We start from the raw sequence: 288,358 nt of genomic DNA on the forward strand, positions 1-288,358 counted from the left end.
GTCTGTGACATTGGCACCAAGATGGTAGCCACAGCCAAAGGGCTCTGGCTCACATCTCTTTTTACTCCCCTTTCCTTGGTGGTTTCCATCCAGCTCCGCTACTCCATCTGGAGGATGGGAAACACTCCTTGGGCTCCGGCACCCCAGCATTCGCTCTTGGTTGTGGCTCACCACGTGGTCAGCTCTAGCTGATGGCTGACACCGGCCCCAGCTGCTCTAGATGCAGCCCCAGCTCTTCACCGCCAATGCCTGACGACACCACACAGCTGATGGCCTGATGCTGCTCCATGTTTGGGATTGACGTGGATTCTCTCTACTCGTTGATGCCCCACCAGGTAGTGATACAAGCCACCAGTTAGTGATACAAGAGGGGAAAGTCTCTGGATCCTAATGAGGCTTCCCCATTCTCCTCTCTCCCTCTGTTCCACTGCTTGCTGCTCCACAACTACAGCCAACAGGCCTGTCGGCTGTGGCGCAGGTGCAGTAGTGCTTGAAACATTTATCTTCCCCGGCTTCAGCTTAGCTGCGGTAGCAGCTTTCCATTTGAGCTCAGGCGGAAATAGCCGAGCCTGATCGGGTCAACCCTACTGTGCAGGTGTGAGTCACCTGCGCAGTAGAGCGGACCCGATCAGGCTTGGCTATGTTTGCCTGAACCATAACGGAAAGCCGCTACTGCGCCTGCACTGGATCATGGTAGGTAAATATTAACCCCCACGGTGTTCGGGGGCTTCAACACTGCAGCAGAGGGACGGAGGAGGACGTGGGAAGCCACATTAGGATCCAGATGCTTCTCCTTCCCTAGGTTAGTATACCCCAGGTGGGGTTTTTTTTCATTACATATTTTCTTTGAATGTATTTTTAATTCATTTATAGTTTCTTGGGTATTTCTAGTCAGTATCTTACTACTGTAAACCCATGCTTAGCACCTGTCGCTTCTTAACATAATGCAGGCTCCAGCTATTACCTGCACCCAAATTACACACTGGGTGCTGCTATAGCTGCAATTAACATTGTGATCTATGGCAGCACCCAAATTTCCAAGTGACAAGCAGCTGCTTTTTAAGTTGCATTCCACTACCTGACCCTGCGACACCTTTCCATTAATACACTGATTATCAAATTCGTTTTGTGACACACACCGCATATTTTTTTAAAATGAACTTTGTATACAGTCAGGAGGATTTTTTTTTTAAAGCTTTGGAACCCTTCTAAAAGTTAAAAGACTAATTCTGTTCTTTTCTGCAGAACTTTCAGAATTCCATGGAATGTTTACTAACTCTACATCCCTAAAGAGTATGTGTAGAGCTGTACAGAGGCGCCAGTAGGATAAAAGTCACTAAAACGTTTAAAATGTTCGGGATGCGGTGGTGGACCAGCCAACCCAAAACAGACACAGGTACTGTCGATTCAAGCAATAAATAATTTATTTACAGTATATACTCCAAAGACAAGTTGCAATGCGTTTCACGGGCAAAATCCCGCTTCCTCAGGCAATAAACAACAGGAGTGATACACTAAAAAATGACGACAGAGATAAAAGCAACAATTAGAAGACCGCGTGTGGCGTAACAGTATGACAATAATGTGGTATTGACAACCGTGACTTATTTTGTACTTCTTGGACAGCACACCTATCTTGCTTCAACGGCTGTGCCAGGTCTAGCCTGTGTGGCTGATACAGACTTGATGCAAGCAAAAAAGTAAAAATGACCAGCACTTGCCAATTCTTAAAAAGCAGGGTATTTATTCACAAAAAGAGTGAACAAAAAATAGCCATGACATCTGGACTCCCAGAATGTAACTATAGCTCTTGATAGTAGATATAGCTCTTAGCTGCAAACAGTAGCATGAGGACTTCCTCCAGAATAGGTTACGCCTCCATTGCAGCCCAATTCCAATCACAACGGACTGTCGCCGTTTCGAACGGATAAACCGCTCTTTGTCAAGTGAAAGCATTCTTTCACTTGACAAAGAGCGGTTTATCCGTTAGAAACGGCGACAGTCCATTCACTCTTTTTGTGAATAAATACCCTGCTTTTTAAGAATTGGCAAGTGCTGGTCATTTTTACTTTTTTGACAACCGTGACTTATACATAAGAGGATCTAATACCGTGACCCTGGAGTTATGAACTATACAATCTGTATCAATAAATAATGTGTAGCGAAGACACCAAATTTATATGTTATCAATACTGGTATGAGGTGGGACTAAGTCTGAAAATCCAAAGTTATATAATTATTTCAATAACCATAAACAATGTATTTATGAGCGATTTTTATGTCAATCTGTAATATCCCAAATATATATACTGTATATGAAACCTTATCCCTATGATAGAAAACTATAGTGCGATAGGTAAATGTTAATGTTGTATAGGGGGAGGGAAAAAAAATTGGAATGGGGGGGGGGGGAATGGGCAGTTAACAGGTAGGAGAGAGGTAATGGTTTCTAACAGGGGGGAGGGAGTGATAGGTAAGGAGTAAAATGGGGTGAAGGCAAAAACTTGTTGGAAAATAGGAAATGGTCACTTACCAGCACGGAGTCCAAAATACGCTTGGCACCTCTGTGCCGGTCTGTTGCAAATGACACAGTTTCTATAGGGAGTATAATGGAGTGATTAGTGATGTAATAGGGGCGGGGTGATGTGGAGGAGGTGTTTGGCAAGGAGGGAAAATTTGGTGGCCAATGAGGTGGGAGTGGGCGGGGATTGTGCATAAACTCGTGCGGCCATGTTGGTATAGGGAAAAAGGGAAGGTTTTTTAGATAGTAGCTTGCCAGATAGTGTGAATAGCATAAAGTGTGTTCGGAATATATTTAAAAGGAATGTTATAAAGATAAATTATTCGTTTGGGTATTGGTGATCAGATGTGGGGGGTTGGGAGTTTTTGCTTTTTGATGTGCATCCTGTAATAGTTTTTTGGGGTTCTTGCTGTAATCCTGTTTGTCTATTGTATTGTAATACATCCTGCATGCGATGTTTTATTTACAACAGCAGGGGTCAGCAATGTTCTCCTTTTTTTTTTTTTTTTTTCCCCTGACAGTGAGTCACGCTGATTATAGTTAAGATTTCCACCTCAATATGGGATTAACTTTTCATCACAGACGCAAGCTTAACGTGTGTTATTGAGTGGACTTTATAACATTCCTTTTAAATATATTCCGAACACACTTTATGCTATTCACACTATCTGGCAAGCTCCTATCTAACAAACCTTCCCTTTTTCCCTATACCAACATGGCCGCACGAGTTTATGCACAATCCCCACCCACTCCCACCTCATTGGCCACCAAATTTTCCCTCCTTGCCAAACACCTCCTCCACATCACCCTGCCCCTATTACATCACTAATCACTCCATTATACTCCCTATATAAACTGTGTCATTTGCAACAGACCGGCACAGAGGTGCCAAGCGTATTTTGGACTCTGTGCTGGTAAGTGACCATTTCCTATTTTCCAACAATTTTTTGCCTTCACCCCATTTTACTCCTTACCTATCACTCCCTCCCCCTGTTAGAAACCATTACCTCTCTCCTACCTGTTAACTGCCCATCCCCCCCCCTCATTCCAATTTTGTTCCCCTCCCCCTATACAACATTAACATTTACCTATCGCACTATAGTTTTCTATCATAGGGATAAGGTTTCATATACAGTATATATATTTGGGATATTACAGATTGACATGAAAATCGCTCATAAATACATTGTTTATGGTTATTGAAATAATTATATAACTTTGGATTTTCAGACTTAGTCCACCTCATACCAGTATTGATAACATATACATTTGGTGTCTTCGCTACACATTATTTATTGATACAGATTGTATAGTTCATAACTCCAGGGTCATGGTATTAGATCCTCTTATGTATAAGTCACGGTTGTGAATACCACATTATTGTCATACTGTTACGCCACACACGGTCTTCTAATTGTTGCTTTTTATCTCTGTCGTCATTTTTTAGTGTATCACTCCTGTTGTTTATTGCCTGAGGAAGCGGGATTTTGCCCGTGAAACGCGTTGCAACTTGTCTTTGGAGTATATAAATAAATTATTTATTACTTGAATCGACAGTACCTGTGTCTGTTTTGGGTTGGCTGGTCCACCACCGCATCCCGAACGTTTTAAACGTTTTAGTGACTTTTATCCTACTGGCGCCTCTGTACAGCTCTACGCATCAAGAATCCACCCTTGGTGGAAGGGTGGTACACCCTCTTTTTTTCCTCTATCCACAGAGAGCGACGTCTTAATCCTGAGTGGGGACAGGCTTGGTCTCCCCACCTGCCTTTTCAGTGGTTGCCTTGGAGGTAACCCTGGTTTGTAAGTACAATACTTACGTTTCATCATTATCATTCGCACTCCTCCAATACAAGCTACACTATATTGGGCTCTCGGTTTTCTACCTTTTATATCCCTAAAGAGTGTAATTGTGCTGGAACCCAGGGCCGGTTCTAGCTACAATGGTGCCCTGGGGCAAAAGTAACTTGGGGCACCCCCTGATGCACCATTTCCAGCCAAACCATCCCCAGGGTCCCTAAGCTGGCTGCTAGGCCCAATGCAATCTACCCTCCCTCCCCCGATAAGACAATATCATTCAGTGTCTATCAGTGTCCTCTAAAAATCATTTTGGGGTTCCCATTATTCATCTCCTCATTTTCCTATACAGAGTAAACTCACACCACACTGGTCTCATGGGTCACCATAGCTGAAGGGGAGGAGGGGCACCTTGGGGGGGGGGGGGGGCACAGACTCTGGCCCCTTTGACTCTATGGAAGCGCCAATCCTGCTGGAACCTGCACCACTAAGTGCAGCCGAAGACACACACACACACCTATACACACACACACACACCTATACACACACACACACACACACACCTATACACACACAAACACACACACACACACCTATATATATATATACACACACACACACACACACACACACACACACACACACCTATATATACACACACACAAACACACACACACACACACACACACACATACACACACACCTATACACACACACACCTATACACACACACACACACACACACACACACCTATACACACACACACACACACACACACACACACACACACACACACACACACACACACACACACACACACATACACACACCTATACACACACACACACACACACACACACACCTATACACACACACACACACCTATACACACACACACACCACACATGCACACGCATGCGCACACACATGCACAAACATGCCAACATACACACAGACATATCACACACATACACTCACACACACACACACAGCTCCCAACTGTCCCTCTTTTGGAGGGACCGGACAGAGTCCCTCTTTGGGAACCCTGTCTCTCTTTTATGTGTAAATTTGCACGCACGCACGCATGCACGCACGCACGCACACACACACACACACACACACACACACACACACACACACACACGGTGAGTGAGAATCCAACTGGTTTATGTGGTATGTTGCCCATATTTATGCTATACAGATTTAAATATAAGAAATGTAAAATCTAATCTGACTGATTCAGTGATGGAAACTGAAGCTGAATCTAGATGTGCATAAAGTTATCTTTCTTATACTATGTAAAGCATGGCATGCTTCAGGCTTTTGCCCAAAACTGGTACCACTTTGAATTCACTAATCTTTCTGCATCCCATAGTATTGTTTAGAATGTCCCAGACAAATGTCACAGGCTCTTGCCTTCTATTAGCAGATTTTGTTTTAAAATAAGTCTAGACTAGATCTGGAAGATGTTAACCACTTTTGGACCGGCCGCCTAACCCCCCTTAAGGACCAGGGCATTTTGCGGTGGAGGGGGGTGCGCACGTTTTGGTGGGTCGGGCGGCCGGATCCCCTCTGTGGCTGGCTGGGCAGTGTCCCCCCATGGTGGCATGTGTCCCCCCAATGCACAGCAGCCATCACTTACCTTCCAGGCTCCAGCGATGAGCCGCAGTAGCCCCCTTCTTCTCCGGCCGGCATCTCCGCTCCAAATGACGCTCAGGTCGGGTCGCGGCTTGATGCCGTTGTCAAACCAAGACCCGGCGCTGACGTCATATAGAGCAGAGATGCCGGCCAGAGCAGAGGGGGGCGCCGATCGTCGCTGAAACGGCAGGGAGGTGAGTGGATTCTTTTCTTTTCCCCCCTGTCGCCGCTGTCAAAGTGATCTCTACGATCCGACGGCGATCGTAGTGATCACGTGATCAGCAGCTATACGCGATGGCTGCTGATCACTAGGGGGAGATGCCAGCTGTCATATGACAGCTTAAATCCAATACAATATCTCAGCGCACATCTATTATTATGAATACATCAGTCCATAAACTGCATAAACGATTTCGCCTTCAGTATCTTGCTATCAATGGTAATCTCTTCAGGTCCACCACCAGATACACCCTTATAAAAGACACACTCACCAGGAGTCTCTGACCACTGTTAGACTGGTCAGAGAGAGCATGAATCCAGGAGCCTTGGTGCTTCAGGGTCCTGGCACAGGTGATCCCCTTCAGATATTACATGTCTTTCCTTCCTCCTTATTAATAGATTACCTCTTCCAGGATGGAACATTCATCAGAACTTTCTTCCACTTCTGTGTGGATACTACTCGAGTAAAATCTTCAGACTCACTGGAAGTGTATGACTCATCCAGATTTATTAGATCTTCAAGAGTTTCTGGTTCACCTTAAGTACTGGAACTTGACATTTTGAACCTTGAATGTATCTGTGTAAATCCAGGAACAGATGTATCTGCAGGTATGTCGGTCTTCTTCCACAGTTTGTGTTCCAATACACTGCTTCTTAAGTTCTTAAGAACAAGCGACACCCATGCTAACCTTTGAAATGATAAAGAGGAATTGGAAGGTCAGGTGGAAGATCAGGCGAGGAGGATTTATCCTGTATAATTTCCAGCAGTAACTCCAACATCCACCGCTGATAGGCAGTGAAATGCCTCTCAAACTCTCTCAACTGCTCACTTCTGCCTGGTAAATGCTTGCTGAGGCATGAGGCTAGCTTCTGCTGCTGGTGCAGGGGAGACAGGCAGCACAGTGTGCTGCCTGTCTCCCCTGCACCAGCAGCAGAAGCTAGCCTCATGCCTCAGCAAGCATTTACCAGGCAGAAGTGAGCAGTTGAGAGAGTTTGAGAGGCATTTCACTGCCTATCAGCGGTGGATGTTGGAGTTACTGCTGGAAATTATACAGGATAAATCCTCCTCGCCTGATCTTCCACCTGACCTTCCAATTCCTCTTTATCATTTCAAAGGTTAGCATGGGTGTCGCTTGTTCTTAAGAACTTAAGAAGCAGTGTATTGGAACACAAACTGTGGAAGAAGACCGACATACCTGCAGATACATCTGTTCCTGGATTTACACAGATACATTCAAGGTTCAAAATGTCAAGTTCCAGTACTTAAGGTGAACCAGAAACTCTTGAAGATCTAATAAATCTGGATGAGTCATACACTTCCAGTGAGTCTGAAGATTTTACTCGAGTAGTATCCACACAGAAGTGGAAGAAAGTTCTGATGAATGTTCCATCCTGGAAGAGGTAATCTATTAATAAGGAGGAAGGAAAGACATGTAATATCTGAAGGGGATCACCTGTGCCAGGACCCTGAAGCACCAAGGCTCCTGGATTCATGCTCTCTCTGACCAGTCTAACAGTGGTCAGAGACGTCTGGTGAGTGTGTCTTTTATAAGGGTGTATCTGGTGGTGGACCTGAAGAGATTACCATTGATAGCAAGATACTGAAGGCGAAATCGTTTATGCAATTTATGGACTGATGTATTCATAATCATAGATGTGCGCTGAGATATTGTATTGGATTTAAGAACGGTGTGGCCTAAACCTGATTGAAGCGCACTCTGTTTAGCATATTTTAGTTTTTTTAATTGGATGTATACTGGAGCGCTTAGATACTGATTAACCATATGACAGCTTAATCTCCCCCTCCGGGTGCGCACGATCGCGTTGGGAGCAGTTCTTTAGTGCGGACTTGAATCAACGTCCGGTCAGAACGGTACCACCACCGGCCGGACGTTGATTCAACCTGCGGCGGTCCGCAATAGGTTAAACTGTAAAACATGAGACTCTTTTCAAGAGGTACCCTAGTGACATATAGTAGAATGCAGTAAATCATTCTGGATACCCACTTTAATGATAAAGCAAACCTTTAACGGGAAAATATATCATGATATAATGAATTGCATGTGTAGTACGGATAAAGAATAGAATATTAGTAGCAAAGAAAAGAGTCTCATATTTTTATTTTGAGATATATAGCTTTTTAAATAACATTGAATCATTCTGTCATATTTGCAGTTTAGAAACCACATTCTGTCTTTTAAGCTATAAAACAAAGCAGAAATAATAAGACCTTGAACTTTCATGCAGTAAAACCTTATCTCAAATTGTCTCTCACTATTTCTTGGCTATTTAAAGAGGTACTCCAGTGAAAATAATGTAATAAAAAAGTACTTAATTTTTACAATAATTATGTATAAATGATTTAGTCAGTGTTTGCTCATTGTAAAATCTTTCCTCTCCTTGATTTACATTCTGACATTTTTCACATGGTGACATTTTTACTGCTGGCAAGTGATGTCACTGGAAGGAGATGCTGCTTGCATTTTTGGCAGTTGTAAACAGCTGTTATTTCCCACAATGCAACAAGGCTCCCACAGTGTGATGTCAGGACCTCAGTGCTGTGAGGCGCTGACATCACTCTGTAGGAGGGGTTTCACCACAAAAAAAATCAGCCATACAGAGCCCCCTGATGGTCTGTTTGAGAAAAGGAATATATTTATCATGAGAAAGGGGGTATCAGCTATTGATTGGGATGAAGTTCAATTCTTGGTTAAGGTTTCTCTTTAAGTGGTTCAGAAAACAGGACTGTATTCAACGCAGTGGGTAGAAAACAACTGCATTTTCTTAAAGGGAACCTTAACTGAGAGAGATTTGGATGTTTCCTTTTAACCTCCCTGGCGTTCTATTAAAATCGCCAGGGAGGCTGCGGGAGGGTTTTTTTCTTATAAAAAAAAAACTATTTCATGCAGCCAACTGAAAGTTGGCTGCATGAAAGGCCACTAGAGGGCGCTCCGGAGGCGTTCTTTCGATCGCCTCCGGCGCCCAGAATAAACAAGGAAGGCTGCAATGAGCAGCCTTCCTTGTTTTGCTTATATCGTCGCCATAGCGACGAGCGGAGTGACGTCATGGACGTCAGCCGACGTCCTGACGTCAGCCGCCTCCGATCCAGCCCTTAGCGCTGGCCGGAACTATATGTTCCGGCTGCGCAGGGCTCGGGCGGCTAGGGGGACCCTCTTTCGCCGCTGCTCGCGGCGGATCGCCGCAGAGCGGCGGCGATCAGGCAGCACACGCGGCTGGCAAAGTGCCGGCTGCGTGTGCTGCTTTTTATTTCATAAAAATCGGCCCAGCAGGGCCTGAGCGGCGACCTCCGGCGGTCGTCCATACCGTCAAGGAGGTTAAACAATATCAGTTGCTTGGCAGTCCTACTGATCTCTTTGGCTGCAGTAGTGGCTGAATGACACACCTGAAACAAGCATGCTCCTAATCCAGTCTGATTTCAGTCAGAGCACCTGATCTGAAAGCTTGTTGAAGGGCTGTGGCAGTGGCGTAGCAATAGGGGTGCAGAGGTAGCGACTGCATTGGGGCCCTTGGGCTAGAGGGGCCCCATGGGGCTCACCCTCAAACACAGTACTAGCTCTTTATTGGTCCTGTGCTGGTAACAATCAATTCTATAGATTTTTTGAATAGTAGTGATCATTAACACACTGCTTCCCATCCCCTTCCTGCACCTCTGACACTGTGGTTGTCCTCGATTGGTTTTGGTGTGCCGTATCAATTGTTATGTATAGCATCCGTGGGGGGGCACAATGCAAAACTTGCACCGGGGCCCGTAGCTTCTTAGCTACACCACTGGGCTGTGGCTAAAAGTATTAGAGGCACAGGATCAGCAGGAGAGTCAGGCAACTGGTATTATTTTAAAAGGAAAACAACATGAGACTTTTTAATATGCTACTAATGTTCTATTTCTTAGCTGTACTACACAAACAATTCATTATCTCATACGTTTATTTTTGTTTCGGGTTTGCTATAATTTTCCTGGTTTTAGCATCAGATCAGAAATATCGTATTTTTCAGACCATAAGACGCTCCGGACCATAAGATGCACCTAGATTTAGAGGGCAAAAATCTGGGAAAAAAATACATATACTAAACCTGATGGCCTATGGTGCAGTGGTGTCTTTGTAACCTTTCTCCCAAACTGTCTCTACCCAGAATAACCCTCCACTGCCCTCCCATCATCTGATGCCTTGGCACCCCTAGAACTGGTGGCGGATGGAAGATCAGCCAGGCAGCCATCCATAAACAAACCATCTTACTGTTCATTAAATTACAGTAACTACTAAAAAGACAAAATTCAGTAAGCCACTCACCAAAAAAAAGATTGTTAACGTATTATTGATTTTTTTCAAGGAACTCTACCATAGAATGAATGAATGCCATAATAGATGGCATTTTGTTTATTGCGTTTTGATATTTATCCCTCTAAAATAATTATTTGAACCAGAAAATAATAAACAATTGCAATGTGAAAGCCAAACTTTTCTGATCACCCAAACAATACATTTGATGGTAAGATCAATTTGCACTCACCAGCTGGCATTCTCCTCCCCCTCCATCTGCAGACACCCCTAGAACTATCGGCGGGTGGGAGATCAGCGAGCGGCGATATGACCAGGATTGAGGCAGCCATACATCAGCGGGCATGACATGCCGAGAACTGGAGGCAGGTGGGAGATCAACGAGCGGCGACATGACCAGGACTGAGTCAGCCATCCGCATCCATCAGCGGGCATGACACATGCTGCAGACCAGCCAGCAGCCCGAGCGCTGCTCTCCTCTGCCTTCATCTGTCTCAATACGCATCCCCTTTCAAAAATCATGCAGCGCTAATGCTCCGGGCTCACCCGTACTTCCTGGATAGTGATGTCCTGCCACCGCGTGACTCTAGCGGCGCACGTGCGCTTTCAGATCATTCACGCGGTGACAGGACATCACTATCCAGGAAGTACGGGCGAGCCCGGAGCGGTAGCGCTGCATGAATAGATCACGCAGTGACAGGACATCACTATCCAGGAAATACGGGCGAGCCCGGAGCGTTAGCGCTGCATGATTTTTGAAAGGGGATGCATATTGAGACAGATGAAGGCAGAGGAGAGCAGCGCTCAGGCTGCTAGCTGGTCTGCAGCATGTTGTCATGCCCGCTGATGGATGCGGATGGCTGCCTCAGTCCTGGTCACATCGCCGCTCATTGATCTCCCACCCGCCTCCAGTTCTCGGCATGTCATGCCCGCTGATGTATGGCTGCCTCAATCCTGGTCATATTGCCGCTCGCTGATCTCCCACCCGCGAACAGTTCTAGGAGTGTCTGCAGATGGAGGGGGAGGAGAATGCCAGCTGGTGAGTGCCACGCTACAACCGTATATTCACACTATAAGACACACCGCCTTTCCCCCCCCCCCCCCAGTTTTGGGGAAGAAAAAGTGCGTCTTATAGTCCGAAAAATACGGTACTTTCTATAGCTATATTCCTCTAAGCCTTTGGACAGGGTCCTGCTCATGTTTCCTACCTGTTCACACACCTCCATTACCGTACACCCATTCTATGGATCTGAGTGAACTCGGCTTGCCAGAGCTCCATGCTCCCATCTAGTGACTGACTAAGCATTACCTTGTACTCCACTGTGCTGCGTGATCTGGTTTCCATGTATTCCTGTGTTGTCTTTTTGCTGTATGTCACCCCTAAATATTGTCTGTAACCTTAACTAGTGTCCAGCACTGCGTAATATGTTGGTGCTTTAAAAATACAATAAATAAACACTAAATATATTGCTGTATATTGGTATGTAGCCCTGCCCTCCCAGTGATGTTTAGTCAAGGCTTTTTACCTATTTTCAGCTTGGTTCACTAACCGGCGCTAAGCTAGTGAGCCTTAAGAAGTAGTGGGCGCAAACCACGGAGTTAGGTGGTTTGCGCTCACACATCACGCACAGCGCCGCTGAGTGCGCGCGCAGTGTGGTGCGCTGGTAATAGTAATAGTGGTAATAGTGCGCGGTGCGACGATAATGTCGCACCTGCTGCCCTGTAAACATCCTCACCGAAAACGGAGCATCAGGTGCCACCTGAAGCAGCGAATTGATGTGCCGTTTCGGGAGCAACCGATGCGCCGTTTTTGGCGCACCGAGTGCAACAGTTACAGGGCAGCAGGTGTGACGTTATCGTTGCACCATGCACTATTACCGGCGCACCGCTTTGCACACGCACTGAGCGGGGCTGTGCGCGAAGTAGCTTTGCGCGGCCGTTAGTGCGCGCAAAGCTACTTATGGGGCACTAAGAGGCTTTTCACTAAGAGGCTTTTCACTCCAGTGAATCAAGCCCGTAGAATTCTCCTCCCAGAGCATTCTGGGACACCAGGTGCTATCAATGGCTTCAGAACTCTCAGTAAACAAACATTCCGCAGAGATGCACTAAAGATGTTCATGTCTGTGATACATTTCAGAATGCAAATCGTGGTGAGGAAAGATTTTACAATTGGCAAACACATTAATAAAATTTCCTTTTTTTTTACAGTATTAATTTATGAATCAATTATTTAGTCACTGTTTTGCCCTTTCCTCACCCTTACCTTCAACGTTGATTCACATTCTGAAATTTATTACAGGTGGTGACATCTTTTACTGCTGGCAGGGGCAGCTCTGCAGAATGTTTGCATACTCTAAGTATGCTAAATGTTCCAAAGCCAGTAGAAAAAAAAATTGATCTCCCAGTATGCTCTGGGAGATGAATTCCACATAGCTAAGAAGCCTAGGCGGTGATATCACTGGGAGGGCAGGGCTACATACCAATATACAGCAATATATACTGTAGATTTATGAAGTATTTCTGTGGCTGAACCCAGCAAAATTAACTTAAAAGTGTGTATCCTCAATAACTTACTACATTCTACTATATGTCACTATGGTGCTTCTTTAACAGATAGTATTTTGTTTTTATGAACAACTTTTTATATCGTGTTTATATAGGTCTGCAAGATCACTAAAATTCCACTCCAGCTTTAATAAGTCAAACGTGCAATTTACATCAAAATACTGTATATGCTAGTTAAAACAGGTATGTTAAGATTTTACAGATTCTCTGTTTTGAGAGAATAGATGTGAGAAAGAAGTGGCAAAAGAGGAAAGGATTGAGCAAGATTTATTTGCAGGAAAGGTGGTAATGCTGTGTTCACAGTTAACAATAACATCAGTAATCAGGCCTAAACAAAGACTTGCATTCATATCATCCCACAATAGCATACTATTATCTTGTTGTAATTATACTGTGCATACTGTTCTCTTAAACAAACATGAATTAATTTAGTTTTAGCACTTTTTCAAGACTAAAGGTACACTACAAGCCAACACAAAGAGTTCAGTGTCTATGGATATTATTCAATAACCCACACACTTCCTATTTCAAAATGCCCCTTGCCAATTTTACAACAAAAGGAACTTAGAATAGCTTCACATTTCCCCCCCACGGATTGCATACAACTAATACATAATTAAAATGATCACCAATACAAGTGCTAGCAGATGAAAAAAAAAAACCTGTAGGAGAAAAATTCTACTTGCATGGTTATTAAAAAGGTGTTCTGTTGCCTAAACAAGTGAATCTTCCGAGAACTTGTTGTAATTATATTTCATGTGATTGCAACTGCTGAGGTTTTAAAAAATATGTTCCTTGCCTTTTACTTAATAATGTTATGCTGCTTAAGCCATATTTATACTGTGATGTTTGCCAATAAATGGCATTCAAATAAACATGATGAATACATACATTTAACTCTGTCCTAAATGGATCAGTGTGTTCCTGCCAGTTTCATCTAGTTAATGGAGAGTTCAGAAATAAGTAATCTAAAGATGAACAGTAGAGCTTATGAAAGAGAAAACTGTAAGCAGTGCAGCGTGCATGACTGTTTAAGCAATGTGTTCATAAACTCATTCACTTAACCACTTCACCACTGAGGGGTTTTACCCCTTGAACACCAGAGCAATTTTCACCTTTCAGCTCTCCTTCCATTCATTCGTGTTTTTTCCGCCACCAATTAGGCTTTCTTTAGGTGGGACATTATGCCAAGAATTATTTTATTCTAAATATGTTTTAATGGGAAAATAGGAAAAATGTGGGAAAAAATGCATTATTTTTCAGTTTTCTGCCATTATAGTTTTTAAATAATGCATGTTACTGTAATTAAAACCCATGAAATGTATTTGCCCATTTGTCCCGCTTATAAAACCGGATAAAATATGTCCCTATCACAATGTTTGGCGCCAATATTTTATTTGGAAATAAAGGTGCATTTTTTTTCAGTTTTGCGTCCATCCCTAATTACAAGCCCATAGTTTATAAAGTAACAGTGTTGTACCCTCCTGACATAAATATTTAAAAGTTCAGTCCCTAAGGTAACTATTTATGTATTTTTTTTAATTGTAAATTTTTTAATTTTTTTTTTATTACAAAAAAAAATAATGGGGAGTGTGGGAGGTAATGAGTTCATTTTTTGTGTATAATTAATCTATTTGTATGGGAAATATGCTTTAGGGTGTAGTTTTACTATTTGGCCACAAGATGGCAACAGTAACTTTTTGTTTAATGCGACCTCCAAGCGTCCTTCCGGACGCTTGGAGGAAGTACTAGGAGGCTGGTAATGGGTTTTTTTTCACAATGATCGCGCTGCTTAGTGGAGAAGCATCGGATCATTGCGGGGCTTAGATCAACGAGCGGGAATGGATTTTCCCGTTCATTGATCCCCAGGTGAGCGGCCGGCGGCGTGTTTACGCGTGGGAATGTGCGCTAGAGCAAGCGGGAGCGCGGGCAGCAGCGGGAGCGCGGAAAGTACGGATTTCTCCGTCCCTGGGGGTGAAAGGATGGAAAAAGGGACGGAGAAATTCGTACGGGTGGGGGTAAAGTGGTTAAAGTAGCCTAACCACTTTACAGAATAGAAAGCGTGCATGTGTTTGTATGATCTATACATGTGGCATGTAGGATTCATTTCTGGCATAGAGGTTTTTGTAAAGCTTATCTGAACCTACAGACTACAGTATGTTACTAATAGAAAAAGGCTAGGCCATAGAAGGTAGGGAACAAAAGGTATGGGCTATCTTGTGTCCTTAAAGGACACCTGAAGTAAGAGGGATGTGAAGGCTGCCATATTTATTTATTTTTAATAGTTGCCTGGCAATCCTGTTGATCTCTAATCAATAGAGTCTGAATCACATACCTGAAACAAGCATGCACCAAATTCAGTCAAGCTTCAGTCAGAAACAGCTGATCTGCATGCTTGTTCAGGGTATATGGCTCATTGAAATTAACCCTCAAAGAGGCAATTTCGACAAAGAACTGCTTAAAGAGGAACTCCAGCCTAAACAAACATACTGTCATGAAGTTACATTAGTTATGTTAATTAAAATAGATAGGTAATATCATCTCTTACCAACACTGTTTTAAAAGAACAGGCAAATGTTTGATTTCATGATGGCAGCCATCTTTTTGGTTGAAAGGAGGTGACAGGGAGCATGAGACACAGTTCCAACTGTCCTGTGTCCTGAGCACCTCTCCCAGTTGCTAGGCAACGTGAATAACAACATAGGAAATCCCATCATGCTCTGCACAGCATCAGGGAAAAAAAGCCTGGGCTTTTTTCTTTGATGGGTGGAGCTTAGGTAAAAATGCAGCTAAAAATGATGCTTTGGTAAAAACAAAGTTCTGATGCTGTGAAACTGTTAAAGAAACACCAAGCCTTTTCAGTTCTGCTGAGTAGATTTTTAGTCCGGAGGTTCACTTTAAGAAGGAATTATTTTGGATGTGAAAATGTAAGTCCATATATCCTTATGGACTTAATTGTCACTTGAACCTAAAAGTATTCCTCTAAAGTCATGCAATATAATCGCTACATACTCTCTGACCCACATTGAGAACTACCATTGCGTTGAAAATTAATACAAGGCATGTAAGGAGTAATGGACAGTGTCCCCGTTCAAGTTAAATCAATCTTTTCCACAAAAGGTGGATGATACAGACACTGATGTCCAATGTTTGAAGAAGCCCATTGGGTGAAACACATCACGTGTTCAGGTGATACCATTTTGCTGGTCCCCAGTGCCTTTGCCCTCTTCCTGGATCCCAGCATTACCCTCCATGAGCAGCGCATCCAGCGAGAATTGTACAGACACAGCGCAGCCCAAAGTGCATTCATTATATTGCAGCTGGATTCTATGCTCAACGGTGGTCATGTGAGTACCGGCTGTACGCCAGATGCTGGTAGAGCAAGTGTTGGCCAGGTTATGTGCAGCTGTGCTTGTAATGAGAGCATGGAACTAGAGGCGTGCATCACTCATGCATATGGTTTGACTGAAGAGTGAGTTAGTGGCTGTATCCACTTATGATTTGGCATTGGAGTAGTTGCTCAATAGGAGGGGTGCACCCACAGAGGATCCTTTTGAATTGCTCTGTCCATTATGAAGGTCAGTGTGTATTTTAAATTGGTTTTAAGCAGGCTTGCATAGCTTATGCATCATGTTGGGATTGTTAATAAATTTGTACTTTTCCAATGAAACCTGAGCTTCCTATGTTTAGTTAAGTAATATGGCTAAAGTGTACTAGAGGCAGAGGATCAGCAGGACCACCAGGCAACTGGTATTGTTTAAAAAGAAATAAATATGGCAGCCTCCATATCCCTCTTACTTCAGAGGCATGGTGAGTATCTTGAGTGAGGGGCCCCTCCACTCAAGTATTAGTTGTCCCCCGATGGTGGACCTGCACTCCCCATCTCGTCAATAGAGTTGGGCCGAACGGTTCGCCTGCGAACGGTTCCAGGCGAACTTTGGGGGTTCGCGTTCGCCTGCATCAGGCGAACTTTTGCGGAAGTTCGATTCGCCCCATAATGCTCTATTAGAGCAAAATTTTGACCCTCCATATCACTGTCAGCAGACATGTTATTGTCAAACACTGCTCTCAGTGCTAGAGAACCCGCCCACCTCCCTTCAAGCTAGGTCCCTTTATACCATTTTACTCAGTTGTCTGCCTACACTAATTAATTATGGGACAGTTGGTACACACTCTGCTAGGGAGATTTAATTGCAACCTCCCTCCTCCCACCTCCCTCCTCCCTCCCTCCCACCTCCCACCTCCCTCCTCCCACCTCCCTCCTCCCTCCTCCCTCCTCCCTCCTCCCACCTCCCACCTCCCTCCTCCCCCCTCCTCCCTCCTCCCTCCTCCCTTCTGCCCTTCTGCCCTTCTACCCTTCTACCTATTCCCTCCTCCCTCCTACCGGAGGGAGGAGGGTCTCTTCTGCCAGGGAATTATACTATTTAAAAACAGTATACATCATACCATAGCTGGTACATCATACCATAGCTGGGAATACATACATGAGTATACATCATACCCATAGCTGGGAATCGAACCCAGATCTCACTGTGTGGTGGGCACGTCACCCTAAGCACTGTACCACTACAGAAGTAAGTGAAGCTAGCCTAAAATTAACATTTATGCTCAATGCAATAGAACCATTAGGTTGCTTAAAGGAGAACTGTAGTGAGAGGTATATGGAGGCTGCCATATTGATTCCTTTTAAGCTATACCAGTTGCCTGGCAGCCCTGCTGATCTATTTGGAGTGGAGGGAGGAGGGTGGAGGGTGGAGGGAGGAGGGAGGAGGGTGGAGGGAGGAGGGTGGAGGGTGGAGGGAGGAGGGAGGAGGGTGGAGGGAGGAGGGTGGAGGGTGGAGGGAGGAGGGTGGAGGGAGGAGGGTGGAGGGAGGGAGGGAGGAGGGTGGAGGGTGGAGGGAGGAGGGAGGAGGGTGGAGGGAGGAGGGTGGAGGAATAGGTAGAAGGGTAGGAGGGTGGAGGGAGGAGGGTGGAGGGAGGAGGGAGGAGGGTGGAGGGAGGAGGGAGGGAGGTGGAGAAGGAGGGTGGAGGGTGGAGGGTGGAGGGAGGAGGGTGGAGGGAGGAGGGTGGAGGGTGGAGGGTGGAGGGAGGAGGGAGATTAAAATCTTCCTAGCAGAGTGTGTAGCAGCTGTCCCATAACTAATTAGTGTAGGTAGGCAAATGGTATAAAGGACCTTGCTTGGAGGAGGGAGGGTGGGCGGGTCCTCCAGCAGTGATGTGTATTTCACTCAATTAGGTGGGGCTCCAGGTATTAGAGCTTTTAAAACATGTTTTCTATCATTTTTCCAGTTGATAGAATTTTTTAAAACTTTGAAAGTTCGCCTCCCCATTGAAGTCTATTGCGGTTCGCGAACTTTTTCGCGAACCTTTCGCGGAAGTTCGCGAACAGGTTTCGCGAACCTAAAATCGGAGGTTCGGCCCAACTCTACTCTTCAACTGAGAAGTGGATCTGCCTGTTTATGAATCTATCAGTTGATATAAAAACTTTACAACTCTATCAAATGGAGATAGGGCAATATGATTCATACTAATGGAGATCTCATCACTGTTTGAGAATTCTGTTAATTAGGAGACAAGGAATGAACTTCCTTGGATGTGTTAAACATATCAAAGAGGTACTTGAAAAAACAAAAAGGATCAAGAGCCCTAATAGTGCAATATATCAATTCAATGAGTGTGATAGATAATATATGAGCAGATATACTCACAAAGATTGGTTACCTCTGGTAAACAGTATGTAGCCAGGCAAGGAGATTAGACCCGACCTCACTCGGGTTAAAAGACCCTCCCCAAGGGTCAAAATAAACAGAATGTTTAAACAGTGGTGCCAGATAAGAATAAAATAGTTGAAGAGAACCCAAGGCAGTGCGGGCGGGGGGGGGGGGGGGGGGAGTTTCAGATGGAACACGGAGGCGTGTTCTCTGCCTCATGACATGCCTCTGTGTCCCACCACTGCCACTCTCTGTCCCCCCCCCCCCCCATCGCAGCACTATAACCTTCCTGCGGAGAGCGGCGTGGATGGTGGCTACCTGATCTGCCCAGCCCCCGGATCAGGTAGCCAAGGTTTTTTTTAATTATATAGCTGACCTTGGGCTTGCTTTAAAACCATTTAAAAATGGAGGTAGTGGTGGACTTACCTCCCACAAGTAGACTCAAGAGACCGTTTTCACTGAAAAGTAATTTTATCCAAGGTACTCCACAAATATGCAACTTGTTTCACGGGTGATATCTCGATTCATCAGGCAGTACAAGGAGCTTTTAGAAAGTCCAGACGGTATGAGCACCATGAGTTACCTTGAATAAAATTACTTTTTCAGTAAAAACTAACTCTTGAGTTTACTTGTGGGTAGTAAGTCCACCACTATCTCCCTTTTTAAACGGGTTTTAACCATTTTATTTTTACCTGGCATCTCTTTTCTCAAATCAAAGAGGGTAGCAAAGAAGGCTGTGGCAAAATGCTTATACAGTACATGTATCTGACTATTTTGTGTATAACCTGGTGCTTTAGGGGGCGAAAACATATTAGAAATTAATGCTGTTCACTATCACCTGTACGGTTATAGGGGATGCTGTGTTGATCGGATACCTCATTATCCTATTTGAGTTTGGTCGGATTCGGATAGTAAACTATCCGAATTCACTCGAAGTTCGATATTCGAGTTAATCGAATATCCGATTCGACCTCGGATATCTGACGTCACTATCCGAGTCTGTAATTCGAGTAAATATTCGAGCTGGCCTTAAATAGCTTTTAAAACTTCTATTGGAGGTCAATGATGCATGAAACCACCTTTTTTATGAAGAAAAACATCAAGCGATTATGTGGTGATGTAGTAGTTATAAAAAAGGTATCAAAAATAGTAAATTAACTTCATGAAAAGTGTTTGCATGAGAAGGTGTGTCCAAAATGGTTGTAAGTTGGAAGTCTTCATTTACGTCGTCTTCATCTTCTTCTTCTATATCTTCTTCTTCTTCTATATCTTCTTCTTTTTCTTCTTCTTCTATATCTTCTTCTACTCGAATCTTCTTCATCTTCTACTTCTTGTATCTTCTTCAATTATCTTTTTCTTCTTCTATATCTTCTTCTTCTTCTATATCTTCTTCCTCTTCTTCTATATCTTCTTCTTCTTCTTCTATATCTTCTTCTTCTTCTTCTATATCTTCTTCTTCTTCTTTGTCTTCTTCTTCTTCTATATCTTTTTCTTTATCTTCTTCTTCTTCTATATCTTCTTCTTCTTCTTTTTCTTCTATATCTTCTTCTTCTTCTATATCTTCTTCATCTTCTTCTTCTATATCTTCTTCTTCTATATCTTCTTCTTCTTCTATATCTTCTTCTTCTATATCTTCTTCTACTTCTATATCTTCTTCTTCTATATCTTCTTTTTCTATATCTTCTTCTTCTATATCTTCTTCTTCTTTCTTCTTCTTCTTCTTCCTCTTCTTCTCTATCATTATATTATGTGTTTTGGTTTTCCTTTCTTTTGTAATATTATTTTTACTTCATTTGTGGAAATATTTTATTTTATTAACACCATAGTTATATTTGTGTTGATGGCATAATATGTAGTGGCACATTGCAAGCCACAGCGCCTTTTTCTGTGTACCCTGGCGGTGGTAAAACACAGACATCAGCAGAAGGAGGAAGTAGTTGCAGCTATTGTAGTGTGGTAATAGCTGGTAGGACAGTGGGTGGCAGCAGAAAATAGTTCTTCTTCTGTTCTCCCTGGCAGTGGTAGCAGCACACAGACAGCAGAAGCTCAATGCAGATACAGGGAGGAGGAGTGGTGTGTGTCAGGCAGTGTGATGTGACTGCTGACATAATAGGCCCTGGTTCCTAGCGGTGGTACCAGGGCCATAAATGAACACCATGAGGTTCCAGACAGTGGTTGTGAAGCCCACATTGTGTCCAATACACAATTGGGACAGCACAGTTTTCAACCCAGACACCTCTAAAATAATTTAAAAAAAATTTTTCAAAATAATGCAGCTATTTTTGAGCGTAAATAGCTGGTGGCACATGGGCAGCAGCACCTTGTAATGTGTTCCCTGGAAGTGGAGACACAGACAGCAGGAGGAAATACAACAGCAGGCAGCGTGAGGAGGATGAGTGTGTGGCAGTGGCAAGGCAGCAGGCAGGCGGGCAGGCAGCGTGACATAATAGGCCCTGGTTCCTAGCGGTGGTACCAGGGCGGTAAATAAACACCATGAGGTTCCAGACAGCGGTCATGAAGCCCACATTGTGTCCAATACACAATTGGGACAGCACAGTTTTCAACCCGGACACCTCTAAAATAATTATTTTTTTTTTCAAAATAATGCAGCTGTTTTTGAGCGTAAATAGCTGGTGGCGCATAGGCAGCAGCACCTTGTAATGTGTTCCCTGGCAGTGGAAACATACAGACAGCAGGAGGAAATACAGCAGCAGGCAGCGTGAGGAGGATGAGTGTTTGGCAGACTGGCAGCAGGCAGCAGGCAGGAGGGCAGGCAGCGAGACATAATAAGCCCTGGTTCCTAGCGCTGGTACCAGGGCCGTAAATAAACACCAGGAGGTTCCAGACAACGGTCGTGAAGCCCACATTATGTCCAATACACAATTGGGACAGCACAGTTTTCAACCCGGACACCTCTAAAATAATACCACAAAATTATTACATTTTTTTTTTCAGAAATGCAGCTATTTTGAGCGTAAATAGCTGGTGACGCATGGGCAGCAGCACCTTTTAATGTGTTCCCTGGCAGTGGAGACACAGACAGCAGGAAGAAATTCAGCAGCAGCAGCAGGTGTAATGTGTGTGTGCCACTTCATGTCCCCCTCTCGCCGACAACAGGGGCCAGGAATTCGCCTTTCACCCAAGCCCTGGTTCATTTTGAGAAACGTCAGTCTGTCCACAGACTTGTGAGACAGACGAGATCGCTTCTCAGTGACGACTCCACCGGCTGCACTGAAGCAACGCTCTGACAGTACTCTGGAAGGGGGGCAGGAGAGCACTTCCAGGGCGTACTGCGCAAGCTCGCTCCAGATCGGCAGGTGCTTGACCCAATACTCCATGGGATCAACAGGGGCAACGCTGTCAAGCCCGCTGAAGGACCCTATGTAGTCAGCCACCATGCGGGTCAAGCGCTGTCTGTGACTGGAGAAGGATGCTGCTGCAGGCACCTCCTCTCTAGTCCCTGGCAGCTCTACACTCATGTAGAGCTCGTTTGTCAGAGACAGCAGGTCTGTGGTGCGCGTGCGCTTGCTGCTGGTGGATGCAGGCACCTGCTGCTGCCTCTGTGCTGGCTGGACAGTGGGGGTGAATGGCTGAGGGAAGGCTTCCTCCAAGCGCTCAACAAGGGACAGCTGCAAATCCCTCATTTGTTGCGCACGGTCTCCTCCTGCAGGCAGGAACTGGCTGAGCTTCCCCTTCAGACGTGGGTCCAGCATCATGCAGATCCAGATGTCCTCCCTCTTCTTCATCTGGATGACCCTTGGGTCCTTGCGCAGGCACCTCAGCATGTGCGCTGCCATTGGGAAGAGTCTGGCCACGTCTGCTGGCACATCATCGGCAGCCCCAGAGCCGACAGTGCTGTCCTCCTCATCCTCTGCCTCCTCCACCTCATCCTCTCTCCACCCCCGCACCAGTCCAGCTGCGCTCTGCTGCTCCCCCTCATCAGCAGCAAGGTCAGGGACCTCCACCAACTCCAAGCCCTCCTCCTCAGAGGTGGCCTGTGAAGCTGCCTGCAGTTCCTGCTGGTCCAAGGCTGCCGCTCCCTCTTCCAGCAGTGCATACAGGGCCCTGTCCAGCACACACACCATGGGGACCCACTCGCACACCATTGCATGGTCCCTGCTTACCATGTTAGTGGCCTGCAGGAAGGGTGCCAGCACTGAGCATACCTGCTGCATGTGCCCCCAGTCCTCAGTGGAGATGATGGACAGGAGGTTGGTGGCGGCATGCCCAGTTGCAGTGATGGCGGCAACTGTTGCTCGTGCAACGTACTGACTGACAGCCTGCCTCTGTTCAACCAGACGCTCCAACATCGCCAGGGTGGAGTTCCAGCGAGTTGGAACATCGATCATGAGCCGGTACTGTGGCAGGTGCAGCTCCTTCTGCACCTCTTCCAGGCTCTCTATGGCTGCAGGCGAGTGCCGGAAATGACGCACAACCTTCCTTGCCGCCTCAAGGAGTCGGTCCATCCCCTGGTAGGTCTGCAGGAACTTTTGGACTACCAGGTTCAGGACGTGCGCCAGGCAGGGGATGTGGGTCAGGTCTCCCCTGCTGATTGCAGCAACCAGGTTTGCCCCATTGTCGGACACCACCTCTCCGACTCTGAGGCCTCTGGGGGTCAGCCAATTCCTCTCCTGCTCTCGGAGTTTGGCCAGGACATGGTTCGCCGTCAGTTTGGTCTTCCCCAGGCTGACCAATTCCAGCAGCGCTTGGCAGTGGCGGGGCTTCACGCTGCTGCTGAGGCGGGGGGTTTGGGCTGGTGTGCCGGAGGATGGAAGCGGATCAGAGGAACCTGCTGCAATTCCGCTGACCCTGCATGGTGGCACCACCCACTGTGTTGTTGCTGCTGCTGCTCTGACAGTGCCCGATGCTGCTCCCCCCTCCTCACCCCCTTCCACCAAGCTGACCCAATGCGCGGTGAAGGACAGATAGCGGCCTGTCCCAAACCGGCTGCTCCACGAGTCCATGGTGACGTGGACCCGTTGACCCACCGCATGATCCAGCCCTCTCCCGACATTGGCCATCACAGAGCGGTGAAGTGCAGGAATGGCCGTGCGTGCAAAAAAATGTCGGCTGGGGATTGGCCAATCGGGGGCTGCACACATCAGGAGCGCACGCATGTCGCTCCCCTCCTGCACAAGGGAATAAGGCAGGAGTTGGGAGCACATGGCCCGTGCCAGCAAGCCGTTCAGCTGGCGCACGCGACGGCTGCTGGGAGGCAGAACCCTGACCACCCCCTGGAAGGTGTCGCTGAGCAGGGTCTGGCGACGCCTTTTGCTGGCACGGGAATCACTGGAGGGAGCAGAGGAGGCCACTGAGGACTGGCTGCCAGAACAGGCCTCAGTGTTGGCGGCAGGAGTTGCAGAGGGAGGAGCAGTGCGTTTCTGATGCACTCCTGCTGGTGCTGCTGGAGGAGGTGGAGGAGGGCGGGTGGCTGCTGCCGACGGCTTCGCAGTGGTGGCGGGTCTGCCACTGCCAGCTTCCTTCAACTTCATGAACTCCTCATGCTCATGAAAGTGTTTCCCTGCCAGATGGGTCACCAGAGAGGTGGTGCCGTACGCAGAGGGCTCCTTCCCTCTGCTGAGCTGCTGGCGGCACTGGTTGCAGGTGGCATACTTGCACTCCACATATGGCAGGGTGAAAAAATTCCAAATTGGGGAGGTGAAGTTGCCCCTTCGTCTCAAAGGTGCTTCTGCTACCGCTGGTCTTCCTGTGGTGGTCGGGGGGGGGGGGGGGGGGAGGGGATTCTTGGTGCGGCTGGTGGTGGCACTGGCAGAACTCTCCGGATCAGCACGCTGTGTGGCCTGCATACCACGCCCACTTGTGATCCTGCCTATGTCTGCGATGCTGATCCTTCTAGCAAGGCCCGCAGACGCATCCTCCTCCTCAGAGCTGATGACATCCCCAGGATCTGCCATCCAGTCTCTGTCCTTCACCCTGTCATCATCATCCCCCCCCCCCTCAGCAAACATGTCCTGCTGGGATAACCCCACAAACTCCCCTTCTGCATGCATGGGCTGATGGACACTCACCACTGTCTGACTGTCCAAAGCATCATCCCCCAAAGTGCCCATCAGCATTTCTTCCTCCTCCAATTCTGCCGCAACAGCACTCCATAGCCCCGCTGTGCTTGGGGATAAGAAGGTGCTGAGTGACAGGGTGTTAGTGTTGCCCGCTGGGGCTGGAGAACTGCACTCCTCCTCCTCCTCCCCAGGCAGTGCTGGGCGGCTGCTGCTGCTCTTGCGAACAGCAGTGGTGGCGGGGGTGGAGGACTCGGTTCCAGAGCTAATGGTGGCCTGCTTATCCACCATCAGTTCCACCACAGAGTCTGTGTCCTTCTTCTCAATAGGACGGCTACGACCTGGCGGTGGGAGGAACATCTGCGCCACACGCTGCTGCTGTGTCTCTGCAGCGTGACTCCCAGCTGTTGGGCGTCCAAGGTGTTAACGGCCAGTGGCTAATGGCGGAATAGCCACTGGTGCAGACGCAGAACTGCGCATGTTGGTGGTGGTGGTGCGGCTGCCACGACCTCCTCTTTTGCCGATGCCCTTGCTGCCCTTGCTGCCCCTGCCCAAACCGCGGCTGCCAGTGCCAGACATCGTATATTTTTTATATTATACAAATGAAAAAAAAAAGTTAGGTATGTAAAGGCGGGTGGGACAAGTGGGGTACTTTAATGGGGTGGGACTGGTGGTGGTGGGTGTGTGAGGTGATGGACAGGTGTACTCTATGGCAGAGATTGGTGTAGCGCTAACGAGAGAGTGCGCAGTGCGCACACAAAGACCCTAGCTGACGCTGACTGATGGTGTCCCTATACACAGACTACAGTACAGTACAATTCAGCGAATACACAATACAAGTAATATAAACAATAGGACGGGTGTAGCACTAATGAGAGGGTGCGGACAGCGCAGACGTGCACTGGGCACACAAAGACCCTAGGTAACGCGGTGACGGACGGTCCCTAAACACAGACTAGAGTACACTACAGTACTAACTAAACAATAGAAGAATCTAGCTAAACAATAGAACAGGTGTGACTAGATTACAGAGAGCAGATACAGGACAGGTATAGCAGTAAAGCTGGGCCTTGCTAACTACAAAATAGTACAATAATCTATCTAACACAGAAGTAGTACAGTAGAGTAGGACAGTTGAGAGCACAGGTAACTAGAGACTAGAGCACAGAGCAGGGCAGGCTGCCTTGCCTAGGCTCAGGGCCTAGCTGTCTGCTGCAGCTGCAGCAGCACCAGTGACAGTCTCCCTCCCTAGTCCCTAATCACACAAACGAAACTGCCTAAAATACAATCTATCTACAATACAAAGCAATACAGGTGAATATCAAGTGTTGGAGTGTAAAAACGCTTTGTGTTTTGAGCAATAAATGCACTACTTGCACAGACAAAAAGCACTGGAGCAGTCTCTCAGTACAGTCAGTCAGTAAGTCGCAAGCAGGACGAGTGAGGCAACATGGCGCCCGCTATTTATAGAGGGGGGCTTGGCCAGGCTCCCCCTCTGTGATTGGCTGCAGTCAGAGGGCTGGGAGCCCTCTGAATTTGCTTGTGAGTACTCAAGGTGACGTCTGACGTGACGCTATCCGAGCTGATGACGCTATCCGAGCTCGGATAGCTAGGATATCTAGGATAGCACAGCCCGGATAGCTAATACTATTCGAGCTCGTTATTCGAATCTTCACTCAATCACTCAATTCAAATCTTTCTGCATTTGTTTATTAGCTCGTTATTCGAGCTCGAATAGTAAAAAAAGAGCTAGGATATCCGAGTATCTCGGATATCCTAGCTCGGATGAGCATCACAAATTTCATCACAGGTTGCTGCTGAGAAAATTAAGGAAAGGAAATACTGGTTTGTAAGTTGAATTCCTCCTGTAAAAAATACTTTTATACAAAGCGGAGTAAAAATTATGAAATCATTGCGCAGAGCTAACTATTCATTGTACTTTCCTGCTCTTCAACTGCCAAGATCATCTAAGGAGATGTTGTTTCCCTAATAAAACCCAGAAGAAGGTGTCCCCCACATTATTTGTTATGAATATATTGCTTAGAGAGGCAAGCTTTCTTTTGAGTCTTACAAGTAGAATTTGTTCCACAGTACTATTTGTTTTCCCTTAATATGACAGTCTGGCTTCACATGACAAGGAGCTAGCACACTTGCACTGATACTTGCAGGTCACTATACTAGTCCTTTTAATTGCTTTTAGAATATCATTTATGATAATTTTACTTTATTGTATCAAAAGTTAAGAACCATACATAAACCAAAATGTCATGCAATGTGTGGTGCACACTATAAGATATTTCTTCATCAACTTCAAAATTTGCATGACCATACATCCCACATTCATAATTGCAATTCAGGTTAGTTCAGATTTCCTACAACATCCATACGATGGGATGTGTGCCTCACTCATAGCTGGAAAGTTCAAAAGTTAAAAGCCATCACAGGTACCTGTTTACAGCGGGACGCTGCAGCAAGAATCATGAAGCCTAACCCGTCATCAAAGAGGAGGTAACACTTAATTGCTAAGCTGGGAGCCTAAGCCATGTGTACCACAAGCAATTCCGAGTATGGCTCCACCGTACTTGGCGAATAAATCCTTCTTGTATTCTTGTATAACAGCCATTATTCAGCTGAGCGGATAGCCAGCGTATGTATGAACTTTATGAGGCTTTGAATCGGGACCTTGCCTTTGATATGCTAAGGAGTGTATTTGTCAAAATCTAAATATGCAGAGTACATAAGTCAATGGCCATCATGGTTGTGGAAAGTCTGAGCCTTGAACTGTGTTTAACCTCTTCAGGACCACAGGCTTTACCCCCCTAAAGACCAGGCCATTTTGTGTTAAATAGGCCACAGCAGCTTTAAGGCCAAGCTGCAGGGCCGCACGACACAGCATACAAGTGATTATCTCCCCCCCTCCCCCTTTTTCTCTCCACCAACAGAGCTCTCTGTTGGTGGGGTCTGATCGCCGCCAGGTTTTTTTTTTTTTTTTAAATAAACATTTGTTTTTTTTAATTAAATTTCTGTTTTTTTTAAATTATTAAATTGCTCTCCCTCCCCCCGTCTGCCTATCACAGTGATCGGCTGTGATAGGCTTCAGCCTATCACAGCGGATTGCTTCTGAGTCCCCCAGGGGGACAGCCGTGTCACACGACTGTCCCCTGTACAGCGCTGCTGTAGATCGCAGCGTTGTACATGTTGATTAGACGGCGGTTTCACCATCTAACAGTCTCCCAAGTGGCAATCGCCGCTCAGAGACTGAAGGCTCCGCTCCGCCCACCGAGCAGGAGATGTGCGCAGCCTGCGCGCGATCTCCTGTGAAACATAGCTCCAGGACTTTATGCCGATTGGCGTTAGGTGGTCCTGGGGCTGCTGCCATGGCCATGCCCATCAGCGTGACGTGGCCGGCAACTAGTTAATGCTGCACTGATGCTATACACAAGGTTGTGTTACTCTGAAGTGTTTCTGAATACAAGTTTCTGTTGCTTTAAGTGAGGAATCCACATTAAGCCTCACTTCATCTTTTTGATATGGATTGGCCAATCCTTCATTGATGAGTGTGGTGTAAATGTTGCGGGTTTGGGGGATTTTAATAGCTAGGGGTATTGGGGGGTACAGCTGTTCTTAATTTTTGATACAATAAAGTGAAGTTTACAGTAAGTGAGTGGCAGTCCATGAAGTATTCTTTCTGCATTTAGTTTATTGTGGCCCAACCTTTCCTCATAAATTATGGAGTTTACTAAATACACTAGCTAATGATCTGTGCACCGGAGGAAAAGTATTACAAATTGCAAAGACTTACAACCACCATATAAGCCTGCAGGAAAATGCCCATCCCTGCTCAGTTTTCCAGGTCACCGTACAGAAACAGGATCTGGCTGGTCGTTCTCCTAGGGATCTTTGAAGTTTATGGGTAGTAAACTAAAAAAAAAATCTACTCTTCCTAAGAAGGTTTTGAAAGTAACAACACTGGGGTAGAGGCACTTAATGTATATAATGGCTAACAGTGTACTAATTAAGATGGAGAGGCAAGGCGTCATCAGATGACCTCTTCCAGATGACAAAAAAAAAAAAAAACAGTGTGATTTGAAACAGAATTTTTATTCCGTACAATATTAAGACAATGCATTTCACTGGTCCTTTGTCTGCTTCCTCAGGGCTGGTCAACAGCAAACGTGCCTGGTTGCAGCTTTTATGAGCATTTTTGCCACTAGATATAGTTGTTTCAACCGGGCACTTTTGTTGTTGAATTGACCTGAGGAAGAGGACAAGGGACCCGTGAAATGCATTGTCATAATTGTGTGTTGAATAAAATTCTGTTTCCAATCACACTCGTTTTTGTTGTCATCTGTAAAGGGTAAGCATTGCCTCTCCTTTTTAATTAGTATATTGTTAGCTCATCATCATATACATCGGCTCCTCCACCCCAGGGTTGTTAATTGTAGGGAGCACATGGCAATTTTACCAGTATTTTTAACAGGTACGTAATATGCATTGCACATTTATTGCAATCTGTTGTACCCTGGCAACGGATACATTACCTAGGTAACGTGAGTCAACACATGCATTACGTACCTATATCGGAAGTACAGCAATTTTTCTGCAGCATAGTGGATTTCCCCCAGTTTCTGTAATAGCATAATGGAATGGTTTTAATTTAGATGCACATAAAAATTAAGTAACAAAGCTAAAATAATGTTTGCCACTGATCCTTGAAACACAGAGAAACAGACTAAAAGCACTTTGTTTTGTGTGCAAAAAGTGCAATTTTCCTTTAAATGTTATTATTAGAATTAGACTTACTGAAGCTTGACTGCTTTATTGGATGGTGCATAGTCAGTCAAAACATGCTTTCTTAAGCATCTGCGATGATGTACAGTAAATTGCTTTATTATTTTAATATATTCAGACACACAGGACTGCGATATTAAAACAATAAAAGTCCTACCAGCCTTTGAAAAGTCTATAAATTTTCCTATAATCTGATTCAATAAAAATGCATTTTTCTGCCTCTTTTTGGAAGAGTCTGCATACAGTGAAACATTTTAACATTAGACTTAAAGGAAGATGTCTCTATTTTTATGAACATAGTAATCATTTTTTTGCTTGCAGGCACAAACTGAAGACCCATATCAAATCCATTAAATGTGTTCAAGGCCCAGCTGTTAGAGGCCCAGTAAAATAAATTTAATTTTTAACACAGACCACAGCTGCATTAAGCATAGGATAATTCTGGCAAATTATTAAATTGTATAGGGTTGAAAGGTATTGTCTAGACAAGATATATGTTGAAACTGTTTAGGCTGTCCATAGAAAAAAATGAGAGGGCAGGTGTTTGATGAAGTCAATATCCGCATAGTGCATGGGTCTAAACCAGATTACAATCATTAAAAGTATTATTTTTATTTCAAATGAATAAAGTGTTATATATGTTGTATTATGTGTGATAAATAATAATAATAATAATAGTATAAAATCTATCTCATATCAGGGCTCGTTCACACTAGAGGCGTTTTCGGCTTTTTTCAAGCGCAGACGATTTTTAAAATCGCTCCCAAAACGCTTGTGCAATGAATGTCTATAAGAAGGGTCATATCAGCGCGGTTTGTGCGCTGTGCATTAAGCAAATAGTGCCTGGACCATTTTTGAGGCAATTCCGACTCAATGGATGGTATAGGTGAAATGCAAAACACTCACAAAATCGCTTTGTGCAGCAATTGCGTTAGAGTTTTTAAGAATAAATACATTGTATTTATTCTTTTCTGGGTCAAAGAGTTAACTTCCTGAGGAGGAGTGAATAAAAAAAAACGCTCTGGAAAAGCACTTAGAAAAGCGCTTTTCACAAAAAAGCATTGCCCACCCAAGGGCCGTGAATCCGAAAAAAAAATGTGTCAAAAAAAGCCCAACGCGAACACTGACGCGAGCGTAATGCAGTGTGAACGAGCCCTGAGAATAAAGTTTATAATATATGTCTTTACATCTTTTGGGTGGCTTTGAAATGTTTTCAGCTGCACAAACAGCAAAATAGAAAGCTGACAGAATCAGGAAAGTGAAAATTTGCATTAGAGGTTAAACACAATACAATGGCCTGAAAAAATTGCTTTACATCTTGAACACAGTCAGGGGTTCAAAAAAGCTTCTGACCATTCAAGTTCATTCCATACTCCATAGTACATGGTTTTTGATTGCAGAAGTGCTAGTTTAGTAATATTTAAACAGTGTTGTAATTATGGAAAAGATGATATTCTGAAATTATTGACAGTTACTGACATAGCTGGGGAGAGACTTTATTTAGGACACCCTGGGGTACTTCTTTAAACACTGCACATAGTTTTACTTTTTTGGCTTAATGAATTAATGCTGCAACTGCAGTTATTTGTCAGTGCAATCAGAGCTAAGCAAAGCCAGAAGCTTAGGAGGCACCAGCCTCTGAGCGCAAAGCCCTGAGGGTGCGCCTGGTCCCCTGCCCGGCCATTGCAGAGTAGTTGTTAGTGGAGCATGCTGCAGCAGTTATTCACCTCTTGGCACCTGGATCTCTCTGCAGCCTGTCAAGGTTTCTTCTCTCTATGACTCCTCCAGTGGCATCTTTCATTATGTGACACTTCTAGAGGAAGTAATATGGAGGAGACACTGCGATGGGGCTGATTCGAGAACCTGGTGCTGAGAGGTGAGAAGCCGCTGCAGTGCACTCTTCTCACAACTACTCTGCAATGGCAATGGCAAGGGTGTTTGCTCCTTTAGCAACTACTCTGCATATTGGTGGAAAGGGGCTACCTTTTATTGGGGCATATCTGGCCACATATTCTGGGGTGACTTACCTAATACTAAGGGCACATCTGACTATCTATTCTGGAAAGTGTATAGTATAGATACAATATAGATAGTCAGTACAGATAGTCATATGTTCCCCCCATACCTAATATGGGGGGAACATGTGACTATCTATACTGGGGGGACTACCTAATACTGGGGGCACAATTAAACTACCTATATGGGGGGGGGGGTTGAACCTACCCAATACCATGAGAACATGTACCTGAACTGGGTTAAGAGTGGCTACCTAAAAATGCAGACAACAAGAAAGGAAAATGTCCGGGCACCAGCAGTTGCAATGCACTTGCGCGGACATTTTCCTTTCTTGTTGTCTGCATAACTGATCCTAGTGCATTGCAACTGCTGGTGCCCGGACATTTTCCTTTCTTGTTGTCTGCATAACTGATCTTAGTGCATTGCAACTGCTGGTGCCCGGACATTTTCCTTTCTTGTTGTCTGCATAACTGATCTTAGTGCATTGCAACTGCTGGTGCCCGGACATTTTCCTTTCTTGTTGTCTGCATAACTGATCTTAGTGCATTGCAACTGCTGGTGCCCGGACATTTTCCTTTCTTGTTGTCTGCATAACTGATCTTGGTCTGGAGGCACAGGAGGATCCACTATACCCCCATTAAGGTTTGCCGATTTAAGCATCTAGTGCCAATCAGGTGCTTCTCTTTTCAAGGATTTATCGGCTACCTAACATTGGGGGCACATCTGGATACCTATTCTGGGGGCACCTACCTAATACTGGGTTCAGTGGGGCTAACTAATACTGGGAGCACCTCTGACTACCTATACTGAGGGGAACCTACCTAATATTGGGGCACATATGACTACCTATATTAGGTCGAGGAGGGGGGGCTATCTACTGGCAGTGACTTAAATTCCATCATGTACTAGCATGGAGGTTGTTATATTTTATTTTAAACCAATGGTTTATTTTCCCACTGCTATATGTCCTTCCTCATTTTTTCTCTATATTCTTGGGTGCACGTTTTGCTTATTTCCTTGGAGGTGTAATTGTTTTCTACTCTCTGCTTTCTCAGTGACACTAAAGGCAATTTGCCATTGTTGTCTTTCTTAGTTGTTTTGTAGTGTTGTAATATCCGAGGCAGCTGCCTCCATACGGCCATCCGTCCGTTCGGTGTGCAGGACGCCGAGGATGGAACGTTCTCCCATGCAGGGGGCTGTCATAGCACGCGGGCGCGCGCATAGACGGGAGCTTTATGCGGGGAGGAAGCCCATCAGCTGACCTGCTGGTCGGCTGACGTCAGGGGAGACCCACGGCGCCCAGGATTGGCTGATGAAGGGGGCGTGCCAGTGAGGTCTCCTCTGCTTCATAAGCCTCCGGGCTGCATTCCTACTTTGTCTGTTGTCGTGAATACTTGCGTGTGAGCGCGCAGACCTTAGGTAGTTCCCTGGTGTTGATGCTACGGATTTCACACCAAGCTTAGGAATTTACAGTCTTGTTATTGTTATTTCGTTAGACTAGTTCCGGGGTGTTGTTGCCAAGGATTTCACACCCAGGCTAGGATATTATTATTGTATTGATCTCCTGTGTACGACTCTGGCTAGCACTCTGACTTTGAATCTGTTTTCTAATCCTGTACTTCTGCCCATCTGTCTACCTGTTGCTGAACCTCTGCCTAATTACCGATTACTCTCTTGCCTCACGGTTCTATACCGATATGTACCTTCCTGTTGCTGAACCTCACCCTGATTACTGATTACTCTCTTGTCTCACGATTTTGTATTTACTTACCTCTCTGTTGCTGAACCCTGCCTGTCTGACCATTCTACTCACCAGTGGGCCCTCGCCACTGGTGAGGTACTAGTTACACCAGCCCCACTGGTGGAACCGTTCTGTTAAAGCTGCAGTACAGCCCCTATTACCTGCTCTTATAGGGTATCTGTCACTGTAGTCTTATTGTATCTCCTAGGCTACTGTTCAGTCTGGGTCACCCGCCCCACGTGTGTTCTCGTGCCTGCAGTACTATCTGAATCACCCGCTCCCTGGGAGATTCAGCCTCTTCGTTATTGTACTCTCCAGTCTGCTGGAACTTGTACGCTAGTGCACACTTAGTGTACTGATAGTACCTCACCAGCCCCTCTGGTGAGGTCTGGTCAGACTATTAAAGTTACTGTTGCACCCAAACACTTACACTTTGCAAGGTGTCCAGGGGTTAGTCATACTTGTATTATTGGTGATTCTGCAGATCACTAATAATCGGGTATACGTCTGTATTGTTGGTGATACTGCAGATCACCAATAATCAGATACTCTCTGTGTGCTGACACCAACTGTTACAAGTGTCTTTGGGAAGGTGTGGAAGTCCTACAGGACTTAAAGCGGAATATAACCCTGCATTTCAGCTTTGTCTAAAATATTATTTACAGCATATTATATGCAAAAAGCATTTTTTTTTTTACTAGACCAGCATTGGAAGGGTTAAACACAGAGGTTTAACGTTTCGTGGAGAGATATGCAGAAGTTCAGATAGATACATTCTATTTAGTTGAATGTATCTATTGATAAATGTTACACACTTTTTGGCTGCCCTCCAAGCTCCTTCTCAGTGAGAGAGAGTGAGTCACATTCAACACTTAGATACATTTATGTAAACAAAATGTATCTATTTCAGCTTCTGATGCGACTGCAGAACTTTAAAGCCCTGTGTAACCCTTCCAATGCTGGTCTAGTAAAAAAAAAATGCTGGTTGCATATAATATACTATAAATAATGTTTTAGAGCAAAGTTGAAATGCAGGGTTATATTCCGCTTTAAAGAGGAACATCACCCTAAACAAACATACGGTCATAAAGTTACATTAGTTATGTTAATTAAAATAGATAGGTAATATAATCTCTTACCCACTCTGTTTTAAAAGAACAGGCAAATGTTTGTGATTTCATGAGGGCAGCCATCTTTTTGGTTGAAAGGAGGTGACAGGGAACATGAGACACAGTTCCAACTGTCCTGTGTCCTGATCACCCTTCCCAGTTGCTAGGCAACGAGAACAGCAGCATCAGAAATCCCATGATGCTTTGCACAGCATCAGGGGAAAAACCCTGGCAGTTTTCTTTGATGGGGCAGAGCTTAGCTAAAAATACAGCTAAAAATGAGACTTCGGTAAGAAAAACAAAGTTCTGATGCTGTGAAACTGTTAAAGAAACACCAAGCCTTTTCAGTACTTCTGAGTAGATTTTTAGTCTGGAGGTTCACTTTAAGCTCATACTCATGTGCTCTCCAATTTTGGATTTCATGGTAACTTGTAGTTGGTGATGCATTTTGTTCCACTCATGGCATCAAATGAGAGATTGAGAGATGCCCCCTTTCTTACCAGACAGATGTTCTACACAAGTGCATGCAGTTTCACTTTTCCCATGTGGTAAATGTTTTTATCTGATTGGTCTATGTGTTGCATAGGGTTAAAAAAAGGCAATATTTGGATGTATTATTACTCGAGCATTACAACCACCATCTGAATATTCTGGCACAGCAGTAGACTTTTTTTTTTTTTTTATAGTTACAGCTAAGACATTGCTTATTGTCCTTTTAATGATTTTAACCTCTTGAGGACCAGTGGTTTATACTCCCTTAGTGACCAGGCGATTTTTTACAATTCTGCACTTTGTCACTTTAACGATTTATTACTCGGTCATACAACTTAGCACCCAAATTAATTTTACCTTGTTTTCCACTAATAGAGCTTTCTTTTGGTGATCTCTGATTGCTGCTGTATTGTTTTTATTATTATTAATTAAAATCAATTATTTTTTTTAATAAAAAACCCTATTTCTTTTAATTAACCCTCCCCCAAATTAGCCCTAGACAACGATTCATCAGCCTATGTATGGGATCAGGTTGTGAGCCGTTGGGAGGGACAGTTAAGTGACAAGGCTGTCTCCTGCACAACGCTGCACTAGATCGCAGTGCTGTACAAAGGTTTTTTGCCTTTTTGTTTCTTTATTTCAGCCTACCAGCTCTGATCGCGGCAGGCAGGCTGATGACCGATACCCACTTTATCCACAGGGAATGCGCGACTGAGCTAATCCCACCCACTGCCCTTCGATGCCATTCGACGTTAGGTGATCCCAAAAGGTCCAAGATCCCACTGCCGATCAGCGTTAGGCGGTTGGGAGCGGGTTAAAGTTTGCTCCATTCTAGAAGAGTTAAAGGTAAGCTTAAGTGACATCATGTGACAGGATTAGATAGACAAGTTTATGTACAGTGCAAAGCACACAAATAAATATGCTGTGAATTGATGCTTTTCTGCTTTCTTTGCTTGAAAGAGTTAATATTCAACTATGCAACTGATAGTTTTTTTTTTTCCAATCAGGACCCAGTCAAACTATAGCATCTCTTCCTGATAAGGAACTACAGCTATAAAATACTTTGCTTTCAGAAGCCCACTTCTGCCAGGGGAGAATCGATTAAAAAAAGTCAATAGTTTATATATTTGAGCACTCGGAGACACAGGGACACACTGAGACTCAGTTTTATTGAGCTGAGACAAAACAATAAATCTACTTTTTTAAGTTTTTAGTTTCAAAGTCTTTTATTGTGAGCAGCAATATACACATAGAGGATAGGTGCACACATAGCAGAAACGCTAGCGCTGCGGAAAATGTTGCGTTTTTGCTGCTAATGGAAGTCTATGGGCTGCTGAAAAAACGCATATAAAAACGCATATGCGTTTTCTATGTGTTTTCAAACCTGTATTTTTAAAAACGCAGGTTTTGTTGCATAATATTGATTAATGCATTAAAAACCCACATAATGAATGTCAATGGAAATGCAATGGTATGGGTTTTTCATGCATTTTCCACGCGCTTTTTATATGCGTTTTTTCCCCAATATATTTTTATGCTGTATTTCCGCTTTCTGTTGTCTTCCTAGTGATTTGCATAAATGGAAATAAAAAAAAACATCAAAAACGCCTACAAAACGCATATGCTTTTTGTATATGGAGACCGCAAACGCATTAAAACGGATGCAAAATGCATGAAAAATGCATCGCAAACGCACCAAAAACGCAGTAGAAATGCTCAAAAAACGCATACAACATTAACATAAAACATGACATAAAACGTAGCCTTTCACATCATGTTATGTGTGCACCCAGCCAGAAAGTTGCAACAAAATGTAAACATGTTACAAGGTGCAAAAAAGCAATTTACTAATCACAGTTACAAGGACAACAATCAACTTAAAACAAACAAAAAGGAAAAAGTAGATAACTTAAAGCTTTCCAGGATAACAAAATTTGTGTAATATCCAGAAGAGGTGGAAAATGTAAAACAGTGGTCAAGTGAACCTTATAGAGTGGCTATAAAATATAAGGTAAGTTAGCATAGTAAAAGAAATAAGTCATATACAGTGCGGATAAAATGATAGGAGTAGCCTTTATATCTATCTCTCCAGTCCAACCAAGGCTGCCAGATTTGTTCGAACATAGGCATTGTATCTTTTATGGTTGCATAAGGCTGGAGTTCTCCAGTTTGAGGCTATTAAGGTTTTGGCTGCAACTGCAATGAATTGAAGTAGTCTATGTTGTTTTTTTTTAGTCTAGGAGACTTATGTCTCAGTAGAAGAATCAAGGGATCAGGGACGTAATTAGGAATCGCCGGGCCCCCCTTCAGAAATTCTGAAATTACGGGCCCCCGCGTAACAATAGGGGATGCAGCCCCTGCTCTCGCAGGGGGACCCGGACCCCCCCGGGGCCCGCTCAGGGCTACTTTTGGGGACTGGAGTGGTCGCAGCATGAGGGGAGAGCTTGTTAGCACATCGGTGGGGATGGGGGATGTTCCCCCTCTCCCTCACCTCGGGCTCTCCCCTCTGTGCTAACCTCCAGCATTGAATAGTGCGTATGCAGGCGGCGGGCAGTGGCAGATACATACCTTCCTTGCATTCCACTGATGTTCCTCTCTCTGGCTTCTGACGCACCTTCTAGTATAAACAGGAAGTAGCGTCAGACACTAGAGGGAGAAACATTCACACTGGAACGCATGGAAGGTATGTATCTGCCGTCCCCCCTCCCCACCGACGTGCTAACAAGCTCTCCCCTCATGCTGCAATCCCTCTAGTCCCCAAAAATGGCCTGAGTGGGCCCCAGGCTGGGCCCGGGTCCCCCTGCGAGAGCAGGGGCTGCATCCCCTATTGTTACACCCATGCAAGGGATCCTTGAGGATTGGGGAGTTTAGTACATCACCTATGGGCCTAAAAGTTTTGTCCCAAAATCTGTCAGACTCCTGGGATGTCCACCATATATGATAAAGGGTACCATCTACATGACAGCCCTTAAAACAAAATGAGGATTTGGATGGATCTATTTCATGTATTTTGGTTGGTGTCGTATAGGTCCTATGGAGTAGTCTAAGTGACACCTCCAGATGGATGCTTTTTAGGCTACCTTTAGAAAGTGTATCCAAACATTGTACCCACATTTTCTCCAAAATTACCTTCCAGATATCCCTTTCCCAATCGGTCCTCTATTTTGGTAAAGTCAGGCGGAATTGCATTTTGCATACCATAAAGAAGGGACAGCACACCTTTCCAAGTCTGGTCAGCATGACAGATTTTCTCAAAGTGGGTCAGACCCATATGGAATAGGAGTCTAAAGTGGGATTTGACATAGTGAAATACCTGTAAGGTTCTGAAACATTCTTGAGGGGGAGGGCGGTATTGTTGTAGGAATATTTTAGGATCCATCAGTTTGGCTCTAGCCAACAAATGTTGAAGAGTGGCAATACCCATCCTCTTCCACCATAAAAAAAATTCTCTGTTCTGTAAACCCGCTGGAAAGTCTGCATTCGTGAAAAGCTCGGTAAGAGCTGAGAGAGGGGCTTTCAATTTTAAGGCATATCAAAGTTTGAACCAAATGGGCAATGTATGATTAGTGATAGGGGCAAGTTTTTCAGATTCTTAGGGGTAGATTCTGCCCATAGAAGGCCCTTCCAAGTATAAGGAGCTATTAATTCAATTTCTAAAAACACCCAGGAAGGAGTATGTTCCTTTGCATATACCATTGGTGTGAAGCCAATTGGGCGGCAAAATAATATTTAGTAAGGTTCGGCACCAAAAGTCCCCCTTCTTTTTTTGCCAGTACATAGAGCTTCCCGTGATCCTAGTTTTTTTGCGACCACATATGAATAAGAATATTTCCCTTTGCAAATTGCTCAAGTCTTTTTGGGTTATCTTAATAGGTAAGACTCAAAATAAATAGAGGATTTTTGGTAAGAGGGTCCTTTTCACTGAGTTGATTCTACTGAACCAATAAATAGTTGGGGAGTCCCAAGCTTTCAATTCAGTCAATAAATGTGTGATCATAGGCTTTATGTTTATCTTGAATACATTATCTAATTTATTAGTAAGTGTGATACCTAATTATTGCATATAATGTTCCCTGTGTTGAAAGTGAAGCGGTTCAGAGGTCTGCTTTTGCGTTTTGATCATATTGCTGTTCATGGCTTCAGACATGTCGACATTTATCGACAGGTCTGGTTTTCAGAAGATTTGGGATGGATATCCTTGGGTTTAAAACTGTCATAAGAATATCGTCCACAAACAGACTAATCTTGTTTTCTTTTGGGTCTATTTTATAGCCTTGAATGTCCTTATTCTGTTAGATTGCTAGGAAGAGGGGCTCAATGGCCAAGGCGAATATAGCTAGGGATAAAGTGCACCCCTGCTTCCTCCCATGCCTAATATTGAAGGGGGCAATCTCAAAACCGGGTAACTTAAGAGTAGCCTGAGGTGTACAGTATAATTGTTCAATCCATCTTATTTAGTGTCCCTGGAAACCCATATGTTGTAGGCAGGGCCGGTTTAAGCAACAATGGGGCCCCAGGGCAAAATAAACCTGGGGGGTCCCCCCAACATATACCCTGGAACAAAAATCGGCATTAGGGGACCTTTTTTGCAGCTGGTATAGTCAGGGTGTGAAGTCCCAATCGGTCGGAGCTCCACATTCTGGCTATCCCAGCCTGCATGGGTGACAAGGGGTTAAAAAGTTTCAGGAGGGGGGACCCCACATAATTTTTTTTTTTTACATTCCCACACTCTAAACATAAAAAAAAATTGGGAAAATAGAAAAAAATGCCAGGGATCTTCATACAGCCATATTGCGGCTGTATAGCGATCCCTGGCCAAAGCGCTGCGGCTGCATATAGACACCCTGGAAACCCCGTCAGGAAATTTATTGCGCTTTCATTTGATGCATGTAAAACTACACTACCGTTAGGTTTGCTACTAAAAGTGACATTTACATTTAAAATGTACTTTTTTCCTTCAAAACTTTAAAATCGATTTTCTCAAAAACTATAAGGTCTTTTTGAAAAATTGTTTTTTCCTCTTATTCCTAATGATCTCCTTAACATATCCTGCAAATTTAGGGTTTCTAGCATTTAACCCATTCGCGTTCCGTCATTTTCACGTAAGAAATGTTCACCTCCCATTCATTAGCCTATAACTTTATCACTACTTATCACAATGAACTTATCTATATCTTGTTTTTTCCACCACCAATTAGGCTTTCTTTGGGGGGTACATTCTGCTAAGAGCCACTTTACTGTAAATGCATTTTAACAGGAAGAATAAGAAAAAAATGGAAAAATTCATTATTTCTCAGTTTTCAGCCATTATAGTTTTAAAATAATACATGCCTCCATAATTAAAACTCCCGTTGTAACGATTGTGGAACTTTCTCCGTGATCAGCGCACAACGCGTGCGCTGACACGGCGGAAATCCTCCACAAGCGTGTAATTGCAGGCACCCAGCAAAAGGTGCTACGCACCTGTAGAGGGAAATTCCTGTCAGCAGATGGCGCTGGGGAGTGCAGAAGAACCAATCCTCTGTACCTCCACAAATGCCAGACAGGAATTGTACGAAGCGCAGAACGCAATCGCAAGAGAGGCGATTGCGAATGAGAACGAGCAAAGGGACAGGTTGTATGTGTGTGCGCCAATCCAGTCGCCACCCCGCGATCGCGCACACACAACAGCAGATATGAAATAGGAACGCGATCGTGAGAGGTGCGATCGCCAGACGTGACACAAGGCAGATCAGGACAGAATACGAGGGTAGCAAAGGCACAGTAAATAATACAATGAGAAGATGCGGAAAACAACAAACGCTAGCTAACCGCGAACACCGCACTCATTCGCAATAGTGCACGCGGTTATGCGCGGTCTCCACGTGATAAGCACAATAGAGACAAGCACGCCTAACTAACCATCGACAGACAAACATGAAACAGAGGACGCGAACGCTTGCTTAACGGTTACCTCACCGAGCCTCCAGCAAGCGGTCGTAGCAGATAAGACAGACACACGAAAACAGGGACAAGCGAGAGATAGGATCCACAGCACTAGCGAAAAGTGGCTAGCGCGATCCAGGTACAGAGCAGTGGTGCTCAGCAGAGCTCGAATATTCGAGTAGCTCGAATATTCAAGCTCTTTTTCAGCTTTTCGAGCTCGGTATTCGAGCTCCGAATAGCTAGAGCTATTCGAATGGGCTATCCGAGTACACTCGAATAGCCCATTCACTATTCGAGCTATTCGAGCAACTCGGCGCTATTCGAGCTCGGTACCGAGCTCGAATAGCGTCATAGCCCAGATTGATGTCCTTAGAGCCAATCAGAGGGCTCCCAGGCCCTCTGACGGCAGCCAATCACAGAGGGGGACCCTGGCCAGCCCCTACCCTATAAATAGCGGCCGCCATGTTCCGTTTCTCCATGCTTGCCTGAGACTTGTACAGAGAGAGAGTTGCTCCTTTGTGCTTTGGCTTAGCAAGTGCTCTATTGTGATCATTTACCTAGCGTTTTTGCTCACCTACACCTGCCATATACACCTATATTGTTGTTAGTTAGATAGACATTGTATTTTAGTTAGTAGCTTGTGTGTTACATTAGAGACAGGCAGCTGCTGCAAGCTTACAGGTTTAGGCCTCAGGGGGGCCTTGCCTCTGTGGGCAGCTGTCCTCTGTTTATTTCTCTCATCTATACCAGTATTTCTGCTGTCCTTTACTAATAGTATTGTAGTTATACTGTACTAGGAGTAGGACACTCACTGACTGTCACTGTTTATAGGCTACTAGCTAGCTCCTGCGTGTGTGCACTCACTCACTGTCTGTGTGTACACACACTCTATTTCCTTCTGATTACTGATAGATTATTGTTAGTTAGTTGTACTTACTTACTACTTACTCTTACTGTACCCGTAGGGACACTCACTGTCACTGTTCATATAGGCTACTAGCTCCTGCGTGTGCGCACTGCACTCACTGTCTGAGTGTACACACACAACACACACTCTATTTCCTTCTGATCGCTGATTGATTATCGTAATTAGTTAGTTCTACTTACTGTTACTACTTACTCTTACTGTACTAGGAGTCTAGGACACTCAGTCACTGTCCATAGGCTACTAGCTCCTGCGTGCGTGCACTCACTGTCTGAGTGTACACACACCCACACTCCATTTCCTTCTGATCGCTGATTGATTATCGTAATTAGTTAGTTGTACTTACTGTTACTACTTACTCTTACTGTACTAGGAGTCTAGGACACTCAGTCACTGTGTTCATAGGCTACTAGCTCCTGCGTGCGTGCACTCACTGTCTGAGTGTACACACACCCACACTCCATTTCCTTCTGATCGCTGATTGATTATTGTAATTAGTTAGTTCTACTTACTGTTACTACTTACTCTTACTGTACTAGGAGTCTAGGACACTCAGTCACTGTGTTCATAGGCTACTAGCTCCTGCGTGCGTGCACTCACTGTCTGAGTGTACACACACCCACACTCCATTTCCTTCTGATCGCTGATTGATTATCGTAATTAGTTAGTTCTACTTACTGTTACTACTTACTCTTACTGTACTAGGAGTCTAGGACACTCAGTCACTGTGTTCATAGGCTACTAGCTTCTGCGTGCGTGCACTCACTGTCTGAGTGTACACACACCCACACTCCATTTCCTTCTGATCGCTGATTGATTATTGTAATTAGTTAGTTCTACTTACTGTTACTACTTACTCTTACTGTACTAGGAGTCTAGGACACTCAGTCACTGTGTTCATAGGCTACTAGCTCCTGCGTGCGTGCACTCACTGTCTGAGTGTACACACACCCACACTCCATTTCCTTCTGATCGCTGATTGATTATCGTAATTAGTTAGTTCTACTTACTGTTACTACTTACTCTTACTGTACTAGGAGTCTAGGACACTCAGTCACTGTGTTCATAGGCTACTAGCTCCTGCGTGCGTGCACTCACTGTCTGAGTGTACACACACCCACACTCCATTTCCTTCTGATCGCTGATTGATTATTGTAATTAGTTAGTTCTACTTACTGTTACTACTTACTCTTACTGTACTAGGAGTCTAGGACACTCAGTCACTGTGTTCATAGGCTACTAGCTCCTGCGTGCGTGCACTCACTGTCTGAGTGTACACACACCCACACTCCATTTCCTTCTGATCGCTGATTGATTATCGTAATTAGTTAGTTCTACTTACTGTTACTACTTACTCTTACTGTACTAGGAGTCTAGGACACTCAGTCACTGTGTTCATAGGCTACTAGCTCCTGCGTGCGTGCACTCACTGTCTGAGTGTACACACACCCACACTCCATTTCCTTCTGATCGCTGATTGATTATTGTAATTAGTTAGTTCTACTTACTGTTACTACTTACTCTTACTGTACTAGGAGTCTAGGACACTCAGTCACTGTGTTCATAGGCTACTAGCTCCTGCGTGCGTGCACTCACTGTCTGAGTGTACACACACCCACACTCCATTTCCTTCTGATCGCTGATTGATTATCGTAATTAGTTAGTTGTACTTACTGTTACTACTTACTCTTACTGTACTAGGAGTCTAGGACACTCAGTCACTGTGTTCATAGGCTACTAGCTCCTGCGTGCGTGCACTCACTGTCTGAGTGTACACACACCCACACTCCATTTCCTTCTGATCGCTGATTGATTATTGTAATTAGTTAGTTCTACTTACTGTTACTACTTACTCTTACTGTACTAGGAGTCTAGGACACTCAGTCACTGTGTTCATAGGCTACTAACTCCTGCGTGCGTGCACTCACTGTCTGAGTGTACACACACCCACACTCCATTTCCTTCTGATCGCTGATTGATTATTGTAATTAGTTAGTTCTACTTACTGTTACTACTTACTCTTACTGTACTAGGAGTCTAGGACACTCAGTCACTGTGTTCATAGGCTACTAGCTCCTGCGTGCGTGCACTCACTGTCTGAGTGTACACACACCCACACTCCATTTCCTTCTGATCGCTGATTGATTATCGTAATTAGTTAGTTCTACTTACTGTTACTACTTACTCTTACTGTACTAGGAGTCTAGGACACTCAGTCACTGTGTTCATAGGCTACTAGCTCCTGCGTGCGTGCACTCACTGTCTGAGTGTACACACACTAAATTTACTTGTGATTACTACTGATTATTGTAACTGCTAGTTGTACTTCCTGACTGTTACTACTTACTTACTGTACTAGGGGACACTCACTCAGTCACCTCACCAACCAACCCACTCCATTAAAGTACCCCACTTTTCACCCGCCCTTTTACAAAACTTTTGTCTATACGCCCAAAACATTTAAGATGTCTGGAAGTGGCAGCCAGCACGGTTTGGGCAAGGGGAAGGGCAGCAAGGGAATCAGGAGGAGAGGGAGCAGCATTGTGGCAAGCCGCGGCCGCGGGCGCGCCACCATGCACAGTTCCGCAGCAGCAGCAGCAGCGTCAGTGGCTAACATTCCTCCCATAGCCACTGGCCGTGGTCGCCTTGGGCGCCGCCCAGCAGGAGCATCTGCAACTCACGCTGCAGAGACACAGCAGCAGCAGCGTGTAGCACCTGCTCCCATTTTCCTCCAGCCGGGTCGGAAACGTCCCATTGAGGAAAAGGATGCAGACACTGTGGTGCAACTCATGACGGAGGATGAGCAGCCCGCCATCAGCTCTGCATCCGAGGCCTCCACCCTCACCACCACCACCACCCCTGTTCGCAGCAGCCGCCCAGCAGGGTCTGGGGAGGAGGCCAGTTCACCGTCACTCGCCGACCTGTCATTCAGCAGTCTTTTGACCCCAGGCATCATGAGTAAATTGTCTGCTGTTGTTGGCGATCTTGAGGAGGAGATGCTGATGGGCACTTTGGGGGATGAGGGATTGGACAGCAAGACTGTGGCGACAGTCAAGCAGCCCATCCATGCATCAGGAGAGGAGTTTGGGGGGTCCTCATCCCAGCAGGACATGTTTCAGGAGGGGGAGGATGATGATGACCCGGTGACAGACAGAGACTGGGTGCCACCACCTCCAGGGGATGTCGTCCTCAGCAGCTCTGAGGAGGAGGAGGAGGATGCTCTTGTGGGCCTTGCAAGGAGGCGCATCATTGCAAGCATTGGCAGCAGCAGTAGGCAGGTCCCACAGCCTGCTGGTGTCTCAGGCTCAGCAGCAGCAGCAGCAGCATCTGCCAGTACCACCACCAGCCGCACCCAAGCCCCCCAAGCCCCCCCCCCAACCACCACAGGGAGACAGGCAGCAGCGCTTCCATGCCGTAGGGGGATGTTTAAGTCACCAATCTGGCGATATTTCACCATGCCCACTGTGTACAGCAAGTACGCCACTTGCAACCACTGTCAGCGGAAGTTGAGCAGAGGTGCAGACCCCTTAAAGTTCTGCACCAGCTCGCTCATCAACCACCTTGCGGCTAAACATTTCCACCAGCATGAGGAGTTCCAGAGGCTGAAGGCATCTGGTGCTGGCAGTGGCACCACACCCATCACTGCACAGCCTTCAGCAGCAGCAGCAGCAACAGCAGCCACCCGCCCTCCTGCTCCTCCAGCAGCACCAGCAGGAGTGCGGAAACGCACTGCTCCTCCCCCCTCTGCAACTCCTGCCGCCAACACTGAGGCCTGTTCTGGCAGCCAGTCCTCAGTGGCCTCCTCTGCTGTGTCTGCTGATTCCCGTGTCAGCAAAAGGCCACGCCAGAGCCTTTTGAGCGAGTCCTTCCAGGGGGTGGTTAGGGCTCTGCCTCCCAGCAGCCGTCGCGTGCAGCAGCTGAACGGCTTGCTGGCACGGGCCATGTGCTCCCAACTCCTGCCGTACACGCTCGTGCAGGAGGGGAGCGACATTCGTGCGCTGCTTGCTTGCGCAGCCCCAGACTGGCAGCTCCCCAGCAGACACTTCTTTGCCCGCAAGGCCATTCCTGCACTGCACCGCTTTGTGATGGCCAATGTGGAGCGAGGGCTGGAGCACGCGGTTGGTGAAAGAGTCCACGTCACCATGGACTCCTGGAGCAGCCGCTTCGGGACAGGCCGCTACCTGTCCTTCACTGTCCACTGGGTCAGCTTGGTGGAAGGGGGTGAGGATGGGAGAGCAGCAGCGGGCACAGCAGCAGCAGCAACACAGTGGGTGGTGCCACCCCGCAGGCTCAGGGGAACTGCAGCAGGTTCCTCCGATCCTCTGCCATCCTCCGGCACACCTGGCCAAACCCCCCGCCTCAGCAGCAGCGTGAAGGCCCGCCACTGCCAAGCGCTGCTGCACTTGGTCAGCCTTGGGAAGACCAAGCTGACGGCAACCCATGTGTTGGCCAAACTCCAGGAGCAGGAGAGGATTTGGCTGACCCCCAGAGGCCTCAGAGTCGGAGAGGTGGTGGCCGACAATGGGGCCAATCTGGTTGCCGCAATAGACAGGGGAAACCTGACCCACATCCCCTGTCTTGCCCACGTGCTGAACCTGGTGGTGCAGAAGTTCCTGCGCACCTACCAGGGGATGGGCGAACTGCTGGAAACGGCAAGGAATGTTGTGCGTCACTTCCGGCGCTCGGCTGCAGCCTGTGCGAGCCTGGAAGACGTGCAAAAGGAGCTGGATCTGCCACGCCATCGGCTGATCCTTGACGTTCCGACTCGCTGGAACTCCACCCTGGCGATGTTGGAGCGTCTGGTTGAACAGAGGCGCGCTGTCAAACAGTACCTTGCCCTGGCCACTGTTTCCGCAGCTCAGAGAAGGGACAAGACCAGCAACTTCCCGTCCATCGTCCCCGATGATGACTGGAGGCACATGCAGCAGGTGTGCTTAGTGCTGGCTCCCTTCCTGCAGGCCACAAACATGGTGAGCAGGGACCATGCTATGGTCTGCGAGTGGGTGCCCCTGGTTTCTCTGCTGAACAGGGCCCTCGATGCTTTGCTGGAACAGGGAGCGGCAGCCTTGGACCAGCAGGAGCGGCAACCAGCTGCGCAGTCCACCTCTGAGGGGGAGGAGGAGGAGGACTTGGTGGAGGTCCCTGACCTGGCTGCTGATGAGGGGGATCAGCACAGCGCAGCTGAGTTGGTGCGGGGGTGGAGAGAGGATGAGGCGGCAGAGGAGGAGGATGAGGACAGCACTGACGTCGATGTGCCAGCAGACGTGGCCCGCCTCTTCCCAATGGCAGCGCACATGCTGACGTGCCTGCGCAGGGACCCCAGGGTGATCCAGATGAAGCAGAGGGAGGACATCTGGATCAGCATGATGTTGGACCCACGCCTCAAGGGGAAGTTGAGCCAGTTCCTGCCGCCTGCAGGAGGAGACCCAGCGCAACAAATAAGGAGCTTGCAGCAGGCCCTTGTTGAGCGCTTGGAGGAAGCCTTCCCCCAGCCTTCCACCCCCACTGTCCAGCAGCCAGCACAGAGGCAGCAGCAGGTGCCTGCATCCAGCAGCAGCAAGCGCCCCACAGACCTGCTGTCTCTCAGCCACGAGCTCTACAGGACTGTAGAGGCTCCGGCAGCAGTGACTAGAGAGGAGATGCATGCAGCAGCATCCTCCTCCGGTCACAGCCAGCGCCTGACCCGCATGGTGGCTGACTACATGGGGTCGTACAGCGGGCTTGACAGCGATGCCCCTGTTGATCCCATGGAGTATTGGGTCAAGCGCATGGAGATCTGGAGCGAGCTGGCGCAGTACGCCCTGGAAGTGCTGTCCTGCCCCCCTTCCAGCGTGCTGTCCGAGCGCTGCTTCAGTGCAGCTGGTGGCGTGGTCACCGAGAAACGCTCACGTCTGTCTCACAAGTCTGTGGACAGACTGACGTTTCTCAAGATGAACCAGGCGTGGGTGGAAGGCGAGTTCCTGGCCCCTGTTGTCGGCGAGATGGGGACATGAACTGGCTGCCGGAACCATCGTTAATGTGCCTTACCACCCTTTACCACCTCCTGGCTCCTGCTCACTAAGCCAGCCTGGTTCACTTTGACTATTACGTCGCCTGCAGCCACACATTTTACACCTACAGTGGGCTGCTGTGTACTGCCCTTCTGCTGTCTGTCTGTGTTTCCCACTGCCAGGGTACACAGAATTACCTTCTGCTGCCACTCTGCCACCAGCTATTACGTCAAACAATAGCTATATTGGTTGCAAAACCAAAACCAAACAAACCATTAAAAAAAAAAAAAAGGTTTAATTTTTCTGAGGTGCCCGGGTTGAAAACTGTGTTGTCCCAGTTGTGTATTGGACACAATGTGGGCTGCACGACCGCTGTCTGGGACCTCCTGTTGTGTTTATTTACAGCCCTGGTATCACCGCTAGGTACCAGGGCTATTATGTCACGCTGCCTACCTGCTGCCACACTCACACTGCTCCTCCATACCTCCTCCTGCTGCTGCTGCTGCTGTCTGTCTGTCTGTGTTTCCCACTGCCAGGGTACACAGATGATTTACCTTCTGCTGCCACTCTGCCACCAGCTATTACGTCAAACAATAGCTGCTCGCCTACTCCTCCATTCCTCCTCCTGCTGCTGCTGTCTGTCTGTGTTTCCCACTGCCAGGGTACACAGATGATTTACCTTCTGCTGCCACTCTGCCACCAGCTATTACGTCAAACAATAGCTGCTCGCCTACTCCTCCATTCCTCCTCCTGCTGCTGCTGTCTGTCTGTGTTTCCCACTGCCAGGGTACACAGAATTAACTTCTGCTGCCACTCTGCCACCAGCTATTACGTCAAACAATAGCTATATTGGTTGCAAAACCAAAAACCAAAAAACCATAAAAAAAAAAAAAAGGTTTAATTTTTCTGAGTTGCCCGGGTTGAAAACTGTGTTGTCCCAGTTGTGTATTGGACACAATGTGGGCTGCACGACCGCTGTCTGGGACCTCCTGTTGTGTTTATTTACAGCCCTGGTATCACCGCTAGGTACCAGGGCTATTATGTCACGCTGCCTACCTGCTGCCACACTCACACTGCTCCTCCATACCTCCTCCTGCTGCTGCTGCTGCTGTCTGTCTGTCTGTGTTTCCCACTGCCAGGGTACACAGATGATTTACCTTCTGCTGCCACTCTGCCACCAGCTATTACGTCAAACAATAGCTGCTCGCCTACTCCTCCATTCCTCCTCCTGCTGCTGCTGTCTGTCTGTGTTTCCCACTGCCAGGGTACACAGATGATTTACCTTCTGCTGCCACTCTGCCACCAGCTATTACGTCAAACAATAGCTGCTCGCCTACTCCTCCATTCCTCCTCCTGCTGCTGCTGTCTGTCTGTGTTTCCCACTGCCAGGGTACACAGAATTACCTTCTGCTGCCACTCTGCCACCAGCTATTACGTCAAACAATAGCTATATTGGTTGCAAAACCAAAACCAAACAAACCATTAAAAAAAAAAAAAAGGTTTAATTTTTCTGAGGTGCCCGGGTTGAAAACTGTGTTGTCCCAGTTGTGTATTGGACACAATGTGGGCTGCACGACCGCTGTCTGGGACCTCCTGTTGTGTTTATTTACAGCCCTGGTATCACCGCTAGGTACCAGGGCTATTATGTCACGGCGAGCTGCCTGCCTCATTGACTGCCTGCTGCCACACACTCATCCTCCTCCTCCTGCTGCTGAATTTACCTCCTGCTGTCTTTGTGTTTCCACTGCCAGGGAGCACATACAATGGCGCTTCCAACATGCGTGCGCCCACCAGCTATTTGTTACGCTCAAAAATAGCTGCATTTCTTAAAAAAAAAAATTGAAAAGAGAAATACGTGAAGAAGAAGAAGACGATATTGAAAAGGAAGGAGAAGATGAAGATGAAGAAGAAGAAGAAGATGAAGAAGAAGATGAAGAAGATGATGAAGAAGAAGATGAAAAAGATGAAGAAGAAGAAGAAGAAGAAGAAGAAGAAGAAGAAGAAGAAGAAGAAGAAGAAGAAGAAGAAGAAGAAGACGAAGAAGAAGAAGACGAAGAAGAAGAAGAAGAAGAAGAAGAAGAAGAAGAAGAAGAAGAAGATGAAGATGAAGATGAAGATGAAGATGAAGACAGTGCTGGGCCGAAATTACGCATGAGCGTAATTACGCATCGTAATTCAATGTAAATTTACGCGTAAGCGTTACGCGTAACTTACGGTCTTACGCGTAATTATTTACGCGTAAGACCGTAAGTGGTATCGTAATTACACTGTCTACCGTAATTGCAAGGCATGCGTAATTTTACGAACACTTACGCGTAATTTTACGCGTAATTACTAACGTAAAATCTCCTATTTTCTAAGAGTAGCCAATCAGTCAACATCCTAAGCAACCAATAGTATCTTCTCCCGCCCTTCAGTATAAGCGTACGTTTTGACGCATACGAATGATATGTACGCAATAACTGTCACATTGACGGCTATTGCGTACATATCGTCCGCATGCGTCCAAAAATACGCATTAATGGTCATTACGGCACTACGCGTAACATCGTAGTGTAAGCGCCTTCATTACGGTATCCTTACGCGTAATTGCGTAAGTTTACGCGTAATTACAGTGATGTACCGTAGATAATTTCCTACGCCGTAACCGTAATTGCGTAATGCGTAATAGCGTAAAATTACGCGTAATGATCCGTAAGCGTAGATTTTTCCATTACGAGCAGCACTGGATGAAGATGAAGATGAAGATGAAGATGAAGATGAAGATGAAGATGAAGATGAAGATGAAGATGAAGATGAAGATGAAGATGAAGATGAAGATGAAGATGAAGATGAAGATGAAGATGAAGATGAAGAAGAAGAAGAAGAAAATATAGAAGAAGAAGAAGAAGATATAGAAGAAGAAGAAGAAGATATAGAAGAAGAAGAAGAAGATATAGAAGAAGAAGAAGAAGATATAGAAGAAGAAGATCGAGAAGAAGAAGAAGAAAGATAAAGAAGAAGAAGAACAAGTATATACAGTAACACTACTGAACAAAATTAAGGACACAACTTCTCTTTCCACATTTTTTTTAAAGGAACATCCCCACATAATCACTTGCTGTTGTTACTTGGAAAAAAAGAGGTTTCTTGCATCATTCACCCTCAAAACAAGTGTTGGAAGCTATTTAAGGCCAATTCGAATAGTCAGCTCGAATAGTTAGCTCGAATACCGACTCGAATAGTGAGCTCGAAGTCCGAGGTCGAATCGAATAGTAAAAATTATTCGACTCGAATATTCGACTGACCTCGAATAATTTACTATTCGAATTCGACCAAACTCGAATTTTAAAAAGGGGTATTTGAGCATCACTAGTACAGAGTAGCAGAACAGAAGGATCCCCAGCGCTAGCGAAAAGTAGCTGGCGCGATCCCAGGAGACAGAACAGAAGGATCCCCAACGCTATCGAAAAGTAGCTAGCGCGATCCCAGGAGACAGAACAGAAGGATCCCCAGCGCTAGCAAAAAGTAGCTAGTGCGATCCCAGGAGACAGAACAGAAGAGATAGCTGGTAGCAACCGCTGCACCAGCTATACTCCAAGAACAGAGATCAGAACCATTTCCTGTCAACCACCATAGGGACAGGACAATGGCAACAGGCAAGACAAGACAGAACAGGCAATACAGATAATACAATCCTAACTGCACTAGGGAAATCTGCCTAGCGCAGATTCAGGAATTACGCTAAGCTGATGTTCAAACAGAGAGCAAGGCTGACACCCCACCAGGAGTGTTACATAGGACGAAATCCTTATGAACAGCGAAGCATTGTGGGAAAGACATAGTACTTATAGTACACGCCTCCAATGAATGTGGCCAGGCAATTTGCATGACAACGTATGCAAATTCCTCTGCAAGCACAAGCTGCAAAACTGACAGAAGCTCTTCTTTTCAGAGTCCTGCAGCATGCAAATCAAAACAATGGTCAAAAAGCTGCCTGCCTGCACAGGCAGCTGAGCAAATCATCACAGTACCCCCCCCCCCTCCAGGGTCGAATTCCAGATGACCCTCAAAACTGCTATTAGCAACAGACTCAAACTGAAGACTCATGAAGGTCAGGACAGCCCGACAAGGTCCAATTCCAGAGTCAGTCCACCCGAAACCGACCTCATCGGAAACAGAAGCCACCGAAACATGCCCATCAGTACTACCAGTCTCAGTATAACACCCATCAGGACTGTGAACGCCAGAGAAGAAGCCATCGACACCCTCCAGACAATACCCACCACCTTCCAAGGAGCGTCCGAAAATACCAAACCTGCCACAATACCTGTTCGAAGTGTCCCTTACAACACAAAAGCCACCGTTGATCTTATCCAGGGTACCAAGCAAAATTTCTCCCGGAATCTCCCAGAACCTTTTGAAGCTCCACAGAGATCCCAAGAGGGCAGAACAATCACCAGGCTCACATGGAGAATTACCAAGAACCCCCATGGAACCAATGACAATTCCGGATTCAGAATTACGAGGACCCCCATCAAGATCAAGACTTTCAGGGACCACTTCTGGGCATGCAAGCAGGCAGGCCATATCAGAGCATGTCTCCACCGAGGAAGCATCTGAGTACGCTGGTAACCGAGGCACACTTGGGCTTTCTGGGTCACAGAGCACACTGGGGTACACCAGCACAGGAGAAACCTCAGGACATGTCGGGGAACTGCCAACCTCAGAGTCCGACACGAGGAAACCAAAACCAGGACCGGGCAGAGAATCATCACGAGCAATGGTCTCAAGCACTGGACTTTCAAAAGAAGACTCGGACTCAAATTCAGAAATTTCTGTGACTGCAATATCATCATTGACTACATATGAGTGAAGCTCCACCAGAGCTGCAAAGGTAGTCAGCACAACAGCAATGCCTACTGAAGTGGGCAACACCTCAGAAGGACTTGGGGGGCTGGAGACATCTCCTACAAGTTCTGCTCCCTTTGGGAGGAACTCGTAGACCTCCAGAACATCAGACAAAACTTAGGAACATAATTTTTCAAGTTTTCTGAGAAGGATTCTGAACTATCCATGTTACAGGGCAAAACTAGAACTTTATTTTGTGGACAGGGCAAATGTCCCAGGGAAGGTTCCACTATAAACTGAGACTGGATCTCATCATCATGAGCGGAATGTACAGGAATATCTACTAGAACACACACTGACTCCCCAACTTTAATCTCACTGCACCCCGAATTCTGCGTAGCAGTCAAACTAGCTTGCAACTCCAAAACTGCAGAAAAACAGGTGAGTATAGCAGCAATACCTAGAGGAGCCTCTAGGGGCACTGCAGGAGACATTGTACAAGGCAATATTAACTCATCCAGAGTACAGGGTGCAGAATCAGCATTTTTCTCAAAACAAGAAAGGGACTCACAAATGTCAGTGCAAGTGGAGATCATGTTTTTATTCATGGTACAGGGCAGATTCAGAGAAAGCGTCACTGAACAAGGCAAAGAAGGTTCAGCATCAGATTCGCAAAACCAAAGCACTGTCTCACTCTTAGATTCGGCTAACAATGTCGAATCCGAGGAATCAGAACGCAAAACCTGCGAATCAAAATTCACTTTAGGTTGTGAAACTGACGCTTCTATAGCGCAAACCTCCGCGATCTGCGGAGCAGACAGCAAGGCATCTAGGACCGAAACGCTGGAGCAACTGTCCCCAGGCAACGGGCCCTTACAGGTGTGAACAGGGTGAGACAGAGACTCATTTGCAGAAGAAATGGCGACATCAACAGGATAAACTTTATTAGGCATAAAAATGTTACTTTTGACGCTGCATAGTCGAGAAATTTTCTCCATAGCAGGGTCACAGACGGAAGATCTCAAAGATCTGTTTCTAACTGACAAAGGATCCCACACATCCTTGAGGAAACCGGCAGACTCATGCCGATCACAATCTGCAGGAACATCCGAGAAACAGGCATCAGATCGCACAGATTCAAACTGCACACTGTCAGGAGAGAATCCTTCAGGATTCGCACAGGAACCAACCACAGCGGCATACTCATTCATTTCAGATTGCACAAAGTCAAGACTCTCATGCTTTACCCCAGAAAGGCAGGAACAATCATCCGACAACGATGTCTCTTTATTGGAATCAATTGGTTGGTGTGTGTGCAACTCATCCAAAATCGTTTGCCATACATAGATCACCAGATCCACATCATCCTTGTCACATTCATCAGAATCAATCAGAAGGTACATAGAATCGAGACAAGCATTCAAGACATCTTCGCTTTTTGCGATGTAAAAATCGCAAAAGGCTTTCCAATCAAAATCGAATTCTTCCAGCAAGGCCCCAATATCCCAGGAAGCAAATGGGGGTTCAAACAGGCCAGTATCCAAATAATCTCCATAGGGGTGGAGTTCAGGAACAAGAACAGATTTTTTAACTGCTTTAATGTAGTGTGCGATCCTACCTATAGCAGGATCCACATAAGCTTTGGATTGGGGCAAAAAACCTGGAAACTGATCAGCAGATGCATTATAAACATCATTATCATACTGCATGGTTTTGCCCATTTCAGACTTGACAGAAATAACCTCTTTATTTGTGGTTGCTAGGGGCAACGGATCTTTCCGCTGGGAAGCCTTCCTAGATCTTTTACGTTTAGACTTAAGGTGGCCATACACTGGCCCGATTCCCAGCCGTTTCGACAGCAGATTCGATCCTGGGATCGAATCTGCTGCCAATCGTTCGCGGTAAACGCCGCCGACGATCCGATTTCCTCCCGAAATCGGATCGGTCCGTCGATCGCGCCGTGCGGGAAATTACCCTCGATCGCCCGCGGGTAAAGTGCGCGTCGCTAGCGGCGGCCGATCCGATGAAAAATACATTACCTGATGCGGGCTCCCGGGCGTCTTCTCCGCATCTTCTCAGCGCTGCACCCGCTCCATCCCGGCGCTTCCTGTGTCACTGCAGTGACCCAGGAAGTTCAAATAGAGGGCGCTCTATTTGAACTTCCTGGTCACGGAGTGACACAGGAAGCGCCGGGATGGAGCGGGTGCAGTGCTGAGAAGATGCCGAGAAGACGCCCGGGAGCCCGCATCAGGTAATGTATGCTTTGGGGGAGGACAGGCGGCAGGAGCAGCTGAACAGATTGTGATCGGTTTCAGGCTGAAATCGATTCACAATCTGTTTGCAGTAAAGGCAGCCATACGATCCCTATCTGATCAGATTCGATCAGATAGGGATCTGTCAGCTGGTCGATCTGATGGCACATCGACCAGTGTATGGCTGCCTTTAGAGGCTTTGGATGGCTGCTTTATGGATGAAAGAGTAGATGGAACAGCTGATTGAGCTGCTGACAACAACTCATTAAGGGGGTATGGTAATTGAGGTAATCTCAGCCAATTGTGAATTAAAAAGGCCAAGAATTCCAGGGGTCTTTGACTCAGGGTGGTATGATCTAACACATCATAAGCCCACATTGACATTTCGCCCCCCAACAAAATGTAAACCATTTGGGGGGCCCAGGTAGACACTGGGGTGCATTGGAATTCAGGGTTCGCTAACAGTTTTGTACACTCAGACAAAAATATGTCTGCTGATTCAGGTTCAAGTTTTTTAAATCTCTTAAAGGTACAAGAGCCATATTCGACAAAATCGTACAAATTCCGTCTACACTGGGATTTTGGGTTGGGCTGTTCATACTGTAACGATTGTGGAACTTTCTCCGTAATCAGCGCACAACGCGTGCGCTGACACGGCGGAAATCCTCCACAAGCGTGTAATTGCAGGCACCCAGCAAAAGGTGCTACGCACCTGTAGAGGGAAATTCCTGTCAGCAGATGGCACTGGGGAGTGCAGAGGAACCAATCCTCTGTACCTCCACAAATGCCAGACAGGAATTGTACGAAGCGCAGAACGCAATCGCAAGAGAGGCGATTGCGAATGAGAACGAGCAAAGGGACAGGTTGTATGTGTGTGCGCCAATCCAGTCGCCACCCCGCGACCGCGCACACACAACAGCAGATATGAAATAGGAACGCGATCGCGAGAGGTGCGATCGCCAGACGTGACACAAGGCAGATCAGGACAGAATACGAGGGTAGCAAAGGCACAGTAAATAATACAATGAGAAGATGCGGAAAACAACAAACGCTAGCTAACCGCGAACACCGCACTCATTCGCAACAGTGCACGCGGTTATGCGCGGTCTCCACGTGATAAGCACAATAGAGACAAGCACGCCTAACTAACCATCGACAGACAAACATGAAACAGAGGACACGAACGCTTGCTTAACGGTTACCTCACCGAGCCTCCAGCAAGCGGTCGTAGCAGATAAGACAGACACACGAAAACAGGGACAAGAGAGAGATAGGATCCACAGCACTAGCGAAAAGTGGCTAGCGTGATCCAGGTACAGAGTAGCAGAACAGAAGGATCCCCAGCGCTAGCGAAAGTAGCTAGCGCGATCCCAGGAGACAGAACAGAAGGATCCCCAGCGCTAGCGAAAAGTAGCTAGCGCGATCCCAGGAGACAGAACAGAAGGATCCCCAGCGCTAGCAAAAAGTAGCTAGTGCGATCCCAGGAGACAGAACAGAAGAGATAGCTGGTAGCAACCGCTGCACCAGCTATACTCCAAGAACAGAGATCAGAACCATTTCCTGTCAACCACCATAGGGACAGGACAATGGCAACAGGCAAGACAAGACAGAACAGGCAATACAGATAATACAATCCTAACTGCACTAGGGAAATTCAGGAATTACTCTAAACTGATGTTCAAACAGAGAGCAAGCACAAGCTGCAAAACTGACAGAAGCTCTTCTTTCCAGAGTCCTGCAGCATGCAAATCAAAACAATGGTCAAAAAGCTGCCTGCCTGCACAAGCAGCTGAGCAAATCATCACACACGTATTGTATTTGCCCATATGTCCCGGTTATTACACCATTAAAATTATGTTCCTATCACAATGTATCAAAAACACCAAAAGAAAAAAGAGAAAACCTATCTGAGCCATAAATAAATGCATGCACACAGCATTTATCTATACAATACCCTTTGATTTTGCATTTTTGATTGAGTTTTGTATGCACAAAGCACTTTATTTGATAAGGATTGTTATTTGCACAATAACGCACAATATGTGGCACCCCGCCCTATGAATATGTATACTATTTTAGTGTGATTTAATCATTGTATTCCAGAGGTGGATAGTGCCAATAACCTTTGACATGCACCAGGAGATTGATTTTAATTGTTTTTATAAATTTTGCTTGTTTGCCAATAAAGATTATGGATTTGAACCATTGAGATTCTGATTGTCCTGTAGATATTATTTATGGCTCAGATAGGTTTTCTCTTTTTTCTTTTGGTGTTTTTTATGTTTTGATTGAAGACCTAGGGGCATGGTACCAAACAGAGAAATATACCTCATGAGGTTTATATTGATGTTTCTTATCCTATCACAATGTATTGCGACAATATTTTATTTGGAAATAAAGGTGCATTTTTCCATTTTGCATCTATCACTATTTACAAGTTTAAAAATAAAAAAAATATAGAAATATTTCATCTTTACATTGATATTTAAAAAGTTTAGACCCTTAGGTAAATATTTACATGTTTTTTTTATTGTAATGGTTTTTTTTTATAGTAAACATTTTATTTGGGTAGTTTTGGGAGGGTGGGAGGTAAACAATAGATTTATAATGTAAATGTGTGTTAATTTTTATTTTTTTTTTACTTTCAGTTGTAGTATTACTTTTTGGCCACAAGATGGCGGCCATGAGTTTGTTTACATGACGTCACTCTAAGTGTAACACACGCTTAGAGTGACGCATTGGGGAGGGAACAGCCAGAAAAAGCACAGCTTCCGAGAAAAGCTGTCGCTTTTTCAGCGGGGGTGAGCAATCAGTGATCGGGCACCATAGCCCGATTCACTGATTGCCTGGCTAACGAACCGCGGGCCGAGAGCAAGCGTGCACGCACGCGATCGGCCACGGGAGCGCGCGGTAGCGCGCATGGTTCCTGGACGTAGTTTCTACGTCCAGGAATCAAAATAGGTTAAGGTGGATTTGCTATCAACCATTAAAGTTGGCAGGTTTTTAAATGTGTATTTTTTTTCCTTTGAAACTTTAAAATTGATTTTCTCAAAAACTATAAGGCCGATTTGAATTTTTTTTCCCTCTTGTAGCCACTGGGGGCCCCTACAAGCTCTAGGGCCCTGGGGCAGCTGTCTCCTTTGCCTCTATGGTAGCGCCGGCCCTGGTTGTAGGACCCTGAACATATATTGCCAGGATATGCTATCAAAAGTTTTTTTATCTATCTTTAAAGCCATAAGATATTTTTTTTACTAAGTAGTAAAGTAGTAATGTTGTATTATAATCATATTCTTTCTAATGTTATCAGTTGCTTGCCTCATAGGTATAAAGCTCACTTGTTATATGTTGAGGTGAGAATCTTATAGTCAAGATTGAGCAACGAGATCGGGCGATATTGTGTTGGGTTCAATGGATCTTTATGAGGTTATGAGATAAGTGTGACTTGGGTAGAGATGGTCCGAACGAATCGCTGGTGAACTGATGCGCGTGAGCATTGCTGGTTCGCATTCGCGGTGAACTGCGAACTATATACGAATTCGACCCGCCCCCTATACTACATCATTAGGGTCAACTTTGACCCTCTACATCACAGTCAGCAGACACAGGGTAGTCAATCAGGCTACACTCCCTCCTGGAGCCCCCCCCCCCTTATAAAAGGCAGTGTGGCTGCAGTAATTAGAGAAGGGAGAGGAACCTGCTGTAGACATAGGGAAAGCTTAGTTAGGCTCTTGTTAGGCTTTTTAGCTTGCTCCTTGCTGATACTTATTGCTAAAAAGCACCCCTCAACAGCTCTTTTGAGAGCTAATGTTGTTCTTGTGATCTTGTGATCTATTTTTTTGTGTGTGTCCCAGTCCCACTGACACTTGTGTTGCATATACAGCCCTGTCAGTAAGTCGCAGCTGGCCCTTGGACCCTTGGTAATTCCTACTGTGCCACTGCCGGGCCCAGCACATTCAGTGACTACTTGTGTGTGTGACAGCTGAATATTTGTAATACCAATCACTGCATACCTACCTGTTCAGTGCACCTACCTACGTGAGCGCACGCAGTGTTATATACCACCAGTCACTGCACCTGTTCACGGCACCTGTGTGTGTGACAGCTGCACATTGTATTGTTACCAGTCACTGCATACCTGTTCAGTGCACCTACGTGACCGCACTCAGTGTTATATCATATACCAATCACTGCATACCTGTGTGTGTGACAGCTGCACATTTACAATACTAGTCATTGCATAATTGTTCACAGTACCTGTGTGACCGCACACTGTTTAATATACCAGTCCGTGCATACCTGTTAACTGCACCTGTGTGACAGCTGCACATTGTATTGTAATACCAGTCACTGCATACCTTTCACTGCACCTGTGGGACTGCACATTGTATTAGTCAAGTCAGTGCATACCTTTCACTTAATCCCTCCCGATATTGACAAAACAACAGGCAGAGGCAGAGGCAGGCCACCCAGCAGGTCTGTTCGAGGTTGTACTGACATGATTTCGTGCAGCCCTGGACCAAAGTATAGTGCTCAGAAGAAGGCACGTCCCATCAACTCCCAAGATTGTCTGGACGTGGTTGACTATTTAACACAGAACACCTCATCTTCTTCAGCCACCAGCACTACTACAAGCACCACATCCGCTGCATCTGACACTTCGCAGGAGTTATTTGGTGGGGAATTCACTGATTCACAGCCATTATTGTTACAACAAGATGAAGGCGCTAAGCAAGTTACACCACCTCATATGTCTGAGTTAGGCGACACTATGGACGTAAGGTGTGAGGAGGATGATGATGCAGTACCTGCTTTTGGTGGAATTTTGGAGGTGTCTGATGCAAGCAAAGCTGGGGAGGATGATTATGATGATACTGATCTCACGCGGGTTCCCAATAGAGGAGATATACAGGAGGACAGTTCAGAGGGGGAGTCAGAGAGGAGTAGGAGGAGACGAGTTCCTAAAAGAAGCAGGGGGAGCTCATAATCAGAAACAGCTGGTAGCAGTGTCTGGCGCCATGTATCGCCACCTATGGACAGCCAGCCAACATGCCCTTCAACGTCAGCTGCTGACGCGACCATAGTGCCATCACCCCTGGGCTCAGCGGTGTGGTCATTTTTTTGTGTGTCTGCCTCAGATTAGAGCAATACCATCTGTTCTCTCCCACATAGGGACAACTGCCTTACGAAGACACATGGAGAAAAGGCACAAACTGCAATGGCAAGACCACCAGAGGAAAAGCAGCATACAAAAGCAAAGCCACCCTCCTTCTCCTCTTCCTCCTTCAGGTGCATCATCTTCAGCCGCTTTCTCCCTTGCACCTTCACAATCACAGCCACCCTCCTCCACTCCGCCTCTCACCTTGAGCGGTTCCTGCTCCTATGCCCACAGCAGCAGCCAGGTGTCCGTGAGGGAAATCTTTGAGTGGAAGAAGCCAATGTGTGCCAGTCACCCCCTTGCTCAGCGTCTGACAGCTGGCTTGGCGGAACTGTTAGCTAGCCAGCTGTTACCATACCAGCTGGTGGACTCTGAGGCCTTCCGTAAATTTGTGGCCATTGGGACACCACAGTGGAAGATACCAGGCTGCAATTATTTCTCAAAAAAGCGATACCCAAGCTGTACCGTGAAGTTGAAAGGCAAGTGGTGTCATCTCACACAGCATTGGGTCAAGGGTCCATCTGCCCTTGGATGCCTGGTCTGCCAAGCATGGTCATGGCAGGTACATTACCTACACAGCCCATTGGGTCAACCTGGTGACCACTGGCAAGCAGGGAGTACGTGGCTGTGCAGCGGACCTAGTTGTGACCCCTCCACGGCTTGCAGGCAGGCCTCCTGCCTGCTCCTCTCCTTCTCCTCTGTCTCAGTTATGGACTCATTTAAAATGGAATGTAAAGGCTAGTATTCGGTTTGTCGTTTTCATCAAAGTATAGTCTAAGGTGTTCCGCAATTTGTATTTTTATATCAGGTTTAATCAAGAGAGATTCGTTTAATCTCCAAGTAGGGGGTTACCTGAAGGTCCAAGCATTAATAACATGTCTTAGTCCGTCCAGGCCACCAGTATGTGTTGGATGTATAAAACAGCTGGGAGACACAATGTAGTGGTGAGAACATGGTCTAGTTTAGAGTATAATTTATGGGCTCTACAAAATTAGTATAGCCTCTTTCCCGACCATGTATTTACTTCCAGACATCCACCAGGCACTCATTCTCTAAAGCCACCTGAAGCCTAGCTCTTTGATTTTTAGTCAATTTATCAGCTGACTTCTTAGATTTATCGAGAGGATCATTTAAAACTAAATTAAAATCCCCACACCATAAAAGAGTCATGTTGGTGGGGACAGTGATCTGTTTATGGATAAGGTAAAATATCTGAAGTGCCGACTCAGGGGGGCATACATATTAATCAAATAGATATTCTTAGAGTATAGGGAACCTCGTATGATCTGATACTGACCTTCTGGGTCCACATGAGTTTCAATGATTTATAACGGTAGGGAAATTTTAACTGGAATCGTTACTCCTCTATGCTTTTTGGCCGCATTTGACATACCAATTACTTTATATGGGTGGTAGAGAAATTTAGGTAAGGAGGATTGGGAGAAATGAGTCTCCTGAAGGCTGATCTCATCTGGAGAATGTTTGACAAAATCAAGAAATGGTTTCCTTCTTTTTTGAGGTGAATTAAAGCCTCATACATTTACAGAGAGCACCTTAAAATTACTAAAAATGTTATCAGTCAGTATTTAGCATAGAAATGATATGCAAGCTTACAAAAAATGACCACATATTATCCTGGAAAAGAACAGAGAAATAAACAGAAATGATATCAAAATAGAAAATACCAGCACGTTGGGAATACTATCCCATTAATCAAGTGCTTCATTCCGACACACATTATTTGCCTATAATCAGGAGGCTCTCAGATGGGGGTCAGCAAGAAAATAAGTAATGGAAAACCTTAGGAGGACAACATTAATGGAGTAGGTCTATAATTAGTAGCAAATAGGCTGTAAAGGTAAGAAATAACAGTGGAGAGTGAGCGCCACACAACAAACTCCATATAAGAGGTTCAGAAGAACTGTTAGCCATAAAGAAAATATAATGGGACATATGCTTGTAATCGAAAGGCTCAATATACATGGTTAGAAAATGTTATAAGACCCTAGATGAACAACAAAGATAACGTTCTTGGGTAGAGCAAAGCCCCTTCTTAACTTAAACCAATTAGGGCAGTGAACAAGGAAAAAGGGGTAGAAAACCAAAGTATATAATGGCATATGGAGAGGGAGAAGCCTCCTGATTTCTCCCTTCGAGTTCATTCCAGATCAAATATTATGGATTAGGATAACTCCAATAAGCAGCAATGAAGACGTGGCCAGCGTGTACATGCCTTGTAGTCTTGCAAAAAAGATGTCATGGGACTGTCCAAATGCTGGGTAGGCCCAAACTCAGGCCATACATAGAGATGGCCCGAACCTCCGATTTTCGGTTCGCGAACTTCCGCAAAAGTTTTAGACTTCAATGGGGAGGTGAACTTTGAAAACTAGAAACACTTATGCTGGCCAGAAAAGTGATGGAAAAGATGTTTCAAGGGGTCTAACACCTGGAGGGTGGCATGGTGGAGTGGGATTGACGCCAAAAGTCCCGGAAAAAAAATCTGGATTTGACGCAAAGCAGCGTTTTAAGGGCAGAAATCACATTGAATGCTAAATTGCAGGCCTAAAGTGCTTTAAAACATCTTGCATATGTATACATCAATCAGGGAGTGTAATTAGAGTACTGCTTCACAATGACACACCAAACTCACTGTGTAACGCACCGCAAACAGCTGTTTGTGTAGTGACGGCCGTGCTGGACTGGTGCGCACCATGGCCAGAGTGCAGGCTGTGGCGGTTTTCAAGCCCAGTGCTTTACAACTTCTTGCATGTGTATACATCAATCAGGGAGTGTAATTAGAGTACTGCTTCACACTGACACACCAAACTCACTGTGTAACGCACCGCAAACAGCTGTTTGCGTAGTGACGGCCGGGCTGGACTGGTGCGTGTTATAATTTAAGTAGGCCTCAGTTATTTGGACTGAGTTTAGATAAAAGGCTTGTTCGCAGGATATACAGTGGTGTGAAAAACTATTTGCCCCCTTCCTGATTTCTTATTCTTTTGCATGTTTGTCACACTTAAATGTTTCTGCTCATCAAAAACCGTTAACTATTAGTCAAAGATAACATAATTGAACACAAAATGCAGTTTTAAATGATGGTTTTTATTATTTAGTGAGAAAAAAAACCTCCAAATCTACATGGCCCTGTGTGAAAAAGTGATTGCCCCCGTGTTAAAAAATAACTTAACTGTGGTTTATCACACCTGAGTTCAATTTCTGTAGTCACCCCCAGGCCTGATTACTGCCACACCTGTTTCAATCAAGAAATCACTTAAATAGGAGCTATCTGACACAGAGAAGTAGACCAAAAGCACCTCAAAAGCTAGACATCATGCCAAGATCCAAAGAAATTCAGGAACAAATGAGAACAAAGTACTGTAATTGAGATCTATCAGTCTGGTAAAGGTTATAAAGCCATTTCTAAAGCTTTGGGACTCCAGCGAACCACAGTGAGAGCCATTATCCACAAATGGCAAAAACATGGAACAGTGATGAACCAGTGATGAGCCAGGAGTGGCTGGCCGACCAAAATTACCCCAAGAGCGCAGAGAAAACTCATCCGAGAGGCCACAAAAGACCCCAGGACAACATCTAAAGAACTGCAGGCCTCACTTGCCTCAATTAAGGTCAGTGTTCATGACTCCACCATAAGAAAGAGACTGGGCAAAAATGGTCTGCATGGCAGATATCCAAGGTGCAGACCATTTTTAAGCAAAAAGAACATCAAGGCTCGTCTCAATTTTGCTAAAAAAAACATCTCAATGATTGGCAAGACTTTTGGGAAAGTACCTTGTGGACCGACGAGACAAAAGTTGAGCTTTTTGGAAGGTGCGTGTCCCGTTACATCTGGCGTAGAAGTAACACAGCATTTCAGCAAAAGAACATCATACCAACAGTAAAATATGGTGGTGGTAGTGTGATGGTCTGGGGTTGTTTTGCTGCTTCAGGACCTGGAAGGCTTGCTGTGATAGATGGAACCATGAATTCTACTGTCTACCAAAAAATCCTGAAGGAGAATGTCCGGCCATCTTTTTGTCAACTCAAGCTCCACCTCTGAATGGCTGAAGAAAAACAAAATGAAGACTTTGGAGTGGCCTAGTCAAAGTCCTGACCTGAATCCGATTGAGATGTTGTGGCATGACCTTAAAAAGGCGGTTCATGCTAGAAAACCCTCAAATAAAGCTGAATTACAACAATTCTGCAAAGATGAGTGGGCCAAAATTCCTCCAGAGTGCTGTAAAAGACTCGTTGCAAGTTATCGCAAACGCTTGATTGCAGTTATTGCTGCTAAGGGTGGCCCAACCAGTTATTAGGTTCAGGGTGCAATTTCTTTTTCACACAGGGCCATGTAGGTTTTGAGTTATTTTTCTCACTAAATAATAAAAACCATCATTTAAAACTGCATTTTGTGTTCAATTATGTTTTCTTTGACTAATAGTTAACGGTTTTTGATGAGCAGAAACATTTAAATGTGACAAACATGCAAAAGAATAAGAAATCAGGAAGGGGACAAATAGTTTTTCACACCACTGTACCTTTAAAAATAGAGTTTCTTGTGATGTAGGCAGAAGCATCTCAGTGTCTGCTTGAAGCAGATGATGCAAGCAGATACTGAGAACATGTTCCTGAAGGAAGGCCACAGGCCTACACTGCCCCAGACAAATGGACTACGAGAACAATCAACATAGGCCATATTTACAAAATACCACATTCCTGTATGTAAGCAAAAGCATCATTAAATATTAATCGAGTAGGTGGGTATTATGACACCACGAGGGGACTAAGCCAATAGTCGTGTCTGGGGGATGGCTAAGATGAGGTCACATTTAACTCTTTCCTAGTCAGTATTAAAGGGCCGGATGGGCTGATAGAGCTCACTCTGATTTCTACTTTCATGCTCTTTATCTGCTGACTGGAACACCTAATATTTTCCTCTCTTTATGTAATCTGATATAATGTATGCTGTACATAGTTAGTCTAGATGTAACATAGAGTAGATATAAGAAGACCTGATTACCCTCAGCAGGAAGGTAATCACGCCGCTGTAACGCAACATGGAACTTTGCTTTGCTAGGATATGACGAATCGGTATAGCTGTGTAATTAATAAACTCCATCAAACTTTGAAGATGACTGAGAAAGTCTATCTCCTGCTTGCTGTGATGAGTCGTGTTTGCAACTCTTGCTGATGAGTTGCTGGTGCCGGAGCAAAAGGTGAATTATAACAGTGCGCACCATGGCCAGAGTGCAGGCCGCGGCGGTTTTCAAGCCCATATGATTGCCGGGCTGAGGTAGCTCAATGATAGAAAAACAGTGACTGTCCAGCTGATCAAATTTGGTCTGTCCACAAAGAAGAAACAACCTTATTATCTTGGGTGTGCCCCCCGAGACACTCATATAGCCGTCGGTCATTGCTTCATTGTGATACGCAAGCCCCTTCACCGCGGCAAGGTAATGATCACAAAGGGGAATTGGCACATGTACATGCCTTTTGTTTTGTTGTTGCAGCTGCAGTGCAGCCAGAAAAATTAGGCAGGCATGTATACACACCAGAAAAATATTATAGCGGCCACTGCTAGCAGCGGCCTTAAAAATTCAGGAATCCACCTGGAGTCCTGGACTGTTGTTGGTGGTGGCGGAGAAGGCAGTCAAGCGGCCTGCGGGCAGAGGTGCTGTGTGGGGACCGACTTAGTCTTGGGGCAAGCAGTCACACAGCGTGCAGGCAGAGATGCTGTGTGTGGGGACTGCCTCATGCCTCAATCATTTTGATAAAGGTGAGGTACTGAACACTTTTGTGACTTAGGCGACTTCTCTTCTCAGTGACAATGCCTCCAGCTGCGCTGAAGGTCCTTTCTGACAGGATGCTTGAGGCAGGGCAAGACAGAACTTTGGGGCATTGGGAAGCCTCCGCATGGCGCTCCAGTATAGTGCTAATGTAGCATGAACTAATTATCGCAGGGCAACCCCTTTGCTGTATTGGTTTTTGACCCTGCATGATTTGGCATGCGAAAGCAAATGCATATTTGCATGAGCATTGCCTCATGAATAGCCAATAAAGCAGGGGTGTTCCTAGGGTCCTTGGAGATTGGGGGCAACTGTGGGAAGAAGGTGGGGGCTGTATGCGGTGCGTGCAGCGCGTCGCAGCAAAAAATGGGTGTGGCCATACGGAGAGTGGGCGTGGCAATGAGTGGGGCCAAATGTACATGAACTTAGCAGCGGTGTAAGCTACAGATAACGGGACTGCCCATCAAAATATTGGATGGAACCCCCTGTCCTTTATTTAGATAATTTACAATCAGTATAGGCATAGATCAAAGATGTATACGCACATACAATTTTGATTGGTCAACCACTGACCAATTTTACCACCCCCATGCAGTAAGTGGGCCAACAGACAATGCATTTGATGAACAGAGCTAAAATTGGCTAATCAAAATTGTATGTGTGTACCAGGCTTTACAGCTAATACCGTACTTACTGAAAGTAGCAGAGATCAGCATACATACTGTACACACTGGAGGTAGATCAGCACACAGTGCAGGCACTAGAGAACAGCTTATACTGTACATACTGTAGGCAGCAGAGATCAGCACACTGCAGCTAGCGCACCAAAAAATATGAGGGTTACATTGTGTGGCGGGCCGCAATGAAAAATGGGTGTGGCCATGGACCAGAATATGGGTGTGGTCACGGGTGGAGACAAATATACATGAACTTAGCAATGGTGGGACATTAGATTAGGACAGTGGTGGCAAACCTTTTGGAGGCCGAGTGCCCAAACTGCAACCCAAAGGTCACTTATCTATAGGATCTTCTCAAAAAATTAGCAATAAACCATTTACCAGTGGTTTTGGCACTGTGAGCAGGTGCCAGGTCGTGCTGAAAAATGAAATCTTCATCTCCATAAAGCTTTTCAGCAAATGGAAGCATGAAGTGCTCCAAAATCTCCTGATAGCTAGCTGCATTGACCCTACCCTTGATAAAACACAGTGGACCAACACCAGCATGGCACCCCAGACCATCACTGACTGTGGGTACTTGACACTGGACTTCAGGCATTTTGGCATTCCCTCTCCCCAGTCTTCCTCCAGACTCTGGCACCTTGATTTCCGAATGACATGTAAAAGTTGCTTTTATCCGAAAAAAGTACTTTGGACCACTGAGTCCAGTGCTGCTTCTCTGTAGCCCAGGTCAGGCGCCTCTGCCGCTGTTTCTGGTTCAAAAGCGGGTTCATGCTTCCATCTGCTGAAAAGCTTTATGGAGATGAAGATTTCATTTTTCAGCACGAACTGGCACCTGCTCACAGTGCCAAAACCACTGGTAAATGGTTTACTGACCATGGTATTACTGTGCTCAATTAGCCTGCCAACTCTCCTGACCTGAACCTCATAGAGAATCTGTGGGATATTGTGAAGAAAAAGTTGAGAGACGCAAGACCAAACACTTTGGGTGAGCTTAAGGCCGCTATCGAAGCATCCTGGGCATAACATCTGAGCAGTGCCATAGGCTGATTGCCTCCATGCCACGCCGCATTGAAGCAGTAATTTCTGCAAAAGGATTCCCGACCAAGTATTGAGTGCATAACTGAACATAATTATTTGAAGGTTGACTTTTTTTTGTTTTAAAAACACTTCTTTTATTGGTCGGATGAAATATGCAAATTTTTTGAGATAGGAATTTTGAGTTTTCATGAGCTGTATGCCAAAATCATCAATATTAAAACAATAAAAGGCTTGAACTACTTCAGTTGTAGTGTAATGAATCTAAAATATATGAAAGTCTAATGTTTATCAGTACATTACAGAAAATAATGAACTTTATCACAATATGCTAATTTTTTGAGAAGATCCTGTACCGCAAAGTGGCAACAGCAATTTAAACTAAATACTGTACAAACGTTTTAACTCATGCATGAACATTATGTAAATCCAAGTTGAAAATAAACTGTGAAGATAAACTATTTCATCCATCCTACTTCTGATAAAAATGTATTCATTTATTTTTTAGAACCTCCCAGTTTTATTTTCTGTTTTAAAAAGCTAAAAAAATAGGTTTAAAGGGATACTGTAGGGGGGTCGGGGGAAAATGAGCTGAACTTACCCAGGGCTTCTAATGGTCCCCTGCAGACATCCTGTGCCCGCGCAGTCGCTCACCGATGCTCCGGCCCCGCCTCCGGTTCACTTCTGGAATTTCTGACTTTAAAGTCAGAAAACCACTTCGCCTGCGTTGCCGTGTCCTCGATCCCGCTGATGTCATCAAGAGCGCACAGCGCAGGCCCAGTATGGTCTGTGTCTGCGCAGTACACTCCTGGTGACATCAGCGGGAGCGAGGACACGGCAACGCAGGCGCAGTGGTTTTCTGACTTTAAAGTCAGAAATTCCAGAAGTGAACCGGAGGCGTGGCCGGAGCATTGGGGAGTGGCTGCGCCAACACAGGATGTCTGCGGGGGACCATTAGAAGCCCCGGCTAAGTTCCGCTCATTTTCCCCCGACCCCCCTACAGTATCCCTTTAATGCTATTGTCTCATATGATGATGATTCAACTTTTCCCATAGTCTCGCAGTTAGCAATCATGTGACCCCCAACAAGACATATTCAGCAATCATGAGGCCCCTATCAAGACAAATTCAGCAATCATGAGGCCCCCAACAAGACAAATTCAGCAATCATGAGGCCCCCAACATGATAAATTCAGCAATCGTGAGGCCCCCCAACAAGACACATTCAGCAATCGTGAGGCCCCCAGCAAGACAAATTCAGCAATCATGAGGCCCCCAACAAGACAAATTCAGCAATCTTGAGGCCCTCAAAAAATCATGAGGCACCCAACAAGACAAATTCAGCAATCATGAGGCCCCCAACAAGACAAATTCAGCAGTCATGAGGCACATAAATAGACAGCATTTCACATAAATAGGCAGAATGCCCCCTTAATATGGTAGACCCCTCTCACCTGGCTTCTGAATTCTCCTCTACTGGCTGCTGTGCCCGGCAATACTGTTTTTGGCTGGATTGGGGATGATGTGTGGGCTGAAAGGTCTGGCAGTGATGCTGTGGCCTGGCTGGCGGTGATGCTGTGGCCGGGTTGGCTGGCGGTGATGCTGTGACCAGGCTGGCGGTAATGCTGGGCTGTGCTTGGCTAGTTGAAGTAAATGCTGGCCTGACTGCTGACTGGTGGTGATGCTGTGGCCTTTTTGACAGTGATTCTGGGCTGGTTGGCTGGTGGTGATGCTGATCTGGCTGGCCTGGATAGTTTAGGTAGTGACAGGTGCCCCCTAGTTAAGGTAGCACCAGGAGTCCCCCAGTTTAGGTAGTGACAGGAGCCCCCCAGTTCAGGCAGTGACAGGAGCCCCCAGTGTATGTAGTGACAGGTACCCCCAGTTCGGGTAGTGACAGGGACCCCCCAGTGTATGTAGTGACAGTAGACCCCAGTTTAGGTAGAGACAGGAGCCCTCCAGTTTAGGACAGGGACCCCCAGGTTAGGTGAGTGACAGGGACCCCCAGGTTAGGTAGTGAGTAACAGGTGCCCCCCAGGTTAGGCAGTGAGTGACAGGCGCCCCCCAGGTTAGGAAGTGACAGGAGCCCCCCAGGTTAGGTAGTGAGTGACAGGGACCCCCAGGTTAGGTAGTGACAGGTGCCCCCCTTACCTTGACAGCCAGCATGCCCCCCCTCCACCTGGGCCCGCTCAGGGCCGTTTTTGGGGGCTGGAGGGGTCACAGCATGAGGGGAGAGCTTGGTAGCACGTCAATGGGGAGGGGGGGATGGGCCCCCCCTCACCTCGGGCTCTCTCCTCTGCGCTCCCCTCCAGCATTGAATAGTGGTTATGCAGGTGGCAGGGCAGCGGCAGATACATACCTTCCTTGCGTTCCACGGATGTTCCTCTCTCTAGCTTCTGACGTGACTTCCTGTATAAACAGGAAGTAGCGTCAGACACTAGAGGGAGAAACGTCTGTGCTGGAACGCAAGGAAGGTATGTATCTGCCGCTGCCCTGCTGCCTGCATAACCACTATTCAATGCTGGAGGGGAGCACAGAGGGGAGAGCCTGAGATGAGGGAGGGGGGGGACCGATCCCCTCCCCACCAACATGCCACCAAGCTCTCCCTTCATGCTGCGACCCCTCCAGGTCCTAGCAGCGGGGTAAACCTGTGAATAGATTGGGGGCACCCTAGGACATATTGGGGGCATGGAACCCCCTAAAATAGGGCTAGCGATGCCCATGCAATAAGGCCATATTTGCTAAGCCAGATATGTCAGGTGTTCACTTGGTGTTTAATGCACACATTAAACTCTCTGTGGAAGCATTTCATTTCTATCCCCTCTTTGGAGGTGGGTGGTGGATGGCTTGTTCTAGGTGGTGTGAGCCCTGGAGTGAGCTGTCTGCACCCCCCCTCCCCCCCTTCCCTTAGAGTGCTGCGTGTGAGCCAACCCCTAGATCCACAAGCTTGGGGTGACCCACGCTTCACTCCTGTCTTATGTGTTGCACCCAAGTCAATCTCAGTAGCAGAGCACAATGGATGTTAAGGTAAGTGCCTGTTTTTAATCTTAGGAGGAGGGTGTGGACGGCCCTCCCCGGCGTTGGCCATGCTTGGGGGGGTCGCCTGCACCCCCCAGCCTCCTCCTCTGTTGTGCCGCTGTGGTCTCCGAGCAATGAGAGAGCTCGGGGCTCCGCGGCTACCTGGTTGTATGGGGGCATTGGGAAGCCTCCCCGTGGCGCTCCTGAATAGTGCCAATGTAGCATGAACTAATTCCTGCAGGGCAACCGCTTTGCGGTATTGGTTTTTGACCCTGCATGATTTGGCATGCAAAAGCAAATGCATATTTGCATGAGCATTGCCTCATGAATAGCCAACATTTGCTAAGCCAGGTATGTCAGGTGCTCACTTGGTGTTTAATGCACACATCAAACTCTCTGTGGAAGTAAGACAGAACTTAGATGGCAAATTGGGACAGCTCTGGCCACAGGTCAAGCCTGCGCACCCAGTAGTCCAAGGGTTCATTGCTGCTCACAGTGTCTACATCCACACTTAAAGGACTTACGAGGCGAAACGGCGAAAAAAAGTTAATCACTTGCCTCATCTGTTAAGGCACGGAGCACGCCGCCCGCGCCCTCCGTGCCGATCCGCCGGGTCCCCCCGCTTATTAGCCCCCCGGGCCCGGCTGCCGACCCCACGACCCGGGTCGGGCTCTCTCGCCTCTCCTAAGATGGCCGCATCCTTTGCCCGCGGCTGCGCAGTCCGCATAGCCGCGAGTGCAGCTGCGCAGCTCTAGGGCCAACCCCTACGATCCACGCTACGTAGCGTGGAACGGAGGGGTTGGCCCTAGAGCTGCGCAGCCGCACTCGCGGCTATGCGGACTGCGCAGCTGCGGGCAAAGGATGCGCTCATGGAGGGATCATCCAATTCCACCGGCGCCCTACTTTTTAAAGTTTTTTAACATAACATAAAACTGTTGGATATCTAAAAGTCATTTTTAGAAGTAGGAGAATAGATAGATTTGTTCATCTCATCACTTTGCTTTCACTTAAGTTCTACTTTAAGCTGCAATGTGTTTATTGATTAATTACAGATCTTTAGACTGTGATACTTGATTTGTGAGTTTGATCTTCAGGTTCAGGCAGTTAGTGACTTGATTCCTTAGGGGTAAAACTTAGTAAAAATACTTATCACCTATAGCTCAGGAGCCTATAGACACATAAGCTCTGGCACCTTAACTTCATTCCTTATCGCAGACCACACCCTCATGTCATACCCCCATTTTCGTATTTATTAAAGCCCTGCAAGATAGTGCAGATATTACCAAATACAAGTAGAGAATACAAACTACGTGCAGATATTACTCATGACACAGTGGCGTAGCTAAGGAGCTGGGGGCCCCGGTGCAAGTTTTTCATGGGGCCCCCCAAGCACTCTATACATAACAATTGATATGGCGCACCAAAACCTGCAAAGGCCACCAACAGTGTCAGAGGTGCAAGTAGGGGATGGGAAACAGCTTGTTAATGATTACTACTGTTTAAAGCATCTATCGAAGTGATTATTACCAACACAGGGCCAATAGTTAATGTGACATTGGGGTACCTCCACAGTCCAACTGTTTATGAAACCTCTGACTCTGAATCCAGTTACACAAAAAAGTACTGCTAAAAAAAAGCAGTACAAGGCCATTGAAACTATCAGACTTAAAAACAAGAAGTGTTCAGTTGTCATTCTTGTACTCCTGTAGCTCACCTAAGCAGGCGTTTATTGAAATAAGGTCTTGCCTAAATGGTTTTAAAAATAAATAACTTGGTCCCATCAGCAAATCAGTGGCACTTCAGGCCATGCTTTCTGAATAATAACCCTTGCTATTACATGTGTATTGTGTATAGCAAAGGGGACAGGATTGAACCCTGGGGCAAACCCTATTTTAGTGGTTAGTGGTTGCACAAAAAATCTGAAGGGATCTACAGTAGAGATGGGCCGAACCTCCGAAGCGCAATAGACTTCAATGGGGATGCGAACTTTGAAAAATAGAAAAACATTATGCTGGCCACAAAAGTGATGGAAAAGATGTTTCAAGGGGTCTAACACCTGGAGGGGGGCATGGTGGAGTGGGATACATGGCCAAAGTCCCGGGGAAAAATCTGTGATGCAAAGCAGCGTTTTAAGGGCAGAAATCACATTGAATGCTGAATTGCAGGCCTAAAGTGCTTTCAAACATCTTGCATGTGTATACATCAATCAGGGAGTGTAATTAGAATTCTGCTTCACACTGACACACCAAACTCACTGTGTAACGCACCGCAAACAGCTGTTTGCGTAGTGATGGCCGTGCTGGACTGGTGCACACCGTGGCGAGAGTGTAGGTCGTGGCGGTTTTCAAGCCCATATGGTCGCTGAGCTGTGGTAGCTCAATGATAGAACAACAGTGACTGTCCAGCTGATCAAATTTGGTCTGACCACAATGAAGCAACGACCTTATTATCTTTTGTGTCCCACCCCCACCCGAGACACTCAAATAGCCGGCGGTCATTGCTTCGTTGTGATACGCAAGCCCCTTCACCGCGGCAAGGTAATGATCATGAAGGGGGATGGGCACATGTACATGCCTTTTGTTTTTTTGAGTGATGCAGATGCAGTAAGGTGGGTTCGCTGAACAGTAAAGGTAGTTATATGCAGTGAGGTGGGTTCACTCAACACAACAGGTAGTTAGATGCAGTGAGGTGGGTTCACTGAACAGTAAAGGTAGTTAGATGCAGTGAGGTGGGTTCACTGAACAGTAAAGGTACTTAGATGCAGTGAAGTGGGTTCACTGAACAGTAAAGGTAGTTATATGCAGTGAGGTGGGTTCACTCAACACAACAGGTAGTTAGATGCAGTGAGGTGGGTTCACTGAACAGTAAATGTAGTTATATGCAGTGAGGTGGGTTCACTCAACACAACAGGTAGTGAGATGCAGTGAGGTGGGTTCACTGAACAGTAAAGGTAGTTAGATGCAGTGAGGTGGGTTCACTGAACAGTAAAGGTACTTAGATGCAGTGAGGTGGGTTCACTGAACACAACAGGTAGTTAGATGGAGTGAGGTGGGTTCACTCAACACAACAGGTAGTTAGATGCAGTGAGGTGAGTTCACTGAACAGTAAAGGTAGTTAGATGCAGTGAGGTGGGTTCACTGAACAGTAAAGGTAGTTATATGCAGTGAGGTGGGTTCACTCAACACAACAGGTAGTTAGATGCAGTGAGGTGGGTTCACTGAACAGTAAATGTAGTTATATGCAGTGAGGTGGGTTAACTCAACACAACAGGTAGTGAGATGCAGTGAGGTGGGTTCACTGAACAGTAAAGGTAGTTAGATGCAGTGAGGTGGGTTCACTGAACAGTAAAGGTACTTAGATGCAGTGAGCTGGGTTCACTGAACACAACAGGTAGTTAGATGCAGTGAGGTGGGTTCACTCAACACAACAGGTAGTTAGATGCAGTGAGGAAAGTTCACTGAACAGTAAAGGTAGTTAGATGCAGTGAGGTGGGTTCACTGAACAGTAAAGGTACTTAGATGCAGTGAGCTGGGTTCACTGAACACAACAGGTAGTTAGATGCAGTGAGGTGGGTTCACTGAACAGTAAAGGTAGTTAGATGCAGTGAGGTGGGTTCACTCAACAGTAAAGGTAGTTATATGCAGTGAGGTGGGTTCACTCAACACAACAAGTAGCTAGATGCAGTGAGCTGGGTTCACTCAACACAACAGATAGTTAGATGCAGTGAGCTGGGTTCACTCAACACAACAGATAGTTAGATGCAGTGAGCTGGGTTCACTCAACACAACAGGTAGTTAGATGCAGTGAGGTGGGTTCACTCAGCAGTAAAGGTAGTTATATGCAGTGAGGTGGGTTCACTCAACACAACAGCTAGGTATATGCAGGGAGGTGGGTTCACTGATCACAACAGGTAGTTAGATGCAGTGAGCTGGGTTCACTCAACACAAAGCTAGGTATATGCAGTGATGAGGTGGGTTAAGTAAACACAACAGGTACTGGGTATATGCAGTACTGGGTAGTACAATGTGCAGCTCCCTGTCACACACACAGGTAGTCACTGAATGTGCTGGGCTGCTGGCAGTGGCACACACACTATGAATTAGCAAGGCTGTGCATGCAACAAAAGTGTCAGTTTGACACACAGAAAAAAACAAGCACAGGATGAGCTCTGAAAAGAGCTCATGAGGGGTGCTATAATAGCAATAATAATCATCCAGGAGCAAGCTAAGCAGCCAGGAACCTAACTAATCTGTCCCTAGGAGAACAAGTCTGCAGCAGCTGTCCCTAGTCTGTCTCTAGCAGGCACACAAGTGAGTGTAATGGCCGGCAAGCCTGCCATATATAAGAGGGGGTGGGGCTCCAGGGCTTAGTGTAGCCTAAATGGCTACAATGTGCCTGCTGACTGTGATGCAGAGGGTCAAAGTTGACCCTCATAGCGCATTATGGGGCGAATCGAACTTCTGTAGCAGGTAGAAAGAGGGGGGATCTATTTATTTTTATTTTTATATTATTACCTGGTCAGCAGCTTTAAATAGAGACACTGCTGACACAGGTTTGTTAAGTAAGGGCAATTTTTCCCTTAGTTGTAATGTGTAATGTGTGGGTAGGCAGAGCTGATGGCTGAGGGAAGGTTGCTAAGCAACCAGACACACAAGCAGGGGAGCCATTAGGGAAGATATAACAGCTTTTTTAGGGGTTGAGTTGGCAGTTGGAGCAGACAGGAGAAGGGGAAAGATGCAGCAGGCACAGCTGAAGAGAAGCAGGCCAGACGATGCGATAGCTGACATTTTGGGAGAAAATTACTGAGCCATGATGATTCTTTAATCCTCCATAAGATAAGCCAGCCATCAGTCCTGTAAAGCTGACAAGGAGTGGGAAAGCCAGGAGAGAGATTTCAGACAGAGGAAAGATGATAGCCAGTGATTCTTGACACTGAAGTGCTGGAAAAGAAATCGTTCAAGATGACACGTATGAAATGTGATCAATGTGTTGATAAATCAGCATGCCACAAGAAAGATTTTTAAACATTTTTAATTACAGTAAATTTGGCTCTGGTAATATCCCCCACTTCTGAAGTGTAGTGTTAGGAGGCTGAGAATTGAGAATTATCCTCCCTACTGTGATGAATATAATCTCACTTGTATTTTATTTTGATTTTTATAAGTGGCCTGAATGGTTGCTGTAATGGGAAAACAGTTGTGTTATGGAAGACAGAAACTGCATATTACCCATATACTAGGCCTGAGACTAAGAGATAGTGAGATTGTGAGGAAAGTGAATCTGCTTAAGGAAATGAACTACTGTCCTGTCCGCTAGAGGCCTATCTTAACCTCTTATAGCTTACTGACTTTACCAAAGTAATAAATGCAAGAAACCATTTTGTTTTGGTTATTTTATGTGTGGCGCACAAGATAGTGCGAAGTTATATTGGAAGAAATACTTACCTATGGGAAGAGTGGTCCGACTGGATTCCTGTGAAAGAAAGGAGAAATGATTAATATGTCCATTTACCAGTAGTGTTGAAAGAAGATTTAGAAGAAGTACCTGTTAATAGACAGTTTTTTTTGGCAATAGACTGGTCCTGCAAAAGAACAGAAGAGATTACATACAGGAGCGGCAGAAGCTGAGATTTATAAAGAAACTGTTGTGTTTTTATTTTTCTGCTGTTTTTTTGGGCAAGCATATTCAGTAGTTTTGCTCATAGGAACAAGTGACGGAGTTATTTTCTTCTTCTTTATTTAATTCTAGTAACCTTATTAATTTACTAAGAATTTAGTAATTCCCTAACCAATTTTATTTCTTTTATTATTTATTATTAACTTATTAACCAACCAATTTATTAACTTCTAACCATCTAACTTATACATTTATTGTCTGGCTTTTCCTAAGAAACGGCTGAACTATTGAATAAGAAAAATAGCCAGAATAATTGATCAGACTGAGAACAAAAAAGCAAGAGTACTCTATTTACTATTGAGTTATGAAAGATTTTGCTGATCAGCAAACTTAGAGGTTAAAGTACTATATAATGGTTTTGTCAGGGAAGCATTAAACTGAAATTACTTTAGTACTCAGGGTTTAGGAAATCCAAATAAGGTCCATTTTTCATTAAAGTGGGTGGGAACGCTGAGAAAATACTTACCGGGTGGGAAGGTTATGTGTTATTGTTAACCAGTTGTTTTCCTCCTAGCTTCCGGAAGTTTTCTATAGAAAGAAGACCAGAAGATAATAAGAAGACTGTGATATTAGATTGTGTTGTTTGTAATTCTCATTGGTTACATGGAGTAGAACGTGTATTTTTTATCTTTTATTTTGAATAAATCTTTTGAATTTTACAACCTGCATTGGTGTTTGTGGAGTTCTCCTTCAGTTGGCGGAGTTGAAACCGTTTACATAATTTTGGCATAGTCGGCAGGATGGAGGCGGAGTTACAGTCAGAGGGCCAAGGCCCCACTCCAGGAACCAGTGCCGCTGCGGGGGAAAGATCCCATTTAACACCTTCTGCTTATCAGATGACACCTGTTGGGCTTCTGGCCACCTATTTACCTAAATTTAATGGCCATAATATGTTGCTAAGAGATTGGATTGAATGAATCCACAGTGCTATTAAGGCTTATAAAGTCCCTGTGGAAATTAGACGAGAAATAGCCATCCTAGCTTTGGAGGAGGATGCACGCAAGACTATAGTCACCTCTGAACTCCCTGAACCTGCTCCAATAGAGACAATTATTGAAATTTTGGAAGAAATATATGGAGATCCAGCTGATCTACATATACTGCGTAAGAGATTTATTGATCGTATACAAAAACGAGAAGAGACTATTCCTCAATTCGCAAATGCCCTCAAAGAGCTGATGAATGCCCTGATTCAGAAAGAAATGGAAGAAGATGAGATTTCTCATGTGGATGCCGAGGCTTGGTTGGTACACCAGTTTTTGTTGGGTTTGAGGAGTGGAACCACTCGACAACATCTTAAGGAAAAATTGGAAAGGGAACGGAAAATTGGATTTCATAAATTGCAAAATTTAGCTGTGAAATACCAGCAGGAAGAGGAGGCTATGCAGGTGAATCACTTCCAGATGAATGTACAAGTACCTAACCTTCAAAACAAAGAACAGAAAAAACCCTACAAGAGTGAGATAGAGACTTTGACTGAGGTAGTCCAACAACTGACAAGGGAGATAAAGAAGTTGATAGAAGAAAAACGATCCTTGTCTAGTAAAAACTTTCCTTCCAGAGTAGAAAACGAACGAGAACCACCATTTGTCTGCTGGAATTGCGGAAGAGAAGGACACATGACTAGAAACTGTACTGACCGTAGGTGGATGGAGAGAAGACCATATTTAAACTGAGGGCCAGACTGCAGGATATATCCAACAGACCCAAGATAGAAGTAAATCACCCTTGATGAAAAGTATAAAGACACAGACCCATAGGAATTTCGGAAAAAATTGGAGTAATGGCTCCTTTAAGAAAAAGAACATAATTGTATTTAAAGAGAACCCGAGGTGGATTTGAAGAATATTATCTGCATACAGAGGCTGGATCTGCCTATACAGCCCAGCCTCTGTTGCTATCCCAAACCCCCCTAAGGTCCCCCTGCACTCTGCAATCCCTCATAAATCGCAGCCACGCTGCTGACAAACAGCTTGTCAGAGCTGGCTGTGTTTATCTCTATAGTGTCAGTCTGCTGCTCTCCCCGCCTCCTGCAGAACTCCAGTCCCCGCCTACATCCCTTCCCTCCCTGCTGATTGGAGGGAAGGGACGGGGGCAGGGACCGGAGCTATGCAGGAGGCGGGGGAGCAGCTGAGACTGACACTACAGATGTAAACACAGCTTCACAGCACGGCTGTGATTTATGAGGGATTGCAGAGTGCAGGGGGACCTTAGTGGAGTTTGGGATAGCAACAGAGGCTGGGCTGGATAGGCAGATCCAGCCTCTGTATGCAGATAACATTCTTTAAACACACCTCGGGTTCTCTTAAAGAAAATGATAGGTGTAGTGAAGTGGTTCAACGATAAAAAAGGTTATGGTTTTATATCTCCTGGACACAAGGAAAGAGATGTGTTTGTACACTGGACAGCCATAGGGAAGAATAACTCCAGGAACCAGTTTCGCAGTTTGAGGAATGGGGAGATGGTCGAATTTGATCTTGTAAAAGGAAATAGAGGTATGGAGGCTGCCAATGTAACTGGTTTGAATGGTACTCCAGTTCAAGGCAGCAAGTATGTGAAGCATTTGAGACCCCGCAGGCATTGTGCGATAGATCTTGATTACTATCAGAAAAAGTCTCTGTTGTATCAGAAACTGGGAGAAGCAAGGTATCCTGAACCATCTGCACTGCACAAAGAGTTTAAACGGAGGTGTGATTTAGTTTCATCTGATACTCAATCCGGTCAGGTGAGGGAACCTAGAGATACCGGAGACAAAAAAGATAAGCAAATTCAGGATAAGCCAATTATCTATGTACCAAAGGAAACTGTAAAAGACTTAAGTACACAGAAAATTGAAATATGTGAACCAAGAAAAGAAACAGACACTTCTTCAAGAAAGGACTGGGAAGATTACTGGAATCCAATGCTTAAACCTCAACGACACAGACGTAGTCGAAAAAGATATGGTTTATCCAAAACCCCTCGGCTTATCAAAGAACTCATAGATGCTGAGTACTCTGAACAATCTATCCAGGAAGAAGATCTCGATTACCTGGTCAGGACCTCTCCAGATGACCAAATAAGTAGAGTAGAAACAGGGCCTGAATTGGAGCCTACCATTGTTTCTCCAAGTGAGATCCATTATGAAGTAAAGTGGCCTGAGTCTGATATTAGCAGTAAAGAAGAAAAGGTGTTAATACCACAGAAAACTGCAGTTCAAATCCAAAATGGGGATAGTAGTTCTGAATTGAGTGAAAAAGCTCTGACATTTAATAAAGAAAAATCTGAAAGTTTAGAACCACAGCCTCAACGATACAGGAGGAAAAAGAAAGGACAGTGTTGGAAACGCTTCAGGTGATGAATGAGCTTACAGGAAGCTTATTTGAAGATGCAATTGTCTGATGCTTCAGCAGACAAACCATCCTTCAAGATGGATATGTTGTCTTATAGCGATGATATATCGCTTTACCAAGTTTGCGGAATTGGAATGCCTCAGGTGGACAAAATTGCGGAAGTATGGTGGATTCCCCCAAAGAGTGCTGAATGTTCCACCCCAGAGGGTGGGCCTGATGACTGTAGCTTCGTCTCCTGGCCAATGCCAATTTTGATTCTCCAGGGAGAATCCCAAATTTTGAACAAGGGGAGGTGAACGCTGCTTTGACTGGGGAGAATTCCATAGACATTAATGAGGAAGGGGTGGGAAATTTAGAATGTATTAGAAAATCTACTCGAACTAACCAAGGAAAATTACCTGATAGGTATATGCAAGAGGAATTCCTTTGGTATTGATGTATGATTTTAGTGTATAATTGTAGAGGACTACAATATTTAAAGAAGGGGGGAATTGTAGCAGGTAGAAAGAGGGGGGATCTATTTATTTTTATTTTTATATTATTACCTGGTCAGCAGCTTTAAATAGAGGCACTGCTGACACAGGTTTGTTAAGTAAGGGCAATTTTTCCCTTAGTTGTAATGTGTAATGTGTGGGTAGGCAGAGCTGATGGCTGAGGGAAGGTTGCTAAGCAACCAGACACACAAGCAGGGGAGCCGATAGGGAAGATATAACAGCTTTCTTAGGGGTTGAGTTGGCAGTTGGAGCAGACAGGAGAAGGGGAAAGATGCAGCAGGCACAGCTGAGTAGAAGCAGGCCAGACGATGCGATAGCTGACATTTTGGGAGAAAATTACTGAGCCATGATGATTCTTCAATCCTCCATAAGATAAGCCAGCCATCAGTCCTGTAAAGCTGACAAGGAGTGGGAAAGCCAGGAGAGAGATTTCAGACAGAGGAAAGATGATAGCCAGTGATTCTTGACACTGAAGTGCTGGAAAAGAAATCGTTCAAGATGACACGTATGAAATGTGATCAATGTGTTGATAAATCCGCATGCCACAAGAAAGATTTTTAAACATTTTTAATTACAGTAAATTTGGCTCTGGTAATATCCCCCACTTCTGAAGTGTAGTGTTAGGAGGCTGAGAATTGAGAATTATCCTCCCTACTGTGATGAATATAATCTCACTTGTATTTTATTTTGATTTTTATAAGTGGCCTGAATGGTTGCTGTAATGGGAAAACAGTTGTGTTATGGAAGACAGAAACTGCATATTACCCATATACTAGGCCTGAGACTAAGAGATAGTGAGATTGTGAGGAAAGTGAATCTGCTTAAGGAAATGAACTACTGTCCTGTCTGCTAGAGGCCTATCTTAACCTCTTATAGCTTACTGACTTTACCAAAGTAATAAATGCAAGAAGCCATTTTGTTTTGGTTATTTTATGTGTGGTGCACAAGATAGTGCGAAGTTATAGTGGAAGAAATACTTACCTATGGGAAAAGTGGTCCGACTGGATTCCTGTGAAAGAAAGGAGAAATGATTAATATGTCCATTTACCAGTAGTGTTGAAAGAAGATTTAGAAGAAGTACCTGTTAATAGACTGGTTTTTTTGGCAATAGACTGGTCCTGCAAAAGAACAGAAGAGATTATATACAGGAGCGGCAGAAGCTAAGATTTATAAAGAAACTGTTGTGTTTTTATTTTTCTGCTGTTTTTTTTGGGCAAGCATATTGAGAAGTTTTGCTCATAAGAACAAGTGACGGAGTTATTTTCTTCTTCTTTATTTAATTCTAGTAACCTTATTAATTTACTAAGAATTTAGTAATTCACTAACCAATTTTATTTCTTTTATTATTTATTATTAACTTATTAACCAACCAGTTTATTAACTTCTAACCATCTAACTTATGCATTTATTGTTCTGGCTTTTCCTAAGAAACGGCTGAACTATTGAATAAGAAAAATAGCCAGAATAATTGATCAGACTGAGAACAAAAAAGCAAAAGTACTCTATTTACTATTGAGTTATGAAAGATTTTGCTGATCAGCAAACTTAGAGGTTAAAGTACTATATAATGGTTTTGTCAGGGAAGCATTAAACTGAAATTACTTTAGTACTCAGGGTTTAGGAAATCCAAATAAGGTCCATTTTTCATTAAAGTGGGTGGGAACGCTGAGAAAATACTTACCGGGTGGGAAGGTTATGTGTTATTGTTAACCAGTTGTTTTCCTCCTAGCTTCTGGAAGTGTTCTATAGAAAGAAGACCAGAAGATAATAAGAAGACTGTGATATTAGATTGTGTTGTTTGTAATTCTCATTGGTTACATGGAGTAGAACGTGTATTTTTTATCTTTTATTTTGAATAAATCTTTTGAATTTTACAACCTGCATTGGTGTTTGTGGAGTTCTCCTTCAGTTGGCGGAGTTGAAACCGTTTACACTTCCACAAAAGTTCGCCTGGTTCAGGCGAACGCGAACCACCAAAGTTCGCCTGGAACCGTTCGCCAGCGAACCGTTCGGCCCATCTCTAATCTACAGTAAATATCTAAAGGGATTTGAATTATTAGAGAGATAAGCTGTCAATACCACTAACAAAGTATTACAGAACTAAGCTCAATAGTAGTACTGTGCTGTAAAAAGCCATTGAAAGATACAGTAGAATCTGGATAAAACACTGACCTCTGCATTTTTCCATGTACAAATCAATGCAGGTCAGATGAAGGCTTAATAGCGATGATTTTTCTTGGAGAAAGTTTGGAGAGGGTAAAATATATTGTTTTTAGGAGCCTGGCTACAAGTTGGAGATAGACTTTTAATAACTTTCTCCAGGAAGGGGAGGTGGGAGATAAGTCTGTAGCTGGGTGCTCATGATACCTAGGACCAGGGAAGGTTTTTTAGTAAAGATCTGATGATTGCTCCCTTCAAAGAGATGGGAAACCTCCCTGCTTACTGGAACCTTTAACTGTTTTAAAAAATAATGGTATAAACAGGCTAAACCATTTCAGCATGATCTACTTTGGGCCAGGGGCAAGGTCAGAGGTAGTCTGAAGTTTTTGGAGGATGTTTGAGGTATCTTCTTCAATCTTCACTAACTTGCCAACCATTGTGTTAGGTTGTTCTCGTATCCATTGTTTGGATCTACATTGGGTTTAGATAATGTAGACGGAATAACAGACTGGAGAGAGAAAACGTTGTCAATGTAAAATGTCTGATGCTCAAAGAAATGATGATGTTCTGCATTTACGTAAAAAGGGTACCATGGTGATTTGGGTGCAAGGGAAATCTGCCAGGAGTAAAACTACCAATAATTTACTATTGGGCAATTGGTAAAATGATAGGATATTAGTAATTTTTACTTATAATTTACTATCGCTAAACCTAACCCCCCTCCTCACTTGAACCCTCCTTCTACTAATGCTTCCTCAACTAACGCCTTACCCTCACCTTAACTGAGCCCCACAGCATTTCTGTCGATAAAAACTCCCTTCACCAATATCTGTGCCAACTAAAAATTATGTTTATTGGGTGTCGTAGGTACTCAAATTATATTCCAGTCTAGGCAGTATTTTACCAAACTGCCACATTTTAACATTTTTCACATTTGCGTTGTGGTGCAAATGCACTAAAGCATATTTTTCCAATACACTGAAGTGCAATTTTTATTTTGGTCACAGGAAGCGAGCACTAGAGAGCCTCACTTATAGTTAGGCTTGCAGCCAGAACTGAGGTTACCGCATATTGCCGCAGTGATCTCAAAAGCCTATTTTTAATATTGCGGGCTGGTGTGAAACCAGCCTGACAATCATTACATGGAAAACGGACACGTGGTGTAAAAATCTGCAGCCTGCTGTCCGATGTTCTTTTTTTCAGATATTAATGGATGATTCCATTTCGGTTTTAATGTTAATTTTTTGTAATGCGGATTTACATTCAGTGAAATAGAGCCTTTGTCATGCTTTTATATGCATTGCATTCACTTTTACCTAACTAGAAAGCAGCCAGGAACAATTTCAGTGTTTCACAGAATTCAGTAAACTAAGGCCTCATTCACATTAGGCAACACATATGGGCGTGCGTTCAGGACACAAGTGCATACAATAGCATGCCATCTGTGTTGCTGTGCACTGCGCTGCTGATCCCATTCATTATAGAGAATGCGTTTTTGCAAAAATGCAGCAGTGCGATAGCGCATCACACTACTGTGCAGCGTGCATAGTCTGAACGCCAGAAGTACCGTACTCCCTATGCACTTATGATGCTCTTGCTGATCACATACTATATGCGCTGCCAAAATGTGCATGGCAGCGAATATAGTGTGAACGAGGCCTAAGTTGAAAATATTTTTTTGACCACCTTAAACAGAAACAAGACAAAAAAACAAAAGAAATTCTATAAAACCTCCCTGTGGATATAATTTGTGATTAAACAGTGTTTTTTTACCATTGCAATACAGATCACAGGGTCAAAATGGTCAAAATGTTGGCAGTGCAGATTATTAAACGTTACTCATCTCTAATTATTTTAAGACATGCTTAGTCTTCTTTTAAAGCTGACATCCTAAAACAGGCTCTAAGAAGCAAAAGAACTCAAACATGAAAGTAATCTAATTCAAACCCGAAACACGAAAGATAATGAGATTACTATGAATTGATCTGAATATTACTTAAAATAATTAGAAATGATTTTCTCATAGTATACAGTTTAATTAAGTTAAGCTGCTTTTTATGATTCTTTAAAAAGCAAATGAGTTATTGCTTTTTAGAATATTTCCTTGTTGTTTATGACCTTCAGTACATAATATATCAGTATTGGCAAGCATGCCAATTATTCAGCTTTTCAAGGCAATTTATTTTCTTTGTGTACATGTGGCTGTTTTTAACTCTGCCTCTTAGCATTTAGAGCAATAGAATGAAAGCAGTTTGATTACACTTTAACAGTGTATTTCCATTACATGAGTGTAACATAGTGAAAAAGTGTTTTCAAGTAAAAACAATGACAATAACAATTAACTAAATGCATATATGTTAGAAAAACCATTTATTCTACCTTGGCAGATCACATTTAACATTTTTTTTCCCTTTTACTGGCTTAAAGAAACAGCTACACATATATTTAAAAAGGATATTGTTCATTTATTAAAATGATGAATCTTTGGGAAAAGCGTATTTGCTGGAAACTTTGAATATTGTTAAAAAAAACACATAATTATAGGCTGTGTTAACTGAAAACTGCAGGTCAATATGATCTGTAGTTCCAGAGATACTGACTGGTGGAATCAGTAGAGAGTAAAAGTATAGTGAGATGAGCTTCTGAGCTTTCCTCTTAGTTATTCAGGACACCAATTGCATTAAAGGATCCATATATGGTACTCAAGCTCATTTTTGAAGAAAATAATTTAGCAAAATGAAGTTCTAGATTTTCATGTTCTTAGTTTTTACTAAAATCAGTGTCTTATTGTGCATTTCATATGCATAAACTAATTTGCCCAGGGTTTTTATAGGTGTACAAAAAGGCTATAAGAACGGGTCAATGGGATTTTTTGGGGGTAATCTTGTTCCTTATTAGCATCAATAAATTGTTTATCTGTCATCTATCATAAAATCTAACATTTTATTTTTACTTCATTATATATAACATAATATATTATAAAATATAATTCCTCTAGTTCTAATGCAGAGATTTAAATAAACCATGTTGATTTTTAGGTACACTGCAGACAACATACAAAGACATACCATTTAGTCTTTTAGATGACACAAGTGACAATACTGATTTTTTTAATGCTATATATAAAAAGTCACTAAAAGTATACCATTAAAGTAAACTTGAAGTGAAAATAAACGTATGAGATAATGAATTGGATGTGTAGGACAGCTAAGAAATAGATTCCATTGCATGAAGATTTAAGAAACTTCAGTTATTATCTATACAAAAGAGCTTCTCTGAGCTCTTCAACCCAAGAGCTCTTCAACCCAACTTGGGTGGAAGACAGTCCTGTTTTCTGAAGCACTTATCTCATCCTGTTTCTCACTGTTTCTTTTTTTTTCTTAAGGTTTTACTGCTGGAAAAGTTCAAAGGGTCATTAGCTTTGCTTTGTTTTATAGTTTAAAATACAGAGTGTGGTTTGTAAACTGCAAATATGAAAGAATGATGCAATGTTATTAACCACTTTAGGGCCGCATTATTAAACTCCCCTAAAGACCAGGCTACTTTTCACTAAATTGGCCACTGCAGCTTTAAGGGCTCGCTGCAGGGCCGTACATGTCAGCACACAAGTGATCCCCCCCACCCCCCTCCTTTCTGTTGGTGAGGTCTGATCGCACTCCCAATGTTTATTTATTTTTTTGAAAATGTTTTTTGCTTTATTTTAACAATAAAAATGTATATTTTTTTCTTAATTATGCTGTAGTTCCTCACTCCCCCTGCCAGCCAATCACTGTGATCGGCTGCCATAGGCTTCATCCTATGACAGCTGATCACTCTGGAGCCAATGGAGGGGACAGCTGTGTCACACTGCTATCCCCAGTACAGCGCTGCTGCGGATCGCAGTGCTGTACTAAGTGAAAAGACAGCGGTTTCGCCATCTAACAGTCTCCCGAGCGGCGATCGTCACTGGGAGACTGAAGGCAGACTGGAGAGATCTCCTGCACAAGCCAGCTTCAGGACCTTGACATCAGGCAGTCCATTGGCGTACGAGAGAGAACGGCGCCGGAGTCTTGGGCGCAGGACACAGCCAGTATATGGCTGATCCTGCTGCCGCACAAGTCCGGGCCGTGTTAATTACTATTCCCCCTCCAGGCCGACATGGATAGTGGGGGAATGAAATAATTCGGCTTCCAGCAATCGCTGGAATCCGAATTATTGTTTTAAAAGCAACTTCAGGTCCGTCTTCTGACGGCGCTGAAGTTACTCCCTGTGCCTGCGATAGCCGTAGTTCCTATTACGGCCTATGGTGGCGCCGGCTGCGCCCAAGTCTCCTGCGCTGCTGCGCCCAAGTCTCCAGCGCTGGATTTACCGTGTTCGGTCCATTGGCGTGACGTGGTCTCCAGATAGTTAAAAAAAATGCTGTATAAAGGAAAATAAAAATAAGAGACTCTTTGCTACCAATGTTCTATTCATTATCCATACTACACAAACAATTCATTATATCATAAGTTTTGTTTGTTTTTTTGCTTCAGGTTTGCTTTAACTAAACAAGATAAAGTATTAATCCATGAATGCACTGACTGTTTTGATTTAATTGACTTTTTGTGAAATTTGATGGCATAAATGACCAAATAAATTTGTATCTTCCTCAGATATGTCAGTTTTTCTACCATTTCCCTAAGCATGTCATAGAGTTTTGTGATTATTCAGCTACTTATTCTGAATAAACCACTATCCAACATTAGTGACTTGTTTGTTTGTGGGGACAAAAAGAGGTCAACACAAATAAAAATGTTGCTTTTTCTTTAGCTGTACTGAATGTTTGCCAATTCTCTGACTTACCATAACAGTAAATAGCCATCCAAAATGCCATTCAGAAAAATTATGTATTTTTGGTTGGTAGCCTTCTCTGTTTATTACATTGAAACTAACTAAACTATTAAATTGTTTGTTTCTTTGTAAGAAGCAAACTTGCAAATTTAGCAGGAGATCAAATGGTTATTTCCCAAAATATATATGACAAAACGTTGCCACTGAATTGGCTAAATACTAAAGTTTAACACTAAGAAATCCTCTATATATGACAAGCCCAATACTGTAATGGATCAAGCAAGAATTTAGCAGTATTTTTCATCACGTCACAATACCTTAGCAGCCTAGCACACTACCTATGTTCTCTCCCAAATCAGGCTGCACTATGCTGGCTGTATTGGGCTTTCACTTCCCACCTGATGATCAGTCCTCTCGGGAAACATCCAAATCCTGGTGTGAATACCTCTGCTTACCTGAACGCCTGTCTCAGGGCCCATTCACACTTGAGTGTTTTGCCGGCGATTTCGGCAAAACGATCAAACGCTAGCACTTTTGAAAGCGCTAGTGTAATTAAACCCTATGGGCCCATTCTTACTTGGGCAATTTGGGCTAATTGCCACAAATCGCCCAAAATTGCGAAATGCAAACGCGTCAGGCGATTCCCCGGCGATCGCGTTTCAGTGCTATAGATGCGCTAAACATGATCACGGAGAAATCGCTGTACTGTCCAGTGATTTTTCCACGTGAAATCACAGAAAAATCACTCCCACACAACGCTGGCAAAAATCGCCGGCGTTTTGCCCTTTCAAGTGTGAATGGGACTTCAGGGATAAGGAAAAATCCTGTAGTGGAGAATGGAGTTAGAGATATCTGGGACATACATATGCACCATCTATTATGTTCCACTGTCTGTCACTTACTAAATGCAATAGCTCCTGATCTCTGCTAGGAGACATCAGCAGCCAGGTGATATCATAAGGCTCATACACACATCAGACCATAGTCTTTGGAAAATGAAAGATCACAGACCAATTTTACCCCCTTCCATGTAGTATGAGAGCCATACCTACAGGGCTGGAACCCACAAGAGCGTTTTTTTGAGCATTTTGGCAGCGCTGCGATACGCTAGCGTTTTGCCAAAACGCTCAGCTGATGTTAATGGATGGGGCAACTTCCACAGGAGCGTTTGCGTTTCCCAGAAACGCAAACGCAGGACATGCAGCATTTTGGGAGCGTTAGCGCTTCAATGTAAAGTATTGAAACGCTAGCAGAAACGCTCAGCAAAACCTAAACTGAGCGGTTTTGCTAGCGTTTTGCGGTTCAGCACACTGTAACAAAATTAAAAATAATTCACAGGACCAATCAGGATAAAAACGCAAAACGCAAAACGCTACACAACCGCTGAGCAAAAAAATACAATGTTGCAAAACGCGACCGCAAACGCGCATGAATCCGCTTGCAAAGCGCTCAGACAAAACTCTAGCGGTAGCGTTTTGCGTTTGCGGTTTTCAGTGGGTTCCAGGCCACACAGTCTATTCTATGGAGCTGAACTCCCCATCAGACAGAAATCTTTGCAAGATGCTGCACACAAAGATGCTGTAGACATTCAAAAGATCAGTATCTGCAAAAGATCTGTTCCTGCAAAAGATCTGATCCTGCAAAATGCATTCATAGTCTATGATATCTGCAGATCATCATACACACCTTGTTTAACAGACATTCATCTGCAGATCAGATCCACCAGGATGGATTTTCAGATCTGCAGATGATTGTCTGATCTGCAGATGAATGTCAGTTAAACAAGGTGTGTATGATGATCTGCAGATATCATAGACTATGAATGCAATTTGCAGGAATGGATCTTTGGCAGGAACAGATCTTTGGCAGGAACAGATCTTTTGCAGATACTGATCTTTTGTGTCTGTACAGCATCTGTGTGTGCAGCATCTTGCAAAGATTTTTTCCTAATGGGGAGTTCAGCTCCATAGAAAAGCCTGTGAAGGTATGGCTCTCATACTACATGGAAGGGGGTAAAAAGGGCCTGTGATCTTTCATTTTCAAAAGACTATGGTCTGATGTGTGTATGTGGCCTTACCAATCTTACCACCCTTCATGCAGTATAAGAGCCATACCTACACAGTCTATTCTATGGAGCTGAACTCCCCATCAGAATTTTTTTTTTGCAAGATGCTGCACACAAACATGCTGCACACACTCAAAAGATCTGTAGCTGCAAAAGATCTGTTCCTGCCAAAAATCCATTCCTGCAAATTGCAGTGAGGCCTGGAACACACCAACGGAGTTTTTCTGAGCGTTTTGAGTTTTTAAATCTGCCGCAAATGTTATCCTATGTGTCTGTGCACACTGGAGCAGTGAGGTTTTGTAAAAAAACCCATAGCATTACATTGGGAAGAGCTTTTAGAGGTTTCAAAAGCTCTTCCCAATGTAATGCTATGGGGTTTTTTAGAAAACCTCACTGCTCCAGTGTGCACAGACACATAGGATAACATTAGCAGCAGAATTAAAAACTCAAAACGCTCAGAAAAACTCCTCTGGTGTGTTCCAGGCCTGATAGTCTATGAGATCTGCAGATCATCATACACACATGATTTAACCGACATTCATCTGCAGATCAGATCCACCAGCATGGATTTTCAGATCTGCGGATGATTGCTTGATCTGCAGATGAATGTCAGTTAAATCATGTGTGTATGATGATCTGCAGATCTCATAGACTATCATTGCAATTTGCAAGAATGGATTTTTGGCAGGAACAGATCTTTTGCAGATACTGATCTTTTGTGTCTGTACAGCATCTGTGTGTGCAGCATCTTGCAAAGATTTTTTTCTGATGTGGAGTTCAGCTCCATAGAAAAGACTGTGTAGAGTATGGCTCTCATACTACATGAAGGGTGGTAAGATTGGTCTGTGATCTTTCATTTTCCAAAGACTATAGTCTGATGTGTGTATGAGCCTTTAGTCTTTTCCAGCAGATATGATGGGTAGGGTGAGTACAGCAGACACAGTGACAGTAGTAAAAAAGATAATGAATCACAGGATAGCATCGGTCATATGACCAGGACAGGAGCCAATAAGCGAGGATTCTGATCTCTGCCAGTTGATATCAGCTGTTACATGACAATGGCAGGAATACAGACACCTTAAGGGCTGGAACCCACAGGAGCGCTTTTGGCAGCGTTTTGGCAGCACTGCGATACGCTAGCAGTTTGCCAAAACGCTGGGCTAATGTTAATGGATGGGGCAACTTCCACAGGAGCGTTTGCGTTTCTCAGAAACGCAAACGCAGGACATGCAGCATTTTGGGAGCGTTAGCGCTTCAATGCAAAGTATTGAAACGCTAGCAGAAACGCTCAGCAAAACCTAAACTGAGCGGTTCTGCTAGCGTTTTGCGGTTCAGCGCAATGTAACAAAATGAAAAATTATTCACAGGACCAATCAGGATAAAAACGCGAAACGCAAAACGCTACACAACCGCTGAGGAAAAAAATACACTGTTGCAAAACGCGACCGAAAACTCGCATGAATCAGCTTGCAAACCGCTCAGGCAAAACGCTAGCGGTTGCGTTTAGCGTTTGCGGTTTGCAGTGGGTTCCAGGCCTAACACAATGTGGATTTCAATTAGGATGGCCCAGAAGTGCTGAAGTGGTAAAAGTAACACATGAAGTTTATGGTCAGCACTTTATACTACAAATATTGCAAACAAGCAGCAAATAGCACCACATTGCTGGAGGAGCAGCAGTTTGAGTCTATTAATTATTCTGAAGGTTTCTGTGACAAGTGTGACAATTGATGATTGCTTTGATGTCATTACACAATTTGCAGTTTTTACTCTTGCATGGTTTATTTTCATTGATAAGTAGTCAGATTAAACCTTCCTATTAAATCAGACCTGAACTCAGAACTTTCTCTGTGCTCTAAAAGATAAGCAACAGCATAATAGCTTTTAAAGAAAAACAATTTCTTTGTTACAGCTGATACAAATCCTGCAAAAAATCTGCAGTGTGTCTACCTCTTGCTTTCATGGAAGCCGACATAGGGTTAAAATCTTGTGCTTACAAATTAGCTGCTCAGCCGAAGCAGCCAGCTGACACAGCTGAGATATGAAATTACAACTTGTGACTAGTCACAGATGAGGAGGAATTAGACAGGCTAAATCTCTAAATACAAACAAGGTGTATCTCCTTCTACCCTGTGCAAGAGTTCAGGTCCACTTTAACCAGTATGTGTCTAAAGCTGAGTACACACGTACGATAACGATCATTCTAAAACGAACGATAACAACAATCAGACCAATAATCGTGCGTTCCAAATTTTCCAACGATTGTTTTTTTGGATGATAACGACCGTTATCGTTCAATCCGACCGATACAACCCGGCGGATTTTTTGAAAGATAATCGTTCAATCGTTGCAGTGTGTACAAAGATCGTCCAATAATGATTATCTGTGGAGTAGTACGCATGTTCTTATTGCCTGTCATAACGTCACTTCCGTTTGCGCACTCATTTTTTTATCGTTCATCGTTCAGTACTTTATACTTATATCGTTTACGTGTGTACACAATCGTTCATTACGAACAATCTTTTCGGTCTAATTTGAATATCGTGTAAACATCACGAATCGTTCGTAACAAACGATCTTTATAGGACGTGTATACGAACCTTAAGGATAGTTTGTTGTCTTAGGCTGGTTTCATACCAGGACGTTGCGTTTTAGGGGACGTTATGGTCGCATAACGTGCCCCTAACGCAACGCCTGGTGCTCCCTGCTTTGGACGTCGGAGTGAGCCGCGTTGTGCAGCTCACTCTGGCGTCCGTGATGCCGTGATGCGTACTCTTGTGCGCATGCGGCATCACGTGGTTCCGCCGGCCAATCGCTGCACAGAGCGGCCGCTCCAGGAAGTAAACACTGCACGTCCCCCATCACCGCCCAAGAAATTAGCGCAATTATCTCCTCCTTTAAACACAATAAAGCACCAGGCCCAGACGGCATCCCTATCGAATGGTATGCAAAAAATAAATCACTCATGGTCCCACACCTAGAATCTTTATTTCAACATATACTCAATACTGGCGCCCTTCCCGACTCAATGTATGAAGCACTCATTACTCTAATTCTGAAACCCAATAAAGACCCCACTCTATGTGACTCTTATCGCCCGATATCCCTCATCAACACGGACATAAAAATCCTTACCAAAATCCTTGCCACAAGGCTTAACAACTGTATCACTTCCATCATCCACCCAGACCAAACTGGCTTTATACCCGGTCGTTCCACTAGAATGAATATTAGGCGATTGTATTCCAACTTACAATACCCACATGTAAACTCCGGCACTAGAGTGATTTTATCCCTTGACGCCAATAAGGCGTTTGACTCTATTGAGTGGCCATATGTAAGGGCGGTGCTGAAGATTTTTGGGTTTGGGCCTGTTTTTCAGAGATGGTTTCGAATTCTGTATGATAGACCCAGAGCCAAAATACGTATTAACTCCTTAATTTCCCCCCTCTTCTTCATTGCTAGAGGTACGCGGCAGGGCTGCCCACTATCCCCCCTCCTCTTCGCCATCGCCATTGAACCCCTTGCCCAAGCCATTCGCAACAGCCCTGATATCCAGGGCCTAAAAATAAACAAGACACAGGAACGCATATCTTTATATGCAGATGATATGTTGGTTTACTTGGCAGATCCAGGTCCCTCTCTAGAAGCCACTCTAAGCATATATGACACATTTCATGGGATCTCTGGACTATCTATCAACTGGTCCAAATCCATTTTATTCCCTCTCGACACCTTCGATCTCCAAATCATCACTAAATCCTCACAATTACAAATCACTGAAGAGTTTAAATATTTGGGGGTATGGGTGAGACGTCACATCTCCTCATTTCTGGAAATAAACCTTCTCCCCACTCTGACACAGGTGGAGGCGAAACTGCGTAAGTGGTCCTCTTTGCCCCTAAACCTTTGTGGCAGAATATGCATTATCAAAATGGTAATCGCCCCCAAAATCTTATACATTATGCAAATGTCCCCAATATGGATACAACAATCCATTTTTAAAAGGATAAACTCCATAATAGTTTCTTTTATCTGGTCTGGATCCTCACCTCGTATCTCCCTGGCCACGCTCCAACTCCCTACAGAGCTTGGAGGCTTAGCCCTACCCAATTTCTTTATCTATCATCTGGCAGCCCAATTAGTTCCTATTCAAAGCTGGCTTAGCAATGACAGATCAAATGCTACACTGGCAACAGAGGCAGATATAGCGGGCTCTTATGAGTCCCTCTGCAGCGCGGTTTACAGATACAAAGTGTCTGCCGGGTCTGAGGGAACAGCTCTTATATATAACACTATTAGAACTTACAGGAGAGCACGCAAACTCCTCGGGGAACCCCTATCCTATGTCTCCTTCAGCTCCCCCCTGTGGGGTAATCCTAATTTACCGGAACTTCTGACAATCCCTGATATAATTTTCTGGCACAAGCACGGCATCAAATACGCAACCCAACTATATGCTGAAGGCCTCTTCAAAGACTTTAATACACTACGTACGGAATTTAGTCTTCCCAGACATTCCCTCTTCCGCTACTTGCAATTGCGACACGCGATGCAAACACAGCTAGGCCTGTCAGGAGTTTCTCTCGAACCTTCAGAGCTGGAGAAAATACTACTTAAAAATGAACCTACAAAACAAATATCCACTCTATATAACTTCTTAAACTCTAAGGGGAACGACAGGAAGGTTCTGGCCCTTAGAGAACGTTGGTCATCCCATGACCCTAGTCTCACCCAGGAAAAATGGGCGGAGCACACGGAATTTTTCAATAGAGATATTATTGCCTCGCACGATAAGCTCATAAACATTAAATGGATTAACCAAGCATATATTACACCACTAAGACTAGCAAAAATGAGCCCAGCTCATAATGATTGCTGCTTTAAATGTAAAACCCCCCATGCCAACTTCCTTCATTGTGTGTGGAACTGCCCCCTAGTTAACGGCTATTGGAAATCGGTCATACATTTCCTAAGGGACACCCTCCAACTACCAGTGGCTTTAGACATCCAACTATGCTTATTAGGAATTGTAGGCGACATCCCTTGTAGCAAAAGTCAAGCGACCCTCACCAGAATTCTCCTCTTTTACGCCAGGAAAGCCATCTCCCTGAAATGGAAACTATCTACAGCCCCATGCCTGAGGGACTGGAAAAGACTGGTGAACTCAGCCCTCCCTCTATATAAAATCACGTATCAGTCAAGAAACCAATTCAAAAAATTCGATAGAATATGGTCCAAGTGGGTAGATTCTTCCGAAACCACAATCCCCAACCTTGACATTAATGTGGCCATTCAAGATCTACAATGGATCTAAAGTCGCTAGATACACTTCTGCTAGACGGGAATATGGGTTATATCATACAGTTGCTGTGAGTTTTGACTACTATATGTATACGTTTGTTAAGCATAGTTCTGTATACTTGCTGGAAAAATTCCTTTTATCCTTCATGTACTGTTTTTTTTGTTCTTGAAAATCAATAAATATTCTCTTTAAAAAAAACACTGCACGTCACTGAGTGCAGTGAATATTAATTAGCCATGTGCCTGGCCGCTCTCCGCTCCTCCCCAACGTTACTGAGCATGTGCAAGCAGTCTAACGCGGCTCTGCCGCTTAGAAAGTACTGCATGCAGTACGTTGTCTGGTGGCGCAGCGTTAATATGTAACGCAACGTGGGCACTGTGAACAGCCCATTGATTTTTCATTGCTGTGCGGTGGGGTGCGTTACAGGCTGCTCTAACGTGCGCCTGTAACGTCCCACTGTGAAACCAGCCTTAAAGGAGAACTGTAGTGAGAGTTATATGGAGGCTGCCATATTGAATTCCTATAAGCAACACTAGTTGCCTGACAGCCCTGCTGAGCTATTTGCCTGCAGTAGTGTGAATCACAGCAGAAGCAAGCATGCAGATAATCTTGTCAGATATGACAAAAAATGTCAAAAACACCTGATCTGCATATGCTTGTTCATGGTCTAGGGATAAAAGCATTAGAAGCAGAGGATCCACAGGTTAACCAAGAAACTGGTATTTCTTAAAAGGAAATAAATATGGCAGCCTCCATATATTTCTCACTACAGTTCTCCTTTAAGGCCAGGCCAAGATAGGGTGCTCTGGAAGTATTTCTTTCCATGTGTCACTGGCATCTTTAGCATCACGGGGCCATGCTGCTGTGGCGTACTTCCAACAATGCAGGAAATATAACCATCGACATTACATTAGGTAAACCTCACTCAAAATATAGAAAGTATCTAATGTACTGTACATTAACCACTTCAGCCTTCAGTCGTTTTTTACCTTATGCATCAGAGCAATTTTCACCTCCCATTCATTCGCCAATAACGTTATCACTATTTATCACAATTAATTGATCTTTATCTTGTTTTTTCCAATTAGGCTTTCTTTGGTGGTACATTTTGCTAAGAATTATTTTTTTCTAAATGCATTTTAACAGGAATATTAAGAAAAAAATGGAATAAAATTATTAGTTCTCAGTTTTTGGCCATTATTATTATTTTATTATTATTATTATTATTATTTATATAGCACCAACATCTTCCACAGCTATGTACAGAGTGTATTGTCTTATCACTAACTGTCTCTCTGAGGAGCTCACAGTCTCAGTTTAGGGGGAAGCCAATTAACTTATCTGTATGTTTTTGGGATGTGGGAGGAAACCAGAGTGCCCAGAGGAAACCCACACAGACACAGGGAGAACATACAAACTCCTTGCAGATGTTGACCTGGCGGCGATTTGAATCAGGGACCCAGCACTGCAAGTCGAGAGCGCTAACCACTACGCCACCATGCTTCCCACTACGCCACTGTGCTGCCCATTATAGCTTTAAAATAATACATGCTACCATAATTAAAACCTACACATTTTATTTACCCATTTGTGCCGGTTATTACACCATTTAAGTTATGTCCCTATCGCAATGTATGGTGCCAGTATTTTATTTGGAAATAAAGGTGTATTTTTTCAGTTTTGCGTCCATCACTATTTACAAGCTTATAATTTAAAAAAATATTAGTAATGTACCCTCTTGACATGCATATTTAAAAATGTCAGACCCTTAGGTAACTACCGTATTTCGCACCCAGGTTTAAAGGGCAAAAACAAGAAAAAAAAAACTAAACCTGGTGCGTCCATATTCCAGGAGCGCCTTGTACATGGTATCCCTCAAATAATATCCTCCTGGGTCCCCCATGGGTCCTTATGTCTCTCCATGTCTCTCCCATATGTCCTTCTGTATCCGCCATGTGTCCTCCTGTGTCTGCCACATGTGTCCTCCTGTCTCCCCCACTGTCCTTATGTCACCCCCACCATGTCTCCTCCTGTTTCTTATGTGTCCCCCATGCATCCTCCTGCTCCCACCCCATGATCCTCCTCTCACCCCCATGCATACTCCTGCCTCCCCCTCCATGTCTCCTCCTGTCTCCCCCGTGGTCCTCCTGTCACCCTCATGTCTCCTCCTGTGTCCTCCATGGTCCTCCTGTCACCCCAATGTTTCCTCCTGTCTCTCCTATGGTCCTCCTGTCTCCTCCTCCATGTCTCCTCCTGTCCCTTCTGATTACCCCATGGCCCTCCTGTCAGCCCATGTGTCCTCCTGTCACCCTCAAAGTCCACATGTCTCCTGTCACTTCCATGTCACCCCCTATGTCTTTCCTCCCCCATGGTTCTCCTGTCCCCTGCATGTGTCAGCGGCTCTGCCCGCCCCCTCCCCTTGCGTTGTGTGCCCCCCCCCCCCGGGTGTTTATCACCAGCTGCTTACCTTATCCATCATGCCCACATGGACTGCAGACCTCCGGGTTCTATGTGCTGCTTCCTCTAGTGCCGGCTTCTAATGACGCATCATTGATGATGCGCCATTAGAAGCCGGCACTAGAGGAAACCGCACATAGAAGACGGAGGTCTGCAGTCCACGCAGGCATGATGGATGAGGTAAGCAACTGCCGATAAACACCCGGGGGGGCCACACAACGCAAGGGGAGGGGGCGGACACCAGGGGACCATGGCCAGAACACAGAAGTGACAGGTGGAGGAGACAGGACGCCACACACAGGCAGGGAATCCCCGACGTGGCGGCGGTTCGTATCGGTGGGCGTTCAGAAGTCGGGGATTCCCTGCCTTTGCCGTATAAGACGCAGGGACTTTTTCACCCCATTTTTTGGGGAGAAAACGTGCGTCTTATATGGCGGAAAGTACGGTAATTAACTATTTATGTTTTGGTTTTTTTGTTGTTTTTTTTTTTTTATTGTAATTTTTTTTTTTTTTTAGTTAAACATTTTTAGTATTTTTTGGGTGTGGGAGGTAAACAGTTAATTGAAATGTAATTTATTGTGTTATGTGTGAAAAAAAATGTATGTGCATGTAGTTTTACTATTTGGCCATAAGATGGTCACAATGATTTTGTTTAATCACCATCCTGTAAGTGAGAGTGCTCGCTTAAAGGAAGCACAAGGCGGGCGTGATTTTTTTATTTATTTTTTGTCAGAAAGACAGCGGCCTCTGAAAAGAAGCTGTCAGTTTTTCTACCGGGGACAGACTTAGATCAATGAATGGGAACAACGTTCCCATTCATTGATCTCCGGGCTACCGGGGGGGGGGGGGGGAGGGGAGGAGTGGCACAGGAGCACAATCGCGCGTGGGAGAGCGCAGACGCATGCAGCAGCCCAGCAGCAGCCTTTTGGACGTGAAAGTCATGTCCAAAAGGCAAAAATGATTAATATACCATTAACAAAACAGAGTATATAATCATAACCATTGTAATGTTGAGTCCTTATGGGTCTGTAAATAACTTTGTTCAGTACAAGGCAAACAGGACTCAGTGTTGACTGAGTACCTGGCCAATACAAGCACTAGTTAGCAACACAGAGATGAACATCCAAAAGAAACAGCAGCCAGAGGTCTCCAATCCACAGTGGAACAACAGCAAAGTAAAGTAATTCTCAGCACTGACACGAGTATCTCAATCCTGAAATTCCGACAATCAACCGGCCATTAAACTCACTCGTGTGCCTGCTAGAGACATACTAGGGACAGCTGCTGCAGACTTGTTCTCCTAGGGACAGATTAGTTAGGTTCTTGGCTGCTTAGCTTGCTCCTGGCTGATTATTATTGCTTTTATAGCACCCCACACCCCTGTGTGTCAAACTGACACTTGTGTTGCATGCACAGCCTTGCTAATTGATAGTGTGTGTGCCACTGCCAGCAGCCCAGCACATTCAGTGACTAACTGTGTGTGTGACAGGTCGCTGCACATTATACTACCCAGTACTGCATATACCCAGTACCTGTTGTGTTTACTTAACCCACATCATCACTGCATATACCTAGCTTTGTGTTGAGTAAACCCAGCTCACTGCATCTAACTACCTGTTGTGTTCAGTGAACCCACCTCACTGCATATACCTAGCTGTTGTATTTAGTGAACCCACCTCACTGCATTTAACTACCTTTACTGTTGAATGAACCCACCTCACTGCATCTAACTACCTGTTGTGTTGAGTGAACCCACCTCACTGCATATATACCTAGCTGCTGTGTTAAGTGAACCCACCTCACTGCATATAACTACCTTTACTGTTGAGTGAACCCACCTCACTGCATCTAACTACCTGTTGTGTTGAGTGAACCCAGCTCACTGCATCTAACTACTTGTTGTGTTCAGTGAACCCACCTCACTGCATATACCTAGCTGTTGTGTTGAGTGAACCCACCTCACTGCATATAACTACCTTTACTGTTGAGTGAACCCACCTCACTGCATATACCTACCTGTTGTGTTGCATGAACCCAACTCACTGCATCTAACTACCTGTTGTGTTCAGTGAACCCACCTCACTGCATATACCTAGCTGTTGTGTTGAGTGAACCCACCTCACTGCATATAACTACCTTTACTGTTGAGTGAACCCAGCTCACTGCATCTAACTACCTGTTGTGTTCAGTGAACCTAGCTCACTGCATCCAACTACCTTTACTGTTCAGTGAACCCACCTCACTGCATATAACTACCTGTTGTGTAGAGTGAACCCAGCTCACTACATATACCTAGCATCCCCCCGAGATGGACAAAATGGACAAACCAGGTAGAGGAAGAGATAGAGGCAGACCCAGAGGAAGGCCACCAGGCACCGGCAGGTCTGTGCGAGGTGGTGTTGCTGTGATTTCATGCGGACCTGTCCCAAAATACAGTGCTCAGAAGAAGGCACGTGCCATCACTTCCCAAAATTGTGAGGACGTGGTTGAGTATTTAACACAGAAGACCTCATCTCCCGCAGCTAGTGCCATCAGCGCTAGTACAAGCACCACATCCGCTGCATTTGACACTTCGCAGGAGTTATTTGGTGGTGGTGAAATCACTGATTCACAGCCACTACTGCAACAACAACAAGAAGGCGCAGGTACACCACCTCATACGTCTGAGTTAGGTGGCGATAGTATGGACGTAACGTGTGAGGAGAGGGATGATGAACCACCTGAAGTTGGTGTAGTTGAGGAGGTGTCTGAGGAAAGCGAAGCTGGGCAGGAGGATTATGATGCCGATTATACGGATGCCACGTATGTTCCCAGTAGAGGAGATGACCAGGGGGACAGTTCAAAGGGGGAGTCAGAGAGGAGTAAGAGGAGATGACTCCATGATAGAAGCAGAGGGAGCTCGTCCTCAGAAACAGCTTGGGGCAGTGTCCGGCGCCATGTATCCCCAGCTATGGACAGCCAGCCAACATGCCCTTCAATGTCAGCTGCTGATGCCACCGTAGCGCCATCACCCTAGGGGGGTTCAGCGGTTTGGAAATTTTTTAACATGTGTGTCTCAGATCAGAGCAAAGCCATCTGTACTCTCTGCCAGCAAAAATTGAGCCGTGGAAACTGGAAAGGCCAACTCTCGCGTAGCGACAAGTGCCTTACGAAGGCACCTGGAGAGAAGGCACAAACAGCTATGGCAAGAACACCTGAGGAAAAGCAGCACCCAAAAGACAAGCCACCCTCCTTCTCCTCTTACTCCTTCAGGTGCATCGTCTTCATCTGCTTTCTCCCTTGCACCTTCACAGCCACTCTCCTCCACACCGCCTCTTCCCTTGAGCGGTTCCTTCTACTCTGGCCACAGCAGTACCCAGCTGTCCGTGAAGGAAGTATTTGAACGTAAGAAGCAAATGTCTGCCAGTCACCCTCTTGCCCCGTATCTGACAGCTGGCGTGGCGGAACTATTAGCTCGCCAGCTATTACCATACAAGCTGGTGGAGTCGGAGACTTTCCGTAAGTTTGTGGCCATTGGTACACCGCCTGCTAGTACCACCTCTTCGCTGTCGTCATCCACCTCCTCCTCCTTGGTTGGTGCCACAATCTCCTCTCCAGCTACACAGCCCCCGCACCCCAGGGCCTATGCTGCATGCCAGGTACGACGGTGTCACGCAGTGTTAGACATGTCTTGCCTCAAAGCAGAGAGTCACACTGGAGCAGCTCTCCTGGCTGCTCTTAACAAACAGGTGGAGCAATGGCTGACCCCACACAAGCTTGAGACGTGGTGTGTGACAACGGCAGCAATCTCATTTCCGCGTTGAATTTGGGAAAGCTGACACATGTACCCTGCATGGCACATGTGCTGAATTTGGTCGTGCAAAGATTTATGTCCAAGTACCCAGGCTTAGAGGACGTCCTGAAGCAGGCCAGGAAGTTGTGTGGGCATTTCAGGCACTCTTACGCGGCCATGGCACGCTTTGCGGACATTCAGCGCAGAAACAACTTGCCGGTGAGACGCCTGATTTGCGATAGCCCGACTCGCTGGAATTCCACCCTGCTCATGTTCTCTCGCCTGCTAGACCAGGAGAAAGCCGTCACCCAGTACCTGTATAATTACAGTACAAGGACACAATCTGGGAGGATGGGGATGTTGTGGCCCAACAACTGGACACTGGTGCAAAATGCATGCAGGGTCCTGGAGCCCTTTGAAGAGGTGAACAAACTGGTGAGTCGAGCTGAGGGCACCATCAGCGACTTGATCCCCTACGCCTACTTCCTGGAGCGTGCCATGCGTAGAGTGGTGGATACAGCTGTGGAGGAGCGTGAAAAAGAACAGTTACGGCAGCAGGAGTCATGGGAGCGATTTACATTCGAACCCGAGTTGCATCCCGTCACTGAGGAAAAGCAAGAGGAGATGGAGAGTACGTCTGCATCCAGCTTTGTGCAGATGGCCTCTTTCATATTGTCCAGCCTGTTGAGGGACCCCCGTATCAAAAAACTCAAGGGGAATGACCTGTACTGGGTGGCCACGCTACTAGACCCTTGGTACAGGCACAAAGTGGTGGACCTGTTACCAACTCAACAGAAGGCGGAAAGGATGCAGCACTTGCAGAACAAGCTGTCGATGATGCTTTACAATGCGTTTAAGGGTGATGTGGCTGCACAACGCAATCAAGGTACCACTGGCAGTAATCCTCCTCCTCCCAAGTCCACGCAGGCAAGGACAGGACGCTCCAGCGATCTCAGGGTGATGTCAGACATGCGGACATTGTTTAGTCCAACTCCTCGCCATAGTCCTTCCGGATCCACCCTCCACCAACACCTGGACCAGCAGGTAGCCGACTACCTGGCCTTGAGTGTGGATGTAGACACTGCGAGCAGCGACGATGAACCCTTGGACTACTGGTTGCATAGGCTTGACCTGTGGCCAGAGCTGTCCCAATTTGCCATACAACTTCTCTCTTGCCCTGCTGCAAGCGTCCTGTCAGAAAGGACCTTCAGTGCAGCTGGAGGCATTGTCACTGAGAAGAGAAGTCGCCTAAGTCACGACAGTGTTCAGTACCTGACCTTTATCAAAATGAATGACTACTGCACGACCAAAGACTAAGTCAGTACCCACACACAGCATCTCTGCCTGCAGGCCACTTGCCTTCTCCACCACCACCAACAGGGTCCAGGACTCCAGGAATTTTTAAGGCCGCTGCTAGCAGCGGCCGCTACACTAATTTTTCTGGTGCATGTACATGCCTGCCTAATTATTCTGGCTGCACTGCGGGCGGCTGCAACAAAAAAACAAAAGGCATGTACATGTGCCCATCCCCCTTCGTGATCATTACCGTGCCGCGGTGAAGGGGCTTGCGTATCACAATGAAGCAATGACCGCCGGCTATTTGAGTGTCTCGAGTGGGGGGTGGGACACAAAAGATAATAAGGTTGTTGCTTCATTGTGGTCAGACCAAATTTGATCAGCTGGACAGTCACTGTTGTTCTATCATTGAGCTACCACAGCCCGGCGACCATATGGGCTTGAAAACCGCCACGGCCTACACTCTCGTCACGGTGCGCACCAGTCCAGCACGGCCGTCACTACGCAAACAGCTGTTTGCGGTGTGTTACACAGTGAGTTTGGTATGTCAGTGTGAAGCAGAACTCTAATTACACTCCCTGATTGATGTATACACATGCAAGATGTTTTAAAGCACTTTAGGCCTGCAATTTAGCATGCAATGTGATTTCTGTCCTTAAAACGCTGCTTTGCGTCACATCCAGATTTTTCTTTGGGCATGTATCCCACTCCGCCATGCCCCCCCTCCAGGTGTTAGACCCCTTGAAACATCTTTTCCATCACTTTTGTGGCCAGCATAATTTTTTCTATTTTTCAAAGTTCGCATCCTCATTGAAGTCTATTGCGGTTCGCGAACTTTTCCGCGAACCAAACCTTCCGCGGAAGTTCGCGAACGGGGTTCGCGAACCGAAAATCGGAGGTTCGCGACATCACTATTGTAGAGTTCCACTACACTTTAGCAAAACTCTGCCACCTCTATTTGTCAAGAAACAACTGTGCCCAAATGTCTGGCTGTAGCAAGTATTTTCATAGGCCACTATGGCTCGTCCAGTTTTCCCTGACACTTCTTATCTCCCTATTGTCCATTTCGGCGTTGACCATAGCAACCTAAATAACTAGCATTTTGTAAGTGCTAGTGATTTGAGAAAGCTCTTGCTAATGCAATGCTTTGGGAGATTTTTTATAAAAATCACATCGCTCAAGGTGGGATCACACCCATAGCATTACATTAGCAAGAGCTTTTCAAATCACAAAGCACTCAGAAAAGTGCTCCTAATCAGGGGTGCTCGGATACCCCTTCTCAAAATCCGAATGGATCACGATCCGTATACCCAGATATCCGGATCCGGATTGGATATCCGAATCCGAACTTTCAGATATCCGTGTTCATGCGGATATCCGAATGCATTATCCGGGCTATCCGGGCAGATTCGGATATCTGAATAGAAAAACTGGAAGTGGGCTTTAAATTGCTTCTAAAACTTTTTTAGGGTAAATGAGGCATGTAGCATCATGTTTTTTTTAAAGGGAAACACTAATTGATTATGTGGGGACTTAACACCCCCCCCCAAAAAAAATGGCTGTCAATTAACATCAGGACTAGGTTCCAGACAGTGGTCGTGCAGCCCACATTGTGTCCAAAGGCCAACCGCACAACTGGGACATGACAGTTTTTAGCCAAGACACCTCCCAAAAAATTACGCAGCAATTGTGGTTTGGGTTAAATATAGGTGGTATCAGTGGCCTGTGGCACCCTGGCAGTGGGAGCTGCACAGCCAGCAGGAGCAGGGCAATGCAGCAGCAGCAGCAGCAGGTGTAACGTGAGCCAGGAGAATGCCGGATGTGGTACTTGGCACGTTTCACTTGTTGTCACATGTCACGTGACACTTGGAACGTGTCACGTGGAACTTGGCACGTGCCAAGTGCCACGTGACACGTGCCAAGTGCCACGTGACAGTCAGACAGCAGAGGAGAAGACACTAGTGCACACTAACTGTCACACTGTCATTGCTCACAGCACAGCAGTTCTGTAGAAAGCTAACACAGTAGTACTACTACTCTAACAACTACTAGCACTGACTGATAGTATGACTGGTGAACACCGCTCTACTCCACAGGTTCGCTGCAGTACTGGACCTGGGCAGCAAATCCACAATCATCAAGAAACTATACTGCAGCTAGCTAAGGCTAAGAGCTGGCCAGCAGGCAGCAGCTGGCCTGGTCTGTGCACAGCACACATACAGACACATAGCAGCTGCAGCAGCCCTGCAGCACAGCACACACTCTGACTGTCACACAATGAAATCAAGCTAATTAACATTACAAAAATAGTGTAGTGATAGTGAAGGGGTTAATCACTGAACAGCTTTAGGTTTATCACTGTGTACAGCCCTTGCTAGGCCAGCAGCACTGGAACATGTCTCTCAGTGAACATTCAGCAAGCTAGGACGATATGTCTCATCATGGCAGCCCTCCTTATTATACAGGGAGGCTGGCCAGGGTTCCTTTCTGTGATTGGGTGCCAGGGCTTAGGCTGGGAGCCCTCTGATTGGCTCAATGAGGCCAGGTGGGGCTGGCCAAGGTTCCCTTCTGTGATTGGTTGCTAGGACTTCTGCTGGAAGCCTTCTGATTGGCTCAATGATGCCATCTCCTTAGTTACAGTATTCTGACCCGGATATCCGCGGATATTCGGGTATGCGACCAAATATCCACAGATAGCTATCCGGATTTGGGCCCAGGTATCCGGAATCCGAATCCGGTTGGATAGCTGAAAAAAAGTTCGGATATCCGGGTTACCCGGATATCCGGAATCTGGATGAGCATCCCTGCTCCTAATGGGTTTCCAGACCTGAGTCTGATTTTTATTCCTTTCTCTATCTTTCTCTGTGCTTTTTACATTCTTTTATGTAGAATCCTTACTTACATTGAACAAAAGTTTAGAAGTCAAATCTGTTTGTGTAATATCTGACAAAGAGAATGCGCCCATAAGCCAATTCTCCAAGGATCTACTGTTAACACACAGTACACAACTTTTTTTTTTTTTACAACACTGTACATATTCTAAGCATTATTTGTCACATTACATTGCTGCATGTTTATATACTGCACATGAAAGCATTGTTAAAGAAAAAGTTCATTGGCATGTCAAAATAGTAATTTATGAATTAAATAGAAACTGTAGTGTAAATAACATAATGAATACAATTGCTTTTTTATTTTTTTACAATATTCACTTAAATTATAAATTATTGAGTCAGTGTTTGCCATTGTAAAATCTTTCCTCTTCCTGATTTACATTATGAAATTTATCACATGCAGTGACATATTTAGTACTGGCATGTGATCTGTACGGAATGTTCGTTACTGAGAATTCTATGCACAGAGGGTGGCAGTTGGAAATAGCTGTTATTTCCCACAATGCAACAAAGTTCACATACAACAAACTGTCAAGACCATGGTCATGACATCACACTGTGGGAAGGGGTTCATCACAATATTAGCCATACAGAACCCCTTATAATTGATTTGAGAGAAGGTAAAGATTTTTCATGGGAAAATGGGTATCAGCAACTGATTGGGATGAAATTCATTCCTTGGTTAAAGTTCCTTTTTAAGTGTTGTATTTTATCTTTGCGAATAGTGCGACAGCAGCAAGGCTATATAATCTCCTCATATTTTCACACCTTTGTAGTATGATGGCATATCTACAAAAATATGTTTTACTCCTTTTACAATTTGTACAATAACTACAGAATTACAGAATCTTTGGAATATAAGGACCAACAGATTGGACATAAATTGGTTATACTAACCTTCCACAAAGGCTGGATAAAATTTCATGAAGACAGACAGATTAGATATACAATAAATTATATTTAACAAAGGCGTCTTTATTATTAAAGCTATAAAACATATATAGCTTAACTAAACCACATTGGTGCATTGCTAAATTCTATGTGATGTCTGAGTCAGTTATTTTTTATATATTTATAAGCTAAAATCTTATTATCTTAAACAAGGTGCTCTTTGCCCATTCAGGATGTATACATACTCTACTAGTCGCTGTGTGTTTACGTACAAAAAGGGCGTCGGGAAAAAAGGGCGCGGGGTGTAAACGATGATATTGTTTTGTACTTAGTGTACAAATAATGTTTTACAAATCTATAAATCATTAAATAATGTGTGTGAAATCGGGAATAGTGAAAACGTTATTCTTCTCAGTTTCAAAAGTGAAACTTGAAATAACGTTTGTTAAAAAAACTATAATATATGTTTAATCGTTATAATTGTATATTATTGTGATTAACCTTCAGTTATGGTTTCTTCTTATAATAAAATCTGAGAATATTGTTTATAAAGATGATTTAAATCTAACAACGTTCATAATAAGTGCTGTAAAACATTAGTAAGTATTACTAAAATGTTACTAAAACTATACCTAACCCTACTCTCACACAGAACCCTCCCTGTACCTATCCCTAACCCCTAGACCCCCCTGGTGGTGCCTAAACCTAAGACCCCCTGTGGTGCCTAAACCTAAGACCCCCCTGGTGGTGCCTAAACCTAAGACCCCCCTGGTGGTGCCTAAACCTAAGACCCCCCTGGTGGTGCCTAAACCTAAGACCCCCCTGGTGGTGCCTAAACCTAAGACCCCCCTGGTGGTGCCTAAACCTAAGACCCCCCTTGTGGCACCTAACCCTAACCACCCCCCCTTAGTGTTCGCTTTATTATGTGGATAATAATGTTTTACAAATAGTGACTGTACAAAATATATTGCAATTTACGTTACGTACCGATTGCTTTATTTTGTGAATAATAATGTTTTACAAACAGTAAAGGATAAAATTTTAAATAATGTTTTAGTTAAATAGGATAAATATGTTTAGTATTTTTATAAACGTTATTTGTCACGGGTGCATTTTCTAAACATAAATCACCACAAGCACAGTTATAAAACATTAAAAAGCTCCGCGCGCGGTTTGTAAAACGTTATTTATCTCCGGCGCCCTTTTTTCCTGCTCGCCGCCCATTAAACGTTATTTATTATGGGAGTGAATGGCTGTGCCCATTTTTGTCCACTAGCTGCCTGCGCCCTTTTTTCCCGTTCCCGGTCTAACTGCATTTGAAAATCAATTCCAACAATGTTATCAAACCACCTGTAGATAGTTGGATGCCAGAAACATTATAGATAAACACCCTTGGAGGCACAACTCAGAAACAACAAAGCCTCCTCATATTACAGATGTCAGCTGTCAAAACACATTTTAGCATTCAGGGATGCCCCTCTCCAGGGGGCTCATGGGAACTCAGTTCGGATGCGTACTCACTGCTGGGGCACCTGCACCTGATGGGGCCCCTGATGAGACACAGAGATGGTGAAAAGCTTAAGGTGAAGCTGCATTTGTGAGGATATCAGGTATGGTGGACTAAGCTAACATGCATAGCACAGTAGCTCAGCGTGCCATCTGCAAGTGCAATGTATGTCTTTCATACTGTAGAAATAAAATTACAGTTTTTAAGCACACCTGAAACAAGAGGAATATGGAAGCTGACATATATATTTCCTTTTAACCTCTTAATGCCATATGCTGAAGAGTTGGAATGCATGTTCACACATACTCCCACGGTGCAAAAGCACTTCGGCAGAATAGACATTCATATAAACATCCTATTAGCAGTAATGGTGCACAAATAGGATGTTTATAAAAGTCCATTTTGCATGAAGTGGTTAAACAATACTTAATACAAGAAAATGTATGCATGCATCAAACACCAAGTTTAACCCTAACATATCTGGCTTTGCAAATTTGGCCTAATTGGCTTATCATGAGGCATTGCTCATGCAAATATACATTTGCTTTCACATGCCAACTTATGCAGGGTCAAAAACCAATACTGCAAAGCGGTTGCCCTGCGGGAATTAGTTCATGCTACATTAGCACTATCCAGGGGCGCCACGGAAAGGCTCCCCAATGCCCCCGGGTGGACTGAGCCCGGGCATTGGGAAGCCTCCCCGTGGCGCCTCTGGATAGTGCTAATGTAGCATGAACTAATTCCCGCAGGGCAACCGCTTTGCGGTATTGGTTTTTGACCCTGCATAATTTGGCATGCGAAAGCAAATGCATATTTGCATGAGCAATGCCTCATGATAAGCCAATTAGGCCAAATTTGCAAAGCCAGATGTGTTATAAGCCGGGCGGATCGATCAAAATCAGTCTTATCACCTGAACGACAGTCTGTACACACGCCCATTTTGGTGTGCGGACGACTGAACGACGGGACGGTCAAATGACCCATCGTTCGGAAAAATCCGACGTGTGTATGGGCCTTTAAACTTGGTGTTTGATGCACGCATACATTTTCTTGTGGTACTGGTAAGTGGTTAAACAATGCAGATTGCCTGGCTGTCCTGCTGATTCTCTACCTCTAATAATGTATCTACACCCTGAAAAAGCATGCAGATCAGGTGCTCTGACTGGATTAGCTGCATGCTTGTTTCAGGTGAGTGATTCAGACAGTACTGCAGCCAAAGAGATCAGCGGGATGCCAGGCAAGTGGTATTGTTTCAAAGGAAATAAATATGGCAGGCACCATATACTGTACTTTTCAGTCCAGGTTCCCTTTTATATAAGTTTATAGCAGCTTATGCATATAGATGATTTTAGAAGCTAGTGATGGTCTGGCTCTAAAAGTTACGGCACCACCACCAAAAGTTTTTACTGTTTTGGTGCATTTTATATCTTCCACAGAGTGCTTTCATTTTCTGTAGGGACTGCTGTATTTGTGGGTATATCTCTGAGATATAAGTGAGAACGTATTCAGCTACAAGCTAGGTTGACTGGTCATTATTGCTTGTGTGCTTCAGATCTGTCAAATTTCTTATAACTACAGAAATTGTTGCTGAAATGTAAGTCACACACCTTTAATAAGAATGCCACCAATGGAATACTTGCCTAGCTTAAAGTTTAAGACAGCACTTGAACCTAAACTCCAATTGCTAAAATTATTGTTTTTGCAGTTTAATGTTTGTTTGTTTGTTTTTTTAAATCACCTTTTCTTTTCAATTCTGTGAGTTATACATTTCTAAAACCAACAGCAAGTACAAACTGCTATTTTTTTTCTAGTCTGGATTCTGTACTCTTTGTTTTGCTGCAAATAGCCCAGGTATTGCAATTTCTGAATCCCGCCGTCTCCCGCTGCAGCTCACTCGCTCTGCCTGTCTCTATGAAGGCAGAGCCCTGTGAGCGGGTCAGGAGCCGATTTCATTGGCTCCTGGCCCTGTCTTTCAATGTAAGCAACTCCCATTGGCTTACATTGAAAGACAGGTTCAGGAGCCAACAAAAGCGGTTCCTGACCGGCTCACAGGAACACTGCCATCATAGAGACGGCAGAGTGGGTGGCCCAGGTCCCCGACGTGCGGCAGTGACGGCGATTGTGGCGGGTATGTGCAGCAATTTGTTGTTCTCCGTCGATGTTCTGCCGTTTCTGGTGCCAGTGGTCTCTGGTCCTTAAAGGGGAACTTCAGCCTAAACAAACATACTGTCATCAAGTTACATTAGTTATGTTAATTAGAATAGATAGGTAATATAATCTCTTACCCACCCTGTTTTAAAAGAACAGGTAAATGTTTGTGATTCATGGGGGCTGCCATCTTTGTCATGGGGGCAGCCATCTTTTTGGTTGAAAGGAGGTGACAAGGAGCAGGAGACACTGTTCCAACTGTCCTGTGTCCTGATTACCCCTCCCAGCTGCACACGCTAGGCTTCAAATGTCAAATTCAAAATGTAAAAAAAAATTGCACCAAAACAGCAAAACGAGAACAGCACAACAAGCAGTTAAGTAGCACATTTTTGTATATAAGGCAGTCAGCAACCTTATTTACTCTTCTCGTTTCAACCATTTGAAACAGATATATGCATACTGATGTGTGTTATAGCCTTAGCTGCACGTTACTGCATGTTTCTTTACTTTGAAATGAGAAGTGTTGCTTTTTTTCTTTTACATTATAGAAAAAAATTGATAGGTAAGAGAAATATTGTATTATATTATCAACCAGGGAGCATGATTGTTTCAGCTGTGTTAATTTACACTAAAACCTATGAGCCAGCAAGTATGATTGATTGCCAAGGGCAGAATTCCAGGCCCTAGCCTAGTTTATTTTGTGAACTGTAGCTTCAGATATCCCTACAAGCCACAATGATATTGATTTGATATACACTAGATGGCTCTTTATGCTCTTTGGGAAATTTATTGTGCAGAGTCAGAACTTAGACAGATGGGGAAAGCAGCTCTTTAAATTGAAGAGGGTTATCATGGTTTGACTCCTGGGTCACTCAGGTTACCAAACGGTCTGAGTGTGGCTAGATCGGAGTAGGCCCTGGGGATTAATGCTCATCAGTTTTGAATGTCATATACGTTCACTGGACTTGAGTTATTGCTAATAAGGCCTTGCTAAGGCCTATGACATTTGCTGCCCTAAAACTTAACTATCATAACCCTTTCTTTGTGGCGTACTAGTTTAAATTATGTTAGAGCAATACTACATTTGCTCTCAACTTGCAGTATTCAATGACCAAACAATAAAATAATGCCTTTAAGGAGGGAGTACGTCAATACTGCTATTAACAACAAGAAAAGATTAAACAGTAAATTATTTTTTATACAACAGTGTATGGCAAGGTTTTCAAACAATACGATGACAGTTTATAACATATTGCAATCCTTATACGTGCTCAACAGGCACATGAATACAGCGAGTTATAATTTGGTTTTGGTTTTTTCATGATATAGTTGTCTGCTCCATAATGAGATGTGCTAATATGAAAGTTAGCTTAAAGGGAAGGTTCGCGGAAAATAAAAATACTAATCCACTTACCTAAGGCTTCCTCCAGCCCATGGCAGGCAGGACGTGCCCTCGACGCTGTTCCGGAGGCTCCCGGTCTTCTCCGATGGCTTACCTGACCTGGCCAGGCCGGCTTCCAGGTCGGGCTCTTGTGCGCTCCAACGTGCGTCTCATGCCTGCGCAGCACAGCCTGTAGGACGTCCAATGAAGTCAGCGCGACCGCGTGAGACGCACATTGGAGCGCACAAGAGCCCGACCTGGAAGCCGGCCTGGCCAGGTCGGTTGAGCCACTGGAGAAGACCAGGAGCCTCCGGAGCGGCGTCGAGGGCATGTCCTGCCTGCCACGGGCTGGAGGAAGCCCCAGGTAAGTGGATTAGTATTTTTATTTTTTTTATCTCACTCCATGGATCCTTCCTAACATAATAATTTATGAGTGGCATGCTAATAACATAGGACCTTTAAAGAGTATCCAAACTCGTCTTAAAATTGATATAGTATATAGCATTAATGCAAGCGATTTTCTAGTGTTATTATTATTTATTATTATTATTTATTGTATTTATAAAGCGCCAACATATTACACAGCGCTGGACATTAATTTAGGTTACAGACAATATTTAGGGGTGACAAACAGCAATATGACAATACAGGAATACAAGAAAACCAGATCACACAGCACAGTATGAGTACAAGGTAATGCTTAGTCAGTCACTGGATGGGAGCATGGAGATTAGGCAAGTTAGGTTCACTCAAATGCATAGCATGGGTGCACAGTAATGGAGGTGCATGATCAGGTAGGACACAAAAGGAGGAGGACCCTGCCCAAAGGCTTACAATCTAGAGTGTTATATTGTTGTAGCTGTAATTAAAAAATTACCTTCCCATTTCAGTTTGGAGGCAGTTATAATCAGTGATACTCATCCGAGCTAGGATATCCGAGATACTCGGATATCCTAGCTCTTTTTTAACTATTCGAGCTCGAATACCGAGCTCGAATAGTATTAGCTATCCGGGCTGTGCTATCTGAGCGCACTCTGATAGCAATCAGCTATCCGGAGATATCCTAGCTATCCGAGCTCGGATAGCGTCATCTGCTCGGATAGCATCACGTCAGACGTCACCTCGAGTCCTCACAAGCGAATCAGAGGGCTCCCAGCCCTCTGACTGCAGCCAATTACAGAGGGGGTGCCTGGCCAAGCCCCCCTCTATAAATAGCGGGCGCCATGTTGCCTCACTCGTCCTGCTTGCGACTTACTGACTGACTGTACTGAGAGACTGCTCCAGTGCTTTTTGTCTGTGCAAGTGCATTTATTGTTCAATACACCAAGCGTTTTTACACTCCAACACTTGATATTCACCTGTATTGCTTTGTATTGTAGATAGATTGTATTTTAGGCAGTTTAGTTTGTGTGATTAGGGACTAGGGAGGGAGACTGTCACTGGTGCTGCTGCAGCTCCAGCAGCTAGGCCCTGTGCCTAGGCAAGGCAGCCTGTCCTGCTCTGTGCTCTAGTCTCTAGTTACCTGTGCTCTCACCTGTCCTACTCTACTGTACTACTTCTGTGTTAGATAGATTATTGTACTATTTTGTAGTTAGCAAGGGCCAGCTTTACTGCTATACCTGTCCTGTATCCGCTCTCTGTAGTCTAGTCACACCTGTTCTATTGTTTAGCTAGATTCTTCTATTGTTTAGTTAATACTGTAGTGTACTCTAGTCTGTGTATAGGGACCGCCCGTCACCGTGTTACCTAGGGTCTTCGTGTGCGCAGTGCACGTCTGCGGTGTCCGCACCCTCTCGTTAGTGCTACACCCGTCCTATTGTTTATATTACTTGTATTGTGTATTCGATGAATTGTACTGTACTGTAGTCTGTGTATAGGGACACCGTCAGTCAGCGTCAGCTAGGGTCTTTGTGTGCGCACTGCGCACTCTCTCGTTAGCGCTACACCGATCTCTGCTGTAGAGTACACCTGTCCGTCACCTCACACACCCACCACCACCAGTCCCACCCCATTAAAGTACTACACTTGTCCCACCCGCCTTTACATACCTAACTTTTTTTTTTCATTTGTATAATAAAAAATATACGATGTCTGGTATTGGCAGCCACGGTTTGGGCAGGGGCAGCAAGGGCAGCAAGAGCATCGGCAAGAGAGTAGGTCGTGGCAGCCGCGCCACCACCACCACCATGCGCAGTTCTGCGTCTGCACCAGTGGCTATTCCGCCATTAGCCACTGACCGTGAATACCTTGGCCGCCCAACAGCTGGGGGTCACGCTGCAGAGACACAGCAGCAGCATGTGGCGCAGATGATCCTCCCACCGCCAGGTCGTAGCCGTCCTATTGAGGAGAAGGACGCAGACTCTGTGGTGGAACTGATGGTGGATGAGCAGGCCACCATTAGCTCTGGAACCGAGTCCGCCACCCCCGCCACCACTCCTGTTCGCAAGAGCAGCAGCAGCCGCCCAGCACTGCCTGGGGAGGAGGAGGAGGAGTGCAGTTCTCCAGCCCCAGCGGGCAACACCAGCACCCTGTCACTCAGCAGCACCTTCTTCTTATCCCCAAGCACAGCGGGGCTATGGAGTGCTGTTGCGGCAGAATTGGAGGAGGAAGAAATGCTGATGGGCACTTTGGGGGATGATGCTTTGGACAGTCAGACAGTGGTGACTGTCCCTCAGCCCATGCATGCAGAAGGGGAGTTTGTGGGGTCATCCCAGCAGGACATGTTTGTGGAGGGGGAGGATGATTATGACAGGGTGAAGGACAGAGACTGGGTGGCAGATCCTGGGGATGTCATCAGCTCTGAGGAGGAGGAGGAGGATGCGTCTGTGGGCCTTGCTAGAAGGATCAGCATCGCAGGCATAGACAGGATCAGAAGTAGGCGTGGTATGCAGGCCACACAGGGTGCTGATCCGGAGAGTTCTGCCAGTGCCACCAGCCGCACCAAGAAACCCCCCCAACCACCACAGGGAGACCAGCGGCAGCAGCACCTTCCAGCCGAAGGGGCAACTTCACCTCCCCAATTTGGAGTTTTTTCACCCTGCCATATGTGGAGTGCAAGTATGCCACCTGCAACCAGTGCCGCCAGCAGCTCAGCAGAGGGAAGGAGCCCTTTGCGTACTGCACCACCTCTCTGGTGAACCATCTGGCAGGGAAACACTTCCATGAGCATGAGGAGTTCATGAAGTTGAAGGAAGCTGGCAGTGGCAGACCCGCCACCACTGCAAAGCCGTCGGCAGCAGCCACCCGCCCTTCTCCACCTCCTCCAGCAGCACCAGCAGGAGTGCGTCAGAAATGCACTGCTCCTCCTCCCTCTGCAACTCCTGCCGCCGACACTGAGGCCTGATCTGGCAGCCAGTCCTCAGTGGCCTCCTCTGCTCCCTCCAGTGATTCCCGTGCCAGCAAAAGGCGTCGCCAGACCCTGCTCAGCAACACCTTCCAGGGGGTGGTCAGGGTTCTGCCTCCCAGCAGTTGTCGCGTGCGTCAGCTGAACGGCTTGCTGGCACGGGCCATGTGCTCCCAACTCCTGCCTTATTCCCTTGTGCAGGAGGGGAGTGACATGCGTGCGCTCCTGATGTGTGCAGTGCAGCCCCCGATTGGCCAATCCCCAGCCGACATTTTTTTGCATGCACGGCCATCCCTGCACTTCACCGCTCTGTGATGGCCAATGTCGGGAGAGGGCTGGATCACGCGGTGGGTCAACGGGTCCACGTCACCATGGACTCGTGGAGCAGCCAGTTTGGGACAGGCCGCTATCTGTCCTTCACCGCGCATTGGGTCAGCTTGGAGGAAGGGGGTGAGGAGGGGGGAGCAGCATTGGGCACTGTAAGAGCAGCAGCAGCAGCAACAACGCAGTGGGTGGTGCCACCATCCAGGGTCAACGGAATTGCAGCAGGTTCCTCTGATCCGCTTCCATCCTCCGGCACACCAGCCCAAACCCCCCGCCTCAGCAGCAGCGTGAAGCCCCGCCACTGCCAAGCGCTGCTGGAATTGGTCAGCCTGGGGAAGACCAAACTGACGGTGAACCATGTCCTGGCCAAACTCCGAGAGCAGGAGAGGAATTGGCTGACCCCCAGAGGCCTCAGAGTCAGAGAGGTGGTGTCCGACAATGGGGCAAACCTGGTTGCTGTAATCAGCAGGGGAGACCTGACCCACATCTCCTGCCTGGCGCACGTCCTGAACCTGGTAGTCCAAAAGTTCCTGCGGACCTACCAGGGGATGGACTGACTCCTTGAGGTGGCAAGGAGGGTTGTGCGTCATTTCCGGCACTCGCCTGCAGCCATAGCGAGCCTGGAAGAGGTGCAGAAGGAGCTGCACCTGCCACAGCACCGGCTCATGATTGATGTTCCAACTCGCTGGAACTCCACCCTGGCGATGTTGGAGCGTCTGGTTGAACAGAGGCAGGCTGTCAGCCAGTACGTTGCACGAGCAACAGTTGCCGCCATCACTGCAACTGGGCGTGCCGCCACCAACCTCCCGTCCATCCTCTCCACGGAGGACTGGGGGCACATGCAGCAGGTGTGCTCAGTGCTGGCACCCTTCCTGCAGGCCACCAACATGGTAAGCAGGGACCATGCAATGGTGTGCGAGTGGGTCCCCATGGTGTGTGTGATGGACAGGGCCCTGTATGCACTGCTGGAAGAGAGAGCAGCAGCCTTGGACCAGCAGGAGCTGCAGGCAGTTTCACAGGCCACCTCTGAGGAGGAGGGCTTGGAGTTGGTGGAGGTCCCTGACCTTGCTGCTGATGAGGGGGAGCAGCAGAGCGCAGCTGGACTGGTGCGGGGGTGGAGAGAGGATGAGGTGGAGGAGGCAGAGGAGGAGGACAGCACTGTCGGCTCTGGGGCTGCCGATGATGTGCCAGCAGACGTGGCCAGACTCTTCCCAATGGCAGCGCACATGCTGAGGTGCCTGCGCAAGGACCCAAGGGTCATCCAGATGAAGCAGAGGGAGGACATCTGGATTTGCATGATGCTGGACCCACGTCTGAAGGGGAAGCTCAGCCAGTTCCTGCCTGCAGGAGGAGACCATGCGCAACAAATGAGGGATTTGCAGCTGTCCCTTGTTGAGCGCTTGGAGGAAGCCTTCCCTCAGCCTTCCACCCCCACTGTCCAGCCAGCACAGAGGCAGCAGCAGGTGCCTGCATCCACCAGCAGCAAACGCACGCGCACCACAGACCTGCTGTCTCTGACCAACGAGCTCTACATGAGTGTAGAGCTGCCAGGGACTAGAGAGGAGGTGCCTGCAGCAGCATCCTTCTCCAGTCACAGACAGCGCTTGACCCGCATGGTGGCTGACTACATGGGGTCCTTCAGCGGGCTTGACAGTGTTACCCCTGTTGATCCCATGGAGTATTGGGTCAAGCACCTGCCGATCTGGAGCGAGCTTGCGCAGTACGCCATGGAAGTTCTCTCCTGCCCCCCTTCCAGCATACTGTCAGAGCGTTGCTTCAGTGCAGCCGGTGGAGTCGTCACTCAGAAGCGATCTCGTCTATCTCACAAGTCTGTGGACAGACTGACGTTTCTCAAAATGAACCAGGCTTGGGTGGAAGGCGAATTCCTGGCCCCTGTTGTCGGCGAGAGGGGGACATGAAGTGGCACACACACATTACACCTGCTGCTGCTGCTGTATTTCTTCCTGCTGTCTGTGTCTCCACTGCCAGGGAACACATTAAAAGGTGCTGCTGCCCATGCGCCACCAGCTATTTACGCTCAAAACAGGCTGCATTTCTGAAAAAAAAATGTAATAATTTTGTGTTATTATTTTAGAGGTGTCCGGGTTGAAAACTATGCTGTCCCAATTGTGTATTGGACACAATGTGGGCTTCACGACCGCTGTCTGAAACCTCATGGTGTATATTTACGGCCCTGGTACCACCGCTAGGAACCAGGGCCTTTTATGTCTCGCTGCCTGCCCTCCTGCCTGCTGCCTGCTGCCAGTCTGCCACTGTGCCACACACTCATCCTCCTCACGCTGCCTGCTGCTGTATTTCCTCCTGCTGTCTGTATGTTTCCACTGCCAGGGAACACATTACAAGGTGCTGCTGCCCATGTGCCACCAGCTATTTACGCTCAAAAATAGCTGCATTTCTAAAAAAAAAAAAAAATGTAATAATTTTGTGTTATTATTTTAGAGGTGTCCGGGTTGAAAACTGTGCTGTCCCAATTGTGTATTGGACACAATGTGGGCTTCACGACCACTGTCTGGAACCTCATGGTGTTCATTTATGGCCCTGGTACCACTGCTAGGAACCAGGGCCTATTATGTCTGGCTGCCTGCCCTCTTGCTGCCTGCTGCCAGTCTGCTACACATTCATGTATGCCCATGCGCCACCAGCTATGTCTCGCTGCCCGCCTGCCTGCTGCCAGTCTGCCACACACTCATCCTCCTCACGCTGCCTGCTGTTGTATTTCCTCCTGCTGTCTGTGTCTCCACTGCCAGGGAACACATTACAAGGTGCTGCTGCCCATGCCCCACCAGCTATTTACGCTCAACAATAGCTGCATTATTTTGAAAAAAATGTTTTTTAATTATTTTAGAGGTGTCCGGGTTGAAAACTGTGCTGTCCCAATTGTCTATTGGACACAATGTGGGCTTCACGATCGCTGTCTGGAACCTCATGGTGTTCATTTACGGCCCTGGTACCACCGCTAGGAACCAGGGCCTATCATGCCTGGCTGCCTGCCCTCCTGCTGCCTGCTGCCAGTCTGCCACACACTCATCCTCCTCACGCTGCCTGCTGTTGTATTTCCTCCTGCTGTCTGTGTCTCCACTGCCAGGGAACACATTACAAGGTGCTGCTGCCCATGCGCCACCAGCTATTTACGCTCAAAAATAGCTGCATTTATAAAAAAATTTTTTAATTATTTTAGAGGTGTCCGGGTTGAAAACTGTGCTGTCCCAATTGTGTATTGGACACAATGTGGGCTTCACAACCGCTGTCTGGAACCTCATGGTGTTTATTTACGGCCCTAGTACCACCGCTAGGACCCAGGGCCTATTATGTCAGTCACATCACACTGCCTGACACACGCTACTCCTCCTCCTGTAGCTGCATTGAGCTTCTGCTGTCTGTGTGCTGCTACCACTGCCAGGGAGAACAGAAGAAGGACTATTTTCTGCTGCCACCCACTCTCCTACCAGCTATTACCACACTACAATAGCTGCAACTACTTCCTCCTCCTGTTGATGTCTGTGTTTTACCACCGCCAGGGTACACAGAAAAAGGCGTTGTGGCTTGCAATGTGCCACTACCTATTATGCCATCAACACAAATATAACTATGGTGTTATTAAAATAAAATATTTCCACAAATGAAGTAAAAAAAAATATTACAAAAGAAAGGAAAACCAAGACACATAATATAACGATAGAGAAGAAGAAGAAGAAGAAAGAAGAAGAAGATATAGAAGAAGAAGATATAGAAGAAGAAGATATAGAAGAAGAAGAAGATATAGAAGAAGAAGATATAGAAGAAGAAGATATAGAAGAAGAAGATGAAGAAGATGAAGAAGATATAGAAGAAGAAGAAGATATAGAAGAAGAAGAAGATATAGAAGAAGAAGAAGAAGAAGAAGAAAATATAGAAGAAGAAGAAGAAGATATAGAAGAAGAAGATATAGAAGAAAAAGAAGACGAAGAATAAGAAGATATAGAAGAAGAAGACGAAGAAGAAAAAGATATAGAAGAAGAAGATACAGAAGAAGAAGAAGAAGATATAGAAGAAGAAGATATAGAAGAAGAAAAAGATAATTGAAGAAGATACAAGAAGTAGAAGATGAAGAAGATTCGAGTAGAAGAAGATATAGAAGAAGAAGAAAAAAATGAGATATAGAAGAAGAAGAAGAAGATATAGAAGATGAAGATGACGTAAATGAAGACTTACAACTTACAACCATTTTGGACACACCTCATGCAAACACTTTTCATGAAGTTAATTTACTATTTTTGATACCTTTTTTATAACTACTACATCACCACATAATCACTTGATGTTTTTCTTCATAAAAAGGTGGTTTCATGCATCGTTGACCTCCAATACAAGTTTTAAAAGCTATTTAAGACCAGCTTGAATATTTTACTCGAATACAGACTCGGATAGTGACGTCGGATATCCAAGGTCGAATTGGATATTCGATTAACTCGAATATCGAACTTCGAGTGAATTCGGATAGTTTACTATCCGAATTTGACCAAACTCGAATAGGGTAATGAGGTATCCGATCAACACTAGTTATAATTTCCTGGACATGCTACATGATTCAAAATATGCTTCTTTGGGTCCATGAGAACAGGGCAACCAGTAGACATTTCTGGGCCCCATAGTAGATTCTGATTCCGGATTTTTTAAAAATCCCGATAGCTATCTGCGGATATTTGGGCGCATTACCCTCCTCCTCCTCGCTGTTCATGGATCTTGTCTTCCAGGGATTTGTAGGATGTCAAAAGCAAGCTCACATACATTAGCCAGGAATCAAACTCAGGTCAACTGCTTGGAAGGCAGCTATGCTCACCACTATACCACCAACGTTACATGCTGAAGCCAGCCAGTTCACTCATCTCTTCAACTACAAGAAAGGCCCAGGAGTAGTCTTAGTTACCGCAATATCTATGTTACAGCAAGGCCCTTATTACACTTTCTCTTACAGGGCTATGAAAACCGTTTTGCCCATGTGATAAAGCAAAGTGCAAAAATGAAATCATGCCCAGCAGAGGATGGTTTGGATCCATCAAACTCTGGGTTATGGACCCAGCACACTTCTGCTGTACCACTCTGCTGCCACACAGTCAATACTTTGTTGTAGGAAAAAGTGGCATTAAACTTCTTGGAGCAGACTTACTTCCTCCCTCCAAAAGGCACACATACATCCCTATAAAATCATTTAGCAGCAACTGCATGCACAGTCTCTGTGGCGCAATTGGTTAGCAAATTTGGCTGTTAACCGAAAGGTTGGTGGTTCAAGCCCACCCAGCGATGGGCTTGCCTTTTGTGTTCAACAGTTGTCCGAAGAGAACCCCAGATAGCCATTTAGCAGCAACTGCGTGCACAGTCTCTGTGGCACAATTGGTTAGCGCATTCAGCTGTTAACTGAAAGGTTGGTGGTTCAAGCCCACCCAGGAACGACCTTGCCTTCTGTGTTCAAGCAGTTGACCTGGGTTTGATTCCTGGTCAATGTATGTGAGATTGCTTTTGACATCCTACAAATCCCTGGAAGACGAGATCCATGAACAGTTAGGAGGAGGAGGAGGAGGGACGTTTTTTACCTTCCAAAACGTTTTGAAAGCATTTTAAAGGGCACTTCTAGTTTTTCTATCCTGATATCTGAATAGGTCGGGTATCCGCGAATAATGCATCCGGATATCCGCGTTCACGTGGATATCTAAAAGGCCGGATTTGGATATGCGAACTGGATCCGGATATCTGGTATCTGGATCCGGATCAATTTGAATTTTAAAAAGTATTATCCGAGCACCCCTGGTAGGCAGACCTACTGGGAGGGGGATATGCCAGAAGTTTGAGTTGAGTGCTGAATTGGAGGGGTCATGTCAGAGAGTAGGGGCTACATGGACTGCCAGAAGTCAAGTTAGGAATGTCTCTATGAAGTGGCCCAGATATTTAAACCACACACTGTGAATGCATTGGACATATATTCTACAAATTGATTTTTCAAAGGCTTCTATCGTTCTCTATTGATATGACGTAATCTATTGATGAAGTTAGCAGAACTGTGCCCAATTCAAGCCTAGACAACAACCGTTCTCTCTATACACAGGCCTTAAAATAATATTGGCTGAATTTCCACTTTAGTATGATGAGTTGAGCAAATATTTAATTGTAAATCATAACACTATAGAGCAAATGTTTTAAAACACTGTTTGATGCAAAAATGATTGCGATTGTAAATCTATAAATAGAATATAGGAATTTGTTTGTTCTGCATCAAGCAAATATTGGCACCGCATATAGCATACTTCTACAGCATAAAACAATATTTTCCTTTAAAATCAGACCACAAATTTCACTTAATGATGTTGTTTTAGAGTGAAGTTAGTGCCAAACATAGTTAAAGAGAACCTATGAGGAAAACAAAACTAAAGACACTTACCACAGTACAGGGAAGTCTTTGGACCCCACCACAGCTTACTGAGACCCTCCTTTTCTTCACAAGTATGGACCATGATGGACACTAGCATAAATCCACAAGTGACTTCATACTACTGCACAGGCATATACCATATTCGTGCATGACAGTACTGCCATGGTCATACATGTGTGGGAGCATGACCACAAAAACATATTGAACAAGCTCTAGTAGAATCTGTTCAGCAAGTTCCGCGGTGGGGTTGAGGAGGATATGGGAAGCCTCTGGAGTCTGGACATCTCTGACAGCTACCTTTATATTTCAATTCAGAGATCCCATAAATACCTATTCTTCTTCCAATTCTTCTGGACTTATGGAAACAGTTACCAGTTTTCACATCTTCTGTTTAGTACTGTACATCTATGGCTCTAGGAACTTTGTCAAAAGACTTGCCACCAGTAATTGCCAAACTGTAAGGGCTAGTTCACACTGGACACTTTTTCAGCGCTTTGCTGATTGCCAGCAATCATCAAGGCCCTGCTACCAATGTATCCCTATGAATACATTCACACTGCTGTGTTTGTGAATTAGATCAAATGCAAACGCGATGCATGCAACATCTTTGGTGTGATTGCCCTGTGATTCTCGTTCTATTGATGGGAATCACAAGCGCAAATCTCGAGGAAAACCTGAGATTTTGCAGCCGAATCGCGATTATGGACCCGAACGCAATCGTCAAGAAGCGGCAGGCAAGCGCCCAATGTGAACTGGCCCTTAGTGAGGGCTATAAATGTCTTCCACTACTTGTACAATACATTTTGTCACTCTGTTGTCTTAAAAATTTTTGATGGATTTTCTTTAGAACCCAGGCTGGGTGGGAAGTTTTTTTTTAAAGGATACCCAAAGTGACATGTGACATGATGAAATAGACATTTGTATGTACAGTGCCTAGCACACAAATAACTATGCTGTGTTCCTTTTTTCTTTCTCTGCCTGAAAGAGTTAAGTATCAGGTATGTAAGTGGCTGACTCAGTCCTGACTCAGACAGGAAGTGACTACAGTGTGACCCTCACTGATAAGAAATTCCAACTATAAAACACTTTTCTAGCAGAAAATGGCTCCTGAGAGCAAGAAAGAGGTAAAAAGGGGATTTTTTTATCAGTGAGGGTCACACTGTAGTCAGCCACTTACATACCTGATATTTAACTCTTTCATGCAGATAAAGAAAAAAAGGAACACAGCATAGTTATTTGTGTGCTAGGCACTGTACATACACATGTCTATCTCATCATGTCACATGTCACTTCAGGTATTCTTTAAAGCCAGTTAGGCCCATTTTGGATCACAGCTTTTTAAAATTTGATAAGCAAGATGATACCATGTATTGGCTAACTTTGGATCACTGTCCTTTTTAAATTTGCCAGGAGTCCTTCATTCTTCCTCAAGACAAATTAAAAGCCCTAAGCAGCCCCAAATCAGATTCATTAAAGACTTCAACAATTTCAAGCAAGACCTGCTTGAGTCTTTTAAGATACCTTTCTTCCATTGTATTTATGGTAAGGTAGACTAATTTGAAGCTTAGAGTGTTCCAGTTTTTCAAAAGCAAAACAACAAAAAAAAAGACTTTGGGTTCAATGCAATTCACTTTTCGCCTAAGTTTTCTCCTGGGTGATAATTTACACATTAATCATAAAATACATATTTCATGACTGACACCGTGTTTTCTGATGAAAGGGCTGTAATCTGTGCAGCCTTACTATCCTCCCTACACCGGATCAGCTGATTTCGCCCCATGGGCGCCCCATAGCAGCAATTGCCAGCAGGGCTCGTAGCGGTAATTCGGGGCTCTGGTGGCTGCCAGACCCCAAATTACATTTATAGTATTTAACGCCGCCTCGGAGCGGCAGCGATGAGAGCCGTCATTCGGCTCTCACCGCACTGAACTGAGCGGCGCCGAATCAATATGCATCCTCCCTACACTACTTGTTTGCAAGAAAAATCACATGCGATGTGGGAGTTCATTACATGTATTTTTCATGTAAATTATGCTAAATCATGCACAAATGTTCATAAATAAAATACAAAAATCTCATATGCAGAATTGTGCATGCAGAAAATCACATACGCTAAAAGAAGGACAAATTATGACTGGCCTTAAAACCACGTACTTGTAAAAGTACTTGTAAAAAGGCGCCGGATGTAGCAGGTAAACGTGATTTTGTTTATAAAAGCTGGATGTAGCAGATGAACATGATTTTGTTTAAAAAAAAGGCGCCCATTTGTAGCTGATGAGCGGAACTCCATTTAGTGCTGAATGTAGCCACTATTAAAATATAACCATAACCCTAACCCTCCATGGTTGTGCTTAACCTTCAATCCCCTGGTGCCTAACCTTAACCCCCCATGGTGGTGCTTAATCTTAACTGCCCCATGGTGGTGCCTAAAATTAAACCCCCCATGGTGATACCTAACCTTAAACTCCCCCCTGGCACCTAACCTTAACCCCTCCTGGTGCCTAACCTTAACCCCCCATAGTGGTGCTTAACCTCAACTGCCCCATGGTGGTGCCTAACCTTAAACCCCCCTATGGTGATACCTAACCTTAAAACCCCCTGACACCTAACCTTAGCTTCCCATGGTAGTGCCTAACCTTAATCTTCCATAGTGATGCCTAACCTTAATCCCTCCCCCCATGGTGGTGCCTAACCTAAACCCCCAAAGTGGTGCCTAACCTTAAACCCCCCAGAGGCTGCAATTTTTAAAAACTATCACCAGTATTTGGTGTGATAATTGAAGGCCCATTTTGCGTCAAAGATATAAATGGTATTCAGTGAGAACCTTGTAGCCCCAATATTTTAAAGATATAACTGCTATTTGGCGTGAGCATTGTAGCCACATTTTATGTCAAAGTTAAAGAGACTCTGTAACAAAATTTTCAGTCATATTTCTTCTATCCTATAAGTTCCTATACCTTTTCTAATGTGGTCTTGATTACTGCAGCCTTTTCTAGTTGCACTGTCTCTGTAATATATCTAATCTTCTTTTATTTGTCAAGCTTTGTCTACCCAGATAGGAATGGGCTGCCTCTGTTGTAATGAATACAAGTTATGCCCAACCACAGCAGGCTCTTTTTGCTTTGTTTACTCCTCACTCTCTGCTCTCAGTTTCAGAAAAGACTGTTGCAGTTTGTGAGGCTGAGGGGGAGGGAGCTGAGAAACTGTGAGAATCCCAGACTGGAGTGCAGATAATTCACTACGTAATAAAAACGTGTAGTATACTGTAACATGAAAGATAGGTAGATAGATAGATAGATATACACATACACACATATGCATACACACGTATTAGTGTACGTGTGTGTGTGTGTGTTATATATATATATATATATATATATATATATATATATATATATATATATATATATATATAGTTAGTGTAAAGCGTAGGTTTGGAGGTTAGTGTTAGGTGTAAGTACGGATGAGGTTAGTGCAGGTAGGGAAGGGTTAGTATGAGGTATATGTAAGGGAAGTCGATGGTAGAATATCAGTAACATTACAAATATTCTACCGACAATAGTTAACTGCTTGCATGTAGCCTATGTGTGCATTGAAAGTAGGTAGGCAGACTGAGGGGCAAAGCAGGAGCTGGGTTAAGTGCCATTCCTACTAACAGCGCTGTGCCCTACATTCAGCATCTTTCTAGCTCCCCACTTAACATGTGTAAGTCCAGAAACAGACCTGAATCTTGCAATTACACCTAACACTAGATGAGCTTATAGTGAGAACCATGCAGCAGGCAATCCAGGGTTAGGCTTTTGTGTACTGTGCCCAATTATTTACCCCCACCGCTATCTCCTCTGCAATCTGGAGTTCAACTACATAGTATATCAGTAACAATAAGAACAAGAAGATACATTAAATACCGCACCACTCACAAGAGACCAAATGTAGAAATAGATAAGTCTTTATTTATATGAAAAAATACATAATAAAAAGACACTTAAAATCAAGGTACAAGGGAGTAGCACTAATACAATTATATACGTGTGATAATAATCAGCATAATAGGTAGTATATCATGTTATATTAGTAATGTACAAAATCCAAACACTCCCGTCTCCCATAGCAAAGATAGTATCCAATAAGCATATATATATATATATATATATATATATATATATATATATATACAATAACAGCAACGCATCCTAATATTAAAGTGCAATGCGCCAGTGTATATTATATAAGGGTATTGAGGACCCAGACTGTGTGAAACAGAATGTGCTGAAGTTAGAAAAAAAAAAAGAATATAGGTGTAAGGAAAAATTGGAGGAGAATAAATGTGCTGTAAGCACGTGAAAAGTGACACAAGGATGGAGGAACAACCAATGAGAGGAGGCTGAAAGGAGTAGGAGAAGGAGCAAATTCGGTATAGCTTACCGGGGAGTGAATGGAGGCAGAGCGCGATCCAAACGTGCTCTGCCTCCATTTTTTTTGCACAGTTTAACTACATAATAGCCTGGTTGCCAGTTACTTACCTGCTATCTCCTCCAGTATCTAAATTACATTGTGGTCTAGGGTGGTGACTAATTTATTTTGCTAGTGTCACTAGTGTCCCTAACTTAGGTCACTACTACCACTCTTTCTCATACTTCCCCCATAAGCAGAGCAGGGAAAAGTGAAACAAGCACAGTTACCTGTTCTAACTGTACTACGAACCACCAGTTCTCTTGGCTACTCCTGTCCTTTACAATGTGATATAATTTCAAAAGTTCCAGGAATTAACTCAAAACCAGTGATAAGGAAGGTAGTCAATACAGGTAGTGTATTCAATGCTTCTCTGCTTTGCACTGCAAGAGTAGGAAGAACCGAGGAGAGCAGTGGCTCCTGTTACACAGGTGGACATAATAGGATCACTTATTATATAGGATGACATAGTGTGGGCACTTGTTACATATATGAACAGAACAGGAACACTGATTGTTTAAGGGTTTATAATGGAGACATTTATTTAAGGGATTCATTGGGGGCATTAGTTAAAACGGAGGATATAATGAGTTTGTGTGGACTCTACATTAGGGCCATGATGACTGGTGTTCTAAAAGGAGATGATGGAGATGATGGTTGTCTATTGCAATACATATTCTACTTTTTAACACTAGAGTAAATACTATGAGTCACACAGAAAGATTGCTGCAATTCCAAAGGTTTATTTTGTATTTGCAAAAATTTGAAACTAATGTAAGTCAAATAGAAACAGATACTGTTGCAGACCTGCTTGGTGCAGCTCAGAGTTCCCCTTTAATTTGTATTTGGTACTATTTTAATTTCTGAGAAATTCTCTCAGGACAGGTTATAAGCAAACACAGAACACGACTGCTTGTTTCAGAGGAAGATAGGGCCATTTATTATATTAGGAACACAATGGAAGAAGCTGTTAAATGGAAGGACACAATGGAACCTTTGCTTCATGAGTATACATAATGTGGATTTAGTATATACTGTAGGAGGCATCCCACTTGTAACATGGCCTAAAATAATGGGGCATTTGTTACCAGTGCTGCTCATCAGGATTCTGGATATCCGGGTAACCCGGATATCCGAACTTCTTAGGCCTATCAGACCGGATCCGGATTCCAGATAGCTGGGCCCAAATCCAGATAGCTATCTGCGGATAGTTGGGCGCATAATCCGGATATCCGCGGATATTGCGGGTATCCGGATCTGAAATACTGTAACTAAGGTGATGACGTCCTGGAGCCAATCAGAGGGCTCCCAGCAGAAGCCCTAGCAAACCAATCACAGAGGGAACCCTGGCCGGCACCACCTGACCTCACTGAGCCAATCAGAGGCCTCCCAGCCTAAGCCCTGGCACCCAATCACAGAAAGGAACACTGGCCAGCCCCCCTATATAATAAGGAGAGCTGCCATGATGAGACAGATCGTCCTGGCTTGCTGAATGCACACTAAGAGACATGCTCCAGTGCTGGTGCCCTACAAAGGGCTATACACAGTTATAAACCTAAAGCTGTTCATTTATTAACCCCTTCACTACTATCACTGCTCTATAGTTAAAGCGTTAATTAGCTTGATTGATGTCTCATAGTGTGACAGTTAGAGTGTGTGCTGCAGTGCTGCTGGGCCAAGGGCTGTACACAGTGATAATCTGTTCAGTGATTAACCCCTTCACTATCGCTACACTATAGTTAAATCAGTGGCGTAGCAACGGGGATAGCCGCCATAGCGTTGCTATGGGGCCCGCGGTATCCCTACGCCACAGGGGCCCGTGCAGAGTCAGTGGACTTTTTTTGGAATTTTTTTTTTTTTAATGATGCCGTCCGGGCCCCCCCTCAGGCCCGTCCGCCCCCCCCCCCCCCCATAATTTTAAAACAGAGGCGCGACGCCCTCCCCCGGCCCCCCTCCTCTGATAAGGTGGCTGGTGAGAAGGGGGACCACGTGGCGGCGCATTGATCCTCCCTGGCTGCCGGGCCGACACTTACTGTATAGTTCCGGCCAGCCAGGGAGGCAGAAGGAGGAGACAGCAGGAGGAGTCAGAGAGTGACTCAATCTCTCCGAGACTCCACAGTCAGTCAGACCTCGTGGTGACTGTCTGACTGGCTGCGACCAGGAGCAGGAGGGAGAGGAGAGGACCGAGGAGGAGAGCGGAGCACACCGACCTGACCCGACCCGACCGTGCACCGTCCCACGCAAGCTTGTAAGTACTTTGTGCGTGCGTGGGGACGCGTGCCTCACTGGTGCTGCTGCTGCTGCCTGCAGTGGACAGAGGTGGGTGGGTGATGGGGCCAGCCCGGGGGACTTGCTGCCTGCTGCTGCCAGCCTGCCACCCATACCTGGCCAGCGGACGGCCATGATGCAACCTGGTGCTGGGGAGGGGGGGGGGCAGGGTAGAGAGAGAGAGAGAGAGAGAGAGAGAGTTGCTGGGGGGGGGGGGGGGGGCGGAGAGAGAGTTGCTTTTGCTGGCTGCTGGGGAGGTGGATGGGGGGAGCGAGTTGCTGGCAGGGGAGGGGGGGTGTAGAGAGTTGCTGGCTGCTGTGGGGGGGGGGGGAGAGAGAAAGGTGCTGGCTGCTGTGGGGGGGGGGGGGAATGGGGGGAGAGAAAGGTGCTGTGGGGGGGGGGGGTATGGGGGAGAGAGAGGTGCTGGCTGCTGGGGGGGGGGGAATGGGGGGAGAGAGAGGTGCTGGCTGCTGTGTGTGGGGGAATGGGGGAGAGAAAGGTGCTGGCTGCTGTGTGTGGGGGGATGGGGGAGAGAAAGGTGCTGGCTGCTGTGTGTGGGGGGATGGGGGAGAGAAAGGTGCTGGCTGCTGTGTGTGGGGGGATGGGGGAGAGAAAGGTGCTGCTGTGTGTGGGGGGATGGGGGAGAGAAAGGTGCTGGCTGCTGTGTGTGGGGGGATGGGGGAGAGAAAGGTGCTGGCTGCTGTGTGTGGGGGGATGGGGGAGAGAAAGGTGCTGGCTGCTGTGTGTGGGGGGATGGGGAGAGAAAGGTGCTGGCTGCTGTGTGTGGGGGGATGGGGAGAGAGAGAGGTGCTGGCTGCTGTGTGTGGGGGGATGGGGGAGAGAGAGGTGCTGGCTGCTGTGTGTGAGGGGATGGGGAGAGAGAGAGGTGCTGGCTGCTGTGTGTGGGGGGATGGGGAGAGAGAGAGGTGCTGGCTGCTGAGGGGGATGGGGAGAGAGAGTTGCTGGCTGCTGCCAACCGCCACCCATACCTGGCCGGCGGCCATGATGCTACATGTGCCTGGCTGCTGTGGGGGGGGGGGGGGGGGCGCGAGGATTGGTTTATTTTCTGCGCACATAACAATTATGTGAATTCTCCCCACATAGCGACTATTTTCTGGTGGCTGCTCCCCACATAACGATTATGTTCTGGTAATTGCTCCCCACATAACGATTATTTTCTGGTGATTGCTCCCCACATAACGATTATTTTCTGGTGACTGCTCCCCACATAGCGGTTATTGTCTGGTGACTGCTCCCCACATAGCGATTATTGTCTGGTGACTGCTCCCCATATAATGATTTTTGTCTGGTGAATGCTCCCCCCACATAGCGATTATTGTCTGGTGACTGCTGCTCCCCACATAGCTTTTATTGTCTGGTGACTGCTGCTCCCCACATAGCTTTTATTGTCTGGTGACTGCTCCCCCCCACATAGCGATTATTGTCTGGTGGATGCTCCCCCACATAGCGATTATTGTCTGGTGATAGCTACCCATATAACGATTATTGTCTGGTGAATGCTCCCCCACATAGCGATTATTTTCTGGTGAAATGCTGCTCTCTTTACAAATATTTTCTGGTGAAATGCTGCTCTCTTTACAATTAATTTATTGTGAAATGGTGCTCTCTTTACGATTAATTCAGGGCTGAGGAGTCGGGGCAATTTTGGGCACTCAGAGTTGGAGTCGGAGTCGTTGATTTCATAAACGTCGGAGTCGGATGATTTCTGTACAAAATCTACAGCCCTGTTAAGTATTAGACTAAGGAGTTGGAGTCGAGGAGTCGGAGCCATTTTGGGTATCTGGAGTCGGAGTTGGAATCATGGTTTCATAAACTGAGGAGTTGGAGTCGGAAGATTTTTGTACCGACTCCAAAGCCCTGAATTATTTATGGTGAAACGCTGCCCACTTTACAATTCATTTCTGGTGAAATGCTGCTCACTTTACAATTATTTTCTGGTGAAATGGGGGGAGGGGGTGGCGGCGGGGGGGGAGGGGGCCCATACAAAAAATTTGCTATGGGGCCCAGTCATTTCTAGCTACGCCCCTGAGTTAAATCATTCATTAGCTTGATTGATGTCATAGTGTGACATTTAGAGTGTGTGCTGCAGTGCTGCTGCAGCTGCTATGTGTCTGCGTGTGTGCTGTGCACACACCAGGCCAGCTGCTGCCTACCATGTGCAAACACATGCAAAGTGCAAAGTCCCACGTGCAAAATGCCACGTGCAAAGTGCAAACACGTGCAAAGTGCCACGTGCAAAGTGCAAACACATGCAAAGTGCAACGTGCAAACCCGTGCAAAGGGCCACATGCAAAGTGCAAACACGTGAAAAGTGCAAAGTGCCACGTGCAAACACGTGCAAAGTGACACGTGCAAAGTGCAAACATGTGCAAAGTGCCACGTGCAAACACGTGCAAAGTGCCACGTGGCACTTTGCACCTGTTTGCACGTGGCACTTTGCACGTGTTTGCACGTGGCACTTTGCACGTGTTTGCACTTTGCACATGTTTGCACATGGCACTTTGCACTTTTCACGTGTTTGCACTTTGCACGTGGCACTTTGCATGTGTTTGCATGTGGCACTTTGCACTTTGCACGTGTTTGCACTTTGCACGTGTTTGCACGTGGCACTTTGCACTTGGCACATGGCACTTTGCACTTTGCACGTTGGACTTTGGACACAATGTGGGCTGCACGACCGCTGTCTGGAACCTAGGCCTGATGTTAATTGACAGCCATTTTTTTTGGGGGGGGGATTTTAGGTCCCCACATCATCAATTAATGTTCCCCTTTGCAAAATAATGATGTTACATGCCTCATTGACCCTTAAAAACGTTTCTAAAGCAATTTAAAGGGTACTTCCGGTTTTTCTATCCAGATATCTGAATCCGGCCGGATATCACGGATACTGGGGTCGGATATCGGATTCGGATTGGAAAATTTTGAATCCAGATATCCGTCCCGGATCTGAATTAGTACCAGATAGTGAAAAATGGTATCCGAGCAGCACTGCTTGTTAGATTGAAGGAACAATGGTGGCATTTGCTTAACCTTTTAAAATGCCGTGGCCAAGTTATCTCATTTAACAGAACTTTGGGGAGGGCTATCTCAGATGGCAAAACTTGAGCTGCATAATGCCGCATGGCAGGGAGCGCTTCATATTTACCTGATCTGGTTGCAGGGTTCGCTCTTCTTTTGCAGAATTGGCTCTCCTCTTCTCTCACCGAACAGCACTGTAATGCCGACACCAGGGCCGGTTCTAGACTTTTTTCAGCCTGAGGCAAACTTGTAAGGATGCACCACCCCCCTTCCCAATTTGGAAGCAATGCAGTACCTGAAAATTTTCACCCTCAGTATAGGTAAGTAGGTAGCCAGGTATAGGTGCCCCCGTATAGGGTAGCCAGTATAGTTGCCCCAGTATAGGTAGCTAGTATAGTTGCCCCAGTATAGGTAGGTAACTAGTATAGTTGTCCCAGTATAGGTGGGTAGCTAGTATAGTTGCCCCAAGTATAGGTAGTATAGTTGCTCCCCCATCCCGCCCTCCTCCCACGACCACCACTGGTGTTATTACTTTAAGAGCAGGCGGTCGCTTCCTCCATGATTATCTCCACCGGTCCCCTTTAATGCTGCCGCTCTCCACTACAGACCTCACATCAGAGCACCCCGCTGTGACAGGAGAGCGGCCCGCCTCATATCAGCGCGCATACAGGAAGCACACTGATAGGAGGTGGGCGGCTCTCCTATCACAGCAGGTCGCTCTGATGTGAGGTCTGTAGCAGTGAGCAGCGGCATGAAAGGGGGCAGGTGGAGACGATCATGGAAGAAGTGGCCGCCTGCTCTTAAGGTGATAACACCAGCTGCGGCCACAGGAAAGGCGGGTAAGCAGGCGAGATGCCGTTCCTGCGTCCATGCCGCCTGATGCAAATGCATCACTTGGTGTCATGGGCGGGACGGGCTGGCCAACACACTCCTCCAGATCCCAATCACGTGATAGGACGTAATCAGGACCCAAAGGAGCATGTCATTGTTACAGCGCTGCTCAGTGATGGAAAAGGAGATTTTCTCTGTAATGCTGACATCCTCCCTTCGGGGTCCAGATCACATGTGATATCAGGAGGATGTTGTCATTACAGTGGCTCTCAGTGGTAGAAGATAAAAAACAATCCTGCGAGGGGAGAATAAATCCTGGATCAGGTAAATATGAATTGCTCCCTGCACAGTTCTGCATTGTGCTGGGCGAGGCTGGGGGACCCTCCCTTTCAATCACTTCCCAACTTAATTGTGCTTCCTGGGGCACCTGCAGAGGCTTTGACGGTGTAGCATCTCACCTGCCCGCCAGCACAGGTGAGATGCTATTCTGCCAAAGACTCTGCAGAGGCCCTGGGGAGCAACAGTTAAGATGGGGGGAGACACCTAGACACCTTGGGGGCCCCTACAGACTCTGGGGACCTGGGGCGATTGCCCCCCTTTGCCTCTATGGTAGTGTTGGCCCTGAAGATATAGTATTATCAGTAGAGCATATTCCCTGCTCATTGTGTCACTATTTAACAAAACTATATTTTTATTAAAAACAAATCTAAAAACATTATTGGCACATACTGTACAGTAAAATGTCCCATATTCCCATGAAATTAAAAATATAAAAAGTATTAAGTATTAATTAATAATGAATACAAATATATATGTTGCCTTCACTTGTGTCTGTGCTGTCTGATTTGGGTTATGGATATCCAAGTACAGTACACCAACTGACTATGCGTTCAACTATAAAACAGTCAATCACCAGTACCTAACTGGCATACTGTAGCCAAGTGCCTTTGTACTGTGATTCAGTAGCTGAGTGGCACCCAAAGTGGCACTTTGGGGCTGATGCGCAGTAAATTTGCAGTGTGCAAGAGGCACATGGCAATTCTGCTGGTACTAATGCCAGTGGAGCACCACCTATTATACTATTAGTGCCACAAATGTGGCTATGGCTACTTTACCATAGCAATGCATGTGTAATCCTGGTAATGTGCATGGTGCTATTAGAGTAACGGGTGCTGCCCTCATGGCATTAGTACCAGTAAAAGTGCAGTTTGTTGCCTGCTCAAAGCAAATTTACTGGCCCTTTGTGTATCAGGCCTATAGTCATTTATTTGCGTTAGGTAAAGTGTGGAACCAAAATTAACTGGTGTGAATCTTCATTAAATACTTGGTTCTTCAAGCACTTTTTTTAATTATTTGTTTCATTAAAATTAAAATAGTAAAAAAAGGTCTGTCTTCTTACACACTGTGCATCCTCGTGACAACAGTGTTACCAAACGTAACATCACTAACCATCAACCTGCCTGTCATCTGTACATTAAGTTAATAAATAGGCAGGGAGGCCACCATCTGGCCAGTATTATGCTCACGGATAGAGATGGCTCAAACGGGTTGACTGCAAACTTATTCGCACAAATTTCAGTGGTTCGCGATCGTGGTGAACCTCGAACTATATGCGAGTTTGACCCTCCCCCAACTTTGACCCTGTACATCACAGTCAGCAGACACAGGGTAGCCAATCAGGCTACACTCCCTCCTGGAGCCCCCCCTTATAAAACGCAGGCAGTGTCACCCTTTTCACTCACTCGTGTGGCTGCAGTAATTAGAGAAGGGAGAGAACCTGCTGACATAGGGAAAGCTTAGTTAGGCTCTTGTGTTAGGCTTGTTAGGTTGCTCCTTCTTGCTGATACTTATTGCTAAAAAGCACTCCTCATCCTCAACAGCTCTTTTGAGAGCTAATGTTGTTCTTGTGATCTATTTTTTTTTTTAGTGTGTGTGTGATACATGTTGAGGAGAATAGTGGGTACAAGTCAGAAAAATAATTTTCCAAAAAGACCTTTGAGAAATTGATTTTAAAAAAGCTAAGAAAAATGGTTTTGAACTCACAAAAATGATGTAACGATTGGTGTCAGCAACACAGGTTTTTCTGATTATTGGTGATCTGCAGTATCACCAATAATACAGATGCTATACCTGATTATGTGGTGATCTGCAGAATCACCAATAATATAAGTATAGCTAGACACAGGGCACCTAGGGCTTGATTCACAAAAGAGTGCTAACTGTTAGCATGGCCGTTTTCGCGCGAATTTACGCATTGCGCGCGGTTGTGAATTTTCGTGTAAAACGATAATGTTGTCGTGCGCAAACACAAATGTTCCCGCAAAATCTATATCGTTTTCGCATGAAAATTTGCGTTTGCGCGTGAAAACGTTATCGTTTCGTGCGAAAATTCGCGATTGCGCGCAATGCAAAAATTCACACAAGAAACGTATGTGCTAACAGTTAGCACTCTTTTGTGAATCAAGCCCCTAATGTGGTATTGTGTTTGGTGCAACAGTAATAAAAAAAGTTATCTCCCGAGGAGCGGGAGACACAGACAATATTGCAGCCAAGGATCCCCTGAGGGGCAGGGGATTCAGACTGCACTGCAGCCAGTGGACGCCAGAGCAGCAGGGACCACTGGCGGTGATAGAGAGTGTGATCACCTGAAGGGCAGGTGACCAAGGTAAAACAATAGCCTAGGATTCCCTGAGGAGCAGGAAATACAGACTATACTGTAGCCAAGAATTCCCTGAGGAACAGGGAATTCAGATAGTACTGCAGCCAGTGGACACCTGAGGAGCAGGGACCACTGACTGTGCTGCAAATGAGATCACAGGTGAAATGAGTGATTAAGACTGTACTACAGCCAAGGATTCCCTGAGGCGCAGGGAACCAGACTGTACTGCAGCCAGTGGACCCCTGAGTAGCAGGGACCACTGACTGTGCTGCAAGATGATCTCCTGAGGAGCAGGAGACACTATTTGCAACTAACAGACACCTGAGGGACAAGTGTCACAGATAGTACAGTAAGACTGATCACCTAAGGGTTAGGTGACAGTCCTTAAGATTTCCCTTACTAGTGGTAGGCCCACTAGTGGGGATAGAAAGGTCAGACAAGCAAGGTCAGCAACGAACGGACAGATACAGTACAGAGGTGGAAGACTGATTTGTTATCCAGGTACAGGCAGAGTTGGCAACAGTAGACAGATAGGCAGAAGTACCGAATCAGCAACCAAGAGAGTAGTCAGGAGAGCGAGAGATCATAACAGATAATACAGTAGTAATATAGCAATCCTAGTCTAGGTTTGAAGTCCTTGGTTTCAACACCTGGGAACTAGACTAACAGATGTACAATAGCGATATAGCAATGACCTAGTCTAGGTGTGAAGTCCTTGGTTTCAACACCTGGGAACTAGACTAACAGATGTACAATAGCGATATAGCAATGACCTAGTCTAGGTGTGAAGTCCTTGGTTTCAACACCTGGGAACTAGACTAAAGAATGGTACACAAGTCTAACAATATAATTGTAATGATCCGCTCAGCTGGCTGCACAGGCAGACAGCTGTTTGACCATTCCTTATGACTGAGAGATGCAGGTCTCTGGAAAAGAGACCTGGCTTCATCTTGCAACTTTTAGAGTTGCTTTGCTGAGGGATTTGCATACATGCAAATTGCCCAGCTGTCTCCTTTGAGGGCTGGCAGTATAAAAGCCTTCTGCTCCCAGAAGGCTTTGCTGGTCATAACGGTTTGTTAAATACACTCCTGGAGTGTCAGCCTTCCCCGTTGGATTGTTATAGTTATCTTAGAGTAATTCTGGGAACTGCACTAGTCAGCTCCTCTAGTGCAGTTAGCCTGCTTGTCTGTTTTATCTATGTTGCCTCTCTGCTGTGATTGTCCTGTCGCCAACGGTGGTTGATAGGAAATCGTCCTGTCTGTCTGTGGGTGCTAACCAGAGCAGCGGTTGTTACTGGTAGCCCCTTCTGTTTCATCTGTCTGTCTTGCTTGGATCGCACTAGCCCCTAGCGGTAGCGGCTGTGGATCCTTCTGACCTACTTTCTTGGAGTATAGCTGGAGCGGCGGTTGCTACCTGCTATCTCATCTGTCTGTCTTACTTGGATCGCACTAGCCTCTAGCGGTAGCGGCTGTGGATCCTTCTGATCTCGGATCGCACTCGCTCTGGCGGAAAGAGCAGTGGATCTTTCCTATCCTGTTTCCTGTCCGTCTGTCAGTCTTGTCTGATACGAATCTTCGATTGCCTTCTCACTTGATCTTCATGGCTGTGTGTTCATCGTCGCTGGGTGGCGACTAGATTGGTGGACACACATACACTCTGTTGCTTTATTCTCTCTCTCTTTAAGGGCTATCTTGCCCTGCGTTTCTTCCCTTCGTACAATTTCTGTCTGGCGTCTGTGGCAGGGCAGAGGATCTGTTCCTCTGCACTCCACAGCTCCATCTGCCAACAGGAATTTCCCTCTACAGGTGCGTTGCACATTTTGCTGGGTTCTCTCAAAACAAACGCTTGTGGAGGATTTCCGCAGTGTCAGCGTGTGTCCTGTGCGCTGACCACGGAGAGAATTCCACACAATCGTTACAGTATGACCAGCCAAACCGAAATTCCCAGTGTAGAGGGAATTTCCGATTTGTGCGGTTTGGTCGAATATGGGTCCTGTATCTTTAACAGGTTTAAGATACTGGACTCTGAAACCAGAGATGACTTCATATCAGAATGTTCCAGATTCTTGGCAAATCCTGAATTTCAGGCCCCCAATATTTTCACTTGGAGTGGTCAGATTGCTTACAATCTTTTCCAAGGGTATCTGTTTGTGTGGGTTGATGAGTATGCCAGACACAAGATTCTGAGACATAACCTTTGCAGGTTTCTGGCTCATGTGTTCTCTCGTAAGCTTAGAATTCCCATGCTATTTCTATGAGTTTTTTTCCTGCAGTGCAAGATGCTGATCAGATTGCTTTATGCAACACCTCTCAGTTGTTACCATATTCTAATGAGTGGGTGCTTGCAGGCCAGTCTGCTGATTCGGCTTTTCAGCCAAAAAATCCGTTGACCATAGCAACTACAAATAAGGAGGTTATTTCTGTCAAGTCTGAAACGTGCAAAACCATTCAGTATGACAATCAGTTCAATGTTTCTGTTGCCACTTCAGGTTCTAAGCAGGTGCAAGAGAACTGCTTTTATACCTCTCTTGCTTTTAAACAGCAGACATGCAAACTTGCTGAAAAGGAAAAGACTAAAAACCGCAAGCATCTGAATAAAACACTCCCTATAGATGTTGACAATGATGTTGCTCAGTCTCAGGGTTTATTACCCCAATCAAAAGCTTTTGTGGATCCTTTAATAGGCAGAATTATTTTCTATATTAAAGGAGTAAGAAAGGCTATGCATGTTCCTGACCCCAACCCTTATGAGTGCTACTTAGATACCGGGTTGTTTGAGCCCCCATTTGCTCCCTGGGATATTGGAGCTTTGGTTGAGGAATTCGAGATGGATTGGAAGGCGTTTTGCGATTTCTATATCGCAGAAAGCGCATAGACGCTAAACGCTTGTATAAATTCCGTGTACCCTTTGATAGATTCTGATGAGTGTGACAGGTGTTTTGTGGATCCAGTGATGTGTGCGTGGCAGACGATTTTGGATGAGTTGCACACACACCAATCAATTGATTCCAATAAAGAGACATCGTTATCAGATGATTGTTCCTGCCTTTCTGGGGTAAAGCATGTGAGTCTAGACATTGTGCGATCTGAAATGAATGGGTGTACCACTGTGGTTGACTCCTGTGTGAATCCTGAAAGATTCTCTCCTGACTGTGTGCAGTTTTAATCTATGCGATCTAATGCCTGTTTCTCGGATGTTCCTGCAAATTGTAATCAACATGAATGTGCCCGTTTTCTCAAAGATATGTGGAATCCCTTGTCATCTAAAAACAGATCTTTAAGATCTTCCATCTATGATCCTGCTATGGGGAAAATTCCTAAATTATGCAGCGTCAAAAGTAAAATTTATATGTCTAATAAAGTTTCTCCTGTTGTTGTCGCTATTTCTTCTGCAAATGAGTCTTTGTCTCACCCTGTTCACACCTGTAAGGGCCCGTTGCCTGGTGACAGTTGCTCCAGTGTTTCTGTCCTGAATGCCTTACAGTCTGCTCCGCAGATCGCGGAGGTTTGCGCTATGAAAGCGTCAATTTCACAGCCTAAAGTGATCTTGGATTCACAAGGTTTGCGTTCTGACTCCCCGGATTCGACATTGTTAGTCGAATCTAAGAGTGAGACAGAGCTGTGGTTTTGCGAATCTGACACTGAAGCATCTTTGTTGTGTCCAGAGAAGGTTTCTCTGAGCCTGCCCTGTACCATGAATACCAATATGATGTCCAATCGCACTGACATTTGTGAGTCCCTTTCTTGCTCTGAAGAAAGTATTGACTCTCCACCCTGTACTCTGGATGAGTCAGTTTTGCCTTGTATAAAATCTGCCTGCAGTGAAACGAAACTCAGAAAGTCAGAGTTAGTTTCACTAGATATTCCTGTGCTTTTGTGTCCTGATGATGAAATTCAGTCTCAGCTTATGGTGGAACCATTCCTGAGACATCTGCCCTGCCTGCAGGAGGTATTTAATGTTCAGCCCTGTAACATGGATACTTCAGAATCCTTCTTAGAAAACTTGGAAAATGACACTTCTGAGGTCTTGTTTGGTGTTTTGAAGGTTTCCAAATCCCTCCGGGGGGATGCAGAACTTCTAGGAGATGACTCCTGCCCCCCAGATCCGCCTGAGGTTTTGCCCACTTCAGTGGGCATTGCTGTTGTGCTGACTACCTTTGCAGCTCTGGTGGAGCTTCACTCATGTGTAGACAATGATGATATTACATTCACAGAAATGTCTGAATTTAAGTCTGAGTCTTCTTTTGAAAGACCAGTACTTGTGGCCTCTACTCGTGATAATTTTTTGCCCGGTCCTGGTTTTGGTCTTGTCGTATCGGACTCTGAGGTTGGCAGTTCCCCGACATGTCCTGAGGTTTCTCCTGTGCTGGTGTACCCCGATGTGCTCTGTGACCCAGAAAGCCCAAGTGTGCCTCGGTTACCAGCATGCTTAGATGCTTCCTCGGTGGAGACATGCTCTGATTTTGCCTGCCTGTTTGCATGCCCAGAAGTGGTCCCTAAAAGTCCTGATCTTGATGGGTGTCCTGGTAATTCTGAATCCAGAATAATCATAGGTTCCATAGGGGTTCTTGGTAGTTCTCCATGTGAGCCTGGTGAGCGTTCTGGCCTCTTGGGATCTCTGCGGAGCTTCAAAGGGTTCTGGGAGATTCCGGGAGAGATTTTGCTTGGTACCCTGGATAGGATCAACAGTGGCTTTTGTTTTGAAAGAGACACTTCGAACAGGTATTGTGGCAGGTTTGGTATTTTTGGACGCTCCCTGGAAGGTGGTGGGTATTGTCTGGAGGGTGTCGATGGCTTCTCCTCTGGCATTCACAGTCCTGATGGGTGTTATGCTTAGACTGGTAGTGCTGCTGATGGGCATGTTTCGGTGGCTTCTGCTTCCGATGAGGTTGGTTTTGGGAGGACTGACTCTGGAATTGCGCCCAGTCGGGCTGTCTCGACCTTCATGAGTCTTCAGTCAGAGTTTTTTGCTGGTGTCAGTTTTGAGAGATGTCTGGAATCCATCTCTAGAGGGGGGGGGGGGGTTACTGTAATGATCCGCTCAGCTGGCTGCACAGGCAGACAGCTGTTTGACCATTCCTTATGTCTGAGAGATGCAGGTCTCTGGAAAAGTCTTTTACTTGGATCGCACTCGCTCTGGCGGAAAGAGCGGTGGATCTTTCCTATCCTGTTTCCCGTCCGTCTGTCAGTCTTGTCTGATACGAACGCTTGCTGTAGGCTCGGTGAGGTAACCGTTAAGCAAGCGCTCGCATTCTCTGTTTCGTGTTTGTGTGGCGGTGGTTAGTTAGGCGTGCTTGTCTCTGTTGCGCTTAACGTGCGTAGATCGCGCTGTAAATGCGTTCGCTGTTGCGAATGAGTGCTGTGTTCGCGTTTAGTTAGCGTTTGTTATTTTCCTTATCTTCTCATTGTATGATTTGCTGTGCCTTTGCTACTCCCGTGCCCTGTCTTGCTTAAGTCTTGTGTCACCTCTGACAATTGCCTCTCTCGCGATTGCGTTCCTACTTTGTTTCTGCTGTTGTGTGTGCACCGTCGCGGGTTGGCGACTAGATTGGTGCACACACATACATTCTGTCCCTGTGCTCATTCTCATTCCCAATCGCTTCTCTTGCGATTGCGTTCTCACTTGGTTTCCTCTGTTGTGTGCCCACCATCGCAGGTTGGCGACTAGATTGGTGGACATACATACATTCCTCCTCTGTGCTTATTCGGTCTTGTGTCGCTGCTAGCAATCGCCATCTCTTGCGATTGCCTTCTCACCTGATCTTCATGGTTGTGTGTTCATCGTCGCTGGGTGGCGACTAGATTGGTGCACACACATACACTCTGTCGCTTTACTCTCTCTCTCTTTAAGGGCTATCTTGCCCTGCGTTTCTTCCCTTCGTACAATTCCTGTCTGGCGTCTGTGGCAGGGCAGAGGATCTGTTCCTCTGCACTCCACAGCTCCATCTGCCGACAGGAATTTCCCTCTACAGGTGCGTTGCACCTTTTGCTGGGTTCTCTCAAATTATACGCTTGTGGAGGATTTCCGCAGTGTCAGCGTGCGTCCTGTGCGCTGACCACGGAGAGAATTCCACAATCGTTACAATAATAGTATTTAAAGCTATCAACAGAATCTGACTCAGTGTGAATTCCCAGCTCCTGCTGGTTCTAACACACTGTAAGATCTGAGCGCTCACACGTTAGCATTCACAACAGCAGACAACTTGCAACTGACAGGCAAGCCCTATTCATACCCAGAGTGCTCCACAGCGCCGCCCCAGTCACTCAGTCAATCCGGAGCATAGCTGGAGTCAGCTGATCAGCCTGATCAGCTGACTCCCCTTCTACTTGCATAAAGGTCCTGTCGCCTGGCACGCGCGTAGCTCTTAATCTGTGTGCACTAGAAGGACCAGGCGAACCAGCAGCATGTAACTGCGCAGCAGAGGCCGCCGGCTGGAACGCGGAGATGCGGTGGCATCTCCGCTATCCTTTACAAATGACAGTTTAAAAACCATTTTTCTTTGCATTTTTAAAATCGATTTTCTCAAAAACTACAAAGCCTTTTTGAACAATGTTTTTGTGACTTGTACCCAGTATTCTGCTTAACATATGTATCAATTTTGGTAGCAATAGCATGTATGGGGGCTTTGCTATTAACTGCTAAAGTCGGCACAAAATTATGCTAAATTTCATGAAAATTAAGCGAAAATGTACACAAAATTATGAAATACTAGTGGACCTATGCCCATTTAAAAATGGGCTAGGTCTGTCACTGCGCATGCATCCGCCGCGCATGCACATTTCTGCCGTGCGCACGCCACGCCCGCCGCGCGTGCGCCCCTTTGCCCATCATCCCTTGCCGCACGTCACTCTCCCTCAGTGTCTCGGCGTCCCTGCACATGCGCAGAGCGCAAATGGGACACACACAGGGACATGGGACGCAGAGGCATTACGTTTTTATTATAGAGGATTACTACTACATACAAAATTAATTACGATCTTCTCTGAAATTTCAAATTACGATTATGATGCGTAATTGTGAATTTCGATGCAAAATTTTGCACATGTGAAATTTTGGCCCTCCACTGCAAAGTAGAGATATTGAGTACACCTTGAGTACAGTACTGAACATGGGGAGACTTAATATAATATGCTACTGCAAACTAAGTTAACCACTTAATGACAACCTGACTTAGAAAAACATCCTGCTAGAGCCCCTTAATGGCTCCAGAACGTTTTTATAAATCAGACAGTGCTGCTGCCGCTGTGCACGTGTGCGTATGCACACCCCTACGCGTGCTCCCGCGTGTGCACGTGCATTCTTGTGCACGTGCACATGAAAATAGTGGGGAAAAAAACACCAAAGAAAAAAAATACACCTTTATTTCCAAATACTATATTGTCACCATACTTTGTACTAGGGACATAATTAAAATCTTGTGGTAACGAGGGCAAATAGGCAGATAAAATGTGTGGGTTTCATGTACAGTAGCAGTGCTTATATTAAAACTATAGGGGATGAAATTGGAGAAATAGTGTATTTTTCCATTTTTCCTTGTTTTTCCCTTTAAACTGCATAGAAAATAAAGTAATTACTGAAAACAAATATCAACCCCAAAAGCCCAATTGGTGGTGAAAAAACCAAGATAGATCATTTCATTGTGATTAGTAGTGATTAAGCTATTGGCAAATGAATGGGATGAGCACTGAAAGGTGAAAAATGCTCTTGTCCGTTAGGATAAAAATGCCTTTGGGGTGAAGTGGTTAATTTAATATTGTGAATGATACTACAGTTAGAAAAAGGCTGAGAAAAAAAACCCACCACACTATGGGAATGGGATGTAATCTCAAAACCTTTGTAAAATGTACATGTGCAGAGAGCATACATAATGCGATGCTAGTTATGTAAATCATCATGTAGATTGTTTGAAGCCCAGTAAATCTTATAAGCACTGTCTGCACATGTATAGTATATTTTAATGAGGTTTTGGTGAAAATACCTCAATTTTAGATTCCAAAATGACGGTGTCCAGCAGAAAGTACTAAAAATGACTGGTTGCAAAATAGATCCAGGGCTGTAATATGATCTGTCGGTCTCTTCCTTAAGGTGGCCACTAATGGTTCAATCGTTTTCATCCAATTTTACCAAATCTATGTAGTATAAGGGTAAATTGAGTGGATCTATTGAATGGATAATTTACCCAGTTCCCTTATATTACATAGAAATGGAAAGATTGGATGAAAAAGATTGGATCATTCATGGCCACCAATAGTAGCAGATGTGTGTGCTGCATAGTACACACCTGACCTGTAAATGGAGAGTCTGATATATAAATTATATATTATATAATATATTGGTGTTCGAATTTGGACCATCAAGCTGAATTTGATACTTTCTTCTTTTGGCTTTGTAAGGATGATGTTTGGAGTCACGTGAAACATACTGTGGAGTGCAAGTAATGGGACTCCTCCTGACCCTGTCCACAACTTCAGTGCTGAATGGTGCTGAAGTGTAGTGTTCAGGTGAATTTGGAATGATGCTCTGAATTCAAACACCAACACTAATCAAAGCATGCAGAATTGATCAAGCTCCAGGGTAGAAGTGATGCTCCACCACTGATTCAGTAGAAAAAGCTACAGATCATGAAGGAGCATGAAAGAAGGTAAAGTCCACAATAGGCCATATTCCCTAAAAGCCACACAGTGCACAGCAATTTTACTGACATTTATACAAGTGACATAGCTAAAGCAGTGCTGCTTAATGAGAGGAGTGCAAGCTCAGTGCACGCTATGCTGTGGTAGTGCAGCGTAGCATGCGCTGGTAAATTGTGCACACTCCTTGTAACTAACGGCTGCTCCACTGGTCCCGCCCTAAGCCCCTTTGGGTCCAGTGGCTTTCTAGGATGTGATCCTGGTGCTTTGATTGGCCCAATAGGCTGCCTGTCACTTGACAGGCAGATGATTGGGCCAAATCAACGAGTGTGAATCAGTGCCACAGTTTTTCCCACCTCTGTGCATATGGTAATTACAGCATATCTGAGATAAAACAAACATCTAAATCCTGTTTTCTGTTGCTTAAAATCATTATGGAATAATTTCAGCAAAACTCAGCTTAAAGTGGTATGAAACTCTGCCTTACTTCTTCGCTCTAAAAGATTATTTACAACTTTTAACCTACTACCTGAAAGAAAATTGGTAGCAGAACAGCATTCAAACAGTTTAAACACAGCACTTTCATCTTCAGTGGGATGCCTACTGCTGAAGTTAGAGAAGTTAGATCTGCAGTTAGTAAAGATAGATCTGATCTCAAGTGAAAACATTATCTTGTTTATGTTAGCTTAGCAGCTATACAGCTACTATTTGTAAACATTGCTATGTAGTGTATAGGCTTGCACAGATAGCAGAAGGTAAAAACAGCAGAGAACTCTCATTGGTACTTTAAAATATATAAATACAGCAGCTGTGCAGTAAAATGCAATGGCAGCTTTCAGGGCAGATAAACTGTACTGTGGGAACATGTAATTTGTAAATTGACAATAATACCAGTAACCTAACCAGTCACGCCAGTTGGACTACTCTGCGCATGTGCGGCCCGGGATTCTCCCTGAAGTGTGATGGGGGCGTGCGAGTTGTGCATGTGTAGAGAGGCCAACTAGCATAACTGAAGCCTGATTACTGGGCAGAAATACAGAGCAATGGAGCCTCCGGGGAGGACAGGGAGGGAGGCATCGGAGGTCATGAGACCCCAGGTAAGTATCAATTCTTTTATTTATGCCAACTCAGGTTCACTTTAACTCAATCTGAGAGTGTCCTGAATTCACTCCACTGTCTTTCATTCCTACCATATCCGCCCAATTGTATGTTTTGCTCTTTTATAAGCCCTATTCACAAATAAAATAAAAAGAAAAAAATGCTGAGGATGTACACCTCTCTGGTGATGAGGCATAAACAGAACTGTTCACATGCAACATAACATTCAGAGTAGAATCTAGAGCAGGCATGGGCAAACTTGGTCCTCCAGCTGTTAAGAAACTACAAGTCCCACAATGCATTGCAGGAGTCTGACAGCGAGAGTCATGACTCATAAAGGCAAATGCATTGTGGGACTTGTAGTTCCGTAACAGCTGGAGGGCCGAGTTTGCCCATGCCTGATCTAGAGATTCATTTCTATTGCTTGCGCTAAAAAGAAAATAGGAAGAATGAAGTCAGGTTTTTATAGGAAGAGAGAGGGTAAATGTACAACAATTTAAAACATCACAATTTCAGGATATAATAAAACAATTTCTGATAATAAAATTCCATTGCTTTTTAGCTTGGCTATGAGCAATGATGACTAATTTCTGTGACTTATACACACAGACACACACACACACACACACACACACACACACACACACACACACGCAAGCACATAGACATCACATAGACACTCAGACACCATCACACTCACACTTCACACTCACACTTTACACAAACACTCACACACAGATATCACGCACACATACATACATACACAGACACAAACACACACACACACCACACATGCACACGCATGCGCACACACAAGCACAAACATGCCAACATACACACAGACATATCACACACACATACACTCACACACACACACACACACACAAACACACACACACACACACACACACACACACACACACACACAGCTCCCAACTGTCCCTCTTTTGGAGGGACCGGACAGAGTCCCTCTTTGGGAACCCTGTCTCTCTTTTATGTGTATATTTACACACACGCACGCGCGCACTCACACACACACACAGACACACACACACACACACACACACACACACACACACACACACACACACACACACACACATACTTTGCAGACTTAACTTATCGCATAAAATACATGGACAATCAAACAGTACATTTATTAAAATGGAGTTAAATATATTTTACCATATTTATAAAGCCTAAAGTTTTAATTTCCCTTCTATGCAGCTAATAATAGTAGATATATAAAAGAAGCATTAATGCAAGTGAACTGTAGGGGGTGCAGTAAGCTCATTCTAGCAGATTCCTTTGCATCTCAGCAGGCTATAACCACAAGCTGAATAGTCCTCCATCACAACAGACTCTTTTCTTAGAGTTCAGTTCTCTAAGAATGGGGATCAAAACAGCATGCATTATTACACTGTAAGCTGCTATCTTAACCTCGGTGGTGTAAGTGAGACCTCAGAAAAGGGAACAGTTATACATTCATCTTGAGACTCCCTGCGGGTTGAAACCTCTTCCTGCAGTCTACCAAGAACATTCTCCCCTGATTAGTTTGAGCTGCTAACTGTGGACTGAAGTGAATATATGATTTCCATGTCAAACACACAGGATTTATTTCTGCAAACAGAGGGCACAGAAGCTGTAAAAATGTCATTATCTCGGTGTGCCTCTGTATCCATTGTAGCAGAACTCCTGTCACATTCTGACAATTATTCAAGAAAAAGTTGGTGTCAGAACACAAATTGATATTAGAAATGTATACATTTCTTAGTGCACTCACTATTTTTTTGCTGTATTGGTAATATACTGTATATATTGCTAAATCCACTATTTCAAATGGAAATAGATAACCATGTTAGAAAAAAAATGTCACTCAAGTTCAACCTCACTTAAAACCTATCAGCTTTATTCCTTCAAAAAGTCTTTTGGGGTTTTTATGGTCACTGTGGTACCTTCCTGATTTAAAAAAGACAGTGAAAATGGTCTAAATATACTAAGGCCAGGATTGCATATCACAAGCTGAAGTGGGTAATTTGGGTGCCAGCAGTGCTTCAGTAAAATGGTTGTTGCACAGATTGCAATGTTTACTGCAGCTATAGTGCCAATTTGTTGTGTAATTTGGGTGTGCAATTTAGTGTGTAATATGGGTGCTGGCGGTGCCCAATAAATATTGTAATTAGGGAGTGCAGATATCAGCAGAGGGTGAGTTTAGCGACGAAGGCAATGCTGATGTCGGCAGGTATTGGTTCAGGGGTGTTGGTTAGGGGCCCATGGAGAGAGGGTTCAAGTGAGAATAGAGTTAGGTTCAGCGATAGTAAAATATTTGTAAAAATTACCAACTACTGCTCTTGCATTACTCATTGGTCAATACTAAAATATCTGTAATTTTATTGAGCAATTGCACCTTTAACCACTTGAGGACCACGGTGTTAAACCCCCCTTGTGACCAGGCCATTTTTACAGAAAAAGGCCACTGTGGCTTTAAGGCCTAGCTGCAGGGCCGTCCAACTCAGCACACAAGTGATACCCCCTCCCCCCTTTTCTCCCTACCAACAGATCTTTCTGCTGGTGGGGACTAGTGTTGGGCGAACAGTGTTCGCCACTGTTCGAGTTCTGCAGAACATCACCCTGTTCGGGTGATGTTCGAGTTCGGCCGAACACCTGATGGTGTTCGGCCAAACCTGATGGTGTTCGGCCAAACTGTTCGGCTAGCGCTGTGATTGGCCGAACGGGTCATGTGGTTCGGACCCGAACGCGCTCTGATTGGCCGAGCGGGTCACGTGGTTCGGGTAAATAAATACCCGATCCACGTCATTTCTCCGCCATTTGTCTGTGGGTTTAGCTTTGGGTAGGCAGGCAGGGTAGTTCTCTCTCCAGCCAGGCTAGCCAGGGTCCCCCGGTCATTGTGTCGCTGCTGGGAATAGTAGTACACCGCTCACCCACACTATATAGCATTGTGTTTACTGCCACTCTGTGTCTCTCTGCTGGGAACAGTAGTACACCGCTCACCCTGTATAGCATTGTGCTCTGTGTCGCTGCTGGGAATAGTAGTACACCGCTCACCCACACTATATAGCATTCTGTTTACTGCCACTCTGTGTCTCTCTGCTGGGAACAGTAGTACACCGCTCACCCTGTATAGCATTGTGCTCTGTGTCGCTGCTGGGAATAGTAGTACACCGCTCACCCACACTATATAGCATTGTGTTTACTGCCACTCTGTGTCTCTCTGCTGGGAACAGTAGTACACCGCTCACCCTGTATAGCATTGTGCTCTGTGTCGCTGCTGGGAATAGTAGTACACCGCTCACCCACACTATATAGCATTCTGTTTACTGCCACTCTGTGTCTCTCTGCTGGGAACAGTAGTACACCGCTCACCCTGTATAGCATTGTGCTCTGTGTCGCTGCTGGGAATAGTAGAACACCGCTCACACTATATAGCATTGTGTTTACTGCCACTCTGTGTGTCTGCTGGGAACAGAAGTACACCGCTCACCCTGTATAGCATTGTGCTCTGTGTCGCTGCTGGGAATAGCAGTACACCGCTCACCCACACTATATAGCATTGTGTTTACTGCCACTCTGTGTCTCTCTGCTGGGAACAGTAGTACACCGCTCACCCTGTATAGCATTGTGCTCTGTGTCGCTGCTGGGAATAGTAGTACACCGCTCACCCACACTATATAGCATTGTGTTTACTGCCACTCTGTGTGTCTGCTGGGAACAGTAGCACACCGCTCACCCTGTATAGCATTGTGCTCTGTGTCGCTGCTGGGAATAGTAGTACACCGCTCACCCACACTATATAGCATTGTGTTTACTGCCACTCTGTGTCTCTCTGCTGGGAACAGTAGTACACCGCTCACCCTGTATAGCATTGTGCTCTGTGTCGCTGCTGGGAATAGTAGTACACCGCTCACCCACACTATATAGCATTGTGTTTACTGCCACTCTGTGTGTCTGCTGGGAACAGTAGTACACCGCTCACCCTGTATAGCATTGTGCTCTGTGTCGCTGCTGGGAATAGTAGTACACCGCTCACCCACACTATATAGCATTGTGTTTACTGCCACTCTGTGTGTCTGCTGGGAACAGTAGTACACCGCTCACCCTGTATAGCATTGTGCTCTGTGTCGCTGCTGGGAATAGTAGCACACTGCTCACCCACACTATATAGCATTGTGTTTACTGCCACTCTGTGTGTCTGCTGGGAACAGTAGTACACCGCTCACCCTGTATAGCATTGTGCTCTGTGTCGCTGCTGGGAATAGTAGTGCACCGCTCACCCACACTATATAGCATTGTGTTTACTGCCACTCCGTGTCCTGCTGGGAACAGTAGTACACCGCTCAGCCACCACTGTATAGCATTGTGCTCTGTGTCGCTGCTGGGAATAGTAGTACACCGCTCACCCACCACTGTATAGCATTGTGCTCTGTGTCGCTGCTGGGAACAGTAGTACACCGCTCACCCACCACTGTATAGCATTGTGCTCTGTGTCGCTGCTGGGAATAGTAGTACACCGCTCACCCACCACTGTATAGCATTGTGCTCTGTGTCGCTGCTGGGAACAGTAGTACACCGCTCACCCACCACTGTATAGCATTGTGCTCTGTGTCGCTGCTGGGAATAGTAGTACACCGCTCACCCACCACTGTATAGCATTGTGCTCTGTGTTTCTGCTGGGAATAGTAGTACACCGCTCACCCACCACTGTATAGCATTGTGCTCTGTGTCGCTGCTGGGAATAGTAGTACACCACTCACCCACCATTGTATAGCATTGTGCTCTGTGTCGCTGCTGGGAACAGTAGTACACCGCTCACCCACCACTGTATAGCATTGTGCTCTGTGTCGCTGCTGGGAACAGTAGTACACCGCTCACCCACCACTGTATAGCATTGTGCTCTGTGTCGCTACTGGGAATAGTAGTACACCGCTCACCCACCACTGTATAGCATTGTGCTCTGTATCGCTGCTGGGAACAGTAGTACACCGCTCAGCCACACTATATAGCATTGTGTTTACTGCCACTCTGTGTCTCTGCTGGGAACAGTAGTACACCGCTCACCCACCACTGTATAGCATTGTGCTCTGTGTCGCTGCTGGGAACTGTAGTACACCGCTCACCCACCACTGTATAGCATTGTGCTCTGTGTCGCTACTGGGAATAGTAGTACACCGCTCACCCACCACTGTATAGCATTGTGCTCTGTGTCTCTGCTGGGAACAGTAGTACACCGCTCACCCACCACTGTATAGCATTGTGCTCTGTGTCGCTGCTGGGAACAGTAGTACACTGCTCAGCCACACTATATAGCATTGTGTTTACTGCCACTCTGTGTCGCTTCTGGGAACAGTAGTACACCGCTCACCCACCACTGTATAGCATTGTGCTCTGTGTCGCTGCTGGGAACAGTAGTACACCGCTCACCCACCACTGTATAGCATTAGGCTCTGTGTCGCTGCTGGGAAAAGTAGTACACCGCTCAGCCACACTATATAGCATTGTGTTTACTGCCACTCTGTGTCTCTGCTGGGAACAGTAGTACACCGCTCACCCACCACTGTATAGCATTGTGCTCTGTGTCGCTGCTGGGAACAGTAGTACACCGCTCACCCACCATTGTATAGCATTGTGCTCTGTGTCGCTGCTGGGAATAGTAGTACACCGCTCACCCACCACTGTATAGCATTGTGCTCTGTGTCGCTGCTGGGAACAGTAGTACACCGCTCACCCACCACTGTATAGCATTGTGCTCTGTGTCGCTACTGGGAATAGTAGTACACCACTCACCCACCACTGTATAGCATTGTGCTCTGTGTCGCTGCTGGGAACAGTAGTACACCGCTCAGCCACACTATATAGCATTGTGTTTACTGCCACTCTGTGTCTCTGCTGGGAACAGTAGTACACCGCTCACCCACCACTGTATAGCATTGTGCTCTGTGTCGCTGCTGGGAACAGTAGTACACCGCTCACCCACCACTGTATAGCATTGTGCTCTGTGTCGCTACTGGGAATAGTAGTACACCGCTCACCCACCACTGTATAGCATTGTGCTCTGTGTCTCTGCTGGGAACAGTAGTACACCGCTCACCCACCACTGTATAGCATTGTGCTCTGTGTCGCTGCTGGGAACAGTAGTACACCGCTCAGCCACACTATATAGCATTGTGTTTACTGCCACTCTGTGTCTCTGCTGGGAACAGTAGTACACCGCTCACCCACCACTGTATAGCATTGTGCTCTGTGTCGCTGCTGGGAACAGTAGTACACCGCTCACCCACCACTGTATAGCATTGTGCTCTGTGTCGCTGCTGGGAATAGTAGTACACCGTTCACCCGCCACTGTATAGCATTTCTGTACTGCCACTGTACTGCTGCCAGTCAGCGTGTACTTTTACGGATAAGTGAAATGAAGAAGAAATCCTGTGAAAGAGGGAGGGGCAAGGGAAGAGATGTTCCCCCTGACGGTTCACGTACAGGCCACAGTGGAGCACCGAAGAAAACCCACTCAATACCGCCCATGTTGTCCAGGAAATCAACCCTCACAAATCCAAAAGAACAGGACCAGATAATTAATTGGATGACCTCTCAAGCGTCCAGCAGTGGGTTAAGCAGCACCAGCACATCACGCACGAGGTCCGAGTCCTCAGCCAGTTACAAGGAGCCAGTGGGCACAAAGCTGACACAACCGGCAGCGACACCACGCACACAACTGCCAAATAACCAGTCCGAAGAATGTCCTCAGGACACAATGGGGTATTCGCAGGAGCTATTCCCAGCCCAACAAACTTCCACCTTTCAAAGGTCAATGGAACAGCCAGAAATGTTGTGCCCGGATTCACAACCATTGACTGTGGGAAATGCACCGCGCACTGAAATGCAAGGCGAGTCCGAGGAGGACTTTGAAACCCAAATCCCAGAGCAAGTTGGGCAGGAGGGGTTTCAATTGCAGGAGGTCGGCCGAGAAGATCTTGAAGACGACGTTGGAGTGTGCTGCGCAGAGGTTGTTGTGGGGAGCTCTACTCCACGGCGGCGGCCCACAATCACATATGACGAGTTTGAGGAGATGGAAGAGGAGGAGGGTATGGACAATGTTGACAGAGACCCAGATTTTGTATGTGAAGGAGAACATCGCCGTCGTAGCAGCGCAGATGAGTCTGTTGAAGAACCCACTGCTGCACGAGTTCTCCTTGTGCCGCAAGGTAGGCGGCACGAAATTTCAGGCACCACAAGCGTGGAAGTTCAAGTGAGACGCAAAAGAGGCGCAAACAGAAATCGCCAGCAAGGCAGGTGCTCCAAAGTCTGGCCTTTCTTTGAAGACTGCAGTGAGGATGGTACCATGGTGATTTTCAAGGTGTGCAAGACCCGCCTGAGCAGGGGGAAACATATTAACAACCTCTCCACCACCAGCATGACCCGCCACATGGTATCCAAACATCCCACTCTGTGGCCGCCAGGACAGGGTACCAGCAGCAACACTGCCTCCCTTGGGGTCACCAGACTCACCACCAAACCCTCCTCAGCAGCAGCAGTAGCCCAGCCATTGCGTGGTTCACAACAACATTCACAAACATCAGACGACTCTGACACTGTCACTTTCCGGAATAGTGCTCTTGAGGTCTCCCAGTCATCAAACACAACAACCAACAGCCGTTCAGTGTGCAGCCCTACGGTTCAGTTGTCTGTCTCGGAGATGCTTGAGCGCAAGAGGAAATTGCCAGCAAATGACCCCCGGGCCGTGGCACTAACAGCCAGCATAGCCAAGCTTCTGGCCTGCGAAATGCTGCCATATCGAGTGGTGGAGACAAACAGCTTCAAGGGCATGATGTCAGTGGCCATCCCACGTTACGTGGTTCCCAGCCGCTACCAATTTGCATGCTCTGCAGTGCCTGAATTGCATGAGCACGTGGTCAGCAAAATTACCCGAAGCTTGAAGAATGCCGTTGCCTGCAAGGTTCACCTCACCACTGACACCTGGACGAGTGCGTTCGGCCAGGGTCGATACATCTCCCTTACTGCGCACTGGGTGAACCTTGTGGAGCCTGGCAGCGATTCCTCCCCTGCTACGGCGCGGGTGTTGCCCACGCCGCAAACAGCTGCACCGCCGTCCCTCCCACTGGATAACAACAGCAGCACCTACCTCTCTGACTCCTTCTCCTCCAACGCATCTCAAAGCTGTACCTCATCCGGAAACGCTAACCCAGCAGCAGTAGGATCGTGGAAGCAGTGCAGCACAGCTATTGGCATGCGTCAGCAAGCGTTGCTGAAGCTGATCTGCCTTGGGGATAAGCAGCACACAGGGGAGGAAATTTGGAGGGGAATAAAGGAACAGATGGATTTGTGGCTAGCACCGCTGGACCTGAAACCGGGCATGGTTGTGTGTGATAATGGGAGTAATCTCATTCGCGCTTTAAGGTTGGCTAAGCTGACACACATCCCTTGCCTGGCGCACGTGATGAACCTAGTAGTTCAGCGGTTCCTGAGGGCATACCCAGGCGTGGCCGATCTTCTGTTGAAGGTGCGACGAGTGGCCAAACATTGCAGAAATTCCAGTACTGCTTCGGGGGCACTCGCCAAGATGCAGGAGCGCTTCAATCTCCCCCACCATCGCTTGCTGTGTGATGTCCCTACGCGCTGGAATTCTACGCTGCACATGCTAGCCCGCTTTTGCGAGCAGAAGAGTGCAGTGGTCCAGTACATGACGGCGCAGTACCGAGGCGCATCCGGACAGCTGCCAAGCTTCTGTGGATCCGATTGGGCCAACATGTTGGACCTCTGCCAAGTCCTCCAAAATTTTGAGCAATCCACGTTGCTTGTGAGCAGTGACAACTCTTCAGTCAGCATTACCATACCACTGCTGTGTTTACTGAAGAAGTCAATGTTGAAAATCAAGGAAACAGCTGTCATGATGCAACTGGGGGAATCTGAAGGAGAAAGCGATCAGCGTGATGGTACCAACAGCAGGCCATCCGCCTCAGGAAACGCTGGCCCCAGCAGCCATGACGAAGAAGAGGTGGAGGAACCGCTGGAGTTGGAGCAGGAATTTCATGCCACCACTGACGAGGGCCAGAGCGGTGCACGTTGGACTTCCACAATTCAGCGCGAATGGTCAGCAGAAGCAGACCAGGAAGAAGGTGACGACTATGATGCATCACAACAACTATCACAACGCTCACAAGAGGATGATGAGGATTCTGGCAGGACTCTGGCACACATGGCTCAATTCATGCTAGACTGCATTGAATGCGACCCACGCATTGTGCGCATTCTGGACAACATCAGTTACTGGGTTTATACCGTTCTGGATCCACGGTACAAACACAATGTTCCAAAACTTCTTGAAGAAAGAGTCAGACAGGTCAAAATGGAAGAATACCAGCAGGCCCTTGTGGAGACTTTAGAGAGGAGATTGACATCCTCCCCCTCCTCTAGCCAGTTGTACGCCGACAGACTGACTTTCGCAAACCCAGGACGAACAGTAGGGCAGCAAACAACACAAGCCACAGCTAGTGCCCAGAAGGGAATGGTATCGGCAGTGTGCTTGGAGTGGGAAAATTTTCTGACACCCATGCAGCAGCCCACAGAACAGCAAGCGTGCAGATCCACCTCCAACACCGATCGCCTGGAGAAGATGGTCAAGGACTACATGTCAGATGGCGTAGCTGTGTTGAACAATCCATCTGCACCCTTCAACTATTGGGTATCGAAGCTAGACACCTGGCACGAACTGGCAATGTACGCAATAGAGGTGCTGGCTTGCCCGGCAGCCAGCGTTATGTCGGAACGCTGTTTCAGTGCTGCCGAAGGCATCGTCACAGATCGGCGTATCCGCCTCTCCACAGAAAATGCAGACCGTCTGACTCAAATTAAAATGAATCAATCCTGGATTGGAAACGACTATGCAACACTCCTGGACCCCAATCAACTAACATGAACAATGACCATCTGTGATGGGTTAGCGTTTGCGGTCCCTGTTTATTGAACCTCTTATCTGTATTACATTTATGACTGCATGGCGGCAAAAAGCATGCTATCCGCACGCTTCTTCTTGTCCTCATGCAAGGCCTGGGTTGTTGTGTGAAGAACTTTGAACTTTTTCTGCCTAAACATATTACGCTGCTCTTTCTTCACGTTTGTGTAAGTTGAGCACCCCTAATATGACTGCTTGTTCCAATGACGTATTGCTTGGAGATGATGTACAGAATGATAGTGATAACGAGATTGATTCTCTGGATATCGACTCATTACTGTGTGTGAGCGACAAAGTAGCTGTTGGTAGAGAAGATTTGACGAATTTTTTCTCAAATACCACAGTATCTACAGAGGCAAACAGAGAGGTGGGGGCCCGGGTTTTGGAGATCAAACTGGGCAGACTCAGCAAGCAGGAAACAAAGCTTTTCTGGACGGTTACTACTCTCAAAAGATACAAGAGAGACGGCATAGTGGCCAGGGGGTTTAGAAGGTATTGGGAATCTTCCGAATATCGTGAAGATAAACAGTTTGAAAAACCACTTTGAACTTTTTCTGCCTAAACATACTGGGTTGTTGTGTCTCAAAGCGTGGCCTTCTCCTCCTGCGCCTCCTCCTGTTCCATCACGTGTGCTGCTGCTGGGTTAGCGTTTCCAGTCCCTGTTTATGGAACCTCTTATCTGTATTACATTTATGACTGCATGGCGGCAAAAAGCATGCTATCCGCACGCTTCTTGTCCTCATGCAAGGCCTGGGTTGTTGTGTCTGAAAGCGTGGCCTTCTCCTCCTGCGCCTCCTCCTGTTCCATCACGTGTGCTGCTGCTGGGTTAGCGTTGCCGGTCCCTGTTTATGGAACCTCTTATCTTTATTACATTTATGACTGCATGGCGGCAAAAAGCATGCTATCCGCACGCTTCTTCTTGTCCTCATGCAAGGCCTTGGTTGTTGTGTCTCAAAGCGTGGCCTTCTCCTCCTGCGCCTCCTCCTGTTCCATCACGTGTGCTGCTGCTGGGTTAGCGTTGCCGGTCCCTGTTTATGGAACCTCTTATCTTTATTACATTTATGACTGCATGGCGGCAAAAAGCATGCTATCCGCACGCTTCTTGTCCTCATGCAAGGCCTGGGTTGTTGTGTCTGAAAGCGTGGCCTTCTCCTCCTGCGCCTCCTCCTGTTCCATCACGTGTGCTGCTGCTGGGTTAGCGTTGCCGGTCCCTGTTTATGGAACCTCTTATCTTTATTACATTTATGACTGCATGGCGGCAAAAAGCATGCTATCCGCACGCTTCTTGTCCTCATGCAAGGCCTGGGTTGTTGTGTCTTAAAGCGTGGCCTTCTCCTCCTGTGCCTCCTCCTGTTCCATCACGTGTGCTGCTGCTGGGTTAGAGTTGCCGGTCCCTGTTTATGGAACCTCTTATCTTTATTACATTTATGACTGCATGGCGGCAAAAAGCATGCTATCCGCACGCTTCTTGTCCTCATGCAAGGCCTGGGCTGTTGTGTCTCAAAGCGTGGCCTTCTCCTCCTGCGCCTCCTCCTGTTCCATCACGTGTGCTGCTGCTGGGTTAGCGTTGCCGGTCCCTGTTTATGGAACCTCTTATCTTTATTACATTTATGACTGCATGGCGGCAAAATGCATGCTACCTGTGCAAAGAAAACAGACATTTCCCGCATTTAAAAGACAGTTTTCCCTTTGAAACTTTAAAATCGATTTTCTCAAAAACTATAAGCTCTTTTTGCTAAAAAATTTTTCCTCTTGTACCCACTCCCAGGTGCACATACCCTGTAAATTTGGGGTATGTAGCATGTAAGGAGGCTTTACAAAGCACGAAATTTCGGGTCCCCATTGACTTCCATTATGTTCGGAGTTTGGCGCGAACACCCGAACATCGCGGCCATGTTCGGCGAACGTTCGCGAACCCGAACATCCAGGTGTTCGCCCAACACTAGTGGGGACTGATCGCTACCTCAGTGTTTTTTTTTTTTTTTAAATAAATATTTATTTGTTTATTTTTAAAATAAATTTTACTATTATTTTTTTTTTTAAAACCCTTTCCCTCCCTGCCCCGCCAGCCAATCATCGTGATTGGCTGTTATAGGCTTCAGCCTATGACAGCAGCTCAAAATTTTGCCTCCCAGGGGGACAACTGTGTCGCACGGCTGTCCCCGGTACAGCACTGCCTTAGATCGCAACGCTGTACTGAGTTATTAGATGGTGGTTTCGCTGTCTAACAGTCTCCGATCGGTAATCGCAGCTGGGAGGCTGAAGGCAGAGCTCCGTCATCAGAGCGGGGATGCGCGCACATCAGCGCATGCGCCCCCTGCAATCCCCATTCCAGGCCATTCACGCCAATTGACGTGCAGTGGTCCTGAAGCTGCCGCCACGTTCACGCCACTTGGCGTGGATTGGTTGGTGTCACAAGAGCCCCACTGGCCGTGAACACGCAAAACCGTCCGATCCGATTCTAGCACACAGATTGAGAGCTATGGACGCAATCTGCGTAGAATTGGCGGAGTTTGAGCGTCACGACGCAGTAGGGAGCCTGTGAGGTTACGAAAATACACTTTTACTCCAACCCAGGGGTAGGTTTGCCACCATCTCTGTTTTCTATCAGCCCAGAGAAAACTGCTAACTGGCTATAGACCTGTGAAACAAACAACCGGTTAAAACTGTGCAATTCCTATCTATCTATCAAAACAGTAGCGTCCCTTCGGAAGTTTAGGTCTCGTCTGTGTATACTGAATAGAAGGTTTTACTGAGAGGTAAAGACCTTTTAAAAAGCCTTTATTTGTTACAATATAAATAATTAATATATACAGACAATCGTGAACAATTAAACGATGAGAGACAGTGATAACACAGTACATAAAAGAAAAAGGGATAAAAAGAACGAATACTTATGATTCTGTGGAAAGTCCGTTCGGGAAAAGACAAAGTTCCTTTGTTGCAGTTAGTTCGCAATATGGCCGAACCACATGGCCGTTGCTCCGCCTGCAAGATGGCCACTGCTATTTCCCCAAGCAGTGGCAGTCTTTTCGGTATGATGGAAAGTGGGGGAATTGGCTGGGGGTCCTCATGCAATCAGTTTTGAGCACTGACATTTCTGGGCGGAGTCTCAAGCTCAGCCCAGGGGCGTGTCAGGCAGTGAGTTCTCAGGGGAGGAACTTCCAGCCATCCACAAAATATGTCCAATTTCATACCCCGCCGGGGTTTTGTCGCACATGCAAACCGATTTCATATTCAGATTGGGCTGAGAATACACGTTCATAGGACATCAAACTTGCAATATTTGGGGCGCACGGGGACCCCATTATTCATATCTCAGCCCCTGCTCGGGTTACCTGGCTATGTCTAGTATCACCATATTCTACAGAATTAGGGAAACAAAATTATGTAATTTTCATATTCCTCCCATGGATGGTATTTGCAAAATGTGACAAAGTTATCAACACCATGCATTCCATACTCAGTCTAGTCGGTGCCGTCAAGACTGGGAGGAATGTAGGTGTCAATAGACCTCATGCTGGGCTAGCTTCCCCTGTTGAATAGACTCTGTTGGTATTTCAGCTCTGCCCAATTAGCACATTAGTGTCACCAGAGCTTTTCCGGGAGCCTTAACAGGATTTCTTGCTAAACCAGGTTGCTTTAGCCATATGCTAACGCAGGCCCATTCAGCCCTCATGGCAAAAGGGGGGGGAAGGCAGGAAGGAAAAACTTCTATTTTAAAAATAAAGAATGTCAGTTTTCCGATCACGGTTGCGATCGGACAATCGGCCGCGAATCCTCGGACGACTGGGCGTCGCCCGGCGTCACACCTCCCCCTTCCCGAGCTCTGCTCAGGGAGGTGTCAACAGGACGCCTTCCGTAGCAGCTATTGGCGCTGTTGGGTCGGGTTCCCCCTGACACCGCGACAGCCCATCAGCGTTTTGGTGTCGGCTGCCTGCTTTGTGTTGGATCGTAAAGTCGTACTGCTGCAATGACAGGCTCCACCGTAGGAGCTTGCCGTTGGTTCCAGCAGTACGGTTTAGCCAACTCAGGGGATTGTGATCAGTGACGATCGTGAAGGAGCGGCCGTACAGATACGACTGCAGTTTCTGTAACTGCTCTTGCTGGGCTGAGGCGAGCTGTGGATTGACGTTTAGGTCGCCGTCCACATCTCGTACGTCAGCCAGCAGGTCTAACAGGGGGTCTGCCTCTCCCTGCTCTAACCGGCTGCACACTGGCAGCGCATACTGGGTCCTGTCATGGTGGGCCTTCAGCATGTTTACATGAAAGCTCTTCTGCTTCCTGCCCCCCATGTTCACTAGATACGTCAGAGGGTTTAACCGCTGCACTACAGTAAAAGGCCCCTCCCAGGCTGCTTGCAGCTTGTTCTGCCTCACGGGAAGAAGGGCATATACCTTGTCACCCACATCAAATGACCGCTCTCCAGCAGTGCGGTCGTACCATGCTTTTTGTTTGGCCTGAGCCTGGGCCAGGTTGTTGGTCACTACTGCGGACAGGGACTCCATTTTGTCCCTGAACTTGAGGACGTAATCGACCACGGAGACATCAGTGGGGTCGCCCTTGCCCTCCCATGTCTCCCGCATCAATTGTAAGGGTCCTCGGACATTCCTCCCATACAGGAGTTCAAACGGGGAAAACCCGGTTGACTCCTGCGGCACCTCCCTGTACGCAAACAACAGATGAGGCAGGTATCGTTCCCAGTCCCCACCTTGCGACTCAACAAACGTGGTCAGCATTTGCTTCAGCGTCCCGTTGAACCGTTCACACAGTCCATTGGTCTGCGGGTGGTAGGGACTGGAGACAATGTGCGTCATGTGTATCTTTTTGCACAGGGCCTCCATGAGTTCGGACATAAACTGGGATCCCTGATCGGAGAGCATCTCCGCAGGGAACCCGACTCGGGAGAAAATGTTAAGTAGCGCGTCTGCTACCCTGTCCGCCCTCAGGGAGGAAAGCGCCATGGCCTCAGGATAGCGGGTGGCGTAATCCACCACCGTCAGGATGTACCTTTTGCCACTGCTGCTGGGAGTGGGCAATGGTCCAATTATGTCGACTGCCACTCTGTGAAAGGGCTCACCTATGATTGGCAGTGGACACAAGGGAGCCTTGCGGGGGTTCCCAGCCCGTTTTACCTTTTGGCAAACAGTACATGAGCGGCAATAGTTGGTCACATCGATCCGCATCCTGGGCCAGTAGAAATGACCCTGGATACGGTCAAGTGTCTTGTGGATTCCCAAGTGCCCTGCCAGGGGAATGTCATGTGCGGACTTCAGCACATGCCCCCGGAAGGCACTGGGTACCACAAGCAACTTGGTACCCACACTTGTTTCACCTTCGGTGGGCTGTACAGGCTCGCTGTACAGCTTACCACCTTCCCAATATACCTTGAAGGTATCTTCATTCGTGAGGGGCTCCGAAGCCTGTCTTCTGAGTGCCTCGAGGCTAGGGTCAGTCTGGAGTGCTTGCACAAATGCAGCACTCTCGCTCTCAGCCAGCTGGCCCGTGGCATATGCAGTTAGTGGCTGAAGGCTACCATCCCTGTGGTCAGAGGAGGGGGAGGAGGCCGGAACCTCTTCCACCTGCTCTGAGCCCAGGTTCTGAGCAGCGCGGCTGCGTGTTACTGCCAGTACAGGTACACCTTCAGACTGGCACATACTGGCATTACTCACATCCTGGCTGCATGCATGAATTACAGTGACAGGTACAACAACATTTTCATCACAAACAATCGGTATATCAAACACAGGTACCTGTGACACAGGTACTATTGGACTCGGTACCCCTGGACTGGGCACATTCAACCCACCTCCCCCCTGTTCTTGCCCCTTGGTGCAAAGTACCTTAGTGTGGGCGGAGAGTCCGTCTCCCTCCTGGCAGTCTGAGGGGCTTGGGGCAGGTTCATAATAGGACACAAGCTTGCCCAGGTCGGTCCCCAACAAAACTGGGACCGGCAGTTGGTCCAGGACCCCAACAACCTTCTCTTGAACCCCCACCCCCCAATCGATGGACACCCGAGCCTGGGGAATGCGAGAAAGAGTGCCCCCCACTCCAGTGAGGGTAAGGTATTTGTCAGGGAGGATATTTTCCGTCGGGACCAGGTGCGCACGCACCAGGGTGACATCCGCTCCAGTGTCGCGGAAACCGGTAACAAGCTGGTCGTTCACTGTAACCAGCTGGTGGTTGCTCGTAGCGGAGTGGATCCCTCTCCCACCTGCGAACATGACGTTGTTGGGTGCTCCCGGCTGGGGTGCGCTGGCTGGCGGCAGTTGCCGTGGGCGAGGTGTAGGTGGTGCAGGAGCTGGCGCTGTCTGCCTCCGCTCCGGGCAGTTAAACTTCATGTGTCCGGGCTTGCGGCAAAAGTGACAGGTGATGCCCTCTGTTACTGCAGGCCTGGACGCAGCAGCTGCGCTGGAGGGCCTCTGGGGCGCACGGCTCACAGAGGTAGGAGAGTCTGCAAAATTGTGGGACTGACCTCCTCTCCAGCTAGATGGGGCAGTCCTGCGGGTCTCCGGCACCCTGGTCGTTGCAAAGGTCTCAGCGAGGTCTGCAGCGACCGTCGCTGACGCCGGTCGGCGCTCCAGCACAAACTGGCGTACATCAGCCGGGCAAATGTTCAGAAACTGCTCCAGGACGATTAAGTCCTCCAGGACACCGTAAGACCCTTTAGTGAGGCCTAGCGTCCACTGGCGGAGTGTGGTGAGCAGACTGCTGACCACATCTTGATAAGAATCAGTAGATTTTTTCTGCCAGGACCTGAACCTTTTCCGGTAGGCTTCTGGCGTCAGCTGGTACTTAGTGATTATAGCCTCCTTTATAGCGGTATAATCATTGTCCTTTTCCACAGGCAGTTCTGAGAAAGCATCAAGCGCTTTGTAGCGCAGCAAGGGTGTCAGATGTCTGGCCCACTGGTCTTGGGACAGACGATACTGACGGCAGGCCTTTTCAAAAGACCTCAAAAACAAGTCAATGTCAGTGTCTTTTTCGATAATAGCAAATTTAAATTTTGCACTTACTGGAGCGGCAGTCCCTTCAGCAGGGAGGCTGGGCGTTGAACTCCGGCTGGCTTGCTGCACTTTCGCCATGTTCAGCTCATGCTGTCGTCTCTCCCGCGCCTCTGCAGATTGGCGTTCCTCTCGCTTTTGCTCCGCCATGTACTGCAGGTACTTGTCCACATCAGTTTCCATCAGCTTTTGCAATGCCTGCTGCATTACTGGATCAACATAACTGGACAGTCCAGTACTGGCCGGTTCCAGGCGAGTACTTTCAGGGGTTCTGGGGTCGGGGATCACACTGACAGCCTCCTGCGTATCTGTTGCCAAATTGCCCGCGGGTTGCTCAACCTCGGTACGCACAGGATCTTCAGTCTCTGGTTCCCCTCGACTTGCGTTAGATGAGCCGGTGTCCTCCACAGTGGACACCTCCAGCGTCCGCAGATTCTGGCTATCCCATCGGTACAAGTCCGTTATCAGGTCCTGCTGTTTCTTGCCGCGGATGTCCATGCCTCTCGCCTCGCACAGACTCTGCAGGTCGGATAGGACCATGACCTTGTAATTCCCGGACATTTCCATGCCAAATAAAAGAAAACTTAGGGGAGGGGTACTGGTTACACAGTCTCTCTGTATATATGAAAAATATATTGCACTCAGTCACTACCAACGAATTAGTTCGTTTCTCGATAGGGCTAATTCGATAGCCCTACCTGAGATACTATCAGCACACACAGATCCCAAACGCTGCCGACCACTGTCACAAGAGCCCCACTGGCCGTGAACACGCAAAACCGTCCGATCCGATTCTAGCACACAGATTGAGAGCTATGGACGCAATCTGCGTAGAATTGGCGGAGTTTGAGCGTCACGACGCAGTAGGGAGCCTGTGAGGTTACGAAAATACACTTTTACTCCAACCCAGGGGTAGGTTTGCCACCATCTCTGTTTTCTATCAGCCCAGAGAAAACTGCTAACTGGCTATAGACCTGTGAAATAAACAACCGGTTAAAACTGTGCAATTCCTATCTATCTATCAAAACAGTAGCGTCCCTTCGGAAGTTTAGGTCTCGTCTGTGTATACTGAATAGAAGGTTTTACTGAGAGGTAAAGACCTTTTAAAAAGCCTTTATTTGTTACAATATAAATAATTAATATATACAGACAATCGTGAACAATTAAACGATGAGAGACAGTGATAACACAGTACATAAAAGAAAAAGGGATAAAAAGAACGAATACTTATGATTCTGTGGAAAGTCCGTTCGGGAAAAGACAAAGTTCCTTTGTTGCAGTTAGTTCGCAATATGGCCGAACCACATGGCCGTTGCTCCGCCTGCAAGATGGCCACTGCTATTTCCCCAAGCAGTGGCAGTCTTTTCGGTATGATGGAAAGTGGGGGAATTGGCTGGGGGTCCTCATGCAATCAGTTTTGAGCACTGACATTTCTGGGCGGAGTCTCAAGCTCAGCCCAGGGGCGTGTCAGGCAGTGAGTTCTCAGGGGAGGAACTTCCAGCCATCCACAAAATATGTCCAATTTCATACCCCGCCGGGGTTTTGTCGCACATGCAAACCGATTTCATATTCAGATTGGGCTGAGAATACACGTTCATAGGACATCAAACTTGCAATATTTGGGGCGCACGGGGACCCCATTATTCATATCTCAGCCCCTGCTCGGGTTACCTGGCTATGTCTAGTATCACCATATTCTACAGAATTAGGGAAACAAAATTATGTAATTTTCATATTCCTCCCATGGATGGTATTTGCAAAATGTGACAAAGTTATCAACACCATGCATTCCATACTCAGTCTAGTCGGTGCCGTCAAGACTGGGAGGAATGTAGGTGTCAATAGACCTCATGCTGGGCTAGCTTCCCCTGTTGAATAGACTCTGTTGGTATTTCAGCTCTGCCCAATTAGCACATTAGTGTCACCAGAGCTTTTCCGGGAGCCTTAACAGGATTTCTTGCTAAACCAGGTTGCTTTAGCCATATGCTAACGCAGGCCCATTCAGCCCTCATGGCAAAAGGGGGGGGAAGGCAGGAAGGAAAAACTTCTATTTTAAAAATAAAGAATGTCAGTTTTCCGATCACGGTTGCGATCGGACAATCGGCCGCGAATCCTCGGACGACTGGGCGTCGCCCGGCGTCACAGTTGGCAAGTAGTTAAAGGGAACCTAAACTGAGAAGGATATGGATTTTTCCTTTTAAATAATACCACTTGCCTGACTCTCCTGCTGATCCGGTTTCTCTAATACTTTTAGCCACAACCCCTGAACAAGCATGCAGATCACGTGCTCTGACTGAAGTCAGACTGGATTAGCTACTTGCTTGTTCAGGGGCTGTGGCTAAAAGTATTAGAGACATACGATCAGCAGGAGAGTCAGGCAACTGATATTATTTAAAAGGAAAAATCCATATTCTTCTCAGTTTAGGTTCACTTTAAAGCTGTAGGTGGCTACATAGAGTTTAATATGGAAAAGTTGCATATATTATTATTATTTTATTATAATCAAGTACTTATATGGCGTCGACATCTTACACAGCGCAGTTTGAGGAGATGACCAACCTGGTGAGTCGCAGTGAAGGCACCATCAGTGACTTGTTCCCGTACGCTTACTTCCTTGAGCGTGCCGTGCGTAGAGGTGGATCAAGCTGTGGAGGAGCGTGAAGAGAAACAGTTATGGGAGGAAGCGTTGTTGGATCAATTCGCATCAGAACCAGATGTTTCCTCAACACCTGCGGCAGCACATAGAGGAAGGAGGAGGAAGATTTGTGTGGGGAAGAGGAGTCAGAATCGGATGATGAGGAAGGTGTTTCTTTGGAGGGGGAAGCGGCGGCAGAAGAACAACTGCAGCAGGCATCGCAGGGGGCTTGTGCTGCTCAACGTTCCCATGGTATTGTTCGTGGCTGTGGGTAGGAGGAGAACTTAGCTGACATCACTGAGGAAGAGCAAGAGGAGATGTATAGTACGTCTGCCTTCAACTTTGTGCAGATGGCGTCTTTCATGCTGTCCAGCCTGTTGAGGGACCCCCGTATAAAAAAACTCAAGGTGAATGAGCTGTAGTGGGTGGCCACGCTACTAGACCCTCGGTATAGGCACAAAGTGGTGGAGATGTTACCAACTCACCTGAAGGCAAAAAGGATGCAGCACTTGCAGAACAAGCTGGCAACTACGCTTTACAATGTGTTTTAGGGTGATGTCACAGCACAACGCAGTAAAGGTACCACTGCCAGTAATCCTTCTCCCATGTCCACGTCCAAGGACAGGACACTCCAGCGATCTCATGGTGATGTCGGACATGCGGACATTCTTTAGTCCAACGCCTCGCCTTAGCGCTTCCGGATCCACCCTCCAACAACGCCTGGACCGGCAGGTAGCCGACTACCTGGCCTTAAGTGTGGATGTAGACACTGTGAGCAGAGATGAACCCTTGAACTACTGGGTGCGCAAGCTTGACCTGTGGCCAGAGCTGTCCCAATTTTCCATCCAACTTCTGTCTTGCCCTGCCACAAGCGTCCTATCAGAAAGAACCTTCAGCGCAGCTGGAGGTATTGTCACTGAGAAGAGAAGTCGCCTAAGTCACAAAAGTGTTCAGTACCTCACCTTTATCAAAATGAATGAGGCATGGATCCCAGAGGGCTACTGCCCGCCTGAAGACTAAGTGGGTCCCCACACACAGCATCTCTACTTGCACACCGTGTGACTGCCTGCCCCAAGACTAAGTCGCTCCCCACACAGCACCTCTGCCCACAGGCCGCTTGACTGCCTTCTCCGCCACCACCAACAAGGTCCAGGACTCCAGGTGGATTCCTGAATTTTTAAGGCTGCTGGACAGTCACTGTTGTTCTATCATTGAGCTACCACAGCACGACAACCATATGGGCTTGAAAACCGCCACGGCCTGCACTCTAGCCACGGTGCGCACCAGTCCAGCACGGCCGTCACTACACAAACAGCTGTTAGCGGTGCATTATATAGTGAGTTTGGTGTGTCAGTGTGAAGCAGTACTCTACTTACACTCCCTGATTGATGTATACACATGCAAGATGTTTTAAAGCACTTTAGGCTGGCAATTTAGCATTCAATGTGATTTCTGCCCTTAAAACGCTACTTTGCGTCCAATCCAGATTTTTCCCCGGGACCTTTGGCATCTATCCCACTCCGTCATGCCCCCCTCCAGGTGTTAGACCCCTTGAAACATCTTTTCCATCACTTTTCTGGCCAGCATAAGTGTTTCTAGTTTTCAAAGTTCACCTCCCCATTGAAGTCTATTGCGAAAATCAGAGGTTCGGGCCATCTCTAGCAGTTACGCAGGTGCAGTGAAAAGGTATGCACTGACTGCCAATATAATACAATTGTGCAGTCACACAGGTGCAGTGAAAAGGTATGCAGTGACTGCTAGTATACAATGTGCAGTCACACAGGTGCAGTGAAAAGGTATGCAGTGACTTTTGGTGGTATAATACAATGTGCAGTTACAGAGGTGCAGTGAAAAGGTATGCCCTGACTGCTGCTATAATACAATTGTGCTGTCACACAGGTGCAGGGAAAATATATGCAGTGACTGCTTCTATAATTCAATTGTGCAGTGAGACGGGTGCAGGGAAAAGGTATGCACTGACTGGTGGTGGTATTGTGTAATACAAAGTGCAGTCACACAGAGGCAGTGAAAGGTATGCACTGAATGTGCTGGGCCTGGCAGAGTACAGCAATTAGCAAGGGCCAGCTGCGACATACAGGGCTGTATATGCAGTGTCAGTGGCACACACACACACAAAAACACATCAGAACAACATTAGCTCTCAAAAGAGCAGTTTTGGGGTGATTTTCATCAACAAAGCAAGGAGCAAGCTAACAGACCTCCTAACTATCGCTTTCCCTATCTCTCCAATGTCTCTCCCTTCTCTCACTAATACAGCAGCACACAGAGTGAGAACATGGCCGGTGCTGCTGCCTTTTAGAAGGGTGAGGGGGGCTCCAGGAGGGAGTGCAGCCTGATTGGCTGACATGTGTCTGCTGACTGTGATGTAGAGGGTTAAAGTTTAGTCCAATGATGTAGTATTGGGGGCGGGTTGAACTCGCTAAGTTTTCGTGGTTCACCGCAAACTCGAACCAGCTACTATTGCGCGAACAAGTTCTCTGGCGAACCATTCGGGCCATCTCTACTAGGGACCAATTATTGCAGTTAGCAGGTGCTGGCACTTCATCAACAGGCAAACCACAGGAATGATGCATACAAACACTGGACAACTGTTGCCTGAAAAAAAATTGTTCTGTTTTACTTTCTTTATCTTTAACCACTTCACAACTGAGGGGTTTTACCCCTGGAGCACCAGAGCAATTTTCACCTTTTAGCACTCCTTCCATTCATTCATCTATAACTTTATCATTACTTATCACATTAAAATGAACTATATCTTGTTTTTTTAGCCACCAATTAGGCTTTCTTTAGATGGGACATTATGCCAAGAATTATTTTATTCTAAATGTGTTTTAATGGGAAAATAGGAAAAAATGTGTGAAAAAATCATTATTTTTCAGATTTCAGCCATTATAGTTTTTAAATAATGCATGCTACTGTAATTAGAATCCATAAAATGTATTTGTCCATTTGTCCTGGTTATTACACCACTTTAATTATGTCCCTATCACAATGTTTGGCGCCAATATTTTATTTGGAAATAAAGGTGCATTTTTTTAAGGTAACTGTAATGATTGGTGTCAGCTAAACAGATTTTCTGATTATTGGTGATCTGCAGTATCACCAATAATACAGATGCTATACCTGATTATGTGGTGATCTGCAGAATCACCAATAATGCTAGTATAGCCAGACACAGGTCTACCAATGTGAGATAGTGTTTGATGCAACAGTAATGAGGAATATGAAGTCTCCCGAGGAGCGGGTGATTCAGACAATATTGCAGCCTCTAAACACCTGAGGAGCAGGTGAAAAAGACTACACTGCAGCCAGTGGACACCTGAGGAGCAGGTGACTACAGACAGTGCTGCAGTTGAGCTTCAGCTGAGGAGCAGGTGCAAAGCCACAGATCCCTCGCCAGTGGCAACGTACGGGCAGATAAGGTACAAAGACAGAAGACTGATTCAATGTTAGGTTCAGGCAGGGTCAGCAACATGAATCAGATGAGCAGAGGTACAGAGTCAGTAAGCAGGAGAATAGTCAACGGAAGCAGAAGGTCATAACAGATAATACAATAAACTAGTACTTTAAGCTATCAACAGAATCTGGCTAAGTGTGGATCCCCAGCTCCGGCTGGTTCTAGCACACTTTGGGATCTGACTAGGTCTGAGCGCTCACACGTTAGCATTTGCAACAGCAGACATGGAACAACTGACAGGCATGCTGTATTTATACTGGGAGCGCTCCTTAGCGTCGCCCCAGTCACTCAGCCAATCGGGATCAGTGTTGGAGTCAGCTGACCGGCTGATCAGTTGACTCCCCTTCTGTTTGCATAAAGCTCCTGTCGTTGCGCGTGCGTGTAGACCTCAGTCTATGTGCGACTGAGAGACCAGGCAAAGTTCCATCATGTAACAGCACAGTGGAGGCCGCTGGCTGAGACGCGGGGACAGCCGCCACGTCGCTCAGCGCTGCGGCGGCCTCCCCCGCATTCACCATAGTCCCAGGCACAACTCCATCATGTACCCGCGCGGCGGAAACCGCTGGCTGAGATGCGGAGATAGCCGCCATGCTGCTCCCTGTTGCGGTGGCATCTCCACTATGCTTTACAATAACTATTTATGTATTTTTTTTTATTGTAATTTTTTTTCTTTTTATTACAAAAAAAATAAAAAAATAAAATAAAATTGGGGAGTGTGGGAGGTAATGGGCTCGATTCACAAAGTGGTGCTAACCCAGTTAGAGACTTTAGGCGTGATAACCATTGGACCATACTGGTGAAAAGCCAGTTTAGGCGTGATAAGTTTAGGCATGATAAGTTTAGGCGTGATAAGTTTAGATCGCGCGCAAAGTCCTGCACGCAAAGCAGCGCCATTAAACTCTATGCGAAGTGCACCAGACTTTGCTAGCGCAAAACTTTTGATCAGCTGTGCACTGCGGTGCTAACCCAGTTGGTGCTATAGTTATCATGCCTAAGCTTATCCCACCTAAACTTATCACACCTAAACTTATCACGCCTAAACTTATCACACCTAAACTTATCACGCCTAAACTGAGTTTAGGCGTGATAAAGGGCTTTTCACCAGCATGCTAACTGTTAGCACCGCTTTGTGAATCAAGCCCAATGAGTTAATTTATAATGTAAAACTATATATTTATATATGAAAAATGTTTTTGGGTGTAGTTTTCCTATTTGGCCACTAGATGGCCACAGTAATTTTTTGTGTATGCATCCTGTAAGCGTAGAAAGTACGCTTACAGGAAGTGTAATGAGGCTGGGAAACTTATTTTTTCACAATGATCGCACTGCTTCTCATACAAGCAGCCGATCATTGCTGGGGGGCTTAGCTCAACGAACGGGAACGGTTTTTCCCATTAATTGATCTCCGGGTGAGCAGGCGGCGGCGTGCACGAGCGCGGGAGTGCGCGCACAAGCAAACGGTAGCGCGAACAGCGGCGGTAGCGGTGGGGGTGCGTGTATCTACGCTTCTGGTGGGGAAAGGATGTTAAAAGGAGCGTAGATACACGCTACTGCGGTGGTAAAGTGGTTAAATCTAGTCTATAATGACCTTATATAGTCCTGATAAATTTCCCCTGAGCATTAAGTACATAATCTGGGGTGACCTTCAGTAAGAACTGTATGTACATTTTTGTTCCCGAGACAAGAAGTCACAGATATTTCAAGCACTGTTTTTTTGATATTATGGTTGACTCCATTGGCCCACAGGAAATCTCAGAACACCAGTTTACTTTCCTGTAAGTTCCAGTTGGCCTTATTACATCTACTCTAAGCATCTGTAAAGCTACTAAAAGTGTAATTAGTCTTTGAATGCCGTTTTTTTCTCTAGCTGAGAACATGCTTTAAAATACTGATGACCACAGCATTTATACTATTGAAAACACTGTAAATCATGGATTTTGTAAACTTTTACTTACAGTACACAGTACAAATCTGGCAGGTCTAACATGTTTTGGACTAGTTAATGTCCTCATTGGGGATTCTCAGGGTTTTCTTTATTTTTTAAAAGCACTTACTGACCATCAGTTGCTCAATCCAGCTGCCAAAATGGTGGGGAAATGAGTAGAGAGGCTGGTTGGCATGTTTGTATAGATAGTTTTTAGGCAGTGCTTTTGTAAAGAGTAAAGGAAATGCTGACAATCCCCATAAGGAGATGGACTAGACCAAAAATTAGTATTGCATATTGTAAGAATCAGCAATGTAGGAGAAAAAGTAATTTATAGTGCATCTTATTGTGAGAAACATGTTCTTCTTTTACACATATATTGTATTATTATTATTATTATTATTATTATTATTTTTTTTTTTTTTATCTATGTAGCGACAACATCTTCCGTAGCGCTCTACATAGTACAAAACAAATCATGGGGAACGAATATATATAAGAAATACAAGACACTGTACAGTCATGACATTGAATAGTAGAAATACAAATACATACTGTACATAGTTAATGTGTAGTTGGTACATGTCCATATGTTAAATTACAGCAGTGTGAGAAACACTTGGAGGAGGTTCCTGCCCTTGCGAGCTTACAATCTAGAGGGTAGTGGGGAGAAAAAAATAGGGAAGGAAGCACAGGGGTTAGTGGGTGAGGCAGTGTGCCTTCAGTGCAACCTATAGCAAATTATAGGCTTGTCTGAACAGATGTGTTTTCAGAGTTTTTTAAAGGTTTCCAGGCTTGGGGCATGACGAACCAGCTAAGGGAGAGAGTTCCAAAGGAGGGGGACAGCCTGTGAGAAGTCATGGATGCAAGAGTGAGAGGAGGTGACCAGGCTAGAGGACAAAAGGGTCTCCTGGGAGAAATAGAGGATCCGGGCAAGGGGGTATCTGGAGAATAAAGAAGAAATGTATGGAGGTGATAGCTTGTGTAGAGCTTTGTATGCAAGCGAGAGAATTTTAAACTGGATCCTTTGGGCAACTGGTAACCAATGGAGAGATTGGTAGAGGGGGGCTGCTTCAGAGGCTCTGAAAGAGAGGTGGATGAGACGGGCAGCAGAGTTTAGTAGGGACTGGAGAGGTGCCAGTCTACTTTTTGGTAGACCAGAGTAGGGTGTTCACAGTAGTCAAGAGGGGAGAGGATTAGAGCATGTACAATCATTTTGCTTGCCTCTTGAGAGTGGAAGGGACCGATTCGGCAGATGTTTTTGAGATGGAAGTAGCAGGAGGTAGTTAATGTGTTGATATGTGGTATAAATGAGAGTTCAGAGTCCAGAATTACCCCAGACAGCGAGCTTTAGGAGTTGAGGTTATTGGGGTGTTATCTACATTGATTGTGACTATGGGAGGTAGAACAGAGAGTGACAGTGAAAATATCACAATTTCCATTTTGCTCATGTTGAGTTTGAGGAAGTGGAATGACATGAATGTAGATATAGCGGATAGACAAGCGGGGACTTTAGATAGTAGTGTGGAGAGGTCTTGGCAGAACAATAAATGTGGGTGTCATCAGCATAGAGGTGATAATGAAAGCCAAAAGAGCTTATTATTTGCCCCAGGCCATGAGTGTAAATGGAAAAAGGAGGGGTCCAAGGATAGAGCCTTGTGGTACTCCCACAGACAGTGGGTGTGGAGAGGAGTACATTTTCTAATTTTCGTGATAGTGCTCCTTTAACACTTATACCGCAAGGACGTAGGTCCTATGTCCTGAAAAGTGGCCGCTCATGCCACTAGGACTTGGGACCTACATCAGCAAAGAAAGCTGCTGTCGCCAAACGCTCTCCGCCACATGTGCACACACATGCCTGCCTCTACCCGTTCAGTGCCCCATTAAGCCGCAATGACTGCTGTTACAAGTAATAGTGATCTTTGTAATCTGTTCACTGGAAGTACATTACTTCCTGTATTGCTTGCCAGTAACATTCATCTTTCATAAAAACAAGTAGCAATGTCAGGTAAATAGGCTTTGTTGAAAAGCGTGTACAATTTCATGCAATACAAAATCCCACATAATGCTTTTGGTGATTTGTGCATTTGCTTTCACGGCGATTCGTGCACATAACAAAAACCTCATGAAATCTCAACTCATGTATGATTCCAATAGACCCTTTTCCTCCCTCTCCCCATCCATAAGTGCAGCCAATTAGCAAAAAAACCTCCCATTCGCTCACAAAAACCGTTGCTGCCACCTCATTCTGCCATGCAGAGTAGCAAGTAGTGGGAGCATCTGTCATTTTTTCCTGCTTCTAGACGCTGCTTCACGGCAGAACACTCTCTGCTGCCTTTTGCCGGCTCCCAATCATGTGACCCACATGAGCTTCAGGGACCAAAAGGGTCCCATGCTATCATTTTTGCAGAGGGGCCCTATTGAGTCTAGTTATGCCCCTGCAGGGGCTGGTAGTCTATGGTGGAGTATGCATGCGCAACACCGTGCAAAAGGTGTGAAAAATTGTCCATGGGAAGACACTGGTGTTTTCTGCGGACATAAGTGTGGCTTCTTCTTAACTGTGCCACTCTCATAGTAGCTCTGTATTACCGAAGATTTGTATTCTGAGGTGGCAGGAGCTGCTGTTAGGGGTCACGTAAATATGGGCGCAGTGCATGCTGATAATTTTGGGTGCCACCATAGGTGCCCATGTAAAATGCTGCCAGTATCGGCTATAACAGTAAATTTAGGCATTGAACAGTAAATTTGCTGCAATAAATATAGTGGCTATAACTATAAAAATAGTGGCACCCACTATTTATAGCCACAGTTTCTATACTGGGTGGTCACGGAACCCATTTGTTTTTTATACCCATAATTTTTATTTTTTTTTTTGCTTGTTTTTTAATTAATTAAAATAAAATAAAAAATCACAGCAGCAATCAGATACCAAGAAAAGAAAACTCTATTTGTGAGTAGAAAAGGAGGTAAAATTAATTTGGGCGTTAAGTTGTATGACCGAGCAATAAACCGTTCAAGTTGTGAAGTATAAACCTTTGGTCCTCAAGTGGTTAAATATGTATGCCATAAGGGTATATTACTGTTATTTTTTGCAAATAAGGGCTTTCAATTATTGCACTAGTGGCATAATTTAAACGTTGGGATAACCAGGACACTTGGGCAAATAAAATGTATGGGTTTATCTATGGTAGCATTGTTTATTTTAAAACTATAGTGGATGGAAACAGAGAAATATTGTATTTTTTCTTCTTTTTTTTTCCCCTTTAAAATTTACAAATACCGTGGGATGCGAAAGTTTAGGCAACCTTGTTAATCACCATGATTTTGGCTGTTACGATAAAAAATGTCAGTTAAATATATCATATAGGAGACACACACAGTGATACTTAAGAAGTGAAATGAAGTTTATTGGATTTACAGAAAGTGCGCTATAATTGCTTAAATAAAATTTGGTAGGTGCATAAATGTGGGCACCGTTGTCATTTTATTGATTCCAACCCCTTTAGAACTAATTAATGGAAGTCAAATTGACTTGGTAAGCTCAGTGACCCCTGACCTACATACATAGGTGAATCCAATTATGAGAAAGAGTATTTAAGGGGGTCAATTGTAAATTTACCTCCTCTTTTAAGTTTCTCTGAAGAGTAGCAACATGGGGTTTTCAAAAGAACCATCATTTTTTTTTCTTTTTTTCTTTTTTACTTTTTTTTTTTTTTTTTTAGCCTTTCAGATTAAAATCACTTAAAAACCATCTCTCACACGGATCTCTCCATCAGGTTGGCAGCGATCTTGCAATTCCTTCACTGTTCAATCATTATACCGGCTTTTATTAAATCTGTTCTTTATCAATAAAAAGAAAACAAAACATTTTAGAGAAATGAGCTCCATTCCTTTTACTTCCACAATTCTTGCGCCTTCTCCTCTCCAACACCTTTTTTTCTGCCAGGTACACCACATACAATCTTGCTAAGAAAATATTGCACACTACTTCAAGTGACAACTCCTCCTTCTGGAATACTATTAAGTTTCTTGCGTCCCACAAAATTTCCTTAAGTACAGAGAACACAATCCACCCCTTTCTATCCTTCTCCTTTGCACCCAGTGACACTCCACCCATCACCATTGAAAGAGATGTGACCCTAACCTCCACCACCACCTGTAAAAATGTCCTCAACTTCCTCCGAAAACCCTTTGCAAAATCACAATCCCAAAACACGTGGTCCACATCCTCTTCCCCTCCACACCCTTCTCTTGGGCACCTTCCTGAGGCAGCTATACCCCTCAATTTGCAAAAAACCCTAGTAGGGAACGCTGGCACCAGAGCCATCCAGACAACATCTATTTGCCTGTTTGCTATTCCTTTAATACACATTCTTTTCCATACTGTCTCCGCTTGTGCACTTGTCATTCCTTTTATATAACATATTATATCATTTCTTGTGATCCATTTTTTTATATTCTGCTTGTTTATGTCTGTTAAGAAAAGTAAGTATATTCCCTGTCCCTACTGCCTGCCGCCAAAGCTGCATCCTGCAGTCCAAAATCTGTCACAATCTGGTTGAGGATCCTACTGGTGGAGTCCAGCTTGGTCTCTCCTGATCCCACTCGATCCCCAACCGATCTTATACAGTTCAGATCGCCGGCCACAATGGTCTTAATGTGGCCTGGCAGATTGAACTTAAGCACCTCCAAGAACTCCGCCCTCTCTTTTTTGTCTGCAGGAGCGTAACAGTTAAAAAGACAGTACTGGGAGCCACAAAAATCAAAATTCACAGCCATCAATGTCCCAGGAATGATGACGGCATGACAAAACCTTAATGCTAGGATTATTAAACAGCACGCCAATGCCCTCATTCCTACTCTGGCAGGCAGGGGACCAGATGGCATTGCCCCCTGCCCATTCCCCAGAGCCAGGTACCGTCTTCAATATACACTCCTGCAGACAAAAAATCTCCGCCATAAAATTTGCGAGGTCCTGCAGGACTGCAGCCCGGCGGTATGAGGAGCCGATCCTTCTCACATTTACAGACAGCAGGGACAGCACCATCACCAAAAGACACCACGTGAAAAGCAACCTACACTCAGCCATCTTCATCTCCTAGGTGCTCTGGGACTCTTCCGTACACCCACAGTGGTGGGCTCCTGCTTTGTCTTTCTATTCCTCTTCTTTCTTTGTTTTTTTGATTCTGCTGTGTTTCAGTCCTCCGGACCAGAATCCCTAGCAGTACTCGGTCCCGGTGCCTCTGGGTTAACTTTCCTAGCTGGCCTAGTGTTTTTCCAGCTAGTAGGCACAGGAGACTGGGTCATATCCACCTTTAATTCACCCTCAGAAGTGTCACTGACGATCCTCATTTTTGTTACACGGGTGTCATCACTTTCAGACTCAGTCACAGCTTCTTTCCTCTCTTGATAAGGTGGTAGATGATCACTATCATTCTCCTCTATCTCCACCTCTTTTTCATCTTCCACCTTCCTAGGGTCTGTCAGGTCCATTTGAAATGCCTCCTCCTCATTTACATAAACTCTGCCTCCCTCCTCTGAGGTCATGACTGACATGCTGGCTGATTTCCCTCCTTTTTTGAACTTGGGGAGTCGTTATTTTTGGATGGAGATGAGGGAGTCCCTTGCTGGGATCTCCTCACCGCAGTGTCAGCTTTTGGGTTTTTACTGGATGCAGGGCTGGGGTTTACTGGCAAACTTTTAAGTTTCTTCTGCGAGAGAGCAGAAGAAGGGGCGGGCTTAGGAGTCTCCGGCGGGTCAGCTGACAGCTGACTGCACAGCTGTTTCTCCACCTGCATCCCTGTTATTCTCGCTGACTGAGCCGGCATCAGCAGCTGTGGCACTACTGCTCCCAGTGGACCCGTGGCTACTAGCCTCCATGGCGGGCCGCTGGGAGCCCTTGCAGGGATCAGGCACCTCTGCCTGGCTGTTGGGGACCACAGGGGAGGCTTCAGTACTGGTGGCAGGGGTCGGGGAAGCCTCAAAACACTCTCCAGGCTGCGGGTCCTGCTCATCAGAAACTGAGCAAGTGATGTCACCAGCTCCAGGGGAATCCCGATCAGCTGGAGAGCTGGGCACTGCTTCGGGGAGCCTCTCCAGGGGGGTTTCAGCCACAATATCACTTCCTTCAGCCCCAGCCTCTCTCACCACAGCGGGGGGACACGGGGCAACACCAGGCACACATACATCAGCCTCTCCAGCCTTGCTCCCTGCCACATCAGCAGCACCCTTCTTACAGGCAGGAGCGGCAGCATTCTGCACATCAGGGGGACACTCTGCAGAAGGAGGCACAGCGTCCTCTTCACCCTCACTCCCCACAGCTTCATAATCATTCACATGCTCAGCAAGCTTCCTTTTCTTGACACGCTGTGGCTTTGGTATCTCAGCCTGCTCAGCCTGTAGCATCTGGGAGTCAGTGACCTCTTCAACAGAGGGGACAGGGGGGGGGGGGGGTCACAGTAGCGGTTGGACCCATCTGAGCAGCACTGGTGCCCTCTCCAGCTACCTCAGAAAGGGGAGCTTCAACGTCAGCCTCAGTGTCCCGGGGCTTTACACGGGGAGCCAGTAACCACCTCCTGCCCCTGCCATAGGAGCCAGCAGCAGCAGCATAGGTATATATGCGGGTGTTCCCGTGCTTTTCACATTCTTTGGCCAAGTGGCCCACTAGACCACACAAGTCACACACCTTCACCTTTTTACACTTGGAGCCTGGGTGAACCGGCTCCTTTCAGTGCCTGCACCTCTCCTCAGAGCTGCAGCTGCCAGCACCGTGCCCGAAACTATAACACTTCCGGCAGAGGAGCGGCTGCCCAGTGTAGGTGATATAGCCTCTCTCACCGGCAATGGAAAAGACAGGGGTGGGTGAACCACATCATGCCAGCTCCCCTTCTGCCTCTTAAACTCCACATTAAATCTCATCTTGCTCCTATAAACACCGATGTGATTATAGATCTTCTCTGCCCAACTCACATCTCTGAAGTATCTCTGCAGAAACAATCTCACAACATCAGGCTCCACAAACGGGTTATACATGTAAACGTACATTTGTCTTGCTTTTTCATTAAACAGCGCTGTAACTGACTCCAGCCACTTAACAAAATCCACCCTGCTCTCTCTATAGTCTGCCAGCACATGCCAGTTTCAGATTGTTTTATCCTCATCAGTGCATGGCATGGATTAATTTGGCTCTATGGAGTAGGGCGTGTAACACCGAGAGGTACAGACTAACCAGAAAGCTCATGGTGAACCAGAACTCATTGGAGTTAGTAAGTGGCTACAATGGTCCTAAAAGCCCACTTACTAAAATGCTAAGAAAAACAAAAGTTTGCTTTCTTAAAACAGAAAGAATTTGCAATAATTCAGGTTGGAGTGAGCTTGAGATGTCTCCCAGAGCATCACTGCTGAATATATGCAAATTAACCATTGTTATACTTAGAAGCTAAACACACCTCCTGAACCGCTGGAATGCAATGATGTGTTGTCTTGTTAATTTGTACAGAGCCATAATAATCCAACATGCATACAGACTGTTTCAGATTGTTTTATCCTCATCAGTGCATGGCATGGATTAATTTAGCTCTATGGAGTAGGGCTTGTAACACCGAGAGGTACAGACTAACCAGCAAGCTCATGGTGAACCAGAACTCATTGGAGTGTGTAAGGGGCTACAGTGGTCATAAAAGCCCCCTTACTAAAATGCTAAGAAAAACAAAAGTTTGCTTTCCTAAAACAGAAAGAATTTGCAATAATTCAGGTTGGCGTGAGCTTGAGATATCTCCCAGTGCATCACTGCTGAATATATGCAAATTAACAATTGTTGCCCTTGGAAGCTAAACACACCTCCAGAACCACTGGAATACAATGACGTGTCAGCTTGTTAATTTGTACAAATCCATAATAATCCATCATGCATACAGACTGTTTTGGATTGGTTGATCCTCATCAGTGCATGGTATGGATTAATTTAGCTCTATGGAGTAGGGTTTGAAACACCCAGAATATATTGAGGAAATGGAAGAACACAGGCTCAGTTCAAGTTAAGGCTCGAAGTGGCAGACCAAGAGAAATCTCGGATAGACAGAAGCGATGAAGGGCGAGAACAGTCAGAGTCAACCCACAGACCAGCACCAAAGACCTACAACATCAACTTGCTGCAGATGGAGTCACTGTGCATCGTTCAACCATTCGGTGCACTTTACACAAGGAGATGCTGTATGCGAGAGTGATGCAGAGGAAGCCTTTTTTCTGCCCACAGCACAAACAGAGCCACATGAGGTATGCTAAAGCACATTTGGATAAGCCAGCTTTATTTTGGAATAAGGTGCTATGGACTGATGAAACTAAAATTGAGTTATTTGGGCATAACAAGGGGCGTTATGCATGGAGGAAAAAGAACACCGCATTCAAAGAAAAACACCTGCTACCTAGAGTAAAATATGGTGGTGGTTCCATCATGCTGTGGGGCTGTGGGGCCACACTGGCCAGTGCAGGGACTGGGAATCTTGTCAAAGTTGAGGGACGCATGGATTCCACTCAGTATCAGCAGATTCTGGAGGCCAATGTCCAGGATTCAGTGACAAAGCTGAAGCTCGCTGGGACTGAATCTTTTAAAAAGACAATGACTCTAAACACTGCTCAAAATCCACTATGGCATTCATGCAGAGGAACAAGTACAATGTTCTGGAATGGCCATCTCATTCCCCAGACCTGAATATAATTGAAAATCTGTTGTGTGAGTTAAAGAAAGCTGTCCATGCTCAGAAGCCATCAAACCTGAATGAGCTAGAGATGTTTTGTAAAGTGGAATGATCCAAAATACCTTCAACCAAAATCCAGACTCTTATTGGGACCTACAGGAAGTGTTTATAGGCTGTAATTTCTGCAAAAGGAGGATCTACTAAATATTGATTTCATTTGGTTTTTGTGGTGCCCAAATGTATGCACCTGCCTAACTTTGTTTAAACAATTATCACACACTTTCTGTAAATCCAATAAACTTCATTTCCCTTCTCAAATATCACTGTGTGTGTGTGTCTCCTATATGATATATTTAACTGACATTTTTATCGTAACAACCAACGATTTATACAAGAAAATCATAACGATGAACAAGGTTCTCAAACTTTCACATCCCACTGTAATTATTGTGGTATAACATAATCTAATAACTCAAATAATCAACATGAAAAAACCATAACACATACACTTAAAAAGGAACAATATATACAGGTCCTTCTAAAAAAATTAGCATATTGTGATAAAGTTCATTATTTTCTGTAATGTACTGATAAACATTAGACTTTCATATATTTTAGATTCATTACACACAACTGAAGTAGTTCAAGCCTTTTATTGTTTTAATATTGATGATTTTGGCATACAACTCATGAAAATCCAAAATTCCTATATCAAAAAATTAGCATATCATGAAAAGGTCCTCTAAACGAGCTATTAACCTAATCATCTGAAGCAACTAATTAACTCTAAACACCTGCAAAAGATTCCTGAGGTTTTTAAAAACTCCCAGCCTGGTTCATTACTCACAACCGCAATCATGGGTAAGACTGCCGACCTGACTGCTGTCCAGAAGGCCATCATTGACACCCTCAAGCAAGAGGGTAAGACACAGAAAGAAATTTCTGAAGGAATAGGCTGTTCCCAGAGTGCTGTATCAAGGCACCTCAGTGGGAAGTCTGTGGGAAGGAAAAATTGTGGCAAAAAACCGCTGCACAACAAGAAGAGGGGACCGGACCCTGAGAAAGATTGTGGAGAAGGACCGATTCCAGACCTTGGGGGACCTGCAGAAGCAGTGGATTGAGTATGGAGTAGAAACATCCAGAGCCACCGTGTACAGGCGTGTGCAGAAAATGGGCTACAGGTGCCGCATTCTCCAGGTCAAGCCACTTTTGAACCAGAAACAGCGGCAGAAGCGCCTGACCTGGGCTACAGAGAAGCACCACTGGACTTTTGCTTAGTGGTCCAAAGTACTTTTTTTGGATGAAAGCAACTTTTGCATGTCATTCGGAAATCAAGGTGCCAGAGTCTGGAGGAAGACTGAGGAAAGGGAAATGCCAAAATGCCTGAAGTCCCGTGTCAAGTACCCACAGTCAGTGATGGTCTGGGGTGCCATGTCAGCTGCTGGTGTTGGTCCACTGTGTTTTATCAAGGGCAGGGTCAATGCAGCTAGCTATCAGGAGAGTTTGGAATACTTCATGCTTCCATCTGCTGAAAAGCTTTATGGAGATGAAGATTTCATTTTTCAGCATGACCTGGCACCTGCTCACAGTGCCAAACCCACTGGTAAATGGTTTACTGACCATGGTATTACTGTGCTCAATTGGCCTGCCAACTCTCGTGACCTGAACCCCATAGAGAATCTGTGGGATGTTGTGAAGAGAAAGTTGAGAGACGCAAGACCCAACACTCTGGATGAGCTTAAGGCCGCTATCGAAGCATCCTGGGCCTCCATAACACCTGAGCAGTGCCACAGGCTGATTGCCTCCAAGCCACGCTGCATTGAAGCAGTCATTTCTGCAAAAGGATTCCTGACCAAGTATTGAGTGCACAACTGAACATAATTATTTGAAGGTGGACTTTTTTTATTTTAAAAACACTTTTCTTTTATTGGTCGGATGAAATATGCTAATTTTTTGAGATAGGAATTTTGGGTTTTCATGAGCTGTATGCCAAAACCATCAATATTAAAACAATAAAAGGCTTAAAACTGCTTCAGTTGTCAGTACATTACAGAAAATAATGAACTTTATCACAATATGCTAATTTTTTGAGAAGGACCTGTATATATTTTTTAAAAAGTGAGATATTTACCCATGTAGAGGAAAGCCTCTGGATGGTCCAGAGGTTGCTGATCCATCTTGGTGCCCCCCCCCCCCCCACACTGCTGTGCATGATGCCCCTCTGAACGTATCTGACAACAGCTTGTCATATATGTTACCGTCCTGCATTGGTGGGGTTGAGGCAGGGCCGCAAATTCCATAGTGGTAAAGGAGGCAATTGCCCTAGGACCCCAGAGCCTGTAGGGGCCCCCAAGGTGTCTCCTCCCTTCTCCTCAAGCTATGGTGATCCCATACATGCCTGAAGGGAACAAGGAAGAGAGTCTCCGGTGGGAAGAAGAAGTCCAGAGCATGGTGCTGCCTCCTGTGCCCTACTTGGATTAGGTAACACTCCACCGTGTGTACACTCTGAATTTGTAAGCTAAAGAAGGAGGGGAATAATGGGGACCCAAACAATGCTTTTTTGGATATATGATGGGCACCTAATGATTTTGTGTGGCTGGGAAGATGGTGGGATGGTCTAGGGAGCTGGCTTGGGGGATGCAGGGGGGTGTTGCTAGGGGGGCCCCAAGTTACTTTTTCCCTAGGGCCCCATTGTAGCTAAAACTGGCCCTGGGTTGAGGAGGACACAGAAAACCTCTGGAGCATTCAGAGGCATCCTTCTACATGGGTAAATATATCACATTTTTGTTTTTAAAGTTACAGATTCTCCTTACGAGAGTCAATGTTTGATATAAATTTCCATGACAAAATATAAGCAAAGAGTAGAATAATTAATGAGAAACAAAATGCCCAATAGACAGAATAAGGACATGTTTCCAGTACACACAGATTCTGGATGCAGAAAACTGACTCCACTGAATCCAGTTTTTCTGCATCCAGAATCTGCCCTAATACAGAACACTGAAACCAGCATTTCTTGTTACCATGAACCCAGTCAGGAGCAAGGTTGAGAACCTCACTCCCATGGGTGCACGTTGCACCATGTGTATTGGTAAGGATGAGGCCTGTCTTTGCTCTTTTTTTCCATTTTTCCCCATTCTGCTCTCTCTGCTTGTGCTTTTTGTGGTACTGATTAGTATTTGGTCAAGTTCTCCTCAAGTTCTTTTTTTTTTTTGTTAAGGTTATTTGCTGATATGTTTTGTTCATTACTCTACTCATGCATTGAAAAGGGGTCCAACAAGAAAAAGAGATGTTGTTGTATCCAAGGTAGTACTTCTAGGTAACAATGTGCAATACAACATTGAGTGTGTTTTTTTTTTTTGCTACTACTTTAATTGGCTGCCATATTTACTGTGGACATCATTTATCTGTGCATGTTTCTTGAGGATGTCTATGCAAGTTGATTAATTGTGTAAAGATGTAGCAGCATTTTATTAACATGGATTACAAATTTATTTGGATTGAAATGTCTGCAAATATTTTATGCTATAGATTATCATAATTTATAATATGTACTGTATGGAGACTTTTTACATGTTGATTGCATTCATTCTATGCTTTTACTGTTTTAAATTCCATTTAATGTGCTCTAGTTTAATTAATCTGCTGTATTTGAATGAGGCAAACATGTAGTAATTACTCTTTAAAATTTAATTTCCATTCTTTGACTAGAATAAATGTGTGCTTTAACTGTTTCACTATGAAACAGCCACAATAATTATTACTGAGTAAATAGTATATGACACCCTTCTAAATGCATGTGGTTGAGCTGCTATAAATTGTCCATGAATTTGGTCATTCAATTTCATAATTCTAACACAGGATACATACATAAATTAGCCTACATTTATTCAACCTCATGTTGACCTAAGATGATACAACGTTGTCCTTAATCCATATAAATGCCTATTCCTGTAGACCTCATGGAATACTTCTTTTTTTAATCAATGCAAAGCATGTTTGGAAAGATCATCATCTGCATCTTTAAAAGACATCCTAGACAATCAATGTCCTTTCAGAAACAGGTGCCGATCGAGCCACAGGCAACACCACGAAGCTCTGCTATATATTGATCATATTTCACATCAAGATATTAGCTTGTAGTTTTTTTGTCCTACCTTATTTTTCCTGTAAGTGCATTAAATGTCAGAACAATGAAATACAGAAATACAGGTTGTCACTTCTCCGCAATGCTGTTTTCCTTCATCAAGATTTGGAATTTCCTATAACTTAAATTTGTTCGGATTTAATTTGCTGTGAAGTAAATATCACTTAAAAGTGTTAAAATGATATGCATTTATTAAAGGAGAACTGTAGTGAGAGGTATTTGGAGGCTGCCATATTGATTTCCTTTTAAGCTATACCAGTTGCCTGGCAGCCCTGCTGATCTATTTGGCTGCAGTAGTGTGAATCACACCAGAAACAAGCATGCAGCTAATCTTGTCAGATCTTACAAAAATGTCAAACACAAGATCTGCTGCATGCTTGTTCAGGGTCTAGGGCTAAAAGTATTGGAGGCAGAGGATCTGCAGGATAGCTAGGTAACTGGTATTGCTTAAAAGGAAATCAATATGGTAGCCTCCATATACCTTTCACTACAGTTCTCTTTTAAGAGTGTTTTAAATGTGATCTTACCAAGAAAAATGTTGTGTCATTTCTTGCATTCAAATTGTATCATACAAATGAATTACAATGAGCAGTAGATCCGCTGTCATGCTTAGCCTCTGCAGCATAGTCAAGTGTACAGTAGCACCATTAGGACACGTTACCCTTATTAGGTTTGCAGTCTGCAGTTATGTTCACAAATAACTCTTAAGGTGGCCATACACTTATAGATTTGCAACAGATTCGACCATCAGATAGATTTCTGTCAGATGCCTGTAAAGTCGAATCTGACAGGAATCTATCTGATGTGTGCCACATACTAGCAACAGATTTCCAATAGATTTCAGAATTAAATCTATTGGAACACTATCTAAATGCATTATTGGAGCATTAGAGCCAATGCAACTCTATGGGCCATCGATCTGCTGCCAGCAGCAGATCGACCTAGATCTTCCATCCTCTCAGATAGATCAAATCCATCAAAATCAATTGAAATTGGCCACAAATCGATCGATCGATAGATTTGAAAGAATTTATTTCTGATCAATCAATCGATTCTATTGAATCGATCGATCGATCGATGGCTGAAATCGACCAGTGGATGGGCTCCTTTACTTTTTTGAAGTTTACATACAAATATATATATATAGATAGAGTAAACAAACTGACATTTTTTCTATGGATGGGGGAAGGCAGGGCCACGCGCCAGAAGTTGGGTGAATCGGGGTCTTCGAGATGGCCAGATGACTGTTGAAATGTCCTGCTAAGCTCGAAAAGATATGGAGTAGGTGGCCGGGTACCCCTGCACTGGCAAACTGGGATCTTACAAAAGATAGACTTTTTAAAGCTGTTTTTGGGACATAGACATGAGAGGTATTGTCAATGGATGAAACTGTGGTGTGCTGGATAGTGACTCTCTGACATGCTTTGAGTTATCTGTACCTCTATATAGCCGTGTCTCTGGTGGTGGGCTTGACAAAGATCTGATTGGTATTATTTGTATCTACCGTATGTATGACACTCTTAACTATTAGTTTATAGTATATTATCATATTTCTGTGAGAATGTCCTTTCTTGAGTTGGTGATTGTTTGCAACATTTTAAGCAACTGATCAGTGTTTTGATATACTGTTATTTGTATTGATGTGACTTTGTTACTATCTTTAAGTTGTTCAATAAAGTGTTCTGGGTAAAAAAACAAAAAACAAATAAAAAACAGTCAACTGTTGAAGTGTGAAAGAGTTCTGTAGAATAATATTGGCACCAGCCAGGGATGCTGACACCATTCACTGCTGCTTTCTTAAAGAGAACCCAAGGTGGGATTTAATAATGTTAGTAGGGCTCAGAGGCTGGTTGTGCATACTATCACCAGCCTCTGTTGCCGTATAGTGTGCCCCCCAGGGCACACTATACAGCAACTTAGTATAGCAGAGCTGTCAGTTGCGGCGGTGTGTGGCGGCGGCCGGCGGGAGATCTTCAATCAACTTGTTACAGAAGAAGGTTGCAAGATAGAGGATATTGGCATGGGACCTTTTCTGAGGACATTGGCATGGGAACATTTTTTTTAAAGGTACAGGTAATTTCTGGTTAATTAAGATTAATAAAATACTTTTTTTGTTGTTGTGTTTTTATTTCATTCAACCCTTTGTGGAAATGGATAAGGGGCACTTTGTACCCCTATACTCATTTCTCCCGGGAGGGGGGGCGGGCATCTGGGGTCCCCTTCTTAAAGGGAACTTACAGACGCCACCATGAACCCTGGGGCACCGGAGGTGGGGAAGAGCCCCTTGTCCATGGATTGGACAAGGGCTTGGGGGAAAGGGGAAAGCTCTCCCCCGGAGCCCCCCAATACCATGGACCATGCAGGCTGGTGTAACTGAGTGTGCGAAGCCCTACGCGGCTGGGGCTCCGCATTCTGGCTATCCCAGCCTGTATGGGAGTCAAGGGGTTAAATTTGCTTTCTAGGGGGGACCCCATGCCATTTTTTTTATTTCCCACAATTAGCACATAAAAAAATACAAATTAAAAAACAAATAGGAAAAGCATATTTTTCTTACTATCTTTTTAACATATCCTGAAAATTTGGTGTTTCTACCATGTAAAGGGGCTTTGCTAATAACCTCTAAAGTCGGCAGGTTTTGTTTCATTAGAACTGTCATTTACCACATTTAAAAGTATATTTTTTTCCTTTGAAATTTTAAAATCCATTTACTCAAAAAGTATAAGGTCTTTTTTTCCCTTTTGTAGTCACTGCTCCCCTCCACATAACCTGCACATTTGGTGTTTCTGGCATTTAAAGGAGCTTTGCTATTAACCGCTAAAGTCGGCGGGCGTTTTATTTTCCCACGGTCAGAAGGAGAACTTAAAAATCGATTTACTCAAAATCTATAAGGTTTTTTTGAAAAAATGTTCCCTCTTGTAGTCATTATCCCCCTACACATACCCTGTACATTTGGTGTTTCTAGCATGTAAGGGTGCTTAGCTATTAACTGTTAAAGTGGGCAGCCGTTTGTCTCCATTAAAGTCTATGACGGTCTGCCCGGTCCGCCTGTTTGTGGACTTTTGCAAAAGTTCGCATCCGCGGACCCAAAATTAGAGGTTCGCGACATCTCTACTTGTGAGACTGCTTGAGATATTATGCCCATTATCTCCTATTAATCATATCAGTGTAATGATTCGCTCAGCTGGATGCACTGGCAGACAGCTGTTTGACCATTCCTCTAGTCTGTGGGCTGCAGGTTTCTGCAAGAGAGACCTGTCTTTCAATTACAAGTTTCTGGTCTGTTCTGCTGCTGAGGAATTTGCATACACTCGTTATGCAAATCCCCTACCTGCCTCCTTTAATGACTCGCAGTATAAAGAGCTATGTTTCCCAGAGTCCTTTGCTGGTCATAAGGGTTAGTTCTGTGTAAACACTCCTGGAGTGTCAGCCTTGCTCTTTGTTTGAAGATTAGCCTAGAGTAATTCCTGGGACTGCACTAGGCAGTTTCTCTAGTGCAGTTAGGATTGCATATCTGTTTTGTTTGTCTGTTGTGACTGTCCTGTCCCAGCGGTGGTCGACAGGAAATCGTTCTGTGTGTCTGGGTGCTAACCGGAACAGCGGTTGTTACTGGTAGCCCCTTCTGATCTGTCTTGCCTGGATCGCACTCGCCTTGCGCTAGTGCTGTGGATCCTTCTGTTCTGTCTTCCTGGATTGCACTAGCCTCTTGCACTAGTGCTGTGGATCCTATCTCTCACTTATTCCTGTTTTCGTGTATCTGTCTTGTCTGCTACGAACGCTTGCTGTAGGCTCGGTGAGGTAACCGTTAAGCAAGCGCTCACGTCCTCTGTTTCATGTTTGTCTGTCGGTGGTTAGTTAGGCGTGCTTGTCTCTGTTGTGCTTATCACACGGAGACCGCGCATAAACGCGTGCACTGTTGCGAATGAGTGCGGTGTTCACGTTTAGCTAGCGTTTGTTATTTTCCTTATCTTCTCGTTGTATGATTTGCTGTGCCTTTGCTACTCTCGTGCTCTGCCTTGCTGTAGCCTTGTGTCACCTCTGGCAATCGCCTCTCTCGCGATTGCGTTCCTACTTCATATCTGCTGTTGTGTATGCACCATCGCGGGTTGGCGACTAGTTTGGTGCACACACATACAATCTGTCCCTGTGCTCATTCTCTTTCGCAATCGCTTCTCTTGTGATTGCGTTCTCACTTGGTTTCCTTTGTTGTGTGTCCGCCGTCGCAGGGTGGCGGCTAGATTGGTGGACATACATACATTCCTCATCTGTGCTTATTCGGTCTTGTGTCGCTGTTAGCAATCGCCATCTCTGGCGATTGCCTTCTCACTTTGTCTTCATGGTTGTGTGTTCATCGTCGCAGGGTGGCGACTAGTTGGGTGGACACACATACTCTGTGTCGCTTTGATCTCCCTCTTTCAGGGCTATCTTGCCCTGCGTTTCTTCCCTTCGTGCAATTCCTGTCTGGCGTGTGTGGCAGTGCAGAGGAGCTGTTCCTCTGCACTCCACAGCTCCACCTGCCGACAGGAATTTCCCTCTACAGGTGCATTGCACCTTTTTGCTGGGTTCCCTCAAATTACACGCTTGTGGAGGATTTCTGCAGTGTCAGCGCATGTCTTGAGCGCTGATCACGGAGAGAATTCCACAATCGTTACAATCAGCCTATGCCTCTCTGTATCTCCAATCAAAGCAGCTACAATACTTATATTTACCCTTCATTTACAGAATTCTGGTTGCTGGCGCAAACCCTATTTGGGTCTATTATGAAAATGGCACCGAAAGAACTGCCATTAATTTTCAAGATTTACTTGAAAAAAGGAAGGGAGGGTGGGAGGGGGGGAGAGGTGATATTGATCTACAGAAATTTAACAAATCTGAGTCGGAAATTTAGCTAGATTAAAAAATATAGCAAATGGCTGTCACTGTGGCCTGCTGTGCTTTTGCTTATGATTTGACATTGTGACAAAACCTCCTGACTGGCTGGAAAAATGTACGAAAGCCAGAACAGGGACTTGGAATCATGGGTGAGAGTAGCAGATTTCCCGGTGCTATGAAGACAAAAACTATGAAGATTTTGGAGACCGAATTCCAGAATATTGTAGTTGTGCTTCCATTGGATTCTTTTTAAAGTGCAAGAAAAAAATGAAAACAGTAACATTAAAAAGAAAGAACATTAAAATTCATAAAAAAAAGTTATTTGCAGTAAAGGACATAAATACATTTCTTAGACATGGTAATGAAATTTATAACATTTTACTGTCACCTGAGGACCTCCCCAGAGCTTAACTCCCCTTCACTGTTTACTCTTCATCATAAATCATTGTGCGGTTAATATTGTAGATTACAGCTATGGTACCCATTGCATTTATAGAATTAAATATTGACTATGTGAAAATGTTATTACATTTCTCCTAACCATACTACTAGAGGAAAACAACCTTGCAGGATATTAATCTGGACAGAAATATATGCACAGTCTTTATTGAAAACATGGATAGGGCACATCATAATGGATATAGTGCACTGAAATAGTTATTATAATGTATAGACTATACATGACATAATATTAATCTGGACAAAACTTCTGTTTTACAAGATTTACAGTGATGGCGGACATCCCAACATTTCAATAAAAAGAACTCTTAAATTTTATTATAAAATCTTATTTTTTCTATGCGCACTATTTAATCTGTTTAGTCTCCGGACCTTAAGCCCTTAAAATAAAATCTTTACTTAAGGCATACTTTACATAAATGTAACATTGTCTGCATCTTAAAGGGAACCTGAAATGTGAGGGATGTGTAGGCAGACATATGCATTAGCTTTTAAACAATACCAGTTACCTGGCAGTCTTCCTGATCTACTTGACACCAGTAGTGTCTGAATTACCCACCTTAAACAAGCATGCAGCTAGTCCAGCCAGACTTCAGTCAGAAACATCTGGTCTACATGCTTGTTCAGGGTCTCTGGTTAAATGTGTTAGAGGCAGAGGATCAACAGGAGAGCCAAGATATTTGCATTGTTTAAAAGGAAATAAATATGTCAGTCTCCATATCTTTCTCACTTCTGGTGTGCTTTAAGGTAAACAGTACACTTACTACAGTATGCGTTGTTGCTCTTTTCGTAGACAGTTACCAGTTTTAACCCCCCCCACACACACACACATGTAAGCTACTGCCTTGCTGTTGATTAGATGTAATGCATACACATTTAGGGCTTGATTCACAAAAGCGTGATAACTGATAGCACGGCTGCATGATCACGTGCAAACCTTCGTTTAGCACGCAGGCATAAGCCTTTATGCGCGCAAACCGTCAGATCACGTGGTAACTGCATAGCACGGCCGTGCTATCAGTTATCATGCTTTTGTAAATCAAGCCCTTAGTGCCAATTGTATGCATAATGAAATTACATGGACTTAAACACATTCCTTGCTGATTCTCATAGCCCAAATCCCAACTTGTATACAATCTGCATAGAATCTCACTGACCATTTCTACTGGTGAAGACAGCATTATGCCCAGACAGGGAGAATAAATATACATCAATTTTAAGTCTCTTGTGGTTGGAGTCACCTCGACCATTCAGCAGGAAACTTTATGTGTCATAATCCAGTTTTAATCATTATGTTATTTGTACAAGCTTCAAAAAATTCCCCCTCCTCATTCTAATGCAAACTGAAAGTGACCATATAAAAATAATGAGCTCTGCATAACACCACTGGAGCTTCACTGATATGACAATTTTAATATGTGCATTGAACGTGTTATCTTATTCATCTTGTTTAAAAAAAGATGGCTCTCACTGCGCTAGGCAATATAGGGGAATACAGCACATATATTCCCCTACTGATTACCTAATTTGTCCCTTTGGACATGCAATTCTGGGTCTGTTTTTGCCTGCGCTGCTTTAGCAGTAATTAAAATGATTGTCTATTGGGGCACCCAAGCCAGGTGCTTCTTGGTGCCATGCAGGCACAAAATTACTTGACTCCCTTTTAGGTCCCTGAAGACTGTAAGATCCAATCAGGGTCCAACTCCAAACTCACTTGATCTGCATTTGTGAAAAGAATAAGAGCTGAGCTGTTTGCTTTAGGCAGAATAGGCCATGTCTAGACTTTAGTGCTAGTAAGCATTGTGGTCCCACTGGGATTTTCGGTTCAAATATTTTTGAAAATTAGTCCTTTAGGCCTCCGCTTAATGAAAAGTCCCATGGTTCTACTAGGGTTGACTGTAACCAATTTTTTAAAATGAGGGTTGAAGTAAAACTTTAAAAATGTACCGTATATCCTCGAGTATAAGCCGAGTTTTTGAGGCCAAAAAAGTGGCCCAAAAGTGGGGGTCTCGGCTTATACTCGAGTGCCCACCTCCCCGAGTGCACCTTCCTTCCGCAGAGTGTAAAAAAAAAAAAAAAGCTGAGCAGCGCTAATGGTTGATTAACTTCCCCCTCCCGCTCGCCGCAATGTGTACAGTAACCCGCATGTCCTCCTCCCCGCTATGTGTAAAGTGCTGTAATCCATGTGACAGTCTCTCCCTGGCAGACTGGAGTGTGTTGCCAACCTTGGAATTGTCCTCCGTGTCCCCCGAGTGTCACCATATGCAGCGCAGCTTTGAGTAACTTTGATCCGCGCTGTGTTCGGATGCCTCTTCCTGCCTGTCGCAGGCTCGTTGCTATGACTCAATCACGTGCACCACGTGCGGCGTCATAGCAACGAGCCTGCGACAGGCAGGAAGAGGCATCCGAACACAGCGCGGATCACTGTGAGTTACTCAAAGCTGCGCTGCATATGGTGACACTCGGGGGACACGGAGGACAATTCCAAGGTTGGCAACACACTCCAGTCTGCCAGGGAGAGACTGTCACATGGATTACAGCACTTTACACATAGCGGGGAGGAGGACATGCGGGTTACTGTATACATTGCGGCGAGCGGGAGGGGGAAGTTAATCAACCATTAGCGCTGCTCAGCTTTTTTTTTTTTTTTTTTTTTACACTCTGCGGAAGGAAGGTGCACTCGGGGAGGTGGGCACTCAAGTTACACATAGCGGGGGAGAGGGGCATGTGGGTTACTGTACTCATTGCGGCAAACGGGAAGGGGGCACAGATTACTGTACACATAGCCACGAGCAGGAGGGGAGGGGGGAGTTATGTGATCATTAGTGCTGCTCAGCTTTTTTCCCCTTTTTTTACACATTGCGGTGGGGGAGTGCAGGGGGGCACGCTGCCATTAGTGATAGCTTTTAACGCAGAACTCAGTACTTTCTCTCTGCTCTATAAGATACGCACCTTAAGATAGTAAAGAAAAACAATTCTTTGTTACAGCTGATACAAAATCCTGCAATACATCTGCAGTGCGTCTACTTCCTGCTTTCATGGAAGCAGACATATTAACATCCTGTGCTTTCAAATGAGCTTATTTACCTTGACAGGTGACACAGGAGAGTTCAAATTACAATTTGTGATTAGACAGATGAGGAGGAGGAATTATTTTTATTATTAATGCTGCTGCATTTCCTACCCTCGGCCTATACTCGGATCAATCATTTTTTCCAGGATTTTTTGGTAAAAGTTGGGGGGTCGGCCTATACTCGAGTCGGCTTATACTCGAGTATATACGGTACGTTTTACAGATTTACTATTTCTTTAAGTTATTACACGTGCCCTATGGTTTGTCCACAGGTTTTGGGTACTGTTTTTTGTGAATAATATTGGCTATTAAAATGTTTAAAAGGTATAGGTGGTTTCACAGTTTATTCTACCGTATGACTCATGATTGAGGTACCTGGATAGAAGTTATTAAAACTACACATAAGGTATAAAGGCTCATACACATGTCCAACTTAATGCACAACCAACCACACAACAAGTTGTTTACCTGACAAGTACATACACACACGCCAACCAACTAAACAACCAACTCACTTAAATACTGTGCGTGCAAACTAAATTACTAACTGCACAACATGTCTGCATTCAAAAACAATAAAGTTGTTCAAAAGACACACATTCCAACCTGCCTGATAGTTGGTCAGAATTATCCACTGGTTGGATCTGACAAACAACCTGTTATCAGTAGGTCGATCTGGTTGTTTGTCATCTGTACATACACCCAACTTATCTTCCAACAATAAAGTTTGGAAGATAGTTGGACAGACTGTTGGTAGGTGTGTATGAGCTTTAATTGTTACCAAAAAAGTCATTGTTTAGGAACAGTTAAGGTGCCCATACATTAAACGATGCATGGACATATCAACCAAGAGACAAATCTCTCTCTGATCTAATCAAAGAGAGAGTTTTTTACCTACCCATATATTAATAGACCAATTCCCAAGTGATTTCAGCATAAAATTTCTTAAGAAATCGACCTTGTGACGCCACATCTGCCACCTCGCTACCTCTGTCACTGTCCCCTCAATGTGAATGTGCCCCCTGCCCATGCATTTCATGGTCTGCCTGTCCACTGTCTCCTTCCATGGTTCCCATTCATCTTCCACATGTGCATCTGCTGTTTTCATTGCAGTAGCAGAATGCAAGGTCCCATCTTGTTTGACTTTTTTGGACTTTATATATGCTATGTATGCATTAAGGATGCCGGTGAACACAATAGAAGTCAATAGAAACGCACCAAAGCTATTCTCACTAGTGCTTTAAATCAAGATTAGATATGACAAATTACTTGTTTGGGCTCTATAAACTCTTCCTGGTCTATGTCATCCTGGATGAATAGTTCATGTTAGTGGTTGAATATAAGCAATACAAATATAAGAAATTGTACAAAATGGCTGCTGTGCACATGACTGTTTTGCCTGTGTTCTACATGGTCAGGTACTTTCCAATGCTAATAAAGCAGGAAGTTGTCATCAGGTCTCCCTATTATTATTATTATTATTTAAAAACGCCATCTTATTATGGAGAATAAATAAGGTTACAGACAACAGAATAGAGCACATGAATACATGTGGTGTGGAGATCATGTAGTCCAAGCAATTTAGTCATTCAATGGGATAGGTGCATGATTGAGTAGGAAACACCCTGCCCAAAGGCTTACAATCTAAAGAAAGGGGGGCGGGGGAGTAGAGACACACTAGGTGCTATCTGTTGTAAAAAAAAATGCAAAATACAATGCATGCTATATTGGACACCAATGGATACAAAATGTATATTGACAGACAAGACAGACAAAATCTTGTGGCGCTGAAATAACTTGTTACAGATAATCATGTAAGCCCAGAACAATTCTTTTCTGTATTGCTATTTAAATCTCAAATGGATCATTTAGCAAGAACAGAATTGCCACCCTCAGGATGCTGAAGTCTAATGAGTTTACATTGACAATACTGATATTGTTTTTTGCAATAGTAGTGTTCTGAATATAATATGATTTTCTACAGAGGTCCACAGGATCTTTTCACAGTATAAAAAGCAGCTACTATGTTTAAAGGAATACTATCGATACTAAAATGACAGTGTGCAAATAATGTCTAAGTAGCTGTGTAAACATTTGCCTACTTTTCATGTTAAATATCAGAGTCAAAAGCTGTAATTTATTGATGGTAGGATTTAGCTATATTGGGACAAATCAATTGCAGAAGGGGTGTCTGCTTCAATGCACAGCCAGAGTTGCATATCAGACTACAGAAAGCAAATATCAAACATATCAAACTCTGAAAGCAAAAACAGTATGAAAAAGCTGTGACAATTAGTTACATTTTCTCTGCTCTCTTCAGACACGTCAGTCAGAAACACAGGACACAAGAGCTGCAGCTGTTGGGAGCTTTCTCTCTGTCACACACAGAGTTACACATAGAGTTAACTGATCAAGTGTGATGGAAATTTCCTCTCTCCTCATGGCTCAGTCAGCTGTCAGTTTTGGCGTCAGTAAAGTTTGAATGTATTTTGATAACAGTAAACAAAGAAGTTGCTACTAAAATGTATACACCAGTACTTAGCAGCACTTCCCAAACAATTCCTGTGTCAATTGAAAAAAATATGTGAATCGATAGTATTCCTTTAACCTAGTGTAGGCTGCTACTCTGGGGGGATGACATACAATCACTCCTCAACTCCTACTAATCATAGTAGCATGATGACTAGGGATAGTTGATGAGATGCAAATAGCTCTGAATTGACGTAGATAATGCAGCTTAGAAATGGACCAATCAAATTCCAAATTGGTGGGATTTGATTAGTTTATTTTCAAGCTGCCTGCAGCCATTTGCATACAAAATGTGCCTAATCCTGCATCAATTTGTAATAATTTACATTCCATTGACCTTCCTTAGTGATGACCAATCTTTAAGATTTTACTGCCCAGTGATTAAATATATAGGGATGAGCTTAAATTGTTGCCAATTTTCACACGATACACATCTTTGCGAATATAAGACCCTTCTTCAAAATGCGTTTTCTCATGCCAATTAACTTTAATGCATTTTGAAAAAAAATGTATTTTTACATACAGGCCCATACATTTTTAAGTATATACTCATCTATGCAAAAATTGTGTTTTCTAATGTTTGTAGACTAACATTAATTTGGTGAATATTAGTTTTGTCATACCCATATATTTTTTGTAAATATTCACGAAAAATATGGTGACCAGTAAATGGCCATATTTGCTCATTACTTATTGAATATTGTATCATTGGTTGTGAAGTAGATGATCCTTTGCTTTGTCAATATCGTGAAAGCAGTGAATACGTGAAAACACTCTACTGTACAATATAATAAGATTTATATTATAAAGAACATTTCATACATGTAAGAAATGAAAAGAAAAAAGTGATAACTGGATTCACAGTTTATTTATTTATTTATTTATTTATTTTGCAAAATGGTGTTTCTTTAAGCATACTATTTTTAAAATATATATATTTCCTAAATTAGGTACACAAACATTTAAACATGAAATATTACATCCCTTATTTTTAAGAGCTTCACATGCTTAGCACAATTTGCAATAAAAAATATCTTGGTTTATGGCTGTAGTGAACTTATATTATTATATTATATTAGTGTTATATTACAGAAGCCATATCTCCTGATTTGGGGATTAAAAATTAAATCTGAAGTGAGAGAAACAGAAAAGTAGCCATTGCCAATAAAGTCATAGCACTGCAGGATCAGAAATGATACAAAATCTGGGGCTAATGGGTCATTTTTCATCCCCTTTCAACCTTTTTTTTTTTTTTTTTGAATCCTGAACAACAAGTCCAATATGCTTAGAAGAATAATGCACTAGTAGGTGGCTGCTGGAACTCTTACACATCTAGGGATGAAGACAAAACCATGAGTTACAACTGTGGGCTTGTAAAAAGACAAGAACATCCTTAAAGGCCCATACACACGTCGGATTTTAGCGAACGACCCGTCGTTTGAACGTTCCGTCGTTCGGACGTTTTTGCGTCAAATCCGACGTGTGTACAGACTATCGTTCGGGTGATAAGACTGGTTACCAGCGATCCGCCCGGCGGATCGTTGGTAACCAGTCTTATCACCCGAACGATAGTCTGTACACACGTCGGATTTGACGCGAAAACGTCAGAACGACGGAACGTTCAAACGACGGGTCGTTCGCTAAAATCCGACGTGTGTATGGGCCTTAATAGTATAAAATTCTTTTAATTGCTCAGACCACACACACAATGCACTTATGAAATGTCTGTGGAATAGGAGCCTTCAAATAGTCTATGGAGATGCAGGATGATGGGTGTCACTGACAGTGGCAACACATCATTCCATTGTACACGATGATGATTCTACTCAAACCAGTGTCTTTCAGTGCAGCTGATGGCATGCTAAATCTACATAATGGAATTACATTAGGACACATTTTGGGGCTTCCTCCCTTACCACACTATAGATTTCAATATAGCATACTGAATCCTCATCATGGAGTGGAGGCCATCACCTGATTTTAGTCTGTGTATGTAGAATGGCACCAGCTAGGCGAACAACAGGTGAAAGCAGAATAGGAAACATTGAGCAATGCCTCTGGCCATTGTATCTGCAACCATCATACTGCTTCTTTACAGGCTGTTTGAAGACTAACACATCAGAGATGTTTGTAAGTACAGTGCACTGGGTGATTTTTAGTGCAACAAAATGTTTTACATTATTGGGGCGCTCTTGTCCTTTTATATACCCTCAACTGCTATCCAAGTTGAATGACTGTTGTGAAAATCTTTTGGCTTCACTTCAGCAGGGGCGTAGCAATAGCCATAGCAACTGCTATGGGGTCCTGGAGAATAGGGGGGCTTAGATGGTACTTGATGTGTTCATTATTAACTTTGCTTTCACCCCCTGACTTAGTCTCAGTGCTCATGGACTATACACAGTGTGCATTGCATGAGAAGGTAAATTGATCAATCAATTCATATTCATAGGGTTGGGGCAGGTAGCATTGCTCAAGAGTGCCTAGATATGATGGCCCCACAAACATTTTGCTATGGGACCCCCTAATTTCTAGCTACTGCACTGTACTTCAGGATTCCTTATAGCACCATTGTTCACCATGGAGAAATCTTGCAGTATATCATAAAAGTGAGTATACCTCTCACACTTACACAATATTGTATCATATCTTTTCATGGGACAACACTGAATACATGACACTTTGATTTGATGTAAAGTGGCCAGTGTAGAGCTAGTATAAAGGTTCAAATTTGCTATCAAATCAAAACACAGAGTCATTAACATCTACATCTGTCAAAAAAACTTTAGTAACCAAATCATACAAACGATCCTTACAAATCCATATGATTAATGCAGCCAGAGCCTTGATACCCGTCTACTGGAAATCTGTTTCTCCCCCTTCAATTAAAGATTGGGTTAAGTGGGTTGATTCCATTGAAAAAAATGGAAAACTTAATTCACATTACAAATGATCAAAGTGAAAAACACCCTTTTACCTGGATGGTATGGTTTGATTACCAATGTACTGAAGAATATAAAAATATTATGATTTTAATCCCAGATTGCATATACCTCGACTTAGGAAATGATTCATGTTCCTTGACTCTTTACCTTTATTCTCTCTTTTACTTCTCAGTGACACATGTGTAGATATCTGTGCCCAACCCTATCAAAATGTATGACCTATATTTCAACAGTGATAATATGTTTACTATAAGCAACAACGTATAAGATATGTTCTACTGTTTGTACCATCAACTTTATAACCGCAACTATCTGACTTTGACCGACAACTGGTCTGCTGTGTATTGTATTGACATATTGTTTTTTTTTTAATAAAGCTTAAATTGTGAAAAAAAAAGAACAAAAAAAAAAAAACTTTAGTACACCCCTAAGTGAAGAATGTCAAAAATATGCCAAAAGAGTCAATATTTTGTCAGACCACCATTATTTTCCAACACTGCCTTAACTCTCTTGGGCATAGAGTTCACTAGAGCTTCAAAAGTTGCCACTGGAATTATCTGACAATCCTCTATGATATTGCTGGTTCACATCAGTGACCTTGCGCTGCTCCACCTTTCATTTGAAGTTGCCCTAGAAATGTTCAATAGGGTTAAGGCCAGGTGCTTGGTCAGTCTAGCTCCTTTACCCTAAGTTTATACCGCAAAGTAGTGGGCATCTTGGAGGTGTGTTTAGATTTTTTTATCATATTTTATTATTGCCCTGAAGCCTAGTGCCCTGCAGATGTTGGCATTCATGGATCCTGCAATGAACTGTAGCTCCCCAGTGGTGGCAGCACTCATGCAGCCACAAACCTTGACACTCCAACCACCATGCTTGACTGTAGGCAAAAAACACTTGTCTTTGTAATCCTTCCTCACCTGGTTGCCACCACCAGGAATGGTTGGAAATGCCAATTTCTGATTCCACAGAAATTCCGATTTCCGCCAATGTCTATTATCGATTCTGTGGATTTCCGATCGGTTTTCCGATTTCCGAGTTCTGATTTCTGACTTCCGAACAGTGTTTTGGGTTTTTTTTGGCAATTTTTTGCATTCTCCGATTGGCCAAATACTGTACTTCAGAGTTGACTCTGCATTCTTCGATTGTTCCAGTGCTTCTGAGTTCTGTGATTGGGCTAAAATTACAGAATTGTGGTAATGCAGTATTTCCACAGAAATACGATTTCCGAGTTTGGATTTCCGAATTCTGAGTAGTGGTTTTTTTTGTCTTTTTTTGCGTTCTCTGATTGGCCAAATACTTCTGAGTTGACTCTGCATTCTCTGATTGGTCCATTGCTGCAGAGTTGGGCTAAAATAACCAAATTGCAGTAATGCAGTATTTCAGCAGAAATCCAATTTCTGAGTTTTGTTTTCCAATTTCCAATCAGAAATTCGGATTTCCAATTGGATTTCTGAGATTTCAAATCTGTGAAATCCGAATGAGCATCCCTAGCCACTACACATGCTCATGGGATCGTTGTTTGCATTTAAACATGCACGTTTTTTCCACAGTGCTTAATAAATGTAATAAGAAAACTCACACAGTATACCAAATTATACTGCACTGCTGTGATTTTTTTCCAACATGCGAAATACACATGTTCAAGTGTTAACAATGCCATTGACCAGCATTGGTTTTACATTGTAATGCAAATGCACATTTGAGAAAAGACATGTGAGTTTGGCAAGTGTGAGCCAGTGGCGGACATACGGCCGTGCAGGCCGTGCCGCCGCACGAGGGCCCCTGAAGTTCTGCTGCTTCAGGGGCCCATTAAGTATTGCAGGTTTTTTTTTTTTTTTTTTTATTTTATTTTTTTTTAACCTGGGGGGCCCAACTCCTGTCCTCCCCCCTCACCTCGCCCCCCCCCCCTCATGCGGCGGGAGAGCGGAAAATACAAGAAGTCTCCGGCCGGGGCGGCAGCTGCCGCTTGGTCTCCAACTTTGGAGACATATCGGAAACTAAGCAGCAGCTGCCTCTAGCGTCTGCTGCAGCCCCGGCCGGAGACTTCCTGTATTTTCTGCTCTCCCGCCGGCTGCAGCGCATACCGGAAGGGGGGCCCCGAGGTGAGTGAGGGAGGATAGGAGTCGGGCCCCCCACCCGGATAGCTACCCACCCGGCTACCTTACCCACCCACCCGGCTACCTACCCCGCTACCTAACCATCCACCCGGCTACCTACCCGGCTACCTAACCAGGCTACCTACCCACCCACCCGGCTACCTAGCTACCCACCCGGCTACCTAACCACCCTGCCGGCTACCTACCTGGCTACCTACCCACCCGGCTACCTAGCTACCCACCCGGCTACCTGACCACCCTGCCGGCTATCTACCTGGCTACCTACCCACCCGGCTACCTAGCTACCCACCCGGCTACCTAACCACCCTGCCGGCTATCTACCTGGCTACCTACCCACCCGGCTACCTACCCACCCGGCTACCTAGCTACCCACCCGGCTACCTAACCACCCTGCCGGCTACCTACCCACCCGGCTACCTAGCTACCCACCCGGCTACCTAACCACCCTGCCGGCTATCTACCTGGCTACCTACCCACCCGGCTACCTAGCTACCCACCCGGCTACCTAACCACCCTGCCGGCTATCTACCTGGCTACCTACCCACCCGGCTACCTACCCACCCGGCTACCTAGCTACCCACCCGGCTACCTAACCACCCTGCCGGCTACCTACCTGGCTACCTACCCACCCGGCTACCTAACCACCCTGCCGGCTATCTACCTGGCTACCTACCCACCCGGCTACCTAGCTACCCACCCGGCTACCTAACCACCCTGCCGGCTATCTACCTGGCTACCTACCCACCCGGCTACCTACCCACCCGGCTACCTAGCTACCCACCCGGCTACCTAACCACCCTGCCGGCTACCTACCTGGCTACCTACCCACCCGGCTACCTAACCACCCTGCCGGCTATCTACCTGGCTACCTACCCACCCGGCTACCTAGCTACCCACCCGGCTACCTAACCACCCTGCCGGCTATCTACCTGGCTACCTACCCACCCGGCTACCTACCCACCCGGCTACCTAGCTACCCACCCGGCTACCTAACCACCCTGCCGGCTACCTACCCACCCGGCTACCTAGCTACCCACCCGGCTACCTAACCACCCTGCCGGCTATCTACCTGGCTACCTACCCACCCGGCTACCTACCCACCCTGCTGGCTACCTACCCACCCGGCTACCTACCCACCCACCCGGCTACCTACCCACCCACCCGGCTACCTACCCACCCGGATACCTACCTACCCACCCGGCTACCTACCCACCCGGCTACCTACCCACCCACCCGGCTACCTACCCACCCGGCTACCTAACCACCCACCCGGCTACCTACACACCCACCCGGCTACCTACCTACCCACCAGGCTACCTACCTACCTACCTACCCACCCGGCTACCTACCAACCCACCAGGCTACCTACCCACCCACCCAGCTACCTAACCACCCACCTACCCACCCACCAGGCTACCTACCCACCCGCCTACCCAGCCACCCACCAGGCTACCCACCCGGCTACCCAGCCACCCACCAGGCTACTTACCCACCCGGCTAAGGGCTACCTACCTACCCACCCGGCTGCCTACCTACCCACCAGGCTACCTATCCACCCAACCACCCATGGGAGCTGCGCGCCGGATGGAGGCTGGGACAGGAGGTCTGCTGCTGCAGGTGAGTAAATGTTTTTTTTTTATTATTTATTTTAGCAGGTGTATGTTCTGGGCAGGTCTGCCACATGATTGCGTGTATGTTCTGGGCAGGTCTGCCACATGATTGCGTGTATGTTCTGGGCAGGTCTGCCACATGATTGCATGTATGTTCTGGGCAAATTTGCTACATGATTGCATGTGTTTTCTGGGCAAATCTGCCGACATGATTGCACGTATTTTCTGGGCATATCTGCCGACATGATTGCAGGTATTTTCTGGGCATATCTGCCGACATGATTGCACGTATTTTCTGGGCATATCTGCTGACATGATTGCACGTATTTTCTGGGCATATCTGCCGACATGATTGCACGTATTTTCTGGGCATATCTGCCGACATGATTGCACGTAGTTTCTGGGCATATCTGCCGACATGATTGCACGTATTTTCTGGGCATATCTGCCGACATGATTGCACGTATTTTCTGGGCATATCTGCCGACATGATTGCACGTATTTTCTGGGCATATCTGCCGACATGATTGCACGTATTTTCTGGGCATATCTGCCGACATGATTGCACGTATTTTCTGGGCATATCTGCCGACATGATTGCACGTATTTTCTGGGCATATCTGCCGACATGATTGCACGTATTTTCTGGGCATATCTGCCGACATGATTGCACGTATTTTCTGGGCATATCTGCCGACATGATTGCACGTATTTTCTGGGCATATCTGCCGACATGATTGCACGTATTTTCTGGGCATATCTGCCGACATCATTGCACGTATTTTCTGGGCATATCTGCCGACATCATTGCACGTATTTTCTGGGCAAATCTGCCGACATGATTGAATGTATTTTCTGGGCAAATCTGCTCACATTATGTGTATTTTCTTGAGAAAACCTGCACAATTATGTGAATTTTCTGGGGAAAGGGTCACCAAAACTTGGGCCCACTGTCTTTGCGTTGCACTTTTCATGGGAACCTGAGGTGAGAATAATATTGAGGCTGCCATATTTCTCTCCTTTTAAGCAATACCAGTTGCCTGGTTGCCGTTCTGGTCCTCTGCCTCTTATTCTTTCAACCATAGACCCTGAACAAGCATGCAGCAGGTCAGGGGTTTCTGACAATATTGTCAGAACTGAGAAGATTAAGCTGCATGCTTGTTGCTGGTGTAATTCAGTTTATTACTGCAGCCAAATAGATCAGCAGGGCCGCCAGGCAACTAGTATTGTTTAAAAGGAAATAAATATGGCAGCCTCCATATCACTCTCACCCCGGGATCACTTTAAATTACAGTTAGCTCCGCCCTTATCCGGTCATTGCCACGCCCATTTTTTGCCGCGTCGCTACGCGCCGCAGGTTCTATCCACGCCCATCTTTTGCCGCGGCGCGCTTAGCGCGCCGCAGGTTATAGCTGCACCCATTTTTGGGCGCGGCGCGCGAACAGGGGGGCCCACAATTGATATTTTGCACAGGGGCCCACTGCTGCCTGTGTCCGCCACTGGTGTGAGCCCTGCCTTTAGTCTTTCTTTCTGAGTTAAGGGGTAGCAATAATTATGTGGAATCTGTACATGCTTTTAAAAATATTTGTTGATTATTCTAAATTTATACTGAGTGCACTATAGTCAGGAACTAACTATTCTATCTCACTACCAAATGCTTAAATAAAATATAACATTATTTAAAATGGCACAAGGAAATTAATGTAGTAATGTAAATATTGAAAAAAAGCACTTTTCATGAACAATCACTTTTTTTGCCAAAGGATGTAGAAAGAAAGGTTTCAAACAATTTCTTAGTCTGAAAGGAAATTTGTGTAGCTTTTTAAATATTTACATTTCATCTCCTTGTGTAAATAAATTGTATCATTTTGATGTATAAGCTGTAAATGTATTTTCCCTCAGTACAAAATTTGCTTTAGCTAGTGGCAATAATGTAGACTGACTCTAAAACACTTAAAACTATCTGGTTGCTTAGGGGAGTTACTGTGTATTACTGCTAATCGTTTCAATAGTAAATGACTTCTCTAGCTTTAGTTTGCACAATGGACAATTTTTTTTAAAATGATTACTTATGTGTGCAGGTTCTGTCAATATTAAAAGGAATAAATATGAAATGAGCAAAACTATAAGTTCATTAAAAAACACATTATTTCAAAAGCAAATTAAGAATTCTGTGAAACTGAAACCCTATACTTTAAACCTTACGATGTGTGATTTTATTTTGCATCTCCAGTATTCAAAATCAATTTCACTGTACACTTTGTGCAAGCAGCCATAACATTATCGTCAGAAAATTTTCAGCGCAAAAAAATAGAAAATCAAAATGCATGAGAAGAATAGAATGAGCAACTGTTTGAAATGGTCATTCTCCAAAATGCTGCTTAAAACTGGAGAACAGGGAGCAATATCAAAGCTATTGAACCAGTGCCACTACTGGTAACATACCTAGAATGCACAGTGAATCCAATAAAAGTGCTATGGCTGCTACAGAGGGATTGAATCTCATGAACAAAAATGGACAGTGTGGACAGAAAAAAAACAGTGACATTTGGAAGTAATTATTTCTTTCTCAGACTAGGGAATGAAGAAAACTATACAGATAAATACAGTTTACAGAAACCAATCAGAGACAGGAAGAATTGGAACAGCTGAGCCAGTGACAGGGTTGCCAACCTAATTTCTAATTTTTGACGGACAAAAGGCCCAAAAAAGCAGGACACCCCAAATTTTGGATGGACAGGGGGTGGAGTTAGGGGCGGAGTCAGAAGCACACTTTTAAGTAGAGTTGTGGGTGGGGCTAAGCACTGGGCATTATCTTTTAAGTATTTATATAGCACTGACATCTTCTGCAGAACTTTACAGAGTACATAGTCATGTCACTGACTGTCCTCAGAGGAGCTCACAATCTAATTACCATAGTCATAGTGCAGTCATGACTGCCAGCCAGAAAGGGGAAACCAACCAAGCCGTCTGGATTCTGTATCGTGTCAAACAGTGGATCAATGAAGAGGGCAGGAGGACAGCGAGGGGCCAACAAACCTATGGGGGCTGGAAGAAGCCCCAGGTAAGTAAAAGAACACTATCTATATTCACCTCTGGTACCTTAGAAAAAGTGATATACTACCTTATGTAGAGGGAAGGCTCTGGATCCTATAGAACCTTCCGTGTCCTCTCTCTGTGGAACTGTTCCAGCGCTGTACCTAATTTAAATTTGCCACCTCTGGAAGCTCTCCTGTACCCGAGTACTTCTAAAGACGAGCGGCTTTGTACTGCACATGCACAAGTGTGCAATCACATGGTACGGAACTGCCTGTCTTCTGAAGCACTTAAAGACAGGCGGGCTTCTGAGAGTGGCAAATGTGAATCAGGTACAGCGCTGAAACAACTCCACTGAGAAAGGAAAGGGAAAGTTCTATAGGTGAGTATGCTCTCTATATGTGAAAGTATATGACTTTTTTCAAGCTGCTACACATTTGGCATTCTTTATACAGACATTCTAAACGCTGGAGATTTCCTGTGACATATTCCACTCACTGTCACACAGACTGACAGTCTGACTCACTTGCTGGTTTCTGCAGCTGCTGCTCACTGTGGCTTGCTAGTGTGTACACCAAGTCTGCGTGTCTCCCCTCCTGCAGAGCAGTCTTTTCAAAGCATTTCTCATGTGTGGGAGACTCCCTGACTTCACTACAGATTTATGTTATGAGGGAGAGCCAGGTCACCATTTTGCTGCTGCCCAGAACACTTACTTATATTCCTGTCTGGCTTTGATGCGGACGGAGCTGCCAACAACAGTGCTAGGGATGCCTCTCTCTCTCTCTCTGAGTGACTGGAGAGAGGCCCCAAGAAGATAAATGAGAGGCTCACTTATTAGATGCATGCCATAGTCGGAGGGAAGAGGACGCTACACTGACTGCAGTCACTGCCTGTCTGCCTCCTCTCCGTAAAGTGTCCTCTTTCTCGTGACTGGCTGGGCCGGGCTGGGCTGCCTGCATCACTTCTAGTTGCCTCTCTCTTATTGGGCAGCAGAGGAGCCGGCACCAAAAAGCTGATCAGTCATTGGACGGGACTCGGAGGAAAAGGGAGGCTGAGAGAGGGGGAAATAGAGCGTGCATGGGAGCATGCAGAGATCAAAGGAATTTATGTGTATTTAGACGGACGAGTGCCCAGGAAATACGGGCACTACGGACAGCAGTTTTTTAAGAGCTTTTTTACTGACAATCTGTCTTTTTATGGACGCTTGGCAACTTTGGCCAGTGATCGGATGCAGCCAATCACAAAACAGATATTATACAATACATAGAGAACCAAACAGGCAAGTAGGCAACATGAAGAAAAGAGAATTATGAATTCTAAGGGTAACAAGTATCGTTTTGGCATGTGACCAATCAATAGTACCACTGAAAAAGTCATGTGTGATCGTTCAAACTGTTTATTAGTGATTGGAGGGCAGTGGGGGCATAAAATTAGGTTAGTAATCTTGGGTAGGTAGGGGGGAATAATGGACTCCAGTAACAAAGGAATGATGTGTTCAAATGATAATATCACAGGTGTGAGGATGTAGAGAGTGTTTGTGGTCAGGTGTCGGAGATACGTATATAGTTAGTAGAAACATTACGGTGTATTGAGGCATGAGAAGAGTACATGATGGTATGGGATGAACGGATGGGGAAGACGATCCGAGGGGAGTAGTCCTTTAAAAATGTATATATGGTGGGTAGTGTGTCAGCAGTTATGCGGCAAATGACAGCCTGAGAGGAAATGGTGCGGGTGGCTTGGAGTCTAGTGGGCTTCAGAGAGGAGGTAGAAAGAAGCGATGGTAATAAATATCTTCTTCCTACCTTCTCACCAATGCCCACTAGACTCCCAGCCACCTGCACCATTTCCTCTCAGGCTGTCATTTGCAGCAAAACTGCTGACAGACTACCCACTATATATATATATATATATATATATATATATATATATATATATATATATATATATATATATTTTAGAGGACTGCTCCCCTCGGATCGTCTTCCCTATCCGCAGTTGGCTGATGGTGTAATGGTTAAGGGCTCTGCCTCTGACACAGGAGACCAGGGTTCGAATCTCGGTTCTGCCTGTTCAGTAAGCCAGCACTAATTCAGTAGGAGACCTTTGGCAAGTCTCCCTTACACTGCTACTGCCAATAGAGCGCGCCCTAGTGGCTGCAGCTCTGGCGCTTTGAGTCCGCAAGGAGAAAAGCGCAATATAAATGTTATTTGTCTTGTCTTGTCTTGTCTATCCGTTCATCCCATACCATCATGTACTCTTCTCATGCCTCAATACGCAGCAATGTTTCTACTAACTATATACATATCTCCTACACTCTCTATGCCCTCACACCTGTGATTTTCTCATTTGAACACAACATTCCTTTATTACTGGGGTCCATCCCCCCCACCTACCCAAGATCACTAACCTAATTTTATGCCCCCTCTGCCCTCTAATCACTACTGAACACAGGCTATATTGTTATATAATGTTTATGTGTGTGTTTATATGCATACATGGTTTTTACTACACAGACCATTTTACATAGGTACATCTATTTATACATTTTAGCTTATCATCCCCTAAGCCCCTCTTGTATATATCCCTGATAGATGAGTGTTTGTATATATATATATATATATATATATATATATATATATATATATATATATATATATATATATATATATATGTACATATGTATATATATATATATATATATATGTATATATATATATATATATATATATATATATATATATATATATATACATACAGTGGGTTGCAAAAGTATTCGGCCCCCTTGAAGTTTTCCACATTTTGTCACATTACTGCCACAAACATGCATCAATTTTATTGGAATTCCACGTGATAGACCAATACAAAGTGGTGTACATGTGAGAAGTGGATCGAAAATCATACATCATTCCAAACATTTTTTACAAATAAATAACTGCAAAGTGGGGAGTGCGTAATTATTCAGCCCCCTGAGTCAATACTTTGTAGAACCGCCTTTTGCTGCAATTACAGCTGCCAGTCTATTAGGGTATCTCTCTACCAGATTTGCACATCTAGAGACTGAAATCCTTGCCCATTCTTTTTTGCAAAACAGCTCCAGCTCAGTCAGATTAGATCAGGCTTTCTCAACCAGGGTTCCCTGGAACCCCAGGGTTCCTTATGTACTCTGCAGGGGTTCCTTGGCATTTTCCTCCATCGTGGGGGAAGTATAATAGAGCACACTATAATAGGTGGTACTATAACAAGAAGCACTAAATTGGGGGGTCAGGAGACAGTATAATGAGTGGCAGTGTAATAGGGTGTAGTGAAATAAACAGCCACACCTACTTTTAAAGACCATGCCTCCTGCAAAATAAATACAGGGGTTCCTCGAGATCAAACAATTGTTTGCAGGGGTTCCTTGAGATCCAAAAGTTATTTGCAGGGTTCCTCCAGGGTAGAAAGGTTGAAAAGGTCTGGATTAGATGGACAGCGTTTGTGAACAGCAGTTTTCATATCTTGCCACAGATTCTCGATTGGATTTAGATCTGGACTTTGACTGGGCCATTCTAACACATAGATATGTTTTGTTTTAAACCATTCCATTGTTGCCCTGGCTTTATGTTTAGGGTCATTGTCCTGCTGGAAGGTGAACCTCCGCCCCAGTCTCAAGTCTTTTGCAGTCTCCAAGAGGTTTTCTTCCAATTTTTGCCCTGTATTTGGCTCCATCCATCTTCCCATCAACTCTGACCAGCTCCCCTGCTGAAGAGATGCACCCCCAGAGCATGATGCTGCCACCACCATATTTGACAGTGGGGATTGTGTGTTCTAAGTGATGTGCAGTGTTAGTTTTCTGCCACACATAGCGTTGTTCATTTTGGCCCAAAAGTTCCATTTTGGTCTCATTTGACCAGAGCAACTTCTTCCACATGGTTGCTGTGTCCCCCACATGGCGTGTGGCAAACTGCAAAAGGGACTTCTTATGCTTTCTGTTAACAATGCCTTTCTTCTTGCCACTCTTCCATAAAGGCCAACTTTGTACAGTGCATGACTAATAGTTGTCCTATGGACAGAGTCTCCCACCTGAGCTGTAGATCTCTGCAGCTCGTCCAGAGTCACCATGGGCCTCTTGACTGCATTTCTGATCAGCGCTCTTCTTGTTTGGCCTGTGAGTTTAGGTGGACGGCCTTGTCTTGGTAGGTGAACAGTTGTGCCATACTCCTTCCATTTCTGAATGATCGCTTGAACAGTGCTCTGTGGGATGTTCAAGGCTTTGGACATTTTTTTGTAGCCTAAGTCTGCTTTAAATTTCTCAATAACTTTATCCCTGACCTGTCTGGTGTGTTCTTTGGACTTCATGGTGTTGTTGCTCCCAAGATTCTCTTAGACAACCTCTGAGGCCGTCACAGAGCAGCTGTATCTGTACTGACCTTAGATTACACACAGGTGCACTCTATTTAGTCATCAGGCAATGTCTATGGACAAATGACTGCACTCAGACCAAAGGGGGCTGAATAATTACGCACACCCCACTTTGCAGTTATTTATTTGTAAAAAATGTTTGGAATCATGGATGATTTTCATTCCACTTTCCATGTGTACACCACTTTGTATTGGTCTATTATGTGGAATTCCAATAAAATTGATTAATGTTTGTGGCAGTAATATGACAAAATGTGGAAAACTTCAAGGGGACCGAATACTTTTGCAACCCACTGTATATATATATATATATATATATATATATATAACAATTTTTTATTCAAGCAATGTTACTTATGTTTGTAATTGTGTAGCTATGTTTTAGAGTGACAATTGTTAGTATCGTATATTGATTCTGAGTTCTGCCATTCATTTTAAAGGGACATTTATAGACATGAGGAAGCGGCTGATGCTGTGAAACGCATTGTCAATTGTGCCCCAATAAACTTGAGAAGTTTTAATCACTACCTTACATGTGAGCCTGACTCCTTTAAGGTAGGAACCTTTACTCTTTGGTATAGTACTATCACATACCCATAAGGAACACTCAAGGCCGAGTGAGGACCGTACTTCCTCAGATGCCAAATGAGTGGTTTCTTATAAAGCGAACCAATTTTGTGTTGTATAAGTATTTTTCTGTATATAACCTCTGGTGTCCCTGCGATAATACACCAGATCGGGCTCCCGGTCTCCCTGTGTCTTTTTGTGTCTTGCAAGAGCCTACTGTCTTGTGCATTATCCTTAGGAGAGGCTGCCTTCTGGGACGACAGCCATGCAGAACAATTTGATGCTGTATGTGGCGTATGGTCTGAGCACTGACAGGCTGAGGCTGCCACCCCTTCCCCCTCCAACCCTTCAACCTCTGCAGCAATGCTGTCAGGACTTATTTGCAAAAGAAAACCTCTGGATATGATGTTGAGCATGTGCACTCAACTTCTTGGTTAATCATTGAAAGGCCTGTCCTGAACCTGTCCTGTTACACTTCTGTATGGTCTTGACCACCATGCAGCTCAGTTTCAGGGTGTTGGTAATGTTCTTATAGCCTAGGTCATCTTTATGAAGAGCAACAATTCTTTCTTTTTTTGAGATCCTAAGAGGGTTCTCTCCATGAGGTGCTGTGTTATACTGCCAGTGACCAGAATGAAAAAGTGCAAGCGCTATAACAGCAAATTCAACACACTTGCTCCCCATTCACAGTCGAGACCTTGCAACAAAAATGTGTGTTTTGACAGTGTTACGGCACTATGAGGGTGGTCGAAATGCAGGGCTTGCACTCAGCGATCGAGCTGTAGGATATTTGGTGTGGTTCCTGAACAATTACATTGATGGGATGCAGGCTTAAATTGTGACAGCTCCAGGAATCACAGTAAAATCGCAGCATTATCATGATTCAGGAAATATTGGGTCCCAGGTCTTAGTATACGAAACCATGGCCCATATGCAATTAACTTTTTATCTCCTAGGAGAGTTATCACCAAGGAGATCATTTTAATCTTCTCTTTAAACTAAATTTTCAGAATTTTACAATTGAAAAAGTACCCAAAAGTTAGTGAAAATAAAATCAAATTTATTTTGAATATTTTCTTGGTTACTGATGGCCTATAATGCATTTTATATGACAAGTTGCAAAAATATCACCTGGGAGAAAACGCAGGAGAAAATATTAATTGCATATGGCCCCATGTGTTGGAATAGTCTGTGGGCAGCATGTGTAATCTTATGGGGTTTACTACCCAGCAAGATTGTGTAAGGATTTGGCTTACCAATAATTTAAATATCAGTAATATCTCTCGCCAGGATTAAATTTCGATTGTTCTTAATATCGTTCTTAATATACCTGAAGAATGATGATGATGAGCAATGAAGATTAAAAATATGATAATTGAGAATGCTGAGAAAAGATAAAGAGTGAAAGCAATGATTAAAGATATTTAGCAAGGAAGATAACTGGAAACAATAAAAAAGGCCAGTCGAAAAATGATAGTAGATAATCACTGATCAAAGATGAGAAACAATTGAGTTTTGGAAGATGACTAAGAAACACAAATTACACAATTTTATAAGTATGTACGTTACAGAAGAGGGCTGATAGCATACTAGTTTGGAGCATGACTGAGGAGGATGAATGAATAAGGGTGGAAAAGAGCTCCAGTTGATCCGCCCTGATGCATTTGGTGCCAGGTACTGTTCCACTTTTTGACACACCATTTTAGGTAGAAAGTACGTGTTGGACTTGAGAGCTGCAGCAACTAAAGACACAAAGGGCACACTCAATAGGCCACCCTGCAGTGTTACAGAGTCTTGCCCAATGATTCCTTGTTGAATAGGTACTTGCACCCTACTTTCTTGTTTATTATATTATAATCTTGACTGTGAATAGTAACTGCATTAAGCCAGGCCCTCCTGCAGATATATGCCAGCTGGGCCCCTAGTCCCCCAGCTGCTGGGGTCACTTTACTGTACAAGCGCTAACAATTGTGCATCTTTTTTTAGACCCTCCATCAACCATTCTTTTGTAAGATCTCGCCACTCATGGCAGCAGAACGCCGAGAACCACACTGAGGCGCAAGGCTCTGGGTCTTTACCTGGGTACGCAGAAGTGCCCAGGTAAACATAGGTGTCCTAACTCTGGCCCTGTAACATGCATAGTGCAGACATGCACCTATGTTTACCTGGGTACTTCAGCGCAGTATAGGTGACTAAGCATAAGAATGCACTCTTCTGTGAACTAAGACCCCGGCTTTTAACTTAGCTGTAGGGATAACAGTTGTGCCTGGATGAGTGAATCTGTGAATGCATTTGTCTGAACATTTGCATGCGAGAGTGCAAAGGGTTAATAGATTTTTGCTGTTTTCTAGCCACACCCCCTTCAGCACCTCTCTTTCCTTAATAACTTATTTAATGTCCTAACTAGATGCGATGTGCCTGGATATATGTATTTTTTGCTTGTTACTGACCCCTGTGGCTAGGGTCTAATTCAGTGCACTCCCTCCTTTCCCTGTATGTGTTTGTCAGCATGCACACATCTTATGCTGGTGTATGTGCATGGTGCACATGGATACATTATGTTAGCTCCCTTGTGCGATTGGTAAGATGCACTATCTGTCCCAGGAGAGGACATCAGGATGTGTGCTCCTAATCCATTGATAGGTTTGATGCAATGAATGTGTTTGCATGTCTGCACTATGCATGTTACAGGGCCAGAGTTAGGACACCTATGTTTACCTGGGTACTTCTGCGCAGTATATGTGACTAAGCATAAGAATACATTCTTCTGTGAACTAAGACCCCGGCTTTTAACTTAGCTGGAGGGATAACAGTTGTGCCTGAATGAGTGAAACTGTGAATGCATTTGTCTGAACATTTGCATGCGAGAGTGCGAAGGGTTAATAGATTGTTGCTGTTTTCTAGCCACACCCCCTACAGCACCTCCCTTTCCTTAATAACTTATTTAATGTCCTAACTAGATGCGATGTGCCTGGATATATATATTTTTTTTGTACTTGTTAGTCTGCTTCCTTGTTTCTTCTCATTCATTGTTGTTTAGGTTTTACATTGTATGGTAACTGACAAAATACAACTGCAATGTCTTGTTCTCGTAACAGTAAAAATTTTAATATTATGAAATAAATTGTTTTCAGTGAGAACACTGCTGTGCAGAACACCATGCAGCAGCAATCCTCTGGCTATACCTCATAGCTATCTAAAAATTGTTCTCAGATAAATAATTTGGATTGATTCAGAGATCTGCATATATGATCACCCTGCCGCTTTGTACCAGAAGATTTTTGCTTGAAATGAGATCAGTTTCTGGGAAATGTGTCAGGCTCATATGATAAACATCAGAGCCTCATTTCCAAGCTTATATGTACCAAGAAAAGGTCACCAGTAGAAGCAACACAAAACCACCTGCATTATGATGACTAAGCTGTTCATTTTCCCCTACTGACATAGGAGACAAGGGTTCAAATGCTGGCTGAGGCTAGAACCTATTCAGTAAGGAGTCATTGGGCAAAACTACCTAATGCTTCAGGGTGGCCTACTGAGCACACCATTAATGATTACAGCTATCAAGCGCTTTAAAGTGGAACTCCAGTGAAAATAATGTAATAAAAAGTGCTTTATTTTTACAAAAATTATGCATAAATGATTTAGTCAGTGTTTGCCCATTGTAAAATCTTTCCCTGATTTACATTCTGACATTTATGACATTGTGACATTTTTACTGCTGGCAGGTAATGTCAGTGGAAGGAGATGCTGTTTGCTTTTTTGGCAGTTGGAAACAGCTGTAAACAGCTGTTATTTCCCACAGTGCAACATGGCTCCCACAGTGTGATGTCAGAACCGTGGGAGGGGTTTCACCACAATATCAGCCAAACAGAGCCCCTTGATGATCTGTTTGTCAAAAGGAAAAGATTTCTAATGGGAAAGGGGGTATCAGCTACTTTTCTCTTTAAAGAGAGTCTGAAGCGAGAATAGATCTCGCTTCAGACCTCATAGCTAGCAGGGGCATGCGTGCCCCTGCTAAAACGCCGCTATAGCGCGGCTTAACGGGGGTCCCTGTCCCCCCAAACCCCCTCCGTGCAGCGGGGGAGCGCTTCCTGGTTGGGGCAGGGCTAACCGCCGCAGCCCTGCCCCATGCGCGTCTGTCAGACGCGTATCTCCGCCTCTCCCCCGCCCCTCTCAGTCTTCCTTCACTGAGAGGGGCGGGGGAGAGGCGGCGATGCGCGTCTGATAGACGCGCTGGGAGGCAGGGCTGCAGCCATTAGCCCTGCCTCCAGGAAGAAGATTACCAGCGACCATTTTACGACCAACTTTTGCGGTGGGTGGGTTGGGGGTGAAGGGACCCCCGTTAAGCCGCGGGATAGCGGCGTTTTAGCAGGGGCACACGTGCCCCTGCTATATATATATATAAGACCTGAAGCGAGATTTAGTCTCGCTTCAGTGTCTCTTTAAGTCTGACAGGAGAAAGATGCTATACAAGTGTTATATTTCATTTGAATAAATTATCAGAATATAGTTTTAATTTTTAAAACAGAGATGTATGCAAGTTAGAGCTATCATCTTTTCTGCACACAGTTTCTCAGATTTTACCTGTTCTGGTAGGGTGCGCATAATTTACATTTAGAGTGTGGCATATTAGGTTAAATGATAAATGTCTTTGTGTGAGTTTTAAAGAGGTGACATGCTTTTTTTACAATAAGGAACACTTGAACCTGTAGAAAACAACATAAGCCAAGATAGTAGCATCAACTTCTCAAAATGTTTTGTAGAAAGTGAAAACAAAATCCTATTCAGATATATCCTGTGCCTTTATATTACACACTTAATATGACCGAATGAGACCAGTTTCTTAGTAAGCAGGTATTCAGCTTGACAGCATTGAAAGGAAAGTACAAAACAGAACAGACAAACTGGTATTTACAGACATAAATAAGTGTTTTCCGATAAGCACTAATGACAAGCCACACAGATATAAATCACATAATCTATGCTTTGTCAAGGTTTCAAAAGCTAAGAATAAAAATGCATAAAATCAGCAAGAGATGACAAGCTATATGTGAAGTCCTGCATTTGTGAGTCATTTCAAAGTTCTGTTTGTTGGTCTTTGTATTTCTCTTTGTGTCTGCAGCTAACACACTGAATGTTGAACATTGATGGGATAATGCACATTTGAGCCTTTGAAGATATTTCTGTATGTATTCTAGATATTTCAGTAGCTCACAGACATGTCTACAGGTGAGCTCCTTCCATGCCAGTATCAACTTCTGCCTATAGCTTGATCATTGTTGCAGGCACTTTCCTCACAACAATGTTTTTGGTGGCTTGTCATTCCTACCCCGAAAATCTGATTGATCTTCCCTATCTTTGTGCTGGATTTACAATGTGTGAATAACATCATTTTACCCAGTTGTCAGATGTGTTTATACTGTGAGACAATTGTAGAATAAGCCACTTTCTTGCTACAATGGTAAAGGGAAACTGAAGGAAAACAGCCATGAAGTGTTGATGCAAAACTAAGTAGACTTGTTTAAACCGAAGTGCAAAGAGCAATAATGATGTGCAAATTACAGTACGGCTTCTAGCCAATAAGATTTCACTTTTAGACCAAATTCCAAAATAAGGATGCAAGTTATTTGACTTTGGAAAAAAAAAGGTGTTTTGCAGAATAATTAAGCAGGAATAAGCATAAGAGATTGTAAATCTAGTGGCATCATTTCATGAATGATTGATAAGGTGCAAATAATGTAAAATGTGCTCTTCTGTCAATTCAGGAGTTTCTAAGGCGGAATCCATTTTAAGCAAAGTACTGCAAATTGCCCAGAATGTTTTATAAAGCACTTTTAAAGGCCACCTAAACTGAAAAGGATATGGATTTTTCCTTTAAAATAATACCAGTTGCCTGACTCTCCTGCTGGTCCTATGTCTCTAATACTTGTATCCCTAGCCCCTCAACAAGCATGCAGATCAGGTGCTCTGACTGAAGTCAGACTGGATTAGTTGCATGCTTGTTTCAGGGTGTGTGATTCAGCCACTGCTGCAGCTAAAGCAGTGCAGTTTCTAGATGAAACTGCTTCCTGGGCGAGTGTCATAAAATACGTCCCCCCCTTCCAGTACAGGTAGTGATGCCATTTACCTCTTGCTGGCATCCAGGCTCCCACAGCCAAGGCCAGATTTGTATTTCTAACTACCCAAGGCCTCACCAAACATCTCTCCAAAGACCAAAGGTCATGTACATGGTTGACCAATATCACTCTTCACGTTTAACCAATAGATTGCCAGTTTTGGGGTGCAAGGTCTATGCCAATTTCCATTTCCGCCGCAAATCCGCATTCCACCATTGCCAATTACCTCTACCAATTCAGCTTTCCGGTAACGATTTCCACATTCCGCTGCGGATTTTTGCGGTAATTTCCACAGACTTTAACATTAATTTTCTCAAAAACTACAGTGTCTTTTTGAAATATTTTTTTTCCTCTTGTTCTCACTTGTCTGCTTAACATTCCCTGAAAATTTGGTGATTCTAGCACCTATGGGGGATTTGCTATTAACCTCTAAATTCAGTGTCATACCGCATAGCAGTTCCAATGCTGATTTTCACAGTAATTTCTGCTGACTTTAACATCGATTTTCTCAAAAACTACAAAGTCTTTTTGAAATATTTTTTTCTTCTTGTTTTCATTTGTCTGCTTAACATTCCCTGAAAATTTAATGTTTCTAGCTCTTAAGGAGGCTTTGCTATTCACCTCTAAAGTCAGCATAATACCGCATATCGGTAATGCGAATTTCCTGCATTTTATATTACAGTCAACAGTGGCCAACTTTGGTGGGTAACCTCTTGAGGACTGCAGGGCTAAATCCCCTTAGTGACCAGGCCATTTTAAGTAAAATCGGCCACTGCAGCTTTAAGGCCAAGCTGCAGGGCCGCACAACACAGCACACAAGTGATCACCCCCCCCCCCCTCTTTTCTCCCCACCAACAGAGTTCTCTGTTGGTGGGGTCTGATCGCTCCCCCATGTTTATTTTTTTTTATTGTAAATATTATTGTTCGTGGTTTTTTAAAAAAAAAAACTGTTCCTTTAAACCCTCTCCCTCCCTCCCTACAGCCAGCCAATTACGGCGATCGGCTGTCATAGGCTTCTGCCTACGAGAGCCGATCGCTCTCTTGTCCCCCAGGGGGAAAGCCGCGTCACACGGCTGTCCCCAGTGCAGCGCTGCTGCTGATCTCAGCGCTGCACAGTCTAAATAGACAGCGATCACACCGTCTAACATTCTCCCAAGCGGCAAGACTGAAGGCAGGGCGGAACTCCGCCCCCCAAGCAGGAGATGCGCGCGCAGCTTGCGCGCGATCTCCTGCAAAACAGAGCCCCAGGACTCTGGGCGTTAGGCTCTGTACTGCACTTTAAACATTTTCTTTAGAGTCTTTGACTATGGTATACTACTCTTTTCTCTAAGGGTCTTTAGACCATAGGTGTAAAAAACAGACTGATATTCACTAGTCCGTATGGTTCTTTGACGGTTTATCTTTTCATTCCCTTTTGATACTTTTCTCTTCCTTTCAATCCCTCCTTTGACGAATGTGGAGACCCACTTGTATGGGACTCGGTGTATACACTGCGTCATTGCACTTGTTTCTGGGATATTCCTCTGTGAGGAGTTTGAATTTGTTTTTACATTATATTAATCAGAATCAGAATCATTTTATTTCGCCAAGCATGACAGGGTCATGCCTGGAATTGGATTTGGCGCATACAGAGCTCAGCAACAAACAACAAACATGACAGTGGTGCAGTATACAGGAGACATACACGATAACACAATTAACCAGATAATACAGTTGCATTTAACAAAAAAAAAACAAAAAAAAAAACACTATGGGTAACGATGCCAGTCTATGAGGTCTGTGTGGAAAAGGGCAGCCAGGGCCCTTACAGTTCCAAGCAGACAGAATGTCTGTGACAGGGCCAGTCTGTGAACCTAAGATGGTGCGGGTGGAGGCAGAACATGGGAGGAGTTCAGGAGGTTGACGGCAGAGGGGAAGAACGAGTTCCTGTGCCTCGTAGTCCTGGTGGGGATGACCCGGAATCTCCGCCCTGAACGTAGGCGACTGAAGTAGCACTGGCCAGGGTGGGAGGGGTCGTTTGCTATCTTCAGCGCTCTAGTGCGCAGTCTCGAGTTGTAAAGTAGGTCAAGTGAAGGGAGGGGTTTCCCGATGGTTCTCTCTGCTGATCTAATGACCCTCTGGAGCTTTAGCCTGTCACTGGCGGAGGAACCAGCGTACCAGACCAGGATGGAAGAGCAGAGGATAGATTCTGTGGTGGCAGTGTAGAATCTTGTGAGAACCTGATGGGGCATGCCAAACTTTTTCAGCTGGCGGAGGAAGAAGAGTCTTTTTTGGGCCTTCGCCAGGGTGGAGTTAGTGTTGGCCTTCCATCTGAGGTCATTTGAGATGGTGGTGCCCAAGAGACGGACACAGGGAACTATCGCCACGTCAGTGCCTTCAATCTGGATTGGTAGTGGTGGGAGAGCTTGCTTCCTGAAATCGATAATCATCTCCACGGTTTTTCCTGTGTTAAGGACCAGCTTGTTCTCCCTGCACCAGTGACAGATTCTGTCTACCTGTTGACGATAGGCACTCTCATCATTTTTTGTGACAAGGCCCACGATAGTGGTGTCATCTGCAAATTTGATAACTTTGACAGAGTCCGCTGTGGATCTGCAGTTGTTCGTGTAGAGGGAGAACAGCATTGGAGACAAGACGCAGCCTTGTGGAGCCCCCATATTGGTGGTCTGTGGTAGAGAGGAGATGTTACCCAGCTTGACAGATTGTGACCTGTTGGATAGGAAGTCCGTGATCCAAAGGCGTAGGGTGGGATGTACCCCGAGTGCTGCCAGACCCTCCTGCAGTGTGCATGGACAGATGGTGTTGAAGGCTGAACTGAAGTCCAGGAGGAGTATTCTGGCATAAGAGTCTGGCCTGTCCAGGTGGTCGCCAATGAGCTTCAGGCTGATATTAATGGCATCATCGGTGGACCTGTTTGCTCTGTACGCAAACTGGAATGGGTCAAGTAGGGGCATGGTGAGGGACTTCAGGAAGGACAGGACAACTCTTTCAAGGGTCTTCATGATAACAGATGTTAGTGCCACAGGCCTGAAGTTGTTGAGGTCAGTGACTCCCTGCTTTTTGGGGACAGGAATGATGGTGGACCTCTTTAGGCATGCAGGAACTTTGCCCAACTGAAGTGACTTGTTGTAAATGGTGGTGAGAATGGGGGCAAGTTGCTGTGAGCAGGACTTCAGGCAGGCAGGGGACACACCGTCAGGGCCAGAGGCTTTCCTGGGGTTCAGCGTTGACAGGTGGTGCCTGACGTCGGATTCACACACTACCAGCGGGGGTGGACTTAGACTAGAGGTGTGGTCTGCTGGGGTCAGAGGGGTATTGGACAGTGACAGATGCCCTGCAGGTGAGTCCTGGCACTCAAACCTACAGTAGAATTTGCTGAGTATGCATTAATGTTATTAATGCATACCTACGTATGTGTTCTTTTGTAGATAGCACTTTGTGCAATTTGGCCTGACAAAGGGCCTTGTGTGCCTGAAACGAGCGTGTCATTGCCTCTTCATAAATTGCATTAAGTCTACGACAAAACTCCTATTATTGCTATTATTCTGTATTGGATGCATTTGCAAGGAACCTCTTACAGAGATATTTTTAATGAATCTTTTTTCAATTTTGTGTCAATAACGTTTTTGATATTTTTTGTACTCAAAAAGGTCTGACATGGATTTTTCTCTATGATCCTTTCTATATATATATATGAAGCTATATTGTTCTCCCCCAGAACCCCCCCCCCCCCCTGTGCTCTGCTTGCCCCATAAATTAAACCGCCGTGCTAGCAACACGCAGCACGTCGATAGTCGCTATTTACATGGCCATTGTCCCTCTCCGCTGCTCCCCCGCCTTCTCTATGTCGCCGCTCCCTGCCTGCGTCCCTTCCCTCCAATCAGCGGGGAGGGAAGAGATGCAGGCAGGGAGCAGCGATATGGAGGAGGGGGGGGAGCGGCAGAAAGTGACAGTGGCAGGGGCATAGCAATAGAGGTTGCAGAGGTTGCGACCACATCGGGGACCTTGGGCCAGAAGGGCCCTGCCTCAACTACAGTATTAGCTCTCTATTGGTCCTGTGCTCATAATAATTACTTCTATAGATACTTTGAATAGTGGTAATCATTAACAAACTGCTCAGCATCCCCTTCTTGCACTTCTGACACTGTAGTTGCCATTGGCAGGTTTTGGTGCGCCATCTCAATTGTTATGTATAGAGTGCTTGGGGGCCCCGTTGTAAAACTTGCATTGGGGCACACAGCTCCTCAGCTACGCCACTGGACAGTGGCCATGTAAACAGCCGGCTGTCGACACTCTGCATGTCGCTAGCATGGCAGTTTGATTTATGGGGGCAAGCAGAGCGCAGGTAGGGTCTGGGGGAGAACAATATAGCAACAGAGGCTGGGCATTATATGCAGACCCAGACTCTGTGTGCAATTAGGATTTTTAAAACCCACCTCGGGTTCTCTTTAAAACCAGCCTGTAGGAGAAGCTGCCACTGTTATAAAGGGTGTCAGATTGTGCAGCTACTGTATATTCTCTGGTCATACAAAGTGAAAGTAAATCTCCCCAGCTCACTGACCACAGTCCCCCTCAGTCCCCCTCAGTCCTACTACCGACTGTAAGCCCTGTGCACACAGAATCTGACAGGTCTGATCTGATTTTCAATAGTTTTTCTTATCGATTTGTATAGAAGTGATCAGAAAATCGATCAGAAAAATTATTGAAATCAGAACGGATCTGTCAGAAATTATCTATCGACCCACTTATCTGATGGGAAATTGCATGGTGCATTCCCAGCATATGTCCTTACTTGGGACTTACTAGGGAACTTTATCTCTCACTTCTTGCTTATTTGACACATGGGGGCTTAAAAACACTGTATTGCAAATTTTTATAGCTGCCATTGAAAAAGGGACATAGGACAAATTTCCAATGAGAATACGTCTTTTTTGGTAATTTATTCTCATGTCTTTGGGAAGAAGTAAGCATTACACTAAATCCACAGCTGGACTGTTTCCCAGAGCTATTGGCAAGGGACCAGTGGATTTGCAAAGTGGATCCATGCTTTCCTATAGGTTCGTTCACACAGTCAGTTTGTCTGGGTTTGTCCATTGTAGTGGCAATTGCAATGGGCCTCTGGAGCAGTAGTGTATCTGTACTATTTTGACACACTAGAGTGGCTGCCAGAGAGATATGTAGAGAGCGTACTTCTCTTGCGCAGACTGGCCACGACTGGAGGAAGTTACGGGACCCAGTACCAGCGATACAGGAGGATGAGGATGGCGGCTAGTGCTGGGCGAACAGTGTTCGCCACTGTTCGGGTTCTGCAGAACATCACCCTGTTCGGGTGATGTTCGAGTTCGGCCGAACACCTGATGGTGCTCGGCCAAACCGTTCGGCCGCATGGCCGAACTAAGAGCGCATGGCCGAAAGTTCCCCGAACGTTCGGCTAGCGCTGTGATTGGCCGAACGGGTCATGTGGTTCGGACCCGAACGCGCTCTGATTGGCCGAACGGTCACGTGATTCGGGTAAATAAATACCCGAACCACGTCATATCTCCGCCATTTCTCTGTGGGTTTAGCTTTGAGTAGGCAGGCAGGGTAGTTCGCTCTCCAGCCACGCTAGCCAGGGTCCCCCCCAGTCATTGTGTGTCGCTGCTGGGAACAGTAGTACACCGCTCGCTCAGCCACACTATATATAGCATTGTTTACTGCCACTGTGTACCTCGCTCAGCCACACTATATATAGCATTGTGTTTACTGCCACTCTGTGTACACGGCTCAGCCAGACTATATAGCATTGTGTGTACTGCCACTGTGTACCTCGCTCAGCCACGCTATATATAGCATTGTGTTTACTGCCACTCTGTGTACACGGCTCAGCCAGACTATATAGCATTGTGTGTACTGCCACTGTGTACCTCGCTCAGCCACGCTATATATAGCATTGTGTTTACTGCCACTCTGTGTACACCGCTCAGCCAGACTATATAGCATTGTGTGTACTGCCACTCTGTGTACACGGCTCAGCCAGACTATATAGCATTGTGTGTACTGCCACTCTGTGTACACCGCTCAGCCACACTATATAGCATTGTGTGTACTGCCACTCTGTGTACACGGCTCAGCCAGACTATATAGCATTGTGTGTACTGCCACTGTGTACCTCGCTCAGCCACGCTATATATAGCATTGTGTTTACTGCCACTCTGTGTACACGGCTCAGCCAGACTATATAGCATTGTGTGTACTGCCACTGTGTACCTCGCTCAGCCACGCTATATATAGCATTGTGTTTACTGCCACTCTGTGTACACCGCTCAGCCAGACTATATAGCATTGTGTGTACTGCCACTCTGTGTACACGGCTCAGCCAGACTATATAGCATTGTGTGTACTGCCACTCTGTGTACACCGCTCAGCCAGACTATATAGCATTGTGTGTACTGCCACTCTGTGTACACGGCTCAGCCAGACTATATAGCATTGTGTGTACTGCCACTCTGTGTACACCGCTCAGCCAGACTATATAGCATTGTTTACTGCCACTCTGTGTACACGGCTCAGCCAGACTATATAGCATTGCGTACTCTGCCAGTCAGTGTGTATATTGCTGGGATCAGTAATACTCCACTCACCGCCAACCACTATATGAGCTCACCATGAGTTCCTCAGAGACCTCAGCTGTGAGCAGCACTCCCAACAACAGCAACAGCCAACGCCCCACGCAAGCTATAACATCCACCCCAGCAGCCAGTGGTCAGCAGCAGCCCTCCCCGGAGGAGAACGTTGTGTCCATCGGTCCGTTGCCAGAGCGATTAATGAGGGCTGCCATTGAGGAGATGATGGGGCCTGATGTGGAGGAGGAGGTCTGGCTCAGGCCAGCATCCCAAGTTAATGTTGAGGACGATGAGGGGTCTGTGTCTGGGGATGTTGGGGTGGCAGAGGTGGTGGGTGGGTCAGACTCAGGAGAAGAGTTGTATGATGAGGATGATGATCGGGACCATCTGTATGTGCCTCAGAGTCCGACCCTGGAAAACATGTTGTATCGTGTGTTTAGGTACTAAAATCTGCGTTCCCACTTCCCAGTACTGCCCGCAGTGCCCAGGTCCACGGATCCATATAATTTTTTGTGCAGCACTATCAAACTGTGGTACTATGAGTGAGTTGCCATGGTCCTTCTGTGCTGCCTGTCACACTCACCGTCTGTCTGCAGATGGATTGTTCAACACAGCTACGCCATCTGACATGTAGGAGAGTGGGCTCGCACACCAGCTTCTCAGTCGAGCAAGTAGTTGTTTATTAATCCATCATATGTCAGATACACAGCATGACAATTGTTTCGGGGCCATTGTAGGTCCCCTTCATCAGATAAGTGCAAACAAACATTGAGTAAAAAAGTGCACACCCATAAATACTAGTGATACAGGCTCGCCCATAGAAATGGGAACACCCACTCGTTACAACATAAACATGCAGCATACTGGTAAATAAATATCATCAAATGCATATAACACAGGCATCAACATACCTCATGGATGCACAGTGTGATGCCCAATAAACGGGTCTCCTAGCAAACTTTGCTGTATGCATAAGAGCAAAGACATTCGTACTATCAAATCTGTCACTCACCATGAGGTTCAAATCAATTGGCCAGCGTTATCCGTGTGATGCAACTCCCAAAATACAGCCGTTAGGGAGGAGCATCTCCGGCTAGCCCAGTCCAAATCGCCGCAAGATCCAGCAGGACTCACGGAAGCGGAAGGGGCGTGGCCGGGCGATCGCCGAAAAAGATCCAATAAACATTATGTGCAAGCTGCTAATACACAAACCTCGGCCAACGTTGTATGCTGCATGTTTATGTTGTAACGAGTGGGTGTTCCCATTTCTATGGGCGAGCCTGTATCACTAGTATTTATGGGTGTGCACTTTTTTACTCAATGTTTGTTTGCACTTATCTGATGAAGGGGACCTACAATGGCCCCGAAACAATTGTCATGCTGTGTATCTGACATATGATGGATTAATAAACAACTACTTGCTCGACTGAGAAGCTGGTGTGCGAGCCCACTCTCCTACCTCACCTACAAGTATTGGATGTTTGCTTAGCATCCAGGACTCAGCACCCTACTTTTGAAAACGGAAAGGTGTGCCGCTCCTACCCTTGTTGCTACATTGATTTTTAAGCATTGGAGACGAGCACCCCCAGTCTACCTTGGTTGATGTTCTCAACTATTGCCATATCTACTGATTGACGAATACTGACATTTGCAGCAACTTTTTGCATCCTCCGCCACAGGCTTGTGTGAGTGGAGGTGTTGTTCTTAACTGACACCTAATTACGGTCAGATGGATGATCATAACGGAGAGGAGCCTATCTTCAGCTATACTCCTGAGGAGATACATAACATATTATTCCCTGGGGATCGACGGATTGGCTTTGGAGCAGATTCGGCCACAGATCTCTTGAATGAATTGAAACGTCTGAAAAAACGTAAAGTTGATCTTGAGTTACACGGTCACACACTGTCCGAGTATTACAGAACCAAGAAGATACCTAAGGGATTCCGCCTTGGAATTCAACCCACAATCAGTCGTAATAAGAAGGAATTCTGTGAGAGATGGTGTGCCTTGTCTACACAACACTCACTTAATTACATGTTGATGGTGATTGAGGAGGTTCGTGTTTTGCTTTTACAAGTTGAAAAGGAACTGATACCTATACAGACCGGGATTAAGGAATTGATGAACACTGACAAAAAGATCTCTGACCGTCTTGCTGTAATTGAAACAGAAATTGAAACATACAGAGATCAGGTTCAACAGAGGAAAAGGGACAAATACAGACAGATCTGTCAAGACCACCAGGAAGGACGAATATACCCCTGGATCGTCGGTGCCACTCAGAGGAGGGGTCCACCAAGGCGGTGGCCGAAACCTCGGGGCGGTGGTAAACCAAAACCGAAACCTAAACAGACACCTGAACAAAATCCGGACTCGGACATTATCACCGAAAACCCTTCATCAGACAGTGACGCCCAAGGTGCGTCGGGTTTTCAGGGCGGTCGAGGCGGCGAAGACTCAGGAGGGGTAAATCCAAAAGAAAAAAACCCACGTCAGCAACCATCTCAAGGTCAACGACCAGCCACACGGAGCACACAACAACATCACCAATAGTGAATCTGAGTGAGTACAGACTTAATAAACACGAAATGGCTGTATTATCTAAGGGTTTATCATTCTGCCCCACATCCTGCTTTGATCCTTTTCGCTTTGAGGTTGATCTTTTCAAGTTTGAAAGATCATTGAAATTAAAACAGTTTTTCTATAATAAACCTACCACTGAAATAACTACACCTATTTCGAACTTTAAATTGAAGAGCAAATTTGTTCCACCTGGATCTTTTCCCAGTATTGAAAGTTTCATCAAAACTGTACGCTATGATGTATTGCATACTGCCCAACCCAAGTCCCCTAATCGAAACCTTACACGGAACGAACGAATGGCCCTTAAATCTTTGAAAGAAAACAATGAAATCATAGTTAAGCCAGCCGATAAGGGTGGAGCTATTGTGGTATTGAACTACCAAAAGTATAGCGAGGGTATTAGGGCAATGCTGAGTGATCAGAGCAGTTATTGTATGATACATGGAGATCCCACACATTCAGTACTGAGGAAATTAAAAGATTTATTAGCACTTGGGCGATCTAATGATTGGATAACTGAAAAGGAAATGGAGTTCCTTTTGCCGGAACACCCCCAAAAACCCGTGATCTACGGATTACCCAAAATACACAAAGGGACTATGCCCTTGAAATACCGCCCAATTATATCCGGCTCCGACTCGGTGACCCAACCTATTGCCCAGTTCATTGACTTCCATCTTCAACCCACTGTGCAATCCTTACCGGCCTACTTGAAGGACACACAGCATTTTCTTGCCAGACTTAATGACATCTCGATTGATCTTGATGATGTCATTCTGTGTACAATGGACATTGGTTCATTGTACACGTCAATTCCTAATGAGGAGGGACTTGGTGCGGTAAGACACTTTTTGCTACAACAACATGTCCTTGTGCCATCTGAATTCATCTTGGCGGGTCTAGAGCTAATACTGACATGCAATTGCTTTAGATTTGAGAATGTTTGGTTTAGACAGTGCAGGGGAACAGCTATGGGCAGTTCGGCTGCCCCTGCTTATGCTAATTTATTTGTCGGATTTCTTGAGGAGATGTTTGTGTTCCAGTCGCCACTGTACCTTGCCCACGTTGTTCTGTGGGTGAGGTACATTGACGACGTGTTCGTGCTATGGAGAGGGGGTCGCAAGGACCTTCTCGATTTCATTGAATACCTTAATTCGCTTTTTGCGGGTATTGTTTTCAATCCTGAGATCTCCGATCTCTCTGTGCCCTTTTTAGATGTCATGGTTGAAAAGGTGGCAAATGGATTGAGCACTACATTGTACAGAAAACCGACTGATCGGAACACACTATTGCTGTACAGTAGTGCTCACCCCAGTCATTTAATGAATGGGCTGCCTGTGTCTCAATTTCTTAGAGTGTTAAGGATCTGCTCTGATGCAAAAGAAGCAGATGATGAAATCAGCATTATGAGGGATAGATTTATTGAGAGAGGATACCCTGATCATATTCTCCAGGCAGCGATTGACAAGGCACATGCCATTTTTAATGGCACGACTGCAAAACCGGTGAAAGGTAGCATTCCCTTTGTCCAAGATTTTGGCCAAATGTCTATGGCCATTAAAAGATCGGTTGACAAGAATTTATCGATCCTTCAATCTGACAAGAGTCTTAATCCTATTCTTAGAGAAAGACCATTGTTCTCATATAGATCCAATAGGAGCATTCGAGATATATTAGTTCAAGCTGATCCTTGCCAAAAATACAGTAAACAACCATTTATTTTTTCTGAAAAGAAAGGATGCTATAAATGTTTTAACTGTAATGTTTGTAACTCTCTTATTACAGGTACCTTCTTCACCCATCCAAGTTCTGGTAAGAAATTTACTATGAATGATTACTATAATTGCAACAGTGAACACTGTGTTTACCTGCTGAAATGCCCATGTGGCAAGGGGTATGTGGGGAAGACCACTGGTGCCTTTAAAACTAGATTCCAACATCATAGGAGCGACATACGTGTTGCCATAAAGGCACATGAGGAAGGCAAACCCCTGGATTCTACTAAGCCTGTTGCGGTACACTTTGTACAAATGGGTCACCGAGTCAGTGAGCTTAGGGGCCTTGTCATTGACAAGGTGAATAAACCAAGGCGAGGGGGCAACTGGGATGTTTTGCTGCTAAGGAAAGAAACTTTTTGGATACATACTCTGGACACTGTGTCACCAAAAGGACTCAACCAGTTCAACTCCTTTACATGTTACCTTGAAGATAGGTAGCATTCTCCAATTCCCCAGGAGGGTATATAATGTTGGTCTCTGTAGCTGTCCGTTGTGACCTCCAATTACTATTTGCAATTGCACGATGTATTTTTTTATGTATTGGTTTATCTCTACAGGCTCCCTGGTTCTCCTTCCCGTTTGTTCAGTTCCTTTGTTTGTCTACCATCCCCTGTCTTTTTCCCGTCCCCTTATTTTCCTGACCCATCTCTTCTATACGTATGCAGCTCTGTCACCTTTTCAGATTGTGGATATATTGTAAATGTCCGTCCATCCAGCAATATACAGATTGCAATATGAATCTTGTATATTGGTTAGTGATTTATGCTCATCATTGGCCAGCGTGGACCGTTGTGTGGACACTCCTGTACTTTGTATAGGGGAGTTCTACAATCTCAGCGTACTTTTATGCGTAGCCAGCGCAGTGTAATTTTTGTTTGGGGCGGTCCTTGGGGGGTTGCCTGGGTTACGTGTTGAGCCGGGCATGCCATTCGCCTTTTGTCTTCACACGCTCTATTGCCATGCGCAGAGCGATGTTGCGTCTCTTAACTTTGTGCGGCGGCACGCTAGACCACGCCCCTTCCGCGTATGTGAGTCCTGCTGGGTCTTTCGGCAGGTTGGGGCGGGCTAGCGGGAAGTTTTTATCTATAATGAAGTTGCCTTACACCGACATCGTTGGCCGAGGTTTGTGTATTAGCAGCTTGCACATAATGTTTATTGGATCTTTTTCGGCGATCGCCCGGCCACGCCCCTTCCGCTTCCGTGAGTCCTGCTGGATCTTGCGGCGATTTGGACTGGGCTAGCCGGAGATGCTCCTCCCTAACGGCTGTATTTTGGGAGTTGCATCACACGGATAACGCTGGCCAATTGATTTGAACCTCATGGTGAGTGACAGATTTGATAGTACGAATGTCTTTGCTCTTATGCATACAGCAAAGTTTGCTAGGAGACCCGTTTATTGGGCATCACACTGTGCATCCATGAGGTATGTTGATGCCTGTGTTATATGCATTTGATGATATTTATTTACCAGTATGCTGCATGTTTATGTTGTAACGAGTGGGTGTTCCCATTTCTATGGGCGAGCCTGTATCACTAGTATTTATGGGTGTGCACTTTTTTACTCAATGTTTGTTTGCACTTATCTGATGAAGGGGACCTACAATGGCCCCGAAACAATTGTCATGCTGTGTATCTGACATATGATGGATTAATAAACAACTACTTGCTCGACTGAGAAGCTGGTGTGCGAGCCCACTCTCCTACCTCACCTACAAGTATTGGATGTTTGCTTAGCATCCAGGACTCAGCACCCTACTTTTGAAAACGGAAAGGTGTGCCGCTCCTACCCTTGTTGCTCCATCTGACATGTAGTCCTGGACCTTGACCATCTTCTCCAGGCGATTGGTGTTGGAGGACGTGGAACTGCCCGATTGCTGTTCTGTGGGCTGCTGCATGGGTGTCAGAAAATGTTCCCACTCCAAGGACACTGCCAATACCATTCCCTTTTCGGCACTAGCAGCAGCTTGTGTTCTTTGCTGCCCTCCTGGTCCTCCTGGGTTTGCTGAAGTCAGTCTGTCGGCATACAACTGGATAGAGAAGGAGGAGGATGTCAATCTCCTCTCTAAAGTCTCCATCCTCAAGGGCCTGCTGGAATTGTTCCATTTTTGACCTGTCTGACACTTTCTTCAATCAGTTTTTTAACATTGTGTTTGTATAAACTGGGTATAAACCCAGTAATTGGTGTTGTCCAGATTCCATAATAATGAATAATAATGAATAGTGAATAATGCGCGGGCCGCGTTCAATGCAGTCTAGCATGAATTGAGCCATGTGTGCCAGAGAGTCCTGCCAGACTCCTCTGTCTTCATGTTCTTGTGAGCGTTGTGATTGTTGTGATGCACCATATTCGTCACCAGCATCACTTTCTTCCTCTTCTGCTGTCCATTCCCGCTAAATTGTGGAAGTCCAACGTGCACCGCTCTGTCCCTCGGCAGTGGGGGCATCCAATTCCTGCTCCAACTCCAGCTGTTCCTCGTCCTGTTCTTTGTCATAGCTGGGACCAGCGTTTCCTGAGGCAGGTTGCCTGATGTTGGTATCATCACGCTGATCGTTTTCATCTTCAGAATCCCCCACTTGCATCATGCCAGCGGTTTCCATCTTCAACATTGATTTCTTCAGTAAACACAGCAGTGGTATTGTAATGCTGACTGTAGAGTTGTCACTGCTCAGTCACGCAACGTGGATTGCTCCAAATTTTGGAGGACTTGGCAGAGATCCAACATGGTGGCCCAATCAGATCCACAGAAGCTTGGTAGCTAGCTGCTGGAATGCGCCTCGGCACTGCGCAAAAGCGTGCTAGCATGTGCAGCGTAGAATTCCAGCGCGTAGGGAGGGACATCACCCAGCGAGCGATGGTGCGCTAGATTAAAGCGCTCCTGCATCTCTTGGTGAGTCCTTCAGAAGTGGTACTGGACTTTTAACAATGTTTTTTTTTTTCCTTCAACAGAAGATCTGCCACGTTGGAGTGAGGAGGACGCCGACGACCCCGACACCAAGCTGAACCCCGGCGAACTCCAAGCAGAGGATCTTCAGGAACCCTTAAGGCTTTGAGCAAGCTGAGGAGGATCAGCAGTCCCGACGAGACCTCTCCTCATATGCGACTGAGTGCAGTGGAGCTCCCCAGAACAACCTCTCAGTTGTCACTTTGTCACTGGTCACTTTGTCACTTTGTCATTTTGTCACTTGTCACTTGTCACTTTGTCACTTGTCACTTTGTCATTTTGTCACTTTGTCACTTGTCACTTTGTCACTTGTCACTTGGTCACTTGGTCACTTGTCCAGATGATCTCGGTACACCTCCTGCGATTCAAATTCCTGCACACATTGCTCTGGGATTTGGGTGTGATGAATGATGCATCTAACTGGCCACCGGAGGCAATTAAGGCCTTCAAAACATTGAAAGCAGCGTTAACAATGAGGAAGGAGCTGCTATCTTTTCTAAAGAGACTAACCGAGCAACCATAACGTTAATTTCAAAGGAAGGGAAATCTAACTTAGAATGTGCAAATTTCAGACCAATATCGCTTCTAAACTGTGATGTCAAGATTTATGCAAAAATCTTGGCAAATAGACTGGGCGGGGTTGCTGATAGAATTCTGGGCAAGCAGCAGGCCGGCTTTGTTAAAAATAAACAAACCCAGGATAATATTTATGCAGCAATAAATTTGATACATACATGCAGAAAAAGGGGGGTAGAAGCAATAATGATTGCTGTAGACGCAGAAAAAGCGTTTGACAGACTTTCGAGGGATTTTATATTCTTAATTCTCGAAAGGTTTGGCTTTGACCTCAATTTTATTAATAAAATTAAAAGACTGTATACGAATCAAAGTGCCGGAGTCAATGTTAATGGACATATATCTAGTAATTTTGACATCAAAAATGGGGTCAGGCAGGGTTGCCCACTATCTTCTTGGCTATTCAATCTAAGTCTAGAAGCTGTTATCCAATTAATTCAGTTCGATAATCAGATAAAAGGTGTTAAAACAAATGAAGATGAGATCAAAGTGCTTGCCTATGCTGATGATCTGTTATTAATCCTGACTGACCCGATCCATTCTATTGCTAGGTGTGAGGAACTTTTTAATACATTCTCACTGTATTCCAACTTTAAGCTAAATCAAGACAAAACTACAATCTTGAATTTGGGGTGTTCAGTTGCTACTGTACAAAATATTAAACAAAAAAATAAATTTAAATGGAACGAGTGTGTAATTAATTACCTTGGAATCTCCCTCACTAAAGACCCTAAGGATCTGTTTAGAGCTAATTTCTCCAAAATTATAAAAGATTATAAGGAAAAACTTCAGTCATGGGATCGCCCTTGTTTTAACATCATTGGCAGGATTAGTATTATCAAAATGGTTGTGCTACCCAAGCTCATCTTTTTATTGCGGAGTTTGCCGGTGACCATCCCGGGTTCATGGTTTCAAAGCTGGCATAAAATTTTTCAAAACTTTATATGGAGTAAGTCCAGACGTAGATTAAGCTACAAACTAATCTCTAGGGGGAAAGAGGCGGGAGGCCTAGCGGCACCAAACATCCAGAATTACTACAGAAGTATACACTTGGCCAGAGTTCTGGACTGGAGTATAGAATCCTCTCCTAACAAAACAGGTAAAATATGGACGTTACTGGAAAAGGAGGAAGGTAAACTTAATTTAATTTTTTCATGGATACCAAGTAATATTTATAAAGTATATTCCACTACCTACCATCCGCTGATTAGCCCCACACTAAAAACCTTTTACTGGTTTGTTTTAAAATGGCAAAAAGAAACAGGCCTCTCGCCTCTGACCACATTGAGAGACAATCCAGACTTTATTCCAGGTTTGGAGAAGTCTTGGTTTATAAAGAACAAAATAAGCAGTGAAACTCGTATTATTAACCTCAGAGGCGACCACACTTTGAAAATACCTAGCCTATTATGTAATCATGGGCAGGAAAACTCCTGGGGATTAACTCAAGCCCGAAGTTTCCTGCAAAAAGTGCACTCGAAATCTACTAAAATTAGGAAAGATCTGAATATTTTAGAAAAACACATCCTACTTAATAAAAAAATGGAAAAGGCTCTATCTAAACTAAATAGACTTAATAGCCCAGGAGAGATAGATAATTCTACCCCAACGTACTGTACAAAATGGGAAACAACTATCAATCCTACTCTCAGTTGCAAATGGCCTAAGATCTGGCGTAGTAACTGGTCTATACAGGATACAGGACTACAACTTATCCAGTACAAGACCACTGCTAAATGGTATATTACCCCAGCACACATCCAGAGATTCACTGGCCATAGAGAAGTATGTTGGAGGTGTGGGCAGAAGGACGGGACAGAGCTGCACATGTGGTGGACATGCCCCATAGTTAAAATCTTTTGGGATGAAATAAGCCATTTTTGTAGAGAATTACTAGGAGATACCTTCGATCTATCTGCAGAAGAAGCTATTTTTGGATTTGCTGACACGGGTGGGTGTAAAGGTAGTATTTTAATTAAAGAAGTAGGTACCAAGGTTGCCAAAAAAATGATAGTAGATAAGTGGAAAGAATCAACCCCCCCAAGCTTGGATGAATGGGTCTGCAGAATGGACCAGCTATGTGGTGGCAGTACCCCTGCAGTTCAAGATACGAAGGAAGACAAAATGGTTTGTGGTGGATGTGAATGGGCAAGTCCGTACAGTAAAACCTGGCAAGAAATCACAGAAAGGTATATAAATAAAATATAAATATACACACATTTTGGGGACAAAGGTAGACAGAGCCTGAGGTGGAGCCTAATCTGCGGTGGAGACTGGTAACAGGATATATTGCGCTTCGGTATGTTTTTGTGTGTTTGTGAGTCTGAGTGGGAAGATTGTGGACTAAGAGTGAATGGATGAGGGTTGAATGTGCATACGTACATGCGGAAGCTAGAACCTCTGCCCATCGTCTGAAGCTTAGCAAGCTGGGACAATTGAAATAGTGCAGTCATGCTGGAGAGGGGAGGATTGGCCACTGAAAGGGTAGTTAAGCGATCTATTTAGTTTGTATAGAAATTTATAAGCGCTACAAAAAAATGGAACCGAACGATGATGATAGCATTACCCAGCGATGGCACACAGCCACTTAAGGCTGATGAGCCTCTAGCTGACAAGCTTTCTGCATGTGGTGTGCATCTGAGTTAATAAAAAAAAAAAAAAAAAAAAAAAAAATGAAAGCAGCTTTCTGTTCCGCCCCCATTTTGCATCATGTTGAGTTGTTGACGTCATGTTTATCCTCGGCCTCGCCTTGCATTTCAGTGCGAGGTGCATTTTCCACAGAAAAAGGTTCTGAATCCAGGCACAACATTTGTGGCTGTTCCATTGACCTTTCACAGGTAGAAGATTGTGGGGGTGGGAATAGCTCCTCCGAATAGCCCATTGTGTCCTGAAAACTACTCATTGCATTGCTTTGCGCACACATTTTTTTGTCCTCATGCAAGGTCTGAGTTGCACCTGAAAGCGTGGCCTTCTCCTCCTGCGCCTCCTCCTGTTCCATCACGTCTGCTGCTGCTGGGTTAGCGTTGACGCCCGGTCCCTGTTTATTGAACCTCTTATCTTTATTACATTTATGACTGCATGGCGGTAAAAAGCATGCTATCCGCACGCTTCTTGTCCTCATGCAAGGCCTGGGTTGTTGTGTCTCAAAAAGCATGGCCTTCTCCTCCTGCGCCTGCTCCTGTTCCATCACGTGTGCTGCTGCTGGTGCTGGGTTAGCGTTACCGGTCCCTTTTCCTGGAACCTCTTCTCTGTATTACATTTATGACTGCATGGCGACAAAAAGCATGTTACCTGTGCAAAGAAACATGACATTTTCCACATTTAAAAGACAGTTTTTCCTTTGAAACTTTACAATCAATTTTCTCAAAAACTATAAGCTCTTTTTCAAATATTTTTTTTTCCTCTTGTACCCACTCCCAAGGTGCACATACCCTGCTAATTTGGGGTATGTAGCATGTAAGGAAGCTTTACAAAGCACGAAAGTTCGGGTCCCCATTGACTTCCATTATGTTCGGAGTTCGGCGCGAACACCCGAACATCGCGGCGATGTTCGGCGAACGTTCGCGAACCTGAACATCTAGGTGTTCGCCCAACACTAATGGCGGCGTGGGAGCGATCTGTGCACATGGGGCTGGAGGAAGCTCCATTATAAAACTTTTATTTTATATAGTCTATTTTATATAGTCTTCAGTTTCCTTTATTATAAACAATAATGCTAATTCTTTAACTTACATAGTCAAACTAAATAGGAATTACAAAGCACTCAAAATACTCAAACTGGTGTTACATTTTCACGTTAATTTTAGCACAGTTTGCTTGCTGGGTGCTCATAACGTTATGGTATGCCTGACCATCCTATAGCCTAAGTTAGTAGGATCCACACTGGTAAAATACCTATCTATTCATACTGAGCTTGGTGTATTTGCCTTCTTAAAACAGAAGGAAATCTGCAATAATTCAACTATAAGTGAACATTTGTGGTTACCCACAATGCTCTACTACTGAATATTCATACTGATACATAGTGTTTATGTTCTTTAATCATAGTAATATACAACCTGACAAATCTTATTCAAAGAATAATGCAACAATGTACACTATACCAATTAGAAGTAGTTGCAGCACTATGAAATTCTCTATTCAATTTTAAGGAAATGCAGTTGCTGTTGACAAAGATAACTACTGTATCTAGATTCTGAGGACTTCAGATATTGGAATTTTGAGGATTCCTTATTTAATTTCTATCCACATTGGTCAACATTATCCTCTTTAGAATTTTCCAAACAAAGGGGCATTTGTCATACTAGCATGTTTCAAAGGCTTTCCAAGGGGCTATCTTCTTAAATTTTCCACTACACTACAGAAATGTACTGCCAAGGCAAAGTAAATGGATTAATTACCTTTTCAATGTTAGAGAATAAAAAAAAAGTATCTTGTCTTTATCTCCTCTGATTTCAATGACTGAGTAAAAGCTATTGAGATGTGAATATCCTTCTAATGACTTAATCACCTAATTAGATGACTTGCAAAGATCACTGGCAAAAGAGCAGAGTTATTTTCTAATTCCCATGTACATACTCCCAAAGAAAAGGACTAGAGTTTAGTCTTTGTGATTAGTCTATTTAGATTGTAGTGATAAACAGTTTAGATTAAAGCAAGGAAAGCAAAGCAGGAAATACCAAAACGTCTACCAGATTATGAATTTTATTTTAACAGTGCAGAGCTTTTGAACAACAAAGGTGGCTTAAGATTTTCTATTTAAGCCCTTTAAGAACAAACCCTTTACTGTTGTGGTCTTCTCATTTAGAATTAGTTGTTAAATCTTTTAGAAGTATTTTACCTAAGCTACCTATGCCAGGCAGTGCTGCTTTTGATATTGGTGAATTTAAAATGTAAAGCCCAAATCTTTGAGGCAGGGCTGTATTTTTTTTTCTCTTTATAAGTGTTTTGATTAGCTCAGGTGAAATAATTCCCTGTTAAAGAATCTAGTTGTGTGTATTGTTTCTTTATGTAAGGATATTTTGAACTGTCAAATTAATTCTAATTTTTGTACATTCCAATTGTGTAGAAATGAATGGCGCATTATTTTTAATATCCATTTCCCTTATACAACTCCTAGCTAAAGTATTGCCACCAAAATGTATGGAAAAGCACCCACAGCTGTGGGGAACGTGTGTAAATTTTTGGTCATCAGTCTCGTGTGAGAGGTGATCGTACCATTTTCTTTTCTTTTTTCTTTAACTGCATTCTTTCACTTTACATTTTAAACATTCTCTGATGTATGAAAGTCAGTTAAGACCTTGAGGCTCAGTTCCTACTTGCTCTGCATCACGTGTGGCCAGCAGGAGTGGGCAGTATAGTGTCCACTCTGATGGTTCGCTGTGGTGCGGCTGGGCAGATGCGTTACCACCATAGGGTAAATAGTGAATGCAGGGGTGCTCGGATATGCCTCATCCACGAATTCGGCAATCCGCGTGGTTGCAAAAAAAAATCCGCATTCGGCCCCGCCGCATGCGGATTTTCGTCCGCGTCCACGCAACCACGCGGATTTTCTGCCGTGAATGGCGTAATAACGCGTGGATTCCCGCCCGGAGGCGGAATTTCTTTTAACGTTAATAACAAAGCCCCCATACATGCTACAATTTTTTTTAATGGCTTTTAAAGACAAATCACCACTGTAAATGGGGCTATTAATTGGTAATACGTGGTTTTAAAAAGGGATATACGCGTTAAGCAATCAAAGAGGTGAAGGCGAGTTCCAATGGCACTTGGCGGCGAAAGTACCGCTGGAGGAGGATGAGTGGCTGACGCCAAAAAGGCCCCAGAGAGGTTTTTGTAATTTTTTTTTTTTTTTTGCAGCAATTAGCAATGACATCGCAGCAGAGTTGTCAGTGGACACGGGCAGTGTGAACGCAGAGTGCAGTGGTGGTAGCGACTGAGTCAGGAGAAGGACTATGCGGGCGGTCAGTTCAGCAGCACAGAAGGACCACGGCAACATACTGGTAGTAGTAGTAGCAGCACAGCGTCATAGTGCTGGCCAAAAAATTAAATGCACCCGGTGACCCGGGCAGTGTAAACGCAGACAGAGTACATTGGTGGAAGCGAGTGAGTCAGGAGGAGGAGGACAATGCGGGCGGTCAATTCAGCAGCACAGAAGGACCATGGAAACATACTGGTGGTAGTAGTAGCAGCACAGCGTCATAGCGCTGGCCAAAAAATTAAATGCACCCAGTGACCCGGGCAGTGTGAACGCAGAGTGTAGTAGCGACTGAGTCAGGAGGACAAAGCGGGCAGTCAGTTCAGCAGCTCAGAAGGAGGACCATGGCAACTTACTGGTAGTAGTACCATAACACCAAAAAATTAACCAAGGTAGGCACTAGGCAGGTAGTAACTGTCTTTATAAAGGCAGGCATAGTTAACAACAGCACATGCAGCAGCCACTTCATGTCCCCCTGTGTCCGACAATAGGGGCCAGGAACTCACCTTCCACCCAAGCCTGGTTGATTTTCAGGAAGGTGAGTTTGTCCACAGAGGCGTGGGAGAGCCGAGAGCGCTTCTCTGTGACCACGCCACCGGCCGCACTAAAGCATCTCTCTGAGAGGACACTGGAAGGAGGGCAGGATAGGAGTTCCAGGGCGTACTGGGAAAGCTCGCTCCAGATGTCCAGTCTCTTGACCCAGTACTCCAAGGGGTCCACGGGGCTGTCGGTGTCATTGAGCCCGCTGGATGACCCCATATAGTCAGACACCATGGTGGTCAGTCGTTGCTTGTGCTGGTTGGTGGTGGATGCTGTGGCGGGCACCTCTGTTCTGGGCTGCTGCACTGCATACAGGCTCTTGCTTAGGCTCTTCAGGTCTCCGGGGCGCCAGTTGCTGCTGCTGCTGCTGGTGCTGGTGGTTGTTGTTGTGCTGCTAGTGGCAATGGCAGGCACCTCTTGCTGGCTTGGCAGAGCAGTTACAGTGGGGGTGGAAGGCTGGGGGAATGCTTCCAGTAGTCTGCGCACAAGGGCCTCCTTCAACTCCCTTGTGCGTTGCTCGGTGGTGGATGGCGCCATGAAGTCTCCCAGTTTCCCCTTCAGACGGGGATCAAGCATCAAGGTAATCCAGATGTCCTCCCTTGAACGCATCTGGATCACCCGGGGGTCCCTGCGAAGGCAGCGCAACATGTGCACACACTGCACAGCCATGGGAAACAAGTGGGCCCTGCCAGCAAGATCTTCCTCGTCCTCGCCATTGTCCCATAACGCATGCCTGTCCTCTTCCTGTGCCATGTCGTTGTCCTCCTCAAACCGCCATCCACGTACAATGCCTGCTGCACTCTGCTCCTCCTCCTCATTCAGGTTAGGGACCTCCAACTCTTCCACTACCTGCTGTGAGCCCTCCTCTGAGCTGGACTGTGCTGCCATCTGCTCCTGTTCTTCCAACTGCCTCAGGGCTTCATCCCCACGCTCAATTAAACTGTCCATTGCCCGCTCCAGTAGACAAACCAAGGGCACCCACTGGCACACATAGGCCCGCTCCTCACTGACCATCTTGGTTGCCTCCAGGAAGGGACTCAGCACCAGGCATACTTGCTGCATCAGTGTCCACTGAGTGGCAGTAATCATGGGGACTTGCTGGTTGCTGGGGACACTTGGGTCTAGCATGTAGGCCCTAAGATCCAGCCTGCGCTGACACAGCCGCTCCAACATGACCAGAGTCGAATTCCAGCGAACTGGCATGTCGATGATCAGCCGGTGTTGTGGCCTTCCATACTGCTGCTGTAAGGTGGACAAGAGTGCAGAGGCAGTGGCTGACAGGCGGAAAAAGTGTACCACCGCCCGGGCATCCTGCAGCAGCTCGCTCATCCCCTGGTAGGTGCGCAAGAAGCGCTGCACCACAAGATTGAGCACGTGGACCAAGCAGGGGATGTGCTGGAGGTTTCCCTGCTGCACTGCTGCCACCAGGTTGGCCCCGTTATCGGCTGCCACATACCCCACTTCCAGGCCTCTGGGGGTCAGCCACCTCCGCTCCTGCTTCCTGAGGGCGGCCAGGACGTTGGTGGCCGTAAGCCTCTCCTTCCCCAGGGTCACCAATTTTAAAAGGGCTTGGCAGTGCCGAGGCTTGGCGCTGCTGCTGCCGAGGCGGGCTTGCTTTCCGGGTGCAGAGGGAGTGTCGTGACAGGACCCTTCTGCATCCCCCCTGATCCCGCGTGGTGGCACCACTAGCTGGGCTGATGCGCTCTTGTCCTCCCTCCCTTCCATCAGTGTCACCCAGTGGGCCGTAAAGGACAGGTAGCGACCTGTCCCAAATCTGCTACGGTCACGTGGAACCGCTTGCCCACAGAGTAGTCCAGGAAACGGGCCACGTTTTCCACCGCAAACTTGTGGAGTGCTGGGATCGCGCTCCTGCTGAAATAGTGGCGACTGGGGACTTGCCACTCGGGGATGCCAAATTGGAGCAGCGTCCGCATGGCGCTCCCCTCCTGCACCAGGGAGTAGGGAAGCAGCTGTGACGCTATGGCCCGGGCCAGCAAGCCATTTAGTTTGCGGATCCGCCTGTGGCTTGGAGGCAGAGGCTTGGTCAGACCCTGAAAGGTGTCGCTCAGCAGGGTCTGACGACGCTGGGATGCAGGGGAGACAGAGGAGAGAGACGACCACTGGCTGCCAGCCTCAATGTCTGTGTCCTGAGTAGCCGAGGTGGAAGAGCGCTTGCGTGCTACTACTGCTGCTGCTGTGGGGGATTCACGACCCTGAGGGAGGGATGATGCTGCTGCGCTGGTGGGCCTTCTGCTCTCAGGAACCCCTGCCAGCAGTGCCTGCTTCCTCTTAAACTCCGCATACTCACGGCAGTGGCGGCTTCTCAGGTGGCCCTGGAGGGATGAGGTACCCATCTTGCTCAGACTTTTCCCACGGCTCAATCTTTTGCTGCATAACCTGCACACCGCATACCTTTTGTCATCAGTACATTCGTCAAAGCAATCCCACACTGGTGACTTTAATTTACTGCGGCCCCCACTAGCAGAGGGTGCAGCGGAACAATGTGTGGTAGTAGTTGCCGGGGGTTGCATGGTGGTGGTGCCGGCTGAAGCAGTGTCCTGTCTACTTCCTCCACGCCCACTGCTGCCGATGCCCCTGCCTGACATATGGCGATATCCTTGCCTCGGCCGAGGTGACTCGTCATCCTGCTCTGACCATTCTTCCCCGGACTCAGCAGGCTGCGCATAGTTAGGGTCCACAACGTCGTCATCATCAGCAGCATCATCATAATCCAGCTCTTCCTCTGACTCCCCCGCCTCCTCTTCTGTCCCTACATCCCCAGACACAGACCCCTCTTCTTCATCACCAGAACTCAACAACGCTTGTGATTGTGGCCCGATCTCAATCTCTGCCACATCAGTCCTCAGTAAGTCCTGAGCTTCTTGCATCAGCAGGTTCCCAGATGCCGGACTGAGGGACAGAACGCTGTCATCCTGGGAGGGCTGCTGACCAGTGGGTGCTGGGGTGGATGTCACAACAAGCGTGGGACGTTGGCTGCTGCTGCTGCTGCTTGGAGTGGTGCTCACAGTAGAGGTCTGGGAGGAAGTCATGATGTCCATGAGTACGTCAGGTTCCATTTGCTCAACCACCACACGGGGACCAGAAACTTTAAAATATTTGGACAATGGCATCCGCTGACTCGGCCCAGGCTTTGCTGCCTCCCTTTCTGCTGCATCACGACCACGTACAGCTGGGCGTCCTCTCCCTGGATGTGGAGCAGTCCCAGAAGTGGCTGAGGCAATTGAACTCCCTTTCATTTCACCCCGCGAAACCCTGCCAGACATGTTGCTAGTAATGAATCACTGGATGCAGTGGGCACAGTACAAGGTCACTGAAGGATGCACCAGGCACAGTACAACGGCACTGCAGGATGCAGTGGGCACAGTACAAGGTCACTGAAGGATGCAGTGGGCACAGCAGTGGGCACTGGATATACAACTAGGTCACTGAAGGATGCAGTGGGCACAGTACAAGGTCACTGAAGGATGCAGTGGGCACAGCAGTGGGCACTGGATATACAACTAGGTCACTGAAGGATGCAGTGGGCACAGTACAAGGTCACTGAAGGATGCAGTGGGCACAGCAGTGGGCACTGGATATACAACTAGGTCACTGAAGGATGCAGTGGGCACAGTACAAGGTCACTGAAGGATGCAGTGGGCACTGGATATACAACTAGGTCACTGAAGGATGCAGTGGGCACAGTACAAGGTCACTGAAGGATGCAGTGGGCACAGCAGTGGGCACTGGATATACAACTAGGTCACTGAAGGATGCAGTGGGCACAGTACAAGGTCACTGAAGGATGCAGTGGGCACAGCAGTGGGCACTGGATATACAACTAGGTCACTGAAGGTTGCAGTGGGCACAGTACAAGGTCACTGAAGGATGCAGTGGGCACAGCAGTGGGCACTGGATATACAACTAGGTCACTGAAGGATGCAGTGGGCACAGTACAAGGTCACTGAAGGATGCAGTGGGCACAGCAGTGGACACTGGATATACAACTAGGTCACTGAAGGATGCAGTGGGCACACAAGGATGTCACACTGTGTAATGAGATGCTTATATGCCAGCAAGCGAGCAGTGGGCACTGGGCACGGCACAAGGTCACTGACAGAATGAATGAACAGCGCTGGCAGAGAGTGGCGGTGCCGGCGGTGTGACTGGCTGCCTGCAAATAGTACAAGTGAAGTGTATAACTGTCACTGAAATAATATACAAGTGTGTAATGAGATGCTTATATGCCAGCGAGCGAGCAGTGGGCACTGGGCACAGCACAAGGTCACTGACAGAATGAATGAACAGCGCTGGCAGAGAGTGGCAGCGCCGGCGGTGTGACTGGCTGCCTGCAAATAGTACAAGTGTATAACTGTCACTGGAATATACAAGTGAACACTGCAGCTGCACTAACCTGCCTGCCTGCACTACACACAGATAATCCCCACTCCCACTACACTGACTACACTGCAGCACTGAACCTGCCTGCACTACACACAGTTAAATAATCACTAGACTCCCACACTCCCACTACACTACACTGACTACAACTAACTACAGCAATCACTCACTGACTAGCTAACTGTGTACAGTATAAGAGCAGTGTTAGCAAAAAAAACGCTTTGTTTTTAACACAATAAATGCACTTGCTCAAACAACAATGGCCTGGAGATAATCCTCTCAGCACCACAGTCTAGCAAGGACAGAGCTTTTCCATCATGGCCGCCGCTTTATATTCAGGAGGGGAGGGCATAGCTCCCCTCCAGTGATTGGTTGCTAGGGCCTGGCTGGGGCCCTCTGATTGGCCTGCAATGTGTCACTTCCGCATAGTTTGACGCATTTCCGCTAACCACAACTTCAGCGCCGGGTTTCACGAGCGTGAATGCGGATTTCTGTCCGCATTCACGCGAAGCCGAAGCAGATTTTCGTGGTTGAAAATCTATTCACGGCTTAGCGTGTCCGAGGCGGAATGCGTCAAAATGGTCGTGAATCCACGCGTAAGCGTGATCACGACCTGGCGGTGAGCACCACTGAGTGAATGTTCCCGCCTGCGTGGGAATATCACAGACAGCACATAAGTGCAGCCTGTTTACCACAACGGATCCCACGGATTTATTGAAGAGTGACAAATGTGAATGGCTCCTATTTCTAAAATAGGAGCCATCCTGATTTGCGGAGAACGGACAAAACATGTCCATTCTGAGCTCAAGTGAGCACAGTCCCTGAGGTGACTGCACTAAACTGCATTTAGCAGAATAACATGTGTAAACTCTTAAGGGGCCCATATACTGGTCGATTTCAGCCATCTTTCGTCCGATCAATTCCATAGAATTGATTGGTTGATTGCAAATCGATTCTTTCAAATCAGCCGATCGATTTGCAGGCGATTTTTATCGATCAGTCCAGGCAGAAAATCTGGGTCGATCGGCTACTGGCAGCCAATCGATGGCCCATAGGGTTGCATTGGATCGAACGGTGCAACATTGCATTTTCATCGAATTTCAATAGATTTCATTCTGAAATCTATTGAAATTCAATTCCTACTGTGTGGCACACATCAGATACATTCCTGTCAGACATCTGACAGAAATCTATCTGATGGTCGAATCTGCTGTAAATCTATAAGTGTATGGCCACCTTTATACACAATGAATAGAGCAAAATGCAATACAATACATGCAATGACTTACGTTCTACTTATCATGCGTAAGACTTTATGTAACTCTGCTTAAAGAGGAACTGTAACATGAAAAGATCCCCTGGGGGGTACTCACCTCGGGTGGGGGAAGCCCCTGGATCCTAATGAGGCTTCCCACGCCGTCCTCCATCCGTCAGGGGTCTCGCTGCAGCCCTCCGTGGAGTCCGTGCAGCGGTGACGTCAATATTTACCTTCCTTGCTCCTGCGCAGGCGCTCTGACGGCTGTCGGCTCCGAACTACACGGAAATACCCGATCGCCGTCGGGTCCGCTCTACTGCGCAGGCGCAAGTGTCCTGCGCCTGCGCAGTAGAGCGGACCCGAATGAGATCGGGTATTTCCGTGTAGTTCGGAACGGAAAGCCGCCACAGTGCCCCCGCTGGAGCCAGCAAAGGTAAATATTGAACTGACAGTCGGCACAGTCGCCGGCTGTTCGGAGGGCTGCGGCGAGACCCCCGTGGGACAGAGGACGGCGTGGGAAGCCTCTTTAGGATCCGGAGGCTTCCCCCACCCGAGGTGAGTACCCCCCAGGGGATCTTTTTCATGTTACAGAGTCTCTTTAATGCGGTTTAGTGCATACACCCCACATTAGTCACTGAGCGTTTTATATTTGTAAATCTGGAATTGTAGATCACTATTAGCAGTGTAAGCAGAGACATGAAGATGGCCCCTGTGTGGCTCTGAAGACAGGAAGAAGAATTATTAATATTATTTAGTATTTACATAGCGCCAACATTTTCCATAGCATTTTACAGAGTATACAGTCTTGTCACTAACTGTCCCTCAAAGGAGCTCACAATCAAATCCCTATCATAGCCATATGTCTATAGTAGTCTAGGGTCATTTTAGGGGAACCCAATTAATTAACTGTGTATTTTGGATGTGGGAAGTGCCCGGAGGAAACCCATGCAAAGAAGGAGAGGACATACAAACTCCATGCATGGTAACTGTGTGTCTCTTTGCCTCTGACAATAGGAATGAAGATGGAAATAGAAGAACAGATGGAGACACAAGATTAATACTGCAACTACACTATGGAACATTAATAAGAGAGGGTTTAAAAAAAAAAAAAGCAGATGTGCATGTGTTTGTTTAGTTTCAGGACTTTTGTACATGTTTATGTTCTTTAAATTCTTTTTTTTATTTTTACTTGGTGTGCTTTTCGTACTTTTAACTTTTTGTATAATTAGTAAACAATTCACAGACACCCCTTTACTTACCTTTATTTATTCTTTTGAGATGGGTAAATAGTTTACCCCATGGCTTGTTCATTTTAAAGGGAAGGTTCACGGTGGCTGTTAAAAAAATAAAAATGCCCATCCACTTACCTGGGGCTTCCTCCAGCCCGTGGCAGCCAGGACGTGCCCTCGGCGCCACTCCGCAGGCTCCCGGTCCCCTCCGGTGGCCGACCCGACCTGGCCAGGCCGGCTGCCAGGTCGGGCTCTTCTGCGTTTCAAAATGCGCCTCACGGGGGCGCGCTGACGTCATCGGACGTCCTCCGGGCTGTACTGCGCAGGCGCAGAACTACTGCGCCTGCGCAGTACAGCCAGGAGGACGTTCGATGACGTCAGCGCGCCCCCGTGAGGCGCATTTTGAAACGCAGAAGAGCCCGACCTGGCAGCTGGCCTGGCCAGGTCGGGTCGGCCACCGGAGGGGACCGGGAGCCTGCGGAGTGGCGCCGAGGGCACGTCCTGGCTGCCACAGGCTGGAGGAAGCCCCAGGTAAGTGGATGGGCATTTTTATTTTTTTAACAGCCACCGTGAACCTTCCCTTTAAGGAAATCCTGAGCACCTATAAATGGACTTGTACTCATGTTGTTCTTAAAGTGAATAGGAACCACATTTTAAAAAAAATGAAGCAAATACTTACCTAAGGAGAGGGAAGGCTCTGGGTAGTATAGAGCCTTCCGTCTCCTCTCTCGGTGCCCTCTATCCTGTGCTGGCTCCCCCCTGTTTCAATCCCCCACCGAAAGGGTATTTGGAAGCCTTCGGGAGTCGTGTCCTCCTGAACACGTGCGGCTCCATACTGCACAGGCGTGAGCGTGCAAGAGAGCATGCTTGCGCAGGCGCAGTACAGGGCCGCCCTTCTTCAGGAGCACTCGGCTCCCTGAAGACTTCTGAAGCCTCCGTTGGCTGGGTAAAGCAGTATTTGACTAAATTAGTCAAATACTGCTACCGGTCGAGCCAGCACTGGAACGAGGGGACCAGGAGAGGAGTGGGAAGGCTCTATAGGACCCAGAGCCTTCCCTCTCCTTGGGTAAGTATCTGTCTCATTTTTTTAAATGCGGTTTCCATTCACTTTAACCACTTATGGTTTTTGGGTGTAAGTCTCATGCCCAAATTAGTTACATTGTAGGCTCCTGGGCATGGCAAACCGCCGCCGCCCCTGACACATGTGCATGTGCTTGTGCACGCTTTATTAAAGTGACAGTGTAAAGTAAAAAAATTAAGTTTTTTTTTTACATTATAACACTTACCAAACTAATGAACCCCATGGGCTTGATTCACTAAAGTGTGCTAAGTGTTAGCACACCAGTGAAAAGCCACTTAGCACGTGCAAACTGGCTTTGCACGCACTTATATGCATGTAAGAGCTTGTGTGTAAAGTTTGGCGTGCACCGCTTTGCATGCAAAATCTGCCGCTTTGCGTGCTAAGTAGCGTGATAAGCATACTTTGCATGCAAAGAGGCTGATTTTGCATGCGAAGCGGTGCACGCAAAACATTACTCATGCAAACTTTTACGCGCGCTAAAATAGCACGCGATCAGTAACAGCTTTGCCGTGCAAACTACTTAGCACCCTGCAAGTGCAAAGCTTTTAGGCGTGCTAACTACATTAGCACGCTTTAGTGAATCAAGCCCCTTGTGTTAACTATACTTTGGCATAAGATTTGTGGACACCTGTAATGGCTGCCCCAAAAGCGATCGGATGCAATAACTATGGAGACAGCTTGGGGACCCAATGCTGTATAGACGCATCGCTATGTTGTTGCCTAGTAAAGCATCTATACAGCACTGGGGTCCCCAAACTGTGCGCCCTAGCGATTGCATGAAATCATTATAGACACACAGACTGGCACTAATCAGGTCTGTTTCTAGGGTCGTGCGGCCGCCCTGAGTGCTGAGTAAAGGGGGGGGCGCCGTGATGGCGGGGAAGCCGCAGGCGTGGGGAGGGGGACCCAACCTCTCCCTTTCTTCCTCTCCTGGGCCACCCTCCATGCTCCCCCTTCCACTGCAGACTGCAGAATGAGTACAGGGAAATGCTGTGTAGAGCAGCAACTCACCTCCCTGGTTCCAATCGCAGATCACTTGCTGCTGGTTTCCTGCTCTGCATAGCGGTGTATACACACTATACTTCCTGTTTAGCAGGAAATTAAGTGTGTATCAGTAGTTATGCAGAGCAGGAGACCAGCAGCAAGTGATCAGCGATTGGAACAAGGGAGGTGAGTTGCTGCTCTATAAAGTGCTTCCCTGCGCTCACTCTGCAGGGGGAAGCATGAAGGGCGGCCCGGGAAAGGAAGGGAAGGAGAGGTCGGGTCGCCCTCCCTGCAGCTGACTCCCTCCTCCATTATGGGACGTTGGGGGGGGGGGCACCTACCTATCTAGCCTATACAGTGAGTACCTACCTATCTAATCTATACTGGGGGCTATCTAATCTTTACTAGGACCTTCTACCTATCTATCATATACTGGGGGAACCTACCTATCTAACCTGTACTGAGGACACCTACCTTTCTAACTTATACTGGGGGCAGCTACCTATCTAATCTATGCTGGGGGCAACTATTATGGCTACCTATATTGGAGACACCCACCTAACTAATCTGTACTGGGGGCACCTACCTATCTAACTTATACTAGAGGCACCTGCCTATCCAACCTATACTGGGGCAACAATGCTGGCTACCTATACTGGAGGCACCTACCTGGATAACCTTTACTGGGGGAAAGTATACTGGGGCACCTATGCCTGGCTACCTATACTGGGGGGACCTATAGCTGGCTACCTATGGTGAGTGCAACTGTACCTGGCTAACCTATACTGCGGACATGTATACCTGGCACCACGGCGGGGGGAGGTGCAATTTTTACACCCTCGCCCTGGGTGCATTTTAGCCTAGAAACTGCCCTGGCGCTAATGGTACTCTACGTGCCCAACTAGGGATTAAACATCTCTCTCTTTAAGGGCTATCTTGCCCTGCATTGCTTCCCTTCGTACAATTCCTATTTGGCATCTGTGGCTGTGCAGAGGATCTGTTTCTCTGCACTCCATGGCTCCATCTGCCGGCAGGAATTCCCCTCTACAGGTGCGTTGCACCTTTTGCTGGGTTCTCTCAGATTATACGCTTGTGGAGGATTTCCGCAGTGTTAGCGCGCATCCTGTGAAGAATTCCGCAATCATTACAGTATGACCAGCCAAACCGAAATTCCCAGTGTAGAGGGATTTTCCGATTTGTACGATTTTGTCGAATATGGGTCCTGTATCTTTAAGAGGTTTAAGATACTGGACTCTGAAACCAGAGATGATTTCATATCAGAATGTTCCAGATTCTTGGCAAATCCTGAATTTCAGGCCACAAACATTTCCACTTGGAGTGTTCAGATTGCTTACAATCTTTTCCAAGGAGATCTGTTTGTGTGGGCTGCTAAGTATGCCAGACACAAGAATCTGAGACATAACCCTCGCAGGTTTCTTGCTCATTTGTTCTCTCGTAAGCTTGGAATTCTCATGCCATGCTATTTCTATGAGTTTTCTCCTGCAGTGCAAGATGCTGATCAGATTGGTTAATGCAACACCTCTCAGTCTTTACCATATGCTAATGAGTTGGTGCTTGCAGGCCAGTCTGCTGATTCGGCTTTTCAGCCAACAATCCGTTGCCCATAGCAACTACAAATAAAGAAATTATATCTATAAAGTCTGAAATGTGTAAAACACTTGAAGGTGGCAAACTCAGAGAGACTTCTCAGTCTCAGGTTTTGTTGCCCCAGGCTAAAGCATACGTGGAGCCTATGATAGCCCGAATTACTTGGTATATTAAAGGTGTAAGAAAGTCGATGCATGTTTCTGATTCCAACCCGTATGAATGTTTCTTTTATACAGGGTTGTTTGAGCCTCCATTCGCCCCATAGGAGGTCGGGGCATTTGTCAAGGAGTTTGAGTTTGATTGGAAAGCGTTTTGCGACTTCTACATCGCAGAAAACGAAGAGACTCTTAACGCTTGTATAAATTCTGTGTACACCTTAATTGATTCTGGTGAGTGTGACAAATGTTTGGTGGATCCGGTGATGTGTGTGTGGCAGACGATTTTGGATGAATTGCACACACACCAATCAATTAATTTCAATAAAGAGACATCGTTATCGGATGGTCGTTCCGGCCTTTCTGGGGTAAAGCATGTGAGCCTAGACATTGTGTGATCTGAAATGAATGGGTGTACCACAGTGGTTGATTCCTGTATGAATCCTGAAAGATTCTCTCCTGCTGGTATGGAGTTTGAATCTAATGCCTGTTTCCCAGATGTTCCTGCAGATTGTGATCAACATGAATGTGTCAGTTTTGTCAAAAATATGTGGGATCCCTTGTCAATTAAAAACAGATCTTTTCCTCTCAGTAATTCTTTCAGACCTTCCATCTATGATTCTGCTTTGGGGAACATTCCTAAACTGTGCAGCATCAAAAGTAATATTAATATGTTTAACCTCCTTGCCGGTCTAAAAAATCCGGCAAGGAGGCAGCGCCGCACATTTTTTTAATTTTTTTTTTTTTAAATCATGTAGCGAGCCAAGGGCTCGCTACATGATAGCCGCTAAGCGGCGGCATCCCCCCACCCACTCCGATCGCCTTCGGCGATCAGAGTATGCAGGGAATCCCGTTGAGAACGGGATTTCCTGCAGGGCTTCCCCGGTCGCCATGGCGACGGGGCGGGATGACGTCACCAACGTCATGGACGTCGGGACGTCATAGGGAATCCCGATCCGCCCCTCAACGCTGCCTGGCACTGATTGGCCAGGCAGCGCAGGGCTCTGGGGCGGGGGGGAGCGACTCGGCGCGGCGGATTGCGGCGGATCGGCGGCGAGCGGCGGCGATCGGAAGTTACAAGCAGCTAGCAAAGTGCTAGCTGCTTGTAACAAAAAAAAAATTATGCAAATCGGCCCAGCGGGGCCTGAGATATCCTCCTGCGCAGGTTACCCCGAGCTGAGCTCGGGATAACCGGCAAGGAGGTTAATAAAGTTTCTCCTGTTGTTGTCGCCACTTTTTCTGCAGATGAATCTTTGTCTCACCCTGTTCACACCTGTAAAGGCCCGTTGCCTAAAGACAGTTGCTCCAGTGTTTCTGTCCTGAACGCCTTGCAGTCTGGCCCACAGATTGTGGAGGTTTGCGCTATGGAAGCATCAGTTTCACAACCTAAAGCTACCTTGGATTCGCAAATTTTGCGTTCTGACTCCTCGGATTCAACATTGTTAGCCGAATCTAAGAGTGAGACAGCGCTTTGGTTTTGCGAATTTGATACTGGGGAATCTTTGCCTTGTCCAGAGAGGATCTCTGTGAGCCTGCCCTGTACCATGAATAAAGACATGATGTCCATTCACACTGACATTTGTGAGCCCCTTTCTTGCTCAGCAGATAGTACTGACTCTCCACCCTGTACTCTGGATGAGTCAATATTGCCTTGCATAAAATCTCCTGCAGTGACCCTAGAGGCTCGTCTAGGTATTGCTACCTTTCTCACCTGTTTTTCTGCCATTTTGGAATTGCAGTCTAGTTTAACTGCTATGCAGAATTCTGTGTGCAGTGAGATTAGAGTTAGGGAGTCAGTGTGTGTTCCAGTAAATATTCCCGTGCATCCTGTTCATGAAGATAAAATTCAGTCTCAGCGGATTGTAGAACCATCCCTGGGACATTTGCTCTGTCCGCAAAATGTATCTGATGTTTTGCCCTGTAACATGGATAGTTCAGAATCCTTGATTTCTTTGTCAGAGAACTTGGGAAACGATGCTCCTGAGCTTTTGTCTGTTGTTCTGTAGGTCTCCGACTTGCTCCCAAAGGGTGCAGAACTTTTAGGAGGTGCCTCCTGTCCCCGGGGCCACCTGAGGTGTTGCCCACTTCAGTAGGCATCGCTGCTATATTAACTACTTTTTCAGCTCTTGGGGAGCTTCAGTCATGCGTAGTCAATGATGAGTGTTGGTTGGATACCAGTACAGTCATAGAGACTTCTAAGTCTGATTTCAAGTCTGTTTTTGAAAGTCCAGCGCTTGTGACCATTACTCGTGATGATTATTTGCCTGGTTTTGGTTTTGATCTTGTCGTGACGGACTCTGAGGTTGACAGTTCCTCGACATGTCCTGAGGTTTCTCTTGGGCTAGTGTACCCCGATGTGCTCTGTGACCCAGAAAGCCCAAGTGTGTCTCGGTTGCCAGCATGCTCAGATGCTTCCTCTGTGGGGACATGTTCTGATATTGCCTGCCTGCTTGCATGCCCAGGAGTGGTCCCTGAAAGCCCTGATCTTGATACTTGTCCTGGTAATCCTGAATCTGGAATTGTCATTGGTTCCATAGGGGTTCTTGGTAGTTCTCCATGTGAGCCTGGTGATCGTTCTGCCCTCTTGGAATCTCTGCGGAGCTTCAAAGTGTTCTGGGAGATTCGGGGAGAAATATTTACTGGTACCCTGGATGAGATCAACAGTGGCTTCTCTGTGGAAAGAGACACTTCAAATAGGTATTGTGGCAGGTTTGGTATTTTTGGACGGTCCCTGGAAGGTGGGCGGCATGGCTCAGAGCGTGTCGATGGGTGCTTCTCTGGCATTCACAGTTCTGATGGGTGTTACGCTGAGACTTGTAGTACTGATGGGCATGTTTCGATGGATTCTGCTTCCGATGAGGTCGGTTTCGTCAGGATTGACTCTGGAAGTGGGCCTAGTCGGGCTGTCCCGACCTTCATGAGTCTTCAGTCAGAGTTTTTTGCTAAGGTCAATTTTGAGAGACGTCTGGGAGCCGTCTCTAGAGGGGGGGGGGGGGGGGGGGTACTGTAATGATCCGCTCAGCTGGATGCACAGGCAGACAGCTGTTTGACCATTCCTTGAGTATGTGGGATGCAGGTCTCTGGATAATAGACCTGTCTTTGCTTTGCAAGATTCAGACCTGCTCTGCTGCTGAGGAATTTGCATATACTGATTATGCAGATTGCCTGGTCGCCTCCCTTGAAGGCTTGCAGCATAAATACCATGTGATCCCACAATCATTTGCTGGTCATCATGGTTTGTTACTGTTGAAACATTCCTGGAGTGTCAGCCTTGCTATTGTTTGCTAAAGATTATCTTAGAGTATTCCTGGGGACTGCATTAGGCATCCTCTCTAGTACAGTCAGGTTGTATTATTTGTATTGCCTGTTCTGTCCTCTGTTTGTCCTTCTGATTGCACTGTCGCCAGCGGTTGGCGATGGTGAATCGTTTGTTTCTGTACTTGGATCACACTTGCTCTGGCGGAAAGAGCAGTGGATCCTGTTAGCCGGTTTCTGTACTTGGTTCACACTCGCTCTGGCAGAAAGAGCAGTGGATCTTTCCTGTCCTGTCCCTGAACCTAGATCGCACTCGCTCTGGCGGAAGAGCGGTGGATCTTATCTGACCTATTCCTGTTTCTGTTTGTTTGTCTGTCTGGATCGCACTCGCTCTAACGGTAGCAGCGGTGGTTCCTTTTGGTACTCTGTCTGGTAGTGTAGGCCAGAGCTGCGGTTGCTGCTGGCCGCTCCTTCTCTCTGTCTTGTCTGATACGAACGCTTGCTGTAGGCTCGGTGGGGTAACCGTTAAGCAAGCATTCGCGTTCTCTGTTTCGTGTTTGTGTGGCGTTGGTTAGTTAGGGTGGCGTGCTTGTCTCTGTTGCGCTTTTCATGCGGAGAACGCGCCGTAAACGCGTTCGCTGTTGCGAATGAGTGCGGTGTTCGCGTTTAGCTAGCGTTTGTTATTTTCCTTATCTTTTCATTGTTGTTTGCTGGGCCTTTGCTACTCTCGTGCTCTGTCTTGCTCAGTCTTGTGTCACTTCTGGCAATCGCCTCTCTCGCGATTGCATTCCTACTTTGTTTCTGCTGTTGTGTGTTCACCGTCGCGGGTTGGCGACTAGATTGGTGCACACACATACACTCTGTCGCTGTGCTCTCTCTCTTTAAGGGCTATCTTGCCCTGCATTGCTTCCCTTCATACAATTCCTATTTGGCATCTGTGGCTGTGCAGAAGATCTGTTCCTCTGCACTCCACGGCTTCATCTGCTGGCAGGAATTCCCTTCTACAGGTGCGTTGCACCTTTTGCTGGGTTCTCTCAGATTATACGCTTGTGGAGGATTTCCGCAGTGTCAGCGCGCATCCTGTGCGCTGACCACAGAAAGAATTCCGCAATCGTTACAATCTGACAAGACTAGCTGCCTGCTTGTTTCCGGTATATAAAGCAGACACAAATTATGTCAGAATGATAAGCAGGACTGCAAGGCAACTGGTATTATTTAAAAGGAAATACATATGGCAGCCTCCATATACCTCTCACTTCAGGTTCCCTTTAAAGCTGCATAAAATGGCCCCTCCACACAGCTGTACAGATTTTTTTTCCTATTTTTTATAGTTCAATGTTCCTCGGACATGTGGTGGGGTTCCTTTGCCCTTTGTTTGCATTTGGCTGCTGTACTGTTCTAGAGAGCAGTATATATACCCAAATTTTCTACTTTAACCTCAGCGGTAAGCCCGGGCTAAGCTGCCGTGGTGGATGGTTTAGGCCCTGGTGGGCCGATTTGCTCACTTTTTACTTTGTTACACGCAGCTAGCACTTTGCACAGCCTGGCCAATCACAGCCAGGCTGTGCTATGGGGTGGATCGGGACTCCCTCCGACGCCATGATGTGGATGACGTCATCCCGATCGTCGCCATGGCGATGCGGGAAGCCAAACAGGAAATCCCATTCTGAACGGGATTTCCTGTTTGCTCTGATCGCCAGAGGCAATCGGAAGGGGTGGGGGGATGCTGCTGCACAGCGGCTATCATGTAACTAGTGCTAGGCTAGCTACATGATTTTAAAAAAAAATTAAAGTGCTGCGCTGCCCCCTGGCGGTCTTAATAGACCGCCAGAGAGGTTAGTAGTGTGCAGAGTTTGGGCCCCTGAAATCACAAACTTTGGGGTTCCTTTTGATGAAGTGTCCTTCAGCAGAAATATATTACTCATGATTTCCTATATTGTCGGTTCAATTATAACACTTGTTTCTGATATCCATAGATATTAATATTTCATAAACTATAAAAAACAATCTGTCTAAGTAATCACAAAACTTCATTCTTGAATGCTCCAGGGAACTGTGAAAGACATTATCTAAAAAATCTAAAAAGTTTGAAATACCCGTAGTTGTAAATCTGCCGTAGAAAAATGACTCTCATACCATGCAAAACAGAGGTTTGCCTGCTTAAAACATAAGGTATTTGGGATTATTCAGGTTGGAGTGAGCCTTGAGGTATCCCACAGTGCATCACTGGTAAATATGAAAATCATCTCTTGTCTCTATTGTCCCTGATAGCTAAACACACCTTCAAAACTGCTGGAATGCAATGATGTGTCAGCTTGTACATATTACAGAGCCAAACTAATTCAACATGCATACAGACTGTTTTGGATTGGTTGATTCTCGTCAGCACATGGTATGGATTAATATGGCTCTATGGATGCATGCATAACTTATCTGGAGTGTCTCAGAAGAGCCCAAAGAAACATCTAAGGAACTGCAGGATTCTCTCAGCTCAGTAAATGTTATCATTCTTAACAGTGGCATAGTTAGACATTATGGGGCCCCATAGCAAAAGATTCATGGGGCCATGAAATGTAGGCATTCTTGAGAAATGCCACCTACCTCTACCCTATGCATATGAGTTAACTGGGAGATTTGCATTCTTACGTGATCTACACTGATTATAATCCATGGTCACTTTGATAAAATCAGAGGGTGGAGGAACACAAGAAAGTTGGTGTATACCTCAAGTACCACCTGGGCCCCCTCTACTCCAGAGCCCCATGGACTCTCGATAGGGCTCTGGAGAGAGTGAGAGAGCAAGATAGAGAAAAGTTGTTGGGACGGGCTGGGGGTGGGGAACCCACAGATAAGAGAGAAAAGGATAGGGACAATTTTGTCTTTGTGTTTGATTATACACCTATGTCAGGAAAAATCAAACAAATTATTTCTAAAAATTGGTCAATTTTGGAGCGAGATACGGGGTTAGGAGACAAAGTGCTTAAAGCACCTATCATAGCCTATAGAAAGGGGTTTACCCTGGGTTCTCTGGTTACACAGAGTGAGCAGATACAGCAACATCAGGATAACTGGCTGAGTAGTGGGAGAACCATGGGAAGCTTTCCATGTGGTTTTTGTCCCACATGTAGTCATATGTTGAGAGTAGCAAACGTTAGGGTAGGACACCTGGACTTCCAGATTAAACAGTTTATCACATGTAGAACTGCATTTGTTGTGTAAGTGCTCTTCTGCCCCTGCCTCCGATATTATATCAGTGAAACCACGCGTCCTATGCGTGAGAGACTCATGGAACACATCAAGTTGGTAAGAAAAAGTGAAGGTGAAGTACCTAAGCTGGTCGAGCACTTTAGAGTAGCGCACGACAGCGACCATTCACTATTGAGGATGGTAGGGTTAGTACATGTCCCAAGTCCCAGAAGGGGAGGGGATAGAGAGAGAATACTATTGCAGCGTGAAGCATACCTTATTTCCAAAATCGAGGCCATGGGTCCGTTAAGATTCAATGCTAAAAACGACCTGGGTGTGTTCCTCGAGAGATAAATATAAGGTTATTTTCCCAAATGTAAATTCTGAATATGTGTTTAAACTGAATTGATAGGGGAGGGGGTGTTTTGGGGTCTTTTAAGACCTTACTTCTAATGAACTGGGGTATCTCTAGTATGGGACAAATGATTATATATTTATTGATATGTAGATAAGAAATATCTCTTAATTGACCTTCCTTTGGATTAATCTTGGGCTATTTTCCTTATCTGAAGTCACTGTGACTTGTTCACTCTATTTTCCCTGTTCTTTCCTGCTAATCCAGATGAAATATGTTGATAGTCATATATTGATTATATTATGCCTCTTTTTTGGAACATCATCTCCAGGTACGAGACCCTGCTGCCTAGTCATTCGCTCCCCCCGGTGGATCTATAATCCTGTGGGCTATGACAACATTTTGTTGTCAAGGGCCCAGCAGCATAATTTGTCCCACGCGTACGAACTTACGTCTAGTACGCAAGGTTTAGCCGTGGGACGCAGCTGGCCCATAGACGCTATGAGCGCATGCGTACTTTTGTCAGCATGTGGCCGCGTCATGCATACAGGAGTTCTGGATTGGCCGGCAGGATCACATGAGCGCACCCAGAAGTGACATATAAGGAAGAGATGTCTTGTCGGCGTGGAGCCTCTTTCCTCGCTGCCAAGATCACTACTGGTCCGTGATGATGCATCCTTGATGTGAAACAATTGTTGACTGAGGGGTCTCTATGCGGGGTGCATCTGGATTGAGTGAAGTATTGCCTTTATTGTTACATCTGTTGGAAGAGTTTGCTGATGCAACATTAAACACAGAGGTGTGCATTTTACTGGTGCCCACGTTTTCTTTCTTATGTGATGGGTACTTTTAGATGTGTTGCAGTTGGGGATAGTGGAAGTGAGGATATCTTAGTAGTGACACATTCTAGACACAAAGTGAAGTATGAATATAATCCCAATTTGGATCATTAAAAAAAACATCAAAGTTTTGGTACACCTTAAGCCTTATGCTTTTTAAAAAAATTGGTGCAGAACATTAGTGAGCTTCTTATACAAATTGTATGAAACTATAGATAACAATACTGATGGAAAATGTGCCAATTAACCTCCCTGGCAGTATGATTGGGGGCCACCCTCCCTGGCAGTATGATTGGGGGCCACCCTCCCTGGCGGTATGATTGGGGGGCCACCCTGCAATGTTAGGAAGTCTTGCCCCAGGACTTCTTACTAAATAGGCACTGACCCTAGCCAGGATTCAAACTCTGGTTTCCATGTCAAAGGCAGAGCCCTTAATGAGTACATTATCCAATATACAGCATTGTATAGTTGTATGAAGGGTTTCTGATGCTGAAACTGGGGTATTTATTTTAAATGTTGGTATCCTGAATAATTTACTGCATTTTACTATATATCCTTACAGTTCCTCTTTAATAGATCAGCCAGCTTAATGATGGCTGCATTTGTCAGTCACTATCAGCACATGATCCCTATGCTAAAAGATTTAAAAAGTGTAAACTCATTTTATTTTACACTATTCACAGAGATTTATGCAAAAAGTTGTGCAAGACAAATTATATGAATGTTTCTCATCCCTGATCCTATGGTAGATCTTCTTGCTTGATTAGAAGGAATATAGGAAGGAAGAAACAACTAGCATTAGTTGGAAAGTGTATAAAAATAAAAGTAAACAAACATGAGTCTAATTGAAGATTTATATTTTGCTACAAAAAAAATCCCTTCAGACCAGGAACATTCTTCCTTGTCTGAGCGTTCTAATGTCCGAGTTTAAACAAAGGATACATCTATTGTGGATGTCACCAGTGGCTCTATTAGAAACAATCAATGCTATTCCAGGGCTACATGGTGCATGGTGTGATTCTCTTTGGCTTTCTGACCCCATGATAAGAATACCAGGTAATTAAATGTGAAAAAATCATAGAACAGGGGGAGCCTCTTTATGCTCTGTTAGATATGTGAAGATACTTGCTCAGCCATAGACAACAGAAGATGGTTAAAGAATACAACAGCATGGCTCTAGACAATAGCTTTACACTGATCCTAAATGCACCATGTACCAAACACAGTTTGCTGTCAGAAACTAACAAACCAGCCATGTCCTTCTCAAGTGGAACTACTTCCCATCAATTTGAAAGAATACAACTATGAGTACAATTGAGCCGAAGTGATATGCTTTATGCTTCCGGGGTCCATTGTTTTTAATTGAACTGCTTGAGAAGAGGAAATGGCCTTAAATGGCATAAAAGAATTGGCAAATAGCAGGGCATTTTTTTCTTTTGCTAACATTAGCACTTGCATTAAACTAACATGATCTTCCATCTAGGAACACATACAAAGATTTCTGCATTTTGTTGGTTTTACAAGGTTCAGTAATACATTCTTGTAACGCTTACAACAGATAATCGTTGTAGATTATGACTTTCATATATCCACAAAACAAGACTGGAGAGCATAATTTTGAGATAGGCACTGAGACATACAAATTTGTTCTTCACAGCCTTGTAAGCTAAGCCTTCATCTATGTGCTGGTGTATAGCTTTAATTATACTATCCAAAGCAGGAGTGTAACTACAGGGGAGCAGTCCTTTCAATCGCAGGGGGGCCTACAGCTGTAAGGGAGCCCCAACAACTACTACCTCTGATAAAGGGGTACATCCTTCAGATCAGGTGTTTTTATAGCCACACTTTTGTGGGTGTCAAGATTACAAACATCCATAATTGTTTTAAGACATTTGCAAGATTGGCCCCGAAGCTGTAAGTCAGAATCAATGTTTTGCCTGGGGGGAGGGGGCATTATTTGTAGTTACAACCCTAGAACAAAGAAAGGTACACACCCTAGTACAAAGCTATTTAATCTTATTTGCAGATAGATGTTTCAGGTCATTTTGAGCTTCATCATTGAAGTTATGTATTTATTTGCCTATGTGAATAGAGGCTGGGAAGTAATGAGGCAGGTATTACATAGTTAAATAGTTATTTGTGTAGAAAAAAGACATCCGTTCATCGAGTTCAACCAGAAAGCAAAGTACACCACCAGCCTTCTCCCTCACATATCCCTGTTGATCCAGAGGAAGGTGAAAAAACCCTTACAAGGCATGGTCCAATTAGCCCCAAAAGGGAAAAAAATTCTTCCCGACTCCAGATGGCAATCAGATAAAATCCCTGGATCAACACCACCAGGCACTATTAATTGTAACCATGGATGTCTTTCAACGCAAGGAAAGCATCTAAGCCCCCTTTAAATGTAGATATAGAATTTGCCATAACTACATCCTGTGGCAATGCATTCCACATCTTACTGTAAAGAACCCTTTCCTAAATAAATGGCTAAAACGTTTTTTTCCTCCATGCGCAGAACATGTCCTCTAGTCCTTTGTTAAGGCCTAGGGACAACACGCTCATCCACCAAGCTTTTATATTGCCCTCAGATAAAATGGGGGAACTAGAGCAGCAAGAATTTTGTATTATTATTATTATTTGTTGTATTTATAAAGCACCGACATATTATGCAGAGCTGGACAACAAACATATACAATGATACAAGAATGACAGACATAACAAGGTTATAAAACATAGAAGAAAGTTATACAAGGCAAACGGTACAAGATACATGATCATGAGATTATGGGCTGGTTAGGTAGGCCCAGTAATACAAGTACAGACTGTCATAGGAAAGGAGCACACAATCCTGTAGATGACACTAGGAAAGGGAGGACCCTGCCAGAGGCTTACAATCTAAGGGGGGTGGAAACACTAGGTAGGGCTGTGGAAGAATATTCAGTAGAAAGTTACTGTGTGGTAGGGGGTGGGTAATAGAGATGGCCCGAACGGTTCACCGGCGAATGCTTCCCGGCGAACTTCAGTGGTTCGCGTTCACAGAGAACCGCAAACTTTTCCGGAAGTTCAATTCGCCCCATAGTGCATCATTAGGGTCAACTTTGACCCTCTACATCACAGTCAGCAGGCACATTGTAGCCAATCAGGCTACACTCCCTCCTGGAGCCGCACCCCCCTTATAAAAGGCAGGCAGCGTCAGGCATTGGACTCACTCGTGTCCCTGCAGTAATTAGAGAAGGGAGAGCTACTGTGCAGAGACCTATAGGGAAAGCTTAGTTAGGCTCTTGTAGGCTTCTTAGTTTGCTCCTTGCTGATTCTTATTGCTAAAAAAGCACCCCTCAACAGCTCTTTTGAGAGCTAATCTTGTTCTTGTGATCTATTTGTGTGTGTGTGTGTGTGTGTGTGTGTGTGTGTGTGTGTGTGTGTGTCCCACAGACACTTGTGTTGCATAGACTGCCTTGGTAATTCCTACTGTGTGAGCCACTGCCAGGCCCAGCACATTCAGTGACTACCTGTGTGTGTGACAGGTGCACATTGTAATACCCATCACTGCATATACCTACCTGTTGTTCACTTCAGTGCACCCACCTACGTACGTGAGCACACACAGTGTCACTGTGCCTGTCCGGTACCTGTCTGTGTGTGACAGGTGCATATTATAATACCCATCACTGCATATACCTACCTGTTGTTCACTTCAGTGCACCCACCTACCTACGTGAGCACACACAGTGTCACTGTGCCTGTCCGGTACCTGTCTGTGTGTGACAGGTGCACATTATAATACCCATCACTGCATATACCTACCTGTTGTTCACAGTGCACCCACCTACCTACGTGAGCGCACGCAGTGTGATATTCAATACCACCAGTCACTGTACCTGTTCACGGCACGTGTGTGTGACAGGTGCACATTTGTAATACCCATCACTGCATATACCTACCTGTTGTTTTCAGTGCACCCACCTACCTACATGAGCACACGCAGTGTGATATTTAATACCACCAGTCACTCTACCTGTTCACGGTACGTGTGTGTGACAGGTGCACATGTGTAATACCCATCACTGCATATACCTACCTGTTGTGTTCAGTGCACCCACCTACCTACATGAGTACTTGCAGTGTGATATACCACTCCGTGCATACCTGTTAACTGCACCTTTGTGACTGCACATTGTATTAGTCAAGTCAGTGCATACCTTTCACTTCACCCCCCCCCCCCCCCCCCAATACGGACAAAACAAAAGGCAGGGGCAGGCCACCTGGCAGGTCTGTTCGAGGTCACGCTGTCGTGTTTAGTGCGGCCCTTGACCAAAGTACAGTGTTCAGAAGAACCCCCAATATTGTCAGGACGTAGCTGACTGTTTAACACAGAACACCTCATCTTTCTCAGCCTCCGCACAGAAGCGTGACATATCTTCCTCCTCCTGCTCTGATTCTGGCACCCCCCTCAGCACTCAGTCGGCCGCCACCACCAAAGTGCCATCACCCCAGGGCTCAGCGGTGTGGACATTTTTGTGTGTGGCTGCCTTAGATGACAGCAATGCCATCTGTACTCTCTGCCACCAAAAATTGAGCTGTGGAAAGACCAAGACCCACGTAGGGACATGATTACAAAGCACAAACTGCAATGAAATGACCACCTGAGGAAAAGCAGCACACAAAAGCAAAGCCACACACCGCAATGGAAGATACCAGGACACAATTTTTTCTCAAAAAAGGCGATACCTAAACTGTACCGTGATGTTGAAAGGCAAGTGGTGACATCTCTGGCACACAGCGTTGGGTCAAGGGTCCATCTGACCACGGATGCCTGGTCTGCAAAGCACGCTCAGGCCTGCCCGAAGACTAAGTCAGTCCCCACACACAGCACCTCTGCCCACAGGCTGCTTGACTGCCTTCTCCGCCACCACCAACAGGGTCCAGGACTCCAGGGAGGTTCCTGAATTTTTAAGGCCGCTCCTAGCAGTGGCCGCTATACTAATTTTTTTAGTGCGTGTACATGCCTGCCTTTCTTCTGCCTGCACTGCAGCTGCAACAACAAAACAAAAGGCATGTACATGTGCCAATTCCCCTTCGTGATCATTACCTTGCCGCGGTGAAGGGGCTTACGTATCACAATGAAGCAATGACCGACGGCTATATGAGTGTGTCGGGGGAGGGGGGGCTCACTCACGATAATAAGGTCGTTGCTTCATTGTGGACAGACCAAATTTGATCAGCTGGACAGTCACTGTTCTGTCATTCAGCTACCTCAACCCGGCGACCATATGGGCTGTAAAGCCGCCATCACCTGCACTCTCGTCATGGTGCGCACCAGTCCAGCATGGCCGTCACTACACAAACAGCTGTTTGCAGTCACTGCATACCTTTCACTGCATCTTTGACTGCACATTGTATTATACCTGGCAGTCAGTGCATATCTTTTACTTGAATGGATGGCAGACTTGCCCTCCATAACAGATTCTCGTTAAAGGATTTAAAGTTGATTCATCTCATATACAGCAGGGCCTCAAAAGTCCTCCTGTATTGTTATTTTTGGTCACTACCTCGGGACGTGCATGCCATGCCTGTTGCCTTCCTTGGATGTGTGGTAGCCGTTCCTGCTCATTTGCCCACAGCATACCTGCTGCCTTCCTTGGATGTGTGGTGGTAGCCGTTCCTGCTTCTTTGCCCACAGCGTGCCTGCTGCCTTCCTTGGATGTGTGGTGGTGGTAGCCGTTTCTTAGGCTCCCACTCCAGACCAGAATCGAACCAGGATTCCCCGGCCATTACCCGTGGTCACCATGCTACTGAGAAAGTACCATTGAAAGTTTCACACAGTTGAATGAATGGCAGACTTGCCCTCCATAACACATTCTTGACAAATGCTTTCGATTTGGTTCGTCTTGTGCTGGGTCAAGGGTCCATCTGACCACAGATGTCTGGTCTGCAAAGCATGGTCAGGGCAGGTATATTACTTATACATAGTGTTGGGCGAACACCTGGATGTTCGGGTTCGGGCCGAACAGGCCGAACATGGGCCAGATGTTCGGCATGTTCGGCCCGAACCCCGAACTCAATGGAAGTCAATGGGGACCCGAACATGCCGCAATACGGCCCCCCTATGGGGTCGCAGGCATAAGAGGGGAGCATGCCCCGATCGCGGGGGGGGGGTCGGAAATTCCCCCCACCCCCTCCGCTAGCGTTCCCCCCTCTGCCCGCTTCCCCATAACAAAAGTTTGTTGAAAGTTAATACTAGTACCGGTGGCTGGCTGCTGGCCTGGCAGTGGAGTGAGTGAGGAGGAGGAGTCCGCCTAGGAGAGTGACGCGTTGAGGCCGGGCAGCGGGCGGTTCAGCGGTAGTACCCTTGTGATACTTCCGCCCGTTCTCTGACCTCACGTCCTCTACGTTATGACGCATACGAGGGTACGCGTGACGCGTACCCTCGTATGCGTCATAACGTAGAGGACGTGAGGTCAGAGAAAGGGCGGAAGTACCACAAGGGTACTACCGCTGAACCGCCCGCTGCCCGGCCTCAACGCGTCACTCTCCTAGGCGGACTCCTCCTCCTCACTCACTCCACTGCCAGGCCAGCAGCCAGCCACCGGTACTAGTATTAACTTTTAACAAACTTTTGTTATGGGGAAGCGGGCAGAGGGGGAACGCTAGCGGAGGGGGTGGGGGGAATTTCCGACCCCCCGCCATCGGGGTATGCTCCCCCCTTATGCCTGCAACCCCATAGGGGGGCCATATTGCGGCATGTTCGGGCGAACAGGGCCCTGTTCGGCCGAACAGGGGCCCTGTTCGGCCCTGTTCGGCGGGCATTGAATAGTTTGGGCGAACCCGAACTCGAACATCACCCGAACAGGGTGATGTTCTGCAGAACCCGAACAGTGGCGAACACTGTTCGCCCAACACTACTTATACAGCAAATGGGTCCTTACTTGGATGTGTGGTGGTGGTAGCCACTTCTCAGGCTCCCACTCAGGACCGGAATCGAACCCTGATTCCCCGGCCATTACCCGTGGTCACTCACAATTGCAGACTTGCCCTCTATAACAGATTCTCGTTACAGGTACTGAACAGCCAGCAGAAAATGTAATTTTAAAAAAAAAATACATGTAAGCTTTAACAATGGTAGAGAAAGAACCATCGAAAGTTGATAAGGCAGTCAGACATTACCTGATATCACCGAGGAAGAGCAATCTCTCCATGGTTCGCCCCAGTCCAGCACGGCCGTCACAACACAAACAGCTGTTTACGTTGCGTTACACAGTGAATTTGGTGTGTCAGTGTGAAGCAGTACTCTAATTACACTCCCTGATTGATGTATACACATGCAAAAAGTTTTAAAGCACTTTAGGCCTGCAATTTAGCATTCAATGTGATTTCTGCCCTTAAAACGCTGCTTTGCGTCAAATCCAGATTTTTCCCTGGGACTTTTGGCATCTATCCCACTCATCCATGCAAAAATTCAGATGTTAGACCCCTTGAAACATCTTTTCCATCACTTTTCTGGCCAGCCCAGCATAAGTGTTTCTAGTTTTCAAAGTTCGCCTCCCCATTGAAGTCTGTTGCAGTTCGCGCGAACCGAACTTTTGCGGAAGTTCGCGAACCCGGTTAAGAAGGGGCAGATCTTGGAGATATCAGAGAGGTGGAAATTGCAGGCTCTGGTGAGGTTTTGGATGTGGGGATGAAGGAGAGGTCAGGGTCCAGAGTGATACCCAGACAGCGGGCCTGGGAGGTAGGATGAATGGTTGCTTTGTCGATCGTGAGGTGAAAATTTCTCCTAAGTTTTCTCCTTGGTCATAATTTTCACCTTCTATTTAAAATAAGTTTGCAGGACTCTGAAATTCAAAAAGTACCAAAACTTATGTGAAAAAGTACTGTCAAAATTATTCTGAGGTGGCATCATATTGAGAAAACATAGGAGAAAAAGTGAATTGCATATGGCGCAATGTGTGATTACATTTTGTTTTAAGAAAACAACACAGTTTTTTTCACTTTTGGACCACTATGAAAAGTTCTGATGATTATTGTTATTTACAAATTAGTATCATATACAGGTGGGTTTTGGAAATATATTATTAAAACCTGGGGATCTTGCCTTGCTTCTGTAGTTTGGGATCACTAGAGTCATGTACAGGGCTTCTCTTCCAATATGGATCCAAAAACATGACCTTAATTTAAAACAGACAGTCCCCTACTTACAACGTTTCCTGCAATGCAAACAAAGTTTTCTTTGAGTGCAAAATATATAATGCTGTTTTTTATTTCATGTTTTTGTTATTAAATGTTGCAGTATTGTCTAAAAACACAAACACTGGTGCACAGGATAGATAGGGGCCCCGGGCTCTGCCACCACCCTGATCCCCATTGGTCTGTTAAGGAACCAATGCGGAGAGTTGGAGCAAAACGTAAAGATGCTTTAGCTCTCAGCGATACTTAGTATAGCTGAGTGTGCGTCCTATGTGGATGCTTTACCGCCAGCCCCCTCTGTGCTCTTCACATGCCCACACCTATCACCCAACCATGCTGGCACCTAGTGTACCCATGGGTGCACTAGGTGCCAGCGTGGGTGGGAGTGATAGGTGTGGGAGGCAGGAGGAGAGCGGGAGCTGGTGGTAAACCGTCCGCATAGGACGCACTCTCAGCTATACTAAGTATAGCTGAGAGCTGCGCGGGGGAGCCGCGTGTGTGGCGTCGGGTGCGTGGAGATCTTCAATCAACTTAACTAAGATTGCATCATTAGATGATATTGGCATGGGACTTTTCTGAAGATATTGGCATGGTAAGTTTTTTTTATAGATAGAGGTAAGTATTTCTGGTTAACTAAGAATAATAAAAGACTTTACTCATTGTTTTCCTTTTCTTTAACCCTTTGTGGAAATGGATAAGGGGTCTTTTTGAAAAAAATAAAAAATTGGTGTTTCTAGCACATTATTTGCTATTAACCATTAAAGTCGGCGGGCAGATTCTGATTCCTGATTAAGGCTGTAAGTCGTGATTACGGGTCGAATGCGGATAAAATTATGAATGTATTCGGAATCTGAATCCGTGATCGCGGCTGATCACGGATTCCGATTCTGAGCCCATGATTGCTCAAATCGGCTCGGAATCCCAGGTTACCCGGGATTCCAAGGTCGCAATGAGCACCACTAGTTACTAAGTTTTAAACAACATAACATAACACATACATACTCAGTAACATTTGAAAATATATTGTTTTTAAAACAATGCTCTAATTTCTCCGCAATTTTTCACTTGTAAAATGAATCAAACATGTAATTTGGGCAGAGGAGCACATGTATTTTCATAAAACTGTATAAATACTCAGTACCACTTCTAGGACTCCATGAACAGGCTACTCCTTGGCTAGTGCTGATTGCTTATGTACAGTTTTAGGCACAGGGAAGTGTCTGGAAGTCTGACTGAAATGAACTTCTATGCAACATCTATGCAACTGTCAGAGAGGTGTCAGAAATTTAAATAAATTCACCAATAGTGCCCACGATTCACTTGTGGTTATTCAGCATGAATTTAAAAGAGTATTTAAAATGATCTGTAACACCACAAACTTTATTTATGTTTGACAGATTATCTGTCTATCTATCTATCTATCTATCTATCTATCTATCTATCTATCTATCACACATTACATAGGGATGTAGAGAAAAGGAAGCTAACTGATTACCTATCCAAAGCACATGCGCTGGGAGCCCCGTAAACCATTTTTCTTAACAAAGAAAGGGTGTGTGTGTGTGTGTGGGGGGGGGGGGGGGGGGGGTTGGAGAAACAAGGACTCCTTTGTCATACTTTGGTTGGAATTAATAAAATATATATGTTGTTAACTGGTTGTCTACACAGAGCATCTGTTTACATTATAAATGTAATTGCAGTGATAATAAGCTCATTGATTAAGGATCTAAGAAAATAATCACTAAGGGCATCCCATTTGTCTCTTGCTTGACAGGTTGAATAGAGAGTGTCAGATGTCTCTAAATAAATGAAGCATTAGTTGCTGTCAGCATCCTTGCTGTCTGTCTATCCACCTTCCAAAAAGTTTACTACATTCAATTTGTGAGGCATTAATATCCATTCTGTATTGGTTAACACTGCTGCAAGTAACACTTGTGCTTTTGACATTATCTTCTATACCTCAGGTCTTTGTTTGGTAGTATTTATCACTGTAAAGCAAAGAAAGACACAAACTCCAAGTTAAGACATGGCTGATATTTCAATAGGCGACCCCTTGCTGAAAAGTTCACTCCTCAAGTTAACCTCTTGCTTGCTTTTCTTCAGTGAAATATAATGAACATGACTTTACAAGTGCGGATATATCACATTTCAGGACATACAGACTTCCCCACGATTGTGTGTATTTTTCTACTTGGTTTGCTAAACTACATTGTGTAGGAAATCAACTTTCATCAAGTACAAATCAAGTCCATATGGACTAAAATGTTACAATTCTGCCATTTTAATAAAAGAAGCCACACATCTTGAGTCAATATTCTCTTCTAAAATGTTAGCATCTAATTTTCTCCCAAATAAACAGATTACATAGCAATGAAATCAAGTGATAGCTTTTGTGTGTTATCAACTAAACCAAGTGACCTTTGAATTGCAGTGCCTAATATTTGATCTTTTTTCTAGTAAATAAAAACTACATCATGAACATATTCAGTCCCATTTAGGTCATGATAAAATAATCCTCTACTAGAAAAAAGAAAGCAAAAATGCAAACAAACAAAAATAAAAAACTAACTTGTAAGCATTAGTCAGCTTCTGATTATACATTTTAATGTAGATTGTTAAACCTCGTATCTATTTAAATTAGGAAAGTCCTACTATTATTAATATTTTGTGCAGAACCATTTTTTCGTTTGGAAAAAAAAAAACTTAAGGGGGAGAACCTGTCCATCAAGTTTCAATAGAGAGCTAAGATATGTAAGTACAGTACCCATAGCTGGACTGAAAATATGTACATGTAATTTTTTGTATCAAGGCAAAAGTAATAATTTTGTTGCATTAAGGTTTATTGTAAAATGAGGATAAAACATCAGGGGCTTGATTCACAAAGCGGTGCTAACTGTTAGCACGATTGTGAAAAGCCCCTCAGCACGCCTAAACATACTTTGCGCGCACTAATTAGCGCTCATGCGCTAAGTTTCGCGTTTGCGCGCTAAGTTTAGCGCTGCCCGGTGCGCGTGAAACATTGCATGGGTGCGACGTTTAGGGCGCATCCAATGCGCCCTTTTGGGCGCATCAGTGCGCCGTTTTCATTTTTCGCGCACCGGGCAGTGCTAAACTTAGCTCGCAAATGCAACATTTTGCATGCAAACGGATTTAGCTTGGTGCGTTCTAACTACTTAGCACCCTAGTTAGCAAGCCCAAAGTCTTTAGGTGTGCTAACTAGGCTACCACCGCTTTGTGAATCAGGCCCCATATGTTTATTACATTTAGAGTACATGAACCTGATCTACTATGGTTATCTCAGGATGGAGATGACTGCAAAGCACATATGTTCCAGCCAACCCATACTGGATTACAGTAATTAAAAACTGTCTACTGTCAGGTGACAAGAGTTTGCAATCCTTGCCTTGGTAATATAAGACTATAGCAAAGATATTTCATTAGTTTATACATTTGCAGTATTGGATTTCAGGTACAAGCAGCTCCTGTGGTAAACTAGTAAGGTTTACTTTAGTACAAATAGTTTATGAGGGTCAAATCCTGGTAGCAATTTTACTGCTGGGATTTAAATGGACCTGAAATTCAACGCTGACGGTTTTCATAAGTTTCCACCCATGGCAGTGTTTAATTTTTTTTTTTCTTGCAAAATGTTATCAAAAGGACAAACTGATGTGTCTGAAAGACTTAACAAGATAGGTACTGTATGTCAACTCTGTTTGTAGCTAGGATATAGGGTATGAATTGTGTATAATACCAATAAAAAATATTGAATTTGGTTCGTTCTGTGCACACAGGAAAACAAAAATCAAAAATAATTGTAAACACTGGCTAGGTTTCTCTATATTTTCCCATTGTGGAGTGCTCTATGGTGAAACATTTCAACTACAAAAGGGTACAAAGGTAAATGTCATATAAACAGTGGATTTTCTTTTGATGTTACTCTGTTTAAGAATATTTTGACATTTTGTAGACCACACTACCTTTTTTACCTTTAAAGATGATTCCTTTCATGACCTGTAACCTGTCAGTATGTGTCTAAGAAGAAAACAGCAAGCACGCCTGTAAACTTTAAGCAGAGAATGCCACTGTTATTGGCCTTTTCTGCATCATGTTAGAGGGTTATAATTAATTCACATTTGTTAAACATTCCTTGCAGAACTGTTGTTGATATGCCAGATCTATCATTTTAGTATGTGAGTGAAAAAACAAACAACACAACTTATTCTTTATAACAGAACACATATACAGTAGAATAGTTCATTGCATGTAATCAATGGGTTTGATTCATCAAGCCGTGCTAATGACTGTGCCTTGTGGAAGTCACTTATTTACCATTACACCAAGATTTCAAAAATACATCAGGAGATGAAAAGAAAAGCGATATGTGGCTTTATTCAAATATTTCACATGTATACATGGAGAAACCAGGTAAGCCAAGTAAAAAGATTCAGGCAGTTAAGGTTTCTGCCTGAACTTCCGCCGTGCATTGGCTCTTATACCCCAAAGTATGTAGGCATGATGCAATTTTACTTGTCCAATAATAAACGCATGACACCAAGAGTTTTTTCTTCATTGCACAGCAGGGTGGAGTTTTCCCATAGCTTAGCACCTGGTGTTGTCTCTTGCACGTAATCCATTTTCTTCAAGGATGCTTCTAACATTTCAGCTTGTGGGAATGGAGACATCCTACGATAGGAGGTTTGCAGTGCCAGGCGCAGGATGTTCCTGAAAGATAAGAATTCACACACAGTACTAGCTCTTGGCTGAAGCATGTAAGCAATGGAAAATTCTGAGTCTAACGTTAAAGGGTAACTCTACTCATCTGAATCATTCTGTGTTACATTGGCCTTATTAAACATTCATGTCACCTTATATCTATTAAGTGCATATCTATGAAACTTGGATTAACATACAGCTATGACATTAACATACCCCCCTGTTGCACATATATACGTATAAGGTGGCAAGGGGTTCAACTACATAGACTTGAAACACTTCTTAAATAATGGAAGCTAGCAGTTGCTTTCTTTGTAGCCTTGTAGCATTGCAAAATATATATGTATTTATATGACGCCTAATGCTTCTAGTGTACTATCTTATTCACTATCAGACAATCTACACAACTGAGAAGTCAATTTTTGGGAATTTGTGCTTCCCCATAAAGTTGTCCTCCTCCTCACTGTCATTATATTCCTCATGTTGGAATGAAAACATGGCTGCATCAGTTTTTTGCTTTATGAAACTGCCCAAGTATTTCCTGGCCAGGGGTATGACACAGCAAGAAAAAAAACTGAACATGAGTATCACAATAAGTATCATGGTACCAACATTTTTTAGGAAACCCTTCCAGTCTCCAAACCAGTCATTGAACCATTTTGTAAAGGAATCTGATACACCAGAGTTTCTTTTTAACTCGTCTGATAGGTCAGTCAGTTTCCTCAAAGCTTCTGTCACCCGTCCATCAGGGCCAGTTTCACTGGGAATGTAGGTACAGCAGGCCCCGCCCAGTCCCAGAAATTTGCAAACTCCTCCTTTCTCAGCAAGCATCATGTCCAGACTCATTCTGTTCTGAAATGTCATTTTGGAGTTTGGGCCTAACTCATTAACTATGCCCTGCAGAGCATCACGTGTGAAATTCACAAATCTTTGCTGATTGTAATATATGTAGTTTATCCACTTCACATTTTTGTTAATAGTGATCTGTGGAATTAAAGACTCAAACCCTGCCCACACTGGGTTTCTGGCCTTAAATTCATCTGGAACCCCTCTGGGGACACCTATTGCATCCAAATAGACATGTGGGTCCAGGTTACCTTTAAGTTCTCTCTTAAAGATCTTGTGGGCTTCTTTTTCAAAATCTTGGTCACTTTCTCTAAACATATGTATGGGCATAATGAGTTTGGCCAGTGCACAATGACCTTTCCACACTGGTGGAAATCTAGGACGTAATTTAAGATCACCGCACAACCAGTAGATATCACCAAGGGAGTGTGTCTGATGAAATAGTAGGAAAGGGTCTGCTTGTTTCATTACAGCACAGTAATCAGGGTGGAAATTCACCTACATCTACTCCACCTGAATTCGTACTGTTATAACAGGTATAGTTTCCCTTGTACACAGTTGCTGATTGGTTAATTTGATCAGGGGTACCTTCCTTCAATGGGTATCGGTCAATCCACATTTTACAGAGTGGATCTGTTGTGGCCGGGGTTTGACCCTTACTCCTATAGAGTGACAGAAAACATTTCTCACCTCCTTCTGGAAGGGGAAGTGGCACAGTGCCAAGGTGTGGCCTTGCTCCTGCACATACATAACAATCTGACATATTGTGTTGTTTGGCTGTGTACCTCATCCATTCAAGCCACATTTTAGTATCTGAATATCCTGTCTCCATGGCAATGGTCTCCTCAAATGTAGGGTTAGCCAGGGCCTGTACCCATGGTTCCTGATCCTCATGCTCCATGACTTTGAACTCAGGGTTTTTGTACATGTCCCTGAGCGAAAACTTCCCCAGAGGCCCCCCTGTATACCCTGGGACATGCATGCCTATCACGTACGTTCCTGCATCTCCAGGGCTAGGGTTTTCTATATTCAGGGTCAGGCGCTGGGAACTATCTTGCTTTCCAGGTATACAGGCTCCCCCAGCTGTTGTTAAGGTCATCCTTGAGCGAAGGGGCACCCCATTTCTGTCCACCCGAGTCATGGCAGGATCAGGTCTGTATCCCCAGTCAGTACCTGTGTTCCAGGCAGCTGCTTCCCAAGAACTACATTTATTCCCCCAATAGTCCTCAGTCACGCAAATGAAAAATTGTCCTTTTTCATAAAGACTGCAGTGCCAATTACAACGTTGTACAACCTGGCAGTAGTCAAAGGTGTAAGTCGCCACTTGTATTTGTGAAGAATTATACCAGAACACTAAGCTCTGGTGTTCTCTTGTTACAGCAACCTGGCCTCTTCGCATCAGTTCTACATTTATGGCATCCCGTTTAACCCTTGGTCGGTTGAGAGTTACATTATCAGTTTGTGGAAAGGCTGAAGGAGGTGTTTGGAAATGCTCTAGGGCTTCTAACACTATCCACAATGTCCCAATGAAAAGCATAGCAATAATGACTCCCTTTCCACTTGGAGTGTTAAAGTATCCTGTATCCAAGATCCCCATATTTTTTTTTTTAAAGACAAGAACTCTGAGAATTAAACGGGCCCCCAACTCTCCCTAATCTAGCTCCTCAGTTATCCTGTTCAGGGCTTGTGCCCGCTTTGAATAGAGGAAAATCTCTAATATTCCCTCCACCCGCTGTGACGTTGTCTTGACTGGAGCTCAGGCAAATGTTCCTCACACTCCAGGGCCCAGGAGCATACACCTCCCGTCACAGGATGCTGTCTATTCTGTCCCTGAACCGGGAATGGGTGCCCTTTTGCAGTGAGTTAAATGTATCCACGAACTTTTTTCAGCTATTCTGACCGCTGTGGGTGTGGCCAGTAACACCTGGTAAGGACCCTCCCACCGTGGGGTGTTCCAATGTTTTCTTTTAATAATTTTGACCCAGATCCAATCTCCTATATTTACAAGGAGATCCTCACTTACATCCGGCTCTTTTGGAGGGTTCCCCGGTACATGAGATCTTTGTTTACAGGTGCGTCTTAAGTAGTCTGCAAGTTCCCACTCCTCAGGGGGATCCCAGATTACATCAAAAGCCGGGATTCTGTAGGACCTGCCAAACACAATTTCATATGGTGACAACTTGCCTTTCACTGTCACTGTTCTCATACTTAACAATACCAAGGGTAAACACCATATCCAACTCTTCCCTGTTTCCGCCATAGCTTTAGTAAGTTTGTTTTTAATTGTACCATTTGTTCTTTCCACAGCTCCTGCTGACTGTGGGTGATAACTACAATGGTGCCTAACGTTTATGCACAAAGTAACTGTCAACTGTTTAATGATATCATTCACAAAATGGCTACCATTGTCACTGATGATTTTTTCTGGTATGCCCCATCTCGGAATAATATCTCTTGTCAGCGCTTTTGCAACTGTGAGTGCATCAGCTTTTGCAGTGGGAAAGACTTCCACCCACCCCGAGAATATATCTAGCACCACTAGAGCATATTTCTTTCCCTCTGCAGGGGTGAGTTCAATGTAATCCAGTGCAATGGTATGAAAGGGGTAATGTGGTGTAGGTGTTTTACCAATAGGTGGCTTTAATCCCTTTCCTGTGTTGTGCTGGGCACATACAGTGCATTGTGAGACAAACTTCTTAAAAAAAGTGCTCATGCCTGGACAGTAAAAATATTTGGTAGCTGTAGCCATCATACCACCCGTTGAGACATGGGTAACCCCATGTAACACAAGAGCCAATAATCTGTACAGAAGTATGGGAAGGCATAAGGCATTATTGACACAGAGGAGGCCGCTATCATTAACAGTTGCATGTGCTCTTCCCCAGTGAGATTTTTCAGCTGCTGGTGCATTGCTCTGGAATTCCACTAAGAGATCAGTGGTAATCGCTGCAGAGGATGGAATGATGAGAGGGGAGGGGGCTGATGGCAGAGGGGGATCTGTGTCAGGGAGTGAAGGGGAGGCGGCAGCTGTGGTGGGCAGAAGGGATGGGATGTGATGGGATGGCTCAGAAGTTGGAAGAGGGCGTAGTGCCGCCAATTTCGCCTCAGTATCTGCAAGATTGTTGCCACGGGTAACGTCAGAGTCATCACGCATGTGTGCCATGCATTTTACCACAGCTACCTGCAAGGGCAGCAGTACACTATCAAGGAGCTGTTGCAATAAGTCTTTATGACGGACTGGTTTCCCAGCCGCAGTTAACATGCCACGGTTCCTCCACTGTGCAGCGTAGGTATGACAAGCAGAGAACGCATACTGGCTGTCAGTGTAAACAGTGAGAACTTCACCCTCGTGCAGCGCACAGGCTCGAGTGAGTGCATGAATCTCTGCAGCTTGTGCGGAGTAGGAGATTGGTAAGGGACCAGACTCCAAAACAGCATTCAGGGTAACAACAGCATATCCCACTCTGTTCACTCCTAAGGCATCTTTGGAGGCAGAGCCATCGACAAAGACGAGTGTACTTCCGGGTATTGGTTCGGACTTTAGGTCTTCTCTGGGTAGAAAGACCTTTTGTGACTCTGTGACACAATCATGCTGAGGCTCATCACCCTCTGCAGCAGGGGTGGGGAGTAGAGTTGCTGGGTTGAGTGTGGTACAGCGTTTCACTGTAAGATGAGGCTGACCCAGCAAAGTGGCAGTGCAATACAGGTGACGGGCAGGAGTAAGTAACGTCATTTTATCCTGCAACAAAAGAGCATGCACTGCGTGGGGAACAAGAACCTCTAATGGATGGTAGAGGACCAGGGTGGCCGTTATGTCGACAGCCATCGCAGCAGCAATAACAGATTGTACACAAGACGGCAAAGCACATGCAACCTGATCCAAAGACTTAGAATAAAAACCTAGCGGCCTCTGTTTGTCTCCCCAAGTTTGTGTCATCACAGCTGTCATGCATTTATCTTTGCAATCAACATACAGTTTAAAAACCTTCGTGTAATCAGGGAAGGCTAAAACCAGGGGATCTTGCAGCGCAGACTTACACCTCTCAAATGCCATAGTCAAGTCATCTGTCCAGGTGACTTTGTCAGTCATTGCCATTGGGTCAGTGTGGATGGCATTGAACAAAGGCTTAACCAGTGCTGAGCAATGGATAATCCAGGCCCTGCAGTAGTTAAGGGTCCCAAGGAACGTCATCATGTCTTTCTTTGTCACAGGTTTTGGTATATCTTGGATAGCTTGTACCCACGTATCCTCAATAGTACGTCCTGCACCTGAAATGAGTTGTCCTAAATATTTAACAGTGGGCTGACAGAACTGTAGTTTTTTACGTGAGGCCTTGTGGCCCTGTTCTGCTAAGAAACAGAGCAGTTGCACTGTGAGTTGCAGACACCTCTTCTCATCTGGAGCACCTATACACAAATCATCAACATAAATGAGGAGTCTGCAATCATCAGGGACAGGGAAAGATTCTAGAGACCTATTTATCTCTTGTGAAAAGATCGCCGGACTTTCACAGTATCCTTGTGGGAGTCTTGAGTACGTGTATCTTTTACCTTTAAACGTAAAAGCGAACCAAAATCTGCTGTCAGGATGAAGTTTTATAGAAAAAAAAGCATTTTTTAAATCGACTATGCTGAAAACTTGACAGCTTGGGGTGATCTCATTTAGAATTGTATTGGGATCGGGAACCACTGGAGCTCGCGGCACAATTGCTCCATTTACCGCTTTAAGGTCATGAATTAAACGGTATTCTGTAGAATTAGGTTTGGCCAGAGGAAAAATGGGCGTGTTACAAGGGGAGGAGTCACAAGGTATGAGCACACCCTTCTCTAGGAAACCAAGTATGATGGGCTCAATGCCGGCAACCATGTCAGGTTTTAGTGGATACTGTTTTCTATAAGGCCGGTACGCACCTTTAGCAACTACAATGACCTCCTCTGAGTTTTTTATCAGGCCCACGTCCGTGTCAGATTGTGCCCACAGCTTGTCTGGGACACTGGACAACTCACGTCAGGATGCATCTGCAAAGTCAACATTGTCAGATTCTTCAGGTCGTTTAGTCAGGTGTATCAGCATTCCCGTGGTCTGAAGGTGGCGTGGGCAGTAAATGCCCTCACCACTCCCTTCTTTCCACTTGTTCAATAGAATCCCAGCCGTGTCCCAACGTCCCCACTTCGGTTTGTACAGTGAAGCATGAGGGGCGGAGTTCGGGTCAGCAAACAGCTCATCCTGCAGGATGCCGTCTGTCTCAACACTGTCCCAGCCTGGGATTGAAACCTCGTACAGAACATAACCTTCTGCATTTTCCCATAGTCCGGTAATCTCTACACAGACTTTTCTCCTCATCGGGAACTTTTGCTCATAGTCCAAATCCCTGCGTCCATTTGCTATGTAATGTGTGGTGACGTGTGCCACACATACTACCTCCTGAAATGTATCAGCTGGACCTGCATCCTGCTGCATCCATTTCAGGAGTGAATTTGGCAGAATAATACCGTACCAATGCACGTCAGGTGCGTCTGCCATAGGAGCACGATGGATCTGCAGCGACTCTGGACCGGGAGCAATAGTCAACTTTAAATCACCAATCAAGTCTCTGCCACACAGATTAATTGGGCACCTTGCAGAGATTATGAAACTGCAAAACACAGCTCTGCCTGACTTTTCATCTAAAACCTGCAACGGTTTAGTGGTTGGGGACACTTCAAACCCACCACCGGCATTTCGTGTTACAACTGTACCCAACCTTTCCCACGGGATATTTAGACCAGTCCCGAGGACAGACCTACATCACTACATGCACCAGTGTCAACCAGAAACTTGATTCTAACACTCGATACAGACAAGAGGATTTCAGGCTTTCTTGTGTCAGCATAATCAATCTCAATCACAATAGTGTCACGGCTCAACTCTTCCCTGCCTAGTCATGCAGAATGGGTTTGTTGCTTGGTTTGATTGGCCGTGTTCTCTGGGCAGTCTCGTGCAATGTGATCCCGCTTTCCACAAATGAAACATTCCCCTCTTTCTCGTTTTCCTGCATAGTCACGCACAAATCTACGTGGACGGGGACGCGAGACATCTCCGCTGTATGCACCCTCCTCTCCCATGCCCTGGTTGTAGGTGGACAAGGAATAGGAGGCTGCCGCAGCAGGATGTCTCTTCTGTCCCCGCTTCTTTCTTTCTATCAGAATTTTCTCCGCATGCCTGGCATACTCCAAAAACTCTGTTACACTGCACGTACGCCATGTAATCAAATGTTTATGGATTGTCCACTGTAATTCTTCCTTTAGAGCCCTATCAATCTGTGCTTTGAGCTGTTGTTCCCATGGTGTAGTGCCATCAAGCTCTGTAGGTTTTTGCAACCCACTGTATTTTTCAAAAGCATCCATGACCCGTGCAACCAGATCATCCACAGTCTCGTTTGCTTTCTGGGAAATCGTAGAAAGCTTGGTAAAATCTGGGGTGATCTTATAAAATGTTATCATTCGTTGGATCAATTCATCCCACCTGGTGGTTAAGGTTGAGCTCTCCCAATCCAACTCCACTGGCGGGTCAGTCGCAAGTCGTCCAGGCCCCCATGCACTCCAATTACCCTCGATATTAACCCATCCAGTACCACAGACTCTTCTCACAACTCTCTCACATTCAGTGGCAGTCAGCTTAAAACTCCGCCTCAATTCAGTCAGTTGTTTAACACATTCGACCACATCCTCTCTTGGGCTGGGTATAGTCTTAATTGCATTCAACATGTCGTCCTCTGTCCAGGGTCTGTAAACATGTATGGTTTGCCCTGCTCCATTTTGGAGCTCTATCATAGGCATTTGCATTGCGGGTTCAGGGTTGCACTTTTCAGTAGGCACTGAAATGGTCACTGCTGGCTGTCGCAATGTGGTGGAAGATGGGTAAGGTAATAGGGCGGAACCCGGGAGCTGTGACATGGCTGCCATCGGGTGCATAAAGATGGCGCCTGGATTATAGGAAGGAAGTTGAGGGTGTGGAAGCGGTGGGTAAATGTTGGTATATTTCGGTGGGGTCTGAGATGGCTGTTCTTCACTATTTGCACTTACTCTCAGATCTCCCGTTGTCACAGCTAACTGATCAACCTCCTGTTTGATGTTCGAGGCTGAGGATGCTCTGCCTCGGGCTTCTGATGTTTTTCGTTCCCGCAACTGTCTATCAGACGTTGTCACCTCAGTTTGTCTATTAACAGGTTTGGACTTTGTGGGCTCACTTATGTTTCCTGTACTTGAGGAGCGGGCTGGAAGTCCTGACTTGTGATCTGGAGCTCGCTTAGGGGATTGGGATCTCTGCCTTTGTGCTGCTCCAGCTCCATGCACATCTCCACTGTCACTATCACTTTCACTTTCAAAATCCTGTATAGTCACGCTGTGACCATATTCCCCTTCCAAATCACTCGCTTTCTTACCAAAATAAAAGGAGCATAGTTCCCTCTTACGCTTGTCAGCTTCATCTCGCCATTCTCTCGCCAATTGCAAACCATATTTATTCTGCAAAGTTAATTTCCCTTTACTTCACTCCTCTATAGCCTTTATCAATGCCCTGCATTGTTTTGGGTGCAAATGGCCCGGGAATTTGAACATCTCATGCCAGACCTCGCATTTCTCTGTCAAACGGGGGTCTTTACGGTGCATGAGAAGTTCATCATCCGTTGCACGGAGAAGTTGAGCTTTAGTTGCATTTTGCCCCATCCTGCCTGACAATTCTATTCCGGGGTACCTGTGATCTGTTTCCTATGATATAACTGCTCAGCCGCCGCTGCCCCCCAGTGTACCGATACTGTGCTGGGGCCGACTTGCTGAATAGTACGCTTCACTGAATGCCGCTGTAACTCGGGCGCGCTTTACGAGAATTACTACCCAGCCTAGCAAATCAGTGATGATAACCACGGCTTTTATCCGGCTTGCACTTAAACCCTGAATCTAACCCGGCTATGGTAGCCCTGGATTAAATTCGGCTTGCACTATGAGCCCTGAATCCAACCCGGCTATGGTAGCCCTGGATTAAATCCGGCTTGCACTTTCGCCCTGGATTACGTTTGCCCTGTGGCTATTGCGTGGTATCCGCTGTATCTCCTCATCCGGTCACTGAGGATCTATTCCACTTCGCAGACACCACGACTGACAATTGGTAAAATTGTCAGCTTTTTTACAGATCACAGGTATCCCCAGCTAACTGAACTGTCATGCAGTACTTGAATAAAATCAAATATCTACTTACTTTTTTGATGCACCTTGATAGCTCTCAGCGTTGACAATCAATGTAATCCGCTCAATCCGTGGCCGGCCACACATTCACACACAAACACACCAAAAAAAGTAAAGCCCTCTGCTCTTCAAAGCATCTCCTGAAATCCTGGTTCTTGGATTCGAATTCCGTCCCGTCTGGGTATAGCACTCTGAAAATTTGCCCCTGTTTACAGGGAATTTTTCACCCTGGAGGACTTATTTTGTTGGGATGACTGGGATCATCACCCCCAGTTTTCAGAGATGCACCCCAGGCAAAAGAGAATCGATCCCGCTTCGAAGGACCATATGTGGAAGTCACTTTCTTACCATTACACCAAGATTTCAAAAATACATCAGGAGATGAAAAGAAAAGCGATATGTGGCTTTATTCAAATATTTCACATGTATACATGGAGAAACCAGGTAAGCCAAGTAAAAAGATTCAGGCAGTTAAGGTTTCTGCCTGAACTTCCGCCGTGCATTGGCTCTTATACCCCAAAGTACGTAGGCATGATGCAATTTTACTTGTCCAATAATAAACGCATGACACCAAGAGTTTTTTCTTCATTGCACAGCAGGGTGGAGTTTTCCCATAGCTTAGCACCTGGTGTTGTCTCTTGCACGTAATCCATTTTCTTCAAGGATGCTTCTAACATTTCAGCTTGTGGGAATGGAGACATCCTACGATAGGACGTTTGCAGTGCCAGGCGCAGGATGTTCCTGAAAGATAAGAATTCACACACAGTACTAGCTCTTGGCTGAAGCATGTAAGCAATGGAAAATTCTGAGTCTAACGTTAAAGGGTAACTCTACTCATCTGAATCATTCTGTGTTACATTGGCCTTATTAAACATTCGTGTCACCTTATATCTATTAAGTGCATATCTATGAAACTTGGATTAACATACAGCTATGACATTAACAGCCTTCTTTAGTTATGTGCATTGCAATGCGCAATGGCCTTGCTTCTGTGAAGTATCGCTGCCGCAATACTTCACTCATGGACGCTACTGTATTAATTTACATTGCTATGTAAATGAATACAGTAGCGGCCGCAAGTGAAGTATCGCAGTAGCGATACTTCACAGAAGCAGGGCCACCCACAGTTAATGTTACGCGTATTGCTTCGCACATTGCAATGCGCGTAACAAAGGAAAGCACAGTCCTTACATGGCAGCGCACACTGCTGTGTAAGGTGTGCATAGAGCGCACTATGGATCATTAAAGGGGCACTATGGCGAAAAATGTTAAAATTTAAAAAATGTGCAAACATATACAAATAAGAAGTGCGTTTTTTCCAGAGTAAAATGAGCCATAAATTACTTTTCTCCTATGTTGCTGTCACTTACAGTAGGTAGTAGAAATTGGACAGAAGCGACAGGTTTTAGACTAGTCCATCTCTTCATAGGGGAAAAAAACATACTTTTTATTTGTCTATGTTTGCACATATTTTCAATTTTACATTTTTTCACCATAGTGCCTCTTTAAGCCGCGCTGATAATGTATATGGTGTACAACTGTAATGTGTTAAATCACTATTAAAATGCTACTGCTACATACACACTGGGCTTAGTGTGCAGAAAATGAAACTCAAATGCATAAAGCATAATGCTTTTAAAAAAAAAAAAAAGGAATATCTATGAATCTGCTCAGTTTATCATTAAAGGCCTAGACTTGATAATATTTAAAATGTGCCTTATATAGAATTATATGTGCCTTATATAGACCAGTACCTAAAACTGTTGGCAATTTTGCAGCTATTGTACACTGGGGATTGATCATTCCATTTATCCCTCATTGGGCCAGCTCAAAATCCCTTACTGAGGTCTAAGAAAGTAATCACTAATATCCCTATGTAACTGTTGCTCTCAACTGTTATTCCTAGACTGATATTGGACTGTACACTACTTGGTCCCTTTACTATGGCAATTACTTTTAACCACTTCCCGACCGCCCACTACACAGGGGCGGCGGGGAAGTGGAGCCCTGCAGGACGGCCTCACCCACAGAGGCGGCAGTCCATTTAAGGGCATGGGCGGAGCGATCGCGTCATCCGTGACGCGATCCTCCGCCCGGGATCGAAGCACGGGCATTTTGTCTCCGCTCGCCGGCCACTTAGCAGAGCCGGCGAGCGGAGGAATCCGCATGATCAGCCAATCCCTGAGTATAAGGCACTTTGTTAGGTAAACAAAGTGCCTTATACGTGCTTCCTCCTCGCCTCGTGGTCTCATTGTTGCAGAGACCACCAGCGAGGAGGAACCACTTGTAAGTGACATAGCTACACTGTGTTTTTTGCCCTCAGCCTCCCTGATCACCCACCCCAGCCTTCCTACCCCCCCTGATCACCCCAGCAGACCCCTGCCCATCACCCTTGCACCCCTGTAAAACCCCCACCCCCCCCCACCTGCCACTAACTAGCGACGCTGCCCCTTAGTTTAGGTCCCTAACTGCCTCCTAGTCACCCCTGATCCCCCCCCCTACCTTTAGATCACCCCCACACCCCATCCCAGACTACCCCCCTGTATACTGTATACATCTGTATACAGCTACATTACCCTCTGATCCCCCTCTGATCCCCCTCTGATCACCTGTCTATCACCTGTCCATCAGCCCTCAGCACCCCCACCCATCAGAGCAGACCCTAACTGCCCCGCGGGGGTAACCGATCACCTGCCCAGGCCCTCGATTGCCCTCGTACCCCCCTTCTGATTACATCCCCTGCTGTTTGTTTACATCTGTCCTCCCCAGCAATCACTAACTGATCTTTGATCAGTAACCCCCTGTGTCTGCCTCTCATCAGATCAGGACTCAGTCTGCCCCGTGCAGGCTCCTGATCAACCCCCCACCCCCTCAAATCGCCCTCAGACCCCCCCCCTAATCACCGTCCAAGTGCATTGTATTTGACTGTGCTGCGCTTGTATTCGATTGTGCTGCGCTTGTATTCAATTGTGGTGTAATTGTATTTGATTGTCCCGTGATCGGCTTCGATTGCCCCGTGATTGTTTGATTGCCTGAGACCCCACTTCCCGCCACACCCAACCCCACCCTCCCCCCCACCACACCCAACCCCACCCCCCACCCCCCCACCACCTCCAACCACCACCTTCCGAGTGCATCAGATTTGCTTGTGCTGTGATTGGAGTCGATTGTGCTGTAATTGTATTTGATTGTCCCGTGATCGACTTCGATTGCCCCGTGATTGTTTGATTGCCTGAGACCCCACTTCCCGCCACACCCAATCCCACCCTCCCCCATCACCTTCCGAGTGCATCAGATTTGATTGGGCTGTGATTGGAGTCGATTGTGCTGTAATTGTATTTGATTGTCCCGTGATCGGCTTCGATTGCCCCGTGATTGTTTGATTGCCTGAGACCCCACTTCCCGCCACACCCAATCCCACCCTCCCCCCATCACCTTCCGAGTGCATCAGATCTGCTTGTGCTGTGATTGGAGTCGATTGTGCTGTAATTGGATTTGATTGTCCCGTGATTGTTTGATTGCCTCTAAGACCCCACTTCCCACCAACCCCAATACCTCTCAAATACTCCCTTTTTGCTAGGTAGGTGCTCTTTTTTTCTGGGTAGTCTCGGAGGAAAACCCCATAAATTTAGCAATCCAAAATGGCAAGAAGGGGGCTTTCCGATGACGAGGTATACAGGTACATGGACCAGTCGGATGAGTTCTTTTGGGAAGAATCATCTGTCGAATCTTCCGGGTCCGATTTTGAACCTGTAGAAAGCAGTGGTTCCCTGACCGATACTGATGACGAGGCTATGGTCCCGGCTAGAGCCAGGCGTACCAGACCCCAAGTCGTTAGACCGCAGGTGGCGCAGGATCCGCCTCAAGGGCAGCAGGGTGGTGCTAGCGCTGTTGATAGTTTTCTTGGTGAGGCAGGCACCAGCAGCGCAGCATCTCCTGGACTTAGTGCCAGTGCTTCCGTAGACCCTGACGAAGTGGTGAGCGTCAGCATGGAAGTTGAAACTGGTACGGTGGCAAGTGCAGTAGTACCCCCGTCGCAGCCACCAAGAAGAAGACGGGCCCGTAGTACCCATAGACTCCCAGAGGTGCTGGCACAACCAGATTGGCAATCCCCTGATTCCGCCGCACCCGTAGTGCCCCCTTTCACAGCCCAGTCTGGAGTCCAGGTGGCGACAGCTCATCTAGGAACGGCCCTAGACTTTTTGCAGCTGTTCATCACCCAGGTTCTCTTGGACTTAATTGTGGTTGAGACCAACCGTAAAGCCACACAATTCATCACCGAGCACCCGGAGAGCATGTATGCCCAGCCTTTCGGGTGGAAACCAGTCCAAGTTTCCGACATTAAAATCTTTTTGGCCCTTATCCTTCACTTGGGACTAATGAAACAGAATGTACTGCGGTCGTATTGGTCTACGAACCCAGTAAATCATGTTCCCTTGTACCCTGCTGCCATGTCCAGGACACGATTTGAGTCCATCCTGCGCTTCCTGCACTTCAACGACGACAAAACCTGTCATGAAAAGGGCCACCCTGCTTATGACCGGCTCCACAAAATTCGGCCCCTCATAGACCACCTGTCATCAACATTTGCAGATGCTTATATCCCTGAACAGAACATCTGCGTAGACGAGTCCCTCTTACGCTTTACCGGGCGCCTTGGCATCAAACAGTACATCCCAAGCAAGCGCGCCCGGTATGGGGTGAAACTGTATAAGCTCTGTGAAAGGGCCACAGGCTATACATGTCGTTTTAGGGTCTATGAGGGAAAAGACTCAAAATTGGAGCCGGTCGGATGCCCTGACTACCTGGGGAGCAGTGGAAAGGTTGTGTGGGACTTGGTGTCACCCTTGTTCCAGAAGGGGTACCATCTTTTTGTGGACAATTATTACACAAGTGTGGCCCTCTTTCAGCACTTAAAGTTAGAAGGAATCCGATGCTGTGGCACTGCGCGGCCTAGTCGCCAGGGCTTCCCCCAACGGCTCGTTACCACCAGACTTTTACGGGGGCAGAGGGTCGCCTTGCGTACTGAAGACCTGCTCGCGGTGAAATGGAGGGACAAGAGGGACGTTTACTTTCTGTCCACCATTCACACAGACACGACAGTCCAAATTCAACGGGCAACTGCGGTCATTGAAAAGCCCCTTGTCGTCCACGAATATAATGTCAACATGGGAGGGGTGGACTTCAATGACCAGAGGTTAGCGCCCTATTTTGTTACCCGGAAAACAAGACGCTGGTATAAGAAAGTGTCTTTTTATCTGATTCAATTGGCAGTTTACAACAGCTTTGTTCTCTACAGTAAGGCTGGGAGAACTGGATCTTTCCTCCAATTTCAGGAAGAGATCATTATGGACATCCTGTATCCAGGAGGTGCCAGGCCCCCCCCCCCAGATGCAACTAGCCGACTGCATGGAAGGCATTACGCCTATCAGCTTCCGTGTGCCCCAGGTCAACGCATCCGAAGAAAACGTTGCCGTGTCTGCAGCAGGGCTGGAACAAGGAGTGACACCGTTTATTATTGTCCCCGCTGTCCTGACCAGCCTGGTCTATGCGTAGGGCCGTGTTTTGAGAGGTACCACGAGCAGGTACACTATTAGAACCTAGGGAACTCCAGACACAGGAGTAGGCACACACTCAGTGGTCTTTCGCACATTGTCGCAGGGAGAGGAGAGGTAAGCTTGAAGACCAAACGGGTAAGCATAAAAATGGGAAGAAGGATCGGTTTCCATGCTTGATATTGCTGATCTGTCCTGGGTTGGCGATATAAGACGGCATGTTTGAATTTCCCTTGAGTGTGGACACCCCCGGTTTATATGTGATTTGGGCCTATGATGATGCTTTAATGCCACACAGAGTCATCTCTATTGGCAGGCATATTGCTGTATCCTACAGGCATAATGCTGTATACTAAAGTTCTGAGGCCCAGTCACATAAGTTGGTGGCTCACCCTGAGTGCAGGGTGGCACGGGGTGTCTCTCTCCTGAGGTTATCACTGCCATTGATGTGGAGCAAGGTATGTTTGCCGTTCATTTTTCCTTTCAGCCCAGAGTGCATTACTTGTATACCCAATATAAGGAGTATAGCAGAAACTCCTAATACTGGCCATACATGTAATGATTGCAGAGACCCTAAAATGCCAGGACAGACTCCACAAATGACCCCATTTTGGAAAGAGGACACCCTAAAGTATTATGTGAGGTGCACGGTGAGTTCATAAAAGATTTTAGTTTTTGTCACAAGTTAGCAGAATTTTTTTTTTTATTTTTTTTTAACAAAGTGTCATTTTCCGTTAACTTGTGACAAAAAATAAAATTTTCAATGACCTCACCATTCCCCTCATGGAATACCTTGTTGTGTATTCTTTCCAAAATGGAGTCATTTGTGGGGTTTGTTAACTGTCCTGGCAAGTGGGCGGGGTGCTAAATTTTGAGCACCCCTGTAAAGCCTAAAGGTACTCATTGGACTCTGGACCCCTTAGCGCAGTTAGGGTGCAAAAAGGTGCCACACATGTGGTATCGCCGTACTCGGGAGAAGTAGTACAATGTGTTTTGGGGTGTATTTTTACATATACCCATGCTGGGTGGGAGAAATACCTCTGTAAATGACAATCTTTTGATTTTTTTACACACAATTGTCCATTTACAGAGTTATTTCTCCCACCCAGCATGGGTATGTGTAAAAATACACCCCAAAACACATTGTACTACTTCTCCCGAGTACGGCGATACCACATGTGTGGCACTTTTTTGCACCCTAAATGCGCTAAAGGGCCCAAAGTCCAATGAGTACCTTTAGGATTTCACAGGTCATTTTGCGGAATTTGATTTCCAGACTCCTCCTCACGGTTTAGGGCCCCTAAAATGCCAGGGCAGTATAGGAACCCCACAAATGACCCCATTTTAGAAATAAGACACCCCAAGGTATTCCGTTAGGAGTATGGTGAGTTCATAGAAGATTTTATTTTTTGTCAAAAGTTAGCGGAAAATTGATTTGTATTGTTTTTTTCACAAAGTGTCATTTTCCGCTAACTTGTGACAAAAAATAAAATCTTCTATGAACTCACCATACTCCTAACGGAATACCTTGGGGTGTCTTCTTTCTAAAATGGGGTCATTTGTGGGGTTCCTATACTGCCCTGGCATTTTAGGGGCCCTAAACCGTGAGGAGTAGTCTGGAAATCAAATTCCGCAAAATGACCTGTGAAAGCCTAAAGGTGCTCATTGGACTTTGGGCCCTTTAGCGCAGTTAGGGTGCAAAAAAGTGCCACACATGTGGTATTGCCGTACTCGGGAGAAGTAGTACAATGTGTTTTGGGGTGTATTTTTACACATACCCATGCTGGGTGGGAGAAATACCTCTGCAAATGACAATCTTTTGATTTTTTTACACACAATTGTCCATTTACAGAGATATTTCTCCCACCCAGCATGGGTATGTGTAAAAATTCACCCCAAAACACATTGTACTACTTCTCCCGAGTACGGTGATACCACATGTGTGGCACTTTTTTGCACCCTAACTGCGATAAAGGGCCCAAAGTCCAATGAGCACCTTTAGGCTTTCACAGGTCATTTTGCGGAATTTGATTTCCAGACTACTCCTCACGGTTTAGGGCCCCTAAAATGCCAGGGCAGTATAGGAACCCCACAAATGACCCCATTTTAGAAAGAAGACACCCCAAGGTATTCCGTTAGGAGTATGGTGAGTTCATAGAAGATTTTATTTTTTGTCAAAAGTTAGCGGAAAATTGATTTGTATTGTTTTTTTCACAAAGTGTCATTTTCCGCTAACTTGTGACAAAAAATAAAATCTTCTATGAACTCACCATACTCCTAACGGAATACCTTGGGGTGTCTTCTTTCTAAAATGGGGTCATTTGTGGGGTTCCTATACTGCCCTGGCATTTTAGGGGCCCTAAACCGTGAGGAGTAGTCTGGAAATCAAATTCCGCAAAATGACCTGTGAAAGCCTAAAGGTGCTCATTGGACTTTGGGCCCTTTAGCGCAGTTAGGGTGCAAAAAAGTGCCACACATGTGGTATTGCCGTACTCGGGAGAAGTAGTACAATGTGTTTTGGGGTGTATTTTTACACATACCCATGCTGGGTGGGAGAAATACCTCTGCAAATGACAATCTTTTGATTTTTTTACACACAATTGTCCATTTACAGAGATATTTCTCCCACCCAGCATGGGTATGTGTAAAAATTCACCCCAAAACACATTGTACTACTTCTCCCGAGTACGGTGATACCACATGTGTGGCACTTTTTTGCACCCTAACTGCGCTAAAGGGCCCAAAGTCCAATGAGCACCTTTAGGCTTTCACAGGTCATTTTGCGGAATTTGATTTCCAGACTACTCCTCACGGTTTAGGGCCCCTAAAATGCCAGGGCAGTATAGGAACCCCACAAATGACCCCATTTTAGAAAGAAGACACCCCAAGGTATTCCGTTAGGAGTATGGTGAGTTCATAGAAGATTTTATTTTTTGTCAAAAGTTAGTGGAAAATGACACTTTGTGAAAAAAACAATAAAAATCAATTTTCCGCTAACTTTTGACAAAAAATAAAATCTTCTATGAACTCGCTATGCTACTAACGGAATACATTGGGGTGTCTTCTTTCTAAAATGGGGTCATTTGTGGGGTTCCTATACTGCCCTGGCATTTTAGGGGCCCTAAACCGTGAGGAGTAGTCTGGAAATCAAATTCCGCAAAATGACCTGTGAAATCCTAAAGGTACTCATTGGACTTTGGGCCCTTTAGCGCAGTTAGGGTGCAAAAAAGTGCCACACATGTGGTATCGCCGTACTCAGGAGAAGTAGTACAATGTGTTTTGGGGTGTATTTTTACACATACCCATGCTGGGTGGGAGAAATAACTCTGTAAATGGACAATTGTGTGTAAAAAAAATTAACAAATTGTCATTTACAGAGATATTTCTCCCACCCAGCATGGGTATGTGTAAAAATACACCCCAAAACACATTATACTACTTCTCCTGAGTACGGCAATACCACATGTGTGGCACTTTTTTGCAGCCTAACTGCGCTAAGGGGTCCAAAGTCCAATGAGCACCTTTAGGCTTTACAGGGGTGCTTACAATTTAGCACCCCCCAAAATGTCAGGACAGTAAACACACCCCACAAATGACCCCATTTTGGAAAGTAGACCCTTCAAGGTATTCAGAGAGGGGCATGGTGAGTCCGTGGCAGATTTCATTTTTTTTTTGGTGCAAGTTAGAAGAAATGGAAACTTTTTTTTTTTTTTTTTCGTGTCACAAAGTGTCATTTTCCGCTTACTTGTGACAAAAATTAATATCTTCTATGAACTCACTATGCCTCTCAGTGAATACTTTGGGATGTCTTCTTTCCAAAATGGGGTCATTTGGGGGGTATTTATACTATCCTGGAATTCTAGCCCCTCATGAAACATGACAGGGGGTCAGAAAAGTCAGAGATGCTTGAAAATGGGAAAATTCACTTTTTGCACCATAGTTTGTAAACGCTATAACTTTTACCCAAACCAATAAATATACGCTGAATGGGGTTTTTTTTTATCAAAAACATGTTTGTCCACATTTTTCGCGCTGCATGTATACAGAAATTTTACTTTATTTGAAAACTGTCAGCACAGAAAGTTAAAAAAATCATTTTTTGCCAAAATTCATGTCTTTTTTGCTGAATATAATAAAAAGTAAAAATCGCAGGAGCAATTAAATAGCACCAAAAGAAAGCTTTATTAGTGACAAGAAAAGGAGCCAAAATTCATTTAGGTGGTAGGTTGTATGAGCGAGCAATAAACCGTGAAAGCTGCAGTGGTCTGAATGGAAAAAAAGTGGCCGGTCCTTAAGGGGTAGAAAGCCCTAGGTCCTCAAGTGGTTAAAAAAAACCTGTAACAGAAAATAAACTCCCCTGGGGGGTACTCACCTCGGGTGAGGGAAGCCTCCGGATCCTATTGAGGCTTCCCACATCCTCCTCGGTCCCACCGCAGCGGTGATAAAGCTCCCCGACCAGCGGGGATGTAAATATTTACCTTCCTGGCTCCAGCGCAGGCGCAGAATCGGCTTTCCGCCTCGGAGATAGGCGGAAATAGCCGATTGCTGTCGGGCCGCTTTACTGTGCAGGCACAAGTCTCCTGCGCCTGCGCAGTAGAGCTGACCCAGCGGAAATCAGCTATTTTCACCTATCTCTGTGTGGAGAGCCGCAACAGCGTCCCCGCTGGAGCCAGGAAAGGTAAATATGTCAGGCTTGTCGAGGGAGGATTTCGGGACACTTTGGGAGAGCCAACACTGGACTGCCTGCAGCTACAGGGGTGGGGGAAGCCTCATTGGGACCCTGAGGCTTCCCCCTCCCGAGGTGAGTACCCCCCAGGGGAACTTTTTTTGTTACAGGTTCTCTTTAAAAGTTTAATTTAGAAGTGAATGAGAAAGATTCACCGCAAAGTCTTTTGAGGGAAAAACCATTGCTGACCACATATACTCAATTCATCTGTAAGGACACTGAGCACAGCCATGCTGAAACTACAGTATGTATCTCTATGGTCATCTTGGTTGACGAACAAAAAAAAAATCCCATCAAGTACAATCTCTTAGGGCTCTTTCACATTAGACAATGCGTGCAGGAGCCATTTCCTGCATGCGTTGAATAGGCTGCGGTGTGTCGTCAGGATGTTGCGGTGCGACGCTGAGTAGCGGCGGTAGTAATTAATTAGCCCGACGGGAAAACGCAGATTCCCGATGATAAAAAGCTCCCGGGTGTGTCGTACCGCAACACATTGAAACGCAGCATCAGGTGTGAAAGGTAAAATGTAAGTCTATGGACTTTCATTTTACTTTGATTAACGCAAAGTTTCGACTTTGCGTTGAAACGCCGAAAAAGGGCTCTGGTGTGAAAGAGCCCTTAAGCCTTCAAATACAATCTCTTAAGCATCAGGGTATCTCAAGAGGAATAAAAAAGTGTTTTCGCCCTGAGTGAGCCAAATGATCACTGATATTATTATAATTATTATCATTAATTGGATTTATGTAGCACCAACATATTACGCAGTGCTGGACAATAATCAAGGTTACAGACAATGATAATAGAGCCAGCCAAATTTCTCATTAAAGGGGGTAGAACAGGGAGTTGGAGCTAAGGTATTGGGTCATGTGTTGATATACCTAGTAATTCTATTGTCTTTCCGTGTAAGGGAAGCATCTTTAAAGGAGTCATCAGGCAAATCATGAAAAAAAGCTTTACTCGCCTGGGGCTTTCTCCAGCCCCTAGCAGCCAACTGTCCTACGCCGACCGCTCTGCTCTGCGCTGCCGTCCCAGTCTCCGTGCTCGGTGCGGAAGCCGACCCCGAGGTCATCCGCACTGCACCAGTGCGAACCAATGCTGTCAATCAAGCCCACATTGTATGCAGCTTACTGTGCAGGCGCAGTAGTTCTGTACCTGCACAGTAAGCCGTGTACAACATGGGCTTGATTGACAGCGGCGGTTCGCGCAGGCGCAGTGCGGATGACCCCGGGGTCGGCTTCCGCACTGAGCACAGAGAGCGGGACCGCAGCGCGGAGCGGAGTGGTAGGCGTGGGACAGTCGGCTGCTAGTGACTGGATAAAGCCCCAGGTGAATAAAGCTTTTTTTCATGATTTGCCTGATAACTCCTTTAAGTTCTGTGGTATTCTGCTGAGTGTTGATAATTCTACAAAAGCTTATATCATTTGCAGAATGGGAAAATGATTTCCTATTTCATCTACTAACTAGGTCAGTACTCAGTAGCAAATAAACTAAACAAAACCGGTCCTAATATTGACTCTTGACTGTTATCAGTTTCCTGTTGTTTGTATGATCCATTTACTCAGTTATTTATTCATGTACACACATTCTTCCCTAGTTTCTACACGCACACCTCAAGGGTTTCTGTGCCGTGGATTTCGGTGCTGGACATCATCATTAAGTGAGTATTTCTGAGACTTTTTTTTGGAGGGTCTGGAGAGGTTAGGGTTAGTTGCTGATGAGAAGGGGCTGCTAGGACATGCTGGGGATGGGACTATAGCTTTGTATGTTGGTGGGAGTAGGATGGAGGAGTCCATTAGAAAATGTATTGTTAAGACATGGAAGAGAAAAGGGTTCTTCTAGGACACAGAGGGGATATTAATGTTTTCACATTAGGGAGTAGGTTTAAGTAAGGAACAATGGGGGGGTGGATATTATTACTTTTGGGGAGAGCTTATGTTGAAGGTGAAATTGGTAGAATCCTTGAGGGGTAGAAGGAGACCTGCAATAGTCGTGGCTGGCAGTATCGGTGCATGTCATTATTTGCTGTAGGAGCGTGCTCACCAGAAAAACTTGTCTATATTGCAAAATGAGAGATGAGTGGCACTGCTGCTAAAACTGCACCTTTATTGTTTGCAGGTACAGACAAAAGTGTAGGCAATGGGGGTTAAAGTGAACCTAAAGTGAACAAAAAAAAATGAGATTAACTCACCTGGGGCTTCCCTCAGCCCCCTGCAGACGATCGGTGCCCTCGCAGCCCCGCTCAGATGCTTCTGCACCCGCCGGCGAACACTTCCGGTTTGGCCGTCACCGGCCAACAGGCATGGGAACGCGAGTGATTGTTCGCGTTCCCAGCCTGTATATCGCCCCCTATGCTGCTATTGCAACCTCCACAAATCAAGGTAAAGCTCTGCAATGCCTACCCCGACCTGAGCTTGGGACCCCCGCTAATAGCTTATTTTTTCTACCCCGAGCTCAGGTTGGGAAAACCGGCAAGGAGGTTAAATGTAAAGTAATACTTTTTTTTTCATATGTGAATCACATAAAGAAAGTTTGCATTTTATAACAGAAATATTGCAGTGTTCTTGCCATGTGCACAAAATGGAAAGGCTGTAATCTCTATCAAGAGTTGGTAAAGTCCTGTTGTATTGTAGTAAGGAAGCTGCGTAATGCACATTAAGTAATACAATTTATTTATTCTTAAAAGGGATGGGGACATCCAGTGGCATAGCTAAGGAGCTGTGGGCCCTCATGCAAGTTTTACATTGGGGCCCCCTAAGCACTCTATGCATAACAATTGATACGGCGCACCAAAACCTGCCAATGACAACCACAGTGTCAGAGGTGCAAGAAGGGGATGGGGAACAGTTTGTTAATGATCATTACTATTCAAAGTATCTATAGGGGATTATTATGAGCACAGGACCAATAGAGAGCTATTACTGCAGTTGAGGGAGGGCCCTGATGTGGTCGCAACCTCTTCAACCCCTATTGCTGCGCCCCTGGGGAAATACTATACCAAGCGCTTTTTCAAACATGTTGTGATTTCCCTATACCTGCCATTATAGGGAAATTGCCCCCAAAATGGTACAGGCAGCGCTTTGGTGAGTGGATCGTAATCAAACCGCTCAGATGTGAACACTCTCATAGGGAATCATTGCACAAGTACTTTTAGGGCAATGCTCAAAATCACTTAAAAAAATGTGAAAACGCCCTAGGTTTGAACAAGTCCTTACAGTACGTTGTAAAAATCTGAGAGGTCTGACAAGCTTTGGAATAGTCTATCTACTCATGGGGGATTCTCTGGGTTTTCCTTACTTTCAATAGAAATTTTCTGAACAGTGGTTACTCGGATAACTGCCAAAATAGTGGGCACATGAGCAGGGAAGCTGGCCAGCATCTTTGTACAGATCCATTCCATAGAGTGCTTTAGTAAA

This window comes from Hyperolius riggenbachi, chromosome 5 (assembly GCF_040937935.1).
Source record: "Hyperolius riggenbachi isolate aHypRig1 chromosome 5, aHypRig1.pri, whole genome shotgun sequence".
In the NCBI taxonomy this organism is placed as follows: domain Eukaryota; kingdom Metazoa; phylum Chordata; class Amphibia; order Anura; family Hyperoliidae; genus Hyperolius; species Hyperolius riggenbachi.